General features: G+C 48.9%; 1 protein-coding gene across 1 annotated transcript; it reads right to left on the bottom strand.

Annotated features, from left to right (window-relative positions):
* Window positions 1-192,031: 192,031 nt before the first annotated feature.
* Window positions 192,032-197,521, bottom strand: LOC142570365 (acetylcholinesterase-like). Its single transcript, XM_075678754.1, has 2 exons — window positions 196,017-197,521; window positions 192,032-192,197 (listed from the first exon to the last, which is right to left on the bottom strand). Exons 1-2 carry the CDS (start codon window positions 197,519-197,521, stop codon window positions 192,032-192,034), a joined length of 1,671 nt encoding a protein of 556 aa, XP_075534869.1.
* Between the last annotated feature and the right edge of the window lie 90,837 nt (window positions 197,522-288,358).

Below are 288,358 nucleotides of genomic sequence, written 5' to 3'. Positions count from 1 at the left end.
TTATTTAAGCGAATAGCTTTATTTGGCTCTGTCACCCGTTCTCGTGGTGGTCGGCGACCATGGCTTCCTCCGCCTATCAAACACGCACGTGCTCTCGAGCGATAGCCTTGTGGCGTCTGAAGGTTTAGACGGTGCGGTCTGGTCGCGGCGGTGGCGCTGAAATTTGCGGAGCCTTTTCGTAGCCGAAGTACACGTACATTTCCCTTTACCTTATCATGCCTACATTTCAATTAAAAAAGTAATTTACCCTATGCTATTCTTAGTTTCGTTGCTTGATGGCTTGATAAGATAGTGTCGAGATCATACTAACGGGGGTGCGTCTCGAAGCCTTGCAGAGGTCCAAAACGCTTGCCGTATAAAAGAACTGTGTGTCTCGAGTTGGTAAATTGTGCGAATAGAGCCTGAGGTAAACATGCTGGCAAAATACCAGTCGTGGAGCAGTCAGTGGAGTCAAGGATAGGTTGACCAAGTGCCGTGGATTATCGCGAAAAACGATTTTTCGAGTGTCGAAAGAACTTTAACATTATCGCTGTAACAGAATGTGTAGAAATGTTGACATGAAACTTTTCACGTGCATGCATAGTTAGACCCTCTATACACGCGTTATAAAACGTACGCTGAAACTTTCTTTATGACTTCAGAAGCGTTCATTTGGGATATTTCGTTGCAAAAGGGTGCGCCTTCGAGGTCGCATCCGTCGGTGAAAGACCAGCAACCGTGTGTCGTGAGATATGCACGTTAGTGGTCCATGCAACGCCGGCGGCATGAAAGAGAGCACTTCCTTTTCGACATGATCGGCAGAGCCGTGACGGGGCCATCTACGAGGACGCCGTATCAAAGATGAGAATTAGCGAGTGCAAGCAACGATGCATTCGTTTGTCGAGCGCGGAACGTCCGTCGTGGTGCAGAGCGGCTTCGCACCCTTGTCGACAGGCGGCGCAACGGTTCCTTTCACAGAGAAAAATCTATATTTCTCGCTCGGCGTGCGGCTAGCGGCACGGATTTCCTAAATCTGCCCTATTGCTGCATCCAAACGTGGTATTAGACAAAATTCTCCCGCGAAATGTGAAATCTGAGCACGAAGGAGCGAGCAGTGTCGACATATACATGTATGCGCTTACTCACACACGGGTTGCACGCGCGTCTCACCGGGGAACTCTGGGATACGGCGCCGCCATTATCCAGCCCGTGGCACCAGACAATGCACGCTGTTGACATGCTAACAGGATCAAGCCCTGCAACCGTCGCAATGCCGAATCGTGAGATATTTGACCGGACGAGATGTACATGCAAGTCATTTACGTCTCGTCTGCCTGTATTTATCACGTATTGTTTGCCTACAGGTGATAAGAAACCAGCGTCATCACCCGAAAGTGGTGTCCGAGTAGCTGAGAGGCTTGCGCGGTTGGAAATATATATATTAGAGTGAAAACACTGAACAACGTTCATATATGCGGCAGTCATTTCATAACATGCATGTTATGTTGGCAACGCCCCACCTATGCGCTCAGCGTGCCCCAACGGAGTAGATATAAGCGCACGCTGCATACGTCATGCAGAGGCGGATTTATGTCCAAAGCTTAAGCGCCAAAATTGATCGTATAGCGAACGCACCTTGCTTCTCATGCATACCCGCCATGTATAACTCTTCGACTAAACGAACCGCGGCTGGGCGCCATACAACTTCAGCCGCGGATGCAGGGAACAATCTGCATAATCGGAATCCGCGTGAATGGTATAGGCGATGTAAATTGGGTGCGGATATAAGAACATGGTTGTTTCCTACGCGGGGATGTCTGATGGTGCAAATCGTTCGAGGTTGCCGTGTTGTCGGGCGGCACAAAGCTGGCAATAATTGAGTTGTAATTGAGTAATTGAGTTCACTACAAGCTTTGCAAACAAGCTGTCAAGCTCCTGTTGCAGCTATGGATAACCGCAAGTAATTTGCGAAAAAAAAAATGCGATGAATGAGAACTCACACTTCGTTAGTCGACGCGAAACTATAGCAGACCAGGTTTCTGTAAACACTGCATCCCCACTATATAGGGGACATCGCGGCGCGGTTCACTGTGGCCGTTAAAGGTCGTTGACGTTATAAAATTTTCCGTTAATTCAAGCTGTGTGTTTAGGCGACCATGCGAAAAAATGCACTAAAATAACCTGGCCAAGCAGTACACGCTTTGTGGTAACTTCTTTGGAGTCAGGTTCCCCGCCCACCTGCGCGTGAAGTAGCTAGTTGTTCAGGTCAAGGAATCTGTGCGCCTCCGCCTGTTGTATATAGCGAAACACTATATAGCAACTGGCTGACAACAAAAATTAAGGTTTAATGTCAGCATCTGTGACAGCTGACAGTATAGGCTCGCATTATCTCCGGCTTCCGCGGCAACTGGGAGTTGATACCGATCGACACCGGCACACATGGGCACTTTTATTGCGATAGCTATTATTGGACACTCAAGGCGAATTTTCGCCGTTGACGTCGCCGTGGTGTTCAGTATATATTTCAGTATAAGTGTGCTATATATGTTTATCTATGCCGTATGTGCATGGTAGATCATATATATATATATATATATATATATATATATATATATATATATATATATATATATATATATATATATATACATGTGTGTGTGTGTGTGTGTGTGTGTGTACTATCAACCGCCAAAGTTGCTCAAACGAGATTTGATATGTGCTTGACTAAATTCTCCCTCAGAATTTTTTTACAATTGCGGAGCGCAATCAAACATAATTAAACGTTTCATTCATGGCGCAAGCCTTTTTACCTTCTCGGAGTACTAAGAGGGAGAGAGAGAGAGATGAAGAGGAAAGGCAGAGTGCAAAACAGTATTAGTGCTCACAATCTGAAAGGAAGGAAGGAAGGAAAAAGTTGAGAAGGAACGGCAGGGAGGTTAACCAGTTTAGCTTAACCGGTTTGCTACCCTACACGTGGGAGCGGGATGGGGGGATGAAAGATGGGGAAGAGATAGAGAGAGAGAGAGCACATAGCACAGCACACACACATCGTCCGTTAGAGTCTATCACTCTGGCATGGTACGTGATATCACTGTCACAGCCGCGTGTCCAATCCCGTCTCTTTCAAAAACCGAAGTAGTCCCTTCGTCGCCTTCAGCTGCGATGTCTTCTGTCGGCGGCATGTGAAAATCGTGTCGAGGGACAATGGTCTAGTGTCAAGGTGCGCTAGAACGGATGCCATGGACTGTCGCTGAACATTACATTCAGGACAGTCGCATAGAATGTGTTCCAGCGTGTCCTCGCAAAGACAGGCGTTATCGGCCATTCCAATGCGAAATGAGTAAGATTTCGTGAAAGCCGCCCCTAGCCATAAGCGATAAAGCAGAGTCGCCTCTCTTCGGTGGAGATCCAGTTGGCATATAGAGATGCAGCAAAGAGGGCAGGTGGTATTGACGGTTGCTCCGGTTGGTCTGGCTGTTTGGCGTGCACCATAGAGAGAGCGTGATCTCCTGCGCAAGCACTCGAAGTCTGCTAGCTGCGTCGGGCCGTGAAAGTGGTATGGCCTCTTCTTGTGTGTCTTCGAGAGCTGCCCGAGCGGCATTATCAGCGTCTTCGTTTCCAGTGACGCCGCAGTGACTTGGCAGCCACTGAAACGTCACGTGGTGTCCTTTCTCCTGTGATGTATGGAGCAGGCGTCTAATATCGAATACGAGCTGCTCGAATGGCCCGCGACGCAGAGCTGATAGCACAGATTGTAGGGCTGCCTTTGAGTCGCTGAAGATTGACCATTGTCGAGGTGGCTCCCGATTGACGAAACAAAGTGCAGCGCGAAGAGCAGCTAGTTCAGCATATCTCGATGTTGTTGAGTGGTCAGTCCTAAAGCTGATGGTAATAGCTCTTGCTGGGACAACCACAGCACCGGACGAGCACTGGATGTTTGTGGAACCATCAGTATAAATGTTCACTGTCCGCGTACCTCTCGTGCAGAAGAAGCAGAGACAGTTGTTTCAGCACAAGCGACGACAGTTCATACTTTTTCCCGATTCCTGGTACACTGAGATGGAATGTGGGTCTGATAAGACACCAAGGGGGTATCGATGGTTTAGATGCAGCGGTGAAGCCCGAGGGAAGCTTGCCGTTGTACTTGACGATAGTTTTAGAGAATGATGCTTGGTGCCTGTCTGAAGTATAGTGTTGCAAGGTGGTGATATGGGGCACGTGCAAAATGTCTGATGTGCGTTCTCAGGGCTTCCACCGTAATGTGAGTTCGCATTGGATGGTCCCGAGCAATCGCAAGAGTTGCCTCTGTTGGCGTGCATCTGGGCAAACCAAGGCAGGCTCTGAGTGCTTGAGCTTGTGCTGCCTGCAGAACACGAATATCTGTCTTGCAGGTGTTGTTCAGTACAGGTAGACTATATCTTAAAAAACCGAGAGAGAGAGCTCTGTAGAGTTTAAGCATCGCGTCTACTGACATCCGCCACATCTTTCCTCTCAAGTATTTAAATAACTGGGAAGTTGCTGTCAGGCGCCATTTCATGTAGGCCACGTGCGAACTCCAACAGAGGTCTCGGTCAATAATTACACCAAGAAATCTGTGGGTTCGGACATAGGAAATGGTCCGCCCATTGATTGAGATTACATAAAGCGTCATCGGTTTGCGAGTAAATGCCACTTGTGACCATTTTTCTGGTGATATGCTGAGACCCTGTTTACACAAGTAGTTCGCTGTCAAAGTGGCCGCTCTTTGAAGCCGCGCACGTATCTGAGGACGTGTACACAGATGTCGGCGTATATTGAAATTTTGATGGTAGTTGGCAAGTATTCAGCAAGTCCAACAAGAGCGAGGTTGAATAGCGTCGGGCTGAGAGCACCGCCTCGAGGAACGCCCCTGCTGGTATAGCGTCGCGTAGTTGGGCCATCGTCAGTTAACACATAGAATGATCTTGCAGATCATTCTATGTGTAACTCGCAATCCACAAAAAGACTCGACCACCTAGGTCAACCGTCGCAAGAGCGTCGAGAACGGCCTCATGTAATACGTTATCGTATGCCCCTTTCACATCTAAGAATAAAGCTGCAGATAAACGCTTACGGGACCTTTCGTGCTGGACATATGAAACGAGATCAACTACATTGTCGATGGAAGAGCGGTCACGTCAAAAACCAGCCATGGAAATCGGATAAATCTTGTAGTATTCAAGGTATCATTCCAGGCGGCCAAGGATCATCCGTTCCATTATCTTTCCTACACAGCTGGCCAGTGCTAGTGGGCGGTAAAAGGTGAGCTCTAGTGGGGATTTGCCCTGCTTTAAGAGTGGCACCAGGCGGCTTACTTTCCATTCGTCAGGAACATTTCCCTCCTGCCATGAGGAGTTGTAAAGGCTCAACAATTCTATCCATGCGGATTCTCCGAGATAGCACAAGGCCCGGTATGATATACCATCTGGACCCGGAGATGATGAGCGCCTGCAGAGAGCTAGTGCCGCTTCGAGCTCCTCCATTGTAAAAGGAAGGTCAATGCGGCAATCACGGGAATGGGGGACGTCAGCTCAGGCTGGAGGATCTGGACGAGTCGCTTGGTCTGCGATTCGCGCACAAAAGTCTTCTGCGACGTCGATGTCTTGCTGCCCTTGGAAAAGCGCTAGCGCCTTGAATGGAAAACGCCGTTCCGGAAGGCAACGCAGACCTTGCACCGTTTTCCAAATGTGAGACAGTGGCTTGCGGGGGTCCAGTGTCTGGCACAACGTTGCCCAACGTTCCGACGCTAATCTATCCATACGACGCTGAATCTTCTTTTGCATCCTCCTGGCTGCCCTAAGGTCCTGGGTAGATTTTGTACGCCGATATCGACGTTCCGCCCGGCGACGAAGTGCTCGAAGTCGCTCTAATTCCATGTCGAAGTCGTTTCGCGTGGAAGAGATCGCCATCATGCGAGTGGCGTTTTGCATCGTAATTTTAATCGTTTGCTCTAACCCGGAGGGTACGCTCTCGCGGCAGGCATCTTCCATCTCAGATTTGAAGTTGGCCCATTGAATCTTCCGAATGGTATTCCGTGGGCCTGATCTAGACGACAAGCCTTTGATCTTCTGATAGGTGGGAATGTGGTCACTCCCATGTGTCTCAATGTCTGGAAACCACTTCACACATCTGGCGAGAGAGTTGGAGACGAAAGCAAGGTCGAGGCAGCTGCCGTATGTCACGCCTCGAAGAAAGGTGGGGCTACCATCGTTCAGGAGAGTAAGGCCTTAGTTGTAGGCGATGCTTGCTAAATTTCGTCCTCTTGCATTTGTCCTCCTACTTCCCCATGCAGGATGGTGAGCATTGAAATCTCCTATGATGACCCATGGGGCGGGACAAACACTCAAGATATCCGCAAATCTTTTGGTATCGAAATTGCTGGAAGGCGATATATATTGAAGCCTATGAGAGTAAACAAGAGTTTGTTCTTTTTAACTGTGATGCATATATATTGATTGTCGTCGCGGGGCGCAATTCGTTGCAAAACATAGGTGAGTTCACGACGAACAAAAACGCCAATTTTGCTGCATGCACCATTTATTGATGACGTGATAAATTCGTACCCTGACAGTCATTGGTTTCGACAAGTTGGGCTCACAAATGACGATGAGTGGAAACACGTTGGTGTACACAAACTGACGAAAATCTGAAATTCGCGATTTTAGCCCTCTGGCGTTCCACTGGATGACGGACGCTGCCTTGACTTCTTTCAGGAAGGATGGGGTATGGGTAGCCATCTTTCTAGTTGAGGGATGCAAGCACTGGGCTTAAGGCGTCCAGCACTTTAAGTGCGCTTCGAGCAGACGGTGTCCCCATGTCCACTAAAAGCGCTCAAATGGCCTCCATGAGAGAACGTAGCATCGAGATGACTTGACGGTCTGTTTTAGGTGAATCATCCAAGGCCGGAGAAGGATCCGGTGTGGCCTCGACCTTCTGAGGTTCCTTAGCAAGGGAGCGGCTCGGTAGCGTAGGTCATTCCTCTAAAGAAAGACTCTTTTCTGCTTCCTTCGTGGAAGTGGTGGGCCTTTTCGCGGCGCGACTAACTGGCACCGCAGTGGAGTGGGTACTGTCACTTCGCGCAGGCACCTCCTTCGAAGACGTACGATGGTGCCGACGTCGACGCCGACGCCGGACTACTTCGGCTGCCTCCCTGTGGGCCGAATTGTCTCTGGCCATTTGCTTGAGAACCGCGCGCTCCCTCTTGATGCGGGGACAGCCTTTCGACGAGGCCGCGCGTGAGGGCAGCTACAGTTGGCGCACTTCAGGACCGTGGCACCGCAGGTCTGTTCTGCATGAGGTTCAGCGCGACGGGGACACAGTAGCGAGTTGGGACACACGCCCTTGACGTGTCCTAGCCTGAAACACTGATGGCATTGAAGCGGCTTCTGGATGAATGGTCGAACTGGATGTCGGAAATGTCCGACTTTAACGTGGGAGCTAGGATACAATCCCACCTTGAATATTACTTTTACGCAGCGCGTATTCCCAAGGCGGTGCACTTGCGTAAGGATCGTGCCCTCGTATGCCGGCTTGATGAGGCTAGGTAAATCATCGTTGGGAATGGCAATGTCAATGTCGCAAATCACACCGGCTATGGATGTGTCGTCAATCGGGACAAAGGGGCGCATTTTGATTTCGCCTAGCTCCGTGATTTCTTGAAGTTTTCCAAGCGCACTCGCGTTGTACACGTCTATGGCGAGTATATTCTTGCGTGGATTTATTCTTATGCCTTTAATTTGATCCGGCACTGCACATTCCAGAAAAATGGATAGGGCTTGCCTGTTCAGCAATCGTAGGTTGCTTGACGGTTCTTCCGACATAAAGATGATGACGTGTGGCCAGCGCGCAGGCCTTGACTTCATAGTTGTTGTGCTCGCAGGAGTTGACGGCGCTGTGTTGACGATTTTTTTTCCTCGCCCTCTTACTCCGGACGGGTATCAAGTCGTCGTCGGATGAGTCGTGTTCCGACATAGAGTACAGCTCGGTGTCTTCGATGTCACTAGGGAAGCCAACTCGCTTCCTTGTGGTTGACGGCCGTGATGACTTCTGGCCAGGCGGGCCTCTGGCATCCTCCACGTCCATGGCCGCAAGACGGGGAGGCGAGGCACGACGAAAGGCGAAGATTTCACCCAAAATTCACAGTGCTCAGAAACAAGTGTTCTGCCAAGGAGACACTTCGTCGTCTTCCACAATCTGAAAGTAATGCCATTTCACTGGCGCCGCTCTTTACGGGCAGCCCAGGGACGCCTCTGCTGTTAAATGTAGGCCCTATATTCGGCCTGCTAAACCTTTTAAGGGTGCCAGATATTTTCGGCGCACCCACGTATGTCGCGTCCGTGTGTGGTCGCACCCGCGTGTAGATTAGAACACCGTCAGAGGAATTCACAGGGCGACGCTAAAACTTGCCATCGCTGTCGACTGCCAAAACTGCCAATTGTTTTGTACTGGTCCCGCGTCGGTCCCACAAGTTCCTCAGGTATATGCGGGACAATGTCCTGGACAATCCTCCATACCGTCATGTCGTTGACGCACAACTACAAGGCAAAGTAAACAGAGAGCACGATCCACCGCACGGCCGTAAACGTAGGTCCGGCGCCGCGATCCCGCCGCGACAAGTGCACGTATACTTGCTCGCTAACAGCGCACCGGAAGCTTGACCGCATGACAGGAACTTACGTCACGTGAAACCTATGTGTAAGCGAGTGAGCTTGCGAGGATATCACGAGGCAAGAATAACGCGCATTCCAGTTCGCGAGTTTTGTCGAACGGAAATAATACTTTCTTTTTCTATATACCCAGTTTGCTGCAGTATTAACTATACACTTTATATGTGCCCTGTAAGCATGCACTTCATACACAGCGTTGCCCTTGCTTAAGCAATGCCTATAGTCTAAAACATATAAACGACGTTCATAGTTCTAGCGGTTGACGCTGGGCGCGTGTTTAATTTAGATGAAATGCACGGCGCATGTGTATTTCCATGAAACATGCAGAGCGCGCAGTTTCAACTATATAGATCTTTCAACCTTCCCGAACTGTCCCTGCATCACTCCTTGGTAGAACGCGTAATGTTCTCGCGAAAACGCCGACGTCGGTATACTCGCCAACAGCAAGACGGCTTTAACGGACGAAGCTGTATATACCCCGATGGTGCACTCTAAGAAAAAAAGGACTAAAAGGGGTAGGGAGGTTAGTCCTTTTGGGGACTAACTGATTTGCCACAACCATTAGTCTTTTTGGGGACGAACTGACATGGGATGAACTGTTACTCCCCATGCGCTTACTCCTTCGGGGACTAACAGTTGCCCCTGCCCGATGGTCCTCAAGGGAGTAACTGTAATTCGTTCCGATGCTCCGCAAAGGTGTAATTAATTAAAGTAGGCATTTATACCCTAATAAAAAAATTTGAGCTGAAAAAAAAAAACGTGCCCGACAGCAGGATTCGAACTCACGTCCTCGCGCTCGCAAGTCAGGTACTCTAACCACTTCACCACGCCGCTTTTTTTTTTTTTTCTTTATTGCCGACTTCAACACGTCAGTTTACACAATCAGTCCGCGCGAAGAACACAACACGTATGCTAAAAATACGTCACCCTCACTTGGGGTTACGTGATGAGATTAAAATTCACGCATGTGTAGCAAAGCTTCCATTCTTGGAAGCCACTCAGGCACTGGGTCTTGTATCTTGTATCCTTCAATAGCTCTGCTAACAGATTCACAAAAATACTGTCTTATCGGCCTGGCATCAATGTCTGCGTGGCTGACCGCCATCCTGGATCGCCAAATACTGTACAGGCCCAATATCATAATCATGTCAAAAGGAACCCCGTCTTCACTCTCGACGGGCAGAAATCTAATTCCGAAAGCATCCACCGGTAAGTCTTTTTTAATCGTGCGTTGGAGAATGTCCCAAAAGAAAAGGGCTTCCCAACAATCTAAGAAAACATGTTCGATAGTTTCCGGCTTCCGGCATATGAAACAATGATTTCCCCAAGGCACAAAGAAACCCTTCGCTTCCAAATACGTCTTGACTTCAAGAGTGTTCGTATGGAGTATGGAGTTCGCGTCTGACTCCACCACGCCGCTTGCTTGGCAAGACGGGCTATTTCGACAAGGTTAAGAAGTGCGGCAATATAAAAGTGACTGTATTTTGTGCAAGCTATGCAGTCAGAGTCTAACGTTGAGTGTACTTGCAACCATAAGCGACTGCGAAAAGAAATCAGCCCGAGTATTTTTTTAGGGTGATTTAAACTGAGGCACTATGCCATGTATACGTGTAGCGAGCTCAAACGGGGCACCGAAGACGACAGAGAAGGGCAATTTCTCTGTCGCTTAGCGCGTGCCGTTTGAGGTACACATCGCTTCAGTTCGCAACCTCCTTGGAACGGAAGGAACTTAGGTACTATAGTCCAAGAAAATCTAGCCGTCTATCAGTGACTTGCGCGTTTAATGTGTATCGCTCACTTATGGGGTGCGCACGAAGGGCATGCCTCTTCACATTCCAGTTTTAAGTTTCACGCAATTTTCTCACGAAGAGGCAAGGTGCTGCTTTGCATGTAGTTCAATAGACAATGCACGAACTTCGAACCATTCACGATTTGTAGACAATACCGTTTTCGCCGCATCGCTCCATGACACGGACGAAAACAGCGAAGTGCCTGGGGAGTAACTGTTGCCGTTCGTCCTCCCATTGCTTTCTTTCCGAGCAGGGACTAAACACTTACTCTCCGAAATTTGCACACGGCCCGCACATTCATGCAGTTAGTCCTTTGAGGGACGAAAGCGCCCTTTTTAGGACTAACGGCGCAGTTACTCCCGTTTTCCCCGGGATTTTTCTTAGAGTGTGTCATCAGTTGTTCCCCCGCTGCCCACTTGTTATACAATACCAAGTGGGCAACAAGAAATTTAAGAAACTAATTATTTAGTTCTGTGCGAATTATTAGGTTGGCTTAGCCTAAATTGGAAAAGTTTGAAGCTGGGATTAGGGCACATTTTGTACATTTCAATTTTTTAAACTCTCATTATACACCGTTAGTGAAAATCGCAAATTATTCTTTTTATTCACGCTTCTTGAGGCATTTTTCATTGACATTTCACAGTTATTCACTTTATTTATTGCTCAGAAATATCTTGAAAATTCTTGCCAGAATTCCCAGGGCCTCTCTGAGCATGTTATTTCTGCTTTACTTCCGTTTAGAACACCAACGATTGTATAGGCTATGCAAATTTACGTATCACTTATAAGTTGGGCATTATAAGCGCCGTGAAATAAAACGATACAACATAAAAGCACCGAAGACCGTGCACGAGCGTATTTGTGGTGGTTAAGAAAAAAGTTTAGCATTCAGTTCCAATCCGCTATAGTATAAAGGGAGCATGAAATCGCGGCGACCTGCATCATATACAGGCCGAAGTTGCGACGAACGCGGGAACGACATCGGCTCAAACTTGATGTGGGCGGCTGGCCAGCACCTAAGCGCGGCGCGTTTGAGCTATACTTAAGGTATATAAGTTCCGACTCATTTTTGACCACAGCTCCACATGTAAATGCAAGCGCTACAGATGTCGCAACAGTTGCGTCGTCGATGCGACGTCTCAAGTCTGCATGCGGCCCATCGCAGTCAGACAGCGGTCAATGACATACAGTCGGCAGGTTGATTTTAATTAAATTAATTAAATTATGGGGTTTCACGTACCAAAACCACTTTCTGATTATGAGGCACGCCGTAGTGGAGGACTCCGGAAATTTGGACCACCTGGGGTTCCTTAACGTGCGCCTAAATCTAAGTACACGGGTGTTTTCGCATTTCGCCCCCATCGAAACGCGGCCGCCGTGGTCGGGATTCGATCCCGCCACCTCGTGCTCAGCAGCCCAACACCATAGCCACTGAGCAGCCACGGCGGGTAGATTGATTTTGTCGTAGTCGTCGTCGGCAAGAAAAGCTCGTCACACTGATACGACTTGCGGGTGACAGTCATGTTGGCGCTGTTACCGATCCAGCATGACAGAGTAGACTTTGGACGATTTGGTTTACCAACTATATATAGCAGACCGATCCTTGGGGTCGGTGCCGTGTTAGGCCTTTGCGTCGAAAAAAAAAAATTGTGCTCACTCTCAAAAGAAACGTCACGCTTATTAGCTAGCCGGACTGCTTCATGCGCCGTGTGGTTTTAGGTTTACTGCGAAACAATTTCTCCCTCACTGCGCTTTTAGTGCGCACGAGACACTCCCAATCTATGTGCCTGTATATATGTGATGCATACCGGATGTTTCTTTGTGCAAAACACTTAAAAATAAATAAGGAAAAAAACGTTATGTCTAGTCTTTTGCCACCTTTGCATATAGGCCACGTGGCTAGGAGGTCATTAACAGAAAGGAAATGTTTAACGATAATTCCTCTAAATAACTAAAATATACGAATTCACTTTTTAAATACTAGCTTTGGGGCACATTTAATTGCAAAATTGAAGTCGAGGTGTACTGAAGTCTTGTCTGCTGAGCAAAAATCGCAAGGCTTTACGCTTTAGGGTAAGTAATTGAAATCAGATAAGGCCAAAAAAAATAATGTATAGTTGTTTTTTCGCTACGTTCGTCACGTTGCGATTTTTTTCTCAACTGTATATGCTACAAAATATGCAGTGGACGGCGCGCTCTTGTGCATGTGTACATTACACGCCACATGTCACAAAGCGTTACACATCTTCAGTTGCATGTTGCTTGCCGTCAAAATGACGTGCAGCGTCTTATCGGCCAAGGGCTCTCGCAGCTAGCCACCCCCTTGCGCCTGCGTTATCGTGCTCCTGTTGGCTGTGTATACACGCTATCAGTTGACAGTCGCAGCAAACTCATTCCAGCTCTCTCTCTCTCTCTCTCTCTCTCTCTCTCTCTCTCTCTCTCTCTCTCTCTCTCTCTCTCTCTCTCTCTCTCACACACACACACACACACAACACAATCTCTTTCGATCTCTTCCTTCGGTTCGCAGGTTATCTTTGTCTCGTTCGTCTCCGCGGTGATTTTATAGGTGAGTGTTGATAACGGACACGTTGCAGCTTACTGCGCCTTCGGCTCGATGCCTGTCACGTTCGAAGGGCGGCGCCCAAGCACGCGTTGCTGTTAGTGTGCTTCCGCAATGAAGGGGAAAGAAAGCGTGAGGTCACGTAGCCAGTCTTCGTCAGCCAAGGGTGCTATTCCGGACAAATTGTCAAATTCCGCCACATTGTCAAGTTCTTGCAATGGCGGCATATTGAGCCAACCGGAGGCGCAAAGAGGGCTGCTACTCCCCGATTGGCTCAAACATGCCGTCAAAACCAAATTTGACAATGTGGCGGAATTTGACGACGTTTAGAATATATAACTGCAACTCTCCGCGAAGTCTTCCCCTTCCGCCTTTTTCTCTCTCCCGTGACACCAAAAGACGGCTTATATATAACATGCCCGTGACCCGCCGCTGCAGAGATCGAGGTCGATCGCAGGGTCGATCTTGGCCGAGTAGAACTTGTTGCTGGGCGAGTTGGTTGGGATCTGATAAATATAATGTTGCGCCAAAAAAGGAAAATAAAGACTTGGGAGGGAGAGTACGGAACGACAGATTGAGCGCTGAAGACCGACACACTGATTGCACAATATGACACAAATGGTCGATGTAGCTTGAAGTAGACATAGTAGAAAAGGGCAGACAGATTCAGCGCTCAATCTGCCGTTTCGTACTCTCCCTCCCATGTCTTTATTTATTTATTTATTTATTTATTTATTTATTTTGGCGCAACAATGTATTCATTCGATCTCGGCCGCAGCGGCCGCATTTCGATGGGGGCAGAATGTATAGTATACGGTATGCATTCAGTTGAATGTACGGTGTATGGACAAAAATGCCAAGTGGTCAAAATTATTCCGGAGTCCCCCATTACAGCGTGCCTCACGATCGGATAGTGGTTTTGGGACGTAAAAAAACGTCAGTTTAACGTCACCGGATCGACCGTTCTGCGAAACATGCCGTGAACTCGTGGCCCCCATAGCTGTATGTTTGCTTCTTCGGAATATAGATTTTAACCGCTGCGCATTTGTTCGGGAGTGCTCTGCCCTGTGCACATTTTCCCTCGGATATGCTCGTGCATCGTCGATCATTAATTGCAACGTATAACGCGTTTGATTGTTGTGTTGTGCTGCATACACGTTGCCGCACCCTTCGTCTTATATAAGAACACGCTCTTTGAGCGCTCCGTTGGGACCCACCTGCACGGTGACTCGCATCACGTGGCACTCCCTGCTAGTTATTCCCTCCATATCTATACGAATGCTTCCGCCTGCAGTAACGTGCGTCTAGCTTCTTCGTTCACGCTGTAAAGCTGCGTTGAAGGCCTAGCGAACCGAAAGAGCATGTAGAGCTGCAGTCTGCATGCGCACGGCACAAAATCGGAGCATTGTTTGTTTATTATATATATATATATAGAAGGCAAGGCAACGCTACTATAATATATAACACGGCAGCGGCAGCGGGGAACGGGTTGATTTAAGTTCAAGGTGCGCGGTACGGTACGTTTCTGCTATTTCAGAAAAATAAACACCATGTAACTATGTCAAGCGGACAACACAAAAAGGGCGTGCAGAAGCAGAGCCGCATTAATGAAAAGCACACCGCAGGGTCTAGACGACACTAGAAGCGGTCGCTCGTCAAATCAACATTTCTGTGTCCGCCGCGGAGCTTTGCGGATGATATGTGATTGCTCGACGTCGCGGGTTTGATCCAGATTGCGGCAGCCGCATTTCGACGGGGGCGAAATAAAGAAAACGCTCAAGCATTTAGATTTAGGGACACGTTAAAGGCCGCGTTGCGGCTGGAGGTGGCGTTAGGGCGAGGAATCCACCAAGCTCATCGGCGAATATACGTCCAGTAATAGGAATCATGGAAAAAGGGTTTGTTTCACATTAGTTAGACGGCTCCAGTTACGGAAGCCCACTCCACGCAGGAACAAGTTAAGCGTCCGAGGCTGCTATCGCCCTAGCAATCGTACACGCTTCAACCACGCAGGCGCCGGATCGACCTATCACAGTGGTCACTGATTCTCAGACCGCCTGCAGGACTTTGGAACAAGGGAGGGTGACACCTTACACACACCGCATCCTTACATCATTACACCCCACAGCGTTACACAGGGTGCGTATCGTCTGGACACGCCTCTCCATGGTATGAACGCGCTAATGCGGTAGCCCGAGAGCTCGCTAACCGGGCGCCATTGGAAGAGCTGTCCAACCCTGACGACGCACCGGCAGAACCACTGAACTACACTGAAACTCTACAATATTACAGAGATACCATGAGACACTTCCCTCCACCACATAGTTCCCTTAATCGAGAAGATGCCGTCGCGTGGCGACAGCTTCAAACTAATTCATTTCCCTGCCTCTTTTATCTTCACCTCTTCCACCCCACACAATATCCCTCATACTGTCCCTATTGTGGGGCAAAACCCACATTATATCATTGCACCTGGGAGTGCCCACACCCTCCGTGCTACTTCCCTATTTCTAAAGAATACATTGTTGCGCCAAAAAACGAAAAATAAAGACTTGGGAAGGAAGAGTACGAAAAGACAGATTGAGCGCTGAACTTCAACTGATTTTATTCTTACAGCGGGGCAGGGAGAATGAACAAATGCGCATGCGTACATCAGTGTTGCCTAGAGCGAATCCAGTGACGTTTTGAACAGTTGCAACTCATTTTCAAACAGAAAAACAGACGTGTCACTAATACAACTCGTGCCTCTCTTTTTAATGTGATATGCCTCCAAAAGTTCTCTAGCTAACGTATCACCACTCCTGCCAAGTATCTTTATCTCACGCAGCAGTGGCTGGCATCTGCCTTCCATGCAAACAGTGAAATGCGCAGGTAAATGCGCATTACCGTTATTGATTACAGACAATTCATGCTCCCGGGCCCGGTCATTAACACATCTCCCCGTTTGTCCAACGTAGGTTTTCCCACATTTTAGCGGTATTTCGTAAATAACGCCCGTCGCACATTTGACGTACTGTCTAGTGTGCTTTTTCTGGCATCCTGACTTTCTGTCAACGCGGCTTATGCGCGGACACAGTCCAGCCAACTTGCGTGGTGCCGAGAAAACAACTGGCACACCAAACCTAGTAGCGACTTTCTTCAAGTTGTGGGAAAGCTTGTGGACGTATGGCACCACTACGGGTTTGCTTCGTTTTTGGTCGGGCCTAGGCGCATGCCTTTTTCCCTTCACCTTCTGGAGCAATGTTTTAGACACCGCCCCAACGACCGAGCTCGGGTAGCCGGCTGTGTGTAGCCTCGCCAATTGCTTATCAAAGCTAGTCTGCATCGTTAGGGGGCACGACTTCATGAGAGCAGATTCAAGGCAAAGAGTGGCTATTCCTCTTTTGACTAACTTTGAGTGTGCCGAATCATACGGTAGCAATTCCTTCTGGGCACGTGGGCTATACTGCCAACATACGTGGTCTTTGTCAAAAAATAAAGACAGATCTAAAAACTGAAGAGTGCCATGGGAAGGGATTTCATGTGTAAATAGCATGCCCTTCCCATGTAGTCTAAAAACATCTAAGACCTGGCTAATGCACTGGTCAACGGTAAAATCATGGTTACTTTTTAAAAGAATTAAAAAATCATCGACATATCTAAAAGCCTTAAGGTAGAACCTATCGTCAAAGGAACTGTGCAGGTCGCGGTCAATTGAAGCCAAGAAAATGTCACACAGCACAGGAGCGACGCAGGACCCGATGCATATCCCTTGTCGTTGAACGTACAATTCATCGTTAAAAGAAATAAAAGTAGACTTTAAGTAGAATTCTAATAAAACCATAAAATTGTCAATGCAAATGCCCACTAGATTCTGAAAATCAACTGGGCCGTTGCGATCAATGCAATCCCTAACAGAGGCACACATTTCCTGTTGAGGCACTAAGTAAAACAAATCAACTACGTCTACAGAAAAAGCGTGTGCGATAGAGGCGTTTCCTTTCAGGAATTGAATTACATCTCTAGAGCTCTTAGTCGTGAAAGGATCATTCACTTGCAACGATTTCAAGTACTTTAAAAGAAACTGGCTAACTATCTGCTGCCAAGAGCCCTTCTCGCTTACGATGGCACGGAATGGAATTCCTTCCTTGTGGGATTTTGCTGTGAAAAACAGGTTTAAGGAAGCACCTTTACAATCACTTATTGCCTTGACTAACTTCGAAAGATGAAGTTCTGTGCAAAGGGCGACAGCTTGTTTCTTGACTCTTGTTGCCTTTTCTTTGACTAGGACAAAGTTCTTATCTACAGCTTGTTGTGCCTTGTCGCTAAACACACCTCCTGAGAAGACCACGAAACGTCCTTCCTTATCAGACTGAAGAAGCTAGAGGTTATTTTCTTTGAAAAAGGTTACGATGGTCCTTGTAGTTGTATTAGTGACACGTCTGTTTTTCTGTTTGAAAACGAGTTGCAACTGTTCAAAACGTCACTGGATTCGCTCTAGGCAACACTGATGTACGCATGCGCATTTGTTCATTCTCCCTGCCCCGCTGTAAGAATAAAATCAGTTGAAGTTCAGCGCTCAATCTGTCTTTTCGTACTCTTCCTTCCCAAGTCTTTATGTTTCGTTTTTTGGCGCAACAATGTATTCTTTAGATCCCAACCAACTCGCCCAGCAACAAGTTCTACTTCCCTATTTCTTCACCTTCACCTTCCTCCTGGGAGACTGCGCTGACCAGCTCGGACCCGCAAGAGCAGCGACGGCTGATCCGGCGGGCTCGCGGAGTGGCGCGAGCCAATGGGGCCCTGAACTAAGGGCTCCACCCTGCGAGGAAGTCGCCCACTCCCATGACAAATAAATCTCCTCTCTCTCTCTCTCTCTCCGAGTTCACATCAGGACACGTCGCGGCCCCATGCACTGCACGAAACGTCTCCACTTTTAAAGGGACACTAAAGGTTACTATTAAGTGAACGTGGCCTGTTGAAATACCATCCCAGAAAACAACCGTGCCAAGGAGAGACTTATTTTAAGAGAAAATGCGTTCTGAAGCGTCCGCGTACCTCTAGCGCAGTTCAAATCGCCCGCCCTCCGATCGAGGAGTACTGACATCATGGTCTCATAGTGACGTTGCGCCATCGGTGAGTAGAACGGCGTCCGCAGACGGCGCTACGGCTTTTCTGCGCAAAACGCAAACGCGCGGCCAGAAACAGAGCCAAGACAGAGCCGACAGCAGAGCGAAAGCGGGAGTATGGTGGCCAGCGGAAGGAGAAACGCGCGACCATAAGCTGGTACTTTATTCTATGACGCAAACTTAGACGCTCGTCACAATGCACCCTGACAACGACAGATTGGCTCGCGATGCTGGGCTCAACTTCAGCGATTTGAGCATTGACGAGCGCGACCTGCTGCTGAGGGCTCGCGCTGCGGGCGTCGTTGCGTACTACGACGGCGGCCTCGACACCGGCTCTCCGGAGCGGGAAAGCAACGAGAGCTTCCCACGACATCACAAGGACGTGGCATTCTCACTGCTTGTTCGAAATGAAAGTTTCGCGAGCCAGCAGAACCCGCACAGCACGACGCGATAACGGAACTACTGAAACTCCAAAGCGTGGGCGGCGCAGAGTCGAGCGAAAACGAAACCTTTCGACCACCCATACTACTGAAGGGTAACGTCAAAATGTTATTTTTTCTTAGAATCGAATAGACGAGACAAGTAGCATTTTCTTCCGTCTTATAATCGAATGAAATGATATTTTTAATACGAGTAGTTGAGTATTAGTAACACAAATTATGAGGAGTGCTTTCGTCATCGGGCTAGTAGCGGATTGTCGCTGGGGGGTCTCAAATCGTGTCATGCATTTACCTCAATTTCTCGGTTACTAAAGCTCTGTTCGCGATTAGATTGACGCCTTAGACGTTCTAGAACATTGCTCTACCACTTTAACTTCACTTTCTGGTAACCTTAAGTGTCCCTTTAATACCGTCGTTTTCTCTATAGGCGACTCGACTGTGGAACCTGATGCAGCCAATAACAATCGTCGAATCGGTTGCGGTACCACGCCAATGCTATCGCAACGGTCCGCAGCATCCTCACCTCCGAAGCATCCCCCCCTCCGATGGTATGGAATATGTGGTGGTAGGGGGGGAGGGAGGGGGTGCCGTTTGTGGACCCGTCAGCAGTCAACGCTGCGTTGACTTCTTAATTGGTAGGCACTGATGGATGGATGGGGGTTGCCTCGTGGCAACGTCTGACTCATGCCTTTGGCCGTGTTGAAACATAACAGACACCATTGTGTCAAAATTAATCCAGAGTCCGCCACAAGGGTGTGCCTCATAATCCGATTGTAGGTTTGGCATGTACAACCCCATAATTCAATTAAAGTTTAATACTTCTGCCCCAATTCAATGTGCCACGTAAGGCAATGACAATGCTCGATCCTCTCAGAGGTTATGAAATATGGCGCAAAACAATGCCTTAAGCATACACCTCCCCCTGTGTGTTCTGTTGTGTACTACGTAGACAAACAGCAATAGTACATGCGAGGTAAAGTTTAACGTCAACTCACCACTCTCGCGTTCGACTGAACGTTGAAGAAATGAAACATTCGGCGTCACCATCGGCGCTAATTATCGCCAATCAAAGCAAACAGCACAGAAAGCTCCGCTTACATCGATTCCCACAGTGCGTGGGGTCTGCACAATTTTTCATCATCTTTCCCGTTAAGTCCTACAGAGCCTTACATTTCTTAGACCAGTTGCGAAGGCACGCAACATGCATGTTGTCGAAAGACATTCGCCTGGCAAAGCGTTGAGCAAAAGCCATTAAGCATTGGAAGAGTTGGGGTCGGGCATGTAAAAAGGGGTAGTTGGCCATGCTCTCGTCCGACTCACCCACGCAAAGGACGTTGATGGAGGGAGGAACGCGTTCTCATCGATAACGAGGAGAGCTGGGTTTATTTGCAATATCTACATGAATAGTGGAGAACGTTACGTTTCATCAGTCTAGCATGACTGAAAACGAAGCACTGAGGAGCCGAGAACGACTGCTTAAAACCGCCTCTGTCCTCCCTAGATCCCTAGGCCAGGGAAACTGCCGCCCAACCTTTGTCCAATCGGAGCGTCCGAAGTTATCGATGCACCCGCCTTTGAGGGCGAGGGTTCACACACTCACTCCCGCACCTTTGTTTCACTGCATTAAAACTTCGTCTGGGCGAGTTGGTGCATGCTTGATTTGACAAATGTAACAGCGCTAACACACCGCTAACAGCGCTTGTGTCTCGCCCTTGTTCCTTTGTGGTTGCATGTGTTAGCGCTGTTACATTTGTCAAAACTTTGTTTCGCTGAACGCACTGAAAGGAGTGGGACCTCGTAGACAACGGTTGCTGAAGCTGGCACGTCTTGGTTCCTGAAATGACCCCGCAGTTGGCTGCCGCGTCTGCCAAACGACCGTGGCGGTTACCGGAGTCTGTGGGGGAACGCCGTATAACACCCCTTTCCAGGAGTTTTCTCGTTCTCATTGGTCCGTGAAGGCGACAGTGAACCAGCTAACAATACTCGGTCCGCCAAACGTATCTCGCCTCGCGGCGCCGCCATGCAGTCTGCCCGAGGGAGATGCAGTGTTGGATTCACGAAGCGATTCGTCGCAGCGGGCTATGCGAGATTAAAGGAATTCTGATACAAAAGTTTGCGATCTTGTCTTTTCTGGTGCAATAATTAGCTAATGACCCATTAATCACGGCACGGAACATCATTGGCTTCAGAGCGCGACAGGTAATTATTTGGAGTCTTGTTTGTAGCGATCAGTCACGAGTTGGGCCAAAGAATGAATGTAAACACTGCTGGACACGTGATCACACAAAACTGTGACGTGTGCACGTCAATGCGCTCGCCGGCCCGAGAGTTTCGTGTTGCTAGTTCGTCTGCTACACCTCCGCACGTCCTTTGCGATGTACTCGCCATCATCGCCGCCCTTGTTTTTGTCGTTCAGCGGCGACTATTTCCTGCTTGCGGTAATCGCCGCCGAATTAAACGCGGCCAACTATATTTGATTCGACCCACTACAAAGCAACGACTCGGATAGTGCGGCTAGCGACAGCTATCAATATGCGTACGCACGGGACAAGTAGTACGAGCCATTCGTCTAGGGCGCTTCGGGAATGGCTCGTACTACTACTACTACTACTACTACTACTACTACTACTACTACTACTACTACTACTACTACTACTACTACTACTACTACTACTACTGAGGAGCAGGAGACAAGGCGAGGTAACAGTCGACCCAGCATCAGGCTTGCAGGTACGTATACAGACTTGGTGGAAGATCATCGGACTGCTCTAAGCTCGGCCGGTTTTGTTTATACCAGGCATGCTCGAAATGAAACGAGCAAATCTGGCTGCTCTTCAGCTGGGTACATTCTAAGCGTCCAGCGGCGCGCACGAACTCGGACCACTTCTGCCGCTATGGGGGCGAGCTCCACCATCGGAAAAGCTGGCGCCACTAGGCGCCACCGTCGGCGTGCCGTGGCATGAGGGATCACGCGGATACAGCGGCCGCGTCGGCTGCTTGGGAAGCACCGAAGCGAACTGAAAACGAAAGCTTAAAGTCCCACCAGCGCTGCGGTTCTGATTTAGTTGTGAGGTTTTCCCGCCTTGGGTATCTGCTTGACAACATTTCAACGCATTATTGGCGGCGAGGAGTTACGGAGTCGCCATCTATCGGAAGCGCCTTGGTGGCGTAGTATGAGGGATCACGCGGCGCGCTCCTCATATATCAAAACGTTTATTTAAAAGGAAAAAATGCAGAAAGCGAGTGGGTGGAGCCCCTAGTCCAGGGCCCCACTGGCTTGAGCGGTCCGCCGTGCTTGGTCGAGGAGCGCAAGTTGCATCTCCCGATCCTCGCTGGCGAGCCAAGTCTCCCACTGCTCCCTTCCGGAAAGTTTGCCGGCTATTTTTGGTGTATTAATTTTGGGTGGCCTGTTCTGGCAGTCCCACGTAATGTGGGCGAGAGTTGGCCGGCCTCAGCACCAAGGACAGCGAACGCTGTACAGCGTTGGGTGAATGGCATTTTTCAAATGAAGGTTTGGAAATGTGTGCGTCTGTATTCGGCGCCAGTCATAAGAGTCCTGCCTGGATAGGTCAGGGTGTGGTGGACTGTACTTTCTTCGCTCGCGCCGCTGGTGCTCAAGGATGTCTCGTGGTAAAAAGGGATTTTCGTCAGAGTGGTCGACCGCTCGGTTGACAAAAGCACGAGCTGCGCCGTCCGCTCTCTCATTGCCCTCGAGTCCTGCGTGACCCGGGCACCAGATGATCATGTGTTTCTGCGCTGGGTTGGATCCTAATAGGTGAGTGGTTCTGTGTGGTAGCCTCCCGGTGAGGAATAGTCTACATGCGACTTGGGAATCTGTAAGAGTTATCGACGATTGTCCCAGAGCGTCCTTAGTTTTAATAGCTAGCGCGATGGCTGAAGCTTCTGCGGTATTCGCAGATGCAACTCTAGCCGTGGCGCAAGTCACAAGCCCGTGATTTGCGGCCGCTCCTACCACTGCGAGGGCGTATTTGTAAGCACCACATCGAGCGACATCTGTGTAGACTGTATTCGGGTTTCCACCGAATTGCTGCATTAACTTTCGAGCTCGAGCACTTCTACGTCCCCTCATAGCGCTCCTCATAGGATTTGCTGTCAGCGCTCACTGAAAACACCACGCGCGAGCTCTCCCGGACATTTCTGTAAGTACTTTCGAAACGAGAGAAGTTTTTTACTGTCTAACTAATAATCTTGGGCAAACTGAAAGCACAGAATCGTTTACAGACGCTATCTCTTTACCGAATACGTACAGTGAACGCCATGCACTGCGCGCGGTCGCCGCGATGGACTCTCCCGAACCGGCTTCTTGCGTGAAAGATAGCCAAACGCTGAGAGTAAAACTATGTGAAATATGTTGTTAGAGTGGGCTGTCTGTATAACCAAATGGGGCATAACAGAATGGAGCCTCAATTCAGCGATCGCACTGGTTCGCAGCAACCGACTGCGCGTCCGCATGCATGTCCGCGCACAATGTTTTGCTTTCGCTGTGAGCGCGTTTTCGCACCGAGCCATGAGCTTTAGGCCGTAGAATATGAGCATTTGACAGTATGCAAGCAACCATTGTTGCGTGGGCGCTATCAGAGCTGTTCAAAATAATTTCATTGTAGAAACTTCGACGCCTACGGGGACTGTGACGCGCCGTCGCGACGATTCAATCTTCTTTTTTTCTTCGAAATTCTTGGACGTTTCCATATTATTTCTCGAGTTGCGTCGCACTGTATGTTTATCGGTGTTCTCAGCGTGCGATTCCCGCTGCTTCTTTTTTGTAATCCAGTGCATTAATTCATAACACGTACAAATATGACCATATGCCATGCCTTTTCTTTAATGTGCGTCTTACCGCTCCCTTTCCATTCCAGTGAACTTGCCAGTATCTATAGCATCGACGAGTTCATTGACCAAGCCGTCATGACATTAATAGGGCAGTGGACTCGGGCGAGCGTCTCAGCGCGCGTTTTCCGAACATCGCTGACCCGGCGCCGTAGCAGAAATCTTCCTCGCGTCTGTGCTTGCTGCATACCCGAGTTGTAGCCGATGACTGTTTGCTGGTTTTATGTTTCGCGAGCCAAGCTTCATGGAGCTTCTTGTCCTGCGGCTATACGTGTGAATAAGGCTGACACCGGGCTCCGTTGCGTACGTCCGGCACTGCGGCACCGAGCAGCAGCCTACCATGTTGCGCACCTTCAAAGGCAGCCACTACCCATTGTAGTGCTTTCAAGCGTTGTAAAGGAGACACTCGAAGCGGGAAAATCTCGCCACTAAATGAGGACCGCAGCGTACGAGGGAATTTAAACTCGCGTTTTCAGCTCGCTTCGGCGCTCTCGAAGCAGCCGACGCGGTCGCTATGTCCACGTGATCCCTAATAGCACGTCACGCCGACGGTGGCGCCAGCTTTTCCTGTGGTGGAGCTCGAGGCCAATAATAGGCAGTGGCTGCTTTTGGAGGCGTGCAGCATGATAGGCTACTGCTCCGTGCCGCAGTGCCGGACGTACGCAACGAAGCCTGGTGTTAGCCTTATTTACACGCAGAGGCAGGGCAAGGAGCTGCGTGAAGCTTGGCTGGCGAAGCTTAGAACCGGCAGACAGCCATCGGCTACAACTCGGGTATGCAGCAAGCAGAGACGCGCGGAAAGGAAGTAAAAAGTGGAGAAGGAAAGGCAGGGAGGTTAACCAGTTTAGCTTAATCGGTTTGCTACCCCACACATGGGAGCAGTATGGGGCGATGAAAGATGGGGAAAGGAGAGACGCGCGGAAGATTTCTGCTAGGGCGTTGGGCCTGCGATGTTCGGTAAGGGCAGAAAACGCGGACTGAGACGCTCGCCCGCGTCCACTGCCCCGCGGATGTCATGAGGTTTTATTCGGTCTATGAACTTGTTGATGCTAGATTCTGACAAGTTCACTGGAACGGAAAGGGAGCGGTGACAATCACATTAGAAAAAGGCATGACATATGATGATGTTTGTGTTATGAATTAATGTACTAGATTATGAAAAAAAAAACAGCAGCGGGAAATCGCACGCTGAAAATACCGATAAACATACAGTGTGACGCAACTTGAAAAATAATATTGAAACGTCCAAGAATTTACAAAAAAAAAAAGAAAAGATTGAATCGTCGCGACGGCACATCACAGTCGCCGTAGGCGTCGAAGTCTCTATATAACGAAATTATTTTTAAACAGCTCTGACAGCGTCCACGCAACAATGGTTGCTTGTGTTCTTCCAAAGGCTCATATTCTGCGGCCTAAAGCTCACGGCACGGTACGAAAACGCGCCCGCAGCGAAAGCAAAACATTGTGCGCAGACATGCATGCAGACGCGCATTCGGTCGCTGCGAACCCGTGCGATCGCTGCGTTGAGGCTTCATTCTGATATGCTCCATTCGGTTATACAGACAGCCCATTATAGGAACATATTTCACATAGTTTACTCGCAGTGTTTTCCTATACCTTTCACGCAAAAAGCCGGTTCGGGAGACTTGATCTATTACGGCGACCGCGCGCAGTGGTGCTCACTGTACATATATTCGGTAATAAGATAGCGTCTGTAAACGATTCTGTGCTTACAGTTTGCCCAAGATTATTATTTTGACAGTAAAAAACTTCCCTCGTTTTGAGAGTATAGCTGTACAGAAATGTCCATGAGGGAAGCCGCGTGGCGTTTTTATTGAGCGCCGTTAGCCAACATATGAGGATCGCGCCGCGTTATCCCTCATACTACGCAAGGGAGGCGCTTCCGACAGATGGCGACTCCGTAAGTCCTCGCCCCCAATAGCCAACGAGGAAGCCAAGCCAGTTGGCGATCGCTGGGAAACGGTTACAGGCCTAGCTCGTTGGCCGTCTGATCCGAGGCCGACGGCCCTTGCGACCTGTCCGCAGCTGGTAATAAAGCATCCGTATTCGTCAACACAGTCAACGTATGCACATTTACGTCGCTCATAAGTGACAATACAATTAGCCTTCCCGACGCCGTTGGTAGCGATCGCAAAACACGTTAGCCAGGCGAGCCGCTTCACCGAGACGATTGCAGCGGCGGCTGCGCTGACCGCTTGCGAGTCATAATCACGCCAACGATTAACTATATCGCGCAACGTTTTATAACATGCACACTTTCGAGGTCCCTTTATGAGCTATTACGTGTCAGAAACAAACTTTAGCCGATTTTTGTGCCGCTGTCAGCGCCGAAAGAGGTCAGCGTCACGACCAGGGAGAGGGAAAAAAAAAAGACACCTGGACCGTCGGAGCGGCGAGAAGCTTGCTCGCAGGCATAGAGTTTCTCACTATAACACCTAGAGGGTAATCTGGCGCCACCGTCTATGGGAGTTTCTTAAAGGGCACCGTGCCGTCATGGGAATGATGGTATATGTGTCTGCGAGGCTCGTGTTGGTGGCTGGTGTTGTAAGAGGCTTCGTCTAAAACGTGGATATGGCTACGCAAATAACGCGTTTTCAAAGTAAAATCTTCATAAAATGTTTCCATTCACGCATATTACATCTTTACTCACCCACGATGCATGACCAAGCGAAGAAAAGCAAGAACAGACGACCAACTGTTTCAAAGCGAGCGCGAACCTTGTCGTCTGTCCTCCAACTTTAGCGGTCCGCTGATACTTTTTACGTAACATGTAGTCGTACACACAATAACAAGTTCTCATAGTTAAACAAAACATGTTTTCGCGTAATAATAAAGCTAAAACAGCTTTTCACGTGCTGTTCTAGTAGAAAATGAATCATTGTGACAGACGGAACGGTACTTGCCAAGCGCGTCTTCAAGGTGTCCTGTTTCTACGAGAACGATGCCATTCCGAATCCACAATATACCGGCATTCCCATGCATACTACAGCGCAGCAGCGCCAGATTTCCCTCTAGGTAATGTAGTGAGAAACTCTATGCTCGCAGGGCCCGCCCCGACGACAGCGCAAACTCGTGACGTAGCGTTTTCTCGGTTGTTTACATTCCTTTCTTGATGTCGATGTCGCGAGGTGTTGCGGTTGGCTGCCGCGCGCGTATACTTTAAAATTGATTTTAAGTATGTCCTAAGCTGCATTCGCCGTTGATATTTTGCAGATGATGTCTGTGTGCCCACATAAATCGATCTCACACGTTAACTCGACTTCGGAATTTTGTGTCAGTACTCCTTTAGAAGGTCACTATACCCCCGCTGGCCGATCGTAACAGCATGGACTCAGCAGTATTCAAGCGAGTTTCCGACTGTTCTTTTTGAAAAACGATGGTGCATGTTTAATGAAATTAAGTAGATTAGACGAAATTGTTTCAGGTTAAATAGATAATGGATAACCAGGACATCAGAGAAAGGACAGACCGGATGTTTCAAAGGGGCCCGGCGTAGAAAAAATCCCGCATGTCCTTCGTGTGTGCTGTTTGACATTTTCGCGCCTCACCATGTATGAAGTCTAGTCCAAGACCTGCAATACCATTCGACTGTTTCCAGAAAACTTGAAAGCGGAAGGGTCTTTCAGGGTTCTTTTTTTTTTTTTTTAACAAGAAAGAAGAAACACATGGCGGTGTGCTGTCGTACAGTATGCGCGTCGAAATTTAGCGACGCACGTATTCAAAACTTTTGCCGTAATTTTCTTAGTAGGTGAAAATTACGCGGTAAGATGAATAATTCGCGAATGTAAAACAACCGCGGGGCAAGCACACAACGTAACTTAGCCTCAGAAAATTACGAGAAGCTTCAGTGGCGCTTTCTCGACGAAACCGTCCCGAATCGTAGGAACGTTACAGTGCATACAATGGTTACCGCGCCGGGCTTAACGATATGAGCGCAAAATGTACCTGCGGAACTCCTCCATCACTCACATCTCTGCATTAAGAAGGGAGATTGAAAAAAAAAAAGGGGGGGAAATCACGTCAGACCGCACCGCATACATCCTCGCGTGCTGCGCGTATGTGGCTCGTGCCAACAAGTTTCGCATCGAGAGGCGGGTGCCGCCAAATGAATAAGAGAAGCAATCACGCGCGCTGCACGCGTGTAACAGCTCTCCCGCACGCGAAGCGCACGGACGTGTGCTACGTCAGTGCACGGCGCCCGGCGCGCGCGTGCCGCTTAAACACCCTCGGCTGCACGCCGCGGGTAAAGTGCCGGCTAGGCTGTGGGTCTTGCCCCCCTGCACCACCATTCATCTCGGCGGCGTTGTCGGATCGCTCTATTCGATTATAATAATCCACCTTCATCCCACCTTCTCTCCTTGCCCTCTTCTATATATACATTTTTTAGTTTTATTATTATTTTTTTATTCTGACTCTGCGAGGTTTCGCGTGGTGCACACGCCTCCTTTTGGCGCAGGGCTCTCCCCTCCCCCACTCCCTCTCCTCCTCGCTAACTTCTCTCCCTCGCAAAAAACGAGAGAGTGCGGTGCGTACCTCCCCTTCTGCGCTCGGCCCCCGAGGGTGGCTGCTGTCAGTGGAGCGCCGTTATTTTTTTTTTCCCCTTTTTTTCGTTTATTTGCATCGAGCGAGGCCATCACCGGCGCTTTCATTAGCGTGGGCGACCCCGTATGGAGAAGGGCCTTTTCTTTTTTTGCTTCATCTTGTTTGCGTTTCGCTCGTTCTCTCGCTCTCTCTCAGAATGCATACTCGCGCCTGTCCTTCGTTTGGTTTATCTTCGGATGCGTAGCTCGAGATGGATGGACCGATGGATCGCCTGCGGAGAGAAGGAAGGGCAGGTGACGTGCTGGAAAGAAGACATGCCAGGCCATGGCGAAGGCCGCGAAGGGAGACGGTGGGGGAGGACGAAGGAGAAAACGACGATGTTTGCCAGCGCGGGTAAGGACGTACCAAACAAGGTTCCCCTTTCTCTCTCACTCGCGTTTATTATTATTATTATCATTTCTTTAAATACAGCGCGAAGCGCTTCTCGAAGCTAAGAAAGTGGGGAAGAGAGTGGGGAAAATTGTCATTATTATCTTCTCTTTCTTTTTTTTTCGCTTACAGTCTGTCACACACTCCACGACGTGTAGCGCAAGATGTTTTTTGTTATAGTTTCTTGTTGTCACATTTGTTCATATTTCTTTGTCTTCTTTTATCTCCCGCGCCTTCGCGGTCCCTCTGACCGTGAGCAGACTTGTCGCTTCTGTCTGAGTATTTGCGGTCGACGTGGAGAGGAGGGGCGGGGGGCAGCTTTCCAGGGCGGCTCCTCGCGGTCGGAGGGTCGTTTGCCGGCTTTCTTTCTTTCTTTCTTTCCAGAGCATTTCATCGCTCCTTTTCTTTATCTGCGTCTTATTTCTTATTGTCCCGCTCCCAGCGACAGTTTTTTTCCACTCGCAGCTTGCGCAAGACGGCCGCGCAAAGAAAGAAAAACACCGCTCTGCGGATCCGTTGCGCTAGTGCGTGGCGCTCCCTCCTTCTCCATCTCTTCTCGCCCGCCTGCTGCTCTCGCCGCGCGGGGCTCTTTATCTCTGGCTTCCAGCGTTTCTTTGTGCGTATTTAATTTTTTCCCCGTGTTTCTCTCTCTCTCTCTTTCTCTCTCTCTCTCTCTATTTTCACGTTTTTCCATCCCCGTCGATCTCGAGCAGCGACAATGAGCGTCGCCTCCGTTCTTTCCGAGCATGCGTCTTTCTTGGTCCTATCGACTACCGCATTTACTCGGGCGTAACGACTACGCACTTTTTTCATTCTTCGAAACCTTCGACATGGTGCGCATCCTACCCTAGTCAGGTCGATGATTGCTTTGCTTGCTGGTTTCAGCGTAATGCGTGCCTGCCACAGTGGTTCAGTGACTGAGCACGAGGTCGCGGGTTCGATTCTTGACTCCCACTGTCGCCTTCAGATGGAAGCACTATGATAAAAAAAAAAAAAACTGTTGCGCTGAGCTTTGGGTTCACGCTAAAGAACGACAGAGGGTCGAAATTAACCCGAAGCCTACGGATTATTACCACAGCATTTCGTGGAAAGTTGCGGCTTTGTGTTGCAAAACCCCGCAATTTACTTACCGTGTACCCCTAGAAACTTCAGCTCAGATTATTTGATGACTAGCAAAAATTTCATTCAGTATATGCATTTTTTTTCTAAACTTTTATAGTTGGCACTCGTCTGTAGATGATAAAGAAATGAAAGAAAGCGAAATCAGCCAAGCCTTATTCCTGTTTGCTACCCTAGAGGCCTACACATGAGGAAGGGGTGTAATGAAATAAAGAAAGTAGATAGTAAGAGAGAACTGTAGCTCTGTGCTGACTCTGAGGGGCCCACCGCGCTTACAAATGGTCACCGAGGTTAGTCGAATTCCGAAATTGTAGCACTGCCTATATAGTGATTTCTGGGTCTGCGGTTCATCAGGCCACCATAATAGAATGTCTGCCTCTTACAATGGTATGAAGGTAGCACTTTCAGCACTTTCCCAAGAAGGCCCAATCGAGACGTTGGTAAGTGTGCTTTATAGTGTAGCGCTGAACTAAACGAGCACCATTTCTAACGTATAAGCCGATGCCACTACGTACGCAAGTGCTTCCTGTCCGAATTCCCTCACGCTGATGTCACAGCGGTTCTTAGTGCTTCGCGCATCGGCGAACCGCAGACGTCAAAGCCGGATTAAGTAGGCTAATAATCTATAGCATATTGTCTGTTGGCTTTATATGGTCGTGATTAACAAAAATCGAGCCCCTCTATTTCCCTTTTTCACATTAAAACCCTTGCGAGGATGCAAATCGTGCATCCATCGTGCATCCTCGCAAGGTGTCAGAATCGGCACACCAAATCATCCCCTTTGATTACACGCGTCTCCGGGATTGGCCCACTTTACCCGGTGGGACAGACGACGACGACGACAGGCCAAACCCCAGGGAGACACACGTGAGAAAAAGGTATGCGAGTGGACACGGACAGAAGTATATATGGAAACAGACTTCGATATATATGCTCAACTGGTGTTCGTGTCTTCACGCGCGCATTTGTTTTTTTCTAACGTGAATCTCTACCATCCTTAGCTGGACTTCCTGTCGTTCTACTTCCCATGGTGATAAAGGCAACGAAATTGTTTTAAAACACAAGAGGTGTCCAGTTTAGTCTTTTCGCAGTTGCACGAGCCACACATTCCGATGCCTGCCACCCCAATGAGGAGTGAGTAAGCTCTCATAAAAGTCACCGAAGTCAGATGTCGCATACTAAATCTGCATCGCAGGAAGAAAGGTGCGACACCAGTTGCAGCTTCAACGAATGGTCAAGTTTGTGAAGACAAGTTTGAGGCTTTGAGAATTTCGGGAAGTTCGCGTCGTGTTGTGAGGAAGCAAACGAAGACATCTGACAGCGTACGTTCCCGACAAAAAAAAATATGAATACTGTCCACGCTATTGAATGACTGACTGGGCAACGTGATCGGCAAGGTCGATACCGACGACGCCACTGGAAGACGATGTCGGAACATATCACGGGATACCAATATGAGTCCTACGTCGTAGACCTATAACTTCGTGCTCTAAAAGGCCGCCTTGGTAGTAAAAAAAAAAACACGAGCAACTTTTGAAAGTGCGGTTGCATGGCGTATTTAGAAGCATTACGCAAAGCAGCCAGTTCAGTTGTAGAAACGTCGTCAAATGGCATTTCTTGAACTTGATTGCGACAAGTAAATCTGGGCTGAAAGCATATGTGATGGAGGGGATCGAGCAATATGTGTAAATGTGCATTCCACAGGTCACGTTTTACATAAGTGTTGCCTCTTGTATAGAGCATGCTGCTGTTGGACGACCGGCCTTCTTCGCGGTTCCCGTAATGCTGAGGCATGGTTCACAGGATTGACGAAGGTCTTGCTTCTGTATGGCGTACATACTTCGACGGAATGCACCTTCGTCGAGTGACAACTCTTGAAAATGTGCATCGAGGCGTCTGCGTTGGTAAATCAGACAGCTATAGCGAATGAGGGCAGAGGCGTCTAAAGTGCGCTATGGGGTGGTGAATTCGAATTCATGAGATCGGAGGGTTTCTGGCGCGATCATGTCTTTCGCACAAGTTGAGGCGCACTGAGTTAGCCCTAGACATATGCGCAGGTTCTAACCTTTCATTGAGGGGACTTACATGCGTTCGCCAGCACCAGAAGGCTGCATGCTGTGTGAAGTTATAGCTCACTGCTTACCAAAAAAAAAAAAAAAACAAGAAAACAAAAAAAAAACCGTCCCTTTCTCTGTATCCGTCGATGATCTTAACGTGCACTCCCATGTACGCTTTGATATGAATTCCCTTTTTTTGATTACCCTCTCCAACCCAACTTGCACAAATATTATTGAGCTAAGACGTGTGGCTGCGGGCTTTACGCGAGTAGATGCGGCACTGTGCGTAGAAGAGGGGAGCGGAATTGAATAGGCGGGAGGGCGCAGCTAAAGAAGTGTCTTGTTGGTGGCGTTTGGGTATTTTTTGTTACGCGTGCTTCTTGACGTTGCAGTACGCTGTTTGTGCATTGTCGTACCGTCGTTGTCGAGCGTTCCTCCTCCGCCCCTGTGGGGATGTCGGGGCGATGATGATAAGACGATGACGCGTACTTACAAAGCGGTCCCTTCTCAGCACGCCCCGACATCTCACTCGGCCTTTTGACTGGCGCCGCCCAACAGCGCCTCCTGATCCGCTTTACTCACGCGCGGACTCTTGTTTTCCGGCTGTCGTCGGCGTTTTGGAAACACAACCTGCCGTCGGTGTCACCGTGGGTGTTGTCGTCTCTCTCTGGCATTCGCGAAATTGACGACGCGTCGGTGTGCCGGCGAGGCCGGTTTACATATACCGGGGCGTATTGCTCGTACGGGCTTTTTTTTTTTTTTTTTTCGCGGGAAAAGGGGGAAGCCGATTTTTACTGCAGCTCCAGATGGGTTGTCCTTGATGATGTAATTGTCGCCCTTAAAGCGATTCGAAAGCACCTCTTCTGAAAACCTGAGAACACACTGTAGTGACTGCGATATATTGAATTCTGTTGCTTTTTTACACGAAATCGAGGTCATTGCTTTACAAGTGCTGCACCGTCGATGACGTGTCGGTATAGAGACGTAATGTTGCATGTGCATAACATCTCTTTTACGAATAGTTACAAATGCGGTCACTTAAACCCGTATGTCATTGCAATTGTTGCTGTTTTGTCTCATGCAAAAAAAAAAAAAAAGTTTCCGCTACTAATAATACTAGAGAGAAATCTGCGGCTCAAATATGGAGAGATCACGCAGCATAATATATTGGCTCGTAGACTGGTATCCGCGCCAGAACCGAAATTAAACAACAGGGAAGCAGTCGCGTGGAGACGACTGCAAACTTATACGTATTCGCACCCGGTTATGGCGAACCACATGTTCCCCGAGGCCAGCGCGATAGGTGTAATCTTTGTGAGGCGAGAGGGACCCTCGACCACATAATACGGGAATGCCCGTACTCTCCCGGGGGGACGCACAATATTGGTAGTAGAGACACCTGGAAGACCTTGCTGCGCAGCTCGGACTCTGAGCTTCAGCTCCGGCTCGTCCAACTGGCTGAAGAGGCTGCTGGGACCCGAGACCTCCCAGCCTGCATCTGAGGCGGCGGCACCGACCCCCTGACCTGCGTGTCGGGGGGTGGGTAGATCACCTTATCCGTTGGAGAATAAAGTTTATTCTTTCTATCTACGCGCGCACTGTTCTGCACCGTGCGCCGGCTATCGCAGAACTTTGGTTCCGTGAAGCTTCACTTGCCGTGGGAAGAAGGCACCTCAGGACGCAGTCAATGGATCTAAACGCGGAGTCAGAAATGACATTCTGCCTCCTCGCCGGCGCGCTGTCGTAGTGATGCGCGGCCACCCGAAATTTGTGCAATAAAGCACGACGATTCCTCAAGCCACCGCGAGAATATGTGTTTCTGCTCATAAGCTCCAAATGGATCGCAAATGGGTTGACGTGTCGTACGTGCCTCCAGTGCATTCTTGCAGTGCAGTGAGAATGCGTACATTTTTTTTCGTATCGCCAGACGTCTAGCTCGCAAGTCCGTCTGAGAGCCCGGGAAGCCCAAACAGAGAAAAGCAAGTAGAAGACAGCGATAAAGGTAACCTTTCTTTAAAGACACGCAAGAACTGGGCAGCGGCTGGTACATGTGGTTGATGAGAACAGTTCAGTTCGCTGGCCTTATAAAGCATGTTTATTTTCATAAATGTCGGTAAAAGCAGCCGATTCGACCTCACGGTCCAATTTGCGAAGTTCATGATGAACTTCTTTCAACATGAGTACGGCAATGGTAATGCAATGAGACGTCGCGATTACATGCTTTTGTTTACGGTATTGCTGCGGAGCGCGCGCGTCCGAGCAGCCCGGTTGCGCGCAGCGCGGCGTTGTTTCGCGGGAAATGTTAACAAGAGAGGAGAACTGGCCCGCCATGATGGCGGAGCAGCGCCAACTTACGGTTTCACTTAGCTTCACAAAGAGTGACGTCAGGGCCCCTCCTCAGTTTTTCTTCCTCCATGAGAGAAAGCATATTTTACGCGTCTGCGTCAACGTCACATCCGTTACAGGAAGTTGATGGTGAACTCCCTCTTAAAAAACTTTCATGTTAAAAAAAAAAGCACCCTTTAGAATCTGTCCGGTGCTACCGAATGGAACACGTGGCACACGTCTTTTTCAAGCACAGCAGGACGACGCTTTAGCGCTTCGCCACGAGTGATGTCGGGCAGCTACCATGCTACCATGCTACCATGCTACCTCTGAGAATTAATTCTCAGAGGTAGCATGGTACCGTGCGCCGCACATCTCGGAGGCCACACAGAAAAGGAGGGGATATTGCGCAGACTTTGCCGGCGCACCTCTAGATGGCGCTGCGTGTTCAGCGGGAACTTAGCGTGAGATACTAGCCCGCGGCGGTTGCATTGCACGGGCCACACATGACATGTTTCGGCAGTGGGAATAACGGTGTGTCGCTGCGTAGCTTGAATGCCAATCGCATTAGCTATCGACACTCATTGTGAAATTGATTCTGTCGGAATTCTTTAAGTAGTTTTTTCGAGGTAACTAGAAAAATCGTTTAAGTAAACGCGCAATATAGCGTATACAAGGGGCTTCAAAAGGGCATACTTGAACGCGTCATTTATTTATTTACTAGAAACTACATGATGAAATTAAATAGCTGGTAATGTAATTCACTTCATTGCTCTAATAAAGCGATGTGAGTGGCTACCTCAGGGAACTTAAAGAAGCTGCAATGTGTTTTATCAACGAATTCATGCCAAATCGTAGAAGAATCCATTTACTGCCCATGATTTCCATGCCAGTTGAATGACTGCAGTGCCAAGTTTTGTCTAGCGATGCTAGCACGTACGAAACATTATGGTTTTACCTGCACTTTGCGTCAGTTTAATTTAACGGCACAACAAAAAAGACACCGCACAGAGAACACGATGAACATAGGACGCGCTTGTGTGTCATTCTCTCTGCATAGGCAATGTCTGTTTTCTAGATGCTAAGAAGATATCTACAGCAAGCCGCACCGACTTCCTCAGCATCAGGTCCTTTGGAACGAACTCATATTGCACCTGCTCTCATTTTGTTTTCTTTTTTTAGTAAAGTTCGTACAGGTACACAAATATCGCCCGTGACAGATGATCGCGCTTTTCCACTTGTTCATGCGTATTTCTAGCTGCAACAGACCGAGAATACCGGTGTGAAAAATCGCAGTGTGAGCTAATTAAGTAACGTGAGGGCACCATTGCTGCGATTGCGAAAGTGAAGCCGAATAGTATTTAGGGAAGTTACGTCTGCATAGCAGAAATCCTAAGCACTACTCGAGGTATATCCGTCTATGAAATCTGCTTAAGGCGGGCATTGTTGTTCCAATTAGGAATGGCTCTAAGAGCTGCAGGAACGCTTTTGGAGAATTTGTTGCAATTTGTTTGCAATGTATATTGTCGAAAATATTCCAGGACGGATAACTCGAAAGTTACAATTGTCACAGTATTTCTGTTAGGTATGTAGACGCATGACATCAATGGCGTTTTGCTTCGATTTCTGAATTTCGTCATGTGTCAAAAATAATAAGGGGTTAGGTATAACGAATCTTCTTTAATTAGATACTCGAACATTACGATTCCATGCAAGCAATGCACGCTTCTTGCAGGTAATCCACCTGACCATGTCGGATTCGGTCATATGCTTCATGCGAGTCTAGAGAAAAATGTATGCATGGTCGATACCGTCACAACATTCAATCAAACTTTTCAAACGTCGGCTATTGTTATGTACTCTGCATGGAAGTGCGTTCACACGTAGAGAGAGAGAGAGAGAGAGAAGAAAATAAATAAATTATACGAGGTGATCCAACGGTCCGTTGCCGCACTGTTCTGATGGCGCATATAAAGCCTCTCGGGATCACCTCACATAATTTATCTTTTTTTTTCTCTCTCTACATATGAACGCACTTCCATGCATAGTACATAACAATAGCCGATGTTTGGAAAGTTTGATTGAATGCTGTGACGATATCGCAATTAAAGCAGTGAGCATGTTTTTCTATAGCTGTCAATCGCGGTGGCACACGCGCAGGCAACGCGCCGTTCGAATGCCGAAGGTCAACTAGTATATAGACCTCAGACTTCTTCTTCTTCTACTTATTATTATTATTATTATTATTATTATTATTATTATTATTATTATTATTATTATTATTATTATTATTATTATTATTATTATTATGATTACTGCGGGCAATATTTGTGCGTGCGCAATCTGGAACCACATGATATAGTTTGGATCTCCTTAAAAAAAAGAACAAAATTTATTTATTAGAACGTTGCTTTACGTGGTAGTAAAAGTCCGTTTAGAAAAAGGCAACAAAAAGTAACAATTATAACACAGCAAAAAACTTTTGACGTGATAACTCTTCAATATCGGTCAAAGGGTCGCTTGCTAAATATCGCACGTAACGAGAACGTGCTCTGACATTATCGATTACATCTTTGCAACCGTACTATAGCCACGCGCCTTACCTTGTCATCGTTGTGAAGAGGAAAGAAGCCATTACTTGATCATGCATTTATCGCGGGTTCAGATGGCGCTGTTGTGCCACGAATGACGTGTAATCAGAGCTACGTTAAGTATCATGCGCGGCGTTCATAGAGGCGCAGCCCGGCAGTACGTTTGCCCGTCCGAGCAGGAATAGCCGCGTTTGCGTGAGCTAACTATGCCATAAAGTGGGTACAATTTATCAAACTCAAACGGGGGCTCACAAGGGGTTACAGGTGCGCGTGTAATTTGTTGCAGGAATTCCACGCTTGCTCGGCTATATATATATCCCCATCCGTGTTCTAGACGTATACGGTCCAGAAATGGCGTGAATAGAGTAGGACTGCAAGACAGAGGGATACATCCAACCCGTTTGAACACGCCAGAACGTCTGCGCCTCCACAGAGAGCACAAGTGCCGGAGATTGGGGCAAGAGCTGAATCCCCAACTGTCTGCTGCGAGTGCGGCGCACTCGGGCGGCGCAGGGAATTCTCGGGCGCCACCAGTGGGGGAGGGGGAGCACTTCTCTACCCAATGCCCAAAGATTCGCTGCAAAACAGGTGGGCCCACTACGAAAAGGGAGCGGGCACTATCGCAAAATTAGACCGTACGACCCCCACTAACTGTAACATAAGTTGGGCATGTGAGTTTTCTAATGCGCGAATAAATGCAGTTTGTGCGTTTGGTTAGGTCATTTCCGTGCTATACAGCGCGCGTATACGCCGTCTGCAGCAGGCACAAAGCGTTTCACGAACCCCACTGCGGCTGCGCCCCTGATACAGCCTACCAGATTTTGTTTTTCTCGCGGTTAGCCTTTTATTAATTTGCTCGTACTTCCTTTTCTCCACTTGCACGTCTTTCGCTTTAGTGCGATTAGCATTTTTGGGGAACTTTATCCGCTTTGCGGTACGTCTGTTTGTATCTAACCTTTTTCATGTATACACCCAGTAACCCAAGTTGCCTATACTAGTCTGAACCACTAGGCGTATGCTCTGTGGCTGTTTTTCTGCCGAGAAGGCAAGGTAGGCCGCTGGCTATATACGTGCGTCCGAATAGACAATTTCGGCACTGCGTATATGTAATATTGACATGTGCCCATTCTTGGCCAATCCCGGCCCGGAATGAACGTGCGAAGGTGACACGGGGGTGTGTATAGCCTTAAACATGCCAAAACGATAGCGCCCACTCCACGTATTGAGCGCGACCGTTTGAAGGATGGTCATTGCGAGGCCGTAATGCTGTCCGTATAGTGGCGTCACCGCCAGATGGCGCAGCGCGTCTAGAGAGAATCGCGTGAGAGGACTCCGGCTGCAGTATATCCACGCGCGGCGTACATGACGCCACTTCCACGTGCCTCGCTCAGAGAAGACGCTTATATACCGCTCTTGTTTGCTGCAGAGCTGGTTTGATAACTTCCTGCGTCTTTCGTATTCTGTGAGCGCTGCACTTTAACCACGAATGTGTACCGTTCGGGGAGTTTGAAGAGCGCAAGCAGCGCCGCTATGCGGCGGAGGTCCGCGTCTCTCGCTTGGAGAAAGTGCGCACGACCAACCGCTGCAGTGCCGCGCCGTCGAAACCGACGAAGAAAGATGATGACAACCATCGTAACATATAAAGCACATAATCATTTATTACACGCGCCCATCATAAGAAAGATTGCTAATCACATTAACGTCGCCAATCATCTCCAAAGGATGGACAAGCCGCAAATGTTTCTCCGCGAACGTAATTGAACCTTTCCCATTAAGACTTGCGCCATTGATCTTCATTATACGCGACGTTAATCATCTCCCTCACCGCTGCTCGCGGCGATCTGAGCACGTGTACTGCTCGGTATCCGTTCAATCTGCTTGAAGCGACGTCAACTTTTTCCGACAGTCCGTCCGACAAACAACACATATTTGTCGCAGTATTTCTTAGCTGCATATAAGCATGCACATATATACGAACTTTTTAGTCACGCTGCAGATGAGTCATCATTGTGCTGAATTACGTATGCATAGTCATCCGACGTCATTCGACTGCTCTGGAAAGTGCGATTAACTGTATATACGATGACCTACGGGTGTAGGTGGGCGGGTTTAAGAGCGTGCACGGATACCTTTTGCATCGAGATGTGCCTTTTCGTCTTGCCGGCTCGCCACGACCGCGACTACCGCAGTGCGAGGTCTCGTACTCCATGGCTTTATGCGAAGTTTTAAGCGAAGACCGGTTATTCCTCCGAAGGAGTATCTGGCCTCGGTGGAGTAAACGAGTGGAAAAAAAGGAAGCGTGGGTGCAGCATGCGCAACCGGTGTCATGCTAGAGCCGCTACGCTCTCGTCATTGCAATGCGTTGTCGTCATGAAGTCCTTGTCGTGCTGCAGTCACCATCGTGCGCTCATGCATCTCGGTCGTCGTCATGCTTTAATGCCGTCTGCGAAAACATGTCGACGATAATTTGTGCGGCTACCATCAAACACCGTTATCGACATCAGTAGCATTACTAGGGAAGTGGTTTTGCTAAAGTTTGTTTTGTAGTTTGTAGACGCTGTTTCCTTACTTTGCCAATCATCCTTCATAGTGTCTCGACTTCTTATTTATTTATTTATTTATTTATTTATTTATTTATTTATCTTTCTTGTCTTTTGAAATGCTCTTTGATTTCCTCTGCGCCTCTACCGGCTGGTGTCGGCGATAGGATTCTAATGATTCCCCGTGAGACATATAATGGGTGGGAGCAGAGGCAGCAATGAATCGCCGCCGTTCAGCGGGAAATTTCATGTTCTCAGGTTTTCTTTTTTCATATGAGTGTTTGTTGCACTCGATGTTTGCGTTCGGCTTGTCCGTATAGTGCAGCCTGCGGGTTAAAGGCATTTCGATTGTTCTGAATGCCGTTGGCCGCTCCTATATCGTTCGCCGCACCTTTACCTTGTTGCTTTGGCCATGCTGGCGCAGGATTGTACGAGTACATCGTCTGGTGCGTTAAAGCTTATATATAAGGACTGATTTTGTTGGTTTCACGCGGTCCGGTAAAATCGTCGCACCAGCTATCACGCATGCAGTCCATGTTTTTGTATCTATTTTATGCGTGCCATGGCTACGCGCATGCTGAACCATTGCTATATAGTTGCTTCACGCAAAGCTGTTGATTTTTTGTTTTGTTTTTGAAGTACAAGGTTTTTGTCTCGCTCGTTTGCAAGGAGCTTAAATCACGTTGTGTTTTATTAGCATGAGTGTATACAGGCAAGTCCTTCTTTAACAGCTTTCAGCTTTATTCTTTTCTCCTGAGGACAACTTCGATATTGTGGCTGTTTGGGAAGTGTCATAGAAAAGAGGTAGCTCAGGGTGAGGATTGCTGTCAGCTGCTCCATACACGTATATATTCCTGTTCAATTTTCGCTGAAAAAATTCGCGTCACGCTTGTGAAGTCTTTAAACCTTGATACTGTCTGAGAAGACTCACCACGCAGAGCGCTCTGTTTCTTTCACTGCTGAGTGCCCTTTTCCATGTGAATTTTGTACTCAATTGAAGTCTTTCTTACTGTCTTTTGCGGCGTGGGATTGTAATACCTATTCCGCAAAGGAAGGAACCCGGCATTGCCGCTATAGCGCCCACATCTTGGCGGGCGCTGCTCCGCTTTTATATATATCGTGTGCTTCTCTTTTCCGAAACACTCGAGACGCTCAAAAGTTGGCAAGACTTTAGCTTTGTACGCTTCTAAGCAGGTCACATAAGAGATTTCAAATTGTGGAAACTGCACCGGGAATGGAAGTTCATCGACGTACGCAGCGGAATCACATGCATATCAGCGGTGTAGTGATGACGCTTTTATTCACCCGTGCGTTTGGTGACATCATTGATTAGTGTACGCATTATCATTAACAAAATCGCAAATTACTATTCTTGAAACAACATTGAAGGCAGTTATTCGGAGATGTCACGTGTCAACGAAACGAAGCGACTACTTAACGCAAGCTCCACTTGGTATAAGTGGGCTTCGTTGCGCTCGTCGGCGAGACGCGCCTGTCACGTATACACGGGCTGGGTTGTCCCAAATTCCGATAACATAGTACACATGTCCGCTCTCATAGATCTAGGACGGCGCCTTTCCGGCAGCTGTCACGCTGAAGTAAGCGGTCTGGCAACCGAACAAAGGGGAAATCATCGCCGCGAACTTCAGTTATCCTTGCTGCAAAGTGCTGTCGTCTGCTATTGGCCGCGAGATCGACCTATAGGTGGCAGCACCGTCACCCCGTTAGTGTGGATGCGTCGCCCGTGCGGTGTGTGGAAGTGTAGGGAGCTACTGTTTTCATTTCGCGATTATGTGCTCCGTGCCCGCAGAAAACGCTTCATTTACCATCGTGAGATTTTGTTCGGTTCCGCAATGCAGCACATATTGCACAGAGCCAGGGATAAGCTTTCACTACTATCCCGTTGACGCGGCACGTCGCCGAGAATGGCTCGTCAGGCTTCGGAACGGCAAGGCGCCTTCCAAGTATGGGATGGTGTGCAGTAAGCATTTCGACGATGGTGCGTTCAAGCGTTCGCTGACGAAAAAGGATGGTGAATAGTCAAATCTGATATCACGTTTGGGAATCCTAATCGGCTATCTGGGCATTAATGTTTGCTACATGCGTAATTGCTGTGTAGTAGCTGTGCGTGTGAAGATCGTTACAGTCCCCGAAAGTTCGTGTCGGCGTGGCCTGGGATGCCAGTAATGAGTTGCCTGTGCTTTCATATACTTCCGCAAGTAAAGTAACCATGTCTCCACGCATGCAATTTATTTTATATCCTTCATGCGCCGCCTGCGCAGTGAATGCAAGGTTCGCGCTCAGCTGCGAGTCCGTTTAAACGAGCGTCACCGAGCGTGACTGGTTGTCACGTTTTCCGTTGTCTTTCCTCAGCCATGGGAACTGTTCTCAGTGCTCCGAAGTGTAAATACGAGCACGGAAACACGGCAAGTGTGTACGCATGATCTCGTACAGATTAAACAGTGTCGTTTCGCGAGCCAACAGCGGGTGGTCCATTGTGTGGTCCATATATATATATATATATATATATATATTATTTTTCTCTCTTATAGGGGGGCGGAAAAAATTGAAGCCCGATGCACTGCATTCAAGTACCACTGCAAATCCAAGTGACTGCATGCGAAAGTAATTAAAGGGATCTAATGATTATGATAAAACATAAATTATACGTTGCATGCTTTATTTGAGCTTTGAGTAACGGTTGCAACTGGTTATAAAGCGACTCGAAAGCATTTTACAATGGTAGTAACACTCTGAAACTAACTCGCGATTTCGTAGGTCTGGCTAAAAACAAAAATTGATAAAGCAACATAAGTTCTCTAAATTTATCGTGTAACGTAAACACATCGCAAATCCGCGAGTCAACTTAGTATGATGTAATGTAAACAAATCGCGATATGCGCCGCGACCAACTACATCCGAACAACTTGAGGCAATACTTTACCCTGCAGGGCATGTGCAGTTCAATTCTGCTATTTTTGTCTCGTCGGTCAAATTCAGGTCGACTCGGTGTGGGTCTTTACTAAGCGCGGACGACTGCAGCACGAATGCGACAACGTGCACAGGACCGTCAGAGTAGCAGGTGGAAGCGACGGCACTACACTCAATGATGTGGCCCGCCGCAACGACTTGGTCGCCTTTGACGAGACACCTGACACCGTCCCCAACATGGTTGAGAATTGTGCTTAGAGGCAAGGGTGCTGTAAAACGGAAAAATAGCACGTTAACCTCACAACACGTTGATGGTGATGATGATGAACCAACATTTACTGGGCCCGAAATAAACCGGTAGTGCACGCAGGCACCAGACGGGGTGGTTCCCTAGTTACGGGACCCATATGTTTCCAGCAGCTCCTGGCCCCTGTCCGTCAGTGCGAGCTGAATCGGTAGGGAGACGAGCGCACATGGTGTGGTCGCGTTAAGCAAATGCTTTTCTCATCAGTACACTAAAAACGTACAGCGATTTACTTTACGAATTTCCGTTACAAAAATGAAAGAATAACAGGTTGCGAGTTTGTCCACCATCGAACAAACCGTCCTCGTCAACATCCATCGTGATTTCGCGAACTACGATCGCTGCACACTTCGGCTGGAGCGGCGACGGGCCACCGTCATCCACACTTAGGAGCTTCGTCACCTCGCCGCTAGGAGCCGACTCTGTTCGATCTCGAGGCCAATACCGCGTCCCGAACGTACTTTCGAAAGCGCGCGATAGGTGGCCATCAGTAGCACCTTCATTTAGTGTCCCTGTATACCACGGAGGAAGAAAACTAAGGAGAGGCCCTACCCCCTCCGCGCACTAGGAGAAAAGTGTGGCGGAAATGACGTAGTAGGTTCTCATTTTTTTGCTGCTTTTTTATTTTTTTTTGTTGTGTGGCCACGCCTTTTGGGCCACAATGGCGGCGTTGTTCTGATTTTGAGCGCTCACACGTGTTGCTCTGGTAGGTTTCGTGCCGTGGCAAAGGCGCTGTGTGGGCGGGTTTGCGTTAGTCACCGTGTCTTGTTGCGCTGTGTTACCTGCACTGTGCTCTGCCGGATGTTGCGCGAGCGTGCGCGAAACCACGCGCAGCGCGGCTTGGTTTCGCGAAAGATGTAAACAAGAGAGGAGGGTGGCACAAAAGGCGGAGCATCGCGATGAGCAACGCCAACTTCCGGCTTCACTTTTGCTTCACAAAGAGTGACGTCAGGGCCTCTCCTTAGTTTCCTTCTTCCGTGCTGTATACGCTCCCGCAGGGACCAGGGTTGCGCATAGGTCCGCCATTATGTTCCAGCTATGCAGTGAAGCCATTCCTCGCGCGCACAGGAGGAAAATGCCGCGCGGTGTTCCATTTGCTTTTTTTGTCTGCTGGTCGCGAGTTACATGCGGCATTTGTTCGCAAGCGCTGAGCAAGATGGCAATATTTAATACAGGTCACGCTTGAACCATTGCCGTAGCCGGAGGGAGCTATGGTTCCAACCTCCCGGTTTTTTTTTTTTTTAGTTTGTACGTACATTTATACACGCGCATATACAAACATGCACACGCACGAACGTGCATATAAAATCCCGACTATATACGTATACGCCCGTGGCTCGAACAGGTCAGAAGTTCGCATGCAAACGCGCAGTACCTTGCAACAAAAAGCGGTGCAATGTTTTTCAGCTTGCATATGAAATTTTCTCGCCGAAGCTGGAAGGCAAGAAATGTTTTAAACGGTGTCTAAGAAAAACGCCACACATGTACGGTGGACTATTATGTGAGTGCATTTTGGCTGCGGAAACCATCCGATTAATGATCGTCGCCAAGAGAACTATGGTGCCTGCAGTTAGGTCAGTGACCGTTAACAGAGCGTCATTTATCGCTATAGCCGTCGACCGTTCGCAGCACCTTCACGTTTTCGACATATGCGGTGCGGACACGTAGATTTAAATGCATTTCAAATATTCACATGTGCACATATAATGCAAAGCTTACTTTTACCATTCATTAATAGCGCAGACTAAACAGCTGCGTCGATCGTAGCACCACATCTGCAAGTGAAAAAAGATTAAAGATGCACGAGCTTCTAGATCAAATTTATTTCGTACTAGGCAATGGATGACCAATGGCTGCTGGCAGCAGGGCATGAGTTCTTGTTCTTTGAACCTTATAGTCGGCAGAATTCAAAGCAACTGGAAATGCAACAAGCCATTCCGAGTAACAACCGCTTATTTTTATTGCACGAATCACATCGAGATGTCAAACTTGCAAAATAATTATTCGCACATTGCATAGTGTAATATGACAACACATTTTTCTTGATCTCTTCGTAATACACAGGTAAAGTTAATACAACACAGCGCTTATTAAGCCTATATACAGACAGAATTTTACATTCCTCACGTCGACTAAGGCCGATCGAACAAGTAAGATATTGCGCACGGTAAATGCTCAAGCTATCACAGCTGCCTCATAAGTGGGAGCGCGCGAGGTTTCCGCTTACTCCAAGACAATTAACACTAGCACATCAATCAGCGTTACATAAAAAATAGGAACGCCGACAAAAAAAATGAGGTTAGAAAAACGAGGGTGCAACGGGAAAATTGTATCTGTTAGCACTTATTTTTTTCTGTGTACACTGTTCTATATCCGCATAGTCAGAACAGTCGTACAAGCAACACAGCCGATTGGGCGCGTTGGTAAGTTAACATTGTTGAAGTATATGTGCAGCGCGACACAGGCTTGTCGTTCATTCTTTGTCCCGCGTCTGTGTCGCGCTGCACATATACACCGAAAACCCTACAAGTGAACAACCTTTCATGCTAGGCGTACGCATCTCAGCGTTAACAGGTGTGTTACTCGAGATAAATGTTGCTTTAGTGTAAACAAGCCGAACTCGCCTCTGTAAACAAGGCGAACGCACCTTGCATATCGTGGTCCCTTTCGGAGCCGGCCGGTCTCGGCCCATGCGCAGTAGCCATACGAGTCGTCGGCGCACGTTGTTAAGAACGGCCAGCTGCAGCGCAAGTTTTGTCAACCAGTTGCGACTGTGGAAGCAACATCTCGGGAGCATCGCCGCCAACCTCTAGCCACGGCGTGGCGAAGTCGACTTTGTGTCGATATCAATACGCGCATCCTCCACTCTCCGTCGGTTCAGCTAGTATGCGTTGTGACTGAAGGAGTTCGACGAAGCAGGCTTTGTGCGCAACACGACAAAGCGGACCTGATCTCCTACGAGCGGGGGAGCTGCCGCGGGAACGCCGACGGACACTCCTTCTCGCGCACCGACCGAGACGCAAGACAACGCGCTACCCGGAACGGCTCCGAGTTCTATGAAATTCTTGTGGTGTCGGTTTCGGACCGTAAACACGTGTGTGTATGCGTGTGTGCGTGTGTGTGTGTAAACCGTGCCGCGGAGAGGCTGCTAGTTTGCGAGGACTAAACGAACGTTCGCATCACCGTGTATCGGGAGAGGACCGAGTGTTTAAAGACCGCTGTTGTGCGGCTGCTCGGGACACTCTCTCTCAAGCAGTCATGTTAGACTGATGTACTTTCTCAAACAGTCATGTTAGACTGATATAAATACTGTAAATAAAACCATATTCCTCGTTCTCGATGAGAAGCAGTCCTTCCCTTCATCAACGTCCTCAGCGTGGATAAGTTGGACGACGGCATGGGCCAGCTACCTTCTAATTCATGCCCGACTCCAATCTTGACAACGGATCACGAGCGATGGGATTGAGCCCCCAATCATAACAATGTCTGTCCGTCCACACGACAACGCGTAAGAAGGTTTGCCACTTTCCGTGTGATTTGCGCAGTTTGGTGAGCTGCACCCAGTGATACTGGAGTACAACTGTCACTATGATGCGTTCCTTATCTGTTCACCAAGGTCCTTAACTTAATATTGTCGAATACTGTATACCTGCAACCCGGAGCCGTAAATTCACCGCACGCTCTACGGTCCGCTGATTGCAATGTCGATGGCACTGTCGGAAACGACACGAGTCGGCATCGCGCCCGTAAAGTTGGCTTCGCAGTGGCTTAGCTCAACATTTGGCGTCATTCTGCACCACGTGATAGCGCTCGGCGAATAGCGGTGCGAGCGGCACAGGAAAAGTTATACGCAACTTTTATTGACCCTTTTCGCGCAGCAGTTTGTTCTAGAGAAATGAGATGGCGCTTTCGGCGGCGCGCGCCGCACGTAGCCTCAGCGACAGCGCACGAATACGAAACCGCTTTTGCTTCCACCTTGCTTCTCACCTGTCGGAGATGCAACTGAGGGCGCTATTCTCCTCACGCATGGCGGCTGCACGGCCGCCTTGTTTACTATCTGATTGGCTGCGGAGAGCTCTCGTGCCTTGAATGTTGTTCCGGGAAACAGAAGTTTTGCAAAATGCAATTTTGCGTATTCATCAAGATGACGAAATGTGACGTGGAGCTGCAAATTTTATCGACTAATACATCTTTTTGGCCCTTGGCAGCTGTATTGCGACGTTAGCGCTTCAAAAAGAAAGTGAGCGGTAGCGTACAGACGCCAGTGCAATGCATCAGCAATTTCGCGAATATGTGGTGGCAATCCATGATAGACGCCATGTTAGCATGCTGATTGGCTGAAGGAATATGCCGTGGGGAGCGTCACAGGAAGCGGCGTTTCGTAAACGTCAATTTGACGTTACGTGACCTTGCGCTAGGCCGCCATTTCAGATATTTTCCGCCATAATTTGTGGTACGACGAGTCGCGCGAATTATGCTAATGAGCAGCCATATGCAATGGCGGCCGAGAGGAATGCGTATCGCCACATTTTCCCCGTTGTTTGGCGCCATGAAAATCTTTGTTCATAACGCGTGCTTACATCGCTCGCGGGTGGTGCTGGTATTTGTGTTTTGGGCTTTCATTTTTTAAAGGAACGCATTTATGCGAAATTATATTGGTTGAACATATAGCAAACTTTCTGCAACGTTGTCCACTTCTCACTGCTGCGTTTGTATTGCAATCAAGACTTATACCTTTTCGCACAATCAAAAGTCATGACAACGCGGCGTCTTCTTCATTTATAAAAACGAATGTACGCAAGGCGGCGCCTTAAGGTTTCCTCCCGCGGTGCGAGTAGCCAGCGAACTGAACAAGAGATGGCAGCGCCGGCGTTTGCGTCGCGCTATCGGATATCTCTGGCGCGCGAAACGCTATCGGTGATATTCGGCCTTTCTCAGCCACCCGGGTCGGACTGAGTCACCTACGTTTCACGAGGTAGCGATAACGTGGCCTAAAACGCGCGCGCATCCCCACTGGTAGGTCGCGTGTGTTGTCTCAAGGAAGAAAGCAATGGTTGGCGCCGACATACCATGACTCATTCCATTTCCAGGGATCGACACGCATTCTACGGCTTGTACGCAGCAGACGACGGAAGCAAGAAGCGTTTTCGACGGAACAATCATTGGCTTTGAGCTAGCTGCTCTATTTTTACTGTGGAGGAAAACTGTTTTGCTTTACCGAGAACCCTATTCGCAACTTTCACAGATGGTAGCGACGCCATGCGGCAGCCGTCGTAAGCCTCAACGAGGGGATGCCCGCGTTTCGTAGCCGCGTCGCCCGTGTTCACTTAGTGTGGTGCGCTGGAGCCTTTGTTTTGTATTTGATTGTGGTCCCTTTTTACAGCGGTATTTCAGAGCTCTGAAGTCATCTACGCAGCTGAGGCACAGGCTGCCTTTCGCAGTGACACTGTTTTGACGGGTTACGTGTTTGATAATGGGCAAGACGTACAAAAGCAACAAAATGTGCTGTGCGCCTCAGTGCACACGCCGTGCAGTCGAAGGCGAGGTAAGCCTTCACTCGTTTCCTTGCGAGGAACGAATGCAAAAGGAGTGGGCAGTGAAATTGCGCATTGGAAAGCCTGTCACAAAAGCAATGTGTTAAGTGCATACTCTTCGAGAGCTGGCTTCTCGCACGCCTTGCCATATCTCGTGGCGTCGTTTCCTTGGAAGTTTTGCGTCAGCAGTTTTTCAATTTTGTTTTGCCAGCTGTTTGTTTGTGATGGCGCAAATCTAGAATGTGTGGCACTTGCTTCCTGTTATTCTGAGCATTCGCTCTCTTTGCCACTGTGTATTATTTATTTTGCCCAGCAGTCTCGGCACAAATTCTAACTGCTTGTGCTGAGCTCACAGCAACCATGTCCTTATAAAATTTTGCTAGCTGAGCACTCAAATGGTTCATATCAGCTCTGTAAATTCTTAACTTGTCCCAATCTCTGAATGCGACTTCATAGAAGAGAAGTTCCTCAAACTTTTGTGCATGCTGGTTGGTGAGGATATGCACAATCAGGTACGGCTCACAGCCTGTGTTGCCTGCTTGCTTGCCTGCTTTGCAAGAGCAGTGGCCCTGTAAGAAAAAAAAAAACTGTTGCGCCAATGCAGGACAGGCACTCTTCATGTTATGTGAATAAACGTGACATATTGCGCTTTCTCCCGTTTCATTGTGTATCTTTTTTCCTTTCGTGCTGCCTTCGTGCAGTATTTTCTTAGCGGCTTTTTGCATCTGGGCTCCAAAAAATATTCCTGTAAGTACTGGAAGAACCACTTTTGAGGTGTGGGCAGGCGAATCGAGTTCTACGGTTCATCGGAGAATGACCAAATCAATGTAATGCTCCTACGGCGATGAAATCAGCTTTTCGGCATCATTAAACGTTTGCCATGTGCTGTACGACTGCATAGACGATGCTTTAGCAAATGAATGCGAGCGAATACCCTTTGTTTACTAGCGCATAAAGGCAGCATAGTTTGCCAGGCAACGCGAGGCAAGGGTTCGGACACCGAAGCCGTGGCAGTACACGGGGCCCCTCTTAACGTGTAGCGGTGCTCACAGCCGCGCATCGCAGCAAAAATACATACGACGTGAAGCAGCAACTCGTGGTCCCTTTACGCATAAACCAGTCTGCCTGGAAACGCACATATGTCAGACGCACTTGCAGGCTGAAGGGCGCAGCCATGTGCTCGCGTGTTCAAACTAAGAGTGGACGACCGAATATGTCGTACACGTATACCATGCCACACGCACCAGCAGCAAGCAATTCATTTTCACGGAGCGTTGGGGCCCGCTCACGCCTCTGCAGTAAACACAGTGAGCTCTTTTAATTTCCTGAAGTGCGGCCACTGAAGCCTATTCGGCGAGGGATTCGAAAGAAAAAAAAAATACAAAGCCAGTAAATAGCACATGTACCCATTTTTATGGTTTCGTCGCTCCTAAATTCGAACCACAGCTCGTGCGGTTTCTGCCGCACTTGTGATGTTTGCAGGCACAATCCTTGGACGGTGTACTACGAGACTGTGCATTCTTTCAAGCCGCAGCAAACGATGTGTCCTGCGTTCAACACTTCTTCACCTTCAACCAGTCACCGAACCCGCGTTTCTGAACCCCCGATGTGGGTCATAATACATGCCAGAGTCAGTGGTCTTTGAAATGAAGACATGACAATACCACGCTGCGGCCGGAAACACTATGCGATCCGATGCAGCGTGTACAATAGCCGGTGGCGTCTGCACGATCCCCTTAACGACAGCCATATTGAATTTCGAGTAGCGCCACCTATAGGCGGTGAAAGTTGCGAATACGTTCAGGGCCTTCATGTCAGCTTCTCAGGCAAAACGTCAAGTTGGCGTTACGTTACGTAAGCAAAATCGGGCCATCAGCGCCATTCTATTCGCGTCGCGTCTACGTCATGCATCGAAGAAAATGTCGGAATGTCCAGAATAGCGCCCTGAGTTTTAGCTAACGCACTAGCTTCAATCATGCCGGATTGAATCATGTGGATTGAAGACGTGTGCAGTCGTTGGCTGCAAAACTAGTGACATTAAGGAATGGAATCTGTGTGACCAAGTTCGCGGACCGCTGCTGCAACTGTCCGTGCGCGCTTGGTATATACCCGCACTTCGAGATGTACGGCTTCCCTCGAGGATACAGAAATTTGCTCATCCGCCTGCGTTGTATCGCTAGCCCTCAAAGAAAGTTCTTCGGCCCCGGAACGTCGGCAGCAGTGAGTACCACTCGTTAAACAATGACAAAGGTAGTAGCGCCACTTCGTGTCATAGTACGTTTCGCGCACAGCATGTGTACACACATCTATGCCCCAACTGGTACGGCATCTTACGCCCACTCTATCGACAACGTGTCAGTAAGTAAATGGGCGCACACTTGAATATATGCGCGCCATATATAGGCACAATAAATGACGGACTACACCGATAGCGCGCGAATGGCTGAAGCTGAATGTTTTGTGACGGTTCACAGGGGGTAAGCGAGTGATTAGCAATAATACGTATCCGCTGCAAGCTATATCACAACGTACAGAACATCTACCTTCCAAAATCCTTGTGCGCAGCAAGAACAAATCTATCGCAACCAAGCACACCCGAAAACGATTAGGACAGTGTATAAACAATCAGGTACTGAATGCACCGAGAAACGTTACTTAGTGAGAAACATTACAAACCATTGCTTCAAACTGTTTGCCGATTAACGAACGAAGAGCGAAACACACTGATCTTGATCAAATTCATAAGTGGTTTACGTTTGGAGAACTTGCGGTACATATTTAGCCCCGTTTTTAGTACAAGCACCGTATATAGTCTGCACGCGCTGTTGGACCAGGCGTAATGAGCACAGAAAGCGCTTACATGTCCTCTGAAGCTGCGGCCAAAGTTTCGTGTCGTCAAACAGTCGCCGTCTACGATATCCGCCGAAGCAGAGGTTAATTTGTTGAGCCGCACTGGGCGTCATGCACATCCATTATAAACACGGATGCAACGGAAGCAGCTGAGGCTATTAGGGCCATTGTAAACGGAGGCAACAGAAGCGGCCGGGGCTATTGGAGCGAGGACTTACGGAGTCGCCGTCTGTCGGAAGCGCCTCGATTGAGGGATAACGCGGCGCGCTCCTCAGGTATGGCTGTCGGTGCTCAATAAAAACACCATGCGGGCGGCCCTCCTGGACATTTCTCTAAGTACTTTCGAAACAGCGGAAGTTCTTTTTTACTGTCAAAATAATAGTCTTGGGCAAACAGAGAGCACAGACTGGTTTACAGACACTATATATCTCTTTACCGAACACGTATATATGCAGTGAACTCCCACTGCGCGCGGTAGCCGCGATGGAGTCACCCGAACCGGATTCTTAAGTGAACGGTCGACAATCGCTGAGATCGAACTATGTGAAATATGTTCTTATAGTGGGCTGTCTGTATACAACCAAATGGAGCATAACAGAATGAAGCCTCAATGCGGCGATCGCACGGGTTCGCGGTGACCGACTGCGCGTATTCATGCATGTCCGCGCACAATGTTTCGCTTTCGGTGCGAGCGCGTTTTCGCACCGTGTGTGTGCGTGCGTGCCGTGAGCTTTAGGCCGCAGCATACGATCATTTGGCAGTACATAAGCAACGATGGCTTTGTCGACGCTATCAGAGCTGTTAAAAATAATCTCGTTATAACTAGGGACTTCGGTGCCTATACGACGGCGACTTTTGATGCGCGCCGTATAGCGACGATTCAATCTTTTCTTTATCTTTTCAGTTATTCTAAAGTATTGGACGTTTCAATATTATTTTGTTAAGCTGCGTCGTACTGTATGTTTATCGGTCCTCTCATCGAGCAATTATCCGCTGCTTCTTTTTCTTAATCCATTATATTGCATTGTTTGGTGCTACGCAAGCGTGAGCATATGCCATGCCCTTTTCAATGTGCTTTTGACCGCTCCATTTCCATTCCGGTGAACTTGCCGGTATCTAGTATGGACAAGTTCATAGGTCAAAGCTTCATGACATTAGCCTGGCAGCGCGCGCGGGTGACCGTCTCAGTGTGCTCTTTATGCTATACTCACCGAACCTCGCAGCTCCGATGCCGTATCAGAAATCTTCCTCGCGGAAGTGTTTGCTGCACACCCGAGTTGTAGCGGATGGCTGCTTGTCGGTTCTATGTTTCGCGATCCAAGCTTCACGCTCTTGTCCCGCGCGTACGTGAGAAGGCTGACAGCTGGCACCGTTGTGTACGCCCGGCACTGCGGCAACGAGCAGTAGCCTACCATGTTAGACGCCTTCAAAGGCAGCCACTAGCTATTATAGGGCTTTCAAGTGTTACTGAAGTACATGTACCAACTAGCCCAACAAAAAGTTCTGCTTGAATACCTTTCAAGTGTTGCCGAGTACACAATCGAAGCGTGAAAGCCTCCCCACTTAATCAGAACCGCAGCGCAGTTGTAACTTTATAAACTTTCGTTTTCAGGTCGCTTCGGCGCGTCCAAAGTAGCCGAAGCGGCCGCTGTGTTCACGTGATATCTCATACCACGTCACGACAACGGCGGCGCCAGCTTTTCCAGTGGTGGAGCTCGGCCTCAACATATCGCAATAGAGGCGTTACCACAAGCCCACGGGATCGCCGTGAAGAGGGTCTGTACGCACAGTTGCTGGCCTAAAGAAGTCGACGGCGGCATGATAATTAATGTATTATGGCTTTTCGACAAGAATAGTCGTGCAGCAGCAGAAGAAGTATAAAGAAATGTGGCAATTTATCTCTAATTGAAAGCGATAGCAAGGTTTAGCGCGGCGCTTGAGCTCTTCACGCGGTGTTCTGACAATTTAAGTCACAATACACGGCGGCGCCGCGACGCATGCACAACTCTCATGCCAGCAGCGGAACGTATGAATGCCGGCCTGGGCCGTTAATATCGTAGCGATGACTTCCGCTCGATTCTATATATGTATACGTCTTATCCTCCACAGTTCAGGGCCGGCTGATCCCGTCGATAACGCGGGCGGAGCGTCGTTTTCTCGACTGATGAAGCGCGAAAAGGAATAACATGGAAAAAAGAATCGCTACAATATCGCTGCCCTGGCTCCGAGAGCCGAGTGAGCGCATATGACGGTGCGTCGTTTTTGCAGGCAAACGCAGGGCGCCTCTCTGGAAAGTTTACCCGTCACCCGAAGGCGCGAATGCACCTCGAGTGTCCGTAATGAAACTTCTCTAAGACGTTCTGACTTAGCATAGCGCCACAAGATGCTACTATCGGTGCTGCTGCTGCTGCCGGCCACACTTTCAGTGTTCCGGTATTCCGCAAACAGCAATACCGTTAGATACTCTTCAGGTTGCGGTTCTGGCGCGAAGTACTCGCATTGGCTTGGTAGTTGGCATCACTTTCCCGAGTCTTTCCAAGCGTGGCTATCGAATGAGCTCCAATGCATGTGCACTTGGCGTGCACTTGTGCAGTTCGCGGGCTGGCTGAAATACTCTGTGGCAACACTGCAAAGAAAACGCGAAGCTGGGAGAGTATACGGACACCAGCGTGTCCAGTCCACGGACGTTTTCCGCGTGAGCCGCTGTTATCCTCACATTTATTTTATTTCTTCGTTCTTTACTTTGAAGTATGCTTCCTTACTTCCGGCGCTCCTCATCTTTTTTTTTTTTTTTTTTTTTTTTGCTTCCTCTCGGAAAAAGTATTTCGACGGTCCTCTGTAGGCAACAATACTTTCCTCGGCCTTCATTACCCACATGACTTCGTTTAATTAGGCCATTTCCTCTATTGGGCCCCGAAGTCAACGTCCATTTCTGTTCATTCAGTCCCCCACCGTCCTTTTCTACCACCTTCATCACCTGCTGTTTCCGCAAAGCCGCTCGTATTTGATAAAACCTTCTTGCCTACGAAAACATCCGTGTCATTGTTGCTGTCCTCCGAACTCGTGGTTCATACGCCCCATGGTGGGTTGGCCGGGAATCGGGTGGGTAAAACTGGATGGATACAGACATTAAATATCACTTGCAAATCGGCGAAAACTGATTATACAGCACCCCTATACATCTTTTTCCTTTTCCGCTGTTGTAAGAAACAATTTTGAGTGATTTCGCCTTCTAGTCACTTATTGGCTTCTCCGTTGAAGTTACTTGCTTTAACATGTTTATCGCTGCGGATACGATCATCCCTTGGTTTGGCCACATCGACGTACGAGGAATTAGGTGTAAGGATTATGCGCTTTAGAAATGATGAGCACGCGCCACATGTGCGCGAGAACGAGCCTTAATGAAGAAGAACCGTGGACGTGGCTTGCGAGCGTTCGGCCGTCATAACCGCCCAAATGTCATAGTGGCTCACACACGCAAACAATTCGGCCCTTGCGCGTGAAGGCGACGGATCAGCGGCAGCAGCAGGCCTAGCAGCCGCATGGCCGCGTCGCTTGCGTGGCAGCCGAAGCGGGAGCACCAGCGGGAACAGCTGCAGTTGACGTGCTTTCCCCTGGATGGCGCCACCATCATTTACCGGCGAGTCTTTTGTGCCTCGGGGCGTTCGTGTGCGTCGGACCGTATCGGGTTTTGTGCCGCACTCGCGCGCAACCTCCGCGGCTTTCGCCTGTGCTGCGCCCGCGCGTCTCTCTCCCGCTCTTTTGCCGTACGACTACATCGTCTGTTCTCTTTTTTTTCTTTCTTGGCTTCTCGCTTCGGCTCTTGTCGGTTCTGTCGCTCTGCCTTCTCTTTTTTTTTTTTTCTGCCTTCTGTTCTCTTTTTTTTTTCCGCCTCCTCTCTGACGTGCCTCATTTATTTGTGCGGCGGCGTGCGGCGCCGTTCGCCGTGAATGGCGGGGTCCGCCTGCTTTGCGAAGGCTGCTGCTGCTGCTGTGCGCGATCTGTTTTGCTTGTTCCGGGTCTCGCCTCGTGCTCTCCCCCTCTCCCCATTACTTTTTTTTTCTTTATTTTTCTATCCGCGCGCGCAGCAGCGCGGTTGCTGCGTTAAATATTAATAGCGCTGCGCTCGGCGAAGTCGGTACAGAGGGCAATATGAAACAAGTGCGGCGCGGCGGAGAAAGTGTGTTTTTAGACCAGAGAGGGCATTTCGAGGAAAGAGATGCCTTTAGGGTGTTTGTCGTTTTGTTTCTTTTCGAAAACATCGGCAGCTGCCAGTTTCTGAATGCCGCTACCATCGGCATGCAACGCTCGGCAATCTTATCTGCGGTGATGTTTTGGTTCACTACGAGAGAGAGAATATATATCTAGTACGACACACACAGATATTATGCGTGAAGGAATTTTAGCATTGGTTTATCAGGAAGGCGGTTCGATGATCATGAGTGCAGTAAATGGCCCATTTATTTCTGAAAGTCGTTTCTCACTACTTTCTTGTCAGAACCTGCTTGCTGACTGTCGCGAAGAATTGCACTTTCTTCTGTGGCTTGTCAAAATGACACGCGTTTTCATTTGTGCTCATGCATCTCGACTGCACGTAGATTGGATGGTTTTCATAAAACGTCTGTTGTCCACCGCCTCTACTCGACGGTTGTGGAGCTGATGCATTTCAATATATCTCGAAATCCGCCAAGAAACTACAATATTGTAGGGACGCGGGACGCATATTTGCGAATCCTTAGCTGCATGACATCGGCCGCTGTAGTGTATATCGCCACGCCAGTGCGAGATCGAAGCAATGAACAAGGCTTGTTCAGGGACGCTGCTGATCCTTTTGATAAGAAAGGAGGTTAATCATATGCCACATAAACTTATTTCGTCAATCCATCTTGCTGTACGTCATGGTACTAGAAGTCAAGGAAAACAGCTTTAATTATAGCAGACAAGTGCACTTACCGAAGGACGAAGACGGAGAAACGGCCAAGGCCTTCATTCTTTCGAATGTTCGGTTTTCTCTGCAGAAAGCAACAGATTATCATCATGGTCAATCCTATATCTAAACTATCAGGTTACATTACGTTCTTCGCAAAAGCGCAGATTTAGTCAACAGGCTCGCGCTACCGAACTTGCTTTTGGGCGGCCCCGCCACTTCCTAGATGTTACGTTGTGGAAGCAACACCGAGCCCTGAGCAAATCTATAGTGGCGTTGGTGCTCCTTTCTGGCAACACCGTTTTCCTCTGAGGCTGTACGTGTGATCCCTGATACCGTTTCGCAATTATCCCAGGTACTATACGTTCAACTAGCGGTGGTCACCACCAACGACCGACCACATGGCTCAGTTTTCTCACGCTTTGCCTTGTTTGGATCGGACTGCTGGTACGATCTGTTGGGAACTCGGCGCTGACGCCCGTGGTTGTACCTGGGTCGCAAGCCCCAAGGGTAGCGTTGGCCTGGCGGCCTGGGGTACAACTGGAAGCATCCGAAGGTCCCGGCATAGCATGAGTCGACTGGTAACAACGAAACAACTTGTTTATTTTAACATCGCAAAGAGTTGGCGGTCAGGTTTGACCGTAGTAGAGAGACGGGAGAGCACTTCACTCAACAGAAGAAATCGGAGCCCTCCTTTTGGCGTCCGGGGGCAGCTGTTTTTATACTCTCGCAGTTGAGGGCAAGAAGGAACCCCTCAAAAGACGAGCACGTGAATGTACAATGGGCTAATGGTGACGCACACTGTCGTAGCGATGCCGTAGCACCATGTCGAGCACGATCTCGTAGCACCCTGTCGTGGCGCTGCCGGTCGGACACAATGACTGTAATGAGAGGATGGTCCCTGCTTTGGCATCGCCTGTTTCGGGCATAATGACTGGAACGAGATCCCTGCTTTGGCATCGCCTGTTTCGGGCACAATGACTGGAATGAGATCCCTGCTTTGGCATCGCCTGTTTCGGGCACAATGACTGGAATGCGAGGATGATCCCTAGGCGGTCGCATCGCCGCAGTCGCGCCTGGAAACACCTGGCGATGAGTGTTGTGGCGACGACGATCGGGCCAAAAATGTCTGCCGCCCCGCCGCAGTCGCACCGGCAAAACCACGTGTCGCAGGCGAAACGCAACAGACCGCCCCGCCAGGGGAAGGAGATCCAGATGGACAGGGGACTGCATCCGCTGTCCGGAGGGATGTCGCTCGATGATGCTCATAACCGAAGTCGGGCGTCCCTCGACGTTTCTTGAGCGCAGCGCACAGAGAAGGCCTCGTTCTCTCGTTCAGGTTCGCACGGGACACTGCAAAGTGACTTCGGGAGAGTTCACATTTTTGTTCTCGTTCCCGGCAAGCGTTAGAACTACGCTGAAACTCAACCGCTCAGTCAGCAAGCACGGCACAACCCTCACTAAGCCCTGCCAGGCTCTTTCCCCTTTTTATACCACTGCCTAGTTCCTTACAGTAGTCTAGCATCACTCAGAACGCGTCCACAAATTGAAAAATGGCACTAGAAAGCATATCATCACTTTGAAACACTAAACAAAAGCAATATGTTAAAAAAAATCCTGCCTCAGGAAGAAAAACATCAGTAACAAACAATTTTGAGGCTGATTCCTACGTTAGGGGCTTCGACTTAAGCCATCGGCGTTACCGTTGAGACACCCCTTTTTGTAACGCACCTCAAAGGAATATTGTTGTAAAGCGAGGCTCCAGCGCAGGAGGCGGCCATTTTTGGGAGAGATGGTCTGCAGCCATTGGAGAGGGCAGTGATCCGTCTCAATGATAAACCTCGAGCCGGCTAGATAGCATGACAATTTCTGAACGGCCCACACGAGACATGCACACTCTTTCTCGGTGGCGCTATACGCCTGCTCACGACTGGTCAGCTTACGACTAGCATACAGGACGGGGTGTTCTACTTCTCCATTTTCCCGTTGGCACAGTACAACGCCCATGCCTCGCTCACTAGCATCGCACTGAACAACGAACCCTTTTGTATAGTCTGGCGATCGTAGCACAGGCTGGCTTGTTAGGGCACTCTTTAGGGCGCTAAAAGCTCTTTCCTTTGTCTCGTCCCAGACGACTGTTTGAGGCTCTGTCTTTCTTAGAGCATCCGTCAGGGGAGCCGCGATATCAGAGTACCTAGGGATGTACCTCTGATAGTAGCCGGCGACACCTAAGAACGACCGAATATCGGTCTTTGTGCGCGGTTGCGGAAAGTCTCGCACAGCGGCCACTTTTATTTCAGAGGGGCGGCGACGACCCTGACCAATCACGTGACCGAGGTAGACAACCTCGGCCTGTGCTAACTGGCACTTAGGAGCCTTTACTGTCAAGCCGGCTTCGCGCAGGCGGGTTAGCACTGCCCGCAAGTGTGTCATATGCTCAGACCAGGATGCGGAGAATATCGCTACGTCGTCTAGATACGGTAAAGCGAATTCTTGCTGTCCCCGCAACACTTTATCCATGAGACTTGAAAAACAGTATGGCGCGTTCTTCAAACCAAAACTCAACACTTTAGGACGGAATGTTCCCATTGGTGAAATGAACGCCGCATACCTACTAGCCTCTTCTGTAAGTGGAACCTGCCAATAACCCCTGACAAGATCTAGGGTGGAAATAAACTGAGCGCTACTAACTTTCTCAAGGCGCTCCTCGATGTTAGGGATCGGATAAATTTGATCCTTAGTGATGGAATTAAGCCTGCGGTAGTCGACGCAAGGACGAGGTTCCTTGCCCGGTACCTCAACTAAAATCAAAGGGGAGGTATAATCACCCTCACCTGCCTCAATAACACCGAGCTGTAGCATTTTCTTTACCTCAGCCTCCATAATATCGCTCTGGCGGGGTGACACCCGATACGCCTTGGATCGTACTGGCTCTGTGGAGGTAAGTTCTATATCATGAGTAAGTACAGAAGTCCTACCAGGCCTCTCAGAGAACAGACCTTGAAACTCTTGTAATAGCTGGTGTAGTTCGGTTTTCTGCTCGGGCGACAGCGGTGCTTTACTGATAAGGTCACTAATGACTTGACCGGTGTCTTCCCTGTTCGTCACTGAGCCTAGTCCCGGAAGCTCGACTGGAAGCTCTTCAGGAACGTTTATCATCATGCACACCACTGCTTCCCGTTGTCTATAAGGTTTGAGCAGATTACAGTGGTAAACTTGCTGTGCTTTCCGCTTTCCTGGCAGACTTACCACGTAGTTAACGTCCGACAGTTTCTGAACAATTCGTGCTGGGCCCTCCCACTGCACGTCTAGTTTGTTGTTTAGCGATGTGCGCAATATCATGACCTCATCGCCAACCTCAAAACGACGGGCCCTGGCTGTCCGATCATAATAAACCTTGGCCCTCTGCTGGGCCTTTGTCATTGCTTCACCTGACAACTCCTGTGCCCTTCTTAAGCGTTCGAGGAGCTTAAGTACGTACTCCACCACGACTGGGTCGTCGCCCCTACCTTCCCATGATTCTCGAAGCATGCGAAGCGGAGATCGAAGCGAGCGACCGTACACCAGTTCAGCTGGCGAAAACCCCGTAGCTGCATGCGGCGCGGTCCTTAAAGCAAACATCACCCCAGGCAGACACAGCTCCCAGTCAGTTCGATGTTCAAAACACAACGCTCTCAACACGCGCTTCATGACGGAGTGGAGCTTCTCAACGGAATTCGACTGTGGGTGGTACACTGAGCTGTGTAGCAGCTTTACCCCACACCTTTCGAGAAAAGTTGTCGTCAAAGCGCTAGTAAACACTGTGCCCTGATCTGATTGAATTTCTGCAGGAAAACCAACTCGCGCAAATATGGACAGTAGTGCATTAACTATCTCAACTGAGCTGAGTTCTTTAAGCGGCACTGCTTCAGGGAACTTTGTCGCTGGGCAGATCACAGTCAAAATGTGTCTGTACCCCGTGGCTGTTACCGGCAGAGGTCCCACAGTATCAATAACGAGCCGTCTAAAAGGCTCCGTAATGATAGGTACCAATTTCAACGGCGCCCTCGATTTGTCCCCTAGTTTGCCCACCCGCTGACAAGTGTCACATGTCCTCACGAAATGGTCTGCGTCCCGAAAACACCCTGGCCAATAGTACTCTTGCAAGAGACGGTCCTTAGTTTTCTTAACTCCTAGGTGTCCGGACCACGAACCCCCGTGTGACAAGCGCAACAGATCCTGACGATAGCATTGAGGCACGATCAGCTGATCGAACTCCACTCCTCGGCGGTCTAGATACTTCCGGTACAGGACTCCACCTCTTTCCACAAAACGCGCAGTTTTCCTGGCGATACCTTCTTTGACATTGCAGCGAATGTTTTCTAGGCTACCATCCTTTTTTTGCTCGGCTATCAAAGCCGACCGGCTGACTTTTAGCAACCTATCAAGTCCGTCTGACGTAGGCGCGATGAGCAAATCAGTAGATAGCTCTTCTAACTTTCCCGTGTCGGGCATTTCCTCTCCAGTATCTGGCGCCTTTAACGTTACAGACTCAAGTTTATTCAGTTCGGGCGTGCTCGGAATATCAGCTTGCTGCGCCTCTGACCCTTTTTCGTTGTTTGATAACGTCGGCCCCGCAACCACCGCCTTTGCAGCGAGCTCCCGAACCTTCGATCTGGTTAAGGCCTGAACACTAGCTTCACCAAACAAAAGCCCCTTCTCGCGCAGGAGGTGATCGGACCTGTTTGAAAATAGGTACGGGTACTGGGGTGGCAGCATAGATGACACTGCCGCCTCCGTCTCAAGCGCTCCGAAAGGTCCTTCAATAAGCACCTTTGCTACTGGCAGACACACGCTATGAGCTTCCACGGCTTGCTTGATCCACGCGCACTCGCCCGTGAACATATGGGGTTCTACGTAAGACGGGTGAACTACATCCATCGTAGCTGCGGAATCGCGAAGCACTCGGCACTCTTTCCCGTTCACGAGGAGGTCTCGCATGTAAGGCTCGAGAAGCTTCATGTTCTCGTCAGTGCTGCCTATTGAAAAAAACACAACTTTTGGTGTTGTTTCCGGACACTGCGCCGAAAAGTGACCCGGCTTTTGGCACGTATAACAAACGCCCGCTCGCCTCATCTCGAACCGCTTTCTGCGTTCGGCTTCGGCTGCCGCCGTCTCCTTAGGTTCGGTCGCACTGCTTCCACTCGCATCCGCACTACGCGCGTTCCCCTTTGCTCTCATGGGTGTGAACTTCGGCCTCTCAAACTTCGAGCCAAATTCACCCTTTTGACCATCCTTAGCTCCGCGAGCTCGACGCGTCACAAACTCCTCGGCTAGCTCAGCGGCTCTAGCCACCGTACAAACGTCTGGCCTATCCAAGACCCAGTATCGCACGTTCTCCGGTAACCGACTATAAAACTGTTCTAGCCCGAAACACTGCAGAACTTTATCGTGGTCACCAAACGCTTTCTCTTCTTTGAGCCACTCCTGCATGTTCGACATAAGCCTATACGCAAACTCTGTATAAGACTCACTTTTGCCTTTCTCATTTTCCCGAAACTTCCGACGGAACGCCTCCGCAGACAGCCGGTACTTTTTTAGAAGACTCGATTTCACTGTGTCGAAATCCTCTGCCTCCTCTCTATCCAAGCGAGCGACTACGTCGGCCGCCTCGCCGGGTAACAAAGTGAGCAAGCGCTGTGGCCACGTTTCCCGAGAGAACCCCTGCTTCTCGCACGTTCGCTCAAAGTTAACCAGGAACAAACCAATGTCCTCTCCAAGCTTAAACGGCCGCATCAGGTCAGTCATTTTGAACAATACGCGTTCTCCTGCACCGTGTGCCTGACTTCCATTACGAGCGCGTTCCATCTCTACCTCAAGACGCTTCATTTCCAAAGCGTGTTGACGGTCACGCTCTTGTTGCTCTCGCTCTTTCTGTTCTTTAAGTTCGCGCTCCTGTTTCTCTTTTTGCTCTTTAAGTTCGCGCTCCTGTTTCTCTTTTTGCTCTTTAATGGTCTCAAGGCATTCCGACAGCTCGTCATCCTCAGCCTCTAACTCAAGAATAGCCTTTAGCAGTTCAGGTTTTCTTAGTTTGTCTGAGACATCGAGACCCAACTCTCTTGCAAGCTCCAACAATTTCGGTTTGCGCAACGACTTCAAATCCATGGCTGCTCTGAATGCTGCTTTCTCTACTGCTTACTATTGTCTTGCCGCAACTAACCCGGCAGCAACGACAACCACAATTACCAGCTCTGTTTCTAACACTAACAAAAGCCTGGCAAAGCTCAGAAGAAGAAAGTCCCGCACTCACCAAACCTCGCAGGCAGGAATTCCGCGCAGTCGTTCCGCTGCAGGCAACCAGTCGTCACACAGGGCTCGTTGCACTGCTCCCGGATCGTCGTTGAGCTGCTCAGCATACAGTCAACTGCATCTCTTCGCTGCTGGCCTCCGTTGTCGCGATCTCACCGCTGGCAGACAGTTGTTTGAAGTCGGAGGCGATCCCACCGCTGCCACCAGATGTTTGGATCGGACTGCTGGTACGATCTGTTGGGAACTCGGCGCTGACGCCCGTGGTTGTACCTGGGTCGCAAGCCCCAAGGGTAGCGTTGGCCTGGCGGCCTGGGGTACAACTGGAAGCATCCGAAGGTCCCGGCAAAGCATGAGTCGACTGGTAACAACGAAACAACTTGTTTATTTTAACATCGCAAAGAGTTGGCGGTCAGGTTTGACCGTAGTAGAGAGACGGGAGAGCACTTCACTCAACAGAAGAAATCGGAGCCCTCCTTTTGGCGTCCGGGGGCAGCTGTTTTTATACTCTCGCAGTTGAGGGCAAGAAGGAACCCCTCAAAAGACGAGCACGTGAATGTACAATGGGCTAATGGTGACGCACACTGTCGTAGCGATGCCGTAGCACCATGTCGAGCACGATCTCGTAGCACCCTGTCGTGGCGCTGCCGGTCGGACACAATGACTGTAATGAGAGGATGGTCCCTGCTTTGGCATCGCCTGTTTCGGGCATAATGACTGGAACGAGATCCCTGCTTTGGCATCGCCTGTTTCGGGCACAATGACTGGAATGAGATCCCTGCTTTGGCATCGCCTGTTTCGGGCACAATGACTGGAATGCGAGGATGATCCCTAGGCGGTCGCATCGCCGCAGTCGCGCCTGGAAACACCTGGCGATGAGTGTTGTGGCGACGACGATCGGGCCAAAAATGTCTGCCGCCCCGCCGCAGTCGCACCGGCAAAACCACGTGTCGCAGGCGAAACGCAACAGCCTCTAACCATGCCACCTCGGCATCCGCTACGTGCACGTAGCCAGAATATACAGCCACACTCTAAGAAGAAAAGGAGGAAATGGGGTATTGAGGTTACTCCTTTTGGGGAGCAACTGATCTGCCACAACCATTCCTCCCTTTAGGGGGTAAGTGCGAGGGGATGAACTGTTACTCCCCATGCCGTTACTCCTCTGAGGACTAACAGTTGCTCTTTTCCGATGCTCCTCAAGGGAGTAACGGCCTTTATTTCCGATGCTCTGCAAAGGTGGATATAATGAAATTAGGCATTTATACGCTAATAAAAAAGATCACAGAGCTGAAAAAAAAGCAAAAAAAAAACGTGCCCGAAAGTAGGATTCGAACTCACGTCCTCGGGCTCACAAGTCAGCTACTCTAACCACTGCACCACGGCAGATTGGTTGACCGGGGTAGGAAATTGAGACAGGTTAAGCATCGGCACGCAGGTGCGGCAATGTACAAGCGATTCGGCATTTTGTGTGTATCCTGTGCGGAGAGAGTGCAACGTTGAGTGTACTTGCAACCATACGCGAGTGCGAAAAGAAATCTACCCGAGTATTCTTAGGGGGCCTAAAACTGAGGCACTACGCGATGTAAACGTGTAGCGAGCTCAAAAGGGGCACATAAGACGACAGAGACGGACAATTGCTTTGTCGCTTAGTGTGTCCCGTTTGAGCTACACATCGCTTCAGTTGAGTTCGTAATCTTTTTGGAACGGAATGAACTTAGGTACTATTGACCAGCAAAATCTAGCAGTCTATCAATGACTTGCGCGTTTAATGTGTATCGCTCACTCATGGTGCGCGCATTAAGGGCATGGCTCTTCACATTCCAACTTTATATTTCACGCAATTTTCTCACGAAGAGGCAAAGTGCTGCTTTGTATGTCGTTCAATAAACAGTCCACGAACTTCGAACTATTCACGATTTATAGACAATACAGTTTTTGCCGCATCACTCCACGACGCGGACGGAAACAGCGGAGCACATGGGGAGTAACTGTTGCCGTTCGTCCTTCCGTTGCTCTCTTTCCGACCAGGGACTAAACACTTACTCTCCAAAATTTGCACACGGCACGCACATCCATGCAGTTACTCCCTTGAGGGACGAAAGCGCCCTTTTTAGGACTAACTGCCCAGTTACTCCTGTTTTCCCCGGAATACTTCTTAGAGTGCATGACCAACATGAAAGAGTACGGCGAATCAGTTCTCAAGCAATCATTGCTCTTCGCCTACGAGCTTGATTGCACCTGACCAAGCGAACGTTTATGCCAAGCTATAGCTTTTCCTTCGAACGGGCAGCCTGCTCCTGCTCACCCTCAAGCAACCTATGCTGTTGATACAACTGCTGCATGCATCGATTCTGAGACGTTCGTGAGATATAGTGCGCAAAACCAACTGCATCAATCACACGATCGCAGTCCATGATCTCAAGAACAATTTAATTGTCGTTGAGTGTAGAAGCACTCAACGGAGGCTGTTTTTAAAGAGCGTCGCAATGTGCCGAAAGTTATATACGCAGCCTCGTATATAAGGGGCAGGATATTCAGCTATAGATGTTAACGGCTTTTATAACGCAAATCTCCACAACGCCTGCGGAGCATGTCGTGAGATACAGGTGTGCGTGATGAAGTCGTCGCACCACTTCGGCAACGACGCTGTGGAATATGCACCAACTAGTGAGGTGCAATCGCGCTTGAGTCGGCGAAACAATCGAAATCTTGGCTCTGCAGCAGGCCCATATCTCCTCAGCAGGTATAAGATGAGCGCGTGCAAGGGCGGTGGACAGGTTCCACATATATAACGGCAGGCTTTTCGGCCGATGGACGCGCAAAGTGCACGAACGTATATATAATCCATACATACATTAACATTACCGCGCCAGGTCTATAGCCAACTTGACACGAAATAGAAGCTATTATGCTACAATGATTTCCGGAATATTGGTTTGTGCCATACCCACGTACCAACTATGCGAAACAAAAGCTTTCATACACTTTACGGCAATTATTAAATAAGTTAATGAACGATGGTATTGATGTTTTTTCTTGCAGTAAAAACAAGTTAATAAATTACTTTGGTGCCTATTAGCCTTTAATTTCTGTATAAGTAGGCTTCTTTTTTATTGAGTTATGTATTTTTCTATTGCTATCTGCTGTACGAACAACCCGCCGTGGTTGCTCAGTGGCTGTGATGTTGGGCTGCTGAGCACGAGGTCGCGGGATCGAGTCCCGTCCACGGCGGCCGCATTTCGATGGGGGCGAAAACACCCATGTGCTTAGATTTAGGTGCACGTTAAAGATCCCCAGGTGGTCGAAATTTCCGGAGTCCTCCACTACGGCGTGCCTCATAATGAGAAAGTGGTTTTGGCACGTAAAACCCCGTAATTTAATTTAATTTTGCTGTATGAACGCTTGTATGAGAAGTTTATTGTTTTTGTTTTGTTCTTTCTCTCTTACCCTCCCTTTTTGCCATGTGTTGGTTTCTGCTGCTGCTCTCACGAGAAGGTTTAAGGGCTAGTCAAGTTGCTCTTTTGTAACTTTTTCCCTTATATCCTCCATAAACTTGTATATTTATGGAAATAAATTCATTCATTCATTCATTCATTCATTCATTCATTCAGGCGGCGCTTCTGTGACTGTGAGCGTCGCGACAATGGCGAACCTGGCTAGCTGTGCGGATCTCACCATTTACGTGACACTTTTTGTACAGGATAAAACGCGCCTCTAGTCCGCAGTGTTCGTGTGGCCATCCAGACGAAGATGTGCATCATCTCCTCCTCAAGGGCACTGAATATGACTCACCACGAAGGGTATATTGCAAGCAATGTTGTTGCATTTAGGTAGAAGACCATTCACTCTAAGAGAGAGAGATAACTTAATTGAAAGAAGGCAGAGAGGTCGGCCTGAGTTAAGTTGCTGTAGCCTGCTACTCTGCACAGGGGTGGGGGAACGGGGACATAAAGATGTGATGAGGGATGATGATGACATAGCAAGAGGGATGCGCAAACGTGAAAGCAAGTCCAAGACTCTGATGATAAACATTCACAAATGTCATCCATGAAGCCAAAATCAGGCATCGCATCAAGTCTGTAGTCAACAATTTGAGTGAACTTAACAATAGAGGCGCTAGGACGAAGCTGGTGCGGGCCTCCCCTGCGTGAACAGCACAAGCGCCAAACAAAATATTTATAGCATATAAAGAGCTGCGATAAGCGGCTCTAGCACGGCGAGCACTTGTAGGGCACCTTTAGCGGCCGGAGTCTTGAGACCACCGAGAATCACGCGCATTGATTCTACTAGGTGCTTCAGCATTTTTTGAACATTCTCCTTCTCATTGTGTTCATCTCCTTGCTTGCCCGTAGTGTCACCGGTTTCATTGGCCCTATAATTCTTGGCTTCATGGCGCAGAGGACCGCTAGTGCCCGTTGGCACGGCCGTGGACTTAGAGGGCAGCAAAGGCCATTCCGTGTCTGTATCAGCCGGTGGAGGTGAATGTTTGCCGCGTGCTCTCGTCGGCCTTGAATTATCAGTAAACGCCGTTACCGTCCTCGACGCACGCACAGACAGAGGTGGTCGTGGTACCTGTGCCACGCTAGGTAGTTCTCCTGAAATGTTTTTGTGATGCTTCTGTCGCGAGCGTTGGGCACTTTGGCGAACAGATTGAGCAGTGTTTGAAGTCGTAGGCGATCTCACCGCTGCCAACCAGATGTTTGGGATCTGACTGCTGGTACGATCTGTTGGGAACTCGGCGCTGACGCCCGTGGTTGTACCTGGGTCGCAAGCCCCAAGGGTAGCGTTGGCCTGGCGGCCTGGGGTACAACTGGAAGCATCCGAAGGTCCTCGGCAAAGCATGAGTCGACTGGTAACAACAAAACAACTTGTTTATTTTAACATCGCAAAGAGTTGGCGGTCAGGTTGACCGAAGTAGAGAGACGGGAGAGCACTTCACTCAACAGAAGAAATCGGAGCCCTCCCTTTTGGCGTCCGGGGGCAGCTGTTTTTATACTCTCGCAGTTGAGGGCAAGAAGGAACCCCTCAAAAGACGAGCACGTGAATGTACAATGGGCTAATGGTGACGCACACTGTCGTAGCGATGCCGTAGCACCATGTCGAGCACGATCTCGTAGCACCCTGTCGAGCACGATCTCGTAGCACCCTGTTGTAGCGCTGCCGGTCGGGCACAATGACTGTAATGAGAGGATGGTCCCTGCTTTGGCATCGCCTGTTTCGGGCACAATGACTGGAATGAGAGGATGGTCCCTGCTTTGGCATCGCCTGTTTCGGGCACAATGGCTGTAATGAGGGGACGATCCCTGCTTTGGCATCGCCTGTTTCGGGCACAATGACTGGAATGCGAGGGTGATCCTTTGCGGTCGCATCGCCGCAGTCGCGCCTGGAAACACCTGCCGATGAGTGTTGCGGCGACGACGATCGGGCCAAAATGTCTGCCGCCCCGCCGCAGTCGCGCCGGCAAAACCACGTGTCGCAGGCGAAACGCAACAGACCGCCCCGCCGGGGGAAGGAGATCCCGATGGACAGGGGACTGCATCCGCTGTCCGGAGGGATGTCGCTCGATGATGCTCATAACCGAAGTCGGGCGTCCCTCGACGTTTCTTGAGCGCAGCGCACAGAGAAGGCCTCGTTCTCTTGTTCAGGTTCGCACGGGACACTGCAAAGTGACTTCGGGAGAGTTCACATTTTTGTTCTCGTTCCCGGTAAGCGTTAGAACTACGCTGAAACTCAACCGCTCAGTCAGCAAGCACGGCACAACCCTCACTAAGCCCTGCCAGGCTCTTTCCCCTTTTTATACCACTGCCTAGTTCCTTACAGTAGTCTAGCATCACTCAGAACGCGTCCACAAATTGAAAAATGGCACTAGAAAGCATATCATCACTTTGAAACACTAAACAAAAGCAATATGTTAAAAAAATTCTGCCTCAGGAAGAAAAACATCAGTAACAAACAATTTTGAGGCTGATTCCTACGTTAGGGGCTTCGACTTAAGCCATCGGCGTTACCGTTGAGACTCCCCTTTTTGTAACGCACCTCAAAGGAATATTGTTGTAAAGCGAGGCTCCAGCGCAGGAGGCGGCCATTTTTGGGAGAGATGGTCTGCAGCCATTGGAGAGGGCAGTGATCCGTCTCAATGATAAACCTCGAGCCGGCTAGATAGCATGACAATTTCTGAACGGCCCACACGAGACACGCACACTCTTTCTCGGTGGCGCTATACGCCTGCTCACGACTGGTCAGCTTACGACTAGCATACAGGACGGGGTGTTCTACTTCTCCATTTTCCCGTTGGCACAGTACAACGCCCATGCCTCGCTCACTAGCATCGCACTGAACAATGAACCCTTTTGTATAGTCTGGCGATCGTAGCACAGGCTGGCTTGTTAGGGCACTCTTTAGGGCGCTAAAAGCTCTTTCCTTTGTCTCGTCCCAGACGACTGTTTGAGGCTCTGTCTTTCTTAGAGCATCCGTCAGGGGAGCCGCGATATCAGAGTACCTAGGGATGTACCTCTGATAGTAGCCGGCGACACCTAAGAACGACCGAATATCGGTCTTTGTGCGCGGTTGCGGAAAGTCTCGCACAGCGGCCACTTTTATTTCAGAGGGGCGGCGACGACCCTGACCAATCACGTGACCGAGGTAGACAACCTCGGCCTGTGCTAACTGGCACTTAGGAGCCTTTACTGTCAAGCCTGCTTCGCGCAGGCGGGTTAGCACTGCCCGCAAGTGTGTCATATGCTCAGACCAGGATGCGGAGAATATCGCTACGTCGTCTAGATACGGTAAAGCGAATTCTTGCTGTCCCCGCAACACTTTATCCATGAGACTTGAAAAACAGTATGGCGCGTTCTTCAAACCAAAACTCAACACTTTAGGACGGAATGTTCCCATTGGTGAAATGAACGCCGCATACCTACTAGCCTCTTCTGTAAGTGGAACCTGCCAATAACCCCTGACAAGATCTAGGGTGGAAATAAACTGAGCGCTACTAACTTTCTCAAGGCGCTCCTCGATGTTAGGGATCGGATAAATTTGATCCTTAGTGATGGAATTAAGCCTGCGGTAGTCGACGCAAGGACGAGGTTCCTTGCCCGGTACCTCAACTAAAATCAAAGGGGAGGTATAATCACTCTCACCTGCCTCAATAACACCGAGCCGTAGCATTTTCTTTACCTCCGCCTCCATAATATCGCTCTGGCGGGGTGACACCCGATACGCCTTGGATCGTACTGGCTCTGGGGAGGTAAGTTCTATATCATGAGTAAGTACAGAAGTCCTACCAGGCCTCTCAGAGAACAGACCTTGAAACTCTTGTAATAGCTGGTGTAGTTCGGTTTTCTGCTCGGGCGACAGCGGTGCTTTACTGATAAGGTCACTAATGACTTGACCGGTGTCTTCCCTGTTCGTCACTGAGCCTAGTCCTGGAAGCTCGACCGGAAGCTCTTCAGGAACGTTTATCATCATGCACACCACTGCTTCCCTTTGTCTATAAGGTTTGAGCAGATTACAGTGGTAAACTTGCTGTGCTTTCCGCTTTCCTGGCAGACTTACCACGTAGTTAACGTCCGACAGTTTCTGAACAATTCGTGCTGGGCCCTCCCACTGCACGTCTAGTTTGTTGTTTAGCGATGTGCGCAATATCATGACCTCATCGCCAACCTCAAAACGACGGGCCCTGGCTGTCCGATCATAATAAACCTTGGCCCTCTGCTGGGCCTTTGTCATTGCTTCACCTGGCAACTCCTGTGCCCTTCTTAAGCGTTCGAGGAGCTTAAGCACGTACTCCACCACGACTGGGTCGTCGCCCCTACCTTCCCACGATTCTCGAAGCATGCGAAGCGGAGATCGAAGCGAGCGACCGTACACCAGTTCAGCTGGCGAAAACCCCGTAGCCGCATGCGGCGCGGTCCTTAAAGCAAACATCACCCCAGGCAGACACAGCTCCCAGTCAGTTCGATGTTCAAAACACAACGCTCTCAACACGCGCTTCATGACGGAGTGGAGCTTCTCAACGGAATTCGACTGTGGGTGGTACACTGAGCTGTGTAACAGCTTTACCCCACACCTTTCGAGAAAAGTTGTCGTCAAAGCGCTAGTAAACACTGTGCCCTGATCTGATTGGATTTCCGCAGGAAAACCAACTCGCGCAAATATGGACAGTAGTGCATTAACTATCTCAACTGAGCTGAGTTCTTTAAGCGGCACTGCTTCAGGGAACTTTGTCGCTGGGCAGATCACAGTCAAAATGTGTCTGTACCCCGTGGCTGTTACCGGCAGAGGTCCCACAGTATCAATAACGAGCCGTCTAAAAGGCTCCGTAATGATAGGTACCAATTTCAACGGCGCCCTCGATTTGTCCCCTGGTTTGCCCACCCGCTGACAAGTGTCACATGTCCTCACGAAATGGTCTGCGTCCCGAAAACACCCTGGCCAATAGTACTCTTGCAAGAGACGGTCCTTAGTTTTCTTAACTCCTAGGTGTCCGGACCACGAACCCCCATGCGACAAGCGCAACAGATCCTGACGATAGCATTGAGGCACGATCAGCTGATCGAACTCCACTCCTCTTCGGTCTAGATACTTCCGGTACAGGACTCCACCTCTTTCCACAAAACGCGCAGTTTTCCTGGCGATACCTTCTTTGACATTGCAGCGCACGTTTTCCAGGCTGCCATCCTTTTTTTGCTCGGCTATCAAAGCCGACCGGCTGACTTTTAGCAACCTATCAAGTCCGTCTGACGTAGGCGCGATGAGCAAATCAGTAGATAGCTCTTCTAACTTTCCCGAATCGGGATTTTCCTCTCCAGTATCTGGCGCCTTCAACGCTACAGACTCAATTTTATTCAGTTCGGGCGTGCTCTGAATATCAGCTTGCTGCGCCTCTGACCCTTTTTCGTTGTTTGATAACGTCGGCCCCGCAACTACCGCCTTTGCAGCGAGCTCCCGAACCTTCGATCTGGTTAAGGCCAGAACACTAGCTTCACCAAACAAAAGCCCCTTCTCGCGCAGGAGGTGATCGGACCTGTTTGAAAATAGGTACGGGTACTGGGGGGGCAGCATAGATGACACTGCCGCCTCCGTCTCAAGCGCTCCGAAAGGTCCTTCAATAAGCACTTTTGCTACCGGCAGACACACGCTATGAGCTTCCACGGCTTGCTTGATCCATGCGCACTCGCCCGTGAACATATGGGGTTCTACGTAAGACGGGTGAACTACATCCATCGTTGCTGCGGAATCGCGAAGCACTCGGCACTCTTTCCCGTTCACGAGGAGGTCTCGCATGTAAGGCTCGAGAAGCTTCATGTTCTCGTCAGTGCTGCCTATTGAAAAAAACACAACTTTTGGTGTTGTTTCCGGACACTGCGCCGAAAAGTGACCCGGCTTCTGGCACGTATAACACAAGCGCGCTCGCCTCATCTCGAACCGCTTTCTGCGTTTGGCTGCCGCCGTCTCCTTACGTTTGGTCGGACTGCTTTCACTCGCATCCTCACTACGCGTGTCCCCCTTTGCTCTCATGGGTGTGAACTTCGGCCTCTCAAACTTCGAGCCAAATTCACCCTTTTGACCGTCCTTAGCTCCGCGAGCCCGACGCGTCACAAACTCCTCGGCTAGCTCAGCGGCTTTAGCCACCGTACAAACGTCTGGCCTATCCAAGACCCAGTATCGCACGTTCTCCGGTAACCGACTATAAAACTGTTCTAGCCCGAAACACTGCAGAACTTTATCGTGGTCACCAAACGCTTTCTCTTCTTTGAGCCACTCCTGCATGTTCGACATAAGCCTATACGCAAACTCTGTATAAGACTCACTTTTGCCTTTCTCATTTTCCCGAAACTTCCGACGGAACGCCTCCGCAGACAGCCGGTACTTTTTTAGAAGACTCGATTTCACTGTGTCGAAATCCTCTGCCTCCTCTCTATCCAAGCGAGCGACTACGTCGGCCGCCTCGCCGGGTAACAAAGTGAGCAAGCGCTGTGGCCACGTTTCCCGAGAGAACCCCTGCTTCTCGCACGTTCGCTCAAAGTTAACCAGGAACAAACCAATGTCCTCTCCAAGCTTAAACGGCCGCATCAGGTCAGTCATTTTGAACAATACGCGTTCTCCTGCACCGTGTGCCTGACTTCCATTACGAGCGCGTTCCATCTCTACCTCAAGACGCTTCATTTCCAAAGCGTGTTGACGGTCACGCTCTTGTTGCTCTCGCTCTTTCTGTTCTTTAAGTTCGCGCTCCTGTTTCTCTTTTTGCTCTTTAAGTTCGCGCTCCTGTTTCTCTTTTTGCTCTTTAATGGTCTCAAGGCATTCCGACAGCTCGTCATCCTCAGCCTCTAACTCAAGAATAGCCTTTATCAGTTCTGGTTTTCTTAGTTTGTCTGAGACATCCAGACCCAACTCTCTTGCAAGCTCCAACAATTTCGGTTTGCGCAACGACTTCAAATCCATGGCTGCTCTGAATGCTGCTTTCTCTACTGCTTACTATTGTCTTGCCGCAAACTAACCCGGCAGCAACGACAACCACAATTACCAGCTCTGTTTCTGACACTAACAAAAGCCTGGCAAAGCTCAGAAGAAGAAAGTCCCGCACTCACCAAACCTCGCAGCCAAGAGTCCAGCGCAGTCGTTCCGCTGCAGGCAACCAGTCATCACACAGGGCTCGTTGCACTGCTCCCGGATCGTCGTCGAGCTGCTCAGCATACAGTCAACTGCATCTCTTTGCTGCTGGCCTCCGTTGTCGCGATCTCACCGCTGGCAGACAGTTGTTTGAAGTCGTAGGCGATCTCACCGCTGCCAACCAGATGTTTGGGATCTGACTGCTGGTACGATCTGTTGGGAACTCGGCGCTGACGCCCGTGGTTGTACCTGGGTCGCAAGCCCCAAGGGTAGCGTTGGCCTGGCGGCCTGGGGTACAACTGGAAGCATCCGAAGGTCCTCGGCAAAGCATGAGTCGACTGGTAACAACAAAACAACTTGTTTATTTTAACATCGCAAAGAGTTGGCGGTCAGGTTGACCGAAGTAGAGAGACGGGAGAGCACTTCACTCAACAGAAGAAATCGGAGCCCTCCCTTTTGGCGTCCGGGGGCAGCTGTTTTTATACTCTCGCAGTTGAGGGCAAGAAGGAACCCCTCAAAAGACGAGCACGTGAATGTACAATGGGCTAATGGTGACGCACACTGTCGTAGCGATGCCGTAGCACCATGTCGAGCACGATCTCGTAGCACCCTGTCGAGCACGATCTCGTAGCACCCTGTTGTAGCGCTGCCGGTCGGGCACAATGACTGTAATGAGAGGATGGTCCCTGCTTTGGCATCGCCTGTTTCGGGCACAATGACTGGAATGAGAGGATGGTCCCTGCTTTGGCATCGCCTGTTTCGGGCACAATGGCTGTAATGAGGGGACGATCCCTGCTTTGGCATCGCCTGTTTCGGGCACAATGACTGGAATGCGAGGGTGATCCTTTGCGGTCGCATCGCCGCAGTCGCGCCTGGAAACACCTGCCGATGAGTGTTGCGGCGACGACGATCGGGCCAAAATGTCTGCCGCCCCGCCGCAGTCGCGCCGGCAAAACCACGTGTCGCAGGCGAAACGCAACAGCAGCCTCTTTACGTGAAGATTGGTCTCTTGCCATTTTTCTAAGAATACGAACCTCTTGTTTCATCTTCGGGCATTCCTTCGAAGTCGCTTCGTGAGAGGCAGTACAGTTGGGACATTTAAATGAGGACGCCTCACAGTCGGTGGTATCATGCTCTCCGCGGCAACGCGAGCAGGTGGCTTTGCTTCTACAAACAGCGCTCACGTGTCCTATCTTGTGACATTTCCGGCACTGAATAGGCCTCGGAACGAATGGTCGTACTCGGTGTATCCCGTAGCCCACTTTGACAGACGCTGGTAATGTCGAAGAAGCAAACGTTAACTTGATACATCGGGAGTGTCTCAAGCGGTGAATCTCAAGAATGCGCACCGATGGCCTCAAAAGACTCTTGAGGTCCTCATGCTTGATTTCAAGCTCCACGTCGGAAGTCACTCCAGTTGTTGTCTCCTTCCCGTAAGTATAATAAAGGAGCGGACGGGGATTGCGCTTAACTGCGGAATGGTCTTTAACTTCCCAAGTATTGCGGAATTTTTCACATCTATTGTCAGGATGTTCTTGCGAGCGTTGATCCTGATCTCGTTAATTTGCCCAGGGGCCGCACTTTCAAAACATTCGGTTAGAAACTGCCTGCTGAGGGAATTCATGGTGTGTGACGTCGAGAGCGGCACGTAAGAAACCATGAAGGATTCTTGCTCACTCTGATGCGATGAAGACGCCTCAGTCGACATACGGCGCATCTTCTTCATACGGCGGCCCATGACTACGGTGTACTCGTTGTCAGAGTCCATGGCTTCTGGCGTTGAGCTCTCCCAGGAATCGAGCTGGTCCGAGCTTCCAAAGGCACGTCGTCGAAAAATGAGCGATGAAGTAGACGACTGACCTTGTTCAGGTGGTCGTGGGAACATCTTCTTGCTCATCCTTGATGAAATTACTCTCACAAAAATGGCAAGAACGTAAAAAAATGCATACCAGCGAGAGGCCCAAAGCACCAGTGAGCTCTGGGCACTTCTTTCTCTTCCCTCAACATTCACTCTAAAGAATATACTTGGTCCATGGCGAACAGCGGGTCTTCAGAAAAGAGCATGCAGTTCTTGCTTTGAACAATATTTTCGAGGACACAAACACTTTGTAGAAATATTAAATTTCAGTTTATCATAATAAGCTAAATGAGTGATATAAATGTTGTTCTGTGTAGGAATTTGAAACATTCTTGAGAAACGTTAAATTTCAGTTTATCCTAATAAGCTAGATGAATGACATAAATGTTATGTGTTCCAAATCGATTTTGGGTGGTCATAGTGTTTGTTACGCTATGTAAATTACTTGTAGATTACTTGCGTTTTGTGTTTTGGCCATTCAGATTATTTCACTTTATACATGCGTATACGTGTACTGAATTCAGACACAAATTTTGCGAGTCAAGTACTGTTGGACTGTATACTCTTTTTATACATCTGGTGTTCTACTGAATGCTATATTTTGGGACGTCATTCTCTCTTTTTGCGCATGTTTGCTTCCTTTGCCAAGTGACAAGTATAGTAGCCGGTGCCGCCACAAAGGCGCCAGATTATCCTATTATTTATCTCAATAAAAAAAAACGAAGCAGCAAGAAATCATATATCCAACCCCGCATGTTGGAATCTTTGTGAAGCAAACGTCCGGAAGCTTTCGGAAAGAAAGCTTCGGTTTAAAAGGAAGCAGCGATATTTATTTCGCTTTGGCTGCCGATCCATTGGGTCGCAACATTAGCAATGACTACTGACGTCGCCGCGCGACTCGCGGCTGGTGTTGGTTGCTAAGCAGCTAATGATCGCCGCCATCGTTAGCTGCGCGACCAACCGAGACTGATGTATGCGTACGCCCGTGCTCAAGAACGGACGCCGCGGGACAGCTTCGCATTGTTGAGCGCGGGCGCTTGCATTACCCGCGACGGCTGAACAATCAATGCGCCCGGCAGCTATGTATACGTTCCTTTGAAACACTTCTTGAAACTGGCTTCCGTGTAAACAATCCTTGGTGCAAAGCGACCCTCCTGCATCCACGCGGTTTCAGCTGCAGTGCATATAAGAAGGAAATATGAAATTGGATAGTTGACGCGTGACAGCTGCCGAGCGTGCACATGAAGTCAAGAAAATGCGGTGGCGCTGCTGTCACATTCCTCGTAATTGTGGACAGAAAGAGTTCCATATTCTTATAGGGCGTGAAGTTTCTCTGAAGGTACGGTTAACGCCCATGACCGAGGATCGTCGAACACAAACGGCCATTGAAAGCGAGCGCGTGATTGCAGCGGTATTTTCGTGCAAAATGGTAAACAGCGAAGAAGTGTGAGCGCTGTCACCCGGGCGTTGTTCTTGTCGTGTGCAGTGTTTGCTTACAAGCAGGTAGTTCGTTATACCCAAGACCCTGGTCGATCGACTGCAATGCCAGCATTTTCTCAAGCATAGTGTGAAACGATATACGCTTTAGAACAGATCCATCGCGAGCTGCTCAGAGCGACGCGATCTTTGGACACCGAAGTCGTACTGGGATTTTCTTACGTGCCGTATATCGGTCTGCTGTGTGCGAAGTTTTCTACGTACACACCGCCAGCGTGCCGGCTTTGGACAGGCTGTAACAGCGGCGCTTGCGAAGGCCTCCTCCTTCCGCATCGCAGTGTCATATATGCAGAGGCGCCGACGGTCAATGATAATCTTTTATTCCTTTTTGACAGAATATATGAGAGGCGAAAGGCTATATGAATTTCATTAACTCTTTCGTGACCGCGCCTATATAGAAATCGATGGATTTGATCGACAGTTTTTATACGTGTTTTTAAACATTTCCGTTAGAATTATTTGGCTAGCAAACATCACGCACCGTCCGAATTGATGACTGAACTTTGGCTATTTGTCAGATATGACAATTTCTGGTGGATTGGGAAGTCTGGAAAAAATGACGCTTCCACTGGAGATATTGTCAAAACTCTTCAGAGCTTCCTGAACTTCTTCAATAAAAGAAACACAGATTTCGCACTTTGGTAGACTCGGCAACATAATTTTTGAATGACAGCAGCTGTGAAGACACGGAAGCTTCTCTCGGCTTGTCAATTTTCCCATCCGACGTATAGGCTGTGTTAAAGATGTCTCAAAAATGGTAGATGCTCATGATCGCGTGTTATTTTGATCATTGTGTTTTACTAATATCAACTGCAACTTTATTTTCCCCGCCGTGGGTTGCTTTTATCCGTCATCGCTTCAGCAGCGTATGAACAAATTATTACGAGGAATCCTTCCTGTCGATTGGGGGTTTTCGCTCACACGAGAGCACGTATTTGATTTCAGACCGACCTTCGAACGAATATTCTAATCTCTTGCATTTTGAACGCTGCCTGTGGAAGTGCCCTTATTCATTACTGTACAACATTGGGCAGCACTCTATATCATATATGTATACATTACTGTACATCAGTGTGCAGGAACTGAACTAAGCATGTGGAGGCACGAGCGACAGTTGAACGCAAACTATATATAGACTAATTTGATTCCACAGGAAAACCGATCGAACGCAATAATCAAGTGTTAGGATGCTTTTGCATGCTCCCTGATCTCACAGCCATTGCTTCGCGAGCCTAAAGAATGCAGAAGGAATCAAAGCAGGTGCTTGTTGCGGTAAGTAAAAACGAATGTTCTCTGCATACAATAGGAACTTATAGCCCTTCTCACATTTGAAAAGCTACTGATTTCCCGCATAGCACGGACATCACTATGGGTAGTATTAACGCCAACAAATCCTTATTTAAAAAAAGAAATTTTTTTTTTTTGCCTGATCTGTCTTAAAATGTATCTGGATCCTATAGGAACTAGGTGCATGTTTCGTATATATCAAATTTTTTGCTCGAAGAACCTGCTTAATATAGCACATTAATACTTTCATTAGCGCCTTGATGTGCTTCATCGAAGTTTCACATCAAAATTTCAAAAATTGTCAGATAAATTATTACTGCGATACATCCACGCAAAACGCCAGTTACAGGCTATAATTTTATGTCACAGTAGCACGTTGCGACTACAAAGTGTTAATTGAAATGTTAACCATAACTTGAAGCACTGAAAGTGAGCACATTCTTTGCGATAACGGAAGATTTAACTCTTACGCTTCTGTAAGGTTTATTCTCCAGGTCTTTACACGTCGGATCTTCATCTGTCGTTAGTCGCCTCGGCGAGATTGAGCTTTACTACAAATTCGTTGCCTCGTTGTTTGAAGCTGTTGCGTTTCGCCTGCGACACGTGGTTTTGCCGGCGCGACTGCGGCGGGGCGGCAGACATTTTGGCCCGATCGTCGTCGCCGCAACACTCATCGCCAGGTGTTTCCAGGCGCGTCTGCGGCGATGCGACCGCCTAGGGATCCTCCTCGCATTCCAGTCATTGTGCCCGAAACAAGCGATGCCAAAGCAGGGATCTCATTCCAGTTATTGGGCCCGAAACAGGCGATGCCAAAGCAGGGATCTCGTTCCAGTCATTGTGCCCGAAACAGGCGATGCCAAAGCAGGGATCTCATTCCAGTTATTGGGCCCGAAACAGGCGATGCCAAAGCAGGGATCTCGTTCCAGTCATTGTGCCCGAAACAGGCGATGCCAAAGCAGGGACCATCCTCTCATTACAGTCATTGTGTCCGACCGGCAGCGCCACGACAGGGTGCTACGAGATCGTGCGCAGCGCCACGACAGGGTGCTACGAGATCGTGCGCAGCGCCACGACAGGGTGCTACGAGATCGTGCTCGACATGGTGCTACGGCATCGCTACGACAGTGTGCGTCACCATTAGCCCATTGTACATTCACGTGCTCGTCTTTTGAGGGGTTCCTTCTTGCCCTCAACTGCGAGAGTATAAAAACAGCTGCCCCCGGACGCCAAAAAGAGGGCTCCGATTTCTTCTGTTGAGTGAAGTGCTCTCCCGTCTCTCTACTTCGGTCAAACCTGACCGCCAACTCTTTGCGATGTTAAAATAAACAAGTTGTTTCGTTGTTACCAGTCGACTCATGCTTTGCCGGGACCTTCGGATGCTTCCAGTTGTACCCCAGGCCGCCAGGCCAACGCTACCCTTGGGGCTTGCGACCCAGGTACAACCACGGGCGTCAGCGCCGAGTTCCCAACAGATCGTACCAGCAGTCAGATCCAAACATCTGGTTGGCAGCGGTGAGATCGCCTCCGACTTCAAACAACTGTCTGCCAGCGGTGAGATCGCGACAACGGAGGCCAGCAGCGAAGAGATGCAGTTGACGGTATGCTGAGCAGCTCAACGACGATCCGGGAGCAGTGCAACGAGCCCTGTGTGACGACTGGTTGCCTGCAGCGGAACGACTGCGCGGAATTCCTGCCTGCGAGGTTTGGTGAGTGCGGGACTTTCTTCTTCTGAGCTTTGCCAGGCTTTTGTTAGTGTCAGAAACAGAGCTGGTAATTGTGGTTGTCGTTGCTGCCGGGTTAGTTTGCGGCAAGACAATAGTAAGCAGTAGAGAAAGCAGCATTCAGAGCAGCCATGGATTTGAAGTCGTTGCGCAAACCGAAATTGTTGGAGCTTGCAAGAGAGTTGGGTCTGGATGTCTCAGACAAACTCAGAAAACCAGAACTGCTAAAGGCTATTCTTGAGTTAGAGGCTGAGGATGACGAGCTGTCGGAATGCCTTGAGACTATTGAAGAGAGGGAGATTGCAAAAGAAAAAGAAGAGCGTGAACGTAAAGAACAGAAAGAGCGAGAGCAACAAGAGCGTGACCGTCAACACGCTTTGGAAATGAAGCGTCTTGAGGTAGAAATGGAACGCGCTCGTAATGGAAGTCAGGCACACGGTGCAGGAGAACGCGTATTGTTCAAAATGACTGACCTGATGCGGCCGTTTAAGCTTGGAGAGGACATTGGTTTGTTCCTGGTTAACTTTGAGCGAACGTGCGAGAAGCAGGGGTTCTCTCGGGAAACGTGGCCACAGCGCTTGCTCACTTTGTTACCCGGCGAGGCGGCCGACGTAGTCGCTCGCTTGGATAGAGAGGAGGCAGAGGATTTCGACACAGTGAAATCGAGTCTTCTAAAAAAGTACCGGCTGTCTGCGGAGGCGTTCCGTCGGAAGTTTCGGGAAAATGAGAAAGGCAGAAGTGAGTCATATACAGAGTTTGCGTATAGGCTTATGTCGAACATGCAGGAGTGGCTCAAAGAAGAGAAAGCGTTTGGTGACCACGATAAAGTTCTGCAGTGCTTCGGGCTAGAACAGTTTTATAGTCGGTTACCGGAGAACGTGCGATACTGGGTCTTGGATAGGCCAGACGTGAGTACGGTGGCTAGAGCCGCTGAGCTAGCCGAGGAGTTTGTGACGCGTCGAGCTCGCGGAGCTAAGGACGGTCAAAAGGGTGAATTTGGCTCCAAGTCTGAGAGGCCAAGGTTCACGCCCATGAGATTTAAGGGGGACACGCGTAGTGAGGATGCGAGTGAAAGCAATCCGACCAAACGTAAAGAGACGGCAGCCGAAGCCGAACGCAGAAAGCGGTTCGAGATGAGGCGAGCGGGCGTTTGTTATACGTGCCAGAAGCCGGGTCACTTTTCAGCGCAGTGTCCGGAAACAACACCAAAAGTTGTGTTTTTTTCAATAGGCAGCACGGACGAGAACATGAAGCTTCTCGAGCCTTACATGCGAGACCTCCTCGTGAACGGGAAAGAGTGCCGAGTGCTTCGCGATTCCGCAGCTACGATGGATGTAGTTCACCCATCTTACGTAGAACCCCATATGTTCACGGGCGAGTGCGCATGGATCAAGCAAGCCGTGGAAGCTCATAGCGTGTGTCTGCCGGTAGCAAAAGTGCTTATTGAAGGACCTTTCGGAGCGCTTGAGACGGAGGCCGCAGTGTCATCTATGCTGCCACCCCAGTACCCGTACCTATTTTCAAACAGGTCCGATCACCTCCTGCGCGAGAAGGGGCTTTTGTTTGGTGAAGCTAGTGTTCAGGCCTTAACCAGATCGAAGGTTCGGGAGCTCGCTGCAAAGGCGATAGTTGCGGGGCCGACGTTATCAAACAACGAAAAAGGGTCAGAGGCGCAGCAAGCTGATATTCCGAGCACGCCCGAACTGAATAGACTTGAGTCTGTAACGTTAAAGGCGCCAGATACTGGAGAGGAAACGCCCGACGCGGGAAAGTTAGAAGAGCTATCTACTGATTTGCTCATCGCGCCTACGTCAGACGGACTTGATAGGTTGCTAAAAGTCAGCCGGTCGGCTTTGATAGCCGAGCAAAAAAAGGATGGCAGCCTGGAAAACGTGCGCTGCAATGTCAAAGAAGGTATCGCCAGGAAAACTGCGCGTTTTGTGGAAAGAGGTGGAGTCCTGTACCGGAAGTATCTAGACCGCAGAGGAGTGGAGTTCGATCAGCTGGTCGTGCCTCAATGCTATCGTCAGGATCTGTTGCGCTTGTCACATGGGGGTTCGTGGTCCGGACACCTAGGAGTTAAGAAAACTAAGGACCGTCTCTTGCAAGAGTACTATTGGCCAGGGTGTTTTCGGGACGCAGACCATTTCGTGAGGACATGTGACACTTGTCAGCGGGTGGGCAAACCAGGGGACAAATCGAGGGCGCCGTTGAAATTGGTACCTATCATTACGGAGCCTTTTAGACGGCTCGTTATTGATACTGTGGGACCTCTGCCGGTAACAGCCACGGGGTACAGACACATTTTGACTGTGATCTGCCCAGCGACAAAGTTCCCTGAAGCAGTGCCGCTTAAAGAACTCAGCTCAGTTGAGATAGTTAATGCACTACTGTCCATATTTGCGCGAGTTGGTTTTCCTGCAGAAATTCAATCAGATCAGGGCACAGTGTTTACTAGCGCTTTGACGACAACTTTTCTCGAAAGGTGTGGGGTAAAGCTGCTACACAGCTCAGTGTACCACCCACAGTCGAATTCCGTTGAGAAGCTCCACTCCGTCATGAAGCGCGTGTTGAGAGCGTTGTGTTTTGAACATCGAACTGACTGGGAGCTGTGTTTGCCTGGGGTGATGTTTGCGTTAAGAACCGCGCCGCATGCGGCTACGGGGTTTTCGCCAGCTGAACTGGTGTACGGTCGCTCGCTTCGATCTCCGCTTCGCATGCTTCGAGAATCGTGGGAAGGTAGGGGCGACGACCCAGTCGTGGTGGAGTACGTACTTAAGCTCCTCGAACGCTTAAGAAGGGCACAGGAGTTGTCAGGTGAAGCAATGACAAAGGCCCAGCAGAGGGCCAAGGTTTATTATGATCGGACAGCCAGGGCCCGTCGTTTTGAGGTTGGCGATGAGGTCATGATATTGCGCACATCGCTAAACAACAAACTAGACGTGCAGTGGGAGGGCCCAGCACGAATTGTTCAGAAACTGTCGGACGTTAACTACGTGGTAAGTCTGCCAGGAAAGCGGAAAGCACAGCAAGTTTACCACTGTAATCTGCTCAAACCTTATAGACAACGGGAAGCAGTGGTGTGCATGATGATAAACGTTCCTGAAGAGCTTCCAGTCGAGCTTCCGGGACTAGGCTCAGTGACGAACAGGGAAGACACCGGTCAAGTCATTAGTGACCTTATCAGTAAAGCACCGCTGTCGCCCGAGCAGAAAACCGAACTACACCAGCTATTACAAGAGTTTCAAGGTCTGTTCTCTGAGAGGCCTGGTAGGACTTCGGTACTTACTCATGATATAGAACTTACCTCCCCAGAGCCAGTACGATCCAAGGCGTATCGGGTGTCACCCCGCCAGAGCGATATTATGGAGGCTGAGGTAAAGAAAATGCTACAGCTCGGTGTTATTGAGGCAGGTGAGAGTGATTATACCTCCCCTTTGATTTTAGTTGAGGTACCGGGCAAGGAACCTCGTCCTTGCGTCGACTACCGCAGGCTTAATTCCATCACTAAGGATCAAATTTATCCGATCCCTAACATCGAGGAGCGCCTTGAGAAAGTTAGTAGCGCTCAGTTTATTTCCACCCTAGATCTTGTCAGGGGTTATTGGCAGGTTCCACTTACAGAAGAGGCTAGTAGGTATGCGGCGTTCATTTCACCAATGGGAACATTCCGTCCTAAAGTGTTGAGTTTTGGTTTGAAGAACGCGCCATACTGTTTTTCAAGTCTCATGGATAAAGTGTTGCGGGGACAGCAAGAATTCGCTTTACCGTATCTAGACGACGTAGCGATATTCTCCGCATCCTGGTCTGAGCATATGACACACTTGCGGGCAGTGCTAACCCGCCTGCGCGAAGCGGGCTTGACAGTCAAGGCTCCTAAGTGCCAGTTAGCACAGGCCGAGGTTGTCTACCTCGGTCACATGATTGGTCAGGGTCGTCGCCGCCCCTCTGAAATAAAAGTGGCCGCTGTGCGAGACTTTCCGCAACCGCGCACAAAGACCGATATTCGGTCGTTCTTAGGTGTCGCCGGCTACTATCAGAGGTACATCCCTAGGTACTCTGATATCGCGGCTCCCCTGACGGATGCTCTAAGAAAAACAGAGCCTCAAACAGTCGTCTGGGACGAGACAAAGGAAAGAGCTTTTAGCGCCCTAAAGAGTGCCCTAACAAGCCAGCCTGTGCTACGATCGCCAGACTATACAAAAGGGTTCATTGTTCAGTGCGATGCTAGTGAGCGAGGCATGGGCGTTGTACTGTGCCAACGGGAAAATGGAGAAGTAGAACACCCCGTCCTGTATGCTAGTCGTAAGCTGACCAGTCGTGAGCAGGCGTATAGCGCCACCGAGAAAGAGTGTGCATGTCTCGTGTGGGCCGTTCAGAAATTGTCATGCTATCTAGCCGGCTCGAGGTTTATCATTGAGACGGATCACTGCCCTCTCCAATGGCTGCAGACCATCTCTCCCAAAAATGGCCGCCTCCTGCGCTGGAGCCTCGCTTTACAACAATATTCCTTTGAGGTGCGTTACAAAAAGGGGAGTCTCAACGGTAACGCCGATGGCTTAAGTCGAAGCCCCTAACGTAGGAATCAGCCTCAAAATTGTTTGTTACTGATGTTTTTCTTCCTGAGGCAGGATTTTTTTTAACATATTGCTTTTGTTTAGTGTTTCAAAGTGATGATATGCTTTCTAGTGCAATTTTTCAATTTGTGGACGCGTTCTGAGTGATGCTAGACTACTGTAAGGAACTAGGCAGTGGTATAAAAAGGGGAAAGAGCCTGGCAGGGCTTAGTGAGGGTTGTGCCGTGCTTGCTGACTGAGCGGTTGAGTTTCAGCGTAGTTCTAACGCTTGCCGGGAACGAGAACAAAAATGTGAACTCTCCCGAAGTCACTTTGCAGTGTCCCGTGCGAACCTGAACGAGAGAACGAGGCCTTCTCGGTGCGCTGCGCTCAAGAAACGTCGAGGGACGTCCGACTTCGGTTATGTGCATCATCGAGCGACATCCCTCCGGACAGCGGATGCAGTCCCCTGTCCATCGGGATCTCCTTCCCCCGGCGGGGCGGTCTGTTGCGTTTCGCCTGCGACACGTGGTTTTGCCGGCGCGACTGCGGCGGGGCGGCAGACATTTTGGCCCGATCGTCGTCGCCGCAACACTCATCGCCAGGTGTTTCCAGGCGCGTCTGCGGCGATGCGACCGCCTAGGGATCCTCCTCGCATTCCAGTCATTGTGCCCGAAACAAGCGATGCCAAAGCAGGGATCTCATTCCAGTTATTGGGCCCGAAACAGGCGATGCCAAAGCAGGGATCTCGTTCCAGTCATTGTGCCCGAAACAGGCGATGCCAAAGCAGGGATCTCATTCCAGTTATTGGGCCCGAAACAGGCGATGCCAAAGCAGGGATCTCGTTCCAGTCATTGTGCCCGAAACAGGCGATGCCAAAGCAGGGACCATCCTCTCATTACAGTCATTGTGTCCGACCGGCAGCGCCACGACAGGGTGCTACGAGATCGTGCGCAGCGCCACGACAGGGTGCTACGAGATCGTGCGCAGCGCCACGACAGGGTGCTACGAGATCGTGCTCGACATGGTGCTACGGCATCGCTACGACAGTGTGCGTCACCATTAGCCCATTGTACATTCACGTGCTCGTCTTTTGAGGGGTTCCTTCTTGCCCTCAACTGCGAGAGTATAAAAACAGCTGCCCCCGGACGCCAAAAAGAGGGCTCCGATTTCTTCTGTTGAGTGAAGTGCTCTCCCGTCTCTCTACTTCGGTCAAACCTGACCGCCAACTCTTTGCGATGTTAAAATAAACAAGTTGTTTCGTTGTTACCAGTCGACTCATGCTTTGCCGGGACCTTCGGATGCTTCGAGTTGTACCCCAGGCCGCCAGGCCAACGCTACCCTTGGGGCTTGCGACCCAGGTACAACCACGGGCGTCAGCGCCGAGTTCCCAACAGATCGTACCAGCGGTCCGATCCAAACAAAGCCAACGAGGAAACAACTTTATTCAAGCAAAATTTCAGGGCTTTGTAGATGGCCGCTTGTTCGCTGCGACCTCTTCCGCCCAGGCAATGATCGCTTTTTGTACTTGTCGTTTCTGAGGGAGCTTCCAGAAACTCTCTGAGGGGGGGGGGGGGGGCGTGAAGCCCTCGCATTCCCAGAGGATGTGGCTTTGGTTTGCTATGGCGTTTTTATTGCACTTTTTGCATAATGGGTCAACCTCTCCATTTGTGAAAGTCGCTAAGCGATGAGGAGTGATACGGATTTTAGTTTGAATTCGGCTGAGGACAGTGGCCTGCGCTCTCGGGAGGTTGCTGTGTATTACAGGGTACATTCTCCCGTCCTCTTTATAGCCGAGCCGACCGGCCGCTCCTATAGGGGCGGCTGGTCGTGCTATATAGAGTGGTACGTCGTTGAATTTTGTTCTCGCACGATTTCCTTTATTTTGCCTTTTATGGATGTTGGAATAATCGTATATGGTGCCTCGGACACAACATTCAATCTCGCGATTCCAGCCTGAAACTTGCAGATCCATGCTTAAGTCTTTATCAGCATAAAAGGAGCCGCCGTCGGTGCGTTGCGCGCCACCACTTCTACAGTTTTTCTGAGATCTATACAGGCCTTTATGAGACTACACGTATATGTGAATAGCTTTGATGTCTGTGTTTGTGTGTACCTGAGTGTATGGGCCGTTTGTGTCATCACTGTGCGCCTCACATTGTGTGTTATTTAAAGGGACACTAAAAGGTTATTATGAAGTCAAGTTAATGTGATAAAGCAATACTCTAGAACGTCTAAGGCGTCAATATAATCGCGAAGAGAGCTTTAGTAATCGAGAAATTGAGGTAAATGCATGACGCGATTTGAGACTCCCCATCGACACTCCGGTACTAGCCCAATGACGAAGGCACTCATCATCATAATCTATGTCAGTGGTAAACTATACATCTATTAAAAAGATCATTTCATTAGGTTATAAGACGGAAGAAAATGCTACTTGTCTACTCCTATTCGATCCTAAGAAAAAATAACATTTTGACGTTACCCTTGAGTAGTATGTGTGATAGAAAGGTTTAATAATATTTGGGGTTTTACGTGCCAAAACCACTTTCTGATTATGAGGCACGCCGTAGTGGAGGACTCCGGAAATTTTGACCACCCGGGGTTCTTTAACGTGCACCTAAATCTAAGCACACGGGTGTTTTCGCATTTCGCCCCCATCGAAATGCTGCCGCCGTGGCCGGGATTCGATCCCGCGACCTCGTGCTCAGCAGCCCAACACCATAGCCACTGAGCAACCACGGCGGGTGATAGAAAGGTTTCGTTATCGCTCGACTCTGCGCGCTCGACTTTGCACCGTGCGCGCTTTGGAGTTTCAGTTGTTTCGTTATCACGTCGTGCTGCGGTTGTACTGCTGGCTCACGAAAGTTGCATTTGGAACAAGCATCGAGAATGCCACGTCCATGTGATGTCGTGGGATGCGCGAACGGTCCGCGGAACTTGGCCAAGGGCAGTTGCAGCAGCGAATCCAACGTTACTTATCACTGTGTGCCAACGAGTGAACCTCTCCGTTCGAAGTGGTTAAGTGCCGTACCTCTGCCACAGCGCGCTGGCAAAGGGCCGAGAAATCACGTAGTGTGCTCGCTGCACTTTCGTCCAGAGGATTACGATTTAAACGTGGACTTACTGAAGTCGTGTGGAGTGCCTTTCATAGCAGGCCGCCGTCGTAGTAGTACGCAACGACGCCGGCAGCGCGATCCCTCAGTAATAGGTCGCGTTCATCAGTGCTTAAATCGCTGAAGTCGAGCCCAGCAACCGCGAGCCAATGTGTCGTTGTCAGGGCCATCCATTGCAACGAGCGTCGAAGTTGGCGTCATAAAATAAAGAACCAGCTCGGCGTCGCGCGCTTTCCCTTCCGTTAGCCACCATAGTTCCGCTTTCGCGCTGCTGTCGGCTCTGTCTTGGCTCTGTTTCTGGCCGCGCGTTTGCGTTTTGCGCAGAAAAGCCGTGGCGCCGTCTGCGGGCGCCGTTTTACTCGCCCACGGCGCAACGTCAGTATGAGACCATGACGTCATCAGTCCTCGATCTTAGGGCGGGCGATTTGAACTGTACACGCACGCTTCAGAACGCATTTTCTCTTAAAATAAGCCTCTTCTTCGCACGAAACGAGCGTTTCGAGGTTTCTGGGATGATATTTCAACAGCCCACGTTGACTTAATATTAACCTTCAGTGTCCCTTTAACAGCGGAGCTGTTCTGACTCGAGCCTTCGCCGTCCGGCGACCTGTGTCACGCAGGGGGGGGGGGGGAAGGGGCAGGTTTCGAAGCTCACCGCCGGAGGGCTCGCCGGGATGGGAGCCGACCAATCAGAGAGCGTGCCGGGGGAGGGGGAGGAGAGGTGTATAGGAGCAGGTGTTTCGCCGGCTTTCGCCCCATGGATTCCGCTCGCCCTGAGCGGCAGCGGGAGTTCATACGAAAGCGGTATCGCCGACGTCGCGCAAATCCCGTGCTTCGAGAGCGAGAAGCGCAAGCAAAGCGCCAGCGGAGGGAAGCCACTACCGCCGAGGATCGAGAACGGGAAGCGCAAGCCAAGCGCCGGTGGAGGCAAGCCAACCCCCACTTTCGAGAGAAGGCAACACAAGCCAAGCGCCAGCAGAGGGCAAGCTAACCCCTAACTTCGGGAGTAGGAGGCCGAGCAGAGACGACGACGCAGAGAGATTCCTCCCACGGAGGGTGCCGATGGACGGTTCAAAAGAAAATTCCTCGACCATGTGTGAGGCCACAGCTACAGGGTATCTGTGATAGACTGTGCTTTGATCACAACCTCACGCAACTAAAAAGTGTGCGCATGCAATCCGGAACCGAAGCAAAGCGCCGACAACTAGACAAAAGACTTTCGTGAAAATCGCGCAATACACGAGTTCAAATTTGAGAAAACGGCCACCAGCTTCGGTGTTCTGGCAGTTTTCACCGTGTGGAACTACTTTTTGTTAACACAACACCATGGCGTTTGCACATTTGCAACATTGGTGGTTTAATTAAGACTCGAAAACATACACTTGAGACTACTCCATGCTACTGAGCGATTACATGTCGCAACAGGCTTTATGGTCAGTTGGTTCCTGTTCGCATCTTATAGTGTACAACTACATGTGAGACATGTGCACATCGACGTGCGTATAATATGCGTAGCGCGTTTCAGAGCACCTGTATTATGTTCTTCGTTCGTGGAAGCATTGCTCCAGGTCCTGTGTTTATTCCGTACATGTGGCACGGGTATATCCATCTATGCAGACATTCATTGGCCCGGGAAGCCGCTTATGCGTTGCGCGCAGCGAGAACACTTGTTGCGCGAGTCAGGTCTAATTGAGGTGTGAATAATTTTATCTGAGGATGTGTCAGCCTTGGTTGTGTGTCCTTCGGCCTATCGCCGTAACATGGCAGTAGTGCATTCCAGGCCTGCATAGAGGCAGACTTCAAGCAATCTTTGTTGAAGGCATATTTCTCTACGTTCAAGCGTTTTGCTGCATGCTGCTGTAGAAACGAGACAAGAACGGGCAATTCAACTGCTAACGCGAACTCGCGAATATGTAAATTTCGATGATCTGACAAGAAGAAAAAGCGTCACGCATTTAGTTTATTCGTGCTGTGTGTTTTCATCCTCAATTAATTTTGGCCGTCGTGGCAGCTTAGAATATATGGCGTTGCGCTGCTATAAGCACAAGGTCGCGGGATCACATCCCGGCCGCGGCGGCCGCATATCTATGGAGGCGAAATCCAAAAACGCCCACACACCGTGCTTGGGTGCACATTAAATAACTGTAGGTGGTTCAAATTAATCCGTAGTCCCTCACTAGGGCGTGCTTCCTAATAAGATCGTGGTTCTGGCACGTAAAACTACATGTTTTTTTATGAGCGCCTTTTTAATGGGCCCCTCACCAAGCCTGGCCATTTTTAGCTGACAAGCGCAGTGCATACAATGTGCGCTAACGATCATGCCTGCTAAGTATCATCCCTATGTACCGCGAAGGGAGCTGAAATTTCAAACCGAACGCCGTTTGCCCTTTTCCTCGCGGGGGCCACGCAACCAGTCGTAGAGATGACGTATATGCGCAAGTGCGCCTACGAACATGTATACATATATGCTGTGACGTCGAGAATTGTTCAGCGTAACACCTGCTTTTTGTCTAATCTGTTACTTCAGTGTGAGAATAAAGGTTTAATGAAATAATAAAGTACACAAACCTAATGTCTGCGTGTTTTTGTTTTACTTCGTACCGTAGAAAGAGAGATGTATACTTCCGTTTCACCTGCTTGTTCCCACGTCGTTCAGTCGCGCGAGCAGACAACGAAGCTATGTACCGTGTTCGAGCGCGCGATCATGATCTGTGATTCGCTTGGTCTGGCTTAGTGTTCGTGTACCACTGACTTACACCGCTAGTCAGCTGTTCTCGTGCACAGCGCGCAAAATCGTGCGCTGCGCTAAACGAGACAAATGCAAAGCTCGACGCGGCGGTGTCAGTGGAAGTGCGCCGCGCAGCAAGAAAGAGAAGGGGGGAAGGCAGGGCCTGTGACCTATGTGCACGCGATCATCGAGCTCCGATATGGAAAAAAGCAGGGAAAGAGAGAGAGAGAGAAACGAAGAGCGAAATGTAGGGAGGTTAACGAAGGACGTGCCCGGTTGGCTACCCTACGCTTGGCGAGAGGGAAAAGGAAAGAATAGATAAGGAGAGAAAAATAATAATAGTCAGTCATTCACAGTCAGTCGTGGAGGAATCTCCACTGTCACAAGCGTTCATGAAATCCACTGTCCTACAAGAAGTGCAGAAGGGCTTTTGTGGCCTTTTGCAAGCAAGAATGCATAGGCCATGGCCCAAGGATCTTTTCTGGTGAAAGCGCTCTACAGTGGCGTAACAACGGTGGGGGGGGGGGGGGGGTTGCGTGGGCTCCGGGTACAAGGGGCCAGTGGGCTGGGGGGGGGGGGGAGGGTGTCATATACGTCTGAAGGCATCCGGAAATTGTTGATATCTTCGCCTTGGTGGGGGGGGGGAGGGGGGGTGACAGAAGACCTATGGGCCCCGGGTGCCAGACGACCTAGCTACGCCACTGGCGCTCTATTATCTAGGAGATTGATTTTCTCTTGTAAAGGACTTCGTTGAGTGTCAAAGGATGGGCAGTGACACAAAAGGTGCTCTAGAGTCTCATCGCACCCTGTCAGGATTGGGGGCTCAACCCCGTCGCTCGTGATCCGTTGTCAAGATTGGAGTCCGGCATGAATTCGAAGGTAGCTGGCCCTTGCCGTCGTCCAACTTATCCACGCTGAGGACATTGATGAAGGGAAGAACTGCTTCTCATCGAGAACGAGGAATATGGGTTTATTTACAGTATTTAAATCAGTCTAACATGACTGCTTAAGAAAAAGAGTGTCAGTCCAACATGACTGCTCAAGAGAAAGTGTATCGAACATCCGCACAACAGCAGTTTTTAAACACTCGGTCCGCCGGCGATACAAGGCGGCGAATGTTCGTGTTTCATCGCAAAACTAGCCGCCTCTCGCAGGACGGCTTACGCACACAAAGGCACACACATTCCGATGTCCGGAGCCGACGCCAGAGGGGAGCCGTTCCGGGAAGCTCGGAGCCATTCTGGGTAGCTCGTTGTCTTGCGTCCCGGTCGGCGCGTGGGAAGCAACAAAAGACGGCTTTCCCGCGGCAGCTCGCGCACGCGTAGCAGATCAGGTCCGCGCTGGGGAGTTCGGGCACAATAGTTCGTCCGCCGAACTCATTCCGTCACAACGGCGATGGGCGGCGGTTTTCAGCACAAAGCCCGCTTCATCGAACGTATCCTAGCTGAAGCGACGGAGAGTGGGGGATGCGCGTCTTGCTCCCCAGTCGTAATTGGGTGGCAATCCTGCATTGCAGCTCGCCATTCTTAACAACCCGCACAAATTGCACGCCGCACTGTTGGCCACCCCTATTAGGAATGAATAAGCACTTGTAAATGCGACTTCCAACTACATGCGACACAGTAAAGATGTTTCCCGATGGGAGAGTCCAAGTGGCAGGCGAAGTCGCAAGTTGGAGTTGAGAAAGTGCAAGCGTGAGTTGGTGAAATTCGGTAAATTCCATCTATAGAAGTGTGATGCGGCGAGCAAGTGATTCAAGTTGTCGCGCTGCTTCAGTTCTTGAAAGTAATGTAGGAACCCGCTTAGGGTTTTGGTGAGCCGAACGCGCAGCTTCATCTGCGCTGTCGTTGCCGACAATTCCGCAATGGCTTGGCAACCGCTAAAATACAATGTCGTGGCCTTTCTCGAGCGCGTGATGATGAGCGTGCCTTATTTTGTACATTAGCTGTTCGTGTAACTCATGACGTAGGGCAAACTGCAGAGTTTGTAGGGCTGCTTTGGAATCGCACAAAATGGCCCAATGATTTGGTGGCTGCTGGAGCACGTATACTTAGTGCACCTTGAAGAGCTGCAGGTTCTGCTGCTGTCGACGTAGTATTGTGCGAATATTTTAACTGCAAAGAGACGGCGTCCGATGGAACAGCTACTGCTCCGGTAGAGCTGTTGGAATTGGTGGAACCGTCCGCATAAATGTGTATGCGGTCAAAAGAAGACTCGTTGAGGAGAAGCAGGGGCAACTGCTTCAGGGCTAGCTGTGACAAGTTTGCCTTCTTAGCAATCCAAGTAATTAAGTGACATACGTGAGTTTACTGGAGACACCACAATGCCGATGTTGGGCATTTCGTAGGCTTAAGCCAGATGATATCGAGTCATGGTGCCTCGTCACAATACCACAGAATGTAGCCTGTGGTCTTCGCGGTGGCAAATCAGCTAAATGGCGGGATGGTAGCCGAGGGAAGTAATTTCACTTGCAGATGACATACGGGACAAGTAGGGAAAGTGTTATGTGGGCGGGAACGCTCGCCTCCTGCAATCATGGGTTCGCGGCAGTGAAATATTTCCATCTCGGCTATTAATGATCCAGTCTGAACAATTCGTGTGGTAGAACTCTCCCTAGAGGGCACGTAACAACTTCCAGCGTATGACTTAAATTTTCTATATGACCTGGTAAGGCACACTAAAAGCAAATATTAAGTCAATTTGGACTATTAAAATACCAGTCCATAAAGCTCCCAGTGCTTGTTTCGCGCAAAGAAACATTGATTTAAGAAATCACATCTGAAGAGTTCGGATACCTTTAGCGCACTTCAAATCGCTCCCCCCCCACCACCAGCGGTGATTAGTGACGTTGCATACGCCATCACCACCCTTTACTGCCGTCGGGGAGCAAAACGGTGCTCGACAGACGTCGCAACGGTTTTCTGGACAAGACCGACAAGCGCGTGGCCATGGAGAAACCGAGCCAAGACAGAGCATTGGATTCGCCGCTACAGCTGCTTTGGTCAAGTGGCGTGGACCTTTCGTGAATCCCGCGACGTCCCATGGGCGTGGCAATCCCGGCTGCTTGCAGTTTGTGTGAGTTTCGCGAGTCAGTGAAACCAGCGCAGCACAACGCGATAACGAAACTATACTGAAACGCGGAAGCGCGGGCGGCGCAGAGTGGAGAAAACGAAACCTGTCGATCACGTGCGTCGTTGTCAAAGTGCGTCGTGCGTCAAGCAGTTCTTTTTTCTAAAGATCAAACAGAACCAGGCAAGCAGCATTTCCTTCCGTCTCACAATGCAATGCAATTATATTTTTATTACCAGTGCTCGGAATAAGAATCAAATTTATTACCATATTCGAAGTTGTTACAAAATGCAATATACAAGAGGAGGTCCTGGAGTCGGAGACTGAATTGGGAACTAGTGTACATGGTATACACAAATGGAAATGTAAACTTGGTGATAGCAAGGACAATAAAAAATACAAAAGTATATAAATAAATTAGAACGGCAGTAATTATACACATAGTAGAACACGAATTAAAACAATTAAGCAACATACGAAATATGAACAAATTGAAAAAAAATTGTCATGTTTAAACAGTTTCATGCGTGATTAGTAAGCATAATTTGGTAAACTGTGGTATTTACCAATGAAAACGAAAATGCATACATTATGTGGCATATACAAAATAAAATGTTATGTAAGACCGGGTTGGTTCAAAAGAAACTTCTTGAATTCTGTAATAAATGAGTGCAGCGTCAATAATATTAAAACAAATGGTAGCGAGTTCCACAATAAAGAAAGCGCTGAAATGAACATATTGCTTGCCGTGGTTAGTTCGGACTTAAAGTAAGATGAGGTTCTTGTCAAGATCGAATCTTGTACTGTTAGTGTTGTTGCAGTCTTTGGCTTTGGGACCCTCGTCTGTATATTGTATCTTTCCAATGCATTGTATTTAAAGAATAATAATAATCTGAAACTGAAAGAAAAGGGGAATCGAATTTTGATATGCTTACATAACCAGATACCTAGATTATATTTAATTAACTCAGACACTGTGAGGATATTATTGGCTTGTGATAAGTTTTTGGCGTTGGTATGGTATAAGCTAAAAGTTATAATTTTGATTGCTCTATCCTGGACAATTTGTAGTGGCGCGGTTGAATACTAGTGAGAGAATTATACTGAGAAGTACCTATACGTCATCGAGCTAGCATACTAGAATATCCCGGGGGAGTTTCAAATCATGTTCTACATTTATCTAATTTTTTTGTTACTAAAGCTTTGTTCTGTATGTATGTATGTACTAAAACTGTATGTTGACACCTTCAGTTCTCGAGTATCAATATACCCCTTTAACTTGACTTAATATTTGGCTTTAGTGTCCCGTTAAGGATGTCCAGGTAGGTGTAATGGCGTTGTTGATTCTCACTTCAAGGAACGGCAAATCCCGCAATATCTTCGCTGTTATTCCACCTGCCTTTATAACGGACCTGCATTGCATGCAGACTTGCGCAGGAATATACCGTATTCACAAGACTTACCTACAGTTAATTATTGCGATCACTGCGATAAAGAGACGAATACCGAGATGGTGGCCAATGACCGCCGACACCGTAGGTGTTAAAGCTCAATGAGCAAATCACTACTGCAAGAGCATCTTGAGCTTGTTGGTGCAGCTTTATGAACAAAGAACAGTGTGAAAGCCGGTACGTGAAATGATCGTTACGAATACGGGCCCAGCTGTTCACGTTTGAAATGCATTGTTCTCATATTTACATATGCACTGCCAACACACGAACAATTCCAAAACTATATTCTAATGTGTTGTTCCCTTTGCAGGTTCACCCTCATTTGCGACATGGCTTAATTCTCCCTCCGAAACGCACACTTGGGACTACTCCCTGTATACTACAGAGCGATTACACATTGCAATTCCATGTATAGTTATGCATAACAGACCTTGTATATGTCCATTTATTTCCTGCTCGCGTTTCAATTCATCCTGTTGACATAGCGCGATCCTCCATGAAAGAGAACAATACACTTAACATCCAAGCGCGAATACGACTCTATTAGAGAGCTAGGAGGTTAGTCACACACACAGTCAAAAAAGGCATTTGGAAAATTAGAAATAGTGCTAGCCAAGGTCCCAAGGTCTGTAAACATCATGTGTATAAAATGCGTGTATCGCGGCAGTCGTTTTATGTGCGCCATCTTTGAATCCATGAAATACCTGCAAGGGAAAATTATGCCCTTGATGATAATAAATAGTCATTGGTAAAGGCGGCATTCTAAAGTCGCAATTCTGATCAGCAGTGCGAGGGGAGGCCCCCTTCGATCAGAATTGTGTTTTTCGCAGAGTCTTCAGGCGCATATTACCGAACAGGCACATGATCCTCAAGCTCAAGCTTGAGACCTCACGTCGCCTTGTCGACAAGTCTCCTTGTCGAAGCGGTGGCTTCGTAGACATGCCTTGTTTGACTACACTGCTCATCATTTCAAGTTTACATCTTCCCTTGAAGATTTGTCTTGTCAAACTCGAAATGTATTATCCTTCCTAGAACACAAGCATCCATTGTGTTCCCCGCCGTCATGAAACTCATTGTACGAAGCTGTCGATTGTCATACCACCATTGTATCTGAGCGCATGGCAAACTCTGGTTTCGCCTTCGTAAATGTCGACGTCGGGTTCGTGATAGCCAACTAACCAATCTTGTTCAAATTAATAATGTTACATGTATTTATATTTTTTAAACATAAAGATAGCCTATGAAGAAACGTGGTTACAAGAATATTTAGCGGTTTCCTTCCTTGGCGCTTTTTTTTTTTTTTTTACATCCTGGCCGGTTCAGTTGCCGCGCCAGCGGGTTGCAGTTAAGCCATTTTATCGGTGTTGTCTGCTTGCATGGCGGTTCCGAACGTGTTCGCCTGCTCTTCTGTTAGTTTCTTGAACTTTAAAGCCGGCTCATACTGTATATTCAAGATGAAAGCCTGAACGACAGTGCGGAGAGAGAGAGAGAGAGAGAGAGCGAGAGAGCGAGAGAGCGAATGATAAATGAAAGGTAGGGAGGTTAACCAGGACTGAGCCCGGTTGGCTACCCTACACTGGGGAAAGGGAAACGGGGACGGAAAGATTAAAGAAAGAAGAGAAAGTCCACCAGGGATATCGTTCAGTCACTCAGTCCGGATCACAGAAAACGTGCATGTTGCTTGCGGTGTGACTCTGTGGTGCTTGAAGACGGCTAGAAGCTAAGAAGTCTTTTTCATACACTTCCACATAGGCGAAGGGTAAGCAAAATTCTTGTTGCATTGGTGGGCGCCAAATAAGCGCTAAACTCAATGGAACAGCTATGGGAGAGGGACGAGAAGACTTGCGCTGTTGGTTGCTTTAGATGCACTTGTTTCCACAAGTTGTGCGTTTTCTATTCTTAGCAACTGAATATTGCTAAGCGCAATTCCAAGACGGTACAGAAGATACACAGAAGCGCAGGACAAGCGCTATTTTCTGTGTATCTTCCTTCCCGTCTTGGAATTGCGTTTACAAATATTCAGTTGTTTAGCATGAACCAACTAGCCCAGCTATATTTTGTTAACGTTTTCTATTTGTGTTGCAATTTGTATTATGCCTTGGGGCTACCGTTCAAAAAAAAAATTGCCTGCTGCATTTTAACGCACGAAAAAGCTGTACCCGTTGACTGCAGCTGCTCTAAGAACGCCGACGTGCTGACTCAAATGATTAAAAAAAAATATGGGGTTTTACGGGCCGGAAACACGACCTGATTATGAGGCACGCCGTAGAGGGGGACTCCGGTAATTTAGTCCACCTAGGGTTCTTTAACGTGCACCCAAATTTAAGCACACGGGTGTTTTTGCATTTCGCCTCCATCGAAATGCGGCCGCCGTGGCCGGGATTATGGGCATGCTCCTGAGGTGAATGACGATCCACCGCTTCCACTGCTGCAGCGCGAGCGCTGTGCGCGGACACATTAGCGTTTCTGCTGAGGAGCTGCGTATGCGTATGGTGCATATGCAATGGTTCGACCGGAACGGATACACAAAAGCGATAAGCTAAAGCTATACCTAATCATCGATTAAAACGTGAGGGGTGGCGCACTGGTCAGGTGTGTACCCGCTGTGCTACCCCCATAGCTATATACGCCCCCTGGGCAGGGGCCCGAACCACCATAATCGTTCCATTGACGATATCACGCACGCAATGCAACCTGTCGACCGTAGTTTTCTATCGCGTCTGCGGCGGCAAGACAGAGATAGTATACTTTGTCATCGAGGATTTCTCGCTGTTATCCGTGCTATTAAGTCGCAAAATTAAACGAGCCATCCATTTTTCCCTTCTTCAATGCTGTTGTGCTCACTCGCAGCACGTATACACCCTTGCAATTTTTTAATAATATCGCGCGAGCGTTGAGCGAGCGGTAGGTCAGCGGCCTTGCATGTAGCGGTAAGGGAAACCCCTGAAGGGGAACAGCGCAGCAGATGGCATTTGAACTTTAAATCGCCTGGCTCGTCCGTGCATACTGTCGCCGATGCCGTCGCCCCTTGCACAAGGCCGCTGACAGACCGAGTGGTCGATCGTTCGCGTGATTTAAAAAAAAAAAGTAAATGAAAGAAACGAAACAAAAAGTATGAAAAGCTGTATACGTCCCTATCTCCGTACTTCTTTCCTGCCATTATATATATATATATATATATATATATATAGCGCAGACGTTTAATCACTGCCCCTATTGCTAACGTTACCGGTCGTTCCAAGTCTCCGATGAGTCACTGCAACATCTCATTGTTCTTGTCGTCGTCTTTTGACATTATACCTCAACAGATGTTGTGACACGGGCAGACTTGGAAAGTACATCGGTCTTCCCGGTGAACGCACACAGATTTACGTGATAGTGGCGGTTGCGTCAGAATATACGGCGTTTCGAGTGCGCTATCCTCTCACCGCGATTTCGCTGCTTCTTTCACTTTTTTTTTTTTTTTTTACTGTGTATTCGTGTATGCGGAGCTTCGGGTATTTGCAGATAATCTCAGTCCCTGCAGCTCACATCAATTATCTGTATACGAAGCGGCTGATTGCTGCTTCCACCCTTCTTTAATATATAGCCTTTCCTGGAAAAACAGACACACACTCAAACACAGAAAATGAAAAGGTACATTCCTCCTCTCTGAACCCATTCAAATTGGCCCATTAGATGTCATGCGCAAATGCTGTGGTTCCCCGCCGTCGTCGAGCGAAGTTGCAAAGGGAATCACTGTCCCGACAAAAGGGAAAGAGAACAGCAAAGGTAAAGCAAAAAAAAAATAAAAAAAATACAAGACGCCTCCCGGCTGGGAGAGTCATTTATCTAAATAGCGAGTCACGTGCGTGGTTGTGGTTGGGCTGGGGTGCGCTGGCGCCGCGACGGGAATGAAAGCGGCAGGGGCAGGGCGAACCGGGCGCCATTAGTCGACACTTTTGCTCTTGTGAGCAGGGGGAGGACCTAGGGGGCAGGGAGGAAGGAATGGACACTGGGTGCGAGCGATACCGACGCTATATAGCAGGAGGTAAAAGCTGAAGCGAGCGTAAAGCGAATTCCGGTACTTTGACTGGACAAAATGTCGTTTTGGGCACTTTTTCGTTGCGTATGTATGCGTATAATAATTCCCTGGATATTTTTTATAGCTAACATATTGTAGCGAAGTGATGCAACTGCTTGCATCCAGGCGGGTCAGCTCACCAGGGAGACGACGATGAAGGGGGACGAGCTCCAGCAGAGGCAAGCGCAGATCGACAGGTTTGCATTTGACAAACTAGGTTTATTAAACTTGATATTGGTTCGAAGTTACACTGCACACTTGTGCCGTTCGCAGACGAGAAGAAGATTTGGCTCCTGTAACTGCCACGTCCCTGAGCTTACATGTGCTCATCAACCCAGCATCATTCGGTACATTGATTCCGGCACACCGCACTATATATACCCGAGTTGACAGGGAGAGGAGCTTGGGTTTGGGCCAACGGTCCTTCCCGGACAAGGGTATCGCTGTGGAGCAGCAGGAACTGAACTTCTGCGCTCAGCACACAGACAGCCACGTAGGTCGTCAAGGACATGAGCCAAACTGAGCCTCAGGATTGCCTTGACACAATAGAAGTGCCACAAAGACCCCGGAAAGACTGAGGCCCCTTCGTTAGATCGGTTTTTCCAGCATCCAATGAACCTGGACGCATGCAACGGCTGCCTGCAAATTTATTTGACGTGGCGCGCATTTAGAGAAAGTTACTGTCATCGATGACGACGTCTGCCGGGCGAGAGCCCATGCCAGAGGCGCCGTTGCGGCCACTTCTGCCGGCGCGAGCTCCCCCACGCAAAGGCTCCACTTGGCCGCACCGCACGTTTTTGTCTTCCGATCCGCGCCTCGTTTCCGCCCTTTTTTTGCACGGACTCCAACATTGGCTCCTGCACTTTGCATGGAGCGGTGTCACCTTGACAGCTGCAACTGTATGGCTGTTTCGTGCCGTTGCGTTCTGGGTTCCCTCCTCTCACGCACGTGAAAAACATAAAGAGCTAGTGCGTAACCGTGTAAACGCGTTTCAGTGTCATGTTTGCTCTCTACTTCGTTATGATCCTTTCTGTCTTGGACATCAGTGTTTTCCTATGCATTTCTTGGCTAAGCTAAAAGGGGTAGCCAGCATCGCATATGATGTTAATCCTCTCCTATACAGGCGCACATTGAAAAGAAAGAAAGAAAGAAAGAAAGAAAGAAAGAAAGAAAGAAAGAAAGAAAGAAAGAAAGAAAGAAAGAATACAGAATTCGAAACGCCGAAACAATAAAATACCAATACCTATGTATAACTCGCTCGCGGCACATTGTGCCGGCGCCCCAATATAATTGCAAGCTGTCATGGAAACTGCGCGCGCGCACTCGTGGACACAGTGACGGCCTGCTGATAGCGCCACGCGCGCGGCCGCATGCATGACGTCCTCGGCGTAACGCGCAGGCCAGCGTGTCGTCGTGTATGTATGTGTACATACACACACGCAGCGCAAGGGCGCGGCGTCGATCGGGCGCTGATCGGCGGGCCGGCTATAGGCCGCCAGTGCCCTGCCCGTTAATTTGCAATTAACCCGCGTCCGCCCGCCGCTGCCGCGCAACCACCGCCTGCGCTCAATTCGTGCTGCCGCGCGTATATATAATATAACGGGAATATCAGCGCCGCCGCCGGCGCGATGTTTATCGCTGCGTTGCGATGACGGCCTTGCGCCCGCGAGAGTAGACGTATGCACCTCTCGCGATTTGTGAGCACCGCGGACACGCGTTGCGCGCGAGGCCGTGTTTGTTTGTTTGTTTGTATGTTTGCGTTTTCAGTCCTGTCTCCGCCGGCGTGTGAAACGTATCGCGCGGCACGCTTGTTGAGGAAATGCGCAAGTCGTTTTTTTCGTGCCGCTGTATGCGTAGGTATACTTTGTTTCCGGCGTCGTAACGTATCTTTATGCTAACATTTAAGCGAAGGATAGATGTCATTAATGTCTTCTTGGCGCCCCATTACCTCAATACTAATGAGCTCGATCTTCGGCTTTCACACAACGTTAATTGGGTACGGAAAGTTTTTGCGCTAGCTAAACTCATTTGAGCCAGCGTTCGCGGGAACGATATCAGGTATCAGGTGCTTTCCCGCACGCCGTGTATATATATATAGACACACGGTGTGAAGGAGTTAAAGTTTGTTCAAATCATTATAGCATTATAGATTTCCGTGAAGTTAGACGCACATACACGACACATATTTCTTCTTGCACACTCAAGTCGGCTTTAATAACCCTGCCGTGACATAATGTTATTCACACAGGTTTAAAATAGGGGTGTAATCGGAGTTGCTTATTTGATACAGCGGAGTAGAGTCTTCGCGAGTAAGTCCTTGGACCGCACGTGCTTGGTGTGGAGTTTTTTGTGGAGTGCTCAAAGATGGTTGCGGATTGCGTCCATAGTTTTCTGAAAGTTATTTGGAGCTCCCAAAGATGGTAGAATGGCTCTTTGTGCATATTGTAGCGAGCGGTCGTAATTAAAGAGTTTGTTTGAGACTGGACGACCTCACACCCCCCTCTTCCCCCTCTCTTCCTTCGCTTTGTGCTTTGTGTGGTGTGATCGGTTATGTGGAACACTTTATCTGGTTATGCCCGCAGTTTGACGGGAAAATACAGGCGCTGTTTCGCAGTCTGCGAAAGAAAGGAATTACACAGGCGAGCTACGAATATGTATAGCGTTCCCTAAAGGATCCGCGCTAATCAGGAAGAGAGTGCTAGTGCGGCTGTTGCTTGCCTTTCTTCGAGACGTGCAGTTTGGGAAAGTCTGGTGACGCACCCTTTCTAAAAATGTATGAAACGCTCAGAAGGAACGATTGCCGTCTAAGCATGCAAGGCTAACCCCGCCTGCATGCTACACCAGCCGAATGTGTGCCGCTAGAATCCTATATATTGTTGGACGTCGATATGCGTGCCGCGTGGATGCCGGACGGGAAAATTTAATCCACGTGTTCTGAATTTCCGCAGTGGGAGTTTTTAGAAAAGCCTCCTTAAACAAGAACTCAATAATAAGCAATTTCTGAATCTGAACTATTAAAATATGACTGAGCGACAGGCAGACCCCCTTTTTTTTATGGGACACAGGAAAGACTATACCGTGGAGGCCGCCTTTCTAATCAACTTGTGGTCGGGTTGTATTGAAAGAGAACCGCGCTTTTTACTGTATGTATACCTACGTACACCGGCTTGTGCTTGGAAGCCATGCACCAGTAGACATAAGGGGGGGATGCAGCAGCAGAGGGCGTTTGCCCTTAGGTATAATGGGCAGAACCAGTTTCCCTTTAAAAGGCACCGCTTCTCCTGTGCGCGTTCTTATTCACTGCACGCTGTCAAAGCTTCTTCAGAGTGTCCCGACAGCTCTGCGCCATTTAATCTTTACCCGCGCTGATTCCTGGTCGGAGTGTACATCTACGAACGCGTCACCGAAAATTTGAGCGATGCGCTGCGGGTTGTGAAAGGAAGGTCATTGGGCCACCGAGTCGTGGACGCATCACTTGACACATTTTTTTTTCCTAAGCCTTTGTAGCCGCCCGCATGGCGAACAGCCGCGTAGGGCATAACAAACCTAAAAGGGCCAACTGGGGCACAGAGGGGCCGGGCCACTTCTATGTATAGCAACGTTCGCGCGGCCTCTCCTGAGAAGCTGTCGGTCAGAGGTCTCCGCACGCTCGATGATGCACGCCGAACTAAAGCGCTGCGCTCCGCCGCCGTTGTGCGCGTATAGTGACAGAAGTGGGTCGCCCGCGTACCCGCTCAGCTTCTATATAGCTTCGCGTCACCCGTCCGTGCTGCTGCACGCGCCTTTTGCTTACATGCCCCATAGCTTCCCGTGCGCGCCACTCATAAACTGGCGGGGCCAATTAAGCACATATGTGTTGTAAGACAATCGCGTCTTCGAGACCAACAATTGACGAGACTCGTGCAGTTTAATCTGTTCGGGTATCTCGAATAAATTTTCTTCCGTATATATAGTAGCGAGCAGCTGTGTCTAATCCGCCAGCTTAAGTCTTACTCACATTGGACAGAAACGTGTATATACACGCGCGGAGTCGAACAAACACTCTATACGCTCAAACCACATTTGGGCGACTTGAGCGGCGAGACGAGTGCACGAGATGGGCCGTCGCGCGGCCAGATCGTTCGTTCTAGGCAATCGATCAACCTGTCGCTCAAACTGCTCGAGCGACTGCCAGTGGGACGCTCATAGAGAGAGACAGATGCTCTTTAGTGAAAACTGGCGACGTTTGCCTCGCGGCAAAGTTATATATACCATGCTCCGAGTATAGGATACACACAGGACATAGGACACGTAATACACTCGTAACACACAACATTAGTTTATCGCGTTGAGAGACTAGTGTGTATCGAGAACGTTATAAGTGCGTCTTCGCAGTTCGGGACGCACGCGCTGCTTCGCCTGCATGTCACTCGGAGGCACGACTGCCTTGGAAGACGAGTGAGACAGGCAGCCCATAGAGTTAGTATAGCTATCTCTATTTGTGCACCGGGTGACTGAGTTAGACCTCTTACAGCGAGCAGTCCGCGCACCACTCACCAGGGGCCGCAACAGGCGCGAGCCACCATCGAACGCCTTCTGAACCGGCAGCAAGAGATGCGCATCAGCCGTCGTCGACCGCTCCAGAACGTTCAGCCGAGATGTTGGGGATTGCCTAGAACTGTTTATGTCGAAGTGCAGAGAGAAGCCCTGCTCTGTCGTGAACTGTAAGGACTGCGACAGAAACTTGAAGGTGTGGGTTGAGATTATGTGCGAGCTTCATCTGTTTCAGCTGCACAAGGAGTGCCCCTGTTTGCGACCGTTCGTCGTGTACGCACGCAAGCTGAACCGCCAGCGCAGGATAGCCAGTTGCCGGCAATTACTGCCAGGCTATAGCACCGCCTGCAGCAACAACACAGACAGCCACGTATACCGCTGTCACGAAATATCACGGCGTGCTGAACTTCAATAAGCATGCAAGTCAGCGCTACGTCTTCCTCCACACAAGCGCGACTGACATATAGTCGAGTAACTTTACTTTCCAAAATAGCGAACTCAGAGAGAGAGAGAGAGAAAACAAGGGTAGGAAAGGCAGGGAGGTCAAGCAGAACCGGACTTTGAATAATATCGGGCAGCGCGACTTTTTTGTTGGCGCCGGGAACCAAACAGCAGGCCGGCGATCGCTCGACCACTTGAAACATTTTGTCCTCGTGTACGCGAATAGATTATATTCTGCTCTGTAAGTAATCGGTAAACCATTCCCAAGCTATCTGATCAGCTCTGGCGACAAGAATGACGCGGTCGGAGCCAACCGTCGTGGTGGGAGCGCGTCGCAAACACAATTTCTGCGCGAGCACGCACGTTCTATTCCCGAACGAAGTTATTTCACGAGCAGTTAACAGCTGGTGCACGGTCGTAGCAGCCGTACCAATCTAACGCTATAAAGGCGGGAATATAAAGGTTAAAAGCAAGCATCGGGCTGTTGCCTTCGTCGCTTTTAGCTGGTAAGTTTGCACACGTTATAGTTGTATATAGTGCGGGCAGAACTGTCAATAAACGGTATACTTTCACTGACTGCAGCTTTGGCCCAAGTCTTGTGTCGTCTATAACGATCCATGTCTGCTCCCCGTGGTGGCCAAACTATCAGCTGTATGAGCTGTGCTTGTGGCCGCCGTGGCCATTGTAAACAAGCGACGATCAGAAGCTGCTCAATGGCTGCCGCTGTCAGGTGACCAAATATGGCGACGCCCATGAGTATGGTACTGTAAACTGTCTAAATACGTGCTTCATCTATACGTCATCGCTCCTCCTCCGTGTGTTGTTGATGGAGCACGTCTTTAGCTGTATCGGCGCATCTCTAGGTGTTTCTGTTTCGAAGTGTTTCTGGGCACCTCGAGACGAAATGCGATTACTGTTTCGGCGGTTTGAATGCGCACTTGCAAAGTCGCAAAAAAAAAAAAAGAATAAATAACGCTTTCAGTTCGGTGCCCCAGGAAGCGCTGTAGTATGACCATACTGCGCGTGGTTAGCTAGACAAAGCCCGGTGTTCTCGCTGCGATGTATACACGGCCACCCGATCCCCGAAATCGCGCCGTTTGAGCATCGCACGCGAAAGAGGTCGTCACACAACTCTCAGCAGTAGAGCGCGTTCGTAAGCAAATTGGAGTGTAAGGTGACGGAGCCTGCCGTTAAAGAGACTAACTAGAAGCGCCGAGGCACTCAAGAGCAAGCGTCATTCACCTATTCGCGTCGCTATAGGCTTTTCCTATAGGATTTTCGCTCAACCACATGTATACGCGATATTCGGCCGACAGTGACAAGCGATGCGATGGGCGGACTTCGTCGCGCTGTCGCGTCGCGGTGGGTGTGGGGAAACCGCGCGCGACACCGTGAAAAGCAGTATAGCGGCAAATTTCTGTTGTTGCCCGATTAAGTACCGTCGTATACGCCAGTATAAGGAAGGAAGGAAAAAGTGGAGAAGGAAGGCAGGGAGGTTAACCAGTGTAGCGTAACCGGTTTGCTACCCTACACATGGGAGCGGGATGGGGGGGATGAAAGATGGGAGGAGGAGAGAGTACGCCAGTATAAAGAATGTAAATGTGCTGCGAGATCAATGTTTTAATTAGAATGTACTAGATCTATGGCTTTAATACACGGCCGTCGCCTAAATACCGCGCTTTGGAAAATAGAGTGAAAAGGAAGGTATAGAAATCAAGGTGCTTCTTCGGCTCGGTGGCGTCTTTGGGGCCTAACAGCGTTGAAACAAGCAGCTGGTCGCAATAATGAGGACAAGGCGTCTCTAATCGTTTGCACATAGCGCGCGGTGGCTGAGTTTACTTCTTGCTGCCATGATGACAGAGAGCACGTACACCAGTGAGCCAAAGTATATCGAACCACAGGGTCGCCGAAGAAACAGAGAGAGAGAGAGAGAGAGAGAGAGAGAGAGAGAGAGAGAGGAAAGGGGAAAGGCAGGGAGGTTAACCAGAGAAAAAAGATCAGGTTGGCTACCCTACGCTGGGGAGAGAGGGGAGGGGGACGTAAAGCGGTAACAAAGTAGAGATAAGGAAAGCAAGGAGCATAGACACAATCACAATCGGTCACTGTCACCGAATACTGTCATCGCACAGCACAGTGACACTTGCAGCTCTATCAACATCTGTTCAGGCTACAGCCGCCTGTCCAATTCTGTCGCCCTCAAAAACCGCAACAGTACCCTCGTCGCCCTCGGCTACGAAATGCTCCGAAAGAACATCCGCGTTGAAGGCCTTACTCGCGCTAGTAAGGTTCTTGCGGTCTACGGGGCTTCACGACAGACTCTAAGAATGCCACCCCCTACCGCTCTGTAGTGTATGCGCTTTGTTCGTGCTTGTCTCCCTTTCTTTCTATCTCCTCCTTCTACTCTGTTTCTGTTTTTATCCCTCTTAACCCTTCCCCCTGCGCAGGGTAGCCAACCGGAACTACCTCTGGTTAATCTCCCTGCCTTTCTCTGCATTATTTTCTCTCTCTTTTTTTTATGATGGCGGTATTTTAAAATAAGTTCCTCTGTGAGAGGTCTTTGGTCAAAGCGCGCTATCGCGGTTGCGAGTGATTGTCTCTGTAAATAATATCGAGGACAGTCACAAAGAAGGTGTTGAAAAGTCTCCTCGTTACCACAGTCCTCACACGAGGCGTCGTCGGCCCATCCAATTCGGTAAGCGAAAGATTTGGTGAAAGCCACCCCTAGCCATAGTCGACAAAGCAGGGTAGCTTCGCGACGGCAGAGTCCAGCTGGATTACAAAGGCGAAGAGAGGAGTCAAGATTGTGGAGTCGGTAGTCGTGAAAACTTCCAGCGTTCCACAAGGAGAACGTGATGTCACGGCTGATCATTCGAAGTTTTCGAGCGGCATCTGTCCTTGATAACGGTATCGGCTCCTCTTCGTCCCCTTGAAGAGCCGACCGAGCAGCGTTATCAGCGTGTTCGTTCCCTATGACTCCGCAGTGACTTGGAAGCCACTGAAATGTCACGTGGTGTCCTTTCTCTGTTAAGGTATGAATGAGTTCTCTAATCTCAAATACCAGTTGTTCGTGTGGTCCACGCCGCAGGGCCGATAGCAAAGATTGCAGTGCAGCCTTCGAGTCACTGAATATTGACCATCTTCGAGGTTGTTCTTGGCTGACGAGACGAAGTGCAGCGCGAAGGGCCGCAAGTTCCGCGGCCATCGGTGTCGTTGGGTGACATGTCTTGAAACTGATGGTGGTGGCTTTCGCTGGGAAGACCACGGCTCCAGAGGAACACTGGAGAGTTGCCGATCCATCAGTATAAATATGTACGTGTTCGGCGTACCTCTCGTGCAAAAGGAGCAGAGTTAGTTGTTTAAGAGCAGGTGACGACAGCTCAGATTTTTTTCCTGATTCCTGGTACGGTGAGGTGCACTGCAGGTCGAGCCAAACACCATGGAGGAATCGATGGCTTAGTTGCGGGGGTGAAGCCTGATGGGAGGCAGGTGCAATACTCCGAACGAAGAAACAGAATTTCTTATTAACTAACACGCATAAATGGAAACTTACGAACGCACAAGAAAATTCGTAATGCCAAGTTTGGACTGCAGTCTTTAATTTCAAGTTGCATTCATAAACAGCGGAGAAAGTTAGTTTTATCGCGCAATCCCCGGTCAGTATACTTTTGCTCACGGGTGTACATAGCAAGGGCGAATTCGGATCGAAGTGGATGGCCTCGCTGCCAATTGGTTGTGCAATCAGAGTAACCGCAGAAGCGGCTGCGCGGACTGCGCGCAAGCGTTAAGTTTTGGCCTCGAGGGGACGGGGATTTCCTGGTGTTTAGGGCAGGAACGTCAAAAACAACGGGCAGCAGAAGAGACATACACAAGTGCCTTTTGTATGTTTCCTCTGCTGTCCGTTGTTTTTTTTGAAATTTCTGTGTTAAACGCTAGAAAATGATGGTGGAGTTCCTAGCGACAAGCGAAAACTTAGGGCGCCTCAAAACCTCGAAACCGAAGACGCGACGGCAGCTTATCGCACTCCGCGACGGCCAAACTCGTCCCTTGTCACCGTCTCTCGATTGTAATACTTGACCCATAGACAACAACGAGGGTTCTGAGAAAAGCGCTTTGTTTCTTTAAAGTGTTTTTCAGAAGATACGAATATCTTAGGTTTATATTACATTGTAGCGTTATCTGAAAGACACATGTGTATAAGATGTGTTATGTTCGCTTGTTATGTTGTCAGTCAATTACGTCTTTATGTTACGCATGTGTATTCACGTTTTGTGTATTCGTTCGTCAAACTTTGCGTTGGTTTGTATTCTCAGAGTATTAGAAGTGTACTTGTATTTCTTCAGGAAACTGGGGCATGTTTATTACAGCGAAAAGAGAGAGAGAGACATAGGAAAGGCAGGGAGGTTAACCAGAGGGGAAGATGCGGTTTGCTACCCTACGCTGGGGAAAGAGGGGAGGGGGAGTTAAAGCGATAACAAAGTAGAGATAAAGAAAGAAAGGAGCATAGACACACAATCACAGTCGGTCATTGTCACCGCATACTGCCACCGCACAGCACAGTAACACTTACAGCACTATAAACATCTGCTCAGGCTACAGCCGCTTGTCCAATTCTGTTGCCCTTAAAAACTGCAACAGTGCCCTCGTCGCCTGCTGCTGCGATGGCTTGTGATGACGGCATTTTAAAATAAGTTCATCTGTGAGAGGTCTTCGGTCAAAGCGCGCTATCGTGATTGCGAGCGATCGTCTCTGTAAATTATAGCGAGGACAATCACAGAGAAGGTGCTGAAGGGTCACCTCGTGACCACAGTCATCACACGTGGCGTCGTGGGCCCATCCGATTCGGTAAGCGAAAGACTTGGTGAAAGCCACCCCTAGCCATATTCGACAAAGCAGGGTAGCTTAGCGGCGGCAGAGTCGAGCTGGAATGCAAAGGCGTAGAGAAGAGTCTAGGTTGTGCAGCCGGTTGTTGTGAAAACTTCCTGCGTTCCACAAGGAGAACGTGATATCACGGCTGAGCATTCGAAGTTTTCTAGCGGCATCTGTCCTTGACAATGGTATCGGCCCCTCTTCGTCGCCTTGAAGAGCCGACGGAGCAGCGTATCGCCGTGTTCGTTCCCTATGACGCCGCAGTGACTTGGAAGCCACTGATACGTCACCTGGTGTCCTTTCTCAGTCAAGGTATGGATTAATTCTATAATCTCGAATGCCAGTTGTTCGTGTGGTCCACGCCGCAGGGCTGATAGCAAAGACTGCAGTGCTGCCTTCGAGTCACTGAAAATTGACCACCTTCGAGGTTGTTCTTGCCTGACTAGACGAAGTGCAGCGCGAAGAGCTGCAAGTTCCGCAGCCATCGGTGTCGTTGGGTGACATGTCTTGAAACTGATGGTGGTGGCTTTCGCTGAGAAAATCACGGCTCCAGAGGAACACTGGAGAGTTGCCGATCCATCGGTATAAATATGTACGTGGTCGGCGTACCTCTCGTATTTTTGTTCTCCGTGAACAAAAACTAGCGTCATCAATGGCTCATACCCCCGTAAGCATGCAAACACTGTAATCGCTCGTAGCCCCGTAAAGCAGATGCTACAAGCACTCAACAATAGGAAGCGAACAGTGCTTACATTCTTTGGAATCACGCACACAACATACAGAACAGCATGTCGAAAACTGTTATTATCAATGGCTCATACCCGACAAAGCAGAGGCTACAAGCACTCAGCAAAGCGCAGCGAACAGTGCATACATTCTTTGTTTTGTTTTGAAAAGTTATATAGACGGTTTCACTCGCGCGATAACAGCAGCGAGAATGCGGCCCCAAGAAACTTCCGGTCACGGGCCTTATACAGCCTGCGGCGCCTGAGCACAAAGTGCGTTTTTAAGTTGTTTTACTGTGCTGAAAGTCTACTTTTAAGTTTTTAGATAAAAAAGATGCGCATCATGCCTCAAAATTAATACAAAAAAGTTTCGTATAACTTACGGCAGCATTCACTTGTACAATTGTTGTTATGTACAGAGGAAAAGTGTTGAAAATCTGCGGGCTTATATTTTAACGCACTCCTGCTACTCGATATCGCAGCCAATGCCTTTCTTGCTAGCTAAATTTAGCAGGCTACGTCAATGAGCAGTACCGGAAGCCGTCCAGGGCCTATGTTTGTAAACAGTGAAAGGGTCTATATACACTTGACAGGAAAGGAGACGAAAGGAGCAGCCTGGCAACTACCTCCGGAAGGGGCACAACGCCTGCCTACTCTGCAGAAAGAAGGGGACGCAAACGTATAGAATCACGCATAGAACATACAGAACAGCATACGTTTCAATAAAGAACAAGCTCAAAAAAACGCATCCGAACCACATTGGTAAGGCGCTGGTGATAGCAATGCGAAGCACGTATAGCGCTCCCCTCAAGCGTTTCCCGGTAAAGATAATTGTTGCGCAAGCTGCCACGGCGACGCAGTTTTCGACATGGGGTGTGACGTCCCTAGCCTTTCGTATATAAGATAACCAGGCTAGCAACTTATTTCGATGTCGTTGTTATGTGCCGCGTTGTGCTGTCAAAAGTACGGTTACTCGCATTCCTACCATTGTATACTATAACATAGCACAGCTACCACTATTCTAAAGCAATATATAGCATTGCATACCACCCTCGGCAGCGGTAGTGTTGGTTTTCAACAGCTTCGCTGGTCGCCCACTTTCACAGAGTGGAATGGCTCGTGTTTTTTTTTTCTTTCCTCTACTCGCGTGCAGAACGTGTGCTCATGATGTTTGACTTTACAGTGTTTTTCGTCACATTTCGTGACTTGGACGATCGAGGAGTAGCCGGCGCCGTCTGAAGGCGCCAACCTATAGCTCTTCTATTACATCGACTCGATAAGAATGTAAGAAATCGCGTTTATTCATCGAATATATGACAAGAATAGCTTGCGTGACTTGGACGATCGAGGAGTAGCCGCCGCCGTCTTAAGGCGCCAAGCTATAGCCCTTTTATTACATCGAGTCAATAAGAATGTAAGAAATCGCGTTTATTAATCGAATATATGACAAGAATAACTTGCCTACGAAAGCTCGCTATGTCATGTGACGGGATTCATGTGATAGGGATTCGGGAAATAAAACGGCGTCGCACCAAGCGTCTCAAATCGACATTTATTTGCTTATTTTCTTCTCTTTGATCGATTAGAGGCTCAGAGAACAATTTCAAAATTGCTTTACTTAGGCTTTCGCGCAACCCACTAGAATAAGCTTGCTCAGAACAACAGCGCATTCTGGAATGCATGCCTATACTTTAAATTTTCAATGATTTAAAGTAACTTACGTGAGACGATTCTGACGAGGCTATATACAGATCATTTTTAGGGCCACCTATATGTATACAGATTATGCCTCTGGACCGGAGTTTCCGGAAAGCTTCATAGAAGATTTTTGCGTAGCGTCCACCGATTTCTGCTCGCCTTAAAGTGGTCCTATGCACTGGCGACAGTATCGCGGACTCGTGCTTCCTATATCGATTTAGTGTATGGTGCTTCGTCCGATAAACCTGTTCTTTCGCTGTCCGTCCGGGCTCCCACGAGGTGACTTCACCCTTTTCAAATCAACTTATATGGCTTGGAGTACAGCATCTTCAAATGGCGCTCTCTTCTATCATCGGAATGACCAACAGCCCACTTTGCGACTTTTGTGAGTGACGGGTAACGATCCCGCACCTTGTTTGCCAGTGCCCTCGTTTCTACTAGCAAAGAAAAAACAGCACTCTCCTCAAATTTGGGCGGACCAGCTAGACAATCGCCCGCTCACAGAAGACAAAATTCTTGGACATTGCATGCTTTCCATCAGCACGAGCCGCTGTAAAGGCGCTGCTGCGTTGCACAAAGGCAGACTGGATCGGGCAACAAATTGTGACTTTGCGACACTGTAACACTGTCTGATGCCGTATGCGCACGTCTCCATCTGACTGTGGAACCTTGGTATGTGTGACAGACTTTGGTACGTATGACAGTGCCCACACAGTGCTTACATTTCTTTTCCTTTGTCATCATCTCTCAGCACCCATTCCGACCCTTCCTCAGAGCAGGGTAGCCAACCGGTGATATTACTTGGTAAAAGGGCCCCTCACCAGACCCCATAGCAAATTTTGGTTATACGCTGGAAGTTGTTACCTGTGCTATAGGGAGCGTTCTGCCGCAATTTTTTTTTTCAAATAGGCTGATTAATAGCCGAGATAGAAATATTTCAGTGTCGCGAACCCATGATTTCAGAAGGCGAGCTCCCCTGCATAGCAGACACTCTCTCCACTCGCCCCGTCTATAGCCTCCGCAAGCGAAATTCCTTCCCTGCGTTCTCCCATACCGGACCTCGAGGATCACGTGACGCATACGTCACGGACCCCGCCTTCATATTTTTTTTTCGTACCGCCCTATTTTCTATGTTTTTTTTTTTTTTTGGGCGTTGCGCATTTTCGTTGACGGCGTTGCGCGCGAGCAGTTGTGATGTCTCGTTTCGCGCAAAGCACGATTTTGCACGCTGTGCGCAATGACACATGACTAGCGGTATAATTCAGTGCTACACGAATACTGAGACAGAACAAGCGGATCGCAGAGCATGATCACGCGCTTGAACACGGTAGAAAATGGCATAGTTTCGGTACCTGCGCACGTGACCGCACGACCGTGGGAACAAGCAGACGAAGCGGAAGTACATCTCTTGCTTCGGTGCGAAGTAAAATAAAAAACACGCAGGCATTCCGTTTGTGTGTTTTATTATTTCTCTAAACTTCAATTCGTCAATTCAAGCAACAGATCGCACAAATAACAGATGTTGCCTTGAATAACTATCGAATTCACGCGTCGCCACGTGTGACGTCACACTGCGGACACGAGTACGTAGGCGCAGGGACACGAGTATACGTCACCGTCCGGCTTGGAGCGCGGTCGCCGCGAGTGAAGAGGGAAACGGCGTTCGGACTTCAATTTCAGACCTCTCCGCGGCGCGTAGCGATATAATTCTTTGCAAACACGATCTCTAGCGCGCATTGTATGCTCTGCGCTTGTCAGCTCAAAATGTCCAGACCTGGTGAGGGGCCCTTTAACCTCCTGGCTTTCCTTTGGTTCTATCTCCCTGTCTCTCTGTCCTTTCGCCTAGTATCACAGGAAGTCGCGTAGCGTCAAATGTGGGCGGTGACGCCTTGTATAACGGGAGGCCATCGGCTCACGTGTGAAAAAAGAAAGCAGATCTTACGCACAGTGGGAATCGGTCAAAGCGAAACTTTCGCGAGGCAGCAAGGCAAAATGGGACAATTATACGACAAGAGACACGCTGCAGATTTCAGTGACGAAAACGCGTCCTTCAGCCACCATGGTGGCTGAAGGACGTAGAGGACACGTAGAGGAAGTTCTATTTTGCGTTAAAGCGCGTGTTGAAACACAAGACGCGACGTGCTGGACCATGTGGAAATGCGCCACAGCGACGCAGCACGATGATAATGGGCGCTCACTCTCATGGTAAATTGTTGCTATGCGATATGGCTACAGTGCTGAACGTCTCAAAGCGCTATGGTTTGCGCGAGGAAAATTCTTAAGGGTGTTTTATTCGGCCCTGTCAGGCATCCGCCGTCCGCGGCCTAATGGTTAGAGCGTCGAGCTTCTGTGCTACTTGGGAAACGGCGTTTGAAATCAGCCATCGGACATGTAAATTATATACAGGATGTCCCAATTAAGTAACTTTAGCGAAACTTTAAATAAATATGCAAATCTCACGTAGCTGGACAGAACAAAGGTACTGTTGTTCGCCGTCGCTAGGAGATACTCAAATCATCTTTTTTTCGTACCGCCTAATTAGATAATTGGTCTTAATCAATTAATAAACTTCTCAAATATTATAATTACATGAAAAGCGTCAATGAGAAAATCGTAGAGCAACACGGGAAACTCCCGATACAGCTTCCTGTTGCTCAATACGTGCTACATAAGTGTTTTTCCGAGCGCGAAAGAAGCTCACTAGGGCACGCAGAATTGCCGCGCGACGGGCCGCTGGAGACACTTTGCGTGTACTCACGAGTTTCTTTCACGCTCGGAGAAACAGTTTCGTGTAGCACGTATTGAGCAACAGGAAGCTGTATCGGGAGTTTCTCACATTGCTCTACGATTTTCTCATTGACGCTTTCGATCTAATTATAATATTTGAGAAGTTGATTAATTATCTCGAGAATACCTCCCCATGGCTTGATACTTAGCTGACTAATTATCTTATTAAGTGGAATTAAAAATAATTGGAGTATCTCCAGTCGGCGGCGAACAACATTACCTTTGTTCTGTACAGCTACGTGCATGGCATTTGCATATTTTTAAAGCTTGGCTGAAGTTACGTGGGTCACCCTGTATACGAAACTACAGAATTCCCCTTTCGACCCAGAGTCTATCTTAAAGATGTCTTTAAATCTGTCTGCCTGTGTAAACATGTGTTTAAAAGCCTGAAATCTGTCTCTGACATAGATCGGGCGCACAAACGTCATTATGAGGCTCGCAAAAGCCATATTCGTAATGACTTGATTGAAGGCGCGACACACCGTACACACCCACATATATAGGCTATACGCGCGTGATATCTGCTGAAAATGTTACTGGAGTCAAAATACGGGTCACGTGCAGTTGTTGCACGTAAGTTAAGAACACCGTATTCTCGTGTTCGCATACCGTCGATTGCTAGCTCGGGTCAATCGTTACCGCTGCGGCAGCAATTCCAGACGAGTTTCGAATGCAGTAACTAACGCTTCTGTATATACCGAACTTCGGGTGCCTGTCGATGAACTCGAGGCGGTCAAAACTAATCCGTAGCCTTCTCCTACACGGCGACTCTCAGAGTGCCCGTGTCTCTATGTATGAGAGGGTAAAATTAAATAAATAAATAAACAAATAAACAAAATAAATAAATAAATAAATAAATAAATTTTCTGAGAGTCATTTAGCTACTCTGTTTCGTGAGCTGCGCTTACAGCGGTATTAGACGTAAAAGGGAAAGCGGTACGCTCCAAATCAAGTTAGTGTTCTCGAAATCTGATAGCTATAGAATATGACCAAACCACTTCCACATGGCATTTGCACATGCGTCTGCCTCCATATCCAGTATTTACGTAATCGCTCCCGAGTTAATTGCGAAAAGGGTTGAAAAGGCATCGTCGGATATAATGCACAGGGGCTGCTATATCGAGGGCAAATTGTGCGTCAATTTACACAGTGTTCTCGCTCGAATCTTACGGAGGACCTGCAGCGGACGACGGACACATGCGAGCGAATGGGCCGCCGCGACGCTGTGCGCGCCTTCGAGCATGTAATCCTCTAACGGGGCGTGCATCACGAGGGGTCTTCCCTATTTTTTTTTTTTTTTTTTTTTTGTGCGTCACGGCCGTCTTTAGCCGTCAAAAGTGGGCCGGCAAGGGGGACCGTTACCAGCAGCCCGCAACGAAGTGATGGATGGATCGCTCCCGATCTCCTCCTCCCCGCGCACAACTCGCACACATATACGGGCGCCGTGGCCCGCCACGTACGGCGCAACCGGTTTGTATATTGCGCTCCGGATTCCAGAAGGAGGCCAGCGCGCCCACGCTCGGTGTCCGCAGTGGTGCACACATAGCGGCGGCGATGTGGCACCCGCTCCTTCTCACTCGCTGCGTGATGAAGCGCGTACTTATAAAGACATTACGTCGAGGCTGCCACTGAAGTGAGCCGCCGCGCAGATTTGTTGCATACTTGATTGTATATAGCGTCACGGTGTAGTAGACGTATACGTTCTGTGGGGGTATACCGTATGATCGGGCCGATGCGGACGGACTCGGCAGGAACGTCTTTTTAATACGCGAAACTATGATACATGTGACCGAGCGCTGTCCAATTTCTGAACTGCGATTGCGCGTCGCCCTGGCGGACTAGTGCCATTTCTTTGTTGCATGTTGCGCAGTCGTGCTCCCGTAAATAATGTTGCAAAGAATATTATTTACAGGAGCAGCGCATCACGTGTTGCAAGTTAAGGCGAAAATAGTGTTCAAAACTGGAGGCTGGACACGGTCATCCTTACATACGGGCACGTATAGAGTATCAGCACTTAGGCAGAGTAAGAACGAGCACGTCTTCTGGCCGTTACACACGACAGTACATGGAAAAGTACACAGGGGAAGCTCAACTATCAATGGCATAAGGATATAGTTACATGATCTACATTAAACGCGCTGACGCCGCGCCCATTATCATCAGCTCTTTTGGCGTAGCATCGTACAACGTTTCCAGCAGAGCTAGCCTCAGTCATTCTCCCAGGCGTCTCGTAGTAAATTGTCTCGAGTACACGCCCTGCTTACTTGCTGTCTTGGCCACCAAGCTGGAAGCCGCTTATCCTCTCCTGACGAGAGCTAAGCTTCCGGGCTCGACCGCAGAAGTATAGCTTGCCATGTGGTGCCCACAGTCAACGCATCTTTTTTATTGTGTAGGGTAGCCAACCGGGCTCAGTCCTGGTTAACCTCCCTACCTTTCCTTTATCATTTGCTCTCTCTCTCTCTTTCTCTCTTTTTTATTGCTGATTTATGTTTTGTTCATTGCTTCGCACATTTAGGTGCTTCATGAAGAGCAACACGTTATGTGACGCCTATACATAACTTAAAAATTAAATTATGGGGTTTTACGTGCAAAAACCACTTACTGATTATGAGGCACGCCGTAGTGGAGGACTCTGGAAATTTCGACCACCTGGGGTTCTTTAACGTGCACCTAAATCTAAGCACACGGGTGTTTTCGCATTTCGCCCCCATCGAAATGCGGCAGCCGTGGCCGGGATTCGATCCCACGACCTCGTGCTCTGCAGCCATGCAACACCATAGCCACTGAGCAACCACGGCGGGTGCCTATACATAACTTGTCGTCGGCTGGCAGCCAATGGTTTTAACCATATGCAGAAAAGTACGAACTGCAACCAAGTCCTTTCGTGTACGAGTTGTTGAGATGTGTCACTGAGGATACCAAGGCACACTGCCACCCTCCTGAATAATGAGGATAGAAGTCCAAGTATATATTTCCTTGTCAGGCGCCAACTTTTCTGCGAGGCCATTGCCTTCCAAGGGATACGACGTTGAAAATCGTATTTGTTTATTTCTTTATTCTCAGCCCATTATCGGTAAGCTGGCTGTATGCATGGTTAACCGTGGCGCTGTCTCATTTTTAGGTTTCTTTGTTTTTTTTCTAGTCTGCTATATACATATAGGTGTGCTATTCTGGGCATGTATACCTTCAACAAGCTTTGCTTAACGCCACCTGCGTGCGGTGTTTTCTGCTGTATTATAGGAATAAAGGGTACGCTGGCAGCTCATTCTCGGGTGTAACTGTCACAACTTCAGCTCCATTTTCCTGAGCTGCTGTACACCGTGATAGATTACGTTCACCAGCTGCGTGAGCACAAGCAGACCGAATGTTCGGTCTGAACTGAGAACGCATACACCATCGGACTAGACAAGAACTTTTGGAAATGTATAGTTAAATGGTATACAAGCACTCACTGCAAAAAGCCAGCTTTACGCGCCCCATTTGTTCCGAGAATATAGTGACAATGTGATCGCGCAGGGGTCCTATTACCGGCTGTGATAGACGCATTTTAATTTGTAATGGGGCGCGCGGATGACAAAATATCGACGTAGGGTAAGGAATGAGCTGGTTGATAGGAATCCAGAGCCATCGTGTTCTTTGTATCAAAACACTTTAATCAGCATACTCAGGAGACGAAAAGTCCGATCAAATCAAAACACGCATCGGTAAAGTAAAAGCCCTTTCTCTGAACTAACACATGCCGTGAGAACCAAGTCTTGACGTTTTAATGCGACAGAATTTTTAAAGCTCCGAGCTGATGTTTCGTTCTTTTTTTTTTCTGTGTCCGTCCGGTTGCGCCGTTGTATGCCGCAGCCGTCGTTCTCGTGCCATCGTCAGGCCACCTCCGTCTCAGCTTTGTCCTCACACTGCAGAAGCGGCTAGGTGCAGCTTGGAGCCGGACGCCCTGACCACTTCATTCATTCATTCATTCATTCATTCATTTCTCAGAGAGAAAAAGGGCTTAGCGTTAAATCTACTGCTGGCGGAACAGCTTGATGTGACCCGTAACAGTAGACGCCAGCGTAAAGCAAAAGGTGAGTACAGTGGTCTCATAGAAAATAAGGACAGCATAAAAAATTTCACGTACTGCTTGAAATGTTCATTGGAGGAAACGACGCCAAATCGCATACGCAGCTACGTAATACACGCAAGCAGGCGCAAGATGCAGTTCAGTCATGCATCGTTAATATGGACGCTTCCGCTTCCCAGGAAAATCGTGAATAATGTGAGTCGTCGATAATAACGAATCAAGATTAGAAAACAACAACAGTAAGTTATAAGCGTAAAAGAAACCCCCCTACAATCTGACACCTAGGAGAAAACATCTGACCGTCGTTTATTTTGCACTGTCCGAACTTACCAGAAATTGTCCAACGTTGCCTTTCACATTGACACGTATACAGCAGAGGTGAAAAGATGGGGCGAGGGTCAAAGTGGGCATGGGAGGGGCTTTGTATAATAACATTATTTGCTGCTCATGGTGTTATTATCAGCAGATACGCATTTCCGTTCAGCTTTCCTGACGTAGACAGCGCTCTGCCTACGTGGCCCTCTATACTTTCCTTCTTGTTCCCACCTATGCGCTGCTTCCATCGCAGTGTGAAGCAGTTCCCACGATAACGACGCAAAATTCATGCATTTTCCAATTTCGTCCCCATAAACGCCGTCCGTAGTCTGGACTGGGATTTTCTAAATCAATGGGGCAGGAACAGTCGCTGAAAATTTCGTCCATATTGCGGGGTGTCCAAATGAACGGGGTCCATATTAACGAGGCATTACTGTAATATATAATTAGAAGTATATAACACAATGCGCAACTTGTGCAATGGAAGCTACGCTAATTTAATAAATTGCTATATGTGTCAAATAGTCGGGCAAGAAGTTTTCGTCACACCACGGGTGATCGCACGTCCGTGCACGTAACTCGGAGGCAACAGCAGGCTCGTGCCCGCCCCATAGCTGGTGCGCGATACAGTCGTTCGCAGCAGCGTATTGCTCTTAGTATGCAAATGAGGCTACCACCCCCAGATAAGAATCTCAGTAAGGAAGAACAGGTTATATGGAGAAAGCTGCAAACCTATACATATAACAACCTGCACATTCTCCATAAAATTCATCCGGAAAGATATACGGACACATGCCCATGGTGCGGAGCCACGCCAACCTTAGATCACATCTCGTGGGCATGCGCGGCATATCCACAAAAGACAAACACAGAAATTACGGAGCATACACAATGGCAGGCGGCGCTGTCCAGCTCACAGGAAGAGGTCCAAAGGGCCATCATCCGACAAGCAAGACGGCGCGCGGAAGCCAGTGGGGCCCTTGTCTAGGGGCTTCACCCATTGAGCGTTTTATTCTACAATAAAGTTGTTCTTCGCAGCAGCGTAGCCGTTCACGGCGAAGCTCTCAGCGCAGCCTTCATTTTCAGCTTTCATGTCGCGCAGATGCGTCCGCCATCATAGGTGGCAGCAGGAGAAGTGTCGTCGCCATACCGTCATCGTCGCGCCGCCATTATACGCGCCGTACAGTTTTTGTCGCATTGTCGTCATTGGATATGTAGTTGGGGGCGCTTTTTTGCACCGGAGTGCTACGGAACAGTATTTCCAATGACCAAGAGACGAGCAGTGAGAAGACGACGACGATGATTGGAGGCTAGCGCGGGCTGTTGCCTTTTGGCCAAGTGCGGCGTATTCCCTTGTAAATATACTTGTATATAGCTTTTCGTCAACAACCGTCTACTTCCTCTTCGTCTTCTTCTGGGGCCCGTATTTCTCACTTCAATCTGTATGTTACGTTGGAGCAATAATTTTTTTTCACGCTCGTAGCGGTGCCCATTCCATTTTATTCTCTAACAGTCGCGATGAAAGCGCGACTTGCTTTGCTATTCGAGTCCCTATTCTCCAAACGAACGCATGGACCAGAGCGCATTCATCATACTTGACTTTTTCAACGCACTGTTCTATGAAATTGCCGCATGTATAAGCAGCACTGTTGCTGGTTTCTTTTTTAAGTGAAGAAAAATATCAAGATCGGCCTCTTTAAGGCCCATGATCCCAAAGTCTCTAACACGACTAGACGAAAAAAAAAATATAAGGTGAAAGCAGGAGGGAAATAGCATCAAACACTACACACACTGTACAACACAAATCACAAACAGTGCGACCACACGAATCAACAGAAGCACGGTCTACATAGTAATTTGGGGCAGTCAACGCATCACATTGGGAGAATTCCACTCAACTCGTGTTAGATCTTGTCAAATATAAATGTCATCCAAACTTGATGTCCAAAGGAGCACTGGTTTCCCCCGTGCAACACCGAGTGCTAAGTAAAGGCTTCCGAGTGTCCGCGGCCGGAAGTGTAGTTCGGAAACACTGTTTCTTCCGAGGCGAGGGTTATTCGCAGACCTGCGATCATGCTGTTACTGCGAACGAAGGAACGAACGAACCAACAAGCGTCAGGGGCACGTGCGCGTCCTGTTCCACTCCGGCTTCAGGGATCAAGGAGACAAGAAATCGCCCGGAAACATCGGCGCTCTCTCCACCTTCCTCCTCTTCCTCTGCATCCAGCGAAGAAGAAGAGGCCTCCTCTCGTTGCTTATCTGTCCCGCACTCCAGTACACTTCTCCTCCCTTTCATCTTTCTTTTCCCCGCTTTTGTGTTTGCCACGCAGATAGAAGAGAAAGCACGCAGCCATCGGCGCCGCCGAGGGGCGGGATTTTGTTACGCGCTCGCGTCTGGCGCAATAAACGCTATCAGCTGGTCGACATCGGGGACGCCGCGACGCGGTGCCCTGTGTTACTCGACGCGTGACGGAGCCACGTGCACGCACGCACGTCGGGAAGGCGCGGCGTCCGCGCGCTTTCATCTTGGCTGCGCGGGCGACCGCCGCGGGGCCGCCTGTTGGGCTGCCCGTGTGTCTGCCTGTTGCGCAGCGCGCTTGTTCATCACTCCACCAACGGGGTAATTAACTAAAAAAAAACGAAAAATTCCGAGTGTTACGTGCCAATAGCAGGATATGATTACGAGGCACGCCGTAGTTGGGAACCCCGGATTAATTTTGACTGCCTGGAGTTCTTTAACGTGCCCTCAATGCACGACACCACGAGTTTTTTTGCAGTCCGCCCCCATCGGAAATCAACGCGGTCGACCGGACCGTCAGCACATGGCGCTTTCGTAAGCTCGACACGGAAACGAAATCAAAGGCTGCGACACATGCTCGGTAATATAAGACTTGGCGTGGCATTCATATATGCCGTGGGCAGGTACTCTAGCGCGATCATTCTCGCGGGTATGATAAATTTGTCGAAGCGTGACTCGGCACCGGATGTGTTCAAGTATACGACCGATAGCGTTACTGGCAATGTGCGAAGATAACGAGCTTCGCGCAGTTTAATCGAGCTGCGCAAAATATCGCGGAAACGATTGTGTCCCCGAAAGTGATCGCTCTATAGAGAATACCGTTCCTATAAGTGCGACTGCTGCCATGTACTGCATACGTAGCTATGGCACATATATTTTGCGTCAGCCCAACATAGACGCAGGAACGACAGACTTTCTTCTCTGAAAAACGTCGACGCCAAACCATTATCGGAGGACTTCATTTTGGATTGGCTCCGCCCGATATATACGATACAAGAGCAGCCACGCTACAATTCCTGCACGACAAAGGGATAGCCTGAATACGTTAAATATGCAGCTCTGTTGACGACGAGAACCATTGCGCTAATCTTCTTGTCATCATCGCCCCACATGCCTCTTGTGTTCCCGTTTTTTTCCATTCTCCAGTGCAGAGCAACAGGTTAAACGGCACAAGCTCGGGCCGACCTCTCTGCCGTTCCTTAAGATTCCGCTTCTACCATACTAATATTTCACCCGAGTCTGCCTTCCGTCAAAATGTGCAGCAGTCACCCGCATGCAACCCCGTGGAGCGATCCTTTAGCGCCGCGACGAGGCTGTGTATAGTAAGCGGAATTCATAAGATTACTGCGCGGAACTATTCGTCACCTCTTTCTCTTGCGCTCAGGAAAACCTCGGAAGCATGACCGTCTGTCACAATGTGCTTTTAAGTGGTCTAACTTCCCGCCACGGTGGCTGGGTGGCTATGGTGCTGCGCTTAATTGTGAGCACCAGGTCGCTGATTCGATTCCGGGCACGGCGGTACGTGGCATCCCGATGGGGATGCAATGCAAGAACGCTCGTCTATACCGGTGCTTTTGTTGCATGGTTAAAAAAGGAAAAAGAAAAAATTACCGACGATTACGTTACTTCCTAATGCGAGATTTGAGCGCAGCAAATAAGCTGTTTCACCTTTTGGATAGATTGAGGCAAAGAAATCGAGCAACACATGTATGCGCTATCACAGAATTTTTTTTTTATTTTTCACACGTATTCCTTTAACAAAGACTCCACTAACAGTTCTTGACAGTCATGAAGGAAGCTTTGTGGTCGGAGAAATAGACTGATATATGTTCGACTTGGTACACCAATGCTTGATTCTCAAAGACGAGATCTATACAAGTGCCTCGCGAGGTTGTCACAGCCGTGGGGGAAGCAGAGGCTAAGCGCCGCCGCCGAGAAGACCCTGCCGTTCGCGCCGCCGAAGCGGAGGCTCATTGCCGCCGTCGAGAGCAACCAGCAGTAAGCGAGGCTGAAGCAGAAGCTCATCGCCGCCGCCGAGAAGACCCTGCAGTTCGCGCCGCCGAAGCGGAGGCTCATCGCCGCCGTCGAGAGCAACCAGCAGTAAGCGGAAGCGGAGGGGGGCGGCGTGTACACCCAGCGGCAAACGATGGGGGCAGAAGCGCGCGCAGCAAGCGGACAACACGATAAAGGGAGGAGGGAAGAGATAGCAGCGACTGACTGATGCCTTTGACTGATACTCTTTCTGCATGGCGGGGACGGTGTTCTATGCAGTCACGTTATCTTGACTCTCTAGCGGCGTCAGCGGCATCCAGCGGTATCAGTCGGTCGCTGCTAGCGCTGGGGGGATGAAAGGGGGGCGGAGCTGGTTACGAGGCCGACGCCGACGACGACGCCGACGACGACGCGAAACCCAGGAACGGACGCCAAAGAGCTGCGCTCTAAAACTCAGTCGGTCAAAATTAATCCGGAGCCCTCCCCTACGGCGTCCCTCGTAACACACAGCGCGATTTAAAGACGTTAAGCTCTACAACTATAGCTCTACAAGTCACGTAGCGATGAAGCCTATCCGGGCTGTTATATACAAGTTTTATTCATTATATAGATCCTGCCCCTCGCAGTGCGCCTTCCATTCCAGACGCACTTTATTCCGCTTCCCTTCTTTTTCAGGCCGAAGGTTAATAAAATAAAACATTTCTTCGATCAATGAATCAATAATTAATCAATTAATTAATTAATGTTAGCCTTATGATAGACAGAGGGACACGTTGGCACCATCTTTCAGGGCAGCTTCACTGCGGCGTAGAGGTGAATTATATAACGACTACCCGATTGAACGTTTTCGTGTGGCAACGTTTTGGCACTTCTTTTTGCATTTAATTTGCACGTCTTTCCCTATAAACTTCGGGTTAATCAATACAGCAAAACATCCGCTGCGTTCAACGTCCGTAGAACTATAGCTATATCCATCGTTCTTACGACTATGTTTAATATATTAGAACCGTCTTGAATCCTGTTCGGCCCAGGCTCCACGCATGAGCATGCACGTCCGCCCCTTGCCGATTTCAAGCGAAATCACGACGTGCTCTTGCATAATTTCACTCTCGAGTTCATATTTACTGCGTCGGTTAACTAGGGTATATATCAGCCCCGTGAGCGCTTGTCTTCGACCGAAGCTCAAATTTTGCAGGCAACTGCATTCACTTCGAAAATCATTAGTAAGCTGCCTCGATGAGACACGACAACCGCCCTTGGCGTTTCTCGCAGTTTATGCGTAACTATATAGGCCCCAATTATCCTGGGATAAACGACGCAATTACATTTCTTAATTGCGTCTTTTTTATTTGATCCTCGCAAGCTCGGCTTGACGATGTGAACTGTGCTTGTGTTTGCAAGCTTCAGGCGATATTTGCGCATTTACTGTATCTTTCTTTTTTCTTTCTCTTCTTGAAGGGAGGCGGGGAAGTGGATCCTGGTAATTTAAACTAAGCGGCTCATTCCAAGACCAGACTCGCGTTAATGCTAATTCTGTAACTTTGGCAAATTTGCCGCCGAATGAGCTAGCAGCCCTGCGCAAAAGTTTGCAGACGTAATTATTAAGCAGAACAATCTAATTATCGTCATCGATGCACTTGGTCCTCAGCTGTACTTGTGTAATTGGTAATGTCTATAGATACGGACACGTATTTTTTGTCATCGGCTACTCACTTTTGCCTCTACGATTTGCGTACTCTTACTTGCAGTCGCTAATAAAAGGTTAGAAAATGAAGCAGGTCACTGACCAAGGTCAAAGTAAACATAAAATGAAGTTTCGGGATCCGTACGGATCCCTTGTTCACAATGGAATGCCGACTAAGCGCAAGGTTATTAAATAGCGCTCAGCACATGACGCAATGTTCGGGAGTAAACGTGGTTTAGAGTACCAGATGGTCTATTGATTGCGTTATTAACGCAATCACGAGTGTGTTAATAAACACACTGATAACAAAATAATGATAATAATAAAAATAATGATAACAAAATAAGAAAAATTATTTTGATTGCAGAATTAATGTGTCACGAGGAGACCATGTACACCAACCAGTATGTCAAAATACGTGCACGCCGGTGAGATAAATTTTAATGATAACTGGAGAGGCTAGCTAGGCGAGCAAAAGGCTTGGCATGCTACTACAGGTAAACTATAAAGCAGGATGTTAAAGGACGAAACAAATAATAATAAAAAAGAAAAAGACGACGAGATAAACGCACATGCATCGCGCACGAACTCGGAAAGGGGCAGCATACGAAAACGCATATGCAGGTTTAAACATCATCGAAAGTGTTGTGCACTATACATACAGGTGTATTATCGGACGCTGCGTGAACCGCCTGCTTGGATTATTGTGCTTGATGACTTGGTTGTGTTGAATAAATTTTAAACCGAAGGGAAGCTGGGCTGGCTCGTTTTGACAATTGTACTCTGTTTTCGTTTTGCCGAAACCGGCAATAAAGAAGAGTAAGAGCGAGTGTGGCCGGTTAGAGCAACGCGGCTGCTGAGCTGGGGTACCGAGCTTCGATCCCACCATCGGGCACGTACCAATTAGTTTTTATTTTCTCTTTTGAGTGCGAGTTATTCGGTCGGACAGCAGCAGTACCCAGCAGCCGCCACGGTCAGGAAAGTCCGGGAGAGTTCCCAAAGAAAGCTTCGCTTTTGGCAGCTTCGTTGGCAGTTGGCAGCTTCGCCCGAAGGGCGAAGCATCGAACTCGATACCAAGGTTTATAGCGTTGAGGTTGAGCTTTTCGGAAAATATTGCACATGCGATAGCGTCACGTTACGTTAAAGCAGCACGCAGGCAACTCCTGTTGGCCACAAAGTAACAGCGCCCTGGCAGCTACTATTCTGACGCAGAGATGTCTGGACCCTAAGACGTGGTAGAGCAGCAAGTTTGGCGTTTCCATAATATAGCATATAACCAGCATACCGAAGAATCCATGCGGATCACCACACCAACCCCGACGGTGACAACGACGGCGGAAGTTCGCCTGGTCTCCATACAGTTGATATCGCAGTAAAAGTGAGCAGAAGAAAAAGAAAGAAAGAAAGGGCATGCTTCCTTTTCTTTTCTTTTTTTTTCTCGTTTTTATTGCTATATCAATTATATTCTGCCTTAATGCACAGTACCTAAGAAACGAACGAACAGCAGCAGGGTCGCCGTTTTCCCAGTAACACAAGAGGCGACTCCGCGCCACTCCGTAATGGAACGCTTCGTTGTTTGCAGACCAGGCACTGCGGCGACTGGCGCGTCATGGATCGTTCGAAGCGAAGTGCGTCCAAGTCATCTTGTCACGCACCTTTATCGCTGTCTTTGTGTCGAATATTCCTGTGTACACTCCTGTCTGATTCCTTTGTCGATCGTTTGCTCCATTTGTACGGCACCGATAGGATGTTTTATGACAGGGAAACGAAGAAGTGTCGCAATACCTGTACGTGCACAGATCTGTGCGCTATATCGCTACCAATATGCAATCGCGAGGCTATTCTCTGAGAGAGTATAGCTGAAAGGTCGCGCAGGTACAACTTATATGCGTTGGGTTTTTGCACTCTTACGTTAAGCTTGACCTTACTGCCACGTTAAGCAACCCACTCTTATTTATGCTCTTGTCGAAATCCGTGTGCATGTATAACTGCTTCATTCTTTCTTTCTGTTCCATCTTGAACGAAGGCTTTTGACAGCGATTTTTGCTCAAACAGAATCTTGGTTTAAGCTAGCGGGCCCCAGCTTCCTACTGAGTTTATTAATGTCAAGAGTTCGTTGTTTACGCACAGCTCATTCGCATAATCTTGGTGAACCTGCTACAGAAACAATAACAAAGCGTGAAGGTTAAGCGGCCAATTGCGCATGCTAACGAAAAGAAATGCGAAGAGAGTTGCACGGAAAATACTATTCTTTAAAGAGAAGCGATAAAGACGTATGTCATGCTGACGAGAGCATCACCCCTTCGATTGGTGTACTTGGCCTGCATTGCCCCCCTTTCAGTCTTATCTTTATACTCCTGCATATATAAAGTTCGTTTTTAGTAAACTTGGGATAAAACCCGCATTCTTTGGAAAGTGTGGCCATTAGGCTTCCAATACCATGAATTCTTGACATTAAGTTCGTGCTGCGGCGCCCGATGTTTAAAGCACTGATGGGTCTGTGCCAAGAGAGAGAGAATATAGCTGGTAACATACAGGAATTTTATAACATTAACCAGAGGGCGGCAGGTCTTGTTGTGAAACTTAATAAGAGGTACAAATGAAGGCTGTACAGGTCTACGCCCCTACATGCAGTCATGATGACCAGGAAGTCGAAAGCTTTTATGAAGACGTGGAATCGGCGATGGGTAAAGTCAAAACAAAATACACTATACTGATGGGCGACTTCAATGCCAGGGTAGGCAAGAAGCAGGCTGGAGGCAAGGCAGTGGGGGAATATGGCATAGGCTCTAGGAATAGCAGGTGAGAGTTATTAGTAGACTTTGCAGAACAGAATAATATGCGGATAATGAATACCTTCTTCCGCAAGCGGGATAGCCGAAAGTGGACGTGGAGGAGCCCGAATGGCGAGACTAGAAATGAAATAGACCTCATACTCTGCGCTAACCTTGGCATCATACAAGATGTGGACGTGCTCGGCAAGGTGCGCTGCAGTGACCATAGGATGGTAAGAACTCGAATTAGCCTAGACTTGAGGAGGGAACAGAAGAAACTGGTACATAAGAGGCCGATCAATGAGTTAGCGGTAAGAGGGAAAATAGAGGAATTCCGGATCAAGCTACAGAACAGGTATTTGGCTTTAACTCAAGAAAAGGACCTTAGTGTTGAAGCAATGAACGACAATCTTATGGGCATCATTAAGGAGTGTGCAATAGAAGTCGGTGGTAACTGCGTTAGACAAGATACCAGTAAGCTATCGCAGGAGGCGAAAGATCTGATCAAGAAATGCCAATGTATGAAAGCCTCTAACCCTACAGCTAGAATAGAACTGGCAGAACTTTCCAAGTCCATCAACAAGCGTAAGACAGCTGACAGAAGGAAGTATAATATGGGTAGAACTGAACATGCTCTCAGGAACGGAGGAAGCCTAAAAGCAGCGAAGAAGAAACTAGGAATAGGCAAGAATCAGATGTATCCGTTAAGAGACAAAACCGGCAATATCATTACTGTTATGGATGAGATAGTTCAAGTGGCTGAGGAGTTCTATAGAGATTTATACAGTACCAGTGGCACTCACGACGGTAATGGAAGAGAAAATAGTCTAGAAGAATTCGAAATCCCGAAGGTAACGCCGGAAGAAGTAAAGAAAGCCTTAGGAGATATGCAAAGGGGGGAGGCAGCTGGGGAGGGTCAGGTAACAGCAGATTTGTTGAAGGATGGTAGACAGATTGTTCTAGAGAAACTGGCCACCCTGTATACGCAATGCCTCATGACCTCGAGCGTACCGGAATCTTGGAAGAACGCTAACATAATCCTAATCCATAAGAAAGGGGACGCCAAAGACTTGAAAAATTATAGACCGATCAGCTTACTGTCCGTTGCCTACAAAGTATTTACTAAGGTAATTGCAAATAGAATCAGGAACACCTTAGACTTCTGTCAACCAAAGGACCAGGCAGGATTCCGTAAAGGCTACTCAACAATAGACCATATTCACACTATCAATCAGGTGATAGATAAATGTGCGGAATATAACCAACCCTTATATATAGCTTTCATTGATTACGAGAAAGCGTTTGATTCAGTCGAAACCTCAGCAGTCATAGAGGCATTACGGAATCAGGGTGTAGACGAGCCGTATGTAAATATACTGAAAGATGTCTATAGCGGCTCCACAGCCACCGTAGTCCTCCATAAAGAAACCAACAAAAACCAACAAACCAGATGTAATGAGGAGGGAAGATAACCGATGGTCGTTAAGGGTTACGGACTGGATTCCAAGGGAAGGGAATCGTAGCAGGGGGCGGCAGATAGTTAGGTGGGCGGATGAAATCAAGAAGCTTGCAGGGACAACATGGCCACAATTAGTACAGGACCGGGGCAGTTGGCGAATTATGGGAGAGGCCTTTGCCCTGCAGTGTGCGTAACCATGATTATGATGATGATGATGATGAAGTAGGAGTGCGGCGCTGATATCTGAACCGTGTGCTTATGACGCACGGCTCATTGAAATGCGATCGCGCCGGTGAGCCGAGAAAGATGACATTGCAATCTACATCTGCGATAAAGTGCGACTCCTGGATAGGATAGGATAGGATAGGATAGGAATAAACTTTATTTGTCCAACGGTTATTATTGATGTTGGTGCCCGGGGCTAGGCTGCCAGGGATCCATCGCCCGAGGAAAATCTTTCGAGATCCTCGGCAACGGCCCTGGTTCGCTGGACGGCCCACTCCTTGAAGCTTGCGCCTTACAGCATGGAGTTCTCCGGCCGCAAGACAGCTGTATATGACATCGATGGCATACATGACTCGACACACGTGGCCATACTCTCTGTGCAGCTAGTCGGAAGTCCGGAATGCTTTGCTCTGCGGCGGTTCCCATTCAAGATGGGTTCTTTTCTAAGTGCGAATGTGGGCGGAGCTGCACTTGGCGCGATGTTGGGGACAAACTTGCGCAGGTACGACGCTATCCCTAGAAATACCTGCAGCTGCTTAATACAGGTTGGCCTATATGATAGTTGGCTACGGCTTCTATCCTTTCGGGAAGGGGCTGTACGCCGTCCTGGGAAATGGTATAGTCGAGATAAGATGCATAGTGGTCAGCCCAAACTGCATTTTTCGCGGCTGAGCCGTAACCGGCGCCATGCAACCTTTCTAGTGCTTCGTAGAGATTTCGCAGTTGTTCTTCCGTTGCACCGACAACTCTATAGGATGTCGTCTAGGTACACAATGCAAGCTTGGTCTTACAGCGGACCCATATTATAGGGTATTCGTGGTCCGCTGAAATTTATTTGGAGCTGTTCACAGCCCGATATGCATACGGTTAAACTCGTACAAGCCAGAAGGCGCACGCAAGGCCGCCTTGCATTTGTCTTCTTCAGGACCTTTCATTTGCCAATAAAATCGAAGGATGAAAATAACCTTTAATTTCGTACTGTATCAATGGCGTCGTCAATACGTGGCAGCACGTATATGGTGTGTCTGTTTAGCTCTCGGTATAGTCAACAGAAAAACGTAGACTGCCGTTCTTTTTTTTTTTTTCGGACAAGGACGGCAGGTGCAGCTTGCGCACTGGAGGACACGTCCTGATGACGTTAGGGGGCAAGCATTTCCTGCGTGTGGTTCCTCAATAACAGCTCGCTCTCGTGCAGCGTGTCGTCGCACTGGTACGCTGTAAAAATGTTTGCACGCTTAAGGGTGTTTTCTTGTCGTACTGGCAAACACCCTTACCGTTAGGGCCTTACAAGAATTTATAGAGGCCGACAACAGAGCTCTAACTATAGACGTGCGGTGACAAAAGATGTAGTTGAAAACTGTATGTAATCAATCTGACAGCCTTGCATGGGCGCACAGGGATATGCGACAAGATGTCACACCCTTAAGGGTACAACATTTTTACAGTGTACGGAGACTGGCGGATGGTTGCCGGTTGGAACATGCTACACTGGCAAGCTATAGTCGCCGGAAACTGCGTACTGTCTGCAAAAAGTGCACTTTGTCATTCGACAGTGGCTGAGAATGTCGTTGGCTTTTCTTGCTCACCTTGCGAACCGTGAGGCGGTGGCGAACTCGAGGCCAAGGGACGGATGTTGACTGCAGCGCCCTCGATAGTAAGCTGGACTTCGCCAGAGAGGTGGAAGCAGCTTCCAGAATTAGATTGATTGGCCTCGAAGACGGGAACGCGCGGCCGTGAACTTGCTTCGGGCTTCAGTGTGGAACTGAAGGTCAAGCGCCCCGACAGGCATCACACTGCCGCCGATCGAGGCCTCGAAGGGGTGCTTAGGCCCAAGGCTGAAGCCCGACGAGGACGTGGCTGCGATGCAGCGCCGCATGCTTAGCTCCAGCGTCCACAAGAGCAGTGCGCTCCCCTATGTCGTTGACGACGCGTACCCCCGGTGTTGGAAGTGGCCGCGTTTGGTCGGGAATGGCCTGAGGTGGAACTTTCGGGCAGTTCTTGTAACAGTGTTCGATGCGCCCACAAGGAAAAGCATCCGCGGCGCGAGGTGCAGCGGGCTCCCGCGCAGTAAAGGCCACACGCCGCATTGCGGTGTCCTGCAACTCTGCCGCTCGCCGAACGAAAGCCTGGAAGTCATCACCATTTTCGACAGGGACTAGGGAAATAATAGAGCCTGTTTTTTTTTTTTTCGCGTGTGCCCGATGTGTTATTTTTTAAGATGTCGTGCTTAAACTCAATATCAGGCTCACAAAGTCGTGCTAGAATTCTTGTCAACCACGGGACTATAGATTCTCGTCTGTATAACGCCGGCACTCTGCTAGATCCGCTGTGTGATGTGTTGTGGTGTGCCTTTCTCTCCGCTTTAATTCTCTCTCTCTCTCTCTCTCTCTCTCTCTCTCTCTCTCTCTCTCTCTCTCTCTCTCTCTCTCTCTCTCTCTCTCTCTCTCTCTCCTTTTCTATTTTTGTTGCTCCTCTTCAAGCGGATCGGCGTGACGACCTTTTTAGGAGAAATTTAGGAGATAATTGCTAGCTCGCTTTTCTTTCTCTGTGTGGCGTTCGTATATGCTTACATTATTCATAATAACAATAATATAAGTGGCGCTGTTCAAGATGGATTGATACCAACTTGTCCAATTTGCAAACCTAATGACTACTTCCTTTCCGTCTCGTTCTTGCATGCAAAGTATACCTCATTCACAGGGTTTAGACGAATAGCATGTGCGAGCTACGTTGCCCAGGAGCAAGGACATTTTCTTGTTAGCAGTAAGTCTTGTAGCCTATCAGATAACGAAACCCAAGAAAAGACCTCAGGTACTGTGTCCTCGAGCAACGAAGAGTATTACCAGAAAAGCTATCACTGCCGGAGATCACCTTCTAATGTCGCTGTGTACTGACGTCCTTGTCAAAAGCATCGAAGCAATTCGCGCGCAAACAGACCTGTGGTCAATGGCGGAAGGGCTGAACCTCCACGCAAATGTAACATGTTGACCAGTCCAGAGGCTACGCTGCTGCTCTAGATCGCCCTGTGTGAAGCCACCTTCGTTGTGGAGCTTCGGTAACGATCAGGAGTTGGACGTCGGTTTAAAAAACTTTTTAAAAAATGACCTTTGGGTTCCGTGCACGTCTTTGATTTTGTGTGTGAGAGAAGGTTACTGATGTATTGTAAAGATTTAGCTCGTGTTTGCAAAAGAGCATCTCCCGCTTCAACAGTGTTCCGTCTTCCGTATCCTGGGTTCTGGTGGTGCATTTTATTTATAGATCGCGGAGCTTGAAAGTTTTGAAAGTTTGAAAGCTTATTTAACATAATTAACATATACAATTGCAAAGTACACACTTTTGGGACCCAACAAATTTGTTAAAGGGTCCCTTGTGTGTGCAGCCATAACGAACATATGCGTTTTATATTGAACCAAACAGCCGAAACCTGTCCACCGATGTGTCGCACAGGCTCGCTAGAATCACGGTCTCAAATAGTGAGGGTAGTGTTTCCACCACGCAGTTTTGCTTGAGTAGCGGCGAGCTGTTGACAGCATGAAATCCTGATTCCAAGGTCATACTGAACAACGCAGTGAGTATACGTTACAAGAAAGCATATTGGCACCGCAGTCTCAAATCGTTCCTTGAGAAAACAAAGTCCAACCAAGCCTAACAAATACGTCTTATGGAGTTAGCTAGAGGTTCCTAGAATCACAAAAGCTTATTGACTATGCAATATACTGCTTGCATCAAGCCAGACGCGTCTAACTCTAATGAAATAGGGCTATTTCCTGATGTCAGTGTGAAATAACGGCTGCTCCCTTGGGCTCTTGCTTAAAAGCACCCTTGACAGTCATAGAGTGTGCGGCAGCACAGTGAGTTCGAGGCGCCTGGAACAGCCGAGTGTCGTATCGATCTTCGCCCCGCGAAAGACGCCGCCATGAAGGGCACACCGGGGCCCTGCCTACGCCCAGGCGCTCCCCAGCGTCCTCCCCAGCCGAGCGCGCCCGGCGTGAAATCCATGGCGAACGACGACCGCCGCCGCTCAGCGAGCGCCGTTCGCGCGCCCAGAACTTGACTGCCGCCGATGTGCAAGAGAAAGACAGAGAGAGGGAACAAGACCCGTGGCTTGCCTCCTTCGCTTAGGGACGGCACGCAGCGCGCGAGCAGGACGTAAAATACAGAGGAAACGGTTCTGTCGCGGTGCCTTTGGGATAAACGGGAAACATAAAATTGTAGCTGCGTGGTGCCCATGCCCCTGCCTCCCTAGATTTCCCCCATCGAAACTCTACTCCTTCCCCATACTCAACCACGGCGTCATGAGCTCGCTCCTTTCCTCTGTCGCTGCGTCGGGTTGCAAGGAAACAGCAGTGTTCTGCAGCGTGAGTAGCAACGAAAAGCTTTGTAGTGTATCTCCTCCCACCACACTGTCTCCGACTCTTAAATCATCCCGGAATTCGTCACTGTGGTTGGGGCTGTAGTCTCCGTTACTTAGGCCTAGTTAAATTAACCCGCTCGTGCTGGAGGGCTGCTTTCGATATTGCGAGCTGGGGTCAAAGCATGGAGTCCATCGTGACTTGGACTTGCGCAGTAAAATACGCACGTTTCAATCTTGATTGTGTCGGCATCGATGGTTCCAACACGTCCATTCTGTCACTTTCTAAGGGTAAAGGGAAAGTGACACCTTCTGTGGGTGTAACTTCTGTCCATTTTCGGCAGTTCTCGCTCACAGCGAGCTATAACAAACGGCCGCAAGTGGAACGCGCACTTCCTTTGTTATGTTCCTGAGGCCTTCTTTCTTCAACCCGCTCTATTTGTGTTTTCCTCCTCCTCTTCTCAAACATGTTCCGAATCGCAAAACAGTATACGCGGCACGGCAACTTCTATGTACCCGCCAAAGTGGCTCCGAGGCGATGGTATAATAAGCTCCTCAACGAAAGTTTGCGACTTAGGTTCCTATTCTCAGCGACCACGTGCTGTAATGTGGCAGAATTCGAACGCTCTCTTGCACGGGCAGTTCGGTTCACGTTATGCAAACTCTTAAAATTAAACCGACGTCATCCATTACGACGTTTTCTTCGAATGTGGCCGAGCTCCTCAGAGGCTAGTAAAAGCAATCAATCAAACAAACACCGTGCGGTGCTGCAGACATTGCGACAGCCTTTGGCGACCGCATGCTGAGCACATGCGTGACTGTAATTTCTTGAAGAAATAGACAACACAAGCTCGCAAGAGTTTGAATGCAGCAAAGCGGCGGCTTAAAGTGGTACAGCCGCCTGAGATACGGGATCAGCACCCATTCTGGTTGCAACCGAAGAGGGCAGACTGCAAGGGGACGTATAGTCTATACGGAATCTGTTTTGTTTTTTTTTCGACGGACAATTGTTTGCATGAGTTTTCTTTCTTTTTTCACTATCCTGCGTTCAATTATCAGAGAATGTTTGTGAACTTCAGGCTGACAGGAAAAAACACGTAGCTTCCACTTGGCGGCAACGATAAATGACAACTGTTTACTACGACGAGCAAAACGAGTACAAGATAAAAGCGGGAGCCAACGTTTCGACAAGTGGACTTGTCTTTTTCAAGGCGTGTTTACTACGTATGCATATACACCGCGCGTGAGGCTATGGCCGCAGAAAGACCGCACATGGGTGACTTTCAACTAGAGTCATTGTCTAAAGCGCGAGACGTATACACAAAAGAGGACGTAAAACGATCAAAATGATTATACACAAGCAAAATAACATATATAGCGTGACCTATTAACGCCGACCTACGAAACAATAGCAAATGATTTATTTTCCCACTACGGAGCGCACAGGAAACGAAGAGCAACATAATGAACGGAATCTCCCCGCAAAGTCTCGCATATGCGAGACGTCATTACTCTGTTTTGCGCAGTCAGAGAACATATGTGCAGAAACATGTGTTCTCCGTCATTTGCTATATATAGTCAGCCATGTGTCATTTTTCTTTTCCTATACGTTCTTCCTTTCTTTCTTCCTTTCTCTATTCCTAAAAAAAAAAGGCGATACAAAACATGTGGGCACAACAATGTGATACAAAAAGCACGACTTAAATTTTACATTCAGAAATGATTTGCTGCAGAAGGAGTATTTGAATGAATTTCAGAGACCCATATCATGGCCTCAGAAAGAGTCTATAGGTATATATATAATTAATAAGCAAACACGACGTCAGCGCAAATAGTACGATTTATATACTGTTAATTTGATCGCACTCCCAAAGCAAGGAATCAAGTCCATGATCACAGAAACCTAACTGTGAATGATAATCTGGTACTCGCTGAATAATTAAAGTATTTCCGAACTAAACGTTTGTTGGCCGTAATCGGTATAAGTGAAGGTGGTCTCGCCGTTAAGTTGTGTTTTAAACTATAAGGTTCAGCTGTTTTTATATAATGTCGGCTGTGAAATATGGATAAATATATTATCGTTGTGTCGGCAATAACTTTCTAAATCTAATTTATATATGGGTAGTTTTCTGACGTCGACTATTCTGTATCTTTTGGTATGTCTAGAACAGGTTACGGTACAGGATGTATGTTACAAATTACATGCATAGCTCGCTTTTGTACGGACAATAGTTCAACTTCTATTGGTTTGCTTAGTTATACATCATATCAAGCGGCAATAAGAAATGTGAAAATTTACTACATCCAAATAAGCTCTTCTTCCACGGTAGCAGTAAGATTATATCTTAATCCATCTAACAGACAGGCAGCGCGACATAAACCATTGATAAGGGAGCAATAACAAATGAATGCAATGGACATGATCGGACGCCCTTCTCTGTGTTTCGTCATCCCAGAACTCAACTTGAATAAACTGCCAACCAGCCTGACTGTCAATCCTATAATGCGTTGAGCTTTTCCCGTCTGAATGAAATTCCTACTAAAAAGAAAAGGAAGAAAACAGGCCTGGTATATCAGCCTCCGAACGAAAGACTGCTTAGTAAATTTCGCAGTTGAATAATAAAAAATTATAAAACGTTCTTTCAAGCGACAGCCTCCTTTTGTTTCAGTTCCAGCAGGTGCACAGACGCACGAGGATGATGGAAGAGATGCACGAACAGACACGACTGCGAGAGCATGTTTATTTCCCTCGCGCCTCCCCACAGCTGTTTACTCTAAATAAATCATGAAGCAACCAGGGCGTACGAAAGCTCTGCATCAAACTCATTTTGTTCTGCGTTGAATGTATGTTGTTCGAGGCAGATCGCGAACTTGTTCTTGGTATTGAAGAAGTGCCTCGGGAAGACGCCGACGCAGTGCGCACCTTTAAGTTTCTTTATTCTGTATCGTGACGTTCCATATACATTACCATTCAGGGGTCAAAAACGAGCAGAAGACGTCGACCCCCATAAGAGACAAGAAAGTTGAATTAGAAGAAAGGCGGGGAGGGTTGGACGCAGCAGCCTGCCCCTGACCAGCTATTCCATGCTGTATTATGTAATAGAAGGTCAGAGGGGTCAGAGGAGTGGGAGTACAGCACGTAGCCTGTAGCCTGTTAAGAACGGCCAGCTGCAGTGCAAGTTTGCCAGCCATTTACGCCAGCGGTAGCAACCTCATCTTGGAACGCCGCCGCCAACCTCTAGCCGCGGCGTGACTAAGTCGACTTTGTGTCGGGAACGATACGCGCATCCTCCACTCTCCGTCGCTTCAGCTAGGATGCGTTTGACGAAGCAGGCTTTGTGCTGAAACCGCCACCGTTACGCTCTAGCCTCGTCGCCGTTGTGACTGAAGGAGTTCGACGAAGCAGGCTTTATGCGCAACACGACAACGCCGCCCTGTTCTGCTATCAGTGGGGGAGTTGCCGCGGGAACGCCGACGAAGGCCCCTTCCCACGCGCCGACCAAGACACAGGACAATGGCTACCCGGGCGTGCCACCCGGGTCCCCTCCGAGTTCTACGAAATTCGTGTGGCGTCGGTTTCGGACCGTGAACACGTGTGTGTGCATGTGTGTGTGTAAACCGTCCCGCGCAGAGGCGGCTAATTTACGATGACTAAACGAACGTTCGCGTCACCTTGTATCGCGGGAGGACTGAGTGTTTAAAAACTACTGTTGTGCGGATGCTCGACACTCTTTTCTTAAGCAGTCATGTTAGACTGAGACACTTTTCTTAAGCAGTCATGTTGGACTGAGACACTCTCTCAAGCAGTCGTGTTAGACTGACGTACTTCCTCTCGCAGTCATGCTAGACTGATGAACTGCATGTAAATACTGTAAATAAACCCATATTCCTCGTTCTCGATGAGAAGCCTTCATCAAGGTCCTCAGCGTGGATAAGTTGGACGACGGCATGGGCCAGCTACCTTCGAATTCATGCCGGACTCCAATCTTGACAACGGACCACGAGCAATGGGATTGAGCCCCCAATCCTGACAAGCCCCACTGTCTCCCATTATCGAGCACAGAAACACTACCTCAAAAACAAGAGTGTGGGCACCCGCTTCTTCACGTTCTGAACGTCGGTGGGTGCGTGGACCAGACCTCCTGCCATCTTATGTTTTCCGAAGGCTGCCGACTCAGACAGTGACTGTACGCTTGGCGTATACGTTACACAGCGCTTAAAAACAACGGAAGAAGGACAGTGAACACAGAACAGCGCCTGTCCTGTGTTCTCCTTGTCCTTCGTCCGTTGTCCGTATAAGCGCTGTGTATATAACATTATTATTAATTAATTAGCCAGCCAGCACCAAAGGAAGCATTGCTGCTGTCATCGATGACTACAGGAGGAGAAAGCCGCGTGGACGTCACAATCCATTTACGAGTTGGCGTCGAACAAGGCAAACAAGCAATCACAGACGGTCACTTTTTGAGTCACGATGGTGACTACGACGATTAGTGGCATTATGCGGAAGGTTAAAGCTTCGCCCAAAAGTATTGCCGTTATTTTCTCCACCTTCATTGGTTCATCTGCTTCGCCTGCCCTTTCCATAGATACTCCCTGCAGAATGCCAATGTCGATGTGTGCGCTGTGCTATGTGCTCTCTCTCTCTCCTCCCCATATTTCATCCCCCCCATCCCGCTCCCATGTGTAGGGTAGCAAACCGGCTGAGCTAAACTGGTTAACCTTCCTGCCTTTCCTTCTCCACTTTTTCCTTCCTTCCTTCCTTCCTTCCTTCCTTCCTTCCTTCCTTCCTTCCTTCCTTCCTTCCTTCCTTCCAATGTCTTCAGATAACTTCAAGAGTGTCTTGTCAGCACGTGCGGTGACCTCTGTGCGATCAACATACGCTCGATGCGGCATACAGGTATGCCCAATTTTCTATGAGGGCTATAGTTCAAAGGATCTCTCACGTGCCAACCACCATAACGGACATCCTGAACCATCTGGACTGGGAAAGGTTCGCAGACATAGTTTGAGATCGTGGCTTCAGAGGTCAAGCTGTGGAGATTCGGAGCCGCACGCGGATCATGTCATAGCAGTGGACGTGAACACTCGTGCACGTTTGGAGGCGTTTAAGCTCCTGACATCCGAAAGAATACCTGTAGCACCCAATGTCGCCTTTTATTGTGTATATTGTTCTGTTTTATAAACGAGTCAAATGCGTATTTTTTTTTCACATCTCACTGTTCTGTCGAATCCGCATCTCTACGTATACGTGCGCGAAGTGACCATCTTATTAGATGGTCACTTCGCGCACGTAGTTTATTCCGGTGAAAGCCGCTTCTGTCTGTACTTAAGATATTTTGCAATATCCAGTGGCGATTTTTTACGTTCACGCTGTATGCTGGGCGTGCGTTGTCACCTCGCGGCATTTGAAACGTCACACTTCATAGATGTCCTGCGTCGCCGTTGACGACAAAACGGCCTCGCAGTGAAAACATTAAGCCAACACGCCGCAGCTATAGGTCGCCTGCAAACTCTCGGCAACTCCATTACGTTATGAGCAGGTATGCGTCAATGTCACGCCAAGCTACAAGCGGAGATATGTTTTGCTTCAGTTCGTCGTACCTGCTGGCGAAATATGGAGCCGCATATGCGGATTCTAACTATATGGAGATGAGTGTTGGTATACATGTTCTCTCGATATCCACTGTGCGGATGTAACCTTGCGCATAAAGTAGTGAAGCTTCGTAGCTGCATCCGTTCTTGACAGCTACTGGTATTGGTAATTTGATATAAACTGGACATCACCGTGGAGAGATCGGGCAGTCTCATCCGCATGTCCATTACCAGAGATGCTGCAATGACCTGGTATCCACCCATAGACATTCTTGTGTCCGTTATGTCGACTGCGTGGTTGTGAAGTAACACGATGTCAGCGACTAGTTGTTCATTAAGTCCGCGATGAAACGGCGAGATTAGACTCGGAAAGCTGCCTTAGAGTAAGCAGATGGATCAGGACTGGCTGGGACGATTCCTAAATAATGAACTCCGGAGCCGAATGGAGGACTGCGAGTTTTGCGGAAGTCGTGGACGTCATTTGATATAGGTCTTGAATTTGATGCAGATGAAACCGAACCATCCGTGTATGAAGGGTGAAGGTGTGCGCTCTTTTTCTCACGCAGGATTTGTAGCGTGGTCTGTTCGAGGACTAAGTATGATATTTCAGCTTTCTTTTTCATGTCATGAATGCTGATCAGGGCTTGAAGTGGATGCAGGCACCCCAGCAATAATGACTAACTTTGTAGGCTTGACTCTCGACGCTGAAGTTGCCTACGAAGGTTACATCGTGCTAGTTGAGGCCAACCTCACTGCACTTCTGTAACTGTAATGTTTCTCTCTGTTCTATGGGCAGAAGGGGTGCTCCCTCTCTTTTTCTCTTTCTTTTTATTGTTGCGGCTGCCCGTTTACCTAAGTACAGCTATGACACGGTTCGCCTAAGAGCAGAATGGCAGGTACACCATTGAGTGTATACTCCCGTCCTGAGAAAAAATACATGGAGCGGGGATTCCGCCATAAAACCGATTTTCTTCTCCGCCTATGAATGTAATCTTAAATTGAGGACTGCCGTCCCAACCTTGCAGTAAGAACATTTCAGTGCACAAGTCAGTTTGCAAACGTAAAGAGGTATGTGTGTCGAGAAGTCGACACTCGTTAGGGCAGTTTCTTTCGCACATCTAGATAGCGTGCACCCTCGGAATATAAACATCGCGACTGCCTCTAAAACGTGCTCTTCGCTGCATGTCCTCTCATTACGAATCATTAGTTCACCCTCATTTGACTTCCATTACATAATGCATTCCCCCGTCCTTTCGGTTTGCAGTGACCTCTTCGCATCGTAACCAGCCATTTTTCAATCGCTATATTCCGCCAGCGTGATAAAACCGGCCTCGCATCGAATTCGCGGGGAATCATACTTGTTTCCTTTTTTTCTTTTTTTTTTCTTCTTTCTTTAATGATAGCCCTACTCCCAGAGCAACGGAGTCTAAAATCTTGCTTCCGTAACTATAATATATGGAGCCTCGATTTCTGGGTCGATGGATGACAAGCGCACACGACTACGAAACCTTCGTTCGTTTAACATCTTCAAATTTAAAGATTATCTGTCCAGCATGGGCTACAGGTGAGCGTCACGTCCCAGTCGAGCACCCTAAATTTTGTACGACTGTGAAGTGCGTTCATGCCCGCACCACAAACATGCGTACGCAGACAAATACGTACACGCACGCACGCACGCACGCACGCACGCACGCACGCACGCACGCACGCACGCACGCACGCACGCACGCACGCACACACACACACACACACACACACACACACACGCACGCACGCACGCACGCACGCACGCACGCACGCACGCACGCACACACACACACACACACACACACACACACACACACACACACACACACACACACACACACACACACACACACACACACACACACACATATACACACACACATACACACACACATATACACACACACATACACACACACATACACACACACACACACACACACACACACACACACGCGCGCGCACGCACGCACGCACACGGGCACAAGCGCGCACGCACGCACGCACGCACGCACACGGGCACAAGCGCGCGACATATCCGCACGCAGCGTACGCGTATTGCATAGCAGAGTGGTATACGTGCGGGCGCAACACTTGTTGAATGACGCCGGTTATAATTAAGAGCGCATCTCGGCGCACTTAGAGGGCGCAATCGCGAATGCTTATTAGTGAATAAGCGCTGAATCTAGACGCGTCGCCGGAACTCGACCGCGCGGCTGCGACTCTCGGCGTGCATGCGGTCGAACGGCGCGCAGGAAGTGCATGCATGCATGCATGAGCGCGCCGCCGGGGAAATGTATGATTATTGGGCTCGTGTTTTTTCTGCACGTGGGGGGTTACAAAAGGCACGCTCTGATTAGTTGCTTCGCGTGGCCAAACGCTGTAACGAGCGGCTCAGCGACGGGGGGCGTCCGTGCTTTCTTTTTTAATTATATGCTGTCAGCGGCCGAATGCGCGCACTCTGGACGTCATGGAGGCGGAGAAGTTGTTGCGGTTGCTACTTTTTTTTAATTATTTGTTGCAAGTTTGCTGAACCGTGTACGACCTCCTTGATACCCTTATAGAGATCGCGCCGCTAACAGTTCGCAAGAGAAAATAACAACCCGTCGTTTTCCCTTCTGACCGGCATTGCTTATGCACTCCGACGTTGACACGTTTCCGATATGCGGTGGCGTATTGTGCTGGACGAATAAGCAAAAAAAAAAAAGTACGCGCATACTTTCCAGCAGCTGCAAGCGTGAAACGCCTTTCGTTAGGGCGTTGATTACGCTTAATGACGTCGTCTTCGTCGCTCGCAGGGATAGACGGGATACTTCATGTGCCGCCGCCGGAAAGCACTTTCGAAGGTTAACACAGATTTAACCGACATAAATGACGACGGCCGAGAAGAAACGGCCGAGACAGAGCATTATGTTCTGCCCGTCTTTTGTATTTGAAAAAATGCACCAACCAGAATTGTCTTCGTTAGCGTTGGGAGTACCGCCTCTTCGTTTAGTTATCATCGTCACTGCATGTAGTCCTCGCACCGCCGTAACGTAGCGTGTAAACTTTAGTAGAAAGAAATCTGACGCTTACGTGGGGCATATGTGGCACTTCGGACAGCGTGTAACTGTCTCGCTCTGCAGCACTGTAAAATAATTTACACCCTTCGAGTGTCCGTTACATAAATAACCCCATAAGGGTGTCTGTTATAGACACATTTACGCCCTTCTTCCATTTTAAGGGTGCAATTATTTTACATTGTGGGAGGACACCATCTGCCTATTTCACGCACGACCGGTGAGGGATACATGGGCAGTCTGCGTGGTCTCCTTCACAAGGAATGACAGAGCCCGATGCTGCTTAACTTCTGTGATGGAGCCCCACGTTTCGGCTGGTTATTCTCGCGCTCAGCAGTACAACGAGTACAATGGGAGGCTCGCCTCTGAAAGGTTTGATGTCTTGAGGTTGCACATGGATGTTTTTTCTTTTTTTTTTTTTTTTTTTTGCTAGTCACCTGATTCTATGAGATTACGTGTTACGTGACTCGCTCGCGTCAGGCAACACGTGAAATGCTACACATTTGTCACCGTGGCCAGTAGCGGCGCTGCATGCTACCACTCCTAGGTCGCGCTTAAACGTATATGTACAGTCGGTCATAAAAGTTTACGGACCACGGGATCTCGAAAAACGTTGAATTTCCGACTAGCCTGTAGTAATAGTATAGCCAGTAAAACCACACATCACAATGTTGTTCGCATATAATAGTTGAGGCTGGAAATGCGAATACCAAGCTGGGTTGTCAGGCTGTGGAGATATTCAGCTTTTACTCAGATCCCATTGGCCTAAATGTTTGTGCTTAACTGTGCGTTCGCATATGAGTGTTGGTAATGGTATCTATACAGCACCGTACGAATCATGCAGGGGGTATGGGTTTGGCTTCTGCCGGTAGCAAGAATTCTTTATTTTCTTTTTCATCTTCTAGATCTTTAGCAAGAATGTGATGATTTTAAAAAAAATCAACCCTTATACATAATTAATTTGGCAGTCCAATTTTAGAAATAGAAACAAACCGTCCATTTCCCCTATAACTTCCGAGAACGCCTGTGCGTGCAAGCGTATACATCATGGAAACGAGTTAGAGCACGACATGCCTAACTAGCCCACATTTCAATTTCGCTGTCCTTCGTTTTCTTGGCTATTCCTCGGCTAGATGTACTCAGAAATCAACTCGCTGAATTTACGAATTTGTCGAAACTTGTCTAAAGTGTTGTTAGCTTGACACTTCATTATTCCGGAGAACCGAAATTGTCGTGAGGTTTCACAACCTTCAAAACTTTTCCCGTCGTCAACTCCGTTGTGACAGGCTATCTATAGCTGAGCTGAATAGTTGAGCTGAATATCTCAGGGGTATTGTGCATTCCATTAAATTGTACCTGCATATATTGAATTAATAAATAAAGAAAAAGGAAAGAAAGAGAAGCCTGACGGTTGGTATATAGTCCTGTGTAGATTTGCCAACGATTTCGGCCGCATATCTTTGAGGCCATTTTAGAGGGGTTACGATAAACGTGAAGATTTAAAGACTCGACCAAGGATTAAACAGGAATGATATATAGGCTGCATAATTTGGTTCTGTTTGATTCTCGCAATACGTGACATCTTATTCTCGCCATGGCACGGGAGCTAAACGGAAAGAAACATGCCTGGCTTAAGTGGCTCCTGGCGCCTTGGAAACGCAGGGCACCGTCAGAAGTACATTAAACGTGACCTAAACAAGAGATATGGTCAACGGTACGCAGTAAGCTTTGCGCACAATAAAACACCAACGAGCACGATTTATCAATTGAACAACCAGAAATTTCCGCACAATACTGAAAAGTTTATCTTTGACTTCAGTGAAGGCTTGGCAAACTCAGCCAGAAAATGCGCAAGAACACGAAGCTGGTGGCGACACCCCCTTAATATTTCCGTTCACACTTGTCGGCATCTCATCGATTTGGCAGCGTGCACTCATGTCACAAATGTTTATCGGTAGAAGAGGACTACATCATCATCATCATTCATCATCCTTGAGTTTACCCTTAAGAGCTCCCGATGAGTTATTACACGAGGGGGGGAAGCGCGATCAACAAAGTACACCACTTAATCACTAATATAAATAATAGGAATAATGACAATTAAATTAACGAAAAAAACACAATTCAAAAGCAGCACGGTACAAAAGCTCTGAAACTTATCGACAGGTTGTTGGATCAATGTAAGCAAACAGGAATTCTAAAGGAGAGAAGGACTCAATGCAGAAAGCTTCGAAAAGTTTTAATGTGCCAAAGCCAGCCCAAATACGAGAAAAAATAGTTCAGCACGTCACAACGAAGTCGCAAAGTGCTCCAGTATGGCGTACGAGTTCATATACTCCGGGCGCGATATTCATAACGAGGATGTTTGGCCTTTGAGTGAACAGATGTTGATAGTGCTGCATGTGTTACTGTGCTGTGCGGTGATAGTATGCGGTGACAGTGACCGATTGCGATTGTGTGTCTATGCTCCTTTCTTTCTTTATCTCTACTTTGTTACCACTTTACCTCCCCCTCCCCTCTCTCCCCAACGTAGGGTAGCAAATCGGATCTTTTTCTCTGGTTAACCTCCCTGCCTTTCCCCTTTCCTCTGTCTCTCTCTTTTTCCACTAAAAACAAATCTTTTCCTGCCAGGTGTAAAAAATTATATTTTGAAAGCGTATACCCCTTTTGGTCCAAACTGACGTGTTTCTGTATATATAGCGTCCCTTTAAATACTCGCCGGCTTAAAGCAGCACGCGTAAGCTCTCGTTTTTGCAGACAAACGGAGGAGGCTGACGACAGTCGTCGGGGTGAAGATTCAAACTCTTCACGCCAACCAGCGCCATGCCTCGTCATGCCCTGCACCAATTAATGAAGGCCCGCCGAAGCCACTCAGTCGCCAATTAACGCGATTTCACACGCGTGCACTTGTGGTCCGGCCGTTTTGGAATTTCTTATGGGCAGTATGCTAGGGTATTTTAATGACGGTCATTAAGTTTTCCAATGAGAAATTGCGTTTATTAACGCCCTGCGCTCCTTTCTTTTTACTTGTTTTTCCAGGCTCTTGTCATCGAAGCTGTACAAAATATAACGACGCAATCACCTGATCCCACCACCATTCCGCCCATATTTTCTTTTTTAACATTTATGTCTTATTTAACTGCTTGCGGCCTTTCAGAGGCGGTCCCCGTAGCTGGCTTTCTAGCTCGCTCCCATTTCTTTCTTTCTTTCTTTCTTTCTTTCTTTCTTTCTTTCTTTCTTTCTTTCTTTTTAGCTGGGGGCGCACCTGTCACGCGCGCTTGTCATTAGAACGCTTCAAAACAAGTTTTCTTCGCGCCTAGTTATACGTCACCAGCCTCTCCAGAGTTACGAGAAACGGTCCTAAATGAATGGATTTTTCACGCCGGGCACTTTGGCCTCCGCCCTCTCCTTTCTGCCGCTCAGAAAAGTGGAGGACTGCTCCGTTGACGCCCTGTCGACGGCGTTCTGCTTCTTCTACTTCTTTTGTGCGTGCTTGTGTGCGTGCGTTTGCGTGCGTGTGTGTTTGTTTTAGATCACTTCAAACGAAGATGTCTCTTCCTAATACCTACAAGCACTACAAGCAGGAGCAGACCGAGTGTCATATCATGCGAATCAAATAGCTCTCTCATGCTCTCCCAAAAAATCAGAACTTCTGATTATAAGGGCTATAAGGGATTATAAGGGCAAGAAGCACAGTCCCTTAGAATCCTGGAGATGCACGTACATTGCAACGGAACGAACGCAGTCACCCTGAACAAAGTCATAGGGTGCGTTAGCCAAACAAACAGGCTAATTAAGCGAGTAGCAAACAAACATCAAGGCATGAAGGAATCGGATCACAGGCAACTTGTCCAAGCCTTCGTCCTGAGCCGGATAGTATATTCCCTTCCTCAGTTGCGCCCCCTACCCGGCTGAAAAGAAGAAAATCGACTGCCTTATTAGACAATCATACAAACCAGCCCTTCACCTCCCTAGATGCGCGGCTGATGAGAAGCTCCTAGAATTGGGAATCCACAATATCCCAGAGGAGCTGGCCGAGGCACACAAACTAGCCTAGCTCGAGAGGCTATCCAAAACTGCTCTGAGGATCCGATATGGACCTATACACACCTTCGTATGTAAAGTTCAACTAATATACCACAGAAATTTAAGGATAGACCCAATACCAAAAATAAAAAAACACGTATTCTGAACATCATAGGGACAGGAGAGCAAGCGCTAAAGTTCTACATAAACACTACTGGGACCTGTGGGATACAGTCCACATCGACGTTGCGGAATACCCAAGTCGAGATGCCTTCTCTATAGGCGTAGTCAACAATCGAGGCCAGGCCCACTCTGCAGCGACAGTTAGTTGCATGCATGCAGAGGAAGCAGAAGAGGTAGCTATAGCTCTGGCTATCAATGGTACCACCGCGAAAATTACGTTTAGCGATTCTAAAACTGTAGTTAGAGACCCTGCCAGTGGCAAAATACACAATCCCGCCCTGCAAATTGTAAACAAATATCCACCACCTGATCGCCCGATTCAAATCATCTGGGTCCCCGCACATTCCTGGCACCCAGGAAATGAGGCAATTATGTCCGAGGTTTTGTCAGCCTGGCGGTGGGAGATCTCGACCTGGGTTCAGCGAGGGATCGCATGGTGACGTTCCGCGAAATTACTATGCACTACCGCGAAGGTAGACAAAGATACCCCCCTCCACATAAATCATTGGATAAACTGCAACAGGTTACCTGGAGACAGTTGCAGACTGGCTCATTTGCCAACCCTCACATTTATTAAGTGATATGTCCGGGCTGCTTCTCACCTAAATGCAAAAACTGCGACGCCCATAAGGCGGACCTGACATATATATCGAGCACCTGCCCCGGGCTAAAGCCTAGGGCGGAACTCCAACTTAATAACACTTCGGACTGGGAGGTAGCGGTGTCCAGCCCGGATCCCGCAGTCCAGCGGCGGACAGTCAACCGGGCTTTAGAGATCGCCGAAAGTCAACGGCTTACGGCCACCTCACGCCGCCTGGCAGAAGAATTAAACCAGTAATTCACGTAATTCGAAGATCTGATGAAACTAAAGCTTTTCCTCCTCCTCCTCCTCCTCCTCCTCCTCCTCCTCCTCCTCCTCCTCCTCCTCCTCCTCGAGCGTATTGGTAGAGTTTACTGCATGCTTTGAAAAAAAAAAAAGTAACGTTGTGCGTAGGGCATTACGGAGTTGTTTTACAGCGAATACTTACTGTAAAATTAATAATTAATAATTACTGTATATGGCTAGGGTGTCACGTATGTATCGCGTGTGTCAAGAAAAACTATCGTCATTAATGGCTCATACCTCCGCAAGCACTCAAACCCCTCGCTGTAAAATGCAATCGCTCAGAGCCGCGTAAGGTAGAGGCTACAGGCACTCAGCGAAGTGGAGCGAACAGTGCGCACATTCTTTCTAGTCACGCATGCAACATACAGAGAAGCATGTCGAAAACTTTTCATCATCGATGGCTCATACCCCCGTAAGCAATCGATAAACCAGAGCAGCGAATTTGTTCTCAAGTCGCCAGCGCCAAGAAGATGAAGACAACGGGGATCTCGTAACCGCGAAACTCTTAAAAGACTCAATAAAAGTTTTCACTCACTCACTCTGCAGATGCTGTGGGAAGGCCACGTATAGTCAAGTTCATCACTTTCGTGGCTAGTTTCCTCCGGCTCCCCGAGGGGGTGGTAATCGTCAACGCTGGAGAACAAAAAAAATAATAAAACCACCATGACGTAAATTAAGAATGACCCGCCGTTCAAGACAAAATTCTGTGTCACTCTGGGTCACGTGCTCAACAGCTTTGCTGGTCATTCATCTTCGCAGAGTGGAATGGCTCAAGATTGTTTTGTTACTTGTATTATTATTATTATTATTATTATTATTATTATTATTATTATTATTATTATTATTATTATTATTATTATTATTATTATTATTTATTTATTTATTTATTTATTTATTTATTTATTTATTTATTTGGTTCGAATATCACATATCCAAAGGGCATTGAAAGAAATAAAGAAGCAGGCTGGGAACTGCCACCAAAAAGGGCACAACGCCGGCCTACTTGCTTGCTTGCTCATTCTTCACTTGTGGCGCTTAACCACTACGGGGGATTGGCCAATAAGAAGCTGGCGGTTAAAAGTTTAAGGGAAGGGGCAGCGAGAAAAACCTAAACGAAAAAGTACATCAAGGTGAGGCATAGCGTGGCAGATACAGAAATAAAAATGTTTGTGGTTATATAGAAACAGCAAACTTTTATTTTTGTTTTTTGGTGCTATAGCAATAATTTAAGAAAAAGTTAAAATTTAGTGACTGTTGGTTTCGCATTCTTGATTTATATCGTCAATTCTTTATTAAAAATTAGCAAGAATCGAAGATTTTCAGAAAGCGGAACTATCAAGTTTACAACTTTGTAACTGAGCAAGGAAAAATGATATCACAATTCTGTGAATTTCATCTGATCATACATCTAAAGCGGACAAAATTGATATGCTACACATGAACCTCAAAAAATTCATTCAGTAATATGGAAATACAGCTTTTGCAGAACCCTTGTACACAACGTAACAAAATCACGTAAGGTATAAATTTACATATCGAATTTGTCCGCTTTGAATTATCTAATGGATGCCGTTTACAGAACCGCGATATCTGTTCTCGATGCAGAGCTATTAATTTATAAACTTCGTGCGTATTTCTTTCGAACATGCGAATTCTTTAAAATTCTTTTGGCAAAATTCAGGCCCTATATCAAGATTACGCTTCAAACAGTCATAGGAATTTACCGTTCTCTCTCAACTGCAACACATTTCATTGAAATCGGTCCAGGGGTTATTTCAGAAAAGCGTTTTTGCGTTTTACATGTATTTGAATAGGCCACATCGGAGTTGAGCCCGAGTTAAAGCTTCCTCTTAACATGATGAGTAACAAAGGCTATGTAAATTGAAGCAACGACGAATAATAGAGTATGGTTGGAGGGACAGAAAAAGAAAATGGTTTCGCCCTTAACATTTGCATGGTGCGAGCCAGAAATCTCCTTTCGAGAAGTACAAGAAGTGCGAGTGGTATTCGTTTACGGAAGTTGCGCCTCCCCGTGGTGAAGTGGAAAGACTCGTCTTTCCTTTCTCCTTTTACCAAAACCCGATTTAGTCACTGCAGTCTCTACTAGAACAAGCCTTTAGCTTCTTACTGCTGGATACGTTCGGCTTTTCCCAAATTTATATTTGGGCTACCTCGTTAATAGGACTCACGTTATTTTTGAAGAAAACAAGACGATGTAAGCGTCATGCAGTAAAAATGACAAGTATAGGCCTGCACAGACAGTACTGCCCATTGACCCATAATTGCCACGCACTTGTGCTGGTATCCGGATAGTCAAATGCAGATATCATCTGCACATATCTGCACATATCTACACATGCACTGTGTTGCATCCTTCTTCGATGATGAAGTTACACTCGGCACTGGGTGGTGAATCGCGTACTTTTCCAATTGCCGCTAATATCACCATCAAAGTCCCAGTGCGATTGATTGGCGTCGCTACATCGGGAAGTTCCCAGGACAGCTCTTGTTGTTCGAAGGACAGCCGCTAGCAGCAAGAAGGTTTTGCACGAGTCACAGAAAGTCGTTCTCCACCCGCCTCCTTGCATCTCAACGTCTGCTCTTGCAATTGTACCACCTCAGCGAGACTCAGGCGGGAAGAGCGCTACGCAAGAGACTTTGGAGGCGGACGGAATACAGCGTCTTTGTGGCACTCAACACGCTAGTGTTCGTGACCTGCAATTTACTAAAAAAAAATTGAACCTCAGAAGCCACCGGGGTCGTGTGAGAGTGTGGAATGCCAACTTGCCATTCCGCACATTCTCGCACTAAGCACCATACATCTGTAGCAGAGCTAAAGTACTTGGTGGTGGAACATGCACCTCGACAAAATGTATGACGTACGTCTCCAGTTGTACACCGGCGGCTCCGTTGACAAAAAGAATGGAGCTAGCACATCGGCGTACGTGATGCTGACCCTCAATCTCCCATGGGCTGCACGACTTGACCGCACCGTGTCTTCGACATGCGGCACGTGAAAGTGTCGCCATTGCTGCCGCTTGGCGGAAACTGAATTCTTGTCGGCCACAGCCTGTAGTTTTCTTTTCAGACAGCAAGGCTGTGCTACAACTATTACTGCGCGTGTTTCCCCTCGACAAGAGAAATCAGCGTGCATTGCACGTAGTTAAATAATGACAGAAAGTCGGATTTACCATCATGTTCGAGTGAGTACCTTCCTATGAGTTGCAGGCAACAAGACCGCTTACAGTCTACATGTCGCTCAAAGCGCTGCAGTTCAAGCCAACAAGGAGGCTCCCCAGGACGCAGAAAGAAACACGAAGAGGGCCATCTTATGCCACTTCCTTTAATTGTGGTCCCCACCTTATCAACCTTGTGTGATTAAAGGACTTAAGAGAACTGATGCCACTTTCCTATATCCCCTCCGTGCAGGGTCGGCGTGAACTTCGGCTCGGCGGTGCAAGAAAGGACTTCGTCCATCATCATCGTATCTGCATAGTCAAGCTCTTGGTAACATTGAACATTACATACTAAAGTGTCCTGAATTTGAAGCAGAACGTAACATATTAATACATTAACTAAAGCGCAAGACAGAACTATACTCTCGTCAAGTGCTATTAAAGTGAAAGCCTTAGGTGGCTCATGGGTCGAAAAATCCGATGTTATGCATTATGGCACCAAAATTCATAGGGAGTCGAACCCACGACCTGTGGTGCTAATTAAGGCGACGTTAATTAAGACCCATGACCTTTAGTGGGAGTCGCATCCTCGACCTTTGATGTGTCTCAGGGCGAATTAGGCCATCAATTTCTTTATAAGAAAGCGTGAAGCTGAGGCGAAGAAGCTTCAGCACAACATTTGGTATTAATTAGGGCAAAGTTAACTAAGGCACTCGAACCCACGACCTTTGGTGGGAATCCTACCCACTTGGAACCGGCCATATTTCCAAGTTGAATTCCAATTGACAACGTGAAGGTCCAGAGTCGAACCAATTGCATTTCGTGTTAACTAAGGCTGAGTTAATTGCGACACAGGTAATTAAGGCAGAGTTATAATTAAGACGCTCGAACACACTACCTTGGGAGAGAGCACGTAATAGGAAGTAACAACGCATTCGAATGAAAATGTCAAGCAACGTAATGAATGTCTCGTGAGCGCGCAGGCTTTCGCCTTCATCCTCTATAGCGTATGCTAAAGGGACTGTCTACTATTTTGTTCCCGCGAAGACATTGAATATTTAGGAAGGAGGTGCTTCGGCTCCTCCTAAGGTTCCTCCGTGATGAAGGGTTGGCAAGCGAATGTGAGCCGTGAAGGTCGTTGTGGTTCGGAAAACGCGCAACCCAAATCGCTAAGTCCGTTTCCGTTGCCAGACGCCGAAAAAACTAGGGAAGGTTAGTCATATACAGCTTTCACTGTAAAACAAGCTTACACGGAGCCCATGGGCTACGTGTCACTCCGTGTGATTATCATTGCGTGACGTACGTACACCGGACAGATTCTCGATAGGTCCCGGCATAAAACAATTTCGTGTTTAATGAAGAACGTTCTAGAGAGGTGTCGGATACACAAATAATGGTGAGTTCACTATATGGTTAGACTGAAACGAGCAAGCAATGCCTCGCTGTGGTGACAGGCTAGGGGAAGGCTGCACCCGTCAAACAGGCTTCAACAGCATTGCCTGCTTGTATGTGCACGTTTAGTGCTAGGGAAGCACACAACGTCACGAATTCTAACGCATGGTCACGTGGGACCCGTTCTTCACATTCACTTTTGGCAGGAGCCGTCATGTCGGGGGCCTCGGGGGAAGATTGAAGAGAACAGAGGCAACGCCTCCGTCATTACCTTTCGTCACTTTACGGCCCCGTTGATTGCCATCTCTCACGAACCTAGCCCCGAATGCAGGCGCACTCCGTTGTTTCTCTCTCTCTCTCTCTCTCTCTAGGAAGTAGCAGGAAAACAACCCAAGCACTTAATCGCAGCCAAAGCGACGGGTTACCCTGACGCCATTCGCAGCAACGGCTGCTCCGGTTGGTTACCGCCCACCGGGTACGACTCCTTCGAGTGGTGTGCGTTTCTGAAGACCGCTCTTGCACTGGCGGCCGGCGCCCGGTTCTCCAAAAGCGCTGCTACTACCTTGTGTGACCCGGCAGCCAGGTTAACCCGCTTGTTCCGCCGATTTCCTGAATGAGAGAGCAGCACGCTCGTGTAAGTCCAGCCAAAATGGGGTTGGAAGGGGGGGGGCGGGGGAGGGGAGGATAGACGACAGGCAGCTCGGCGCGGAGGGAGCTCCCCCGAGAGCTGCGGGTCGGGGGAAGCTCGCCAGTTGCGAAGGTTGCGATGGTCGTCGATGCAGCAGAAGCAACAGCGGAGCCTCTGACGCTCTCCGGCGTATATTTAGCTACCCCCCTTTCCCTCCCTCCACCCCATCTATACTTGCTTCTCACCCTCCCGTATCGAGGCGGACCGGTGGAGTGGCTAGGTGGGGGCCGCCGCGATCCAAGACTGCCAGCACCGCAACGAAGTACTGCAAAGAAGTAAAAAATGTAAACGGACAGACCTGCCAGGGAGAACGGGAGGGAGGAAATGAAACGGTGTTAACAGCGCAAAGTGGCGGCGGGTGGTACCCAGGCGCGCGCCGCACCATGAGTCTACGCGCTCGCGAACTATTCGAAGAGCGCACTCCGCGATGGTGTGCGGAGGGTGGCGAATACCTGCGCGGATGACAGTCGTGTAGAGCAGGGGTGCCTGTGCTGCGGAGACAAAAGAGAACAAAACGGAAGAGTCACTCTGTCGAATGTTTCTTAAAGTCGTTCTGAATACGTTGCAACACGTGGGTATCTTTATACACTCAGCAATGTCGACAGTAAAGGCGAGTTGTTGATCAATCGCCTTAACGTATAAAGCAGCGTATGAAAACACGACTCAAAGAAGACTAGTGAACGTTCAAAACAACCGCCGCTGTTTCACGGTTCATGTCGCTCTTAGGTATATGAATTCAAATGCAGCAGTCTGGGTGGGGACAGCTACTGAAATGCATTCCTCGAGTCTTATTCTATGAGCTACTATTTGGCGAAGCCACTGACTCGGTCACTGGTCATCACAATGAGAACATGCTTGAGTGAGTGACATTATAAACATGCTCAGTCTTCAGTCAACATGACTACTTCAATGGCGGCGCGGTTGCGCTTTACTCCCGTTTATCGAGTCAGCGTCGGTTTATATCCAGCAAAAGCAGCCACGCCAATTACTCACCGCGTGTGCAGCAGCCCTCATCGACCACCTCGATAATGGTCCTGGCACCGTGTATTTTCACTTTCTTTTATGTGGCGCGAACTTCAGCAACTGCTCTTATTTACTGCGCTTTCTGGGGTGGCGATCGAACCATTTTGCGGCTATTTAAGGAAGGTTAATTAACAGAGTTTCGAAAGAACAAGCTGGAAATGACGCGCGCAGCGTTCGAAGCTCTCTTAAGTTAACTTATGACCGCAATTTGGATGGACGCTTATTAAGTATCAGGAGACCGTCATAGTATATACAGCGTCGAAAAACGCCCGAACTACGCACTAACTTTTGCGCAAATTTCGTACTTTATGCAATAAAATATGGCGTGATGTGAGGCCTCAATGGGACGTGTAACTACTATCTTCTTTGTTCCTTTTTCTTTTCTTCGTATCTAGGACTTGTCTTTACAGCAAAAGTGAGTTCATTTCACGCAAGAGCGCCTCCAATTTTCAATGTGATAAATGTGTTTCTTGCGCCAGACAGACAGCAAAGGAGGCGAAAAAATTGCTGGCTCTCCTGTAATCGAGAGTGGATGTAAGCATGAAATGTCAACCGGCTAAGCAAACTGGTTGGAGATGATACTAGCCACAATCTTGAAATGGGTGTAGTGCATGTTCGCAACGGCACTACACCCATTAACTAATACAGTGTTTTAGTTGAGCATATTTACGGTCCGCTCCGCTCCGAGTTGCCCCGATATGCCACGGCGGGCAATTTTCGCGATTTAAGTTATGCGTTTAGCGTAGCGGAGCGGACCTTTCGTAGCTGCAGCGCCCTCTGGCCTAATTGAGGGTAATGCAAAAAAAAAAAATAAAAACACCAATTGATCACATTTATAAAGTAAAACTTATTTATTTATTTATTTATTTATTTGACCATGAAGTATGTAGACGTGCGCTTGTAATACGTTGCCGGTCCATTTTATCCAGTGGAAAATAAAGCGCAGTCTTCGGGAACGCCACGTGATAGCCAGCGAGATTTCTTTCTGCATCCAATCCAATCCTTTCGGACGCCAACGCTAGCCAATGCGCTGCGCAGCACGCTCCGCTCAGGCAGCTTGTAAGCGGACCGTGTTTGTTGCTCCGCTAGCCCGCTTGCGGCTAAGCGGAAGGCTCATGCGCGTTCGCGCTTCCGCTGCGCGTAAAAATGCCAAATCAAAAACTCTAATACCATAACCGCTAAGCCACCGCGGCCGGTAGAAGCGCCTGATGGAGGCGCCGTGCAGCGTGGCGCCATCTCTCGAGGCGAGGCGAAACCTGCGCCGCGGAACTCGCGGACCGTTCACGTTCAACGCTCGGCGCCTGAAAACGACAGTGTGTGGTGCCCTGTGTCTGCTTTATGAACGTAGCTATTGGAAATTACAAATAAAACTAGCGTACTAGAAGTTACAGCTTGAATGATATTGTGAACAAACAGGAAGAACTCGGAAGCAATATTTTTTCAAACTTGTTTGGGCAGTGACTAGCCTACTTAATGAGGTCCTGTGCAAAGGGCTGGGGGCCAGAGACCGCATTTTACTTTTCTCAAGTATTGACTGGTTGCCCGGATGTTCTCGTTTGGGTGCCCGGTAATGGCTCTGTCTTTTGGTTCAAGGTCACGTTAAGGTGGCCGACAACGGGAGCTAAAAGCATTTGATGCTTAATAACACACATCTAGGAGAGCCGTAGGTCAATATCTCTGTTTCGACGAAATATCTGGAAGTTTGGTCGTGTTCTTAGGAAACGCCGGCAGATGGCTATAAAATCAACATGTAAAGCTCGCACAGCAGTGAAAAGCCAAAAGTGGAAGGAGGAAATAAAATCGTGCTATAAATAATAGTTTGTACAGCGTTGACGTTGGTATCACAAGTCGATGGCAGTACATATGGGGTAGAAGTATTAAAATGTCGCGTCTTTGCTATCAATACAAGATTTTTTTTTCCTACACATGTGGGGGAAACCAGTCCGTGGCCCTGAGGACTGACCCGACAGTTGATGAGATTTTCGCATATGCGCGCTGGTCCCCTGTCCTCTTCGTCCGTATACCTCGATCAGAGAAGTCTTCGAGTTCCTCCTCTCTTTTTTCATTTTCCTCATTAATTTCTCTCCTCCCATTATTCGTTACCGTCTTTTTCATCGTGCAGTTTTTCATCATCAGTATACTTCGTTTTCATTGGGTGCATGTGTTGTGATTCGTAGCAGCAAGCAAAACGAGATTGTGTAACTGAGCTTGCCGTGTGAGAAAACGGTTTCGTTTTTGTATGCTAGAGCAAAAGCACAGCTTCCGTGACATTGTTTGCCCACTGGTGCTAGAATTTTGCTGCTAAGGTAAACCGTACGGACATTGCAAGGAATTTTCTTCAAAATACGGTAAAAAATAAAGAATCACTTTTTTTCTTTTTGGCAATGCATGCATGGTTAGAAAGATGAGTTATGGGGTTTTACGTGCCAAAACAACGATCTGATTGAATGTGCACCCACCTAAATCTAAGTACGCGGGTGTTTCCGCTCACATCGAAATACGGCCGCCGTGATCAGGATTCGATCCCACGACCTCGTGCTTAGCAGCCTAAGACCATAGCCACTGAGTAATCACGGCGGGTGGGCTGTGCGTGGTGGTGCTTAAACTGTGTAACAGAGAGTGCTGTGTTACTCGCTCTCTATCATTATGTGGCCACTCTGCGTTGCGCATACTGCTACCATTTGATGACTCACACGCATCGCTCTCCGACGCCTGCGTTTGAGCAGTATACTGGCGACTCTCGCAACGTCTACTGTTGGCCATTTTCCCCGGGACCGCTTTTAAGCTGTTTTTATGCGGCTGTTACAAGTTATCACCTGCCGCAAGACGCGCCTGCATGCATCGAAACTATCTCGATTGTTGTCGAGGATTCCATCTATTGCCTATGTTGTCGCCGAACCTTCTGTAATCACACTGCATGTGCGATGCGAGTAGTGGTGTAAATTCTAGACTTGGGGGGGGGGGGGGGGAGTAGCGTCAGCACCAGCGAATACGCTGGAACATATACGACGAGTCGTGTGAATAGCCGACACGTCTTACCAGTCAGTACATCAGATTTCGACGATCGACGACTGTGCTCGCCGCTATAATTGTGCTTTTAGTGTCACGTGCTTTTTCTGGGCACGAGTTCGCCCAATAGTTATTTTTCGTTGTTCCCAGTTTTGCTACTGTCTTGTTCTTGGCCCTCGCTACAATGTGTCCATATAAGACCGCATTCACACAGCCGTCAAACGTTACGTCGCGTCACCGTCTCGTCAAAAAACGTGCAGCAGGCGCGACGGGCCTGTGTACGAAAAGGCGACGGCGGTGGTAACGTCGACAGTAGCATACTTCTGTTATCGTGCAGGTACCTGTGAGGCCTCACTAGCTCTATTAACAATTCGGCGTGCTCCATGTCGCACTTTTCAGCACCACCGAAACGCACAGCTCAGTATTCGATGTGCCACACGTGGGACGCACATATAAACAAAGCAGCAGCCGCTGCTGTTTGCACCTACAGCTTTGTAAAATGACTGTGTTTAGCGACGGCTTCTTAATTTCTGATTGGTCCGTTTCGTAGGGCCGGTGTTCCGTCATCGTATTGTTTATGGAAACGCAGAACACCGCTCTACGCCGCCGGCGACCCGTTTTTGTGGAGGAAACGACTCGGATACCCTCTCTCCTGACGAAAACCGCGATGCCGGGACGGTGACGAGACCGAATGTTTAACGGCTGTATGAATGAGGCCTAAGTCGCAGTGATCAGCCACGTCAACGTGCCTTGATGTCGTTCTTGAGTCTGGCTCAACGTCTCTCGTTTAACTGCACTCGCTACAGTGTCTTCATACATGTTGCATCACTTGCCTATGCAGACTACTCGCTAAATATGACACAACAGCTTTAAGCGAGCTTTCCGATGCTGCCTTCCTTAACGTTATTTTCTTTATCGTCTACGTCATCACTGGATCAGGATTTTAGGGACTCTGCAGCGCTTTGTTTAAGGTTACGATTATTTTTTTTTGCCCCAGATCTACTCCCTGTTGTAAAGAGAAAAGGGAAATATGGAAATTAAAGCACGCTGACTTGTCGCCCGCTGTAACCTCGAAATACAGAAGAGCTGCCCTTAACGCTATCCTCCCAGTATACGTCATCTTACTCTCCCCATGACGCCACGCTGTATACGGCCAATAGCAGTGGCCAATCGGTGTCACGTAGATGAAATGGACGTGCCTTCGTTGAAAATAGCTTGCTCAAGTCGTTCACAGAGTTGTTACCGCGGTTACAGCACATTTAGTGTAATCCCATCGTATGTAGGGAGACTTCCTTATCCGTATCCGATACGTTTTACGTTGCCCGCATTCTATAGCATTTATCAGCGCGCCTCAACACCTATACAGATTATTACAGCTGCAACTGGAGAAAACAAACTTGTGCCGACAATCTCCCATTGCCTGAAGAAAAAATCGCGTACTACTTGAATTAATAGTTCTGTGGAAACCCGCAAGATGGAGGGAACTGCGCGGCTTTTCTGTCGAGGGAACCGTATGGTTTTCTCTGTAGCAATTGCTATCGTTGGATGGATGCCTCATTTTCCCTTTATTAATCACTTCCCTCTGCTTTGCGGGTTTCCGCAGAACTATTACGTCAATACTTGCCTTTGCATCGAGTTGCCGATAAATTCGACTTCGCCCTGCCATCTGCTAGCCGCCTGGTTAGCTCAGATGGTAGACCGGCTGCCCCGGAAAGGCGGTGGTCCCGTGTTCGAGTCCCGGAGCAGGACGAATTTTTCCTCAACTGCGCGGCTTTTCTTTCGAGGAACCCGTTTGGGTTTCCTTTGTAGCAATTGCTACGATTGGGTGGATGTCTCATTTTCCCTTTATTAATCGCATACTACATGTCCTGCAGCACCCCGACATTCCTGATGATGATGAAGAGCATGAGCACCATCGCGCTATCCGAAGACGTGCGGAGCGAAAAATACTGCATAGTGAAGATCTTGAAGATCTGCGTGCTTCTCGATGAGCACAGCGTCGAATAAGACGCTATCTCACGAAATTGTGTCGACAACGGTGGAGAGATTTCTGCGCGACGCTGGATGTACGTAAACTCGTGGCTATTATCTGGCGTGTCATCAGACGATTGCGGATGCCAGCCCAGCAATTATACCCTTTCATCGCGCTCTCATTACGCGAACGACTAACCGTGAAACAAACTGCAGAAGAATACTGTAGGCTTATTTCAAGATCTGGGCCTCCCGGTACATGCAGCGTGTCTCCGGCTGACAGACAACCTCCGCGAACATTTATGGCTGCAATGGACCGTCCTTTCACCACGGAAGAACTTTCTCCCAGCCTCGACGAAGTCGGCTATCAAGCCATAGCGCACCTTTCCGGCCACTGCCGTCTCCGACTGCTGGAAAAGTCGAGTACCTTGTGGACAAGTGGTACGGTGCCTGCAGAATGGAAACACGCTAAAATTGTACCTGTCATCAAGCCTGGGAAACAGCCGACCAGCTACGCGTCTTTCCGACCTATCGCTCAGCTCAGCTGTGTTGGGAAACTAACGGAAAAAATTATTCATAAGCGAATGACATGGTTTCTTGAAACGCGAGGCATCTATCCCAAAGAAATGAATGGCTTTCGATAGAACAGAGCAGCATTGGACAATATAATATCCCTGATTTCCTCCGTAGAAGGGCATCTAACTACTGGACATATTCCAATCGTCATCTTCCTTGACATCAAAGCCGTCTTCGATTCCGTTTTACATCACTCATTTCTTGAGGCCCTTGCAGCTGGCCTTGGAGGACGCCTTTATACATGGCTATCCAACCATCTCCAAGGACGGCAGGTTTGTATGGTAACTCCAGAAGGTCTGACATCTTGCTATGTCGTTGAAAAAGGAGTTCCACGAGGGGCAGTACGTCCTTAGCCCCTTACTATTCAAAAACCTTCTCGTTCACTTGAAAAAGAGTAACCAACTGGGGCACGTATCACGCTGTACGCTGATGACATCTGTGTATGGAGTGCGTCACGATCTCGTCGAGTAACTCAGCAGCGACTACAGCGAGCGCTTTTCATCATGTCATCGTATCTCACATCGCGGGGGCTACATCTATATCGCCAGAGAAGAGCGTTGCTATGGCCTTTACTCGCAAGCGCATGGATGGTTACCCACTGAGCACGTTAAAAAAACCCAGGTGGTCGAAATTTCCGCAGTGGTCATTTGGCACGTAAAACCCCACAATTTAATTTTTTGCCCACTGATACTTGGTGGTCGAGCTCTTTCCTACATACGGACACATCGTTTTCTCGGTGTGTTGATCGATCGTAACCTCTCCTGGACAACGGAAGTGAAAATGTTACTGGGGAGAACCTCCGGTGCATCCCAAATTATTAGTTTTCTTGCTTGACCCCGGTAGTGTGGTGACTGCAGGTCGATGGTGATGCTTCATGCATAATGCTTATGTTGATGGCCCCATGCGCTATAGCCTTCCTATCCTGCAGCGACTAACCCCAACTAATAAGGAAAGCTTTGAAGCGGCACGTAGTACTAGCCTGTGTATTTGTCTCGATCTGGCCTTCCGGGCCCGACGTGGCAGCGGCTCGCTTAGTGAGTACTTATCACTCATTTAGGTCATTGGTGTCTTTAAAATAGCGGCTTGAGGCATGTTTTTCTTGGACTTTTCCAGGGATATAATTTCTAATGTGTATAGGAGATAGCATCCACGGAGCGCGAGCTGCAGTGTAGTGGCATGATCTGTGGTGCCTGTATAGGGATAGTGAGTCGAATGTCGCCAAATAAATTTTCCATCCATCCATCCATCCATGCATCCGAAGGTGTCTTGTTTAGGAACAGCAGCCGAGGCCCACTGTTTAAGTGTTGACCTGCTACAAATTGAGGAAACCACCCGCATACATATAAGGCACGTAGTCCAAAACAAGAATAATTTCTTCAGAAATATCAAAATGCAAAACAATTCTGCATTCGGGCAAGCTGTTGGCGACATTCGACTCACTATCCTTAAACAGGCACCACAAATCATGCCACTACACTGCAGCTCCCTCCGTGGATGCTATCTCCTCTACACATTGGAAAGTATATCCCTGGAATAGTCCAAGAAGAACATGCCTCAAGCCGCTATTTTAAAGACAGCACTGGCCTAAATGAGCGATAAGTACTCCACTACGAAGCACATTTACTGACGGATCCTCTACGCGACATAGTTCTTCCTGTGGTACTTTCGTTCTTTCCAAATACCTGACATTTTCATGGCGTTTAGAGCGAGTAACGTCATCAACATTGTCTGAGCTGTACGCGATGAAACAAGCGCTAAAATACGTACTGCGGCAACTTCAACAACAATGGACAGTCTTCATAGACTGGAAAGCAGCATTTCAAAGCCTTTGCATGAAAAGCACTAAATCAAGCAATTACATTTTGGTCCATTACATAGCATACTTACACCACTTGGCATCTAACGCTGGACATGCGATAGCATTTCAGAGGCTTTCAGGGCTTGCGGTATAATAGGTAATGAAAAGGCGGATGAGGCAGCCCGCAAAGGACATGATCGCATAAAATTCATAAAAGTGTTTTTCACTAAAAGTGAAGCTGCAGAGCTTTAACGAAGCGGTATGTACTCAGTGAATTAAGGGCGTGTAGAAGATGGTCTTTACCTTCAGGCAATTACAAGTTTTTGTTCAACATCGACCCAGAACTCCCATCAAGGCTACCACAATGTCTACCACGGCATCTGTAGACCCTTTATCACCGGCTTCGACTGAACGTTGCATACACGAACAATCTTCTTTTCCGCAATGGCCAGACCACAAATCCATGCATGTTGCGACGTGGCGCAGAAGAATCTCTAGAGCACATCTTGCTCGAGTGCCCAGCTTATAGACGAGCGACATGAATACATGATGAACATGCAAAAGCTTGACCAAGGTCCCTTGACATTGTCACGGATGCTGGATCCGTGGCCTTGCCCATCAAAACAGCGCAAAGCCCTGGACTTCTTGTTCTCATATATTGAGTCAATCGATTTACTGTCTAAACTACGACTCACGCACGTCGTCTCATCAAGTCTGTGATTGTATTGTCTTTTGCATTTACCGTCTGATGCGTCGCATCGGACAATACTACTGATAAAGGTCACACGACCTGCATTTTTTTTTATTTTCCTTCTTTTCTTCTGCCCACCTTCGTCCCATTCCCTGCAGAGTATACCATGTAGGCGAAAATACGCTGGCTACACACTATGCATTTTCAATAAGGAGCTTTCTCTACATATACAGTTTATTCCGATGCGAACAAAAAGCATACGGCACAAGAGCAAACCGCGATCGAATGCTTTCTGTTTAGCCACGAACCTTATTCGCCATTAGCAGGGACGGATGAAAGGAAAAGAACACCGACTCGAAGGTATATAGAACAGTTGCAAAACATACTGCCCACCGCCTGTCAATGAGACAGAATCCGTAATAACCATGAATGGGCGCCTGCTCGCGCATGTCGAAACGTGCACGGTCGAATATATATAGGCCTATACGGAGGCGGAGAACGACGGTGGGTTATCGGAACTGATTAATGCCCTCGCGTTCTCTGATTACTGCTATTTATAATGTACTTTGTATATTTAGCAATTGGTATTTGCGCGTCTTAGTTCCTGAGCAATAATCTAGCTTTTAAGAATCTTACCGCTCCGAACTACAACGTTTCAAATTCTATACCAGAATATGTGCAGATTTTTCATGTGCACATAAGATGGCGGTAGATACATAAAGTAAAATAAATCACTGCGGAGTTCATCTCGGGATGACTGTCGACGGTAATGCGTTTAGAATTAGAGCAATGTAGCGACACACGATATTTGTGAAGTTACGTTTATTTAGAATATCTGACCGGGTTCAGCCTGGTCAGCCTCCTTGCCTTTCTCTTATGACTTCGCTTTCTCTGTAGAAGTTGTCATTCTGAGACTTACGTTGCTTCGGTTATATGCGCCATACTCCTGTGTCGTTTCACTTTGCCATGGCAGTCGCTTGCCAATGTCGCCCATGAGAATGAAAACGACTGTGTGGGACCGACACAGTCACGACGATGGAAGGACGAAGAAGCAATGACGTTGATGGAACGATAAAGGCTATATGTAGACGACGGCATGGCGACGATTAGATGGCGGTGGTGTGACCACGACATGAGGACAATGGGGTGACAAGTGTATTACGACGGTGGCGCCATGACGGTATGACGATAACCAGGTGACGAAGTTGTAATGATGTCGACGGCACGGCCACAATGGGTGACAATGGTGGTATCACAACGGATGCATGACAGCGACTGGCAGACGATGACAAAACGACGACGACGGCATGACAACGGCGGTATAATTGCGATGGAATGATGACCGCATGATTACGATGGAATGAAGAAGGAATGACGTCGATGCATCGATGAAGGCGATATGACGACGGGATGGCGACGATGAGATTACTGACTTAAGTGTTGATGGTGAAATGACCGTCACAACGACTGTGTGCGACGATGGCGTGACGACGACGGCACGACGAGAGCCAAATATCGAAGATAGAATGACGACGGCGGAACCACAGAGATGACATCACCACAACAGTATGACAACGAATACATGACAATGTTTGTATGACGACGACGCAGTGCGCCAACGATGACATGACAACGGTATGTCATAAATGGTATAACGACGAGTGTATGACAATAAATCGTGGCGACGGCTGTATTATGAAATCTGCATGATGACTACGGCATCACGAGAATCGAACGACGAAGCTTTATTGATGGCGACGGCACGATGACGACAGTCTAACGATATATGCATGATCATCGATGCATGACAGCGACTGTCTGACGCAGACACAATGTCGGCGACAGCACGGCAAGGGTGTCATAATCACCATACATTGACCACAGCATGATTACGACAGGATGACAAAGATTGACGTCAATGGAATGATGAAGGCTGTATGAGACAATGGTATGAAGTTACTGATGTGATGACGATGGTAAAACGACTGTGTGACGACGACGGCAAGACGACAACGGTACAACGACAGCCATGTGACGAAGACAGCACGAAGAGAGTCGGATGACCATGCAGATTAGAATTACGACGATGGAACCACCGCGATGACATCACGACGACGGTATGACAACGTATGAATGATGACGGCACAATGACGACGAGTGCATGACAACAATGCAGATTAGATTTAGGACTATGAAACGCCCGCACGGCATCGCAACGACGGTATGACAACGTATGAATGACGATGGCATAATGACGGCGAGTTTATGACGACAATGACGTGACGACGACTTTGTCACGAAGCCTGTATGACGATGATAATTAGACGACGACGTCATGACGAGGATCGATGACGATGGAAGGACCACGATTGTGTCACGACGGCGGTGTGACAACGAATTCATGACGACTGTATGACGAATATGGCGTGACGATGACGCCGTGACGAGTCGGATGGAAGAGCTGGAGTGATGAACACTGCAGCCACCATGGCATCGCGAGCATATGCCTTGTGGCCCAAGCTGGTAGATAACTTGGGGCACTGAGTCTGCGCAAGTAAGCTAGCTAGCTAGCTAGCTATAGATAGATAGATAGATAGATAGATAGATAGATAGATAGATAGATAGATAGATAGATAGATAGATAGATAGATAGATAGATAGATAGATAGATAGATAGATAGATAGATAGATAGACGGACGGATGGACGGACGGACGGACGGATGGACGGACGGACGGACGGATGGACGGACGGACGGACGGATGGACGGATGGATGGACGGATGGATGGACGGATGGATGGATGGATGGATGGATTTTAAGAAATTTGGAGGACTCTTAAGCTTCCCATTTAAGAGTGGAACGCGATAGATTTCAGAGATACCTGACTGCTTGTCACGCTTCCCCGCAATCGCACTTTTTGCAGATGCGCGGGGCCGAGCGCGAGCGCCGTTCGGAAAAGGGGTTCCTGTTTGAGTTTCCGCGTAACAAAATTATGTTTTATGGTGTATTCAAATTAAAGTCCGACGCTGTCATGTCTGCGGGTTATGTGTAGGTGGTACTTGACGATTTTTCTTACGTGTTTTACTTTGAGGAATCCAACTAGTTAAGTAACGTACGCCTCTGCGCGGTTGTCGGTCAAATTGATTTTTCGCCAAGCGACGTCCAAAGTCGACAGCGGGTTTTTTGTTGCGACACAGGGCCATTGACGCTGTCGTATTAAAACGGCAGAAGTAGACAAACAATAGTGATCATATGAAAAAGGAGCGGAGGTATGCCATTGGTCAGCCGCTTGTTTGTGCGCTTCGATAAATCTTATCTTGTGCCATTTGTTTTCTGATGTAAGTCATAATTAAAATGAATTTAAAACAGAATTTGGTTATTCTTGTACAATATACTCTTGGTACCGCAGATCACATACGACGTTCGAAGCATTCTACGACGTTGTATCCGATGGACCACACTGCCACCCCGTGGCGGTGCTATACTGACACAAGGAGATGGGCATAGTTTAAGGCGGAGTGGGATCTGGGCTAGGTAGCGGGTACTCAACACCTCCACCAGAAGATGTTGCGTATGCAGAAGACGGAGGCTTGCAAAACGGACGCTATTTTGCTTAATGGTGGATCATGCAGAAGTAGAGCGTGCACCCCACGCGCAGGTCATTGTATTTCATAGCAGCAGGGAGCGGCGACCTTCGCAGTCACTTTCCGAGCCCATCTCGTGTGTCATTTCGTCCTCAAACAAATGGCTTAACGGAACGTCTGCTCAGAACACTGGTTGATATGCTTTCCATGAATACTGATGTAGAGCACAAAACGTAGGAAGAGATTCTGCCATATGTGACATTTGCCTATACAATAGTGTCTTACAGGAGACGAACTCTTTTCACCCTCCAAACAAGTAGAAGCATTCGCAGTGCCTCACTCGAAAACAGTCTTTGCACATTCATCAACTTCGCACAGCTAGTCCATCTACGAGTTAATCTTCTACTTGTTCTTTCCGAAGCCGGAAATCATGCGCTCAGTGAAGCTGCTGCTGCGACCGCGCGCGCAGTGGCGTATGTTTGTTTGTTTACCGTTTTGGTAAATCCACTGGATTGTTAAATTTCACTTCTGGATTACCAAGGATGTCAGTTTCAAGTGATCAGGGACTTGGTACAGAAACAAGAGACGGTTCGCCACATCACCTTGAAGTTTCCACACTCAGGTGGCCATGACGTGACGAATTACGACAGCGTCTGCTTAAAAATAAACAGTTTATCAATATAAATGATCACATAACATTCCATTTAAAGAAACCGAAGGCTCGACCTAGCGAGCAACTTTTTCCTGCGCAAAAGCAGCGAACAAAAATGCTGTGGCAAATCATTTCTGCGGAAATCCGTAAGGCGGATGGTCGGGACAAATTTTCCTTGAACTGTGAAGCTTTCTTTCTGAGAACGATATGACAACGACGTAGTTGCGTCGACGGCATGACAACACTGTAATAATGATGACTGAATAAAGATGACGGAATTACTGCTAAGGCATGACGACGCAACGTCGACGATGGAGGGACGACAACACCGTGATGACGACAAAGGAATGTTTAATCAGAATTATTACACGACAAAATTACGATGATGAAACGACCATGACGGCACAACGGCGACGCATTGACGAGGATGGCATGGAGACAATAAAATGACGAAAAGGAATGACGTAGACGGCACGACGACGGTGGTATATATGATGACGACAGCATTACGACAATGGTTTGGCGATTTCGGAACTATAACAATGGTATAACGACGTAATGACAACGATCGAACGGCCACGACGGCTTCACGATGATGGTATCACCATTAATGCATGAAGATGACTGTATGACGACGATGGAATAATGACGAGGACATGAAGATGGAACGGCCATTAATTTATGACATGAACTGACGACTACGGTATGACGGCAACGATATGACGAAACTGTGGGCACTACCACAGAATTACGACCATGGTACATACCGATAATAGAGTGGCGAAGAATGAATGACGGCGGTATACGGTATGACGGCGACGGTGGGGCGACTATGGGATGGCGACGCTAGAATGACGACTGCGGCATGTCTAGGAGAATGACATGACTAAGCTGGTATGACGATGACGCAAAGACCACGACGGCAGACGACGAAGGTATGACCGCGAGTGCGTGACAACAACGGTACGACGACAATGCAATATCGATGATGGTGTGATGGCGACAGCATGATGACTGTAATACAACGATGGCATGATGACGGCTGCTTGATTACCACGATACGATGATGACGGAATAAGAATGACGGCGTGACGATGAAATGACAACGCAGAGACGGGGACAGAGTGAAGACGGCATAACAACGACGGAATGATCACAATACAGTGAAGACGATGGAATGACGATGACAGAATGATAAAGACGGTATGTTTGTGTTGGTGCTCCCGTCCGCGCATAGCCGCGTAGCTTAAGCGCATCACCTCCAGGCCCGAGCTGCCTCGGTTTGCGCAATATTCGGTGCTTGTATGCACTATGTTTGGTACTGGTCAATCGTGCAGAACAGCCAGCCGCCAGGACCAGGAAATTGAGGGGAAGAGGCAAAGAAAGCTTAATTCGGTTCTTTTTTTTTAAAGAGAACTTTCGCATTCATCTTCAGCGCTACATTTACCAACGTCTTCCCGTTAAAGAGACAAATGTGGATGGGTGAGGGTTTAAAGAAAGTATACCCACTCTTGAAAGCCAATTTCACCGGTATATGGTGAATTAGCGCGGCTACCGAGTCTCCCATTGATCAAGCCAATCCTCCGAAACCCGTCTATTCTTATCGCGTGAGTGGCGAATGAACCAAACTGCTCCTACTCCGCCTCCTGTCGTGACTGGCCACCGCAGTTATAGTGCGGATTTGTTATTACAACCATCGTCCGGAAACGAGAGCCGGAGTGGGGGGGTTGAGCTCACGATCAGAAGAACAAACATACAGGAACAAGGAGGGGCGAGCAGCGTAATCAAGGGTGCCGAGGGAAGCGACCGAAAAGCGCGTTTGCGTATCGACCGAGAGACCGGAGTCCCTCGCAGCGCCCTTCTCCTCTGCGGGCGACCCGGTGGCGGAAGTGAGCGTCCGCGTTTCCCTACCGCAGCGGATCGAGCGGGGCCAGAAGGACCGGCGCAGCACTGCCTGCACTCGTGCCACCGCCAGGCTGATTGACCGCTTCCTGCGGAGCGGGTTGGCAGGTGCCCCCACTGTACAGTGCGGGAGGCCCACAGCCGCGTCTCTGCGCTGGTGCGACGTGACCGCAGGGCGGAAGAGTCGCGCGTTGACGCAGCCGCGCAGCGTCGTCGCAATTCCACCGGGCTGCGTACGTATTGTATAGAAGCTCCGCAACGCGAGCCGTCTTTCTCCCAGCTCTCTGCGCATTGCGGCCTCGCCAGCTTTACCAGGAGCCGCGAGACAAGACGGGCGGGGGGACGACCACCCAACGGAATGAACGAGGGCGGCGTACTGAAGGGAACCGAGAAGAGAGGCTCTGCCCACCGCGCCTGCACTCGAACTCGGCGTATCCAGTATGTGCACACAGACGCGCGCATACACTAACGTACGTACACGGCGGCGGCTGTGTAAACGCCAAATTGCGCACGCTGCACCGGCGGCGGCACAACGAACGACGCTCTCTCTTTCTTCGTGAGCACAGTTGAGGAATGAAAAACGGCACGCGAAGGAGGTGAAGGAGCGTGGTGCAGCGTGGGAGCGCGTATAAATCATTTTCTCTTTCTCTATTCCGCCTCCTCCTTTGATTTGCTTGTGTTCTCCTTTTCTCGAAACTTTCTCGGTGGCGGGGCGCGCGGCGGCGACGTGCGGCAGTTTTCTGCGCGCAGCGGGGCGCACATAAGCGCGCTCATCACAATGGCGCCGCGCGTCGGTGCGAGTGCGGTCGAAGAAGGATCCACGGCGGCCGACGCGAGCCGGACAGCTCGAGCCGAGCTGCTGCAGCCGGCCAGAAATCGATGCCGTTCTCCTCCTCTTCCCCTCTGAACTTCCTCCCCTCTTCCTTCTTGTGTAGCGCTGTGGGCTTCGACAAGACGGGAAGTAGAGTGGGGAGCACGCGCACGCGAGCGTGGCAGCCGGGATCTCTCTCTCTCTCTCTCTACGTTGTCGTGGCAGCCCCCCTCTTCTCGGCAAGCTGCTTGCTGTGGGGAACCCCTCCTCTCTCCGAGTAGCAATCACCCCATTCCTCCGCTGGTGCTAAGCCGCATGCTTGACGCCTGGGGGACCCGTCGGAATTTTCACTCTGGGTAGTCGGAAGGGGCTGGCTCCCCTTGCACCCTGAGAAGTCGAGCGCCTCTGCCCGGGGATTTTGGGGAACCCCTGTGACGAGCCCGTGGGAGTGGCACGTGGCTGTGAAAAGGGTTAAGAGGCAACTTGAAGCGCCGACAGATGTATGAACGATGAAGGTATTTCTGTCCCAACTTGTAAAACGCTTTCGGATACAACAGACGTACTCGCGTGAGTGCGACCACTATACCGGCAGACGTATGCAGGGCATTGGTGCATGGCAGTGTGATAAGTAAATAATGCGACAGAAACGTTATCATGTGGCAGAGCTTTAGAAAAAAAAGTAAAGGAAGCGTAACTGTTCCGTGACAGTATAATTCTGCTAGTGGCTCGTTTACGCCAGCAGGTAAATAAAAAGCGGCTGGGCAATGAATAACATTTCTACCCGTCTTGATTTAACATGACATTGCAAAATCCAGACAACACCAGCGGTGCTGTCCACGTGCAGGTTCTTTTCTATGTTCGCATATGCGTCAGTACACCAGCACGTGTATAGGCTCACGAAGCGCCTGTATCAGAGAACGATATAGACAGAAGCTGACGATAAAGGACATGCGAAATTTATAAACAGATTACACACCTTGCGGTAACAGAAGAGGCGAAGCACAAAGCATGATGGGATGCCACCTTCTCTACCATCTTCTGTTCCTCCCAACGTTTGGAGATATCCCTAAACACACACACACACACACACACACACACACACACACACACACACACACACACACACACACACACACACACACACACACACACACACACACACACACACACACACACACACGCGCACACACACACACGCACGCACGCACGCACACACGCACACACGCACGCACGCACAGCACAGCACAGCACAGCATAATCTTTCAGTGGATTCCTGCTCATTAGGACATTGTCGGCAATGACTTTGCTAACAAGGTGGTCAGTCTGCCCACGAAGACGCCCTGGCGCGTCCAATACCTCTGGCGAGGACGGACGCTGTTAAGGAACTCCATCAGCTTGCACTCAAAAAGTCCCAAGCTTTCTGGATTTCAAGTGCCTTCACTATCCGATTGCATAAGCTGGACCACTTGCTACAGCTACAATTGCCGTCTGTCCTTTACCGCGGCGAAATAACTTTGCTATGCCGCTTGTGGCTGGGAATGGCGTTCGCGAACGCTGACTCTATATCGTATGGTAATGGCCCACAGCCCAATGTGTGACTCCTGTAGGTGCGAGGAAACCACCGAGAACCTATTGTGTATCTGTCCTGGCTACGATGTACACGCCTTCCTCTCCGAACAACCTGAAACCGACTGGACTCGAGACCGTTCGCAGAGTAACAGATACTCGGACCGTGGTCACATCCGTCATTGGCACAAAAAGAGATTCGTGCACTAGCAATGGCGTAGCCAGAAATCTCGCTCGGGGGGGGGGGGGGGGGGGGGGTCGGGTCTCGCTTTGCAGCTCGGCCTCCTCCTTATAGCAGTTGTCGAGGAATCAAATACATTAAGCATTAATAATAACTGCGGTGCCATTGCCAAAGATGCTGCAAACGAATTCTTGAACGCTACGTACTGTCAAGACAAAGAAAATATGTAATTTTCCTAACACAACATACTCGTATTTCACAGGAATTGAGCCCGAAATAACTGATATCAATGCTTCCATGTTTTCTGTATATTTAATAAGTAAAGCAAATATCACACGAACTTTAGAACTTTATCATGTTGAAACCAGCAAAGCAGTGCATGCCGCTGATATGAAAAATATAAAGGCCATGAAATGAACAAGTTGAGGAGAAATATTTCAATAAAGTTTTGTTAGCCTCCCTGCCTTTCTCTCATTTGCATATCTGTCATTCAAGGACCTTGTTTACATTTTTGTACATATGCAACGACCAGGGAAAAATCTCAATGACGCTGTCCTTTGTTAGAATGTATTGCGTAGGGGCAGCTGTCACCGGCCGTGTATGTTGAGTAATGAATTGCTCCGAAATTCCGAAAAGTCCCAACAGAGAGCAACATATAAAAAGCAGGAGTTCTGCAAAATATACGAGGGCGAGTCAAATGAAAGTGAGCCAATGCGAATATATGACAAATGGGGTGCTTTATTTAAAAGTAGTCTCCATGAGCATTTAGACATTTGTCCCACTGACTAACGAGTCGCGTGATTCCTGTCTCATAAAGACCCTTGGGTTGCTGCTTCAGAAAGTCTGTAACGGACTCTTTCACGTCATCGTCCAACACGAGTCTGGTTTCCGTGAGCTGTTTCTTCAACTGCGCCAAAATGGGGAAGTCGCAAGGCGACAGGTCTGAGCTGTATGGCGGATGTTGCAGCGTTTCCCACTTGAACTTTGTCAATTTTGTGTTAACCACGTCAACGACGTGAGGACGGGCATTCGTCAATTTTCCACGTCGTTCGTTCTTGATTGCGACACGCAGCCGATCCGACGTTTCACAATATCGGGAACGATTGATAGTTTCTCCAGGTTTAGCAAATTCGGTCAATAATAGCCCGTGACGATCGAAAGAGAAAGTCAACAACACCTTCCCGGCAGAAATGACGGCCTTTGCTTTCCTTGTGGGTGTTGAATTTAAATGTTTCCACTGTAAGCTTTGCCATCGCGTTTCAGGCTCGTAGTAGTGGCACCATGATTTGTCCCCGGTCACAACTGCAGACATAAAGTTGTCACCCTCATCATGATACCGGACTAGATGAGTCAAGGCAGCGCCGAACCTCTCCGTCTTCTGGCGGTGGTTCAAAATCTTGGGCATCCATTGCGCACACAAGAGCCGATAACCGAGCTGTTAATGAATTATGGTGTGACACGAACCGTAACTGATGTTCACACGCCCTGCCAATTCATCGATGCTTATCCTCCGTTCTTGTCTAATCAGCCTTTGCAATTGTTGGGGTTGATTGCACGGTGGCTTTGGCCCGGTGTTGAATCGTCTTTGCAACTTTCACGTCCTTCTTTGAACAGTTTGCTCCAACGCTTCACAGTGATCAATGAAATGCAATGTTCAACGTACACGGCAGCCATACGGCGACTAATTTCTTTTTGGGAAACATCTTCATCTGTCAAAAACCTCCCGACACCACGCTGTTCAACTTTTGGAGTGTCCATTATGTCACGCAACCATGTTCAACCCAGCGTATGAGAGCACCAAATGACTTTAATCCTCATACCTGCGTGTCACTTTTGTTAATGATAGATATGCCTCTGTGCCACGCGCATGCCTCGCAGATATTGAACCGAACCATTATTACTCAGGGTGGGTTGGCTCACTTTCATTTGACTCGCCTTCGTACAGTATAAATGTGAAGATACAATGGAATATACAAATGCAAAGATACAATTTGATAAAGGGCAAAAAAAGTGTCACTGGAAACAAAGTTCACCGCACATATGTACAAAACCTCGCAACAAGATATCTAAATTTACGTATCCCATAAATCTACGTATCTAAGAAAAAGTCACTATATATGATGCGTCAAACAAGGCAAATATACATGTTGCGCAACCACAGATTAACAGATCACAGCCCCCTCCTCCCTCCACTACATCCTATGTATCGCGTGCGACGGAAGGAGGCGCGCTTCCTCCCCGCTTTTCTTCCTTGCGCGCACAAGACTGAGCCACCATGGCCGGCTCACCCATGCCACCCCACACTCACCCTCTTTCACTCGCACATACAGCATGCGGCACGCGGTCACAATGTTACCGCCCTTAGACCTTATACGGAACATGACGTCGACGGCGACTACGGGAATTCACCTGGAGTGTCCACATAATTGCTATCGCAATAATATAATAAGAATATCCGGCAACTGAAGCGTCCCGTGGCCGGTTACTTTCCACAAAAGAAGTAACGAAATCGAACTTTGACCATGCGACAATTCGCTGCGCTGCAACAATGTCTTTTTTTTTTTTTTTTTGCGCTGCGGGGGGCACTGAAATGAAATAACGGAAAGGAAAGCATGTTGGCTACAATCGCATGCCTACTGTGGACACCTATTAGGGCTACCGAAGGAATATGGAAGAAAACGTGAGGCGCTTGGTCCACAGAGAATCATATATATATATATATATATATATATATATATTCATACTGCTGGGTATCCTACACCGGCAAGGATAGGTTGCGCTCAAGCGAGCGCGCTGCAATCCGTCGAGTCTCCACAGTGATGGCGACGAGCGACCATTGTTTCTTTTTCTGGTCTGCTAGCCAGAAAGCGTCCAAAACTCTGCCAAACGAAATTCCATTCGGCCAGAGATAAACGAACGCGCACCGAAGTGCGCCGCGCGTTGGTCGTGGGAACACGAGAAAAACGCATGCGCTCTGGCTGGCTCTGGCTGGCTCTGGCAGCCCGCGGGTAGGACAAGAACATTGAAGAAGCTCAATGTGTGCTCGCGATTAAAAGCCCAAGTAAAATAAATAAAGAAGAACGTAGTTGCCTTTACTGACATCAGTGTCTTGACATGGTTGCTATGGCGCAGGTAAAAAAAAAATAAAAATTACGGAACAAATGAACCACCACAACGCTTCGTCTCATCGGACCTCGCTGCGTGCTTTGTCAACTTGTCTGATAGTGTGTTGATTTGGTTTGTATAGTTGTGTGGTCCGATGTACGACTTTAGAAAAGTCAATGCACCTTTGGCGTCAAATGTTTATAACAGCATTAAACCCACAAAATTCCGGAATTAAAAATCTAAAGCCCGACTTTGGAAATGTCAATGCACCTTCCGCATCGAAAGTTTGCGAGAACTTTATACCCATAAAGTTTCACCATAAAGTTTCAGAATTGAAATCCAAGCGCTCCCTAGATTCCACGGCCTCCGCGAGATGCCGCGACTAAAGCCCCTCCATACACGTTTTCGCCGACCAGCAAAAGTGGCGTTGACGCGTGGATGGAGGGGCTTTAGCCGCGACCAGCCCGCTAGCCATCAAAACGCCTTTGAGTCTTTGTGTTTGGATGGAGTTCCTTGCGTTATGATATGTGACTCCCGGTGCATCGGTGTTGCCGCGAAATCCAGTGCGAGTGCACAATGTTCGCACTACAATATCTTTTCGAGCGTGAAAAGGACATACTATAGACAAAATCGAGCATGATTTCCGGCGCCGGGGGTTGTTTTTGTCGGCGGCGCATGACAGCACGAAAAAATTTCGGGGGGGGGGGGGCGGAGGGAGGGGCTGAAGCCCCATAAGCCACCACCCCCTCTTAAAGCCCCTAAAACTTCGTAAAGTAGTGCCACTCTCCTCCTCCGCCTTCACTCCTCCTCGTTTCTCCTCTCTTTCACGCTCCCTCCTCGACCATGGCGCCGCCTACGATGCTCGAGCGCAGCAGACGACCTTTCGCAGAGTGAATGCACGCATAGCAAGGCAGTGCTCTTTAGGCGTTCACGTTGGCTTTCCAGCTCCGCGTAACTTCGTGTACAGCATAGAATTTCTAGTCGGATGCTTGTACAAATTCGGTAACGGCAGCTTTTGTTTCATTTTTTGATAACTATTTCTTAAAGAAGTCTCTGAAGGAGTGTTAACGCTGTGCGTGGACGACTGCGAATGTATCGCGTGCCCTACAATTAGGTACGCAACATTTGTCAAGGGCGTGTCGCAAGATCTTGTTGCGAATGGTTGTAAATAACACGTTTACCATCGAATGACAACCTCTTGGCTTCCAGCAAGCCCTCAGCCTAAAGAATCCATGCCGCCCTTACCATGTGAATTCGCGGCGCGTATGAGCTATGACCTACAAAGGCTGACGGAGATCACTGCTCTGGAGGTTCGAAAGTGTATTACAAGCTACAGTGCCGCCAACGTGCGTGCTTGCCAATCTAAGCGCGCGCAAAGCCTCAGAGGTGGGCGCTGGTGCTATTGTGTTTCTCGTGTCTCAACGCCGACAGAAATACCGCGGCCGATCATCGAGTCGGGACTGTGCGTACACAAGAAAATAAAATGAGTTTTTAGCATTCATGCGCGAAGCGGGAGCGCGATAACAATGCTTGACTCAATCTCAAACAAGACCACTGTGGCCTTCAGTAATTTTTTTCAGGTTAATGACTTATCGCGAATAACACTTCATCGTGCGTTGGTTCGTCCGTTCACTAAGTGACGTACTTGTCGCGAACAGAGTTGCACTGAGGTGCATGCATTCAGGACGGTTGCACTCCCTTCGAAGTAACATTTGCGAGACATGACTTTATTAGTGAAGTCATGATCGCGCAAAGAATCTCCCCGCCATGACGCGGCCGAAATTGCGGCAAGTGAAATGATGTTTTATCCATAGGTTAAAATGATATGAAACGGCATTCGAGTTGCAAGTTAACAGTTTATTTTCACATAGATGCATTACAGATTTGCCTTTGCAGTCACAAGTCCGTGTGCACCATTTATTGTCTCATTGCGTAAATAAACGCACCAGCCTAAGAGTCCTACAGCAAGCGCGTCTCAATTAGGCATAATGACTGTTGAAAATAATAGTGGCATAGACGAGCAAGCGAACGACTATATGAGCGCGCGAACTAAACGAGCGATCAAACGACTAAACGAGCGTGCGAACGAACGCGCAAACGACCAAGCACGAACGACGACTAAACCAGCCAGGGAACGGGCGGGCGACCGCACGTTTTCTTTGCGAGGGCTCCACCGCCGCATCTTAAGCTTCGCACACTTTTAAAGCTCACGCGAATTAGCACATACGTCTCAATTACCTATGATGCGGTCGCTCGACGACGAACGCACCGCGTAACACGGTTTCGGGAGAGCACGCACGCTTTTCATCGGTGCCTCTGTATCGCAAATCCACCGGGCGACCGCCAACGAGGAACACGAACAAATCTGGCAAACAAAGCTAGTCTATCTAAAGAAGGCTAGTAAGTAACCACAAAAGGCAGACAGTTGCTCTCCTGAGGCGCTTTCATGATCGAGACTGAAATTTTATCAAAAGGACTGCGCTGAATCTTAATAATTTCGTAATCACGTTATCGCACGCAACCTCGCGTGCCCGCGAACTCAAGGCGGTTGGCGTTCAAAACGATTAAGCGCACCAAATATGACTAACACGACCACGTAGTGCGCATATAAGCAAAGCAGACGTTGCGTAAAAATCATGTTAAAGCGTGCGTACAAATGACAACATGCACAGTGAACTGTGCAATATCTACTACGTTATTGCCCGCAGCACAATACGCAAGCCTGGCACATACAATACTCTGAGAGAGCCACAACTTACATCACATAGTCGCGCGGAGGAAGTTGGTCGGAAGTTCTCCCTGCCGATTCGGTGAAGCCATGTCTTCCTTCTTAACGCGTTGCGCTTACCGGAAGGTATCGCGAACATATTCTTGCCTTTGCTAAAACTCTATTGGCATCCAAACGCGCAGCAGGTCATGGTAACAGAAAATGACGTGAAGCGACGTCGCACATGCCACAAATCATCCTTCGAGGCGTTCACAAGATCAAAACAACACAGAATAGGAACGGAAGGAATGCCGCCAACAAGCGCCGCTTCTCGAGCAAAGATGGCACTGAAGCGCGACTGTAAACAAAGAAAGCCGGCGCAAGGGGCCACGTGATGCCATTAGGCCAATAGCGACGCGGCGTCGGCTTCGGCCAGAGCGCTGGAGGAGGAGGCGGCGTTCTTCAAAGCGTGGCATTACTTTACGAAGTTTAAGGGGCTTTACCCCCTCTGACTACGCCCCTGTGCACTAGTACACTATTTGAAGTGCACCGGTTTAAGAGACCGCTTATACTAGCGTCCCTGTGCCCTCCCATGTGCACTCAGTGGCCACTCTCTTCCTCTTTTTATTCCCCCTTTCCATTACCCCCAGAGTAGGGTTCTAAACCGGAAGCTCGTCTGGTTGACCTCAATACCTTTACTCTCCTAGGCTTTCTCTCTCACTCTCTCTCTCTCTCTCTCTCTCTATTCCTCAAAATTTTGAGAATGGCAGCCCACAAACAAATATGAAACAAAACACCGACAGTGCATGTCTTTTATCTTAAATATTATAGACTTAAATACGGTGAGCGCATACATTTCGCTGGGGAATCGTACATCTCATACATTGGGGATATGCTCGCATTCTGCAAGTGTGTGAGCGCCACCATGCCCCCAGAGCGACCGCATACGCCACCTTATTAAAGGCGTAAACACCGCCGCCTTCAACGCCCTCGCTACGTAAAATCCTGCTACCATCCAGGATGTGATAACTACTCGATAACTACTCCAGTCCCACCGGCTATGCACCGATACAGTGGACATTCGTCTACCTTCGACCATGGGCTTGCGCACTCTCATCCGCGACATCGTCCGTGAAGAGCCTCACGGGCGGTGCACTTCCTGCTCTCCCCAAAGTACCGTCCCTTCTTCACCGACCGGCTTGCGCGACATCATTTGGCAAAAGATCACGTCCGCATCGCATCTACCGTGCTCCGACGTCCCCTGCACTCATCAGGTACCAACGTATGCCGACGTTGCGGCGCTCTCTCCAGCCATTGCCGCCCCTCTGCCTACGCCAGGAAACCACGCTCCAGTGGATTCGTTGTCACCTGTACCCGCACCTCCACCACTTATAAGGAACCACTTTATTCCAGCCATGCTCGTGCTGCCACCACGAGGATCAAGCTGTGCAGCTGGTGATGATATATACGCAGATGAAGAAGATGTGCAATGGATGATGAGATGTAGAGAAGACGAAGATGAAAATCAGCCATGTGTTGCGCTCACAATGTATAAAGACCGAAACAAATACAGAGCTCAAACCTGAAATTGGTGTAATTTCATTAGCCCGGCTGTGTAATACCTCCGGGATCGGCCCGGGAAAGAGATTTGAAACATGCTAAGCCGCTAAGAAAGACGTTGACTTTAATTAATAAATGTATTAGAAATTGTTTGATGGCAGGATTCCAGCAGGACCCCTAGCACAACATCTCGTTTTTACTTAGCCAGCCTACGTTTATTTCATTTCATGCTGCCAACTACAGCTACGATTCTTAATTACACTTCGAGTAATATTCTAACATGTAGCTATCGCATTCATTGCTTCACCCTTATGGCGAAGGTGGGATATTTTTTATTCATTTCTTGCCACCGTGCTGACCTGTCTTGTGCACCCGCACTGGCGCAAACCTGGAGCAACCAGCCTTGTGACGTGTGAGGCAGTGCTGCTTTTGTGGCGCTCACAGCTTGCCGATATTAAGCCGATATTCTGATGACTAAATCTTAATGAGGCATTTATTTCATGAGGTCACCGGTTTTAGTCCCAACTATGTATGTGCGAATGTTTTACCGTACGTTTCTTCAGTGGCATGTGCCGAGGATGATCAGTGAATTCCGTGGTTTTCGCGGAATTTGTTCTCGCGGTATTGCAGAGGGAGAAGCTGGTCATTATAGCTCGCTTCCTGCAGCTGTATGTCATTCGCTCTGTTGATAGATACTAAGGAAGAAAAAAAAATTCGCTTCGCTGCGTGATTTTTCGGAAGCGATTGTTGATAACTGCTGAGAGACTATCTCGTGTTCAATTTTTTTAACGAACGAACGAATGTAAATGAATGAATCCTTCATTGTAAGGAAGGAGCGACTGTTGGGGATCAGGTGGTAGAGGAATCTAGGTTCGCGGATCGTTGACTGAGGCGCATCTTCATCTCAGTCTTCGGTTTTCCGGTTAATGCGGACTCTGGTACTTCTATAGGTGCATGTTCAGTTCCATCGTTCTCGCATGTGCTGGTCGACCTCTCCTACACCAATCGAAATAAATCACATGTCGCAGTCGCTTTCTGTGTTTCAGGGCTAGTTTTTTTTTTATTTCGTTCAGTGTTTTAATGTCTCCGTGCAGTAAGTGTTGGACGTTGGATCCCCGTTGTGAAAAAGCTGCGCACCTCCAAATGAGTTGTGTCTGCTCTGCGTGACTCTTGACAATCTGTGCATCGGATATAAATGTTCGCAGTCGTAGCTTGTCTAGCTTGGTGCCGTTTGTCAAGTATGTGCGATGTGTCTGCAGCGCCGGGCCCCATAACCTTGTTCAAAAAAACCTGTTGCGTGTGAGTAAGCCACCCTTGACGCCAAACACGTACGCTCGAATTCATCGGCAGAGCCCCCATATACAGCCGTTGCCTCGCTAAAATGCATGAGCGCACTGATCGAGGAGCGCAGATCCAAGAGAAAAAGTACCAAAGAAAAGCAAGTATAATTTAACCGGATGCCAGTGTATCCGGTCGACGTTTGATATTTAGCGCTAAAGTTCGTACGCTCTTACGGGCGATAGCATCAGAAAAATTTATTAGACGTATCACGACGAAATTAAATGCGAATAGCGGAGCGCGTGTGTACTTTCGGCACGCGCTGCACCGTCTCAACGCCACAGTAAACAAGCTGCACATATACGCAGCTATAAGCTACGGAGTTCACGGATTCGCGTCTTGCTCACATCTTCTCCGCCATCACCCACCTGACTATATAACTTCGATGTCACACCGGTGGAGTGATGCCAGCCTCTGCTTTCCTACAATGCTCGTCGGTGGACGCAACCGGGCATATATATTTTATGACGTGCCATCTATACGAGCTATAGAATACGCAATGGAAGCATAGGCAGCGCGAATGCGAAATACAAGGCCAGGTAGAGCGCGTTTATGCGCGACGACGCCACAAGAACACGCATCGCATACATTCCGTGCACCAATTCCAGAAGAGGTAGCACCGTGGCACGACGTTCGTATAACGGACTCCAAACCACTGGCCAGAAACATGGGAGCGAACCATCAGCGCTGCCGAGAAAAATACACAAGGCGGCACGAAGACAGAGTGCGGGTAACAGAGGCACACAATATACGAGTGTCTGTCGATGCCTCGTTACCACAGCCATCGGCATGCAAGTTCATAGCACGAGAAATAGAACAGGGCAATGAACGCCGCAGTATACGGATATTTGCGCAAGAGCGACACGCATTTATGACTCCACAACTGGCGTATCATTCCGCCAACGGCTCTATACTCCAGCCAAACAAACTCCGTCACAGAAGCCGAGCTATGAGCCGTCTACCGGACCATTGAATATGTGAAGAGGACACACCCCAAACCTGGGAGTGGCGTATATACGTAAATATACCGAACCACAAGCAGCTCCTCGTGCATGTAAAGACCGATACATTAAATACAAACAACCTGTTCACTCGTATCAGGAAACAGTGCCGCGCACAAGCAAACTAGCACGGATGATTGACATGTACGGATACAAATACGGTGTATAGCACGACATGCGGGCATTGAGGAAAATGAAAGGGCACTTGGGGTGGCGTTACGTGAAAGCAGTATCCGCCCCGCTGCCCGGGGGTCAATCTCTGACCGCTCGTCGTCCGTGAGCGCAAATGAAACGCCCTTCGAGCAAACTCAGACGTATGACTCGCGCCGAGAAACGCGGAAACTTGCTAAAATATGCAAGGCTGCTATCCAGGCAATTATTCACCGCCTACTATTAAGTTTTGCATAACTATCACTGACTGCTGGAGATGGTGTATGCCTAATGCCCCAACCACTGGCACGCGCCGAAAGCTTCGGCGCGCGCTGGCAAGCGAACGCGTCGCTTCGCTTCGGCTGGAGGGAAAGGGCGCGCAACCACTGGAGAAAAGCTCCGACGCGCGCCGAAGCTCGCTCCTCGGCTGCGGCGCACTGTTGCTGGACTATTCCGTCTTCATCCGTCAAAGTCCGGCCTAAAACAGCCTGCTGTAAACTAAGCTTGAAACAATAAGTTAGTGATCTGTATGTGCTTTTAGATATAAAAAACACGTTTGAATAATGAATATACACCTGCCGCAACAGTTTGTTTTTATTTTTGAAGGAACAATAGTGTACAAAATATCGACTTCAGCGCTCGCGCGTCGTCTGTCTGCAAGATCGCTTTGCAAACACCTGCACGACGATGCCATATATCAAAAACTGTTGTACCATTTCATTCTTTGGTAGCTTATTGCACAGCCAACTATGTAAGAATTAGGCGTGCAATGTATAACTGAAAAAATCTGTGTTGGAAATATTGCCACGTAGTAGTGACGGTAAAAAAATAGTGCCGGCGCAATCGCAACGATAGCGGCGAGCAATGTCGGCAATCGTAGAAAATCTCATCTGCGGGTCAAGCGCGTCGGTTTGCATACGTCAGTCGTCGAAAGTTACAGCCTATTCGCTGGTGCCCGCGCGCCTTCCAGAAACTACAACACAATTCGTGTCGCGTATGCAATCAGATTAGCAAGGTTCGTCGACAACAGACAGAACCATCGATAACATTCGCGAAACTTCCGATACGTTCAGGCGCATCCTGCACCGAGCGATAACATTTAAGATTTTTTAGCCGGTGAAATACGGTAACCGGATACAGATAAAGCATCCGTGTCAATATAATTATGCTTGTTGGTGCATGAGAGAAACGTGAAAAAGTGGGTTCTGAGAAAATCAGCACAACAGAATTTAAACACCTGTAGCACTCACAAAAAAAAAAAAAAAAAAACTAGAATAGCTAAAATGTATGTAATTCGTATCTTGTCTCCCCCCAATTCTTGATTCTGCCAAATTTAGCCCATGGAGCACCTCTATTATTCTAGGTTGTTTTGATGCATCAACACCGCATCCGGAGGCCTTCACATTGAGTGTATTGCTACAAAACATTTTCACAGTGTAAGGACCATGTTCTATTGTAACTGGTTTCTACATATCAAGTTTGCCTTTCTTTACATTAATGAAATGACATACCGTCAGATAAGACAAGCTTGAGAATTAGAGGGTTTTAATAGGAGTCTTTCGTTGCCCTTTGCCAAGTCGTACTATTGAAGCACTTATTCGAATGTATGGGAGCAGCTCATTTGCATAGTATAAGAAATATATAAACAGGTTATTTTCACAATTTATACACTTCGTCACCACAAAAAGAAAAATTGCAGTTTATTGTTTTCAGCCTGCTATGATGTTTTGACCGAGAAAGATATATTCGATTTTTTCTGCGAGGCACGGAATAATTGCTGTGGCATATTATTTTATTGCACAACACTGCATACAGTAGCCAGCCATTATTAAAACTCAGAAGAAATCAATAGCACAATGCATATGATCAGGCACATAGCATATTATTGCACTTTCTTAATTCATGCCAGAACGACGACCACAGGCGTCCTTCTCCAACAAGGTCAGCATCCATCGTGCCTCCTTACCATCGGGCTTCACACCCTCAGCACGTTCAACCTCAGCTTTGTGGTTTTTAAAGCAACCTCAAGTGCGTCTTACGGTTCCAGGGATAAGAAAGAAGACTGTCCTGCCTACCTTGGCCTTGAAGCAAGCAGCTCTGGATTGTTTGCACACTTTCTATTTTGATCGAGTCCACATATATACGGATGGTTCTTCCACTCAGACCAGCTCCACCAGCGCAGTGGTTATACCATCATGATCACTAAGCATCCAATACAAGATTTGTCACTTGACAACATCGACCGGTTGGGAGCTTGTTGCCCTCCAAGGCGCCGTTGATTATATTAATAACCAACCGGCTAATCGGTGGGCTATATTCTGCGATTCGAAGGCGGCCTTACAATGTCTTCTGTCATCTCTTCGTCGCGGGTCATGTGAACAACTCGTGTCGGAGATACGAGAAATGCACCATCACGTGATCAAGAAAGGACACGACGTCTTGTTTCAGTGGCTGCCTGGTCATTGCGGTATCTCCGGCAATGACCTCGCTGACGAAGCTGCTAGGAAAGCCCACGAAGGAGCAACCCTTGTTTCTATACCTTTATCGCGGACCGACGCAGCCCAACACTTAGGCAAGCTAGCGCACTTTTTTGACATTGGAAAAGTGGCACACACCTGAATTCACTTAACATCGATTGCATTCCCTCGATCCCTTTATGCAACTGCGGCTGTTACCAGGTCTTCCGCGAAATGAGGAAACAGTGCTGTGCCGCTTACATTTGGGCGTCGCATTCACTAATGCATATGCATTTTTGATTGGAATGGCTGATAGCGCCGAGTGCAATGCCTGCGGTGTCGAGGAAACCATAGAACACCTACTGTGCTACTGCCCATCTTTTGAAGATGAAAGGCAAGACCTCTGCACAGCTCTCAATCAGCTAGATGGAAAGCCGTGCACCTTGAACAAGATCTTGGGACCATGGCCTCGCATATCGTAGCTACAAAAGGCCACAAAAGCGCTGCTGCAATATTTGAAAGATATCGGATTGAGTCAGCGTCTGTGATCCAAACGAAGTGACCGACTGATATCCCCAGTGGACTTTCTCTTCTTTTAATCTTTCCGTCCCCCTTTCCCTTTCCCCAGTGTAGGGCAGCCAACCGGGCTCAGTCCTGGTTAACCTCCCTACCTTTCATCTATCATTTTCTCACTCTCTTATTAATTCATGCCCTTTTTTTAATTGCACAAAAGCTACTGCACTAAAATAGTATACTAGTACATACTTAAAAAGCACAATTTTATACTACGATAATAATCAATCATTAAAATTTTTATTGTAGTGCCCAGGAACAGCTAGAGAGCCTTTGTACTGGTGCACTTAACGAGCACTATGTGAGACAAAATGTAGAGAAAACATGAATGTAGTAGACAAAAAAATGGAAGATAGAGAAACAAATAGGGAAAAACGGAAATGCGGAAAAGTAAAAGGAAGTTAATCCTACGTGATCATCTACAGATACACAATACACAGGAAATGAACTCTGAAGTATGTTTTGGAGTCGAGTCTTATTAGCACAATCTTGTAACAAGCCCAGGCTACGAATGTGGAATGCTACCTGGTATACTGTTGCGGCACAAACAAATGCATATGATCAAGAAGCTTTAAGGAATGTATAATGTCATGGACCACCTTATACAGGAACAAAAGGTGCGATTAATTAAGACTTGAATCTAGAGGTGCGAGTTGAAGTATATTTGAGAAGGCTCAACTGTGGTCGCCAGAATGGCAAAAGTGGTGCTTGAAGATAGACATCAATTTATTCTGGATGCGTTCAATGAGGTCAGAATTAGATTTGCTCATTGCACCCCCCTGCTACACAGGCATACTCTAGTAGTTCGAGGCACACAGCAGAATTTCAGAAACACAACAGGTAAGTGGAAATCATGCAATATACGGCATGCAATTCCAAGAGCGTGAAGGGCATCTTGTGTAATTATCTATGTGAAGAGAAGCTTAGCATTTTGTCGAAGTACACACCAAGATCTTTCATTTCATCGACCCTAAGGAGTGGAGCATCATGTAGGGTGTATCAAAATTTCACATGGTGCGTTTTGTGCATATAACTTAATGCCATAGTGTTGGAAGCATTTAAGAGTCCTGCTGTGCCCAATTGTGTAGACAGCGTCTCAAAGGGGTAAGCTCTGTGGAGGAAATGCCATCAACACCACAAGAAAGGGAAAGTTTAAGGCACTTCATATACTTGGAAACGAGGTTTTCATTGACTGTTAGCATACACTGTGCCAGACTGAAAAGGAAGGTTACTTGAAGCATATTTCACACGATGTAGCAAACAGAAATGTTTTGCAAAGGCATCAGCAGTGTTCGAGACAACACCACTATGTTCATGAAGAAGACGTACATCTTTGGCACTCCTTTTAGAAGAGAGAGCCCACAAAGCTCCAGAAATATTTTTAATTATGTGTCACGCTGGCTTCAACACAATCAATGTGGTCAAAGTGATGATTCTAATAATAATAATAATATTATTATTATTAGTGGTAACTTGGCACACTAGACTAAAAAGAAGGCTGATGCCTGTATGTTAGAGCATCTGATAACCAGCCATCTAAAGCAGGAATTTGCAGGATGCAGAAGACACTTCCTTCCCCTCCACGTGCACACACACTTGCTCAATAACACAGCACGGCACACACGCATACATTCGACAGGTGCACAACACACAGGAGTGCCAATGAAGTCTGCTTCCAAGGAAGGAGAATCCAAATCGCCAGGGGGGTGGAGAGAAAGCTCTGCATGCCAGATATAATCATGGAGTTGTGGTGTCGGGCCATAGAGGCGTGATGAGGGCTCAGGCTGTGCTGACCGCTTGTTCAGACAAACTGAAGAAAGATTAGTGCTGTCCAGAGAGACGTCAAACACCCTGCAGTATAGACTAGTGCAATGTTGCGTTGGTGTTGCAGGGTGTGCTACTTGAGGGGTTTGAGGCAATCCTCGAAGGCTGGCATGAGCTTGTGACAACCGAAAACACGGGAGTAAAGGGTGCGTATTGTCCGGCGCTGAACAAGCTTAAGCTTGTTAGCGTCACGAGTTTGGTACGGGAACTATACTGATGAGCAGTACTCAAGTCGTGACAGAATGATAGAAGTGTAGAGTGCTCGGAAAACCTTAGGTCATCAGGGAAGGGAGACACGGGACACAAACCCAAGAAAGGGCCGGTGCTTACATACAGTGCTGGTGACATATGCGGAAAAGTTGAGAGAACAGCTAAATGCTACACCCAGGATGGGAAGGGCCCGAACAGTCTTTATAGAAGTGTTTCCAAGGAAGAAGGTTGGACGTGCAGCAGTTTCGTTGTGGCTGATACGCATGGCGGCACTTTTTACGGTGCTACTACAAAGTTTGATCCCAGTCGTTCACCTTTACGGAATGTATTTATTGTAAGCACATATGCTGTGCATCGGCATATTGTTGTTGTGGAAGCGTTAACTTGTTAATCAAACACATTCTCCGCAGATGCATTAGTAACTTGGTTTTGAGTAGATCTTTGTCCTGACTACAATTTATAGTATCGCAGCAAGAAACATTTTAGTAGAGGCTGAAGGGATTCCAGCAGTTTAAGCATACTGACTGCACAAAACACTGATGACACCTTTTCACCTTCCCCACAATGCACTCACACCATCTACACTTTCCATAAGCAAAAAGTGAGATAAAAAATCAATTACAGTTTCATTGACTCAGTACTTGCTGCTTCTGAAGCGGGCATCGAAGCAATCGTGGTATACGCTGCTACATGCATAGGTCTTGCATGATGCAGGTCCTGCTATGCACTGCACACAGGGCACACGTTGCAAACAGATAATTTCTTTTTGCAGTGCTCAACTATAACGACACACTGACTCAAACATGACTGCGTTGTCACGTATGCTTCATTGCGTCAGTGTTCTTGATTACTTCACGAGCGATTTATGCCCGACTAGCCCAAAAGACGGACGCACTAGAAAGAAGTGAGTGAATGAGTACAGTGAACTTGTACTGAACTGGATTCACATGCCGAATAGAAGAGCGCAGTGTCAGCTGAAACAGGCGGCACGGCTGATTATGTAAGTACTTCCAATAGTTCGGCAACTAGTGTATTTCGCTTTCGGAAGTCATCTTTACCACTGGAAACAGCGCAGAGCTTGCCCGTTAAACTTGAGTCAACCGACACCTCACGAAACACGCCGCGGTTGACCAACCCAACTTCGACACGGTTCATTCACCACATCACAGGTCACACGAAGTCAAGAGTGCCATATTTTAAATCACTGCAGCACCAAACGGACCTGAAAATTCATTTCCTTCGACAGAGTTTCTCAGGTGAGTTCGTTCACTCGCCAGTTACGAACTCGATGGACGCGCTAGGCCTACGCGTAACGTAAACAACATCGGCAATAGGCGAGTGTTGATTATCCAGACTTCGGAGCTCGTAAACGTGTTTCCATTCGTTTTGAGCACAAGATTATGCACATACAACAAGCACAGACGTTGCGGCAATCGTGATTCGGTTGGCTGTTTTAGCAGACGATCGTACCGAGCCCGACGGAACCCAGTGGGCAGGTTGGATTAGTCGGCGTCGTTCGAAGTCGCTTCGGATCCACGTCGCACTGCCACAACCCACGGTCGTCGGTCGGTTGATCGTGTCGTTGTCGGCCTACTATCACAACACTGTCTTTCAGGAACACTGTCGCGCGCGTCGTGCGTCCAAAAAACTCGGACGATCGTTGGTGCCGGCGTCTCCGCACGGTCGGCCATTACAGGCCTAGCAGCCGGAGGCTCCGCAGCCTCCGATTGGTTGACGCCTGCGAGGCGTCGCAGCCTCTCATTGGTGCACGCCGGCGCAGCTTCGCCGCGCGTCGGCAAACTTCTAGCATCGGCAGTAGACATAATCGCTGCGCGACGTTCCGCTTCAGCGAGTTCCCGACCGACGCTTTGACGCATTTGACCCTTCGGCGCGCGCCGAAGCTTTCCAGCGCGTGCCAGTGGTTGGGGCATAAGGCAAGAAGAAAAACCAACAACGAAGATTCACGAGGACATACCGATGCAGTTCCACCATCAGTGCCCCGACTGCTGCCCTCCCACGGCTGAACACCTCTTCTGGGAATGCAGGTCTCGTGAAGAGGCGCACCGCAAATACCTACGGAGGATGACCATACCGACCTACTAGGCCGACCAGCGGACCGGCTCGATAAGCGCGCCAGCTTACTTCTGGCCCTCCGGCTGACAAGTCTGCTTTGCTGTTCAGACTGTGAGGCCCACTCAGACTGCATACTGACTTACCGTCATCATCTGTTTACCCCCTCCCTTTTCACCCATTCCCGCACCTGAATTCCCTTAGCGCCACAACACCAGGGTAAAATGCCAGCCTTTTCAATAAAGATGCCATTCATTCATTTCTCACACGCACAGGGCGTCGCATCGAGCTTTACCGACGAGCTCTGTATGAAAACAGAAGCTTGCAGCGTTCCGCTGGCATGCTATCGAAATGCAGATAAGGGGCGCATTGGTCGAAAAGATATGAGCAGGACATGTGTTAATATGCGCACGGGCAGTTGTTTACTGTGGAGACCGTGGACGCGGTCGACGGCGCAGCGCGTATACACTGAAAGCCACGCGCTCCGCTGTTCGCGTTCCATTCCGTCGGGATACATTACACTGCGACTCTTTCGTCCTGCGATCAACGTTACACTGAGGCAGTAAGTGGGCTCAGTTAGCTCCATAGGAGCGGGCATTTTTTATTTAGTTGAAACAACTCAACCCGCAACCGCAACCCGCAACCGACTGGCTGCAAAAAGAAGGCATTACGAATTCTTCAGAATTATTTAGCATACACCCGAGCTTGCTACTTACTGATCCCCTGTTAAACATAATCTGCTTAAGTCTTCTAAATTTAATGATTATAAACTTGCTGCTTTACACTCACAAACTTAATCTTGCAAAGGATACACAACATTCCTTGCATGCCTACAGCCCATATATGTAGCAATTAAGCTAACACTAGCGCCGCGTACACGCACACATTACGGTAGGTCTAGCCTTGAATATATAGCGTACTGACACTTTACAACATATTAAAAACTCGCATTAATATTAATGCCCCACTCAGCATGTTAAAATCCTAAATGCGAAATTTTTGGGTGAGACAATGACCATTTCTGGGGCCTTCGTTTACTCACCCATAACATTTTTCTGATTAGCCTGTCTGAGTATTCAAAGTACTATACATTTTATCTTAGTTTTCATCAAAGAATGTTTCATTTGTTCTTCTGTCTTTTGCGAATTAAAAAGTGACCTTGGCAAGCGTGTGCCACAGCGAATTCTGCCGATACTGCAGACGGGTGTGTGTCGCATGTAAGTGAAACAAAGAAGTCTTAGGACGACCACTAAGGATTGTCAATAATGGTGTCTTCAGCGATAAGATGGTCGCTTCATTGCTTGAACACTAATCGCATTACCGTCGACGGTCATGGTGAGATGGGTTCTACCGAAATTCTTGCCTGGTTGGTTTGCCAACTTGTGGACTATAACATACAAGTGATTTATTTACCTATGTCCTACTGTTAACGAATACGCTTCGAACACTGACAAATCCGGGAGAATAAAAAGAATAGCTTAGATGCTATATACTTTATCCGAGTGGTTCCTCTCACCAGAAGTGCTTGTTGGCCTAGATGGTGTTTTGGTTGGTAACAACTTTATTTGTAGTCCTGCAGAGTTTTCGCCGACGGGGCCTTAGGTCTCCCACGTGGGGACGTCGAGGTGTTGCCTCGCCGCCGCCTCGCGGGCCTGCTGGACTGCCCAGAGTTGGTCACCGAGGCTGGGGCTGCGCAAGGCAGCGGCCCACCGCGGCGGAAGGGTCCTGGAGTTAGCACCGGGCGGGTTTTCGTTACAGTCCCAGAGCATGTGAGTTAAAGTGGCTATATCAGTGTGGCAGACCTTGCATATATTTGTCGGGCATGCGCCGGGGTAGAGCCTATGGTATCGTGCCGGGTTAGGATACGTGAGCGTCTGCAGTTCTCTGAGGGCCACCGGCTGCGCCCTGTCCGGCTTGTCGCTGGGCGGAGGGAAGGTTCGACGAGCCAGGCAGAGGGCCTTGGTAATTTCGTTGTAGCTGGTCAAGCAGTCTTTGGTGCAGTCCCACGGACGACGGTCGCCGGCGCGGTTCGCGAGCTCGCGCGCCTTAGCGTGTGCCGTCTCGTTTCGGTTGCGATATGTCTTCGACACTTCTCTCATGTGGGCCGGGAACCACTGGATTCTGGTTTGGAGATCTACCTCCCGCTGGACTTGTCGATTGCTCAGGACTCTGGCTGCTCTCCGTGAAATCCATCCTTTGGCGAAGTTTCTGACCGCTTGTCGCGAGTCGCAGAGAACCGTGGTACACGTCGGATCCGTGAGGGCGAGTGCCACCGCCGCTTCCTCCGCTTCTTCTGCGCGCTCGCACGCTACACTTGCCGTTATGCACGTTTTGCCACTCGAATCGACGACCGCAACCGCAATCGCGAGCGTGCTGGGTATTCCGCGGCGTCAACGAACCGTGTCCCCGTTTCGTCTCCGTAGATGTGTAGGAGAGCTCTGGCCCTGGCCATTCTTGTGAAGGAATGTTCTTTTGCCACAAATTAAGACAGGCACAAAATGTTTGTTGCTTTTATGTGTGTCTTAATTTGCGGCAAAATAACATGTCCTTCAGCGTTCCTCTCACTATCGTCGAAACTATGTATATGTGCAAACCCGGCAAGTATTTCTCTGCGCTTACTGCGTTGAGGACGTCGCGCGCGGTTCTTTGTTCTATCGGTGCATGCTTCGTGGCCAGCCAAGCGAGGAAGTATTTAAATCGCATCGGGATCATCATTCTCGCCCAAAAGGTCGCTGCCAGCCAGCAACAGTCGTCTTTGTGTGACCTCGTATAGCCGAGTCTTCAGCAAGTATATTATACTCTCTAGTCGAAATTTTTCATGCACGGCAGATAACGTGAATGCTTATTAGCCGATTATAAATGTATATACTACAGCTTTGTCTTCCGTGCGCCATGTCTTTTTCTTTCTTTTTCTCCTGGTGTGCGTGCTTGTGCGTGCTTGTGTGTGTGTGTGTGTGTGTGTGTGTGTGTGTGTGTGTGTGTGTGTTGTGTGTGTGTGTGTGTGTGTGTGTGTGTGTGTGTGTGTGTGTGTGTGTGTGTGTGTGTGTGTGTGTGTGTGTGTGTGTTGTGTGTGTTGTGTGTGTTGTGTGTGTTGTGTGTGTGTGTGTGTGTGTGTGTGTGTGTGTGTGTGTGTGTGTGTGTGTGTGTGTGTGTGTGTGTGTGTGTGTAAGAAATGTTGGTGCACAGATACGGTACCGGCTATACTTCTTGGCTCTTGAACAGGAAAAGCTATGTTACGTTTGGTACACTCCTCCCCATAATTTTGTAGGATAAAGTTCAGAACTACAGTTAGTGCACACACAACGACGTTATCACATACGCCGTGCCTTTTTTGTTCCGATACGTGCATCAATCAAGAGGCACCATTGCGATGGACGAAGGTCGTCACATCCCGTATTCGCACCCGTACAGTGCACCGGCCGACGGTTCAAATCCTGCTTCAGACACGTTATATTTCGGCTATATAGCACTCAGTGGAAAACTGCGAACGGAATGTCGAAAATACAAGCTGCCCAAATTTATTTCAGAGGCATTAATTTGAATCGATTTCGACTTTGCCCACTCTTTCTCTCGGCGTCCTTTCTGTCCTTGTCACGTGGAAATCAGCGGAGGGGGGATTGCCAGTCCGTTGCTCCCACCTGACTTGTTTGATATACGTCTGCGCTTTATGTATTCACGCGCGATGCTGCAAAGTACAGCACTACATAGCACAATAAACTAAATCACAATACAATACAATGCAATACAATACAATACAATACAATATAGTTACACTAGAAGTACATTACAAGCACAGAGCAAGTACAATGCGGTACAGCACTCGACATCACCCACATTCTTGCGACACGCGTGTTCATTGCCCCATTTATTTGCGCATGTCAGATTGCATGGTGCTTTTGTGGACGGTGTACAGGAACACACGCGACCGCGCGTTCGAGCGCCGGAGTCCTTGTGCACCTTGCCACGCACTTTGCCTCCCCTGTCGTGCCCCCCTGAACATAGGCGCACGCTCCCTCGCACACAGTCACGCGTTGCGCAGCTGTTTTAAGACCGCAGCTTCCAGCGGCGCAAGCGCGCGGAACGGATTTTCGCCCGGCTCACGCGCGCGTGCGGCAATGTTTATTCACGCTCTCATTACTATACATGAGCGCCCCCTCCCTCCGCTTTTCCAGTGGGTGGAACAAAACCGAAAAAAAAAAAGAAAAAAACTCTCGCGGCGTCCTTTCGCTGCCCGCTCGTGGGCCGTGCGTATTCCGGGGAGACCATGGGCGCCAAACTGTTCCCTAGAAGTCGTATATAAGTCTACATGCCACACGTACTGCCACACGAGCTTTTTACGCGAGTGGTCTCGACGCCCACATCGCTTGCCTGGCTCAGCTGGTATTTCACAGACTGACGCTCTGGCGTACTGGTTCTTTTTTGTATTTCTCTCTTCTAATGCGTTAGCATTCTTAGGGTACTTCACGCACTTCTTGGGGGCCAAGTATATGTCTATACCTATGTTTGTATATAGCCGTTTTCCCGCCTACTGGGTCACTCGGTAGTCCGTGATCGCGTGGGTGGCGCATCGGGCTGCTGTGCTGAGGTACAGTACACTGTAGCTGAGGCAATGGTGAGCTGAGGTCATGCGTCGTGGAACATCGTAGGTGAGGTCATGCGCCGTGCGTTCGCACAGCGCATGACTTTTATTTCCTTTTGCTTCTGACACAGCGTGCAAGACAGCGGTGGCGGCAGCGGCGGCGGCAGCAGTGGAAAAGTCGAGGGAAGAGGCGAAGACAGCTTCGCCTTAGAGAAGGGCATCGAGAAATTGTCGTCGCCGTTCGCTGGTCCTTGATAATTCATGCAAAGTGTTCAAGCAAAGAATGTAGCTGAAGTCACCGTTTTGACAAGGGGACTTTTATTCCTCAGGGCAGAGTGACTGGCAGCCACATTTATCATTTGCTCATGCGCGCATTTTGTGTTGTCACTTAAAACGCTGGCTTCAGCGAAATTACTTTGTTATACTATTGTTAGTCACTTCAGACCTCACTTTTCCTATGAACTTTCATAGTAGTAAAGAGACTGGTCACCTTATACAGAGAGGTCACAAAGAGAGAGGCCTAGTAAAGAAAGAGGTCAAATGATGAAGCTATATAGATACTCCCGATTATACAAGAGGTGCGTTCTTTTTTTTTTTTTTTTTTTGCCGCTGCGTCAGAACGTTAAAGAGAGAGGCGCAGAGTGATCAACCAGACGCACATCCGGTTTGCTACTCTGCACAGGGGAGGAAAAGAAAGAAGGGAGAGAGAAAGAACTGGGCTGCCCAAGTAACAGATCAAGTATAATGAATCTTACCATGGTGCGGACTGACGCGCGCCGGCTCATTGCGCCCTCCACATCTCTCATATCCTTACCTGAAGCAGCAAGCATGCAGTACGCATGGCCGACAGCTTAAGTTGCTGCAAAAGTCTCCCTCTAAATTACTAAGTAAAACATAGAAGAAAGCCAAATCATCGTGCGACATGCGTGACCACTACTTTCGTCACCTTTCCGGTGGATGCCACAGCCATACGACCAACCAGCTGGCGCCCTCGACGGTGGCGCGTGGTGGCGTGGCCGGAATCAAGCGTAAATCAAAGAGAGATAGGTAAATATTTATTTTGCTCCAGATCCGGAGCACGTAAATCAAACAACATCCAGCATGGCAGCCTCCGTCGGAACTCCGAAGCGGCCGTTATGACTAGCGCGTCGGTGAGAATGCGCAGCTGGACGCCGGTGTCGGTGATGGTGAGTTTATCAATCAGAGCCAGCAACGCGTCCGTACCAGACCGCCGGAACACGCAGCCAGACGCAGAGGTCGGTAGAGCCGGTTAAATATAGTGCACACAGTAGCATTAACCTCTGGTATAGCGAAGACATTTAAAAATGATCTGGTCTATAGCGAAGGAATTGCACATTAGGGAAAACAGTTGCAAAGTCTTGGCTATACATTGCGGGCCGCGGCAAGACGAACACTTATAGAACTTCCGAACGGTGTAAAAACGGTGTCTCTATATGCATGGATTCTTTGAATTATCATACATATGCGAATGTTTCTTTATATTTAGGCTTCTTTTTTCCATACGAGAGAGACTCTAAGCGCGCACTGCCACTATGCGCATCCTTTTCTTTTTCCCGAATGATTGCGACCGCAGTAAGATGCGCAGGTTACAGCCGTGTGTCTCAGGGCACTGGGAGGCCCAGCGCCTTGTAGACCTTGCGGTAGACGTCGCATTCTTCGCCGTGGAAGTCTGATCCGATGCTCGCATTAACGGCGCGCATGAAGACGTGCAGCGGCTGTTCCTTGGTGAACGTAGGCCATTCGCCGACTCCCGGCGCCGTCGGATTCCTGCGAAGAACAGGCTCGCTTACGTAAGCCTCGCTTACGTATACACTGCAGGGCTAGGCAGTATCGAATACATATATGTATCTTAGATACTACTGCTACCTTAAGATAACCTTACGTAAGTGTATCTTACGACAGTCGTCATTCGCACTAAACCGTTTCGTATACCTGCTTATGATACGCGACATTCTGCTCAATGGTTTGAACCTTTTTTCGCATCACATATCGCAGACAGTCGCCATCATGCGTACGTTTTCTCGAGTTATCTTAATATGCTCCACGAAACTATTATTTCTGTAGAACAGATTTCGAAGGTAATACTGGATTGGATTGGATTTAATTACTTCTTCGATGGCGCGTACCCACTGCGAGGGATTGGCCAAGATTTGGATGGCATTAGGAAGATGTTGTTAGCGATTCTAGCAGCCATCGCCATCTTTCTCGGCCGCCTTTTATACATAGCGCTCTCCGGCGCTTGTGTGTCGTGTTGCGAACTGCGAGATTAGAAGAAACAAGGAAGAAGAATAAAATATAGCTGCTTCTTTCCTTTAGTCATTCAAAATTTCTCAACAGTGATTCTTTTGAGACTCGCATAATCTTTTTCTTAAACCATCCGATTCTTGACCAATCCTCCATAGTGGGTGCGAGCCACTCTCCGAGGCAAGCAAGCAAGCAAGCTAGCCGCTTCTGCTCCTGCTATCGGTGCGAACGATCCTCAGGTTTTTCGCTCGCTGGGTCACTCATTGTTGTAGTGCACCTCACCTAGGTCCCTATACTGATTAACCAGCTTTATCTAAACGTTCAGTAGTATTGTGACCGGTTTTACTTAATTATCTACATTATAAATGTTTCTGCCGTCATTTATATTATTTATTGTATTATTGATACAATGATAATCCAGCTGTACGTAGTATTAGGAGTGTCTGTAATATTATTGCTTTGTTTTTGTTGTTCGACTTGCTTTTAGACCGACGAAAGCAATCCCCGTTCATCGAATCTCAATGACTGTCTTCAGACAATTATCGGTCTTGTTGCTTCAACGTTTGCGTGTACAATCATTTCGTTATTGTTATATGTGATCCACGAGTGCTGGACGGTTTTCAAACTGCAGCAAGCAGCTTTTTTGCTGAGCATCTACTTTTTGTGATACTGGAACTTTGTATCATCAAGTTAAATATATAAATCTGTATCTGTACCTGGTGTGTATTTCGCAACTGTATCATAATACTTTCGGCAAGACTTGTATTACTATCTGTATTTTCGGTACATCGTGTAAATTATGGCATATCGCAATATACAAGATACACATATCGCAAAATTAACAAAGACGTGAGTTTTCTTTTTTTTTTGCGTATTCTAGCAATCGCAGCAATTAAAGTATTTTATAAGTGACGGCGATATTATGTTAAGTGATATTTCTAATACTCAAACACTATTAAGAACATTATTCATGCACAACACAGTGACACCGTTGAAACTTCGCATTTTCCAATTTTAATGGATGGCGATTGTCTGCCTGCCTGAACTCTCTTGAGAAAATAGGTTGCTGTGCGGTAGATTAGTACATCAAAAACAAAAGTGGTCACCAATACTGAAAGCTATCTGTACTACTCACTAGGCGTGTATATAATCAGTAAGCTTAAGTTTGAGAACAACATAAAACCAATCCGATATTGAATGAACCATTTTCACTAATTAACTCTTTGATTGGTGTGCTTATACGAGGCATGTAGTAATTACAAAATTAGTCAGCCAGATTCTTGCTAGAAAATATATGCGTTGAACCATTATCGAGAAATACGGACAGAAAATGTGCTGTCAAATGTATTTGTGTTCCATGCACTTAAACTTTCCACACTGCGTTTTTCCCAGTGCGGAACCATATCAGTGACAGCAATGCCTTGCGCTGAAAATTTTGAATGCTTTGAGTTCACTTTGTGCACAGATCCAGTCACTGCTACATGCTCTCAGAGACGCTCCACACTAATATTTGGAACCGCAAAAGCAACCACTAAACGAGAACAAGATGTTCTGCACTTATTCTGCTGGCCGCGCGGTCACCCGTTCGCCGTTATCGCCCATCTCCCTGCCCATCGCCATGCTGCTCGAAGTCACGTGATCTGAAGAAAAACTTGCAGCCAAATTATTTCGTGCGAGCTATCACAAATTTAGTCAGCAGTTCGCTACCTGGAATGATTTGGATGCCATGAATCAGAACAATGTGGCTGCCCTCACGATTAGCTACTGCAGCAGCGTTGGAGGGTGTGTGTGGGAACACGGAGCCCAACTTCGCTCCAGGGTCTCTCTAGTGCTTATAATAAGACTCCAGCCGCATTTAACTATGCTCCACTACAGGTTCCACTCACCTTTCTCCTACTATGCTTATAGGGCCCCTCACCAGGTCTCGCCATTTTGAGCTGACAAGCGCAAAGCATACAATGCGCGATAACGATCGTGTCTGCAAAGTATTACATCGCTACGCGCCGCGGAAAGATTTGAAATTTCAAACCGAACGCCGTTTTCCCTTCTCCTCGCGGTCGCCGTGCTTCAAGCCTGAGGATGACGTACACGTGCTAGTACGCTACGTACACGTATTTGCGCTGTGACGTCGCTCGTGGTGACACGTGACTTCGAGCATTATTCAAGGCAACATCTGTTATTTGTGTAATATCTTGCTTGAGTAGACGAATTGAAGTTCAGAGAAATAACAAAACACACAAACCGAATGTCTGCATGTTTTTGTTTTACTTCGCACTGCAGCAAGAGAGATGTACTTCCATTTCGTCTGCTTGCTCCCACGTCGTGCAGTCGCGTGCGCAGACACCGAAACTATGTCATTTTCTACCGTGTTCCAGCGCGGATGCTCTGCGATCCGCTTGTGTCTGCCTCAGTATTCGTGTAGGACTCGCTTATACCGCTAGTCAGGTGTCCTCGTGAACAGCGTGCAATATCGTGCGCTGCGCGAAACGAGACAATCACAACAGCTCGAGCGCGACGCCGTCAGCGGAAGTGAGCCGCGCCGCAGAAAAAGTGAAAAAGGCGATGGAAGGTTTGGTGGCAGAAAAGTAGCGAGATTACGCACAACGGTGGCGTACAAAACGAAGTCCCCAATAGTGCTTCAGAAACTTTGACGCTGGGAATTTGCTGTGTGTGTGGGGGGGGGGGGGGGAGGGAGGTTAAGATAGGTAGGACATTCGGCCAAATAAGAACAAGAGCCCTTTGGCGTAACCCACCATCCCGTTTCAAAGGGGATGCTTAAAGCATCCATCCATCCATCGCATAAGAATGACAGCATTTTCATCTGTACTACGTGTAGTGCCTTTTTCAAGCATGAACGCCTCCGTTCAATTGCATATGCCTCGGAACTTTATCCGCTTCTAGCATAACTAAGCTGGATTCATAGTATAAGTAAGCATTCTTATTATGTCAACAAATGTATGTTTCAATACCCTGTATTGTTGTGTTACTTCCGATCTGCGCTAATGTATGATGTAATGAATGAGCAATACGAGTACAATGAATAAAAATATATTGCAATCTACTGGAAGATGTACTTTTATCTTTAAGGGTATCTAAGGGGAACAGTTCCAGTTTCTCATGACACGCATATCTATGTCGCTTCAACAACGTGGTTCTGACGTACGGCAAGAAAGAGTATGATATGGTAAGTGAAATTTATATGCATATTACAAAAAAAGAAAGCTGATTAGTCAAGGAGTGATATCAATGCACAATTCTTGCGTTAACAGTAAATAAAAAATAAAAGCAAAAGAAAAAGTAAAGAAATCAAGAAAGTATACATAAAACGTAGCATGGGCATACCCTGTGTTGACGTACGAGCCGATAACTTGCATACAAGTTCTGCTGTGCTCGCGATCCGCATCCGAGTAGCGCTCGGGAAATCGGTATGGCATTCCGAACGTGAACTGGAGGTCCGCGTAGTGAGTGGAGCCCATCCAGGACGGCCAGAAGTCGCGTTCGTACCGGTAGTCGTACATGTAGAAGTACACGGGACGGTTCGTCTTGGCGAACGCCTCTGCGTAGAACCTGGTCGGGCAGAAGGCTAGGTAGTCGCCCAGAATGTCCATCAGCGCTTTCAGGTTCCCGCTATAGTCCGATACACCGGGTACGCGGCGCAAGTAACCGTCGATGATCATCGACCGCGTCTCTTCGGGCAGGAAGGCCAGGTAGCGCTGTGAAAGTAAGTCTGCAACCTCTTGCTTCGTCAGTTCCGGTGCCGACGTGAAGTTTATGAAGGACGGGACTCGGACGTAGAGGAACACACCGCCTTCTTCGGTCGTCGCACCTGTGAGGATGCTCTCCAGAGGGATGAACAGGCCCCTGGCTATGGCATCCACCTCCGGCAGTGGAAGGTAATCGTCACCGTGCGAAGGCGTGAAGGGCACTATCTCTGAGGGAAACTGTGTTTCTTCCGCGTCGATGATCTTGTCGACGGGCGCCGAGCGGAGGCATTCGACCACCTGCTTGGGATTCTTCTTCGACGACGGCTTCGAATCATCCAGGCAGCCAACGTGTTTGGCGATGCGGTCCGCGTACGCGTGGCCCACGGCATTTTGCGGCGGCACGAGCCAGTAGTTGCTTCCGATGGCCATAATGGCGCGGTGAATTAGACCGGCGTTTCGAGGCGCGACGAGCTGCGCGCCGATGCCGATGGATCCTGCGCTTTCACCGTACACGGTCACTCGGCCAGGGTCGCCCCCGAACCGAGCGATGTTGCGCCGTACCCAGAGAAGGCCAAGATGCTGGTCCCAGAGGGCGTAATTGCCGCGGGACGAGCCCGGCCCGGTGTAGAGGAAGCCGAAAGAACCGACCCTGTAGTTGATGGACACCACGACGATGTCCCCCACGGCGGCCAAGGTCTTGCCATCATAGAGGGTCTGGGAGGCCGTTCCGGTCCTGTAGCCCCCTCCGTGGACCCAGAAAAGGACGCCGAGTGGTTTGGGTCTACCTAGCGGGCTCCAAACGTTCAGATAGAGACAGTCTTCGCTGACCTGGTCCCTATTTACCAGCCATGGAGAGGGCGGGAAAGAGCCGTTGGCTTGGGCGCAAGGACTGGCGAAGCTCAGCGTGTCTAGGGTCGTTGGGTGCCACGATTTGGCCGGCACTGGCCTGCGGAAGCGTAGCTCACCGACGGGTGGTTCTGCGTACGGGATGCCCAGGTACCGCGCTACGTCAACGCCACCGACGTGCTCTATGACACCCCTAACGTGGCCGTTGAGCGTTTCAGTCGTGATGTATCGACTCGCCAAAACACCGGTCGCGGTGATGCACAGCGTGAGAAGCCCCACTGAGACCGCCGACAGCATGGTTGACAGTGGCGCCTCTCGTGGCCCACTTATGGGCAACATGCGATTATATTTATAATCTCCCGGCTGCGTCCGTGACATACAATCCGAAAGATACGCCGATGAGGCCCGGAGTTAACGGTCCGTGTCGCCCTACAAATTCTCATGGGTCGTTTAGTATCTACAAGGGCACTAACACTTGGTGACAAGTTCAATAACGATTGCTGCGGAGAGGTAGGCATAATCAAGGTAAAAAATCTTTATTGCACGGAGTCGTGTTTAGTTCATATCGCAAGGAATGCGCATAAAAAAAGAAATGTGTAGAACAAGCTGCCAATAACGGAGTGATTAATGTGTACATCTGACCGCTATCAATTAAGAGAGAGAGAGAGAGAAAGAAAGAAGACAAGATTCTGTAATATAACGCCTCTTTTTCGATTATATGGGGAAACCAAAGATTAAGAGGTCACGGCGTCCTTGTAAGTGACTCACGTACCCAACGATCCGAGTGTCAGATGCCGTGCTATCGCAAAAGTGTGATATTAAACAGTAGGCAGTTTTAGTTTCGCGTCTGCAACAGCTCTGCGTACACTGTTAGCGCGGTAACGTTTAAGTTTACCTTTAATTGCAAGTAACCTATAACATAAAGGTTAGTAGGTTGCTAAACCAACTTGATATTTGTGTTTTGAATTTTCGTCGCTGCTAGAGGTTACATGTGTCGAGGCAGCTATTTTATAGATTACTGCAACGCCAAATGTCTCGTATCCTTGAGATTGTGACTTATAAAAGAAGTTGTAATTCGTGGATCAGGAGACCTATTGTATGGATTGGAAGTTTGGTGATTATTGTGTCGCATTGCGGTCCTGATATGATGTTTTCTGCAAGGACTAACGTGTAAAATATGGTGTGTGGCCCCCGAGACGGAGGAAGGTTGCACTAAATTAAGATGTTATTGGTACCAGTCGGAGTGTTTGTTTTCGAAATATATATAAAAAAGTTTAAATCTTGCACGAATGCGTGCTCAAGTCAACCAGCAGCAATTCAGTGGTCAATGACATACAGGGTGTTTCAACGAACACTTTCAAAATGTTTTAAAGATTGCCTGTGGCAGATTGCTCAATTCTAGTTTGAGTCGGTCTGCTCGAAGCGGCGGACACTATACTAAGCGACCAAGTCGTCCTGTCGGATCTTTGAGAGAAGACAACCAGCAAAGCGCATGGTGGTCTGTGATGACCGAAAAGGTGCGGCCGAACAGGTATGGTCGAAACTTGCCGACAGTCCAAACTAGCGCAAGGCACTCGCGCTCAGTGATCGAAAATTTGCACTCTGAAGAGGAAAGCAGGCGACTGGCATAGGCGATGACGCGGTCTCGCCCTTGTTGCTACTGGGCGAGAACAGCGCCGATGCCATGTCCATTGACGTCGATGCGAAGTTCAATGAGGGCTGACGGGTCAAAATGGGCCACGATGATTGGTGACGTAGGTAAAGTCGTGAGCGTGTGAAACGCGGTGGCTTGTTCATGATCCCAAGAAAATGACGTTTCGTTCCTCAAGAGTTGCGTGACTGGACGGGCAACGTCGGCGAAGTTCTTGACAAAACGCCGAAAATATATAGGCTATATATAGCCGACAAAGCTCCGTACGTCTTTAGTGGAACGTGGCATAAGGAAGTCTTTGACAACGCGAATTTTTTCTGGGTCAGGTTGCACGCCTTCAGCGCTCACAAGGTAACCAAGCACAGTGATTTCGCGGCGGTGAAAATGGCATTTGGCAGAGTTGAACTGAAGGCCTGCTTGCCGGAAAACTTCAAGAACTGCCGAGAAACGACTGAGGTGGCTTTCAAATATCGGTGAGAAGACGATGACATCGTCAAGGTAACAAGAGGCATGTTGACCATTTGTATTCACTAAGGAGGGAGCCCATCATCCTTCTAAATGCGGCTGGGGCATTACACAGCCCAAAGGGCTTTACTTTAAGCTGGTAAAGTCCATCGGGGGTAACAAATGCGGTCTTTTCATGGTCTTGATCATCGACAGATATCTGCCAGTATCCTGACCTCAGGTCGATAGAAGAGAAGTAGGCAGAGCCGTGTACACAGTCGAGAGCGTCATCGATCCGTGGCAGAGGGTAGACGTTCTTGCGCGTTACCTTGTTTAAGTGACGTTAGTCTACGCAGAAGCGCCAGCTGCCATCTTTATTCTTGACTAGGACGACCGGTGATGCCCATGGTATGCATGGAGGTTCAATGACATCCTTGGTTAACATCTTGTAGATTTCACGCTGTATCACTTCTCGCTCGGCATGGGACACGCGATAAGGACGTCGTCTGATTAGGCTGGCGTCCCCAGTATTGATCTTATGAGTGACCACAGATGTATGTCCCAAAGGAGGGTCATTGAAGTCAAAGATATTGCAGTAGAACTTCAATATGCGCCGCATATCGGCTGTCTGAGCAGGAAAGAGGTCAGACGCTATCATCTTATCAATATCACCGTCGACGAGATTGTGCGAGGAAGGGGAAGGGGCAGAGGACAAAGAAGCATCGGTGACGAATGCAGAAACGACACACTCGTCGATAGAAGAAATGTGGGCTAGAGTCATGCGCCCCAGGGATAAATTGCGTGCACCAGCTAAAGTTCTATATGAGTAGAGACGTTCGATTATCCGTAACTATAATAAGGGTGTGAGGAAGAGCGACGTTTTTGGCGAATAAGACGTCAACGATCGGACTCAAGATGTAATCGCCATCGGGAATGGGAGAAAAAGACCGCAAGTTCACATATATAACCGTTTGAGGAGGTAGACGAACGTAATCCGCTGTGCACAGGCGCGGTTGGTGTGCAGTATAGGAGCGTCATGGTAGGTCATGGTCACGGTAGGTCTATAGTTGAAGCAAGCTGGTTCCACAGTCAATAAGGGCAGAATGGGCAGAGAGAAAATCCATACCGAGGATGAGTTCATGGGAGTGACACGTGTACTTGTCTTTATCGGGCGACCACGTTTCGCCGCCTAACAATTGTTATCGCACAGCGCGGGACGCGCCTGCAGGTATCCGAAGTTTCTGGAAAGTTATCGATGCTTCTATCCGCTGTCTGTTGTCGCCGAACCTTGTGTTATCTGATTTCATCGCCTGGCGCGAATGGTGTAGAACTTTGTGGAAGACACGCGGGTCCCAACGATTAGTCTGGAACATTCGAAGGCTGCTGTATAAAAGCCGACGCGCTTGACCCGCTGATCAGATTTTCGACGATCGCCGAGTGTGTTCGCCGCTACCGTTGTTCTTTGAGTGTAGCCTGTTTTTGAGGGCACAAGTTCGCCCAATAAAACGCTCGTTTCGTTAATCACAGTTTTGCTGCCTTCTTAACCGTCACTGCCACGTGACAGGAGCATGTCACGAGCACGGCAAGTAGTACGCTTAGTAGTAGTATCACCTCTGGGAACTGCATCGTCTAGTTTTCCCGAGGGAATCGTTCGATCGGCGACGTAGGGCGGCGGAATTGGGGCGAGCGAGATGATGTCGACGAGACAACCGCGAACGGGACTGGTGACCACGTGGGGATGGTGAACGACGATACGGCAAGGAGGGAGCGTCGTCGCCTGTGGTTTGGGAAGGCTCGCAGTAGTGCTGAAATCGGCGATGATCCATGTCGGCGCGACGGTTGTATCCAGGGGGCGCCTGATACCAATACCACCGGCTGTTGCAATGGCAGGCCAGGTGTCCAATACGACGGCCGTTGAAGCAAATGGGACGGTCATCAGCAGTCCTGCACTCGGCTGGACTGCGAGTCCGGAACGGCGGCCTTTGACCTTGGGCGTGCGAAAGTGAGGAACGGCGGTCGTTTGGCTGGTAAGGAGCTGCGGCACACATAGAGTCCAGGCCAGCATTGGAGAGCTCCTCATTAACGACAGCTTGGACTAGTGGCACCATCTAGGAGTATGGTCACAGGCACGGCCGCACGTAGATGCAGGAGACCCAGCCTCAAGTTCACATCGGATGATCTTCTTCACGTGTTCTACGGTTAACGGCACCGACGGCTCAGGTATGTACGTCTTCGCACGACCACGTTGCTGCCGTGTTCGGAAGTCGAGCGAAATGATGGGCAATGCGTCGACTTTTGGCAGCCTCAAAGCGCTTGCACTCTTGGATGATGGCATAGACGGTGTCGCAGTCTTTGCAGACTAGTAGATTTAGGGTATCATCTGCTATGCCCTTTAACACGTGGCCCACTTTATCGGACTCCGTCATGACGTCGTCGGCTTTGCGGCAAAGGGCAAGCACGTCCTGTATATAAGTCAGGTATGACTTATATATACCGGACTTATATACTATGTCACTGTCTGCGCACGAGATGCCAGCGCCTTCTTTGCTGCTGCTTTTCTATCTGCAGACTTGCCGAACAGGGAACGCATCTTTTCCTTGCATGCATCCCAGCTCCCAATTTCGTCTTCGTTATTCTCAAAACACACCTTCGCTGTTCCTTTGAGGTAAAATAGTATATTTGCCAACATGATCGTCTCATCCCAGTGATTATTCTTGCTTGCACGCTTGTACTGGGGTAGCCAGTCCTCGATGTCGACGTTGTCAGTCCCGCAGAATGTGCCTGGGTCTTTAAGCTAAGCCAGGATGACCGTTGTCGTTACAGTCGCCTTGGTGGGCGCCGAGCCTGTTCCGCCATCGTGGAAAAAGCGAAACGTCGACCGCTGCGGAGCTCCGTTGTACCGTGCGCACCCCGCACCTCCACCAAAATGCCACGGGGACGAGAGTAGCCAAAAGGGATAGGAAATTGTATTTACAAAATATATACAGAGAGAGACACGGCTGCAGGCTAGATGGCAGAACAATACGAGTGCTACTCTGATCGTCGTCTTCACCGTCTCTCTGGCGCATTCTTCCATGCCCGTCAGGATACCTGCTTCAGTGCGTGGGAATAGCGCGTAACAATGTTGTACGCGAACCTTCAACATTTGTGCCTATTTGCATCATTCCTGGTGCTGCTGTAGAAATAAATGTGTGCTGCCACGCAGCGCTATGCTCGAATGTTTTTTTTTTCATTATTGCTTCATGGCCGTGAAGAAAAAAAAGAAAGAGAGCTACCTTGCGCTACCATGGAGCTTTCACAGCAATAAAATGTCATTTTGTCTCAAGACCTGCATATTTATTAATTTTAGACAGTCATGTGAAAGCATCTTGGACGTAACCCCTCCGGCTATTTACATGAACTTTTATTTTGCGATCTTTCGTCACGCGTAGAGTCTTGCACGTCTTCACAAGCGCGTCCTTCTGCGCATGCCCATGAATTTTGTACATGGCTCCTTCGGATATCCATTGAACTTCCCTGCAGTGCACCAACGTAACTCATTGAGCAACGTTTTCAAAAAATGGTATTTCAGAAGGTCAGTCGAAGTTAAGAACATTTCGTTAGCTATACGTCGAAAGGATACCTTTTTTCTGATAACATACGCTTTTACAGCACTTGGTCGTAGTTACGACTATGTGCCTTAAGTGCCCATATTTTCAGGAGAGTATCCTCCTGACGTTCCTACTTGAAAGTTGTTCAAAGTCTACCGATCTTCTGAAATATAATTTTTATAAGGTGCTGCTCAGTGAGTTAGGCTAGTGCATTGCAGTGAAGTTTGACGGATGGCCGAAAAGTCAGTTCTATATATTAATGGGCATGCACAGAATGATGCGCGGGTGAAGAGTTTCATTTCATTTCATTTTATTCCGGCATTACGGTACATTACAGCATGTACAAGAATGCTGGGGGCTGCGGAGGAAGCGGCGATCGCTCTTGCTTTTCACAGCTCAAAAGTTCCCGCTATCGTCTTCTCGGACTCGCGCACGGCGGTTAGATCCTTCTCGTCCGCTATCATATCTGAACAGGCGAACAGTATTGTGATTAAAGCACTTCAAAGGACTAGGGAGAGCAGCGAAGGAGGATACCGAATCTCGTGGTTCCCAGCCAATCTAGATAGCGCAATTAACCCGCTTGGATGTAATCGTAACGAGTAGGCCCACCGGAGAGCGCCCGATTTCACGCACCGCGCTGTCGCTGGTAGCCAGGCTTGGAACGAGGTCAACATCCACAAAGATCCCTTATGTACTTTCCACGAAATTGTTTCCCATTATCGACTAGGCAGGAGGACATTTGCACCCCCTCACCCCAAATTGAACAAACCTCAGGCTACCACACTCAGACTCCTGCAAGCCCGTTCGTATCCCACTCCTCGATCCCTTAACAAGATATAGATCCTGAACACTCAGCCGTGCCCCAAATGTGGCCATGACTCACGCTCTTTTGACCACATGCTCTGGCTGTGCCCAGCCCTTAACGCCTCTCCACCCATCACGAAAGAACAATGGCAAGAATCTCTCAAGAGCAGCAATCTCCACATTCAACTCCAGGCTGTCCAGAGGGCCCACGACATTGCGGCGGGACTTGATCTCCCGGTCCCATCGTGGGCGGAGCCAGCGACTTGATCTTCGGGAGCCTTCGGTTTTGGCTCCCGAAGATCTCAGTCCTTCAGGACTCAAATAAAGTTCTTGTCATGTCATGTCACAGACTAAAAGCCAGAAGCTTGATGGGGTCTGTACCCGATAGTTGCACTTTGACACGGGCAACAGAAAAAGTTCGTATGTGACAAGCTTATAATGCCAAAACTATACGTTTGAAAAATAAAACTAAATGTGTTGAAATTAACAATAAAACGGAAATACTTTACTTTTATCATCATCATCATCATCAACCTGGTTACGCCCACTGCAGGGCAAAGGCCTCTCCCATACTTCTCCAACTATCCCGGTCATGTACTTGTGGCCATGTTGTCCCTGCAAACTTCTTAATCTCGATCATCCGCCCACCTAACTTTCTGCCGCCCCCTGCTACGCTTCCCTTCCCTTGGAATCCAGTCCGTAACCCTTAATGACCATCAGTTATCTTCCCTCCTCATAACATGTCCTGCCCATGCCTCCCTCCCCCCCCCCCATTTCTTTTTCTTGATTTCAACTAAGATGTCATTAACTCGCGTTTGTTCCCTCACCCAATCTGCTATTTTCTTATTCCTTAACGTTAAACCTATCATTCTTCTTTCCTATCATTCTACTTTTATGCAAGACATCAAAATTTATCAAAACTTGGAGAAACATTCCAGCACAATATCAAAACTTAACAGCAGCAGCATTACAGAAAACAATGCTGGTTGTTTAAAAGAGTAGGTGATGTATATGTGTTCATTTGTTGGCCGTAGTTATAGCACGGGTCCGTGGCGCAAACCAAAAAGTAATTTCGCGCGTATCATAAACATGCATTATTTTAGTCAAATTATCAAGTTCTTTGAAGCACAGATTGTTTGTTTGAATGGCTTGTTTTGTAGCGTGTCATTAGTAAAGAATCGTACAAGTCGACAACAGATATTACGTTCAGGTTTTTACAGACAGGCACTGTGTGTGCGTTATACGGAGCATTGACAATCAAACGGACAGCCTTTTTCTGTAATCTAGAAAGCCTCAGAATTTTGGAAATTGTGGTGGTTCTCCAGACAATTAGCGTAGCAATAGCACAGTTTTGAAAGGAAAAGTGAATTATACAACAACAGTTTTACTTTCTCAGGCAAAAGAAAACGTGTGCGCGATAATATACCAACCGAGCGAGAAAGGCTGGAACAAACAGAATCAAACTGCGAATCCCAGGACATGTTTTCATTAAAGAATACACCAGGACATTTCACAACAGGAACCACCTCAATTTTTTATGTACCAAGAAAAAGCGCTAAATCAAAGTTGACTTTCTTGTTTTTAGCTCTAAATAAAATCGCTTTTGTTATTGACGTACTTATAGTTAGCGAGTTGTTCAAACTCCAGATGTGCAGTTTCGCGAGTGCGTTATTTGGTCTGGTTTGAATTTCCAGTAAATCTGATCCTAAACAGATAAGTTAGTATCGTCAGCATAAACGACAAATTGGGTATTTTCATCTATTCTTAGTACGTCATTAATATATACATTAAAAAGTAGAGGCCCTAGGATGCTTCCCTGCGGTACTCCGCTGTTTCGGGATCAAAAGCTTGATTTATAGTTGCAAGACTGCATCCTTATACGAAAGGTTACAATACAAAAAGACTACGTGTACCTATAATACTAAAGGTCTCTATATATCTTTTAAACTATAGGTGCACGAAATTGTGAGAATATACCGCTGTATTAAACGCTACTTGAGTAAAGGTTATAATTTTATTTCTGGCTTATAGGTGCACACGTATGCCCCTTTATGAAATGTTACTTGAGTAAATGTTACCATGTATAGTTTCTAATTATAAGTGCACAAATTTGTGAGAATATGCCCCTTCATTAAACGTTACCGTGCTAAGAGTGTACGCAGAAAACCCGCGGAGGTTACAGTGGGCATGCGCAGCACGCAGGAGCACTCACGTTCCTTTGCGTGCTCCCGCAGCCTTTGAAGAGCTGCGTAGCGTGTGCTCCGGGCTGAGCGGCCTTCGCGGAGCGTTCTCGCGTGCTCTCGCATGTCCACGAGAGCGCATTTTTCAACGTTGCTTCGGTCGAAGATATCATTCCGGCTTGTGGCTCGACTTCGTGGCAGCTGGTATCGGCTACACAGCTTCAGAAGCTGGCATATGGAGGCGCTGGCCAGCACACTACCACCGGCTCCTGCGCTTGCGAATCAGCAATACCCCCCCCCTCCCCCTCTCAACTTCTGCGTCCGCCCAACTACTGCCGTTTCGTGCGCTCGCGCTTCGCCTATAGGTAGGCACAACCTCGCGCGCTGCGTATACGTGTGTGGTTGCGAACGGCCAACTAAATCTTTCTATTGCCTCGTTATAATGACGGTGACGAACGACGGAGTGTCAAAATTATGAGTTACAAATTTAACTCTTTGTTGGGCCAACTTATTCCCAGCAATATAGCGGCGGGCAAAGTCGGCGGTCGTATAGAAACTCTGGTATGCGTGTCAAGCGCGTCGGCTTCTATACATGACTCTTCGAAAGTTACCTTGCAGAAAATACAACACTAGAGATAGATCAGCGGGCTTACGGGCCAGTGCATGGGCGAACGGAGACGCCACTGCGAATGTGCGGTACGCTGGGGCGGCCAGCGTTTTTACGCAGCGGGCCGCTCGTTCGATGGTATTCCCTCCCCGGCAGAACGCGCGCAGCGGACCAGTGTTTTAAGCATGAAATGGTTTTAGCTTCTGTTGTCGGGAACCTTCAAGTGACCCTAAGCCAAAAGCCAGAGCCGTTATCCGGGCACTAAATGAGAATATCGGGCAAGTAGCGACAATAACATGAAACTATCCGGGCAACCAGTCTAAACGTTAAGAAATGCACTCTCTGGCCCCCAGCTCTTTGTACAGGACCGCATTACATACGCAAGTTACTGCCCAGACAAGTTACGAAAATATTGCTTCCGAGTTCTTCCTAATGTTTGTTCACGATGTCACTCACCCTGTAATTTATCTCTCTCTCTCTCTCAATATATATATATAGTACGTTGAAGTTTTATTTGTATGTTTCTAATAGTGACGTTCAAAAGGCAGTACAGGGGCTATGCACTTCCTTGTCATCTATTGGCGCTGAACGCCAGCGGTCCGCGAGTTCCGCGGCGCGGGTTTTGCGTCGCCTCGAGAGATGGCGCCACGTTGCGTGGCGCCTCCTTCAGACGCTTCTACCAGGCGCGGTGGCTGTTACGTTTCGCCTACAACGCGCGGTATAGCCGGCGCGGATGCAACGGACGCCGGGGCTTCGTTCAAAGCGGCGGACATTTTGGCCCGTTCAGCGCCGCCGATACGCCTCCCCGCTAAGCGCGTCCAGGCATGTTTCAATGCCACGTGTCTTCAAGTGTGCGTGTGTGTGTGTGTGCATGTTGGTGCCCACGCTTGTCAAAGCGCGGCAGCCGGGGAGAGGAGCTCCCCAAGTGTGAAGCGAGGAGGTCTGATCGGCGCCGGCCCGGCGGATGCGTCACTACACTCGTCCCAACGTGTCTCTCAGCCTGTCCGTGCCGCGCATCGCGTGCGCCTCTGACGAGGCGTTCCTTCTTCCCCTCGACTGCGAGAGTATAAGAGCAGCTGCTCCCGGACGCCGAGAGAGGCTCCGATTTCTTCAGTTGAGTTACGTGCTCTCCCGTCTCTCCACGTCGGTCTACCTGACCGCCCGCTCTTTTGCGATGCTAGAATAAAGTTGTTCTGTTACCAGTCGACTCATGCTTTGCCGGGACCTTCGGATGCTTCCAGTTGTGCCCCAGGCCGCCAGGCCAACGCTACCCTTGGGGCTTGCGACCCAGGTGCAACAACGGGTGTCAGCGCTGAGATTCCAACATGGCTTAGCTGTTGTGGTGTTAACTTGCTAAGCAAGAGGTCGCAGGATCAAATTCCCGGCCGGGGTAGCCGCATTTCGATGGAGGCGAAATGCAAAAACGCCCGTGCCCCGGTCATTGGGGGCCACGTTAAAGATCACCTGGTTGCCTAAATTAATCCGGAGTCCCCACTACGGCGTGCCTCATAATCAAATCGTGGTTTTGACACGTAAAACCCCATGATTCTATTCATTCTTCTTCTATCTGGGCAGTGCGCTGTCTGCCATGGCGTATTTAGCTGCCTGTCGTGCGGCCTCCAGCCGGTTTCCTTCTTCCAGCTAGGCAGCGTCCATATGTACCAGTGCACAGTTTGGCGTGGTGCGGTGTGGTATGGTGCGGGTGTGCCATTTCGAACATGCACTGGCATTTTAAGATTGTGGCTGGTATCATCTCCAACAAACCCGCTTTGCCGGTTGCCATTTCATGCATACATCGACTCTCTATCACGGCAGAGCCAGCAATTTCTTGCGAAACAAACGTGGCGACCAGCTGCACGAACAGCGGCATGCCGTCGGCGTCGTCTTCAAACGTGGCGCTGGCTCGCCTGCAGGCGAAAATGCCTCAGAGGTGTTCCACAGCTGAACAGGACCTCTGTATCCTGCGAGAGGTTTGAGCGACGATTTGAAGTGGATAACCGAGATCGAAAACCTGAAGAGAGCGTACTGATCTTTTCACGGTAATGTCAATGTTGCTCGAAGGGTGGCGCAGCAAAGCCCGCTCTGCTCTAAACCTCCGCTCTTGTTCCGCTCTACTCCGCTCCTCAACCAAGCGAGGGATCGCCGAGCTGTAGAATTCTTTTCATGCGGCGCTCTGCTGTCGTCTCCGCTCGCCCGCTGGGCTCACTGGCGCGTAAACGCGCTGACCTATATTTCTTTAATATTCGCGTCGCGCACACAATCTGATTGCGGTAGGTTCAGCGAGAACTTGCGCGACGGGTAGAAACAACGACAACAATCGAGTACGTTCCAAATCATGCAGGCACGTTCTTTAGCTGAGGGATAACGTTGAATTACCGGGTGAAATGCAGTCTCGGGAAAAGGGATGAATAAGTACACGTGTCAATATGTTTAATTTGCGGAGATCATTTTCTAACCATGAGAAGCTTCTAATTTACTCTCGGCGGACCTGAAAGAAACGCGCGAGGCTGTCGAGAGCGCGGTTTACTTGCAGAAACTGGTTAGGCCATACTGCCTTCACACAGCATTTTCTGTCGAAAAAGAATTAAAAAAAAGAAAAGAAAACGCTTTGGTATCGCTCCACTGAAAGCACCTGAATCGGGAAATCTAGGTAAATTCCTAGGGAGGCGAACTCTTATCCTCGAGCTCCTTGGGCGTGCATGGCTAAGAGATGCTGCAGGACTCGGCGACGTTTCAAATGCCTCCATTTCTTTTGACAAAAGCTGTACTTGACGATGAAATTTCATTATATGTCTGTGTATAGCGTTGCGTAATCCTTTGACAATCCTTGCGCAAACAATCGCTGCGATCTCATTTCTATAGTCGTTTCTCTCTCTTTCACTACCATGGTTCCACAACTTAAGCGCTAAGCTCTTAGTGTCTTGATATGGAATTACGGTTTGCTTGTATTTCACATCGCAAGATGAAAGCACTCGCTTTTTTGAACCCATGTGTAAAATAGTTTATCTGTTCTCTGCTTGTTGCGATGTCATTACTGTGTCCATAGTCGTTCGACCTTAATTGGTGGAATTGTGGGGTCTATACTGCAAACAGTGGAACAGTCATGACCCGCATTTGTTATACAAACTGAACATAACAGATGGAACTCGCGTGCAGCCTGCTATACAACTCGTCGCTTCTATAGTCAATCTAAGAAACCATAGGATAAATTCGGTTTATAGTAGTTTTCGTTTTTAAACAGAGCTAAACGTGCGTTTACTTTAAATATAGTGTACGCCTAAATAGGAGATTAGAATTATCACACTGCAGAGACAGGCATCTATTGTCACTTGGCACTAACTTTCTAGATTATTACGAATGTCATTTGACGCCTCCTTAATAGAAAGGTTTTGGAAACGTCTGATGAAACTTTCATAACATCTAACTGAACACGAGTGCGGATACATTGATTCTGTAGCATTTCGTTGTTCGGCTGCGACGGTTTGCATCGACGAGTCCTGCTTCAGCAGGATTGATTGATTGATTGATTGATTGATTGATTGATTGATTGATTGATTGATTGATTGATTGATTGATTGATTGATTGATTGATTGATTGATTGACGGTGGTCAGTGGTAAATTGCATGCTTGATGAGCTCGGTAATGAAAGAGGTCGCCGCTTGTTGCCTCCCCGACGCGAAACACATACACCTATTCGGTTAAATAAAATAATGTGCATATTCAGCAATACCTACAAATAGACTAATCTGTCTAGCATAAAACAACTTAAGATTAGCATCAATAAATGCGACGCGCTTTATTCGATAGGCGTGACAGGCTACTGTTGACACAGCGTAGCAAGAGGCACTTCCCGAAGGCGTATACGCACTAATTGGTATGACTGAGTGTGCTGCGCGCGACGTCTGTGGCTGTAATTGACCATCGACGCGCCAGTCTTCGCGATATATATAAATCGCAATCACTCTCCAACGCATTACGGCTCCTGGACGATCGGCCACTGTCCTGGGGGGCAAAATTTATAAAAAGGTTTTTTTTTTTTTTTTTCACTAACCGTGAGGCGTCAGCTTTGGTGAAGTGATGTATAATACTCACAGCATGCAATAGATGACGGTCTTCCCATTGTTGCGTTTCGCCTGCGACACGTGGTTTTGCCGGCGCGACTGCGGCGGGGCGGCAGACATTTTGGCCCGATCGTCGTCGCCGCAACACTCATCGCCAGGTGTTTCCAGGCGCGACTGCGGCGATGCGACCGCCTAGGGATCATCCTCGCATTCCAGTCATTGTGCCCGAAACAGGCGATGCCAAAGCAGGGATCTCATTCCAGTCATTGTGCCCGAAACAGGCGATGCCAAAGCAGGGATCTCATTCCAGTCATTGTGCCCGAAACAGGCGATGCCAAAGCAGGGACCATCCTCTCATTACAGTCATTGTGTCCGACCGGCAGCGCCACGACAGGGTGCTACGAGATCGTGCTCGACATGGTGCTACGGCATCGCTACGACAGTGTGCGTCACCATTAGCCCATTGTACATTCACGTGCTCGTCTTTTGAGGGGTTCCTTCTTGCCCTCAACTGCGAGAGTATAAAAACAGCTGCCCCCGGACGCCAAAGGAAGGGCTCCGATTTCTTCTGCTGAGTAAAGTGCTCTCCCGTCTCTCTACTTCGGTCAAACCTGACCGCCAACTCTTTGCGATGTTAAAATAAACAAGTTGTTTCGTTGTTACCAGTCGACTCATGCTTTGCCGGGACCTTCGGATGCTTCCAGTTGTACCCCAGGCCGCCAGGCCAACGCTACCCTTGGGGCTTGCGACCCAGGTACAACCACGGGCGTCAGCGCCGAGTTCCCAACAGATCGTACCAGCAGTCGGATCCCAAACATCTGGTTGGCAGCGGTGAGATCGCCTCCGACTTCAAACAACTGTCTGCCAGCGGCGAGATCGCGACAACGGAGGCCAGCAGCAAAGAGATGCAGTTGACAGTATGCTGAGCAGCTCAACGACGATCCGGGAGCAGTGCAACGAGCCCTGTGTGACGACTGGTTGCCTGCAGCGGAACGACTGCGCGGAATTCCTGCCTGCGAGGTTTGGTGAGTGCGGGACTTTCTTCTTCTGAGCTTTGCCAGGCTTTTGTTAGTGTCAGAAACAGAGCTGGTAATTGTGGTTGTCGTTGCTGCCGGGTTAGTTGCGGCAAGACAATAGGAAGCAGTAGAGAAAGCAGCATTCAGAGCAGCCATGGATTTGAAGTCGTTGCGCAAACCGAAATTGTTGGAGCTTGCAAGAGAGTTGGGTCTGGATGTCTCAGACAAACTAAGAAAACCAGAACTGCTAAAGGCTATTCTTGAGTTAGAGGCTGAGGATGACGAGCTGTCGGAATGCCTTGAGACTATTGAGGAGAGGTCAAAAAGACAGGAGCGCGAACTTAAAGAGCAAAAAGAGAAACAGGAGCGCGAACTTAAAGAGCAAAAAGAGAAACAGGAGCGCGAACTTAAAGAGCAGAAAGAAAAAGAAGAGCGTGACCGTCAACACGCTTTGGAAATGAAGCGTCTTGAGGTAGAGATGGAACGCGCTCGTAATGGAAGTCAGGCACACGGTGCAGGAGAACGAGTATTGTTCAAAATGACTGACCTGATGCGGCCGTTTAAGCTTGGAGAGGACATTGGTTTGTTCCTGGTTAACTTTGAGCGAACGTGCGAGAAGCAGGGGTTCTCTCGGGAAACGTGGCCACAGCGCTTGCTCACTTTGTTACCCGGCGAGGCGGCCGACGTAGTCGCTCGCTTGGATAGAGAGGAAGCAGAGGATTTCGACCAAGTAAAATCGAGTCTGCTAAAAAAGTACCGGCTGTCTGCGGAGGCGTTCCGTCGGAAGTTTCGGGAAAATGAGAAAGGCAGAAGTGAGTCATATACAGAGTTTGCGTATAGGCTTATGTCGAACATGCAGGAGTGGCTCAAAGAAGAGAAAGCGTTTGGTGACCACGATAAAGTTCTGCAGTGTTTCGGGCTAGAACAGTTTTATAGTCGGTTACCTGAGAACGTGAGATACTGGGTCTTGGATAGGCCAGACGTTTGTACGGTGGCTAAAGCCGCTGAGCTAGCCGAGGAGTTTGTGACGCGTCGGGCTCGCGGAGCTAAGGACGGTCAAAAGGGTGAATTTGGCTCGAAGTTTGAGAGGCCGAAGTTCACACCCATGAGAGCAAAGGGGGACACGCGTAGTGCGGATGCGAGTGAAAGCAGTCCGACCAGACGTAAAGAGACGGCGGCAGCCGAAGCCGAACGCAGAAAGCGGTTCGAGATGAGGCGAGCGCGCGTTTGTTATACGTGCCAGAAGCCGGGTCACTTTTCGGCGCAGTGTCCGGAAACAACACCAAAAGTTGTGTTTTTTTCAATAGGCAGCACTGACGAGAACATGAAGCTTCTCGAGCCTTACATGCGAGACCTCCTCGTGAACGGGAAAGAGTGCCGAGTGCTTCGCGATTCCGCAGCTACGATGGATGTAGTTCACCCGTCTTATGTAGAACCCTATATGTTCACGGGCGAGTGCGCGTGGATCAAGCAAGCCGTGGAAGCTCATAGCGTGTGTCTGCCAGTAGCAAAGGTGCTTATTGAAGGACCTTTCGGAGCGCTTGAGACGGAGGCGGCAGTGTCATCTATGCTGCCACCCCAGTACCCGTACCTATTTTCAAACAGGTCCGATCACCTCCTGCGCGAGAAGGGGCTTTTGTTTGGTGAAGCTAGTGTTCAGGCCTTAACCAGATCGAAGGTTCGGGAGCTCGCTGCAAAGGCGGTAGTTGCGGGGCCGACGTTATCAAACAACGAAAAAGGGTCAGAGGCGCAGCAAGCTGATATTCCGAGCACGCCCGAACTGAATAAACTTGAGTCTGTAACGTTAAAGGCGCCAGATACTGGAGAGGAAACGCCCGACGCGGGAAAGTTAGAAGAGCTATCTACTGATTTGCTCATCGCGCCTACGTCAGACGGACTTGATAGGTTGCTAAAAGTCAGCCGGACGGCTTTGATAGCCGAGCAAAAAAAGGATGGCAGCCTGGAAAACGTGCGCTGCAATGTCAAAGAAGGTATCGCCAGGAAAACTGCGCGTTTTGTGGAAAGAGGTGGAGTCCTGTACCGGAAGTATCTAGACCGCCGAGGAGTGGAGTTCGATCAGCTGATCGTGCCTCAATGCTATCGTCAGGATTTGTTGCGCTTGTCACACGGGAGTTCGTGGTCCGGACACCTAGGAGTTAAGAAAACTAAGGACCGTCTCTTGCAAGAGTACTATTGGCCAGGGTGTTTTCGGGACGCAGACCATTTCGTGAGGACATGTGACACTTGTCAGCGGGTGGGCAAACCAGGGGACAAATCAAGGGCGCCGTTGAAATTGGTACCTATCATTACGGAGCCTTTTAGACGGCTCGTTATTGATACAGTGGGACCTCTGCCGGTAACAGCCACGGGGTACAGACACATTTTGACTGTGATCTGCCCAGCGACAAAGTTCCCTGAAGCAGTGCCGCTTAAAGAACTCAGCTCAGTTGAGATAGTCAATGCACTACTGTCCATATTTGCGCGAGTTGGTTTTCCTGCAGAAATTCAATCAGATCAGGGCACAGTGTTTACTAGCGCTTTGACGACAACTTTTCTCGAAAGGTGTGGGGTAAAGCTGTTACACAGCTCAGTGTACCACCCACAGTCGAATTCCGTTGAGAAGCTCCACTCCGTCATGAAGCGCGTGTTGAGAGCCTTGTGTTTTGAACATCAAACTGACTGGGAGCTGTGTCTGCCTGGGGTGATGTTTGCTTTAAGGACCGCGCCGCATGCGGCTACGGGGTTTTCGCCAGCTGAACTGGTGTACGGTCGCTCGCTTCGATCTCCGCTTCGCATGCTTCGAGAATCATGGGAAGGTAGGGGCGACGACCCAGTCGTGGTGGAGTACGTACTTAAGCTCCTCGAACGCTTAAGAAGGGCACAGGAGTTGTCAGGTGAAGCAATGACAAAGGCCCAGCAAAGGGCCAAGGTTTATTATGATCGGACAGCCAGGGCCCGTCGTTTTGAGGTTGGCGATGAGGTCATGATATTGCGCACATCGCTAAACAACAAACTAGACGTGCAGTGGGAGGGCCCAGCACGAATTGTTCAGAAACTGTCGGACGTTAGCTACGTGGTAAGTCTGCCAGGAAAGCGGAAAGCACAGCAAGTTTACCACTGTAATCTGCTCAAACCTTATAGACAAAGGGAAGCAGTGGTGTGCATGATGGTAAACGTTCCTGAAGAGCTTCCGGTCGAGCTTCCGGGACTAGGCTCAGTGACGAACAGGGAAGACACCGGTCAAGTCATTAGTGACCTTATCAGTAAAGCACCGCTGTCGCCTGAGCAGAAAACCGAACTACACCAGCTATTACAAGAGTTTCAAGGTCTGTTCTCTGAGAGGCCTGGTAGGACTTCTGTACTTACTCATGATATAGAACTTACCTCCACAGAGCCAGTACGATCCAAGGCGTATCGGGTGTCACCCCGCCAGAGCGATATTATGGAGGCTGAGGTAAAGAAAATGCTACAGCTCGGTGTTATTGAGGCAGGTGAGAGTGATTATACCTCCCCTTTGATTTTAGTTGAGGTACCGGGCAAGGAACCTCGTCCTTGCGTCGACTACCGCAGGCTTAATTCCATCACTAAGGATCAAATTTATCCGATCCCTAACATCGAGGAGCGCCTTGAGAAAGTTAGTAGCGCTCAGTTTATTTCCACCCTAGATCTTGTCAGGGGTTATTGGCAGGTTCCACTTACAGAAGAGGCTAGTAGGTATGCGGCGTTCATTTCACCAATGGGAACATTCCGTCCTAAAGTGTTGAGTTTTGGTTTGAAGAACGCGCCATACTGTTTTTCAAGTCTCATGGATAAAGTGTTGCGGGGACAGCAAGAATTCGCTTTACCGTATCTAGACGACGTAGCGATATTCTCCGCATCCTGGTCTGAGCATATGACACACTTGCGGGCAGTGCTAACCCGCCTGCGCGAAGCGGGCTTGACAGTCAAGGCTCCTAAGTGCCAGATAGCACAGGCCGAGGTTGTCTACCTCGGTCACGTGATTGGTCAGGGTCGTCGCCGCCCCTCTGAAATAAAAGTGGCCGCTGTGCGAGACTTTCCGCAACCGCGCACAAAGACCGATATTCGGTCGTTCTTGGGTGTCGCCGGCTACTATCAGAGGTACATCCCTAGGTACTCTGATATCGCGGCTCCCCTGACGGATGCTCTAAGAAAGACAGAGCCTCAAACAGTCGTCTGGGACGAGACCAAGGAAAGAGCTTTTAGCGCCCTAAAGAGTGCCCTAACAAGCCAGCCTGTGCTACGATCGCCAGACTATACAAAAGGGTTCATTGTTCAGTGCGATGCTAGTGAGCGAGGCATGGGCGTTGTACTGTGCCAACGGGAAAATGGAGAAGTAGAACACCCCGTCCTGTATGCTAGTCGTAAGCTGACCAGTCGTGAGCAGGCGTATAGCGCCACCGAGAAAGAGTGTGCGTGTCTCGTGTGGGCCGTTCAGAAATTGTCATGCTATCTAGCCGGCTCGAGGTTTATCATTGAGACGGATCACTGCCCTCTCCAATGGCTGCAGACCATCTCTCCCAAAAATGGCCGCCTCCTGCGCTGGAGCCTCGCTTTACAACAATATTCCTTTGAGGTGCGTTACAAAAAGGGGAGTCTCAACGGTAACGCCGATGGCTTAAGTCGAAGCCCCTAACGTAGGAATCAGCCTCAAAATTGTTTGTTACTGATGTTTTTCTTCCTGAGGCAGGATTTTTTTTAACGTATTGCTTTTGTTTAGTGTTTCAAAGTGATGATATGCTTTCTAGTGCAATTTTTCAATTTGTGGACGCGTTCTGAGTGATGCTAGACTACTGTAAGGAACTAGGCAGTGGTATAAAAAGGGGAAAGAGCCTGGCAGGGCTTAGTGAGGGTTGTGCCGTGCTTGCTGACTGAGCGGTTGAGTTTCAGCGTAGTTCTAACGCTTGCCGGGAACGAGAACAAAAATGTGAACTCTCCCGAAGTCACTTTGCAGTGTCCCGTGCGAACCTGAACAAGAGAACGAGGCCTTCTCTGTGCGCTGCGCTCAAGAAACGTCGAGGGACGCCCGACTTCGGTTATGAGCATCATCGAGCGACATCCCTCCGGACAGCGGATGCAGTCCCCTGTCCATCGGGATCTCCTTCCCCCGGCGGGGCGGTCTGTTGCGTTTCGCCTGCGACACGTGGTTTTGCCGGCGCGACTGCGGCGGGGCGGCAGACATTTTGGCCCGATCGTCGTCGCCGCAACACTCATCGCCAGGTGTTTCCAGGCGCGACTGCGGCGATGCGACCGCCTAGGGATCATCCTCGCATTCCAGTCATTGTGCCCGAAACAGGCGATGCCAAAGCAGGGATCTCATTCCAGTCATTGTGCCCGAAACAGGCGATGCCAAAGCAGGGATCTCATTCCAGTCATTGTGCCCGAAACAGGCGATGCCAAAGCAGGGACCATCCTCTCATTACAGTCATTGTGTCCGACCGGCAGCGCCACGACAGGGTGCTACGAGATCGTGCTCGACATGGTGCTACGGCATCGCTACGACAGTGTGCGTCACCATTAGCCCATTGTACATTCACGTGCTCGTCTTTTGAGGGGTTCCTTCTTGCCCTCAACTGCGAGAGTATAAAAACAGCTGCCCCCGGACGCCAAAGGAAGGGCTCCGATTTCTTCTGCTGAGTAAAGTGCTCTCCCGTCTCTCTACTTCGGTCAAACCTGACCGCCAACTCTTTGCGATGTTAAAATAAACAAGTTGTTTCGTTGTTACCAGTCGACTCATGCTTTGCCGGGACCTTCGGATGCTTCCAGTTGTACCCCAGGCCGCCAGGCCAACGCTACCCTTGGGGCTTGCGACCCAGGTACAACCACGGGCGTCAGCGCCGAGTTCCCAACAGATCGTACCAGCAGTCGGATCCCAAACACCATTCAGGCAATTACAATTTTTTGTTCAACATCGAGCCAGAACCCCAATAAAGCTAGTGTAATGTGTACCACGGCATCTGGAGACCCTCTATCACCCGCTTCGACTAAAAAGTGCATGCAACTGTCTTATGTTTTGCAATGGCGAGATTTCAAGTCCATGTTGTGACAACTTGGCGCAGCGGAATCTCTAGAGCGCATCTTGCTTGAGCGCCTATAGCTTACAGAGATGACAAAGATGAGCGACATCGACATAAAATCAACACGGAAAAGCTCGACCAAGGCCCCTTCATTCTCACAAGGATGCTGGCCTGGTCCTCGGCCATCAAAACAGCGTAAAGTCCTGGGCTTCTTGCGTTTACATATTGAATTGATAAGTTTTCTCTGTAAACTATATGTATCACGCACATCGTCTCATCGAAACTGTGTGTTTCTTTTTCACTTTTTCTTTCTTTCATATTTTTTTAGCCTTAACCGTCGAGTTTCAACAAAATTATTTCTCCTCATTGCCTCGGACACTTATTCTGCTGCCGATAAAACCACGAGACCTGCACATATGTTTTTTGTTTATGTCCGCCTTCTTCTACGGCCTTTCTTCTCCTTCGTCGCGTTGAAGGCCCCAGCGCTATTCCAGCTCCGACAAGACATTGATGTGGCGGAAGACTTCTGTGCTATGATTGCGGGCTAGCCAACTAGCGCAGGTTCGCTTACATTGAACCGTATTCCAGATTCACGAGATTCACGCATGGATCTGCCTTTCACGATGCAAGAGCTTGACGCGGCGCTCGCCCTATGTGATCGGTCGTCGTCGCCTGGTCCGGATGACATATCTTACCGCATGCTATGTCACCGTGGTTAACGGGCACGAAGTGCGCTCCTTAATATGTATAACGAGTCCTGGCAGGAGGGCAAAGTTTCCCAAGATCGGAAGATCAGCCGCCTGGTACCGCTTCTTAAGCCTGGCAAGTCTCCCTTAGAGATTACTTCATACCGACCAACTGCGCTGGCAAATTGCGTTGGGAAGGTAATGGAGCGAATGATCCTCGCCAGACTTGAGTGGTACCTTGAACATTACGAAATCTACCCGGACGCGATGGCTGGTTTTCGACGTCACCGATGTTCTATCGACAACGTTATCGATCTGGTAACCTAGGTTCAACACCAAAAGACGTGTAAGAGGTTATCTGTCGCAATGTTCTTAGATATAAAGGGAGCCTACGACAACGTTCTTCATGACGCCATACTTGAAGCATTGGATACGGTGGGCCTAGGCGGTCCATTATATCGTTGGACTCGCAGTTATTTACATAGGCGGTCTCTATTTCTTAACACTGAAGCTGGCCCAACCTCGCAATATTATACGCACCATGGAGTTCCACAAGGCGGTGTCTTGAGTCCCACGCTTTTCAACCTTGTACTCATTGGTCTTGTGGAACGACTTCCGAACACAGTTGAAATATCAATGTATGCCGATGACATCTGCGTCTGGGCATCTGGTGTGACACGGCCGGAAGTACGCGCCAGGCTTCAAAAAGCTGCCACGTCAACATCGGCGTACTTAAATGAACAAGGCCTCAAGATCTCGCCAGAAAAATGAGCATTGGTCGCGTTTAGCCGAAAGCCAATGAGATCATACGATGTCTCTATCGACGGTCAAAGCATGCCTTATGTCAGGACGCAGCGATTCTTAGGCGTAATTATTGATCGTGACCTCTGCTGGAGCCCTCATGTGGCCTACCTAAAGAAGCGCCTGACGGATATCTCTAATGTGTTTAAGTTTCTTGGAGGAAATATCCGGGGTACTTCAGTACATGCAATGATGCAACTGTACAGGACGCTCTTTCTTGGGTATTTGCGATACATCTTGCCTGTGCTGACCAACACCTGCAGAAGTAATATCCGTACCCTCGAAAGCGTCCAGGCCCAGACACTTAGAGTGTGTCTTGGATTGCCGCGGTGTTCGTCAACGGCTGAAACAATTGCCATTGCACACGATTTCCCAGCCAAGACCCCTTTAGTCATGGAAGCGCTCAGAGCACACGTAAGACACCTTGCTCGAGCCCCTGCCCATCATCTAGCCTCACTGCTTCCTTTTGTGAAGCAGTCCTGCCTTATCATGCATACCTTCCATCAGGTTATATATACAGCTCCAGCGAAAGTTCCGTTTCCACCATGGTGCTTGGTTCAAGCAAAGGTTCGACTAATGGTACCAGGAATACGAACGAAAGCCCAACTCTCGTCTCCAGCACTCAAGCAGCTTTCACTGCTTTTGCTGTACGAGACGTACAACGAGCATCATCATCTACATACTGACGCTTCAACCACGGTGAATGGGTCTGCAGGATCGGTGATCTTTCCTGCAAAACCCTCCACCATAAAGATTCGACTATCTCACCAGACTACATCGACTGCCGCGGTGCTTGCTGCTATTCGTTGTGCACTTCGTGTAATTTCTGAAGAACTACCCAAGAAATGGAGCGTGTTCACTGACTCCAAGGCTGCTCTTCATTGTTTGGTTTCTGCCTTACGCCGAGGACCCAACGAAGAAGTAGTTCTAGAAATCAGACTGCTGCTGCACCACCTCGTCGAGCAAGGACACGACATCACGTTGCAGTGGATTCCAAGCCACTGTGGCATAATGGGCAATGAACATCCCGACGCAGCAGCACGATCTGCACACGAGGAGGGCTTGCAAGACTCCATTCCGTTCTCAAGAACAGACGCTGCAACTAAAATTCGCGTGCTTGCAAATGAAGCCATCAAAACTTTATGGAACACACCAAGCTTAAAGCATACACGTCTGCACCGACTGGACCCATCCCTTCGACTTCGACCCCCATCTGGGCTCTCTCGACTCGAAACAGCAGTACTTTGCCGACTGTGGCTTGGTGTCGCCTTCACGAGATCTCTCGCCTTCCGAATCGGTATGGACGACAGCGCGGCTTGCAGACACTGCGGCGGCGAGGAGACCATCGAACACGTGCTTTGCCACTGTCCTCGGTACAGCGCGCACCGGCTGTCACTAGCGACCGTGTTGGCACGCCTTGACGACAGGCCACTTTCACAACAGTCAGTTTTGGAATGCCGACGTGAACTGTCGTCGCAGCAAAAGTCGGTCAAGGCTTTGTTCACTTTTCTATGTGACAGTGGCCTATTAGAAAGACTATAATGAACCCATTTCGTCCCTTTTCATATTTTTTTCTTACGCTTTTATTTTCGTCACGCTCTTCTTTCCGTCTTTACTTCCCCTTTCCCTTCCCCTAGTGCAGAGTAGCAAACCGGACGTTTTAAGTCTGGTTAACATCCCTGCCTTTCTCTCATTTGCATCTCTCATGAAGGCCAAAGTACGCTGGCTAGTCCCTCTGTCTTTCAATAAAGAGCTTTCTCTCTCCCTCCCTCTTTCACACACACACCTAGCGCGCGCTACTTGTGCGCCGTCCCAATCACTCGTCTCATTGGGCGGCACTTAACGCCCGACAAATGGTCCATGACATGGTAGGCTATAATCGCGAGTCTAGATATGTCTCCTTCAAAGTAGTTGCTTGATTACGTTCGGACGCACCACAAACTGGAAATATGTCATCCATTGTAGCACATAAGCCACGTGACGGGTAGCATCTGTAAAGGCAGACCGCTGCATAATGAAGGAGGGGGGAGGGGGGGGAGCCTGTTGAATATTAAATGGCTCTGCGTTTTTGTTGCGCCGCGGGAAACACAGAATGCACTGGGTGCCCGCCGTTTTCGGTGCAACCATTCAGGCACCACGACACACCCTGACACATAAAGCTCCAACGTCATGCCTATACCGGAGTCCTTCGATACTTTCTTGATAGAAAAGTATCAAATGACTGCCCCTGTAGCCTCGCCTCGTCGCAGTGTGCGCGCACTCGGTCGGTTGCTGTCCTTTCTTTGACACGTGTATTCTATATACATATACGTTCTCAGAGCACGTACCTCTCACCTGTATGTGCACGTGCCCTCTTCGCGCCTGCCTTTTTAAACACCCACGCGCCTAAGGATCCGGGCATCTTTATTACGCATGCCCGCTTCATCGGCCGCGCTCTTCGGCGCTTTTGTTCTCATTGTTTTCGCGGCGGGAAAGCAAACCTTGAGGTAGTAGCAGCAGCGCTGCGGTATCCCGCAGCAATTACGGCCCGCCGACTCGGCAGTAAAGGAGAGGCGGGAAAGGGGGGGGGGAGGGGGAGTTTACGACAAGACCGGTCTTGAACGGTCGCGCAACGGGAGAGCGTGATATAATTAAGGCTGCGTTGCGTGCGCGGCGTACCTTGGTTTGCACCGGCTGCCGCCGAAGCACACACGCACGCACTCAGGCACCGCGCGCGCGCGGACGCTCAGGCGAGGAGGAGGAGACCTCCCAAACGGCCGCGCTCTCCGGAATGTTATCGCTAATGCTATACACGGACACGTATACGTGTACTCGCGTACGCACGCACGTATACGAACGCACGCACGTACGAATGCAGCGGGCAAGAAGACGCGTCACAGTGAAGGAAGGTTGCGAAGGGCGCGCGTTTTATCAGTTTGTGTCCCTCGGGTGCTGTCGCCCGCAGGCCGTGCGCGAACCACATTACGGTGCTTAGGGCCGCGTCAAGAAGGGGGCAATTTTTTATGCGACCCGATCGAGTTACATAATATCCGTGTACGTACGCCGGCAGATCGGGACGCGCAAGCGCGGAGACATGGTGTTTAGAGCCGGTTAGGATCGGATTAGCAAAAGAGCGTGCGCGTTCACGTGCATGTGCGTGTGTGCTTGTATGTGTTTGGCAGTGCGTGTCCGTAAGACGCGTGTGCGTGCATGCGAGTGCCTCCCTCATATCTTTCGTTTCCGTTTGATTGAGCGCCTATCTACCTATTTCGCGGACGCTGGTGTGCGTTGGTTTTGATGTGAGAAATGAGCTGAGCAGTGGTCACTCTGAAGCAGTGGCGAAAAAAAAAAAAAAAGAAGCTCGCGTATTTCATAAGGTTACGGCGAAAGAAAAAGGACAAGTACGAGGAAAAGCACACGATGGAACACACAGGAGGACACAGGGAGGACACGGAAGCATGTTAGTTTACGAGTTACCGCTGTTGCTGCTTCCCCCTTGGCCGTCCTTGTGTGCGCTCTTTATGAATTTTTTTTTTCATTCTTCTTGCACCATAAATTTGAGAAGATTATTGGTTATTTTGTTTCTTTCAGTGTGCAATTTCTGTTTCTGCCATTTCATTTACACGGTACTTGTATATTTCTTTTAGGAGCTCTCAGTACAGTCATTGAATAAGGGGCCTCCTTCTGCATATGCGTTAAAAATTCGATAATTCTGAACTAATAAAATTCTGGTTCTGAAAGATGTCATAATAACAAGGCCGAACGTCAACTCCTCTGTATGTCGCGGTTGAAATGGGCGGTGCCCAGCAACGTTGGGTCCGTTTCGTATAGGCCTGGCAGACTTTGTCCAACTAGCAAGTCGCATAAACGATCAATTGATCGCAAAAAAAAAGGAAAAAATAAAAATATTGTGGTTTTACATGCCATAACCACGATTTTGTTATGAGGCACGTCACAATGGAGAACTTCCCATTAATGTTGACCACCTGGCGATCTTTAACACGCCCCCAATGCACAGTACACGCGCGTTTTTGCATTTCGCCTCTGTCAAGATGCGGCTGGCTTGTTCGGCAATCGAACCCACGACCTCCGGCAAAAGGCGTGATGATGGAACGTAAAGACAGATGAATTAGGGAGCCCGTGGTATCAAATGAAGAAGAAGAAACGAGAAAGAGCATAACATAATGTGGACAACATAGCCTGAAAAGACCAGAAAGAAATCAAATTTACAGAACTCTTCCGAAAAGTATAGATAAAGTATTAATACCGGAGTTCTTGGGGAAGAGTATATCTTGCACTGCGTGACATATTGCTCGTATCATCGTCTTGGGTTACTCAGAGTACTTGTTTAAGTGCAATCAGTTATAGCTAATTAGTTGGGCTTAGTAATGCAAATTGTAAATATATATATTTATTATATATAGAGTATAAGTAGTACTTGAAAGGTTGTAGAGCGGGCTCAGAAATAACCAATTAAGTTTTGAACACATCGTTCGCGGCGGTTCCAAGGTTTATCTCATGTTTTACAAGCGTCAGCAAGCCAGAGATATATCGATAGTGCTACGTCGTCTATACATAGCTGCTTGTTCTAAAAAAAAATTAAAGGTCTATCGATAGACTATTTGCACGAGTGCACCAAAAGGTCAATAATATTTCTGCCTTTAGTTTGGAGGCTCAGCGCCTATATAAGACTGACTGACCCGTAATGGGTCCATAGAATGGGGTGATTTGCCATGCGTCAGTATAGTAGAACGAATTTCTCGATGTTCCAAAACTATATATATACGGTGCGCGTGGGCGCTTCCTTCTACATTTCATTGCATATGAACCGCAGTATATTTTTAATGCACCAAGTCTTTCGCTAGAAGTCTCGTATTGAAGGAGTAGAGGGCATGCGTGGGTACACGACTACAACCGCGTAGTGCGCGTACTGGAGGATATCAAATCAAGAATTTCGCTTGACGCCCCACCCATTTACATTTTGTGATTTAAATGTATCACACATGATATACTATATGCCTGCTCATTTCGCATCGAGAGACCCGTTTAGTCACGGTGTACACATTTGCGTGTATGACGTGTTTTCGCCAGTTCTGTCCGAGTGTGACAAGGGCAAACATGTGCAGAAGCCATCGACAGCGAGAACTGTCAATGCGAGCGAATAGCCAAACGCTTCTAGAACGCAATTCGGTTTATTAAAGGAATTATGCGCTTGAAGGCGCGTATAGTTGCAATGTGGATATTTAGCTATGGTGTTTCTTGTTTGATTTTGTAATTCTGTGGAGAAGAGAGCCGTTAATCAGCGCATCTTTAGCGGTATAGCATGTATATATAAACCAATTATAGTCGTATGCGTGAATTTTTACGGTGATGTGACTGTCATGCTCCTCTTTCGCAGCCACCACAGGGGGAGAGGGTGGCGGAAGAAGAGGAAGGCTGGCCTTCCTGAGCGCTCCACCACAGCATGCGAACCGTCACACGATCGCGTGCGTCTAAAACATAACAGTTGGCATTCGGGGCCGAACGCGCACCCAGCAAGTCGCGCGCGAGCACGCGAGCTTTGCGTAGGCGTCCTTTCATCGCCGGCGAAAGGCTGACCACCGATCGCCGCTCACGGAAGAAGAGCGAAAGGGCCAAAGAAAGCTATCCGCTTTAATATTCCATCTCAGTTCCGCTTATCTGCTACTAACGAGGCAGCCACTGTATAGCTGTGTCCACGTGATCCCTCACGGCACCGCACGCGGACGGCAGCTCGAGTGTTTTCCAATGGTGGGCGCTCGCCCCCGGCGCACGGGTCGCCACGAAACTAGTCTTGGCGAAAAGCAAGTGCCATAGCAATAAATGTAATTTCTTCGCTGCGCTATATACGGAGTGATCGCTTCTAATTTTTATTGTTTCTTTTCTAACGTCGTCTGTTGAGATTGATTATCCAGAGAAGAGGACATTGCTTGGTCGAGAAATCTAAGCACGTTATGAACTAATGAACACAAATTCACTAATTATCGCCTTAATTAAATACTATAGGGTACATATTACAATTTACGAAGTGTCTATAGCCGGTGAGTTGGCCAGGCGTATCGACTTGGAATGAATTTCCAGAATCACACCACTTTGGAGATATTCACCGTGACGCTCTCCGTAAAAATGCACTGTTATTCCACTTTCGCTTTCTTAAGAGCGCTATTTTATGCATTGAAGCGCGAAAGTAACTGGGACGCACGCGTATTTCTTCCCACCCTAAGCGGGGAAATAATATCTCGAAACTGGTGTCATCTTAGGCATTCATTTCAAGAGGATACGTTTTGCAAGTTCGCCGGCTACAATTCGTAAATTGTAATACGTGCCGCAAAGTAATTAATCAAGAAGTTATTAGCATACTTTCTATAATTCGTTGAATATGTGTTTCGATGTCTCGTGTTTGTATACCGCCCGCGCGCCTCTTCAAATAACCCTGCTCAAAGGAACGAATTATGCTATCTGCCACAGGCGATTTTCAAAAATTCCGGAAACCTCAGAAATTATCACCCCGTATTTATGCATAAACATCGACTCGCGCAGGCAAGTTTGGAGCTCCGACCCGTGCACCAAGGAACGCCACTACGCGTGCGCGATTACCCATGGCACCCTCCGGAATCCAGTCATTCTGTGAGCGCGAGCTTTACTGGCAAGGTATAATGTTGCATCGATGAAGAAAAGACTTCACTATTTCAGAAGGGAACGCGCGCCCTCGGTCACTAAAGAGTTCACGAGGAGCGCCGTGGCGTAGAACGAGGTGATGGAGGACGCGTAGGAAGCGACGTCGTGCGCTGGGGCCGCTGGGAGGGCAGTGGTTTCCGCGTGTTGCGTAAGGTGATCGACCGCGACTATATGACCCAACGGTGGCCAGCAACCGTACATGGGAGAGGACCATATATAAACCAATTACGACGCGCTCAAAGGTGCGCGGACTGGACATGGAAGTGACTGCAACGGAGCGGCTGGATGAGGAGCCAATTTGCGACGTTGGCAATCGGGGCAGGAGCGGACGTATTTTCTGACGCAATTGTACAAAGTGCCTCGAGCGGCCAGTCGTGCGGCAATTCTGCGTGTACTCGCGGGCTTCTTTCGTGCTCCGGAAAACGCTTTTATGTAGCACGTATTGAGCAACAGAAAGCTGTATCAGGAGCAGTGTGTTCAAAGGGGCTGGTTGGTTCATCTTTGGAATAAAAGCAGGAACAGCGCAACACAGGACGCGCGAGTTAAGAGCACGGGACACTCGCTCGTCTTGTGTTGCGCTGTTTCTGTTTTTATTCTGTATTTGGAGTTTTTCATATTCCTCTACAATTTTCTCATTGACACTTTTCATCAAATTATAATATTTGAGGAGTTGATTACCAATTATGTAATTAGGCGGAATGCAAAAAAAATGATCTGAATGTCTCCAAGCGACGGCAGACATTGCCGTGGTTCTGTCAAGCTATATGCGTAGCATTTGCACATTTTTAAATCTTGCTGCATGATAGTTGGGACACCCTGCATGTACATCGACACGCTTAGACATTTCTGAAAAGCGCGGAGCGGCGCACTCTGTGGCTAGGTGGGATGTTGACTGTTGTAATTCTCTCGTCCTTAACATCGTCTTAGTTCGACGGGAAGAGTGCGTGCTCTCGGGTGCACTTGCATGACAATATAGAAAACTACTAACAACTCCGTAAAGGCGATGGCGAATCTACAAAAAAAAAAAAAAGAAAATAAAAAGAAAGAACAATGCACGCGCAAGAATACATTACCTTCTGTAGCATGCCGGATTACAGCATTTACCGAAGCAACCGTTCACCATCCATTACAAGAACGGTACGCGTCAGACTAAAAACAAGGGCGGAAATTTATGCGTGGAGCGTGAGTTCGTTCACAATCGCATACGGCTGCAAGACAAGTGTCTTTCAAAACGACACAGCCGTACAGTGTGATCTCGAACGCTAAGTGGTCCGCGTTATGCTCGATGCTCTTGTGACGCACAACAGCTCATTGCGCGGCCTGTTTGAGGCACCCAATCCGTGGTTGCGCGCACGGACCGTAAGCGACGGGCGACATCACGTGGGCTGAGATTTCGACGCTGTTCTTGCGCCCCGTATAGGAAGCGGCGGCCGAACTTACGAAATTCTGTGGACGAACGTAACAGCAAAGGTCGCTTTTAGGATCGCTTCAAATTGTTCCTGGTTCCTGCGGCGCCCTGCCACAATACTGCATTGCAACGTGGGCGGTAAGAACAATACTTATAGAATTAATTAACATATTATGGTTAACTATAGGGAAGGGACTGCGACGACAGGCTCGTCCATCTGTTGTCCCTTCTGTTGATGACCGGAACAGCGTTCTCCACAAATAAAATGCACGGCATCATCGGCATTTGGAGAGCGAATAAGCATGACTGGTGCACTGAAATATGCATTTTGTAACAATCATAATTTTCAAAGGCTAAGGCCATTATTGCCTCTCAGGGCTCTCAGCCGATAGTCCAGTGCCAACGCTGGCTCATTTAATTTATTATGTGCCAGGGTATACTACAGCGCACACTACAGTGTCTCGAGAAACGAGCCAGCTGACCCACTCGCTACTTCAGCCCACTAGTTCCACCATGTACAGCTGCTTACAGACTACCGCGTATACAACGCTCCTGCCCACGGATGAGCGTGTCGTGTTGCCTGGTAAACGATGGCGTAAATGCTTTTTAAGTAGGTGGTGGGCCCTTGGACGAGATATTTGGAATATATGAGAAATTGTAACGTGATTGGAGCTCTCACTCGTAGTAGTCTTCAGATGCCTTTCTTAAAGAGTTTCGTTTATCTCGCTTGCTATTCCGTTTTCCTAAAGGGGCACTATAAGTAAAAACACCTTGAGTCAGTTCAAACTAATAAAATATTCTTTCAAAACTCTATATTCAGTAAATTCGCATTAACATCTTAATTATGAGACGAGAAAATGAAAGTACAAGTCATTCCACTTTTATTTTCCGAGCTGCAACACCAGTGCTGGCCCACCAGTGTGACGAATTCCAAAGTGTGGCGGCAACGAAATACGACGTCCTCTTTTTTTTTTTTTTTTTTCGTATTTGGACCGCTGCGGTTCAGTATAAGCTCTTTAAACTTGTCAAGTTCAGCCTCTGGCTATTTGCGTCTACATTGTAGTTCATCTTTACCGATAGAAATTTGACGGTTTAGTCCCGAACATATATATCCGCCGTCAAAGTCTGTGACCTCACGGAGGGCTGATGCGGGAACTTCAAGACGGCTTCGCCACCCGACTCTCGTTTTTGCACCTTTTCTGATATACTAAACCTCTTGTCGAGGTAAGAGGGGGCTCTTTAAGTATGATAGAGTTGTATTTTACTGATACAGCGCAAATTGTTTTCTCTCTTTTGTGTCCGTTTGACCTTCACTCACACCCACTCTGAACATTGGTGCAAACCTTCTTAGCCGTTGAATTATGTAGGCCAGGTTAGCGCCGCTTAAATATGCATCAGGGCCCGAATTCACAAAGCGTTTTGTTCATAAGTGATCTTTGCCATTGGCTAGTGTTATACAACTCGCCCCACGTACATGCACGGACAGCTCCTTGCAATGAACCACACCGTCTCGCCTATCAGAGGCGAAGGCTTACGGAGTCGCCATCTGTCGGTAGCGCCTCGCTTGCGTAGGGATAACGCGGCGCACTTCTCGTAGGTTTTGGCTGTCGGGGCTCAATAATGTCGCGAAGACAATGTAACGCGGCCTTCTTTGCTGTCTTTCGGGGAATTTTGTGGGGTCCTTGACGCGGGGCAAACCTTTGTACACAAATGACCTCGACGGCGCCGCGGACAGTGCTGCCGCGCGGCCGCCGCCCCCGCCGCACCTGACGTCACACCTGCACATGTCGCGTCGTCTTCCCACGCTCGGCTGTCAAAAGCTGATTAGTAATGGTCAGAGTGCTTTTGTGTACGGAGTGTTGACGCGACCATTTCTTGACCCCTTGAACTCTGCCGCTTATTGGATGATGTCGGCTTGCCTGATTGGTCGGAGTAACGAAGTAGCCCATTGGTGGAGAAAAGTGTCTCTTGGATGCTGGGGAAACTTATTTAAGGAATAGTTTGGGGTAGTTTAGTAGTGGGCAAGTAGACAGCAGCAGACGGCGCATCTTCACCAGGTGCCGTGGATAGGTGCTGTGGTGGCGTGATTTGTGCGTTCGAGCTTCGGTGCTACGGATCCCCTCCACGTGGGGCCCCTCTCGGATGGTTGGATAGGATTACGGTGCGGATTCTTCTAGACTCCAACCCGCTGTCTTCGATTCGGTGAGGTGTTCCGGTGGCGCTTTTCGTCCTTGGTTTTTTTTCCAGTGTTTAGCTGAGAGTTTCTAGCTTCCTACCTTGTGTAGTATTAGCTTAAACTTCGGCTAGGCGCGGGCGCCACGTGGTTTTTACCGCGATGGTGGCCCCTTCGCGGCTTCGGCCGCTTACGTTTTTCGGGCGAGTTCCGAAAGGCGCGTCCAATGTAGATGTTTGCAAGGCGCTCGTAAAGCGCTTTTCCTTGAACGACCTTAAGGCAGTGCAGGACTTTGGTGCAGGACGGTTTGAGATAACGTTTAAGAATAAGGCCGCGGTTGATCGCTTCTCAGCTGATCCCGCTTTGAAGGTTCGGGATGTGGAAGTTCGTTTTGAGTATAGAGGTGTGCGTGTGAAGTTGGTTAGGGTGTTTGGCTACCCCGCGGATCTTCCGGACCAGGCTCTCGTCTCCGAGCTAGAGGTCTTCGGAAAGGTTCACGGGATCTCCGAAGAATGCGTGCCCGGTTTCCCTGCCGTTGGCACCGGAAACCGGCGCATTCGGATAGAGATGGCGCGGCCCGTTCCTAACCTTCTTCGTGTAGGTGAGCGTGTCGTTCAGTGTGAGTACGAGGGTGTAGTTAGATTGTGCCGTAGGTGTAACATGGCAGGACACCACGCCGCCGCGTGCGACGCGCCTCAGTGCGCGCGCTGCGGGCAGTTTGGCCACGCGTCCTGCGACGCGGCGTGCGTACGTTGCAGCGGCGACCATGCGGTTTCGGCGTGTAGTGTCCGCACCTACTCGTCAGTGACCGCGAGGCCAGAACAGCAGAAACCTGCCGTCGTGGAAGCGGTTACTTCGCCGGTAGCTGATACGGTTGCTGCCTTAGAGGAAGGAGAGAGCCAGGACTCCTTGAGCGTGGTCGATGCCGCCGAGCGCGGCAGCGATTCCGTGGACGCTACCGAGCTCGTTCCCCCTTCCGTCACGGCAACGTGCGAGGGGGCAGCGAGCGAGGAGGCTGAAGCGGCGGTCGCTGTCGCCTCCGTGGCGGGTACGCCTCTCGCTACGCCGGTCGCTATCTCTGGCGCGTCCGAACCGCTGACTGGCGCGACTGACACTGCTCGTCGGTCGAACCATAAGCGTAAGAGCCGGCGCGCACACCGCGCTGGCTCCGCTGCCAGGGCGGCGGCCGCGGGGCATGAGTCGAGCTCGGACGAAGGTGGCTCCCAGGGCTCGGAGACTGGCCCTCCAGAATTTAAGCGCAGTGCTGTTGAAACGTCCGATTCTGATACTGAGGTCCCATCGGACGCGGAGGGTTCTCCTCCTTGTCCCAATTGCGGATGGGGACATTGCGAATGCTCGTTGCTCTCAGACAGAACCTATGAGTCTACTGATGAGGGGTCCCCATCTTTGGAGACCCTCTCATAAGTAGTCTTTGCTTATTTGTCACTAGCGGCTAGTATTACCTAATACTAGCCTGCTCTTTATTTATTCTCCTAGCTCTTTTTGTCTTCCTTTGTTTCTACTAGCTCTTAGCTAATCTCTTTCTCCCTTAAAATGGCTTCTTCTCTCACCATAGCTACCTTTAACTGTCGTGGTTTGTCGCGTGCTTCTAAGCAGTTAGAGGTTATTAATTTGGCTAAATCCAAAAAGGTAGATATTCTTGTGCTTCAGGAAACTTTTATTCATAGGCTAGGCCAGATCAGCCACTTCGACCGGATTTTTCGCACTCGGTCTTTCTGGAGTTATGGCGCGACGGGCAGTCGAGGTACGGCCATCGTTTTGATGCCGAATTTCGACTGCCTTGTTATTCGCCATGCCAGGGATTCCGAGGGCCGCGTCTTGTCGGTGGACCTTGATTGTGGCATTCGAATTGTTAATGTTTATGCTCCAACCCGGTCTAAAGATCAGAGAGAGTTTTTCGCTACATTAGAACCCTACTTGGTAGGTCCCTCTCGGCTAATCCTTGTAGGCGACTTCAACTGTGTGTTCGAACAGGTTGATCGCATCCCGCATAGAGGGACTCCAAACCAGAAAGATAGGCGTGCAAATGTTGTACTACGAGAGCTCGTCGACGGGCTGGGACTTGTCGATGCTTGGCGTGTGCTTCGCCCTGGTCAGTCAGGAATGACTTGGACAGGAAGAGGCATGCAGAGCCGCATCGATCGTTTTTACATCTCGTCGTCACTGGCTCCTAGTATGCATTCTTCTTGGTTAACTCCTTCTGCTCTTAGCGACCACAGCTTCCTAATTCTGCGGTTCGCCGATTCTAGCATAGTCCCGCAAGGGAAGAGACCGTGGCGTCTGAATCCACGTCTTCTAAAAGACAGGCAGGCAACCGCAGAGGTATCATCCATTCTTTTTCGATCGCTGCACAATAGAGCGAATCTAAGTGGTACAGAATGGGATGACGTGAAGGTCAGAGTGCGTGAGTGCTTCAGGTCTTGGGGCAAGCGTCGAGCGCGCGAGGAGCGTGAGGAGATTAAAATCGTCTCCGACGCGATCCTCCTGCTCTCGAGGCCACTGTCCGGCGGTCCTGGAGTTGCTTCGGCGCTGGCCTCACTCCGAAAGGAACTTCGGATTCTCCTGCAGCGACGCTGGGATGGCTTGAGGGCCACAACCCGAGCAGAGCTGTGGGAAATGGAAGCGTGGTGCAGCAGAAACGTCCTACGTAAACATCTCTCAAGGAAGAGCACAACTCTCTCTTCCCTAATAGATCCAAGCGATGGTAGCATAGTCGATTCACCAGATGGAGTTCTTGCAATGGCGAGGCAGTTTTACATGACCTTGTATGCCGAACCAGCTGCCACTCCAACTGCGTTTCCTTTTGCTTCGCCAGCTGAGCCGCCGCAAGTGTGCGACTCAGCCATAGATGAGGACGAGCTTTTTTCGGCATTGAAGTCTATGAAGCGTAATCGCAGTCCGGGATCCGACGGTCTGACAGTCGAATTTTATGTTAAATTTTGGACACTGTTAGGGAAGCCATTCACATCACTGGTGAACCGGCTACTCAGTGAAGGGACTTTGTCAGCGTCTCAACGAGAGGGGTTAATCACTCTCCTTTGTAAGGACGAGTCGAGGAGCTCCGATCTGAGAGCATGGCGTCCAATCACACTTCTGAACTGCGATTATAAGCTCATAGCAAAGTGCCTGTGTATGCGACTCACGCCAGTGCTCAGCACTGTTTTGGGTCCATACCAGGCATGTTGTGTCCAGGGGCGCTCTACTCAGCTTCACGGTATAGCACTAAGGGACCTTCTCCTGTGGGCAAATACCAGGAAACTTCCAGGTATTCTTTGCTCCTTCGATCAGGAGAAGGCTTTCGATATCATTAGCCATAGGTACCTTTTCCGTGTTTTGGAAGAGGCTGGTTTTAGTGTGGGTTTTAGACAGATGATCCAAGCTTTGTATTCTCGACCGACTTCTGCTGTTCTCATACGAGACCGCCTCTCGGAGGCGTTCATTGTGGGACGTGGTGTGCGACAGGGGGACCCGCTCTCACCTGCCCTCTACGTACTCGCTTTTGAACTGCTTCTGCAGAGGTTGTCTTGTGACAGCAGAATTGGCAGGTTCCTACTTCCACCAGGTTCCCCCCCGGTTGCACTCTTTGCCTATGCAGACGACTTGTCCATTGTCGTCCCGGACGAAGCATCAGCTTGCGGCGTCCTGGAGGTCATGGACAGTTACTGCGGGGCGAGCGGTGCAAGGTTGAATAGGTCGAAAAGTGCAGCAATGTACTTGAACTCCACTCCTTCCAGTCCGCAGCCCGTTCATGGTCTCCCCGTGAAAACGCGGCTGCGGATTCTAGGCTTCCAGTTCGAACCAGATGGTCTCTCTCCCGAAAACTGGCAACAGGCTAAGGAGAAGCTTGAAGCCAGGGTTCAGGAATTCAGCGCGTTGTCATGCCCTTTGACTGCTCGAGCGACAATCCTTCGCTCACTTCTGTTTTCCTTTCTGACGTATGTGGCGTGTGTGTCTCCTATTCCAACCCGAACCAAGCTTATCTTGGAGAGGGTCTTGTTTCGCTTCCTCTGGAAGGGTACAACTGGTTGTGTAGCTAGGCGGGTGCTCAAGTTGCCCAGGGACAAGGGAGGACTCGGAATTCCCGACCTGGGCATCGTGGCTACTGCACTACACGTCAGGTGGACCCAGGTCGCTCTTAACTCGGATATGCTCCTAACTCGAAGCTTAACTTCCTTCTTTCTTAGCACCCGACTCCGCTTGTTCTCGCAGAGCACATTTTCCCACTGTGTTCCTCGTTCAGGTACCCCGTCCACCATTTATGCGGCGGCTGCCAACTCTTTGGTAAGCCTCCGCAAGGTTCACCCAGGCATCGACGTAGTTTCAGCTCCACTCCAAGAGTTAGTGGATATCCTCACCCCAGGACTCCCCCCACATTGCCAAAGGTACGACCTGTCGATTCACAGGCCAAACTGGAAGCTCATTACGGCCGGTTTCCTCGACGCCAGGCGAGCCACCTTTATGTACCGCCTGGCGCGAGGGTGCCTGCCGTTGAGCTACAGGCCCTTCACAGCCATCCCGGCTCGTGGAGTGTGTCCTTTCTGTGGCGCTCGTGAGGACTCAGTTCATATCTTTACGCAGTGTTTGCTTCCTGCAGCTCTTCTCCAAAGAGTTGCTAGTCTATTTAGGCTCCCAGGCGTTCCTTATGAGACAGTCCGATTTTTGCACCCTTTGCCCAATCAGGCGATCAACCAGTTCGTGCTTCTCCTCGCCGAGTGCTCATACCAAGTTTGGCTGGCACGCTGCGATGCAATTTTCGGGGGTCGGGCACCGGGACTTCACGAAGTGCTTGCGAAAGCACGGAAGGAGGTCTGGTTCCACCTCACCCGGGAGCGGCACCGCTTGGGCGAGAAGAAGTTTCTCGAAGTGTGGGCTCGTCCTGCCGTGATTTTTGACGAGTCAGGTGGAAAGCTATCCATTAAGTTATGATGCATGCTCCAAAGGTCGCACGACTCGGCCGTGTGCGCCAGTCGATCTACGGGGTTTTGTTTGGCTCAGTGGAACCCAGAGCTGGAACCGGTGGTGGTGCACCCTCAAGTGGTCGCGCTGCTCCGCGGACGGCTTTGGTGGTCTCCATGGTTGTATGCCTTGACCTCTTTTGCGTCAGGGCAGTCCGAGGGTCAGTCAGGCTTGTGCCCTGCAAGACCGACATGGCTGTTTGTGTGTTGAGTGCAGTCCCTCAGTTGGACTGCACCGCAACAGCCCCCTTGTCCGGGAAGGACCGTTGGCCCGAACCAAGTCCCCCCACCCAGTTAGCCCGGGTTGTGGGGGAGTACCGGGGTCAATGTATCGAATGATGCTGGGTTGATGAGTACATGAAAGCTCTGGGACGCGGCGCCTCTGGTTGCCAAGTCCTCTTCCCATCTGACAACGGTACCAGGCCGGTCAGGCAGGCCGACGACGACGGGTATGACATCGTTTTGCTTGTAGATATTTTGTACAGTTTAAACTTAACGTAAATACCAAGAGAATAAATCTAGTTGTTCAAATGCTACTCTCGTCGTCGTACCTGCGGATTTGGACTTTCACCTGCCAGAGCTCATCCCCATTCTTCTTCCGTCTCCCTGGTGAGTTGATGCGTCTGATATCCAACGGCTGCGTCACTTCCCTACAAAGTGGTGGAGGTGCGGGGTACCGAAGGCCACGCACTAATATCATCGGCCGTGGCAACAAACCCGAAGAACCTAGCTCTAACAGCTCGACCATGACCGAACCCCCTACTGTCCTCGCTACTATGTCCATCCCTCAAGCGGAACCTTTCATCGGACCGCCAGTCTTTAGAGGCACGCCCGAAGAGTCAATATCCGAGTGGCTGCTTTTCTACGAACACGTAACCTCCCTCAACAACTGGGATGAAGGGACGAAAGTAAAATTTTTATATTTGGCATTAGAGGGCAATGCAAAAAAGTGGCACACCACGCAAATTTTAACGGGTGCCCCTAATACATGGAAAGAGTGGACGACGCTCTTAAAAACGTCTTTCACAAGTCGCCACTCAGTTGAGATCGCATATTTGCGGCTCCAAAACCGAACGCAGCTGCCATCAGAATCTCACGAAGATTATTATTATGACGTTGTGCAGCTGTGCGCCAGAGCCAATCCATCTATGACGGAAGAGGAGCGGATGCGGCACCTCATGCGCGGATTGCGTCCGGACGTGCTGGAAAAAATTCTCATTGCAAACCCGGACAGCTGCTCTGCTTTCCTCGAAATTTTACGCCGAATTGATTGGGCAGCTTTTTTGATAGAAGTGACCGGCACCCATTTCTCTGCCGGGCGGCAGTCGTGCTACCCATTCGCCTCGGCACCTGCCGCCGGAGTGACACCCGCTGGAGCAACAGTGCAGCCGCCTCCAACATGTCTCGCCACCTGCGCTGCGGCAGAGCGTCACTGCCCGCGAGAGGCCACCGACCGCGACAGGGACTTGAGGACGATCGCGGACTCTATAGCCTCATTATTTGACCGCGTGAAAGGTATCGAACAAGATGTACGTCGTCCTCCAGTGCCCTGGCCAGCTAGAAATACCCGTGACGACGACGAGCGACCACGCTGCCAGTTATGCGACCGCATCGGCCACGTTGCGCCCCAGTGCCGGCAATGGCTCCAGGAAAACGGACCCCAGGGGAAGGAGCAGCGCTCTAACTTTGAGCAAGGCAACTCCCGCACGCTTCCCCGACTGCCGCATGATTCCGCGCCAGCAAGCGACGAAAATCCCTTACCGTTGCTCGTGCTGGATCATGTGGACATCGGCGAAAAGCAAAGAGAGGATTCCTGGATGCAAGAAATAATACAGCACCTAGAGCAGCCGAGTGCGCCCGTTGCCAGAAAAACGAAAAGAACGGCACGGAGCTTTCGCTTGATCGGTGGTGTGTTATACAGAAGAGCGAAAGGCTTTCAAGACGGTCGCACGGCACTTGTTGTCCCAGGGCGTTTGAGGTCGGAGGTGTTACGGCACTGTCATGTCGATAGCTCAGCGGGCCACCTCGACGTCAGGCGCACCTGGGGGAAAGTTCGCCGCCGTTATTTCTGGCCAAAGATGTTTTCCCATGTCAACAAGTACGTCCTATCCTGCTCTGACTGCCAGAAACAGCCGCTCGCCCACAGAAAGCCAGCCGATCCCACCTGCAAGTCGCCCTTTCCAACAAGTGGGCATGGATTTTCTTGGCCCTTTCACTAAAAGCAAAGCAGGAAACCGCTACATCCTCGTGGTTACTGACTACCACACGAAATGGGTCGAGGCTGTCGCGTGTACAGCGGCCACTGCTGCAGAAGCTGCTAAAGCCTTCGTCGAGCAAATTGTCTTACGCCATGGGGCACCAGAAAAAAGTGATAACAGATCGGGGGCAGCATTTTGTCGCCAACCTGACTGAAGAAATTTTCCGACTTGTAGGTAGCGAGCATGCCACTACTACAGCGTACCATCCTCAAGCGAACGGCTTGTGCGAGCGCTTCAACCGCACGTTGGCCGATATGCTCAGCATCTACGTTTCTTCGCACCATCGCGACTGGGACGAATTTCTTCCGTACGTGCTTTTTGCATACAATTCTTCTACCCACGAGACCACCGGGTTCACCCCATTCTTTCTTCTTCACGGACATGAGCCCACACTTCCTATAGATGTAGCACTAGGCGCGGAACGCGGTTTCGACTGCACCCTGGACGCAGGAAAGTGGCCCTCCGGCTGCAGCGTGCTCGCGAGCTAGTGACCGAACGGGAGAGGCGTCAGCAAGTAAAGAACAAACGTAGTTACGACGCTAAACGACGAAGTGCAATCTACCATGCGGGGGACTTGGTGTATTTGTGGACTCCCTTCAGAGCTCGGGGAAAGACAACAAAACTCCTTCACCGGTACCACGGGCTTTTCCGTCTTGTTAGGCGAATCGGCGAGAACAACTGGGAGGTAGTGGATAGAACTGGCAAAAAACGCGACGTTGTTAATGTTGCGCGCTTAAAACCATGCCACGTCAGACAGTGCTCGGATAATGACGACGCGGACGACGAGTCTGTTGACGGACATCGAGAGAAGGTATGTGATCCAAGTGGTGCTGTGCGCGAGTGCGATTTGAATGGTGGTGTGCGCGAGTGCGGTTCGCGTAGTGATTGTGTGTACAAGACAGAGACTTGTGAAAGAGTGCGCGTCGTAGAAGACTCGGATGATGGGACTGAACTTTACTCCGACTGGAAGACATTCCACAACGAGGCCGATCCGAGAACTATCACTGCTTACGACACGGACACTGATGTGTATCACAGCGCAAGCGTATAACCTTCATTGTTAATTTTATTGTGTAGCGCGCGCGAATGAACTTTGTTTCTTGTCTTATGCATTTTGTTTCCATTTTGTCAAACTTGTTTGTTTTGGTTTACGTGATGCTAAATTCTCCTTACGGATACTTCAGTTCTTTATATGAATCCCTAATGTGCGCGTTTAACTTCTTGAGCCATGTTTTATTTTGTAGTAATGATTTGTAACGAGTGGGACACTCTTTTTCGTAGGGGGGAGGTGTCGCGAAGACAATGTAACGCGGCCTTCTTTGCTGTCTTTCGGGGAATTTTGTGGGGTCCTTGACGCGGGGCAAACCTTTGTACACAAATGACCTCGACGGCGCCGCGGACAGTGCTGCCGCGCGGCCGCCGCACCTGACGTCACACCTGCACATGTCGCGTCGTCTTCCCACGCTCGGCTGTCAAAAGCTGATTAGTAATGGTCAGAGTGCTTTTGTGTACGGAGTGTTGACGCGACCATTTCTTGACCCCTTGAACTCTGCCGCTTATTGGATGATGTCGGCTTGCCTGATTGGTCGGAGTAACGAAGTAGCCCATTGGTGGAGAAAAGTGTCTCTTGGATGCTGGGGAAACTTATTTAAGGAATAGTTTGGGGTAGTTTAGTAGTGGGCAAGTAGACAGCAGCAGACGGCGCATCTTCACCAGGGGAGACCAGGCCGGTCAGGCAGGCCGACGACGACGGGTATGACATCGTTTTGCTTGTAGATATTTTGTACAGTTTAAACTTAACGTAAATACCAAGAGAATAAATCTAGTTGTTCAAATGCTACTCTTGTCGTCGTACCTGCGGATTTGGACTTTCACCTGCCAGAGCTCATCCCCATTCTTCTTCCGTCTCCCTGGTGAGTTGATGCGTCTGATATCCAACGGCTGCGTCACTTCGCTACAATAAAAACACCACGCGGGTGCCCTCCTGGACATTTCTGTAGCTACTCTCGAAACGAGGGAAGTTTTTTTACTGTGAAAATAATAATCTTAGGCAAACATAAAGCACAGAATGGCTCACAGACGCTAGCTATCACTTTATCGAATACGTACGTGCGTAGTTTTGTACGATATCAAATATATGGGCACTCGTGGCGCCATGGCCGCACCCTTTCTTTCTTTTTTTTTCACCAGCGTGTCTTTTCATTGTTTTGTGGATATGGTGCAAATAATAATTTTTTGGAAGTGCGAATACAATGTCTTCCATGTGAATCCTCAGGATCTTACATATCTCGTGTAAGTTGCAGAATGTAGTATTGTGATGAATAATTTTGTTATGTATGTGATGTAACATGCATCATGTAAGTGGTAGAATGTAGTATCGTGATGCATTTTTCGGCTATACATTGCCGTTTTATGTTTGACATGACGGTTGTTATGTCAGATTTTGTATTGTAGTTATTTATAATGGCATATCGTTATTTCTAATTCTATTAATTAGCTATACATTGCTGCTTTATGTAAGCAATGATGCGTTTTGTGCCAGATTCGTACCCCTGTAACGGCCCAATCGGCCAACAGTACCTGCAAATAAATAAAATGAAATTGACTCAGTGAATTCCCGCGCCACCAAAGTATAACGAGCGCTATGATCGCAGATAAACCACACATCGCCGGTGCATCTGGCGGCCACAGCCGGTAAACCTTAAGGGCTGCATGTACGGAGATATACAGTCGCTAGCAAGTCGTGCGACGGGGATTACGAAATTTCCAGGCATATAGAGGACGGTCTCGGCTGACGCAGGGTAAATGTTAATGAAGATACCCAGGAGATGCCTCCGTCCTTCGATGCGCACAAATATGCTGATGATGACAATGATAATTGGCACAACACCCGAAAGCGGGCACGGAGCCGTCGAGGCAAGTCGCAATGTGTTCGCGTCACGTGGCACAGCCTCCAGCGGGCATGCGGCGCGCCGAGACGGGGCGGGCGGGGACGCGCTCGGCGACTCGTCCACCTGCTTCCGATGGGAGAAGACGCGGCCCATCCATCAGGCCGGCGACTCGCCGCGAAAACGCGGCGGAACGGGAACCACCCCGTTCCGTTAGAAGCCGCGCGCGGCGCGACCTTGATGAATGGCGGTGACTGACAGCGGCAGCAGGTTTTGCGGCCGCCGACGCCGCCGCTGCTGGTGTCTGGCGAAGCGGCGGCGCGAGCGAGGAAGCGAGCAAACGAAGCCTCGCCGTCTGAGGGGAAGAGGAAGACTTCTCGGGAGAGCGGCCCCCCAGCGGCGGGGGCCTCGACGACGGCCTGCCTGCTCGCTCGTCTCGGGAAGTCTCTCGTCGGCTCGCTTCTCTCGTTCTCTCGCGCAGAATGGAAAAGGAGGCCGATTATCCCACGCGTCTGCGGCAGCCTCGGAGAAGACCTTCCGCGGTGCCGACGGGGAGCCACTTGTGGCTTTCAAAAGGCTTGCGGAAAGAAAATGACGAAATTCTGTCGAGCCAAGTGTCTGCGCGCACGGCACCGAGTGTGTTCCTTTCGCCGCTTTGTTGCTAAGCCACAGAGTTTGCAACCTATAGAGTGTCCACCAGGAAAGTGCGACGAACTGACTGCGGTACACCTCAGCGCAAGGCTAGCGAGTATCGACTCATTGGAGAGGAAATGCAGCGAGTGTTCTGTGCTGTATCCTACAGCTTATGCGACCGTAGCTTTCTTTCTTTCTATCATCTGCCTTCTGTACTTTGCTTCCTCGCGGGGCTGGCCAATGTCCAGCTTTCAGTAGTGCGCTATGTAGCTACAGTGCGGTCAGCAGGATTTCCGTTACTCTGTCAACTAATATATATATACCTCTCTTTTCGCCTTTCTCGGTGCACTTTTCGTAGTGCGTAACTTGTTCAATATGAACCGACTAATCTGCAACTGAGCGCTTCTGCAGTGGATATGTGCTAACAGAGGCGTATACTGGAATAAACGAAAGAAGTATCCGGGTAGAGCGGCGCCGGCGGCGAAATCTTGTGGCCATAGCGTGGATCACAAGACACGAAAGCTATACGAAGGGCTCAAAGCATTTCTGCACGCGCTCAGCCTTCGCGTGTGAAAGCCAGGAAGCATTTTGTGTAACACGATTATTTCGAAAAAAGAAGATACCAAAAATAAATTCGACATGACTGCCTCGCTTCCGACAGACTTCAGCAGACACGTGGAAAACACAGAGAGATGCAAATGAGAAAAAGGCTAGGAGGTTAGCCAGAGTTGATTAAAGCCTCCGGTTTCCTACCCCGCACTAGGGGAAGCGAGAGGGGAAGTAAAGACGGAAAGAGCGGGGACACAAAGTAAGGGGAGAAGGACGTGATCACTGCCACGTAAAAAGCTCAACAAAGCCTTGACCGACTTTCGGTGCGACGACAGTTCATGTCGGCATTCCAAGACTGTCTGTTCTGAAAGTGGCCTCGTCAAGGCGTGCGAACATAGCCGCTATAGCGACGGCAGGTGCGCGCTGTATCAAGGACAGTGGCAAAGTGCGTGTTCTGTAGTCTCGTCGCCGCCGCAGTGAGTGCAAGCCGCGCTCTCGTCCATACCGACTCGGAAGGCAAAAGATCTCGTGAAGGCGACACCAAGCCACAGTCGGCGAAGTACTGTTGTCTCGAGTCGAGAGAGTCCAGATGGGGGTCGCATAGTCGAAGGGACGGGTCTAGTCGGTGCAAACGTGTATGCTTCAAGCTTGGTGTATTCCATAATGATCTTATGGCTTCATTTGCAAGCACGCGAGTTTTCATTGCTGCGTCTGTTCTTGAGAATGGTATGTAGTCTTGCAAACCCTCCTTATGTGCAGATCGTGCTGCCGCATAGGCACGTTCATTGTCCATTATGTCACAGTGGCTTCGAATCCACTGTAACGTGATGTCGTGTCCTTGCTCGACGAGGTGGTGAAGCAGCAGTCTGATTTCTAGAACTAGTTGTTTGTGAGGTCCGCGGCGTAAGGCAGAAACCAAACAATGAAAAGCAGTCTTGGAGTCACTGAACACGCCCCATTTGTTGGGCAGTTCATCAGAAATTAGGCGAAGTGCACAACGAATAGCAGCGAGTTCCGCGGCAGTCGATGTAGTCTGGTGAGATAGTCAAATCCTTACGGTGCAAATTTTTCACGAAAGCTCACCGATCCTGCAGACCCATTCACCGTGGTTGAAGCGTCAGTATATAGATGATGATGCTCGTTGTATGTCTCGTACAGCAAGAGCAGTGAAAGCTGCTTGAGAGCTGGAGACGAGAGCTGGGCTTTTGTTCGTATTACTGATACCATTAGTCGAACTGTTGCTTGCGCCAACCACCATGGGGCAAACGGAATTCTCGCTGGCAGTCGTATCCAAGACACACTCTAAGTGCCTTGGCCTGGACGCTTTCGAGTGTACGGATATTAGTTCTGCGGGTGTTAGCCAGCACAGGCAAGCTGTATAGCAAATACCCGAGAAAGAGCGTCCTGTACAGTTGCATCATTGCATGTACTGATGTACCCCAGGCTTTTCCTCCAAGAAGCTTGAACACATTAGAAAAATCCGTCAGGCGCTTCTTTAGGTAGGCCACATGAGGACTCCAGCAGAGGTCACGATCGGCGATTACGGCCTAGGAGTCGGTGCATCCTGACATAAGGTATGCTTTGGCCGTGGATATATACATCGTATGATCTCATTGGCTTTCGGCTAGACGCGACCAATGCGCATTTTTCTGGTGAGATCATGAGGCCTTGTCCATTTAGGTACGTCGATCTTAACGTCGCAGCTTTCTGAAGCTTTGCGCGTACCTGCGGCCGTGTCACACCAAGCTGCAGATGCCCAGACGCAGATGCAGTCGGCATACATTGATACTTTGACCGTGTTCGGCAATCGTTCCACGAGACCAATGAGTACAAGGTTGAAGGGTTGAAGAGCGTGGGACTCAAGACACCGCCTTGCGGAACTTCATGGTGCGTGTAATATTGCGAGGTTGGTCCAGCTTCATTGTTAACAAATAGAGTCCGCCTATGCAAATAACTCCGTGTCCAACGATATAATTGGACGCCTAGGCCCACTGATTCCAATGCCTCAAGTATGTCGTCATACAGCACGTTGTCATAGGCTCCCTTTATATCTATAAGAGCATTGAAACAGATAATATCTTACACGTCTTTTGATGTTGAACATAGGTTACCAGATCGCGGAACACAAGCAGTCATTGTATCGTGAAGGTTCTGTGTGCTTTGAACGAACAAGGCGTGGTACGATATTGTCACGTACACAGATGACAGGGGCCATGCAAACACTGCGAAGTGTGTTAAGATTCTAGCATTGGGCGAACTTTTGCCGAGAAAAGACGGCGAACACTCAAATCGTTCTACAGCGACGGTGCAGTCGTCGGTCGTCGAATATGAACTGGCGGGTAAAGTCCGTCGGCTATTTATTCATACATGCGTCGATGCACATTCCAGGGTTGTCGATGGTGTTCGCGTACACGTTCGAGAACACAGCCGCCGTGGTGGCGCAGTGGCGTTGCGCATGCAAGCAAAGTCCAAAGGCGCGGGTTCGAATCCCGGTCACGGCGCTGCCGCATCTCGATGTGGGTGAAATGCAAAAACCACCTTATACTGCGCATTGGGTGCACGTTCAAGAACCTCAGGTGGTCAAAGTGAATCCGTAGTCCCCGCCCCCCGCCCCCCTCCCCACTTACTAAAGCTTGTCACATAACCTTATCGTGGTTTTGGCACGTAAAACCCCAGAATTAAGAAAAAAAAGCTTTAATTTAAAATACGAGAATGTACATATATAGTGCGGCACATAAGGGTAACTTGATAAGACAAGGCGCATTCGATTACACCAGTGACATATTTAAAGAATTTCAGATAGAGTGTAGGTGCGCTGAGCGATAACTGGGTGAGAATATAGCCACCGGGAAAAAGCAAAACAACGTTACACCTGGTGCAATATGTGGCCGGTAGCGCTGAACTCCTGTGTGTGCCTTCCGGCATTCCTTTATATCGCTGTGCTATAGAACACGCATCCATACATACAGTAAGCCTGGCTCTTGAAATTTTCGTGCGGTAATTCACGACTATAAGTAAGTGGCGGGCACCCAAAAGCCCTGCTCCAATGAGAAAACGCTATTCGTAAGAAAATTCTCGCTCAGTGGAAAACACGAGCGCATGCATGCAGAGAGCCTCGTGGTCCGCACATTGTGTGGCGCCGCGGCAAGATGAGAAGGCAAAAGGAGAAAGCGGTGTTAGGGTTGGCGTCTGACACCACGTGGCGAGGGGTCATTCACCCTACGCCTGAGCCCGAGCCCACGGGCGCCGGAGAGGTCATTCACCCTAAGCCTGAGCCGGAGCCCACGGGCGACCTCTTCCCCTCCTCTCATGGTCGTGGCATCGTGTGTGCTTACCTCATCCCCTCCTAAGCCGGAGCCCACGGGGGCCCTCTCTCCGTGCCTGTCACGTGTCATTCGACGGACGGAAACAAGATCCCGCCCACAACTTGTAGGGAGCCTATTTAAGGGGCTCCGAAATGTACTTTGAGAGACTTCATACTTGATACTTCATGCTTTTCTTATTTTCTTTCAACTACCTTTGAATAAACCGTGCAAGTTTCGCACTAGCAAATCGTCTCGCCTCTGCTTCGTCGCCGTGATCTATCGGATGCCTGCAGCCCGCCGACAACGCCACGCTACCCAATAAGTAATGTCGGTCGAGCTTCGATAGGCAGGCGCCGCTACTTCTCGGCAGCAGTACGGTACGCTACCCTGGAGTACGCAACAGCGGTGCGCCCGTTCCTTATACTCCCTGCAGCACCTCTTGCACACTTGCTTCTTTCTGTTTTAATATACAACGTGTTTCAGCGAACACTCTCAGAGATTTTTTGAAGGTTGCCTGTGGCAGATCGCACAAGTCTATAGTTCATGAGCTGGTCTATACTCGAAGAAGCGGACACTACTTGCACAAAGAAATGAAATGCATAATCGACTAATTAGCAAAAAGCACTAATAAATTTTGTAACTAATTACCTTATGGCCCATATTGCAATTTACAAATTCCAGACGTGGAGGTGTTACCAATGCATTCCTTTTTCTTTAATGCACGGTTAGTCTTCCTTCGTTCTCCATATGGTTATACGTTCATCCTCACGAGGGTCATCGCGTTGTGGTTGCTTCGTGCGTGTTATCGCCTTGTGTAACGACGAGATCGGCGACAATTTACATGCGTGCAGGCAAAATGCACTCTATTTAGTGCGAGCGTTGTTTGCTATACGCTGTTCACTTCAGGGGGACAAACGCCCAGTGTTGTCATGCAAGCGCGGTCCTGCTTACAAGAAAACCGGTGTCAAGCTAAGCATATATGTACGACCATGCAGGACGTGTCCTTTGTGATGTATTCTTCATTATTTTTGTTCGTATTACTGAACCATGCGCATATACACGCCATCGAATGAACATAAAAAAAAACATAAACAGAGGGAATTTATCAGCACGTAGTAGGGATATTGTCAGTGAATTAACGATGCATCGACTCACGGATAACAAATTCAGGGCGTGAGCACGCTCTCATTGGAGAATGTTTTGTGGGTTTGCAGCTTTTATTGCAAATCTCCCGTTTTCTCGACGTTATAAGGATGCCGATATTCCATGTATGTGGCGGACATTCGCATGATATTATTAAATATCCAGGAGGCCGTACAGGTTTGTGGTATTATATGGGGGTGTTTCCGACAAAACGCTCTCGTCGGGCGCAGTGCAGCAAATGCAGACCCCGGCACTTCTTTAAACACTGTGCCTCGATTTCGGTGCCATCGTAAAGTTATAGACGACGGCTTTCGACCGCGGAGCCGTGCCTCTTGACTGCCACACCTGTACAAAGAGTATTCAAATTAAACCACGTGACTAACATATTATTACGATAGCATCTACGGATGCTCAAGAGACTACTTACACTGCATTTACACCGGGAGTTTGAGAACATGGATCTCAACTCCGGGTGTTCGTCAACTCAACCCAGCGTGTCTCTCGCGGCCCTCCGTCTCGGGCAGTCCTTTTCCGCCCCATATATCTCAGCCCGTCCGTATGGCGTATACCCCTGATGACAAGCCTATCTGCTTCCACTGCTTTCGCATCGGCCACATCGTTCGTCACTGCCGCGACCCCGATGACCACCACCGCCTTGGACATACGCTGGCGCTTATTCCCGCACTTTTGGAGGACCTACTGCTCCCTATGCCACCTGCATGCCATGAACCCACCGGCGCTGATGGCTCCGAACCTTCGCAACGGCCGCTAGCCTTCACCTCGGCGCCATCAGTCTCGTTCGCCCAAATCCAGTCGCTTATCTTCGCCACCCGCTGTTAGGGTTGGCGTCTGACACCACGTGGCGACAGGTCATTCACCCTACCCTCCCTGAACCAGAGCCCACGTACACCGGAGGGCTCATTCACCCGACCTACTCTGAACCGAAGCCCACGTGCACCGGAGGGGTCACTCACCCGACCGGATTCGTCGCTGAGAGGATCGACCTCTCCTACCCGTGTTTGGTATTGCAGGAGGAGGGGCCCTCTCTCCGTGCCTGTCACGTGTCATCGATGGAAGCAAGGTCCCGCCCACACTTCTAGAGAGCTATTTAAGGGGCTCCGAAATGTACTTTGAGATACTTCTTACTTGAGACTTCATACTTCATGCTTTTCTTATTTTCTTTCAACTACCTTTGAATAAACCGTGCAAGTTTCGCACTAGCAAATCGTTTCGCCCCTGCTTGGTCGCCATGATCTACCGGATGCCTGCAGCCCGCCGACAACAACACGCTACCCAATAAGTAATGTCGGTCGAGCTTCGATAGGCAGGCGCCGCTACTTCTCGGCAGCAGTACGGTGCGCTACCCTGGAGTACGCAACACCGCACCCTACCGGAAAACTAGGCACTGCATGCTTCTGGAGAGGAAGTTGCGTGGACGACTCTGACCCCTCAAATACTGACAGTGCTCAGTATCACAGCTCTTTCGTATCGTCAACGAGCAACGTCAGGACGCTTCGTCAAAGCACTATAATGGACCGTTTTAAATATTCTCCGGCGAATGCTATACTCTATGCACCTTCGTCCTCCGCGATGGTACTCTTTACCGTCGCAATCTTCATCCGGACGGCTCTGATTTCCTATTTCAATACCGAAACACCTCCTCTGAACCATTGTAGAAGAGCTTCACGACGCACGAGCGGCGCGACACCTCGGCGTATGTCGAACCTAAGACGAAGTACGCCGGCGTTATTTCTGGCTGGGCCCCGGCCGCCCGCTTCGTACGACGTTACGTCACCGTTTGTGACCTATGCCAACGACGCAAGAAGCCATCCCAGCTCCCCACTGGTTACCAGCAGCCACTTGAAAACCCGGCCGAGGCGTTCCATCGTGTCGGTTAGACCTCCTCGGCCTCTTTCCGGAGTCTACACCAGGGAACAAGTGGGTTGCCGTCGCTGGGGACTACGTGACCCGCTACGTGATAGCACGCGTTCTTCCGACCAGTAGCGCAACTGATGGTGCGGACTTCCTCGTACACGGTATATCATTTTGATGCATGATATTCCGCGTCAAATACTCACAGACCGTGGCCGCACGTTTTTATCCAAAGTCTTTGACGAGATCATGTGTGTCGATCAGCTCTATACAGCATAATATTACCACCTCCTACCATCGACAAACGAACGGCCTCACTGAGCGTTTGAACCGAATCCTTAAAGACAGCTATCGAAATACATTTCAGCCGACCACCATGACTGGGACCTTGCTATACCTATACATTGCCTTTGATTACAATTCTTCCCGTCCCGAAACCGCTTACTTTTCCCTGTTCTACCTCTTGTATGGCCAAAAACCGACGCCATATATACTAATAGACACTGTGCTTCCGTCCACTACAGCTTCAACTAGCGATTATGCCCGTGATGCTATCGCCCGTGCTGCCCATACTCGCCAACTTGCACGCGCTCGTCTGCAAGTGTCTGAAGACAAACAGAAGCACCACTACGACCTCCGTCACCGCGATGTCTCATTTCTCGCCCGGCACGTACCCTCGTATTGATTTGGTCACCATCTCGTAAAGTTGGCCTTTGTGAAAAAAGTACCCTCCTGTGCCACAAGCCGCGTGCTCCGCCAAGTGACGAATGTCACCTATGAAATTGTTCTAGCCAATCGCACTACGTTCTCCGCTGCGACAACCAGTGACGTCGCCCACGCCGCCAGACTTAAGCCCTACAACTCTCCACGCGCCCTAGATATTTAAGAGCACCAGGATGGCGCTTTTGCCGCCACTTGGTAGTAGTACGAGACCATCGACAGATGCTGAAGAGACTAGCCGCCGCGAGAACAACGATGAAGTGTCTGGGCTCTTGGCGCGAGCGGGTGTCTGCCTGGCGGTCTGGCCTCAGCGTAGATACAATGTAAATAGCCTGTTTTGTCTGTGTCTTTCCACACGTAACAATACATTGCGTCATGGGTCGTCGGCGAGTATAAAAGGGTGTGTTGAGCTGCCCAAATGAAATCCTCAAGTGCGCCAAACTAGTAGCAGGACGCTCGCTAGACCGACCACTTGGACGATGTCAACGGCACGACGAAGACGAGAACTGAGCGACAATGGCCACCCGGCGGCTCATATGTGCGTCGCGAACACAGAGTCGAATCTTTGGTGGCTGCCCGCTTTAAGGTGGCTGACCCTTGTTAAATTTAGTAAAACCAGTGGCGAATGGCCACACGCTCCATTGTCACCGATGGTGTCGAAAGCGACGCCATGGGTTTGCTTGATTCAGTTTTTTCCATGTGCTGTAAGGCCGCATGCAGTTGGTCACGCTGGCTGTGTCTCTGGGTCGCGAAAAACGCTGTCGTACTTACTTGCATGCACACACGTTCAAGAACGTACGTATTTGGCGTGGTATTCGCTATTTCTCTCTGCATAAAACCACATGACAAGCACCGAGAGAACTCAGTTTTATTAGATTTTCTACTTCTTTCCCCCTTACACTAGGGCAATGCTTGCTCTTGAATGCGCACCTTTTTCGACCTGTCAGCAACGACAAACACTGTTCGTAAAGTTGTTTTATATACCAGCACTCTTCGGTACGAACACGGAAGGGGCTTCAAACGGACGCATCTGTTCTGATAGCGGTATTCGTCACGGGTGCGCTTCTTTCCTCGGAAAAGTGATGTATCGAATGACGCTGAGCAACTAGCCGTACGACTTCGCCGCTGGTGGACAAAGGAAAGGGTGAGCTGAAAGGCGCGCAGTGTGTAAAGGGCCGAAGCATGCAGCGGCCACAAGGGGACTTACTGCTGAAACCACAAGCACAGAAAAGAAGCAAAAAGGCCCGGGGAGAGGCCGGGGGGGTCTCGCCTTCCTTGGTTGGGTCTCCCGCCAACTGTCCCCGCGCCGAGGAGAGAAAGAAGGGTCGCCCCATATCGCTCGCACGGGAATCCCATTGGCCTTCTTACCGAGTCCGGCGCCCCTCTTGAAAGATTGAGTTTCTGGCTCTCTTTGTGTCCAGGAAGAAGGGAGGGCGCGCGCGCGTGTGTGTGGGCTCGGCGCGGACCCACTTCCTTGTTGCGGCCATGCCTTCTTGTACTTCGTCGGCGAGAGCCTCAGCGTGTGTATGTTTTGAGCGCCGATGATCGATGGCTTCCACCGAAGACAGCTTGTACGAGCGGTCGCCCATTCCTTTTTTTTTTTTCATTTTTCTTTTTTTCTTTGCGATCGAGAAGGAGGCTTGTGGCATTTTAGTGGCCACGCACGGGTTCGAGGTACCGCGTGCATGGATGTGAGAAATGTGTGCCACTCGCCTGATGGCATCTTGTCGGAATCGTTCCGGGTCTGACGGTACATGTAGAGATATCGAACCTTCACAAAGAGAGAAAAAAAAAAAAGAAAAGGAGTAAGTCGGGACTTGGGGTAGCCTAGCTTATTCGCAAAACCAAGCAATACTCGCGGACAAATTCCCGTGCGTATGAAGGGAAAGCTACGGAGGCAAAGCGCGCACAAGTGAGAGCGCTTCTGAAACGAATCCCGCGTTTTAATCCACGTCAGTTTAGGGTGGGGAAGAGAAAAAGCATAAGAAAACCTTATTAGCAACAGTTCAATAAGGCATAACTCACCACTGAGCAACCGCTTACTTATTTTGCGAAACCGAAACGCGAAACCGTCATACGTGGAAGCTGCGTCGATTCAGCGTCTATTCCGAACACCCCAAATCACTGTCAGACGCTGCAGGACTACTTGGCGCTTTAATACATGTGCAGCGGCCACGCGCCCGTAGCTTTCCCTTCATAGCCACAGAAAGTTGTCCGCGAGTATAGCGTACATGCATAAGAGCTGGGAAAGAGAGAGAAATGTGGAGAAAATAGCTACTTCGCGCAGTTACCGGAAGGGCGGCAAGCGAAACATGGTCCTCTTCCTCAGTGTTTTACATTTAGTTCACTGGTGGCGATGCGGACACAGAATCGCCACAAATAAATCACTGCTGCTTATTCGCCAGTGACATTGATCCATGCAAGCAGTAGGCACCAGGAAATGTACCTCTTCAGTGCCAAAAGGCTGTCTTTTCAGTGTATCAAATCATGTCAATTTTAGATGCGTGCAGACATATCGTTTGCAGAATCGAAAATATTAAAAGAAACTTCAGAAATTGCGAACTCAATAGTTATAGAGAACACTATCTGCTTTGCGTACGAAAGTAACAAAGCAAAATTTCGACTACGTTCAGTCACAGTTTTTTTTTTTTTTGTTCGTTTGCATGAAAGAAGCCGACAAGAAGAAATCATTTGACAGTGGCCAGAAGAATTACGCCGATTAAATCGCCAATTTTGTTTGTTTTCTTTCTGCTTTCTTTTTCTTACTTCTTCATCTTTTTTATTCATATTATTAAACAATTTCGATTGCGCCCGTGGTTAAGCAGAGCTACAACGCGGGAACGATGCATGGTGCCGCTCAAACACCGGAAACCTTGTTTAAAAATTGTCTTCATTTAACTTCTCTCTCTCTCCCGCACACATATGCGTGCGTGCAATATGAACGGCAGCCATTTATTCCGTTATACGGCATGCAGTATCCAAAGCGAACGACCTCTCCTGTGTAATTGTCTGTCTGCATCCGTCCTGAACACTCCTTCATCGCTTCAGTTCCCAGAAGTGGGTCAATTAGCATAATATTTTTCACGCACAATATTCGGCTGATTAAACAGCGACCTCGCGCGGAACGGACAGCGCGAGGTGCTCTGCTTTGCGTTCTCATTACGTGTTTGCATATTTTGCGGCTGATATTGACCAAGCTTAACAAATACCACGTGAGGAAGCTTCTGAATAAATACAGGCCACGTGAAATCTTTGAGCTGCCGTATGCTATTCTTATGTTGCCCAGAGAGCAATGCCGTCTATTTTGTAACTGTCAGGGCTCTGCGCGGTTGGGCCTCGTTGGTATATGTAATCGCGAATGCGTCAAATTTAGCGCAACTAATATGTGGACACAAATAGGAAGAACGTGGACACACCCGATATATAATAGCGATAATGTCAGCCCGCGATAACAGTGACGGCTGTGATGCGATTAGCATTCTTAGGATACCCCATGCCACTTTCCGGTATCTATCTGCCTAGCTGTTCATCTTAACTGATTGTGTATGCACATAATTTATGTACGTTTGTCATTTATCTGTTTACGTCGCGATCTAGCCATTTTTATTTCACGCTAGCTTGAGTCACTGGGTATATTTAGAGCATCGCGCTGCTGTGCTGAGGGAACTGGGTTAGAAAGAACCGTCGGACCAACTTGAGTCGCTAGGCATACATGACACGGTGTATGTGCCACTTCTTCCACCAACTTCCTTCACGCCAAGTTTGGTCATTGGGTACGCGGTCACTGAGCGGAATAAAAAAAAATTATGGGGTTTTACGTGCCAAAACCACTTTCTGATTATGAGGCACGCCGTAATGGAGGACTCCGGAAATTTCGACCACCTGGGGTTCTTTAACGAGCACCTAAATCTAAGTACACGGGTGGTTTCGCATTTCGCCCCCATCGAAATGCGGCCGCCGTGACCGGAATTCGATCCCGCGACCTCGTGCTCAGCAGCCCAACAACATAACCACTGAGTAACCACGGCGGGCAACCACGGCGGGTACGGAGGGTAAGCCGCTTCATATATATTCAGACAAGCTTGTCTGAATGTATATTAAGACACGAGCTCGCGCGGACTTCGTGGCGGCGGCGCTAGATGGCGCGACATGTCCATAGGGAAGCGCGAGAAAGGAGCGTTTCAGGCGATGGCAATATGCTGTGTCGCTAAATAAATTGCTTAAACGCTAACCGCATTAACGTCAACTGTCATCCTGAGATGGTTTCTCTAGCAATATCTTATTTATTCCCCATGTTTTATTATTATCGTTTCTTTCTCAACAGATTGGCTGGACACGTGTTCTGTGAGATAAAGTGCGGAATGTATAAGTGTCCTTGTTTCGCGTTGGAATAAAGCGTTGTTTGAAGTTAGCTCTGTGCATGTGTCCTGTTTTTCTTCTGTGTCCAGTTAACGCCTTTGAGTAACCACTTATGCTCAATCAATAAATTCTGTCTGTAGATATCACTACAAACGGCTTCACGCACCGTGGCTACCAATGGTAGATATATATATCCGAAGTCTTTATCGCTAAAAACCATCCTGAGCTTATCCGATTGCGTGGACGTAGGTAGGTGCGCAGAATCGCATGTACATCTATATAGATATTTATGCCGGGTACACTTACAGGGTGTTTTTTACCAGCTGCACCAAATTTATTTATGTCACCGGTGGCGGATAGCGCAATTCTAACGCTTGAACTAAATTACTCGATCAGACGGACATTATTTCTATACGAGGAACCGGATACGTAAATATCTCATTAACAAATTTTAATATATAATATTTCGCTAATTAATTAACTGAAACACATTTAAATTTACGAATTGTAGCTAAGTGAATTTGGAAGGTATATTTACTTGGAACGAATTCTGAGGATTGCACTAGGCGAAGACTTGTGGAGTCGCCACCTGTCGGAAACGCCTCGCTTTGCGTATATGAGGGATAACATGGCGCGCTCCTCATAGGCTTGGCTTTCGGCGCTCAATAAAAACACCAGGCGGGAACCCCCCTGGACATTTATGTAAGTACTCTCGAAGCGAGGGAATTTTTTTACTGTCAAAATGATAATCTTGGACAAACAGAAAGCGCAGATTGGTTTGCGGACGCTATCTCTTTACCGCGGATACGTATACAGTGAACGCCCACTGCGCGCGGTCGCCACGATGGAGTCTCCCAAACCGGCTTCTTGCGTGAAAAGTCGGCAATCGCAGAGAGCGAGCTGTGTGAAATATGTTCTTATAGTGGTCTGCCTTTATAACCAAATGGAGCACAACAGTGAAGCCTCAACGCGGCGATCGCGCATGTTCGCAGTGACCGACTGCGCGCTGCATGCCTGTCCACGCACAGTGTTTCGCTTTCGCTGCGAGTGCGTTTTCGTACCGTGCCGTGAGCTTTAGGCACAGCATATCAGCATTTGACGGTACACATGGAATCATTGTTGTGTGGACACTTTCAGAGCTGTTCGAAAATTATTTCATTATAACTTCGACGCCTACGACGGCGACTTGTGACGTCCCTTCGCGACGATTTAATCTTTGGTTTTTCTTCTTCTTCTAAGGTCTTAGACGTTTCAGTATAATTATTTCTCAAGTTGCGTCGCACTGTATGTTTATCGGTCTTCTCAGCGAGCAATTACCCGCTGCTTCTTTTTCTTAATCCAGTACATTTCATTGCTTGGTGCTATACGCAAGCATGCATGTGCATATGCCATGCCTTTTTAATGTGTTTTTTTATCGTTGCCTTTTCGTTCCAGTGAACTTGCCAGTATCTAGCATCAAGGAGATCATATACCAAAGCTTCGTGGCATTAGCCGGGCAGCGCGCCCGGGCGAGCGTCTCATTTCGTGCTTTCTGCTGCTCACCGAACATCGTAACACTTGCGCTGTATCGGAGGAAATCTTCACACTCGAGTTGTATACCCGATGACTGCTTGCCGGTTTTTAGTTTCGCGATCCAAGCTTCACGCAGCTTCTTGTCCTGCGGGTACGTGAGAAGGCTGACGCCTGGCTATGTTGTGTATGGACGGTACTGTGGCACCGAGCATGTAGTCTACCATGTTGGACGCCTTCAAAGGCAGCCACTTCCTGTTAAAGGGCTTGCACGTGTGTCAAGCGCACACCCGAAGCAGGAAAACATCCCCACTTAATCATGACCGCAGCGAAGGTGTGGCTTTATACTTTCGTTTTCAGCTCGCTTCGGCGCTTCCGAAGCAGCCAACGTGGCCGCTCTGTCCACGTATTCCCTTATACCACGTCACACCAACAGAGGCGCCAGTTTTCCAGTGGTGGAGCTCGCCCCCCAGTTGTTTATTTGCGCGAAGGCTGTTCATCGAGTGTAGGCCGCTTCCGGAATATAACGTGTGGGTATCGGGGTCAACATCACTGAACTCCGTGTTATTTGAACATATGCACGCTATTTCTGTTTTGTTTTTCTCAATCACTATGGGTAACCTTGCAAGGCTCGGGTAAGTATACCTAATAAGTACAGAAATGAAATTCCACTTGGAAGTTTGTGAAAAAATGATAAATTCAGTGTACCTGAAGCAAAAGAAATGAATGGTGTAGCCTGAATTTAAATGTATTTTAAAGAATAATACTAAAGAACGCAGATATAACTGGGCGATTGCTTGAAATCAGTAATAAAGAAATGGACGGCGAAAACATCTGTGACTGTAATTGAGATTCGAGGCTTCAAATGAAAAGATGAGATGGAGCCGTCAGATAAAGGCGAATTTTGCGAAAATGAATATTCATTATTCTTTTTATCAATAGTTAAGCGGCGGCATGCTAAAAAGAAGTGTTTTGTTGCTTCCTCCTCATTATAGAAGATTCATATATGTAGGGAGGAATATACACTATATATAGACCAGACCTCTGTATATGTAAAAGTTTAGACAGGGAATGCGACAGCGTAATTTGATGAAGTATACTTCAAGCCTGCGTGTAATGAAAAATCCACTACGCCAGAGATATAAGAAGTATAGGGTGGCTGACTGCATGCAAGTAGGCGATTCACAATCGTAAGAGTAACAGGTGCGAAGGTTAAACGCGGATGAGACAAGTGACAAGCGCGGACTACGAAACAAAGTTTTCGTATCAATGCGACGAATTTATAGAAGAGAGCGATGAGCTAGCTACATATCAATATGAACAAAAAAAACTAATTCTATAATGAAACATTTTTTGCTACTGATTGGTTTGTCTTTCTTGGTTCCGTCTTCACTATAGTGAAGACGGAAAGACTGGCATATGAATATACAACTATAGTTCTCGTATATTCATACGCACGTCTTTCACTCCCTTGAATAAGTTCAGCGCGTTGATAATAAAACTTCAGTTGGCAGTTCACGCTTGTCCTTGTCGCTTGTCTCGTCCGCGTTAACCTTCGTGCCGTACACTTACGAATATATAAGACGTAGCAACACTAAAAATAAGCTAATATGGCGCTAGACAACCCTTGCTTAACTGTATACGTGTCCGGAATTTAACCACACTGAAGTACGGGTAGAAAATGGTACCACAGCAACGGCAGGAGGGACGCCTTAGCCATATCCGCAATCTCATTAAAAAACAAACCCTTGTGACGAGGCACGGACTGCTGCCATATATTCTTATCTTTCGCTTCATATTTATTATCCTCTCCATTCGCGCACGCATCTTCTGCTTAGTCAGCTCTCACTTCTACAGTTGTAATGATATATAAAAAAAAGTGCATCTTATGACCCCAGATGTACGAACGCTGCTGGGCATGGTTCCGGAAACATTATTCTTGCATGGTTTTTCATTTGTATCGGCTGTTTTCCCATGAAGCATGTGAACCGTTGCGAATTCCACTAGGTGCAACTATATAGTCGGTGACAATCTAAGAATTACAAACAAGCTCCACTCACAAAAGGCGCTTTGCACTTTCCCTTCACCTCTGAATGAGAGCCGAGCCAGCTGGAGTCCACTCACAGCTTAATAGAGTGTTTTAGTTGAGCGTCCTTACGGTACACTCCGCTCCAAGTGGCCTTGCTAAGCCACAGCGGAGCGATGGGCGATTTTTACGCTTTAGTCATACGTTTAGCGTAGCGGAGCTTAGTTTCATTTCGTAGTTGCAGGGCCCTCTGGCCAAATGCAGGGTAATGAAAGAAAATACAAACACGCATTGATCAGTTTTATAAACACACACACACACACACACACACACACACACACACACACACACACACACACACACACACACACACACACACACATATATATATATATATATATATATATATATATATATATATATATATATATATATATATATATATATATATTTCTCCATGAAGTATCTGATGTGCGCTTGTAATGCGTTACCGGTCCATTTTATCCAGTGGAAAATAAAGCGCCGTCTTGGGGAACGCCACGTGATAGCCAGCGAGCTTGCTTTCTGCATCCAATCCAATCCTTTCTGTCGCCAACGCTAGCCAAAGTACTGCGCAGCCCGCTTCGCTCTGACAGCTTGTAAGCGAACCGTGTTTGTCGCTCCGCTAGCCCGCTTGCGGCTAAGCGGAGGGCGCATGCGCGTTCGTGCTTCCGCTCCGTTTAGCTGCTGAGCGGAGCGTAAAACCTCCAAACTAAAACACTCTAGTGACCTTGCTCTTCTAATATAAATGCTGGGCTAGTTAAAAGATTAAAGGTCGTTGTTTCAAGCTGAAATAACAACTTTGGTCGAGCAGGGATATCAGAGCCTTCCATAAAATTTACACGAGTCGTTCAAGTTTCATTCTGAAACCAGTAACACAAAGACAGATCCTTACGAAAAAAAGAAAAAAAGATAGACGGTTGTTTTCAACCTGCAATACCGCTTGACGTCAGGGTGATAAGCCAACCTAATTGGGTTTATGATCTGTACATAACTGTGAGTGGACCCCGTCTGGCTCGGCTCTCTCTCGCACTTCGTGGGCAAGTGCACTGAGTTTTTGTGCATGCATCTTGTTTGTAAATTTAGGCTACCACCGTCTATAGACGGTGATAGCTGTTGCACTGAGTAATCAGTCCACTAGTGGGCACTCAGTCATGCTCACCAATATCTTTCACTTGACGATACACTTGACACTGTATTTGGGTAACATCACGTTCGATGACAGTAACTGCTGTTGTCTAGCCCTCGGGTACAATTTTCTTTTTTTTCTTTGTTTCCTTTTGCTATTTTGCACATGGGGCCGTTTCTTTTGAAGTCATTACTTCCGGTACCATTTCTTTTTCTAGCGTTTTGCTTTTAAGTGTAGGCGTAGATACGATGCACACATATTTTGGGGCAGCAAGATTGGGGAAATATATTCGGGGATTTTACGTGCCATAACCAAAATCTCATTAGGAAACATCCCGTAATAGCGGGTTCACTCCGGATTTTTTTTTACCACGTGGGGTTCCTTAAGTTGCACCTAAACCTAACACGCCAGGATTTTATTGCGATAGCAGTTGTGCCATTGGACACTCCAGGCGGATTTCTGCCGTCGCCGTCGCCGTGAGGTTCCGTATGAGTGAAAGCGTGTGAGGATGAGCCGGCGAGCGCAGTTCAATCTCGCGTGCGCGAGCGAGGAACACAACCCGGATGCCGGCCCTCTCCTGTGGCGCGCGAGGCAGAGGGGGGAGGCGAGGGAGGAGTGGCGTCCTTCTTGAAAGCTGTCTGCGACGTGGCTAAAGTGCGCGCCCACGCGGGCCTCATCTTAAGAGCGATCTGCGATGTTTGAAGAGCTAGGCGCGTAGTGCCGGGAGCTTCGTATGCGCTGTGCTTTATACATGCACGGAGATCAATTGGCTCGCGGCTATTCCAAACTCCGCGCTTTCACAGACAGTTTCCGCTGTGATGGAGCGATGTGTGTTCATGTTTAGTTCTGCGCGCGTGACACTGTGCTGGTTAATTTAGTTAAAACACGTTGACGGGCTAGTTGGTTTGAATCCGTGATAGAATGTGTTGCGTTTCGCCTGCGACACGTGGTTTTGCCGGCGCGACGGCGGCGGGGCGGCGGACATTTTGGCCCGATCGTCGTCACCGCAACACTCATCGCCAGGTGTTTCCAGGCGCGTCTGCGGCGATGCGACCGCCTAGGGATTTCGTTCCAGTCATTGTGCCCGAAACAGGCGATGCCAAAGCAGGGATCTCATTCCAGTTATTGGGCCCGAAACAGGCGATGCCAAAGCAGGGATCTCGTTCCAGTCATTGTGCCCGAAACAGGCGATGCCAAAGCAGGGACCATCTTCTCGTTACAGTCATTGTGTCCGACCGGCAGCGCCACGACAGTGTGCTGCGCAGCGCCACGACAGTGTGCTGCGCAGCGCCACGACCAGGTGCTACGAGATCGTGCGCAGCGCCACGACATGGTGCTACGGCATCGCTACGACAGTGTGCGTCACCATTAGCCCATTGTACATTCACGTGCTCGTCTTTTGAGGGGTTCCTTCTTGCCCTCAACTGCGAGAGTATAAAAACAGCTGCCCCCGGACGCCAGAGAAGGGCTCCGATTTCTTCTGTTGAGTGAAGTGCTCTCCCGTCTCTCTACTTCGGTCAAACCTGACCGCCAACTCTTTGCGATGTTAAAATAAACAAGTTGTTTCGTTGTTACCTGTCGACTCATGCTTTGCCGGGACCTTCGGATGCTTGCAGTTGTACCCCAGGCCGCCAGGCCAACGCTACCCTTGGGGCTTGCGACCCAGGTACAACCACGGGCGTCAGCGCCGAGTTCCCAACAGATCGTACCAGCAGTCGGATCCAAACATCTGGTTGCCAGCGGTGAGATCACCTCCGACTTCAAACAACTGTCTGCCAGCGGTGACATCGCGACAACGGAGGCCAGCAGCAAAGAGATGCAGTTGACGGTATGCTGAGCAGCTCAACGACGATCCGGGAGCAGTGCAACGAGCCCTGTGTGTCGACTGGTTGCCTGCAGCGGAACGACTGCGCGGAATTCCTGCCTGCGAGGTTTGGTGACTGCGGGACTTTCTTCTTCTGAGCTTTGCCAGGCTTTTGTTAGTGTTAGAAACAGAGCTGGTAATTGTGGTTGTCGTTGCTGCCGGGTTAGTAGCGGCAAGACAATAGTAAGCAGTAGAGAAAGCAGCATTCAGAGCAGCCATGGATTTGAAGTCGTTGCGCAAACCGAAATTGTTGGAGCTTGCAAGAGAGTTGGGTCTGGATGTCTCGGACAAACTCAGAAAACCAGAACTGATAAAGGCTATTCTTGAGTTAGAGGCTGAGGATGACGAGCTGTCGGAATGCCTTGAGACCATGGAGGAGAGGGAGACTGCAAAAAGACAGGAGCGCGAACTTAAAGAGCAAAAAGAAAAAGAAGAGCGCGAACTTAAAGAACAGAAAGAAAAACAAGAGCGTGACCGTCAACACGCTTTGGAAATGAAGCGTCTTGAGGTAGAGATGGAACGCGCTCGTAATGGAAGTCAGGCACACGGTGCAGGAGAACGCGTATTGTTCAAAATGACTGACCTGATGCGGCCGTTTAAGCTTGGAGAGGACATTGGTTTGTTCCTGGTTAACTTTGAGCGAACGTGCGAGAAGCAGGGGTTCTCTCGGGAAACGTGGCCACAGCGCTTGCTCACTTTGTTACCCGGCGAGGCGGCCGACGTAGTCGCTCGCTTGGATAGAGAGGAGGCAGAGGATTTCGACACAGTGAAATCGAGTCTTCTAAAAAAGTACCGGCTGTCTGCGGAGGCGTTCCGTCGGAAGTTTCGGGAAAATGAGAAAGGCAGAAGTGAGTCATATACAGAGTTTGCGTATAGGCTTATGTCGAACATGCAGGAGTGGCTCAAAGAAGAGAAAGCGTTTGGTGACCACGATAAAGTTCTGCAGTGTTTCGGGCTAGAACAGTTTTATAGTCGGTTACCGGAGAACGTGCGATACTGGGTCTTGGATAGGCCAGACGTGAGTACGGTGGCTAGAGCCGCTGAGCTAGCCGAGGAGTTTGTGACGCGTCGAGCTCGCGGAGCTAAGGACGGTCAAAAGGGTGAATTTGGCTCCAAGTCTGAGAGGCCAAGGTTCACGCCCATGAGATTTAAGGGGGACACGCGTAGTGAGGATGCGAGTGAAAGCAATCCGACCAAACGTAAAGAGACGGCGGCAGCCAAACGCAGAAAGCGGTTCGAGATGAGGCGAGCGCGCTTGTGTTATACGTGCCAGAAGCCGGGTCACTTTTCGGCGCAGTGTCCGGAAACAACACCAAAAGTTGTGTTTTTTTCAATAGGCAGCACTGACGAGAACATGAAGCTTCTTGAGCCTTACATGCGAGACCTCCTCGTAAACGGGAAAGAGTGCCGAGTGCTTCGCGATTCCGCAGCTACGATGGATGTAGTTCACCCGTCTTACGTAGAACCCCATATGTTCACGGGCGAGTGCGCGTGGATCAAGCAAGCCGTGGAAGCTCATAGCGTGTGTCTGCCAGTAGCAAAAGTGCTTATTGAGGGACCTTTCGGAGCGCTTGAGACGGAGGCGGCAGTGTCATCTATGCTGCCACCCCAGTACCCGTACCTATTTTCAAACAGGTCCGATCACCTCCTGCGCGAGAAGGGGCTTTTGTTTGGTGAAGCTAGTGTTCAGGCCTTAACCAGATCGAAGGTTCGGGAGCTCGCTGCAAAGGCGGTAGTTGCGGGGCCGACGTTATCAAACAACGAAAAAGGGTCAGAGGCGCAGCAAGCTGATATTCAGAGCACGCCCGAACTGAATAGACTTGAGTCTGTAACGTTAAAGGCGCCAGATACTGGAGAGGAAACGCCCGACGCGGGAAAGTTAGAAGAGCTATCTACTGATTTGCTCATCGCGCCTACGTCAGACGGACTTGATAGGTTGCTAAAAGTCAGCCGGACGGCTTTGATAGCCGAGCAAAAAAAGGATGGCAGCCTGGAAAACGTGCGCTGCAATGTCAAAGAAGGTATCGCCAGGAAAACTGCGCGTTTTGTGGAAAGAGGTGGAGTCCTGTACCGGAAGTATCTAGACCGCAGAGGAGTGGAGTTCGATCAGCTGATCGTGCCTCAATGCTATTGTCAGGATCTGTTGCGCTTGTCACATGGGGGTTCGTGGTCCGGACACCTAGGAGTTAAGAAAACTAAGGACCGTCTCTTGCAAGAGTACTATTGGCCAGGGTGTTTTCGGGACGCAGACCATTTCGTGAGGACATGTGACACTTGTCAGCGGGTGGGCAAACCAGGGGACAAATCGAGGGCGCCGTTGAAATTGGTACCTATCATTACGGAGCCTTTTAGACGGCTCGTTATTGATACTGTGGGACCTCTGCCGGTAACAGCCACGGGGTACAGACACATTTTGACTGTGATCTGCCCAGCGACAAAGTTCCCTGAAGCAGTGCCGCTTAAAGAACTCAGCTCAGTTGAGATAGTCAATGCACTACTGTCCATATTTGCGCGAGTTGGTTTCCCTGCGGAAATTCAATCAGATCAGGGCACAGTGTTTACTAGCGCTTTGACGACAACTTTTCTCGAAAGGTGTGGGGTAAAGCTGCTACACAGCTCAGTGTACCACCCACAGTCGAATTCCGTTGAGAAGCTCCACTCCGTCATGAAGCGCGTGTTGAGAGCCTTGTGTTTTGAACATCAAACTGACTGGGAGCTGTGTCTGCCTGGGGTGATGTTTGCTTTAAGAACCGCGCCGCATGCGGCTACGGGGTTTTCGCCAGCTGAACTGGTGTACGGTCGCTCGCTTCGATCTCCGCTTCGCATGCTTCGAGAATCATGGGAAGGTAGGGGCGACGACCCAGTCGTGGTGGAGTACGTGCTTAAGCTCCTCGAACGCTTAAGAAGGGCACAGGAGTTGTCAGGTGAAGCAATGACAAAGGCCCAGCAGAGGGCCAAGGTTTATTATGATCGGACAGCCAGGGCCCGTCGTTTTGAGGTTGGCGATGAGGTCATGATATTGCGCACATCGCTAAACAACAAACTAGACGTGCAGTGGGAGGGCCCAGCGCGAATTGTTCAGAAACTGTCGGACGTTAACTACGTGGTAAGTCTGCCAGGAAAGCGGAAAGCACAGCAAGTTTACCACTGTAATCTGCTCAAACCTTATAGACAAAGGGAAGCAGTGGTGTGCATGATGGTAAACGTTCCTGAAGAGCTTCCGGTCGAGCTTCCGGGACTAGGCTCAGTGACGAACAGGGAAGACACCGGTCAAGTCATTAGTGACCTTATCAGTAAAGCACCGCTGTCGCCTGAGCAGAAAACCGAACTACACCAGCTATTACAAGAGTTTCAAGGTCTGTTCTCTGAGAGGCCTGGTAGGACTTCTGTACTTACTCATGATATAGAACTTACCTCCACAGAGCCAGTACGATCCAAGGCGTATCGGGTGTCACCCCGCCAGAGCGATATTATGGAGGCTGAGGTAAAGAAAATGCTACAGCTCGGTGTTATTGAGGCAGGTGAGAGTGATTATACCTCCCCTTTGATTTTAGTTGAGGTACCGGGCAAGGAACCTCGTCCTTGCGTCGACTACCGCAGGCTTAATTCCATCACTAAGGATCAAATTTATCCGATCCCTAACATCGAGGAGCGCCTTGAGAAAGTTAGTAGCGCTCAGTTTATTTCCACCCTAGATCTTGTCAGGGGTTATTGGCAGGTTCCACTTACAGAAGAGGCTAGTAGGTATGCGGCGTTCATTTCACCAATGGGAACATTCCGTCCTAAAGTGTTGAGTTTTGGTTTGAAGAACGCGCCATACTGTTTTTCAAGTCTCATGGATAAAGTGTTGCGGGGACAGCAAGAATTCGCTTTACCGTATCTAGACGACGTAGCGATATTCTCCGCATCCTGGTCTGAGCATATGACACACTTGCGGGCAGTGCTAACCCGCCTGCGCGAAGCAGGCTTGACAGTAAAGGCTCCTAAGTGCCAGTTAGCACAGGCCGAGGTTGTCTACCTCGGTCACGTGATTGGTCAGGGTCGTCGCCGCCCCTCTGAAATAAAAGTGGCCGCTGTGCGAGACTTTCCGCAACCGCGCACCAAGACCGATATTCGGTCGTTCTTGGGTGTCGCCGGCTACTATCAGAGGTACATCCCTAGGTACTCTGATATCGCGGCTCCCCTGACGGATGCTCTAAGAAAGACAGAGCCTCAAACAGTCGTCTGGGACGAGACAAAGGAAAGAGCTTTTAGCGCCCTAAAGAGTGCCCTAACAAGCCAGCCTGTGCTACGATCGCCAGACTATACAAAAGGGTTCATTGTTCAGTGCGATGCTAGTGAGCGAGGCATGGGCGTTGTACTGTGCCAACGGGAAAATGGAGAAGTAGAACACCCCGTCCTGTATGCTAGTCGTAAGCTGACCAGTCGTGAGCAGGCGTATAGCGCCACCGAGAAAGAGTGTGCATGTCTCGTGTGGGCCGTTCAGAAATTGTCATGCTATCTAGCCGGCTCGAGGTTTATCATTGAGACAGATCACTGCCCTCTCCAATGGCTGCAGACCATCTCTCCCAAAAATGGCCGCCTCCTGCGCTGGAGCCTCGCTTTACAACAATATTCCTTTGAGGTGCGTTACAAAAAGGGGAGTCTCAACGGTAACGCCGATGGCTTAAGTCGAAGCCCCTAACGTAGGAATCAGCCTCAAAATTGTTTGTTACTGATGTTTTTCTTCCTGAGGCAGGTTTTTTTTAACATATTGCTTTTGTTTAGTGTTTCAAAGTGATGATATGCTTTCTAGTGCAATTTTTCAATTTGTGGACGCGTTCTGAGTGATGCTAGACTACTGTAAGGAACTAGGCAGTGGTATAAAAAGGGGAAAGAGCCTGGCAGGGCTTAGGGAGGGTTGTGCCGTGCTTGCTGACTGAGCGGTTGAGTTTTCAGCGTAGTTCTAACGCTTGCCGGGAACGAGAACAAAAATGTGAACTCTCCCGAAGTCACTTTGCAGTGTCCCGTGCGAACCTGAACGAGAGAACGAGGCCTTCTCTGTGCGCTGCGCTCAAGAAACGTCAAGGGACGCCCGACTTCGGTTATGAGCATCATCGAGCGACATCCCTCCGGACAGCGGATGCAGTCCCCTGTCCATCGGGATCTCCTTTCCCCGGCGGGGCGGTCTGTTGCGTTTCGCCTGCGACACGTGGTTTTGCCGGCGCGACGGCGGCGGGGCGGCGGACATTTTGGCCCGATCGTCGTCACCGCAACACTCATCGCCAGGTGTTTCCAGGCGCGTCTGCGGCGATGCGACCGCCTAGGGATTTCGTTCCAGTCATTGTGCCCGAAACAGGCGATGCCAAAGCAGGGATCTCATTCCAGTTATTGGGCCCGAAACAGGCGATGCCAAAGCAGGGATCTCGTTCCAGTCATTGTGCCCGAAACAGGCGATGCCAAAGCAGGGACCATCTTCTCGTTACAGTCATTGTGTCCGACCGGCAGCGCCACGACAGTGTGCTGCGCAGCGCCACGACAGTGTGCTGCGCAGCGCCACGACAGTGTGCTGCGCAGCGCCACGACCAGGTGCTACGAGATCGTGCGCAGCGCCACGACATGGTGCTACGGCATCGCTACGACAGTGTGCGTCACCATTAGCCCATTGTACATTCACGTGCTCGTCTTTTGAGGGGTTCCTTCTTGCCCTCAACTGCGAGAGTATAAAAACAGCTGCCCCCGGACGCCAGAGAAGGGCTCCGATTTCTTCTGTTGAGTGAAGTGCTCTCCCGTCTCTCTACTTCGGTCAAACCTGACCGCCAACTCTTTGCGATGTTAAAATAAACAAGTTGTTTCGTTGTTACCTGTCGACTCATGCTTTGCCGGGACCTTCGGATGCTTGCAGTTGTACCCCAGGCCGCCAGGCCAACGCTACCCTTGGGGCTTGCGACCCAGGTACAACCACGGGCGTCAGCGCCGAGTTCCCAACAGATCGTACCAGCAGTCGGATCCAAACAAATGTATAAGCGCGACTGAACAAGGACGTAGAAAGAAGCAGACACACAAAGACAGCGTTGCCTCCGTGTGTCTGTTTCCTTCTACGTCCTCGTAGAGTCACGCTTACGCATTCTATCATTGTTAATTTAGTTGGTAAGGGAATGTTCACGAGTTTATAAGGACTCTGAAACTACTATCATTACTTCGTACAGCTATCTACTAATTTGCTATCGCAATCGGTGCTTCGCCTTTCCTGCGGAACTGGGATTTTTCTTGCCTTTCGCATTCATCGCACTGATGGAGTTCGAGTTTAGCAGCGCAACGCCAAATAGCAACTATACGCTACCACGTCGGGTGGCGATAAGAGTGACCTTCATGGCAAGAAACGCACGGAGTGTCACATACCAAACGCGACCTGTTGCTGACCGCATCTCGCGCACTGCGCAAAAGATGTTCCGCAGTCACCAATGAGATTAAATGCGCCTATTCGCAGAACTACGCGGTATAGAGCGACCTTTCCCTGTAGTCACGGCGGCGCACGCATTAACGCGGGCGCGCGCGCGCGCGTGATTGCAAATTGAATAATAGGCCGCGAAAGCGCCGTGCGCGGCCTGCGGCCCGTTTCCGAGTGAATGGCGCACGGTGGGGGACACCCTCCCTCGCGGCACTCCTCGCGCGCTGCTCTCGCGTTTGCATAACAAATGTCCCCCCCCCCCCATCCCTCCCCTCGGCCCCCCGGCGACAGCTTTGCCGCGAGCCCTCCTCGGCCGAAGGGAAGGCGGTCACGCGACTGGAGAGCACCGGGGCGAGAGAGAGGGGCGCGCCGGAGCCACTCGGCGCCCCGCTAAACCGTGCAACGCTGCGACTGCTATCATGTGAACCGAGGTGTTGCTGCAGGTATAATACCAGGGTGGAAGAAGGTGGAGGGCCTTCCAGCTTCGATAGCGCGCTTGCTCTAAGCAGTCGGCTTAATTTTGGAAGCGTTCGCTCCACGGAGCAGGTTATACATTTTGTTCCACCGCTCACTCCCTAAAGCTCTCACCGTACCTCTAAACCACTTTGATGTCGGGGAGTTCTAGTAGATATCTAAAGTTGAGAGGCAAAGTCTGCGAAAGCCACTTACCCTGCGCGCAAAACAGTTCGTGTTAGGTGGCGCACGTATAGACTGGCTTCTACTCGTTATTCATTTAACGATATGAGCCCTTTAGCGCCTACGTTACACCTGTGTGCAATATTTCTGGACAAATCTGTTGTTATACGCCAGTAAATCAGGAGTAGACACTATATGCAAAATGTAGTACATAGGTAACAGCCTGCTGTAGGTTCCTGCAGAGTTCGTCGTTGTCTCCACAAGCGTGACAATTTTCTTCGTCATCGACGTCACGGACTGCCACGCCGCGGCAGTAGACGTGACGAGGGCGGACGAATTTATGTCCGTGCATGCGTATCTACGCCAGGGAGCAGCTTGAAGCACCGACATCCTCTCGCTTGCCTGATTGGCTGACGGCCGCTTCCACCTTCCGTAGCGCTGCGCTGATTTAGCGCGACGTCCGGCGCGAGCCCCGCCAGATCGAATGAACTTCTCTCCCCCACCGGCAGCTATAGCTCGACGCCGCCGACCGCCGCTTCCTGAAAGCCACTCGAGAGGACAAACAGTCGGTCTGCGATCGGCGTGCGTGTGCTATGCGGCATGCGCGCCCTCGGTAGAAGCAGCTTTTCGCCTGGACCGCGGCGGCGGGTCTGTATACGGCGCTCTGTAGTGTAGTGCTGACCCAACTATAAGCGAGCCACGGTGCGCTCTTTTCAATTGCGTGCCCCGCTTCCCATTCTTCGCACTTCGCGAAACTGGCTGTGCAGCGTGCCCTACTCGCGAAAAGGGGTTGAGGTACCCTCTGGCCTTTGATGGACAAGCCCTCGCCGGCCTTCCTTCCTGACGCCACGGAAATAGGAACGTATGATGAGGAAGCCAGAATCTATATTCAAATGGAGAAATGTAGGGAAAATGAGCGAACTGGATACCACTCGGAGAGGTGTTCATCTACATGTGTGCTTAAATGCAATGGTGTTGATTATGCCGACGACGTTGACTATTGCGCTCGACAGTTATGACAGAGACGTTCAAGTGGCGCCGAAACTGACCGCCTGGGCTTGTAGTGAAAGCCGTTCCCTCGTTTCATTCTGTCTATACATACTACGGTGTGTTTTCATGCGATAGCATCATACAGGGCACTGACCGGCCTTCGTGTCGACGCAACATAATGCACGATATCGGTATTCGCAGGCGAATTATTGCGTTTCTTTCCTTTCTTTTTTTTTTTTTCAAGCGAAGCTTTTTTAGCCTCTTCCTGCACTTTAGAGGTATAATCTAACCGCTATCGACTGCGTAGGCATTCACTGAAGTCAAAACGCCATACTCCCATAACTGATGGAAATCATGCTACAAGATATATAGTTTTCTATAACAATGCTTATTGTGGACCACACTCCGGACAGGCCGCCATTGGAATCTGAACCTGGCAACGTTTAACCCTAGAACGTTATCTAGTGAGGCGAGTCTAGCAGTGCTATTGGAGGAATTAGATGGCAGTAAGTGGGATATAACAGGGCTCAGTGAAGTTAGGAGGACAAATGAAGCATATACAGTGCTAAAAAGCGGGCACGTCCTGTGCTACCGGGGCTTAGCGGACAGACGAGAACTAGGAGTCAGATTCCTGATTAACAAGAATATGACAGGTAACATACATGAATTCTATAGCATTAATGAGAGGGTGTCAGGTCTTGTTGTGAACCTTAATAAGAGGTACAAACTGAAGGTCGTACAGGTGTACGCCCCTACATCCAGTCATGATGACCAGGAAGTCGAAAGTTTCTATGAAGACGTGGAATCGGCGGTGGGTAGTCAAAAGAAAATACACTGTACTGATGGGCGACTTCAATGCCAATGTAGGCAAGAAGCAGGCCGGAGACAAGACAGTGGGGGAATATGGCATATGCATTAGGAATAGCAGGGGAGAGTTATTAGTAGACTTTTCAGAACAGAATAATATGCGGATAATGAATACCTTCTTCCGCAAGCGGAACAGCCGAAAATGGACGTGGAGGAGGAGCCAGAATGACGACACTAGAAATGAAAAAGACTTTATACTCTGCGCTAAGCCAAGATGTGGACGTGCTCGGCAAGGTGCGCTGCAGTGACCATAGGATGGTAAGAACTCGAATTAGCCTAGACTTGAGGAGGGAACGGAAGAAACTTCTACATAAAAAGCTGTTCAATGAGTCAGCGGTAAGAGGAAAAATATAGTAATTCCGGATCAAGCTACAGAAAAAGTATTCGGCTTGAACTCAGGAAGAAGACCGTAGTGTTGAAACAATGAGCGACAAGCGTATGGGCATCATAAAGGAGTGTGCAGTAGAAGTCGGTGGCAACTCCGTTAGACAGGATACCAGTAAGCTATCGCAGGAGACGAAAGATCTGATCAAGAAACGCCAATGTATGAAAGCCTCTAAGCCTACAGCTAGAATAGAACTGGCAGAACTTTCTAAGTTAATCAACAAGCGTAAGACAGCTGACATAAGGAACTATAATATGGATAGAATTGAACATGCCCTCAAGAACGGAGGAAGCCTAAAAGCAGTCAAGAAGAAACTAGGAAGCGGCAAGAATCGGATGTAGGCGTTAAGAGACAAAGGCGGCAATACCATTACTAACGTGGATGAGATAGTTCAAGTGGCTGAGGAGTTATATAAAGATTTATACAGTACAAGTGGCACCCACGACGATAATGGAAGAGAGAATAGTCTAGAGGAATTCGAAATCCCACAAGTAACGCCGGAAGAAGTAAAGAAAGCTTTGGGAGCTATGCAAAGGGGAAGGCAGCTGGGGAGGATCAGGTAACAGCAGATTTGTTGAAGGATGGTGGGCAGATTGTTCTAGAAAAACTGGCCACCCTGTATACGCAATGCTTCATGACCTCGAGCGTACCGGAATCTTGGAATAACGATAACATAATCCTAATCCATTAGAAAGGGGACGCCAAAGACTAGAAAAATTATAGACCGATCAGCTTACTGTCCGTTGCCTACAAAGTATTTACTAAGGTAATTGCAAATAGAATCAGGAACACCTTAGACTTCTGTCAACCAAAGGACCAGGCAGGATTCCGTAAAGGCTACTCAACGATAGACCATATTCACACTATCAATCAGGTGATAGATAAATGTGCGGAATATAACCAACCCTTATATATAGCTTTCATTGATTACGAGAAAGCGTTTGATTCAGTCGAAACCTCAGCAGTCATAGAAGCATTACGGAATCAGGGTGTAGACGAGCCGTATGTAAATATACTGAAAGATATCTATGGCGGCTCCACAGCCACCGTAGTCCTCCATAAAGAAACCAACAAAAACCAACAAACCAGATTGACCATCGGAGAGGGTCCGACAGGGAAGACGAGATGATGTAAAAGCAAAAAGCCGGGCTTTAATACATCGATACGGGTGAGCGGTGCCGGTCCCGTCACACGCACCTGACGGACAAGTTTTCTCGTGTTGACGAGCACGTCGTGTCTCAGGCGCTTGGCATCCGTTTCCTTCATCGCCGCGCACAGTGAACCGTAAGCCTAACCTACTAACCACCAGAAATAGGCATCTGACATCATGAGACGTCTATAAAAGAGATTGCAGAATACTTTTTCTCTCGGCCTATGAATGGCGGCCCCTCAGAACATGTATAATCTCGGAACAAAAAAAGCGACCCGAAACATGCATGGACACATCGTAATCTGTAAATAAAGAGAGCTGGTAGCTAGTACGTACCATGCGTTCCTTCAATGCGCCGTTCTCCAGAACTATGAAAGCTTCGCTTACGGACATATATATCAGGGATGTCTTCTGCCTATTCTGCTTTCTGCTAAGGTCGCTACTGCTTCCACTGAAGTGGAAAGCGGCTGGCTGAGAAAGCGTGTAGGGTCGGGCTGAGCAAGCCTATATACCTGCATTTTAATAAGCTGATTCAGCATGACCCGTTTAGACAGCGATGTAAAAACGGGCGGGTTGAGTCAGGTCGGCAATTAGCAGCCAGTATAGGGCAAATCCAAACGCAGTATTCACGCACTCTATCTCTGACCACCAAAAACAAAGCTCACGCAAGCGCCATTCGGTCGGGCTGCCCGACAGTTCGCACTGGGGCTATTCGGCGTCTGCAGCAACCGGAATTATCGTGCCACCGAAATGCTGCGTCGATCACATTTTTGTTTCTCTCTTGCTTTTTCTTCTTATTTTCTTAAACCCCGAGGAAAAGGCAGCAGATGTACGCTTCTGGGCTTCCTGGTAAGCTCTATTTTTGGCTATGCATCAGAAGCGGAAGAGGCGTTTGACGAAGAAGAGACGACGTCAGCAGCGGTGGATGGGTCCGACCTGCTACTTCTGACTCGAGTTCTGATCGGTCCGCCGCGAGAAGGCCTTTTCGGCTGAACTCGGCGGCGCCAAATTGGATTCCGCGCCGCTCTAGACGCCGGATGCTCCAGTGCGAACAGTAAGCAACTGTCGCAATACAGACAGTATATATGCAGCGGACGAGCCAGCGACTGTGCAGCGCTCTTCATCGCGCTTCTGTTGCGCACCGTTTTGTGCGTCAGGAGCGTTTCACTGACATACCCTATACTGGCCACTCAACAGAAGGAAAAATGATGCTTTATTTTAGTTTCAGCGTCGTTCTCAAGTTCAGATAATTTAATTTACCCATTTAAGCTCGTATGTTTGCTTCTTGCGAGAGCGTCTATATACCACATACCGCGCGCAGCTGTTACTCGTATACTTATAATTGGGAAACGCGCACCCATTTCTTTGCTGGACATTCACAGAAAAGAAACAGCTCTGTAAACTGTCCGAATGGCGCAGTAACCAATTTGTGCCGTACCCTGCAGTGCACACCGCTCGAATCGCGTTCTGGCACCTTCGGCGCTCTGTGACAGTTTCATCATCATCATCATAATCAGCCTGGTTACGCCCACTGCAGGGCAAAGGCCCCTCCCATACTTCTCCAACAACCCCGGTCATGTACTAATTGTGGCCATGTCGTCCCTGCAAACTTCTTAATCTCATCCGCCCACCTAACTTTCTGCCGCCCCCTGCTACGCTTCCCTTCCCTTGGAATCCAGTCCGTAACCCTTAATGAACATCGGTTATCTTCCCTCCTCATTACATGTCCTGCCCATGCCCATTTCTTTTTCTTGATTTCAACTAAGATGTCATTAACTCGCGTTTGTTCCCTCACCCAATCTGCTCTTTTCTGATCCCTTAACGTTACACCTATCATTCTTCTTTCCATAGCTCGTTGCGCCGTCCTCAATTTGAGTAGAACCCTTTTCGTAAGCCTCCAGGTTTCTGCCCCGTAGGTGAGTACTGGTAAGACACAGCTGTTATACACTTTTCTCTTGAGGGATAACGGCAACCTACTGTTCATGATCTGAGAATGCCTGCCAAACGCTCCCCAGCCCATTTTTATTCTTCTGATTATTTCCGTCTCATGATCCGGATCCGCCGACACTACCTGCCCTAAGTAGATGTATTCCCTTACCACTTCCATGGCCTCGCTACCTATTGTAAATTGCTGTTCTCTTCCGAGACTGTTAAACATTACTTTAGTTTTCTGCAGATTAATTTTTAGACCTACTCCTCTGCTTTGCCTCTGCAGGTCAGTGAGCATGCATTGCAATTGGTCCCCTGAGTTACTAAGCAAGGCAATATCATCAGCGAATCTCACGTTACTAAGGTATTCTCCATTAACTTTTATCCCCAATTCTTCCCAATCTAGGTCCCTGAATACCTCTGTAAACACGCTGTGAATAGCATTGGAGAGATCGTATCTCCCTGCCTGACGCCTTTCTTTATTGGGATTTTGTTGCTTTCTTTATGGAGGACTACGGTGGCTGTGGAGCCGCTATATATATCTTTCAGTAGTTTTACATATGGCTCGTCTACACCCTGGTTCCGTAATGCCTCCATGACTGCTGAGGTTTCGACGGAATCAAACGCTTTCTCGTAATCAATGAAAGCAATGAAAGTGACAGTTTAGCCGATTTCGAAGGTAACTCACTATCTAGGGAAACCTGACCGTGAACGTCATATACAATGTCATACCTTATTAGTATTAAGGATGCCAATTATGGCGATAAGCTATAATATTTGTAAATCGTGTAGAGAAAGGCGGACGTATATTGCATACATGTACCTAAATATACGCTGCAGTATCCTGTAAGCTACAGCACGAGTTCAATGAAGAACCTGTTTCCGATCTCATGCCGAAAAAAGGACACCAAGGCAATCGTTTGCCGGCAGATATACGGGGGGGGGGGGGGGATAATCTTTAAATGCGTAAGCATTTCTATGCCTATACTCAACGAGGAAACCCATCCGTCCGCACGTCCGTCACTTAAGGCGATCTTTTTCAAGATCGGGCCTGCAGCAGCGAGCGAATCCACCGTCGTGCTGCCTCTCGCTTCAAGGCGAACTAAGCGGCGAGAACACAGCACACACGAAGCTATTAGAACTCGGTTTCTTTGCCCCCCATCGCAGATCGCTTTCAAGATAGGGCCCGCGCGGCCGCGCCGTACGCAGCCGCCGCCGGAGTATGGTTGATGAGGGTTCGACCATGGATAAGGCGCTAAGGAGCGTTAACGGCTTATAATGATCAGAACGTCATCGGCGCACCTGGCGCCGCCACCTGCAGTATAGTTCGCTTGCGTCACCAATTAACGAGCCGTGCGTTGCCGTCCGCAGCATTTCGTGTCGCCGCAGCGCTGTCGTTTATAAAAAGATATTATGGAGTTTTATGTGCCGAAACCACGATCTAATTATGAGGCACGCCGTATTGGGGGACTCCGGAAATTTGGACCACCTGGAGTAATTTAAGTGCACGGTTGTATTCGCATTTAACCCCCACCGAGATGCGGCCGCCCTGGCCTGGATTCGATCCCGCGACCTCGTGCTTAGCAGCCAAACACCACAGCCACTAGAGAGAGAGAGAGAGAGAATGAATAGGAAAGGCAGGGAGGTTAACCAGATATGAGTCTCCGGTTTGCTACCCTACACTGGGGATGGGGGATAGGGGTTAGAAAGATGACAGAGAGGAAAACGCAAAAAAAAAAAAACGAACTCGCACACATGGAGACACACACACAAAAGGCGTTCCAGTTAAAGTCGTTCACACAGGCCGGTAGATCGCAAGAAGCGCAAAAGCGCTTGCACGGCCTTCTTCTGTGACGGTAGGTCCTTTCGATGTTGCAGAATTCTTTTTTCGGATAGCGGTTGGTCGTCCAGTTGGTCAAGTTCGTGGCTAAGGCATGTCCTCTGTGGACTGTACTGCGGGCAGGTGCACAAAATATGGCCAATTGATTCTTCATGGCTGCAGTGGTCACAGGTTGGGGTGTCGGTCATCCCTATGCGGAAGGCATAGGCTTTAGTAAAGGCAACGCCCAACCAAAGTCGATATAAAAGCGTGGCGTCTCTACGGCGAAGCTGTGATGGCGCTCGAAGACTTAATGTTGGATCAAGTGAGTACAGTCGCGGATTTCTTAAATGTGGCTCATTCCATTGCGACGCGGTGCACTGCCGAGCAAGTAGGCACTAAGCAGCCACGGTGGGTGCGCTGTCGTTTATACTGGTGCGATCAAGTTTAATAACATTGATAATGACACCGGGCTGCGTGGAGATGAGCAAATAGCACAGTGCTTGCGCATACTTAGACAATTAATTAACTCCCAGAGGAGTTCCTGTGGTAATTTTTAGGTTTAACTGTTGTCCACCTCTTCTATTCGAAAAGCTGGACAGTTGAAGATGACATCTTCAACTAATCAAATGAAATTCACTAATTCGTTTTTTTATTAGTTTACGACACATATTGCAATCTACGAATTGTAGCCGGTGAGTTTGCAAGACGTACCCAGTTCAATTTAATTTACAGGACGGCACCAGTTTCCAGACATTTCCTAAAGTGTGGGAGGAAATACGTGCACATCCTAGTTCCTTTTTTGCTTCAATGCATAAAACAGTATTTTCTGAAAGAAGCGGTACAACAGACCATTTTTGCGTTGAGTTTGATGGCTCAAATCTCTAAACTGGTGTCATTCTGGAACTTCATTCTAATTGGACACACCTACAGCAATCTCACCGGCTACAATCCGTCAGTTGCACTAGTGCAGTAATGTAATTAATGAAGTAGTTAATTACTGACTCTTTTTTAATTATTTGGATATGTGTTTCGATTTCTCGTGCAAGTATAATGTCCGCCTCTCTGAAAAACGTAGGTGCTGTATTCCCTGCTGCAGTGAGATAGAGTGAAACGGAGTGCAGATAGGGTTAAGAATGATGGCGCATTCTGAGAAGTGAAGGAGCGGTTGCATTGTATGAATACAGGCTGTTCAAAGGCGATCCTGCAGTGCGGCATAAGTTCCAAAGCCCTAGGGCATGGTTGCCTGCCGACGCTGGCTGGGAAACTGTCCAGCATCCGTCTCTCCCGAACATAGGCTGGGTGACCATGGTTACCCAGCCTATGTTTCAGGCATCTGGAAGGTTTCGCAGCGAAATCTCTGAAGAGCAAGGAATTTGGCAGTTTCGCCTAACGGCGTACATTATTAATGCGAAAGCATTATATGTCCCGTGTGCCGCCGTTGTCCGCAACGAGTTGTAACAAAACTCATAATCATTAGTGGCGTCATCACTCTCTAGTATAGCGTCAGGAGTAACCGAATTAAAGCTAGAACAAGTTAGAGTAAGGTGACTTAAAGTGGAGTAATGTGAATTAAGGTGAATTAAAGTGAATTGACGTGAAATGAAGTGTATTGAGGTGGATAAAAGTGGATTAAGGTGGATAAAAGTGTGATAAGGTGGATTAAGTTTGGTACAGACTAGAGCAAGGTGGATTAAGGTTGGTACAAATTTTAGAGCAAGGTGCATTCAGACCAGTGTATGTACCAGGGTGTGGATTGCACACACTTATATACTCAGCAGGTATGCTAATATGTGTCGGAAAATACATCAGAAATATGCGTCATTTGGTTCGCGCTTGTAATCATTTGTCAACGTATAACCTCTGTCATCTCGCACATGTTTACCGCGCGGTGGTGCCGCGGTTATTTGCTGCTGCATGATAAGTTGTAATCATGTCTGAGTGGGGCATGCTCCAGTCGTCGCAACATAAAGTGGCTGCTCACCTCAGCCGCGATTTCAGCGTGGAACGTCGTGCCACGTGAGGAAGACACGGCGACGCCGAGACGAAAATGTCTAAGAATATGTGCCGTGGATATTTCTTTTTCTTTCATGTCTGACCAATGTTCTTGCAACATATGTGTGTAGGCAATATGTGTGTGTAGGCAATTTATGTTTATTGGGAAGGTCAAAACAAGAGCATCCCGATTTTCGCACACAAGCGCAGCTAGACCCCGCCGCGAGATGCTTCCCGCGGAACTCGTGTGTGTGTGTGTGTGTGTGTGTGTGTGTGTGTGTGTGTGTGTGTGTGTGTGTGTGTGTGTGCGTGTGCGTGTGTGTGTGTGTGTGTGTGTGTGTGTGTGTGTGTGTGTGTGTGTGTGTGTGTGTGTGTGTGTGTGTGTGTGTGTGTTTGCGTGTGTGCGTGTGTGTGTGTGTGTGTGTCGTTGTAGTGACTCTGCAATAAACCTAATTTGAGCCATAGTCCGTTCATTTCTTAAGTATAGTCGATGTGTCATCTACGTGTGGTTTTCAGTCGCCTTTGTCCTTTACACGCCGCCCCGTTGCGTATTGTATAGCTGTGGCGCATGGCCCCTTCGCACGAGTTGCGCGTTCTGCGCCTTTCGCCTCTGTATACCTATAGCAAGACAAGATAACAACAATACTTTCTGGAGTCTTGCGTGCTAAAGTCACGATATGATTATGAGACACGCCGTAGTGGAACACTCCGGATTAGTTTTAACCACACGGGGTTCTTTATTTTCGCCCAATGCACGGTACGCGACCATTGTTTCTTTTTTTTTTTTTTTTTTTGGACTTCGCCCCCATCGAAATTTTCGACCGCCGCAGCCGGGATATGATCCCGCGCCCTGTTCTTAGGAGCGCAACGCCAAAGCCAATACGCCACCACGGCGGGTATAGCGGGGCTGATGATAGAATTTAAGCTTAATTAGGTTTTTCTTCGTTTCTTTTGTGACATTCGTGTGGCACATATATGAGATAGTACATACAGATGTATATTCATACCTTGCCTCTTTTAGGGTTTCTGAAATGTAGTTGGAAATCTGTGGACCTGCTGTTTCACGATTCCTTTCTCTTTCCGTCTTTTTCTGGCGCGCTGCTCGGTTTAGATACTCACGTGATGTCGCTTCTTTATAGCGACATCACAAGAAGCTCTCTACGCAGAATGTGAGCGCAGCGAAATGTTAACGATGGCTGATGCCGCAAGGGAATCCTCATCAACTCCATCCACCCTACCAAACATCGACGCCCATGCATAGGAAAAGAAAGAAGATGGAAAAAAAAAAAACCATGTTGAGATTCTAATGACATGCAAGTAACAAGAAAATGAAAACGGAAATACATTACGGGGAAACAAGGCAACGCGGCACGTGCCAGGATGCATGCAATGCGCGTGGTCAGGGACTTAATTTCGCCCCATGAACACGTGGAATATCTCGCTGATTCACTGATTTCCCTCCCGTCTATACTATCTCGTGAAGGCACATCCTCCGCGTTCGTCTTAAAGACATTCACGCTACCTTCAAATGAGCCCTGCGTGTGCATGTAGGCGGTCGTCTTAAGATGCCCATTCGGTAGGACGGTCTTGGTTTACTTTTCTTTCTTTCTTTCTTTCTGTTTGTTTGTTTTTTTACAGCGAAGCTAGTAGCCTCTAGTTGGTCGGGACTTTTGGTGGCGTGCTCACTCAAAAATACGGCGGCTGGAAAAGGGGTTTGTGTTTGAGTTTCCGCGTAATAGAATTATGTTTTCTCGTATATTCGAATTACAATCCGATGCTATCATGTCTGTAGGTTGCGTTTGAGTCGTACTTTACGAATGTTCTGACGCATTTCACTTCGAGAAATTCAATTAGTTCAGTAACGCACTTGTGCCAGGCGAAGGGCCTACACAAATGAGGACGGACCTCGAACGGCAGCTGGGAAAGGGCTTTGTCTTTTAATTTCTGCGTGACAGAATTGTTTTCTCGGATATTCGTATTATACCATCCGAAGCTAACATGTTTGCAGCTTGTGTGTAAGTCGTATACTCTACGCATTTTCCGACGCCATATACTTTTAAACATTCATTTAGCTCAATAAGGCAACTGCCCTTGGCGGACGGCCTATGGACGAATGAGGATGTATGCGACACTTCCACACACGTGCCTGCGCGCGTGACGTACGTCCCTTGTGGTTGTGGTGCTTGTGTAGCGTCGGTGGACGTCCGCGCCAGCTTCGCTGTACATCCACTTTCAGAGAGCGAATTGGAGGCGTTTCTTTCTTTCTTCTTTTTCTTTTCTTTCTGTCTTCTTCTCCAAGGCCTGAGTTGCTCAGCGAGGCGCAATGGCGCACCTGCGAACTCTTGACTTCGAACAGACAGGTATATGTGCACGAGAATAAATTGTGCCAGCGGACGTCATATTAGATTCTGGGGTTTCACGCGCTAGAACCGCGATATGATTACGAGGCACGCCGTAGTGGGGGGGAGCTCCGAATTGATTTTGACTGCCTGGGGTTCCTTAACGCGCACGCAATGCTCGTTACACTGGAGTTACTGAATTTCGTCCCCATCGAAATGCGGCCAACGGACGTCGTAAAACCGAGCTCTAAAGTGGAAAGTGCGTGCAAGCGCGTGCCGGGCCGAGGCAGTGGGTATCGCGCACCACTTGTTGCTCGGCTGCTTTATTGGAAATGCGATACCTTCTGCTTACTCGTTCCTTCTGTTCCTTTTGATGAATTCTCATTCTACAGGCAACAACGAAATTGCTCGGTCGGGCTCGATGCCTTCCGCAAGGCGATGCGACAAACTTCAACACTTGAGGCCGCTTAACTATAGCTACGAGAAAATAACCTCTGGAGAGCGGCGATTAGTGGCTGCATACTATAGTCAGCAGTAAAACAACAAGCCAGTGAGAGCTGCATTCAATCTTAAATCGAAGCGTTCTTTGCGAGCCCTCACGGGATTTTCCTGACCGTCGCTGCTGGCAGGCTGAGTGCTGCTGTCTTGCCGGCTGGCTCGCGCGCAGGATAGCAGTACCATGCTTACCCTTAACGTTGTCCAGGCTACTGGCCTTGTTTTCTACGCAATTGCTTACAGCGATAAAACAAATTATACCTAACTATGCTCATCGCAACAAATATACGTCATCAAGAGCACAGTTAATTTATTGGAGCAAACCTTACCAATCTTTTTGTGCCTAGTTTCCTAACGCCACGGTTGTATGTATGCTTCTATCGTGCCGGCGTCAACTATATCTTTTCGAGATGATCGCCGCGTGTTGATGATGACGATGATGATTTGCATAATATGGCACATACCCACAAAGGGGAATTGGCCAAGAAGCAGGCGGTACACTTAAAATAAATAAGAAAAAAAAAGGAGAGTAAGACACATGAGATGCACGTTACTGTGTCTTCGTGTCCTTGTCTTTCTCGCACGTCCTAACGTATAGATTGACTAGCTACCAACTAGCCCAAGCTTCGGTGCTATTGCAATATGAGAGTTATTATTGTCCCATTGCGTATAGTACGGGTGCGATGGTGGATGGATGGATGTTATGAGCGTCCCCTTTGGAACGGGGAACCAAGCTAGACAGCCTGCACGCGCGCCACCTTCCTTTACGCCAAAGCCGCAGGAATGAAACGGACAAACTTATAGCATTTCATTAACCGCTTCGCGAAAGCTTCGCGTCACAAAGATTCCATTATCCGCATAATTATTTTTCGCCTTTGCCACTCGGCAATTTGCAGTGAGCAACTTACTGTCGCTTTTACAGCACCATATAGCCATGGGCGTCGTCATATTTGCTCACACGACATTGTCCGCCATTGAGTGCCTTCTGATTGGCGTTTGCTCGTTTGTTTACAATTAATGGCCACCGCAGGCACTGCTCAGATAGCCGCTATTTCGGCCACCATGGTTAGTAGTGAGGAGGTATAGACAACATCAGGCATTCGCTGGCCAAAGCTGCGAGGGTAGTGTAAATATACATTTAATTTATCCGTTCTGTCGGCGCTGCAATCTTAATAGTGTGGAAGCTTATATAACGGCTGAATACGGCGAATGTATATAGCAGCCTCATGTTCGCTTTTGCTGTTACATTATAGAATTAGCAGCGGTAGATTTTTGGAGCTTTTACGGCCGTGGGGCTGTTGTCTTCGTTAATCGTATGTGTACAACAATTTCTTTTGGGAATAGGCTTGCACGCGTACGCAGAAAATGCCTGTGTGCGACCTGCTGAGACCACGGTGACTGTTCCGGCCACGTAATTCGCGTTGCCAGCGCTGATTACATAACTTGAGAATGGTTCTCTGATTACTTACAGCGCGTGCTAAAGTGTATTCTCGTACGCGTGGACAAAAATGTTGCAAATGGACGAGCGATCGGTCGCCTGGTGTTTGATTATCGGCGCAGAAAGACATCTCTCCGTGCCCGCCTATTGGACGTTTGATGATTTGACTTCGCTTTTACATGGAATGTGGCGTTTCTCGACTATATATGTCAATCGTGCTTGCGTTGGGAGGTCGTATAGCGCTGATGCATGCTTATCGAAGTTGAGCATTCCGTGATATTTTGTGCCACGGAGTGGTATAGCAGTAATGCTGCGTTGTTGTTGTTGCAGGTGGTGTTAACCTATATATCTGGTAGTCATTGTTGGCAGTTGTCTATCCAGCGTTGGCGATATACAGAGCTTGCGCTCGCCTTGTAGAAAGGTGTGCATGACGAACGGTCGTAAATATGGGCACTCCACGCGTGCAGCTAAGGCGAACGAAGCTCGCCATGCACACAGTCTCATCCCACGCATTCAATTCTCTGTTGCAGTTCTTATACAGTGCATGGCAGTGGACGCGTCTTCCCTCTGCTGTTTCACATTTCAAGTAAATACTAGGAAGCGATTTCCGGCCTCTCGGCGGAACGTTGCTGGAGCGGCGGGCTGCGGCTGATGCCTGCGTACTCTCGATTCAGATGGCGTTCAATGGCGGCGCGCCCATGTGGTGGCCCCAAATGCGAGGTGCGCAAGCTTATTGCTATAATCTGCACACTGCGTGAAGATTTTAGCCTTTAGATGATTACCACTTGTAAACGACCAGCAAGATACAGGCTTCGAGCGGAACGATGGCGACGTGACTTGCTAGTTTATGAATCGTCTTTAAAATCACCCCCGGTGCAGAAAAGTATAGCCATACCGGCAATCTATATAGGCCAGGATGGCTCGTGGCCGCAACTTTCTGAATACGGCGTTACATGTATGCAGGCTGTCAGGTGTAACCACGTAATTAACTGAGTAGTATTTAATGTTTGGTGAGTAGGAAGGGCCGCAGGTATCGTATAACTGTAGGGCGTTTGCGCGGACACCTGAGGTGCTTGCGCAGCCAGGCGATAGGTACATTGGTACGTTGGAGGATAGCATGGACGAGGAGAAAGAAAGAGAAAAGCAGAAGGCAGGGAAGTTAACCAGAATAACGTCCGGTTGGCTACCCTACACCGGGGGAATGGGAAAGGGGAGAACGAAGATAACAGGCAGAGAGAGGAGGGAAGGAAAGAAGGAAATTAACGGTGAGTTCGCTGACGCGTGTGGTCTAACAGAAATTGCATTAATAGTCACAGACGTTCACACAAGCCCGTCGTCCTGAAGAGGAGTATGGACGAAAGGCCAAGAGCAATAGGCGGGACGGGACCCACAGCCACACGAGGGAGTCAAGAGCGAATAGGCGGGCGACTCACGTCCTGACGCTGCTTTTCGGCGCCATTCCTCAGCGTGTCAACTCGATCGATCGATGACTCGATCAGCAGAGTCAGGACGGTATACGGTTCGTGTCGATGGTGCATACTAGAGGGTTCGCGGTCGCAAAGGAGAAAGAACAGTGAGAAGCCGGCATATTTGCTTCTGAAACGGCCAGTGACGTATACGTAGTGGCAAACGGACGAACGAGGTCCTACAGTGGGGAGTGGGTTGAGGCAGCGTGCAGTCAAAGCATGTCGCCAAAAGAGTTCTGCTTAATGACTCTGCTTAAGCCGTTGGTCTGCGTATTATGACTGGTGCGCGGTGAATAATTTGGCATTCTATATGAGGAGTAACTGCGCAAGAGCTCAGGGAAACACACGGCCTCTCGGGTTCGATCCATACATCGCGGGTTCGATCCATGTAGGCCGCGTAGGCCGCATGCATTTTCGATGGGCGCGAAATGCGAAAATGCCCGTGTACTTATATTTAGGTGCCCGCTACATAAGAAAGCCCAGGTGACCAAAATTAAGCCGAAGCCCCCACTGTGGCGTGCCTCATGATCAGATTATGGTTTCCGCACGTAAACTCCCAAGATTTTATATATTCCTGTAATCGCTCGGCAAGCTCATCATCCACCATAGTGGAGAACGACGTTTGTACAGGATGGATGAGGTGATGTCGCGTGCTGTTGCGGCAGTAAAGTGGCAGTTCTGCCAACGACTCTCCAGTGGTTCCCAGTGCCAGTACCAGCTAGCCCCCCCTGCTCGTATAAATCATCATCATCATCAGCCTGGTTACGCCCACTGCAGGGCAAAGGCCTCTCCCATACTTCTCCAATTACCCCGGTCATGTACTAATTGTGGCCATGTTGTCCCTGCAAAGTTCTTAATCTCATCCGCCCACCTAACTTTCTGCCGCCCTCTACTACGCTTCCCTTCCCTTGGAATCCATTCTGTAACTCTTAATGACCATCGGTTATCTTCCCTCCTCATTACGTGTCCTGCCCATGCCCCATTTCTTTTTCTTGATTTCAACTAAGATATCATTAACTCGCGTTTGTTCCCTCAGCCAATCTGCTCTTTTCTTATCCCTTAACGTTACATCTATCATTCTTCTTTCCACAGCTCGTTGCGTCGTCCTCAATTTAAGTACAACCCTTTTCGTAAGCCTCCAGGTTTCTGCCCCGTACGTGAGTACTGGTAAGACACAGCTGTTATAAGCTTTTCACTTGAGGGATAATGGCAACCTGCTGTTCATGATCTGAGAATGCCTGCCAAATGCACCCCAGCCCATTCTTATTCTTCTGATTATTTCAGTCTCATGATCCGGATCCGCAGTCACTACCTGTCCTAAGTAGATGTATTCCCTTACCACTTCCAGTGCCTCACTACCTATCGTAAACTTCTGTTCTCTTCAGTGACTGTTAAACATTACTTTAGTTTTCTGCAAATTAATTTTTAGACCCACCCTTCTGCTTTGCCTCTCCAGGGCAGTGAGCATGCCTTGCAGTTGGTCCCCTGAGTTACTAAGCAAGCCAATATCATCAGCGAATCTCAAGTTACTAAGGTATTCTCCATTAACTCATATCCCCAATTCTTCCCAATCCAGGTCTGTGAATACCTCCTGTAAACACGCTGTGAATAGCATTGGAGAGATCGTACCTCCCTGCCTGACGCCTTTCTTTATTGGGATTTTGTTGCTTTCTTTATGTAGGACTACGGTGGCTGTGGAGCCGCTATAGATATCTTTCAGTATATTTACATACGGCTCGTCTACACCTTGATTCCGCAATGCCTCCATGACTGCTGAAGTTTCGACTGAATCAAACGCTTTCTCGTAATCAATGAAATCTATATATAAAGGTTGGTTATATTCCGCACATTTTTCTATCACCTGGTTGATAGTGTGAATATGGTCTATTGTTGAGTAGCCTTTACGGAATCCTGCCTGGTCCTTTGGTCGACGGAAGTCTAAGGTGTTCCTGATTCTATTTGCAATTACCTTAGTAAATACTTTGTAGGCAACGGACAGTAAGCTGATCGGTCTATAATTTTTCAAGTCCTTGGAGTCCCTTTTCTTATGGATTAGGATTATGTTAGCGTTTTTCCAAGATTTCGGTCATGAGGCATTGCGTATACAGGGTGGCCAGTTTCTCTAGAACAATCTGCCCACCATCCTTCAACAAATCTCCTGTTACCTGATCCTCCCCAGCTGCCTTCCCCCTTTGCATAGCTCCCCAAGGCTTTCTTTACTTCTTCCGGCGTTACCTGTGGGATTTAGAATTCCTCTACACTGCTCTCTCTTCCATTATCATCGTGGGTGCCACTGGTACTGTATAAATCTCTATAGGACTCCTCAGCCACTTGAACTATCTCATCCATATTTGTAATGATATTGCCGGCTTTGTCTCTCAACGCATACATATGATTCTTGCCAATTCCTAGTTTCTTCTTCACTCCTTTTAGGCTTCCTCCGTTCTTGAGAGTATGTTCAATTCTATCCATATTATAGTTCCTTATGTCAGCTGTCTTACGCTTGTTGATTAACTTCGAAAGTTCTGCCAGTTCTATTCTAGCTGTAGGCTTAGAGGCTTTCATACATCGGCGTTTCTTGATCAGATCTTTCGTCTCCTGCGATAGCTTACTGGTATCTTGTCTAACGGAGTTGCCACCGACTTCTATTGCACACTCCTTAATGATGCCCACAAGGTTGTCGTTCATTGCTTCAACACTAAGGTCCTCTTCCTGAGTTAAAGCTGGATACCTGTTCTGTAGCTTGATTTGGAATTCCTCTATTTTACCTCTTACCGCTAACTCATTGATCGGCTTCTTATGTACCAGTTTCTTCCGTTCCCTCCTCAGGTCTAGGCTAATTCGAGTTCTTACCATCCTATGGTCACTGCAGCGCACCTTGCCGAGCACGTCCACATCTTGTATGATTCCGGGGTTAGCGCAGAGTATAAAGTCTTTTTCATTTCTAGTCTCGTCATTCTGGCTCCTCCACGTCCACTTTCGGCTGTCCCGCTTGCGGAAGAAGGTATTCATTATCCGCATATTATTCTGTTCTGCAAAGTCTACTAATAACTCTCCCCTGCTTTTCCTAGTGCATATGCCATATTCCCCCGCTGCCTTGTGTCCAGCCTGCTTCTTGCCTACCTTGGCAATGAAGTCGCCCATCAGTATAGTGTATTTTGTTTTGACTCTACCCATCGCAGATTCCACGTCTTCATAGAAGCTTTCGACTTCCTGGTCATCATGACTGGATGTAGGGGCGTAGACCTGTACAACCTTCATTTTGTACCTCTTATTAAGTTTCACAACAAGACCTGCCACCCTCTTGTTAATGCTACAGAATTCCTGTATGTTACCAGCCCTGTTCCTGTATATTATTATTAATCAGGAATCCGACTCCTAGTTCTCGTCTCTCCGCTAAGCCCTGGTAGCACAGGACGTGCCCGCTTTTCAGTACTGTATGTGCTCCTTTTGGCCTCCTAACTTCACTGAGCCCTATTATATCCTATTTACTGTCCTATAATTCCTCCAATAGCACTGCTAGACTCGCCTCTCTAGATAACGTTCTAGCGTTAAACGTTGCCAGGTTCATATTCCAATGGCGGCCTCCTATATGAACCTCGTATAAATGAATCCCGTTAAATTGGTGGGAGGGGCAGGCTAGTGGCTGCAATAGTGGGACGGCGAGGTGAGAAACAAATGTGCGACGTTTCCTGCGCCAATGTAACGCAAACAAAATCACTTGTACGTCTAAAGCTGCATCACAGCCACACTGGGGCTCTGAGTGAAAGGTGGTGCATAAATATGGCTCGGCACTGCTAAAAGACATTTGCGGCCGTCATCGTGGCAGTTTCTGCGTCAAAGAAGTCCTTTGCATGTGGTAAAATACGATTCCTGAGAGCCTAACATGCGAGATGTCGCAGACGCAGAATGGTCTACCAGAAAACCGAAGAGCGTGGCAATCCGCAGGTCCTTTAGTCGGAAGATATAATGACTGAAGGAAGAGGCACTGTCGTCGTCTGACGCGATTGGGAAGCGTGAATAAAAAGAAAAGTCAGGTGCGGATCGAGTGCCCTCCGTCGCTGGGTACGTCATGCATGGGTGAGGACCTTTACAGAGAGAGAGAGAGGCTGAAGATTAATATGCAGAAAACAAAGATAATGATCAATAGCCTGGCAAGGGAAGAAGAGTTCAAGATCGCCAGGCAGCTTCTATAGAGTCTGTGAAGGAGTACGTTTACCTAGGCCACAGGGGACTCTGATCACGAGAAGGAAATTTCCAGAAGAATAAAAATGGGTTGGAGCGCCTACGGCAGTGATTGTCAGATCCCGACTGGAAGCCTACTATTATCATTAAGAAGAAAGGTGTGCAATTAGTGCGTTCTACCGGCGCTAACATATGGGGCAGAAACTTGGAGATTGACTAAGAAGCTCGAGAACAAGTTGAGCACAGCGCAAAGCCCGATGGAACAAAGAATGTTAGGCGTAACGTTAAGAGACAGGAAGAGAGCGGTGTGGGTCAGAGCGCAAACTGGTATAGCCGATATTCTAATTGACTTTAAGAGAAAGAAATGGAGCTGGGCAGGTAATGTAATGCGTATACGTTAGATAACCGGTGGACCTTCAGGGTTACAGAATGGGTGTCGAGAGCAGGGAAGCGCAGTCGAGGACGGCAGAAGACTAGGGGACGTGATGAAATTAAGAAATTCGCATAGTTGGAATCGGTTCGCGCAGGACATGGGTAATTGGAAATCTCAGGGCGAGGCCTTCGTCCTGCAGTGGACATAAAATAGGCTGCTGCTGCTGCTGCTGCTGCTGCTGCTGCTGCTGCTGCTGCTGCTGCTGATGATGATGATGATGGAGGAGGAAGGAAGTTTAGGAATCACACAACGCGACTGAAGCCAAACCTGTCGGCCCAACACGTGATCGGACGTCAAAGTGCGTGGTTGGTTTTAGTATTCCTATTCTGCCGGTAGAGTCACGGCAGGACAGCTGAGCAAGCGCGCACAGAATAAAAGCTACTGGCATAGCTACTGGGAACCAAACGATATCGACGGAAGAGGTCACGTGTTGGGCCGCCACTGAGCAAAATGTATGGGCTTCGCGGTGCGTTCGCTTGTCAAGGCTGGCTGCCTGACGCTATGCTCTCTCCTAACTTTTTTTTCTTCCTCCATGATATGTTAACGGCAACGTGCACGTATATTATGAATGGGGAGATATCCTCATGATTGCCTGCAGGTGCTGGCCTTCAACGAAACCACTCAGCAAGCGAAAGATAAATGTGTTACAGTTCGGTATGGATAAGAATACATAGGTTCCCACATAGGTTGCTGCTCTTAAGCCACTAGATGGCGATACTCCCCGCGAGGTCAGCTGCAAGTACCCGAAAAGAAGGCACCGGGGCGACACTATTTGCCCCGGAGAACTCCGCAAGGATCTCGGCTGAGGCCATCTGTGCTGCGGTTCTTTCCGTATATCTACGCGCCACGCTTATACTCGCATGCAGGGAAGAGCGAGAGAAACGCGAGCTCGCTCGCCGCGCTGCTGCATGCCGCCGTCACTTCAATATGCTGGCTCTCGCTGACCCCGATCCGCAACGGCGGCCCGCTTGACGCCAGATCGACCTTAGTTGCCGAGACCCTCTCTCCCACTCCGGGGTCGATCTCCCTCCCTCGTTCTCCTTTCCTGCTCCTTTTCATTGCGCTCTCCGTGGAGCCCGAGCGCCGCTGCCCCCCCACTGCCGCCGCTTGGCTCGGGCTTCATTTAACGGCGTCCGCGGGAGGGAAGGAAGTCCTCCCAGTCCGTAACGGGGTATCAGGGTCATGCCGAGCGTGTTGGCCACCCTGGCGAGCCAATTACCGCGCGACGGCCTCCTCGGCGGCCCCCTCTGGCACGACTCGCGCGACGTGCATGCAGCGGCAGCAGCCGAGTCGATGTATCGGCGCCGGTGCCATGCGCGCCCGCGCGTCAGCGGCCGGTGCTCGCGCTTCGCTTTGTAAAAGGAGCCGTGCGGCTGGCCCGCTCGCGCGTGCGTGTGCGCGTGAGAGCGCGGTAGTGAACACGCGCGCCCGCGTGCGTAGCTTACGCCGTGCCGGCACCGCGCATATTCAGCCGCCGAGAAGGAGATGCCGCGCGAGATTGCGGGCAGCCACGCGGTTTCATTTGCCGCCTCGCGCGGAAAGCGGCCGTTAATCGCGTTTCGTCGACCCGCGCGCTGCTTATACGGAAGTCGACCGGCTTACGCGATCTGTAGGCTTCGTAACTGGCGCGGATTGCGTGCAATGCGACGCGGTCATTAAAGACCCAGTAGCCAGCGATTAAAGAAATGAAACGAATCAAAAAAGGAGGAAAAAGCGTTCGCGTGTCTGTAGCATATCATACGGTTGCACCGCAAGCAAGTGAAGTGGTACAGACCTACAGCGATTAAACGATAGCAGTAAAGTTTCCAGTCTTAGGCACGTCGCGGTCGTCACGCTGAACTTCTGAGGCACCCGTTATTCCTTTCTTCGAACATATCGCTGTTAGGCCGCGAGCTGCTTAATAATGCGGAACACAGGATAAATCGCGTTAATCGTAAGGTTTTGCGAGCCGTAAGCCTTCGGTAAATACTGACGCCTTGTGCACTTGATGTCAAGTTTCTGTACCACGCAGTTTGGACTACGAAATATTGTGCACGACATCGTATAGGAACCTTGATAATGCGTGTGCATGCTGCACATATTCTGAGCAAGAAGCCGTATATTATAACCCGGTGGTCGAAATGAATCCGGAGCCCCCACTACGGCGTGCCTCGTAATCAAATCGTGGTTTTTTGCACGTACTCCAGAAAAACGCGAGAGCGGCAGAGTGTCTGATTTCCAGGTGGTGCATGAAAGACTGCCGCCGACTTTCTCATATTTATTTATGTATGTATTTATTTATTTATTTATTTATTTATTTATTTATTACAGGATGTCGCATTGGCACCAATGGCATTATAGCAGTGGGTGTAAATATATTTGTGATATATTCAATGAACAATAACGCCCTACGAATGTGCTGCGTTATTGTACATATTGTACGAATGTTATGCATACCTGACAGGAACGCGTCCAACCTGCAATTATGGCGGGTTCGATGAGACAATTTAGCACCTTCTGTACTACTGACCACCCTGATGTCGGAGGAAAGGTCCTGGGAACGCCAAAGAAGTGCTATCCCGCTTCTTGAAGGCGACTGGACTGTACGAACACATGAGACAGGTTAGCGAACATTCTTGTGCCAGTATGTCCACACTGATGCGGTTCTTTATTATATCTTTAAAGCGGATACCTTGTTTGGCTCTTTCACCCGCTTTCATGGTAAGTGGTTAGTGGTCGGAGGCTGGCTTTTAACGTTGATACAAATGCGGTAAAACGGTAATCAACGTTGTGACCGCATTGTAATCCATGTGGCAGCGTGCGTGTCGTTGTTTGAAAAGACCGCAGTAATAGGCACGCAAGAGATAATACCAGCACGATCATTGAAGCCGTGGCTATTGACAATAGCGTCAGTAAACCTTCGGTCGCATTGTCCGAAAAGGAACTTTCTTACCTGTAGAATGCGAAGTATACAGGTGATGCGCCGTCTTAATGCTGTTAGCTCTCAGATTTGAAGCAGCTTTAAGTTTTAGCACCATCATCGGGGTTTTTAGTTTGTTATCACCTGTGCTACGGTTATATATGTGTGTTTGTAATTGGAAGTCAGCGCTTATTTTTCTCTCGTTCCTTTCCGTCCTCTATCCACAGTATCCGCCTCGCACCTTCCTATCATCTATCCGCATCTATCCGCCTCACA

This window comes from Dermacentor variabilis, chromosome 2 (genome assembly GCF_050947875.1).
Source record: "Dermacentor variabilis isolate Ectoservices chromosome 2, ASM5094787v1, whole genome shotgun sequence".
Taxonomy (NCBI): domain Eukaryota; kingdom Metazoa; phylum Arthropoda; class Arachnida; order Ixodida; family Ixodidae; genus Dermacentor; species Dermacentor variabilis.
Note: the sequence above shows the minus strand (reverse complement) of the source record. Positions and strands in the feature narration are given on the sequence as shown.

Bases quoted from the DNA above. Each gene is read 5' to 3' on its own strand.
- LOC142570365 (XM_075678754.1), bottom strand. From the start codon at position 197,521: ATGCTGTCGGCGGTCTCAGTGGGGCTTCTCACGCTGTGCATCACCGCG. The intron at 192,198-196,016 runs GTATGCCCATGC...TGTTCTTCGCAG, and splicing joins GGCTCGTACGTCAACACAGG to GAATCCGACGGCGCCGGGAG.